The sequence below is a fragment of the Nycticebus coucang genome, chromosome 12 (genome assembly GCF_027406575.1).
Source record: "Nycticebus coucang isolate mNycCou1 chromosome 12, mNycCou1.pri, whole genome shotgun sequence".
Lineage (NCBI taxonomy): Eukaryota > Metazoa > Chordata > Mammalia > Primates > Lorisidae > Nycticebus > Nycticebus coucang.
This window is the reverse complement of record NC_069791.1, coordinates 9,494,361-9,769,479: the sequence shown is the minus strand read 5'-3', so window position 1 is coordinate 9,769,479 and position 275,119 is coordinate 9,494,361. Positions and strand designations below refer to the sequence as shown.

General features: G+C 48.1%; 14 protein-coding genes, 1 long non-coding RNA gene, 1 other non-coding gene and 2 pseudogenes across 55 annotated transcripts; 9 read left to right on the top strand and 9 right to left on the bottom strand.

Moving 5' to 3' along the window:
• The first annotated feature begins 484 nt into the window (after positions 1-484).
• On the top strand, positions 485-5,104 carry MYL6B (myosin light chain 6B). Of its 3 annotated transcripts, XM_053556004.1 has the most exons (9): positions 519-596; positions 889-962; positions 1,928-2,144; positions 3,154-3,181; positions 3,406-3,549; positions 4,034-4,207; positions 4,623-4,700; positions 4,840-4,911; positions 5,021-5,104. In XM_053556004.1, the coding sequence occupies exons 3-8, from the start codon at positions 1,974-1,976 to the stop codon at positions 4,866-4,868; spliced, it is 624 nt and encodes a 207-aa protein (XP_053411979.1). In that variant the 5' UTR covers positions 519-596; positions 889-962; positions 1,928-1,973; the 3' UTR covers positions 4,869-4,911; positions 5,021-5,104. The 3 variants fall into 3 exon arrangements, with proteins under 3 accessions (XP_053411980.1, XP_053411979.1, XP_053411981.1); XM_053556005.1 differs by lacking the exon at positions 889-962 and having other exon boundaries at positions 485-596; XM_053556006.1 differs by lacking the exon at positions 519-596 and having other exon boundaries at positions 665-962.
• A 77-nt stretch (positions 5,105-5,181) lies between these two features.
• On the top strand, positions 5,182-8,556 carry MYL6 (myosin light chain 6). Of its 5 annotated transcripts, XM_053556003.1 has the most exons (7): positions 5,381-5,452; positions 5,718-5,745; positions 6,598-6,741; positions 6,960-7,133; positions 7,221-7,298; positions 7,604-7,648; positions 8,372-8,556. In XM_053556003.1, the coding sequence occupies exons 1-6, from the start codon at positions 5,450-5,452 to the stop codon at positions 7,630-7,632; spliced, it is 456 nt and encodes a 151-aa protein (XP_053411978.1). In that variant the 5' UTR covers positions 5,381-5,449; the 3' UTR covers positions 7,633-7,648; positions 8,372-8,556. The 5 variants fall into 5 exon arrangements, with proteins under 5 accessions (XP_053411976.1, XP_053411978.1, XP_053411977.1 ...); XM_053556001.1 differs by lacking the exon at positions 7,604-7,648 and having other exon boundaries at positions 5,182-5,487; XM_053556002.1 differs by lacking the exon at positions 7,604-7,648.
• Positions 8,557-9,063: 507 nt separating this feature from the next.
• SMARCC2 (SWI/SNF related, matrix associated, actin dependent regulator of chromatin subfamily c member 2) lies at positions 9,064-44,340 on the bottom strand. 7 transcript variants are annotated; one of them, XM_053555955.1, is made up of 30 exons: positions 44,123-44,269; positions 42,025-42,144; positions 41,362-41,447; positions 40,350-40,431; positions 40,162-40,254; positions 39,398-39,467; positions 39,093-39,162; positions 33,177-33,252; positions 32,892-33,023; positions 32,460-32,575; positions 31,958-32,082; positions 26,158-26,217; positions 25,978-26,015; positions 25,588-25,718; positions 25,221-25,292; positions 21,252-21,365; positions 20,230-20,383; positions 19,456-19,548; positions 19,101-19,217; positions 18,947-19,009; positions 18,327-18,585; positions 17,933-18,094; positions 16,504-16,574; positions 16,131-16,266; positions 15,882-16,048; positions 13,808-13,942; positions 11,876-12,257; positions 11,476-11,559; positions 11,131-11,196; positions 9,064-10,576 (listed from the first exon to the last, which is right to left on the bottom strand). In XM_053555955.1, exons 1-30 carry the CDS (start codon positions 44,231-44,233, stop codon positions 10,500-10,502), a joined length of 3,462 nt encoding a protein of 1,153 aa, XP_053411930.1. In that variant the 5' UTR covers positions 44,234-44,269; the 3' UTR covers positions 9,064-10,499. The 7 variants fall into 7 exon arrangements, with proteins under 7 accessions (XP_053411930.1, XP_053411928.1, XP_053411924.1 ...); XM_053555953.1 differs by having other exon boundaries at positions 9,065-10,576; positions 19,101-19,220; positions 44,123-44,340; XM_053555949.1 differs by having other exon boundaries at positions 9,065-10,576; positions 11,131-11,559; positions 19,101-19,220; positions 44,123-44,340.
• Positions 44,341-45,131: 791 nt separating this feature from the next.
• TRNAS-CGA (transfer RNA serine (anticodon CGA)) lies at positions 45,132-45,213 on the top strand. The gene has a single exon. It is a non-coding gene; the product is annotated as a tRNA-Ser (tRNA).
• Positions 45,214-54,864: 9,651 nt separating this feature from the next.
• LOC128562971 (uncharacterized) lies at positions 54,865-54,991 on the top strand (annotated as a pseudogene).
• Positions 54,992-65,490: 10,499 nt separating this feature from the next.
• RNF41 (ring finger protein 41) lies at positions 65,491-91,679 on the bottom strand. Of its 2 annotated transcripts, none has more exons than XM_053555986.1 (7): positions 90,725-91,679; positions 86,750-86,932; positions 79,953-80,065; positions 70,440-70,711; positions 69,245-69,380; positions 68,761-68,864; positions 65,491-67,845 (listed from the first exon to the last, which is right to left on the bottom strand). In XM_053555986.1, the coding sequence occupies exons 3-7, from the start codon at positions 80,040-80,042 to the stop codon at positions 67,494-67,496; spliced, it is 954 nt and encodes a 317-aa protein (XP_053411961.1). In that variant the 5' UTR covers positions 80,043-80,065; positions 86,750-86,932; positions 90,725-91,679; the 3' UTR covers positions 65,491-67,493. The 2 variants fall into 2 exon arrangements, with proteins under 2 accessions (XP_053411961.1, XP_053411964.1); XM_053555989.1 differs by having other exon boundaries at positions 90,764-91,679.
• On the top strand, positions 86,840-90,717 carry LOC128561586 (uncharacterized). The gene is made up of 3 exons (XR_008373295.1): positions 86,840-86,959; positions 88,621-88,817; positions 90,174-90,717. It is a non-coding gene; the product is annotated as an uncharacterized LOC128561586 (long non-coding RNA).
• A 287-nt stretch (positions 91,680-91,966) lies between the features above and the next one.
• On the bottom strand, positions 91,967-93,749 carry LOC128561581 (S-methyl-5'-thioadenosine phosphorylase-like; annotated as a pseudogene).
• A 152-nt stretch (positions 93,750-93,901) lies between these two features.
• NABP2 (nucleic acid binding protein 2) lies at positions 93,902-103,192 on the top strand. 3 transcript variants are annotated; one of them, XM_053555996.1, is made up of 7 exons: positions 93,902-94,021; positions 95,055-95,156; positions 95,611-95,749; positions 95,856-95,927; positions 96,404-96,485; positions 96,577-96,640; positions 102,746-103,192. In XM_053555996.1, exons 2-7 carry the CDS (start codon positions 95,078-95,080, stop codon positions 103,018-103,020), a joined length of 711 nt encoding a protein of 236 aa, XP_053411971.1. In that variant the 5' UTR covers positions 93,902-94,021; positions 95,055-95,077; the 3' UTR covers positions 103,021-103,192. The 3 variants fall into 3 exon arrangements, with proteins under 3 accessions (XP_053411971.1, XP_053411970.1, XP_053411972.1); XM_053555995.1 differs by lacking the exon at positions 93,902-94,021 and adding an exon at positions 94,044-94,978; XM_053555997.1 differs by lacking the exon at positions 93,902-94,021 and adding an exon at positions 94,048-94,978 and having other exon boundaries at positions 102,655-103,192.
• Positions 103,193-103,349: 157 nt separating this feature from the next.
• SLC39A5 (solute carrier family 39 member 5) lies at positions 103,350-108,892 on the top strand. Of its 10 annotated transcripts, XM_053555968.1 has the most exons (13): positions 103,396-103,434; positions 103,691-103,766; positions 104,114-104,185; positions 104,442-104,796; positions 105,226-105,409; positions 106,334-106,496; positions 106,666-106,835; positions 107,001-107,141; positions 107,445-107,613; positions 107,698-107,862; positions 108,011-108,091; positions 108,222-108,412; positions 108,632-108,892. In XM_053555968.1, exons 4-13 carry the CDS (start codon positions 104,510-104,512, stop codon positions 108,773-108,775), a joined length of 1,695 nt encoding a protein of 564 aa, XP_053411943.1. In that variant the 5' UTR covers positions 103,396-103,434; positions 103,691-103,766; positions 104,114-104,185; positions 104,442-104,509; the 3' UTR covers positions 108,776-108,892. The 10 variants fall into 10 exon arrangements, with proteins under 10 accessions (XP_053411941.1, XP_053411938.1, XP_053411942.1 ...); XM_053555963.1 differs by lacking the exon at positions 104,114-104,185 and having other exon boundaries at positions 103,362-103,434; XM_053555967.1 differs by lacking the exon at positions 103,691-103,766 and having other exon boundaries at positions 103,364-103,434.
• On the bottom strand, positions 108,853-128,372 carry ANKRD52 (ankyrin repeat domain 52). Its single transcript, XM_053555957.1, has 28 exons — positions 128,208-128,372; positions 127,810-127,893; positions 127,316-127,394; positions 127,052-127,122; positions 125,830-126,030; positions 125,241-125,328; positions 124,698-124,840; positions 124,195-124,407; positions 123,861-123,939; positions 123,458-123,572; positions 123,180-123,262; positions 122,956-123,073; positions 122,691-122,759; positions 122,428-122,568; positions 122,269-122,349; positions 118,754-118,865; positions 118,421-118,492; positions 117,952-118,153; positions 117,640-117,727; positions 117,444-117,561; positions 116,648-116,867; positions 116,253-116,340; positions 116,063-116,146; positions 115,813-115,958; positions 115,500-115,582; positions 115,199-115,281; positions 114,926-115,017; positions 108,853-114,422 (listed from the first exon to the last, which is right to left on the bottom strand). The coding sequence occupies exons 1-28, from the start codon at positions 128,232-128,234 to the stop codon at positions 114,172-114,174; spliced, it is 3,231 nt and encodes a 1,076-aa protein (XP_053411932.1). The 5' UTR covers positions 128,235-128,372; the 3' UTR covers positions 108,853-114,171.
• Positions 128,373-135,292: 6,920 nt separating this feature from the next.
• COQ10A (coenzyme Q10A) lies at positions 135,293-140,911 on the top strand. 3 transcript variants are annotated; one of them, XM_053555992.1, is made up of 5 exons: positions 135,293-135,803; positions 136,352-136,498; positions 139,066-139,258; positions 139,748-139,849; positions 140,149-140,911. In XM_053555992.1, exons 1-5 carry the CDS (start codon positions 135,670-135,672, stop codon positions 140,314-140,316), a joined length of 744 nt encoding a protein of 247 aa, XP_053411967.1. In that variant the 5' UTR covers positions 135,293-135,669; the 3' UTR covers positions 140,317-140,911. The 3 variants fall into 3 exon arrangements, with proteins under 3 accessions (XP_053411967.1, XP_053411968.1, XP_053411969.1); XM_053555993.1 differs by lacking the exon at positions 135,293-135,803 and adding an exon at positions 135,818-135,988; XM_053555994.1 differs by lacking the exon at positions 135,293-135,803 and adding an exon at positions 135,843-135,958.
• Positions 140,912-142,494: 1,583 nt separating this feature from the next.
• On the bottom strand, positions 142,495-181,054 carry CS (citrate synthase). Its single transcript, XM_053555982.1, has 11 exons — positions 180,828-181,054; positions 163,838-163,888; positions 159,299-159,406; positions 157,793-157,858; positions 157,459-157,590; positions 157,014-157,202; positions 146,768-146,967; positions 145,788-145,917; positions 145,561-145,662; positions 144,398-144,607; positions 142,495-144,074 (listed from the first exon to the last, which is right to left on the bottom strand). Exons 1-11 carry the CDS (start codon positions 180,867-180,869, stop codon positions 143,904-143,906), a joined length of 1,401 nt encoding a protein of 466 aa, XP_053411957.1. The 5' UTR covers positions 180,870-181,054; the 3' UTR covers positions 142,495-143,903.
• Positions 181,055-189,664: 8,610 nt separating this feature from the next.
• Positions 189,665-194,129, bottom strand: CNPY2 (canopy FGF signaling regulator 2). Of its 6 annotated transcripts, none has more exons than XM_053556011.1 (7): positions 193,632-194,119; positions 193,189-193,373; positions 192,962-193,074; positions 192,685-192,800; positions 190,498-190,701; positions 190,257-190,353; positions 189,665-189,829 (listed from the first exon to the last, which is right to left on the bottom strand). In XM_053556011.1, the coding sequence occupies exons 3-7, from the start codon at positions 193,047-193,049 to the stop codon at positions 189,786-189,788; spliced, it is 549 nt and encodes a 182-aa protein (XP_053411986.1). In that variant the 5' UTR covers positions 193,050-193,074; positions 193,189-193,373; positions 193,632-194,119; the 3' UTR covers positions 189,665-189,785. The 6 variants fall into 6 exon arrangements, with proteins under 6 accessions (XP_053411986.1, XP_053411984.1, XP_053411985.1 ...); XM_053556009.1 differs by having other exon boundaries at positions 193,248-193,373; positions 193,632-194,118; XM_053556010.1 differs by having other exon boundaries at positions 193,248-193,373; positions 193,880-194,118.
• Positions 194,130-194,493: 364 nt separating this feature from the next.
• PAN2 (poly(A) specific ribonuclease subunit PAN2) lies at positions 194,494-219,762 on the bottom strand. 5 transcript variants are annotated; one of them, XM_053555948.1, is made up of 26 exons: positions 219,578-219,762; positions 218,571-218,947; positions 209,991-210,160; positions 209,783-209,903; positions 209,542-209,619; positions 208,879-209,146; positions 206,392-206,734; positions 206,094-206,190; positions 205,130-205,249; positions 204,823-204,942; positions 204,425-204,553; positions 203,252-203,451; positions 203,002-203,138; positions 202,758-202,864; positions 202,456-202,554; positions 202,261-202,334; positions 202,008-202,155; positions 201,559-201,702; positions 201,184-201,243; positions 200,175-200,265; positions 198,011-198,168; positions 197,769-197,912; positions 197,468-197,647; positions 197,260-197,353; positions 196,425-196,622; positions 194,494-195,137 (listed from the first exon to the last, which is right to left on the bottom strand). In XM_053555948.1, exons 2-26 carry the CDS (start codon positions 218,850-218,852, stop codon positions 195,103-195,105), a joined length of 3,597 nt encoding a protein of 1,198 aa, XP_053411923.1. In that variant the 5' UTR covers positions 218,853-218,947; positions 219,578-219,762; the 3' UTR covers positions 194,494-195,102. The 5 variants fall into 5 exon arrangements, with proteins under 5 accessions (XP_053411923.1, XP_053411922.1, XP_053411919.1 ...); XM_053555947.1 differs by having other exon boundaries at positions 202,014-202,155; positions 203,002-203,135; XM_053555944.1 differs by having other exon boundaries at positions 202,014-202,155; positions 206,094-206,734.
• A 4,931-nt stretch (positions 219,763-224,693) lies between these two features.
• IL23A (interleukin 23 subunit alpha) lies at positions 224,694-230,292 on the top strand. 2 transcript variants are annotated; one of them, XM_053556015.1, is made up of 4 exons: positions 224,694-226,893; positions 227,108-227,209; positions 227,375-227,521; positions 227,627-230,292. In XM_053556015.1, exons 1-4 carry the CDS (start codon positions 226,732-226,734, stop codon positions 227,786-227,788), a joined length of 573 nt encoding a protein of 190 aa, XP_053411990.1. In that variant the 5' UTR covers positions 224,694-226,731; the 3' UTR covers positions 227,789-230,292. The 2 variants fall into 2 exon arrangements, 1 of the variants encoding a protein (XP_053411990.1); XR_008373288.1 differs by having other exon boundaries at positions 224,694-226,141; positions 227,108-230,292.
• A 104-nt stretch (positions 230,293-230,396) lies between these two features.
• STAT2 (signal transducer and activator of transcription 2) lies at positions 230,397-259,725 on the bottom strand. Of its 3 annotated transcripts, none has more exons than XM_053555960.1 (24): positions 259,260-259,388; positions 253,610-253,747; positions 253,188-253,341; positions 252,763-252,858; positions 252,242-252,331; positions 252,075-252,150; positions 251,615-251,700; positions 251,312-251,460; positions 242,875-243,033; positions 242,687-242,779; positions 242,443-242,502; positions 241,809-241,829; positions 241,490-241,583; positions 241,293-241,340; positions 241,124-241,207; positions 240,861-240,959; positions 240,630-240,771; positions 240,465-240,517; positions 240,256-240,350; positions 237,025-237,161; positions 236,667-236,849; positions 235,580-235,637; positions 231,768-232,132; positions 230,397-231,476 (listed from the first exon to the last, which is right to left on the bottom strand). In XM_053555960.1, exons 2-24 carry the CDS (start codon positions 253,738-253,740, stop codon positions 231,334-231,336), a joined length of 2,616 nt encoding a protein of 871 aa, XP_053411935.1. In that variant the 5' UTR covers positions 253,741-253,747; positions 259,260-259,388; the 3' UTR covers positions 230,397-231,333. The 3 variants fall into 3 exon arrangements, with proteins under 3 accessions (XP_053411935.1, XP_053411933.1, XP_053411936.1); XM_053555958.1 differs by lacking the exon at positions 259,260-259,388 and adding an exon at positions 259,595-259,725 and having other exon boundaries at positions 230,400-231,476; XM_053555961.1 differs by lacking the exon at positions 259,260-259,388 and adding an exon at positions 259,595-259,725 and having other exon boundaries at positions 230,405-231,476; positions 240,636-240,771.
• A 1,314-nt stretch (positions 259,726-261,039) lies between these two features.
• APOF (apolipoprotein F) lies at positions 261,040-267,414 on the bottom strand. Of its 2 annotated transcripts, none has more exons than XM_053555990.1 (2): positions 267,236-267,414; positions 261,040-261,977 (listed from the first exon to the last, which is right to left on the bottom strand). In XM_053555990.1, exons 1-2 carry the CDS (start codon positions 267,240-267,242, stop codon positions 261,040-261,042), a joined length of 945 nt encoding a protein of 314 aa, XP_053411965.1. In that variant the 5' UTR covers positions 267,243-267,414. The 2 variants fall into 2 exon arrangements, with proteins under 2 accessions (XP_053411965.1, XP_053411966.1); XM_053555991.1 differs by lacking the exon at positions 267,236-267,414 and adding an exon at positions 262,210-262,312.
• Between the last annotated feature and the right edge of the window lie 7,705 nt (positions 267,415-275,119).

Sequence of the window (275,119 nt, the reverse complement as noted above, 5' to 3'; positions counted from 1 at the left end):
AAAAAAAAGACAACAGTGTAGGTAATGGGGGCGTGTTAACGGCAGATCTTAATATTTTGCTCCAACTACCTGGTCATTTCAAAAAAATAAAAAACTGTGGGAAGTTCCGCTCCAAGCCACACAGTAATTCACTGGTTTGTTTTCTTTCTTTCCGAACCCCGAGACGAAGCAAAAGTGCCGGCAGCACTCTCCCCGTGTCAGGTCCAGCCTGACCTCCACGCCCTCGGCCGTAGTTCCAGTATTTCCCGAGCTCTCTCCCCTGCAGATCAGGGAAAACACTCCCACCCCCATTGAGTGAGGAGCTCACCCGGGCTAAGCAAGAGGAATGTCTAGGAGGGCCACGCAGGGCTTTAGGGTTAATGTGGATTGTAAATTGCTCGCTGCCGTTCAGTTCACCGCTCAGAACAAGAGTGGAGACACCAACAGCCGCCGGGGACCGGATACCCCCGCCCGGCGCCGGCTTCGCACCATTCCCGTGAGCCCACGGGCGTCCTGGGACTATGACTCCCAGTGTGCTCCGCGGCCGCCGGCTTTAACCCTTCAGGGCAGGGCGCCGCGCTGCGCCCCGCCCCCTTCCCCTACGCGGACCCTGCAGGGTGAGTGTTTGGCGGCTGGGGAGGACAGCTTTTCTCTGAGACTTGGGGAGTGTGTGTGTGTGGGGGGGGGGGAGGCGTGTTTTATTGTGCGAGAGAGACAGGTGTTCCCCGCGGGAGAAATGATTCCTGATTTTCCCAAAATGGGACGATTTGCAGTAATGAGATTCAAACGCCTTATTTTTTTTTTTCCGCTGAGAGACTCTGTATCCATGCTCTGACCCCCAGGGCCTTAGTGGAATCGCTGCTATCCTCCGCAGAATGCTACCTAAACACTCCCTTTCTTTTCCTCCAGAACGAAAGTAGCCAGCAACCCCTCCCCATTCCCAAACGCCCTCAATTGGACCCTTCTTCAGCGCCCCTTGCAAGGTTTGTGACCAGGCTGTGAGGGTTTTTAATTGCCCCCTGGTTGGAGGGTGAGTACTCCTAGAGGGCATAGGAGCTTCTACATCATTTTGAATAGGGAATTTAGGCCCTTTGGCTCCCAGAACTTGCTCTTACCTCCGGGCGAGGTGGCATCTGGCAGGGTGAGCAAGTTCTGGGAGACAAAGGGCCTAAATTCTCTAATTTAGGGTCCCTGTAGATTTAGGAAATGCCTTACTTTTTGTTTTACTTGAGTGACCTAGGGCTTGTGGAAAATAGTTCCTTTCTTGGGAGCATGGCTAGTGGGTCTTAAACCCATCTTTCCCCTACTTTGCCCCTAAAACAACCCTGAGCAGAGGAGACAACTGGGGATGTCGCACTCCCCTTTCTATTACTGTTCGTTCTTTATACTGTGCACAGTTTCAGTTTTGAGTGGGTGGGTGCCTAGGGAAACAAGCATTGGAGATTAGTAGACTGGGGGATTAATCTCTCCTGCTCCTCACCCATCCACAGTCAGAGGAGACTGGAGGGGATGGATGGATGAGCTTGATTTTTTTCCCTTTCACAGCTCCCAGACCCCACTTTAACTTATCCTGGTTCACACAGCCTCCTAACCACCTCCTCCTTTCTGGCCCTTCTCGAATCTAAAGCTGCTGGATCCTTTCCTTTGCCTCACCCCTATCTCAGCGTCACTGGCAAGCATCCTGTCCTAACCCGGGAGGTTAACTCCTCCATTCTAGGCAGTCTTTGGCTTCCTACTCCTGCCCCCAGAGGAAACATTGTTTGGGCCAGCCTTTAGGGAGGGATGGACAGAGAGAAGACCTTGGGGCAGGAGTACTGAGCCATAGTAGCCCAGGGGAGTGAGGGCAGACAGGCATATCTCTCCTCTACCTCATCATCACCACTGCCAACTGGCTCACTGCCCCTGCCCCCGCCCCTTGACATCCCAGACTCCCTGCCTATTTAAACAGAGATGGGTGCCCCCATCGGCACATTGTCCTTTGGCCACCGGACATCATGCCTCCCAAGAAGGATGTTCCAGTGAAGAAACCAGCAGGGCCCCTCATCTCCAAACCTGCTGCCAAGCCAGCAGCAGGGGCCCCTCCAGTCAAGACTAAGGCTGAGCCAGCTGTTCCCCAAGCCCCTCAGAAAACCCAGGAGCCCCCTATCGATCTCTCCAAAGTTGTGGTGAGTTTCCACAAAGTGAAGGTAGAATTTGGAAGTGGGGGGGCTCATGAGTGGGATTCAGGCTATGGGATTAGGGAGTATCTAGAAAGTAGAGAATCCAAATTGCCCAGCAAGGTGGCTCATGCCTGTAATCCTAGCACTCTGGGAAGCTGAGGCGGGAGGGTCCCTTGAGCTCAGGAGGTCCAGACCAGCTTGAGCAAACGGGAGATCCTGTCTCTACTAACAATAGAAAAAAATTAGCCAGGCATTGTGGAGGGCACCTGTAGTGCCAGCTACTCAGGAACCTGAGGCAAGAGGATCATTTATGAACCCAGGAGTCTATGAGGTTGCTGTGAGGTAAACTGATGCCCCAGCACTCTACCCAGGGCAACAGAGTGAGACTCTGACTCAAAAAAAAAAAAAAATTATATATTTGTATAGAAAGAGAGAGAGTGAAGGTAGAGAATCAATGAGCACTAGCATGAGATTGGGGTCCCCTTAGTCTCCTATTTGGAAGCATCCAGGCTTGTGATGCTGCTGTCTCCCCCCCGCAGAGGCAGGGACTCTGAGATGGGGAACACCTGGGTTCTGAGGACAGTTTCAAGGTGAAGGGAAGAGAGCTGCTGCCTGTCCCTGGCTGGTGGTTCAACTCAAAGGCCACAGCTCTGAACCCCAGAAGGGGAGGCTGAAAAGGACAGACTTGTTAGACAATCACAGCTGGGGGCCAGGGGTAAATTTAGCCTTTGTTCAGCCCCCAGTTATGTGAGGGATGCAGAGCTCAGGGCAGTGGAGGGAGGGGAACAGGTGGTGTGGGATTAACCCAGTTCCCAGGAAACCCTCCCCCCTATAATTCCTCCTCTTGGGATTCTCCCAAGGCCAAGAGCTGGGAATGGGACTGAAGTGGCTGGGCTCCCAGCCTGGTCCCTCTGGGCCCCTCCCCAGAAGTGGCTGCCAGTTGGTTTGGGAGGAGTGCTAGAGAGGGATTGAATGAGCCCTGTCATCTTTCCCCACCTGCTCTTTTCTTCCACAGATCGAGTTTAACAAGGATCAGCTGGAGGGTGAGGAGAAGCTGGTCCCCTGAGCTCACTGTCCAATCCAAGGCCCTGGTCAGATCCACATTTTGTTCCCCTAACCCTGTTCCTGACCTTGAAACCTCCACACTATTCCTCTTTTCCTCTCGTCTGCCCAATTCTAGCACATAATTTGTGAACCTCCCTTCTGTCTGGGGGTGAAGGGATGGGTGTTGGCCTCAGGTCAACACCGATCCCTTCTTATACCTCAGAGTTCAAAGAAGCATTTGAGCTGTTTGATCGAGTAGGAGATGGTAAGATCCTGTACAGCCAGTGTGGGGATGTGATGAGGGCCCTGGGCCAGAACCCCACCAACGCCGAGGTGCTCAAGGTCCTAGGGAACCCCAAAAGTGACGGTGAGAGAACCCTTAGAACAATGCAGGTTTTCAATTTTTGATGATGAAATTTTGGTAAGGTGACAAAGGATGCTATGATGAAGCTCAGGGTTTAACTGTTTCTAGGCTTGGCACCCGTAGCGCAGTGGTTAGGGCGCCAGCCACAGTGGGGTTGGTGGGTTTGAACCCAGCCCAGGCCTGCTAAACAATGACAACTAAAACAAAAAAAAGCCTGGGTTGTGGCAGGCGCCTGTAGTCCCAGCTACTTGGGAGGCTGAGGCAAGAGAACTGCTTAAGCCCAAGAATTTGAAGTTGTTACGAGCTGTGACACCATGGCACTCTACTGAGGGCAACATAGTGAGACGGTCTCAAAAAAAAAAAAAAAATATGTCTCTCACAGAGGCAGAAAAACATTCTGAATGCTGAATAGGACAAAAGCTGTTGTACGGGTTGGGAACTGGGTCCTAAGTGATAACCACCTCTCCCTCACCCCTCTAACTTCCAGAGCTGAAGTCCCGGCGTGTGGACTTTGAGACTTTCCTGCCCATGCTCCAGGCAGTGGCCAAGAACCGGGACCAAGGCACATATCAAGACTACTTGGAGGGGCTTCGTGTGTTTGACAAGGAGGGGAATGGCAAGGTCATGGGAGCAGAGCTCAGACATGTCCTCACCACCCTGGGTGAGCCATGGACCAGAACTCCTTTGGGGTGGAGAGGAGAGTGTACACAGGGAGGTGGGCCAGGGAGGGGATTACTGTCCTGTAGGTCATGAGCAGGAGACTGAGAAGGACTTGCTTTTCCAAAGGCTAAAGTGCCTCCTGAAGGACAAGAGCTGGGATGAGGTGGGCTACCTGAGTTTTTGTTTTGGAAGAGATGCTTTTAATCCTCTGGGCTTCAGTTTCCTTGTCCATCAGAGTGTTCTCCAGTACCAAGGCAAAAAAAAAAAAAAAAATAAAGCCAGAGGCATCCATTACCTGGGAGAATTCCTTTGAGGGCTGTAGCTCTGGGAAGTCCCCAGGGTACCACATTGATGCCATGACCCTTGGGTGCATGAAGGAGGGATGGCAGAGGTCAAACGCTGTGTCTGGGTTTCAGGGGAGAGGATGACTGAGGAGGAGGTGGAGACTGTTCTGGCAGGACATGAGGACAGCAATGGTTGCATCAACTATGAGGGTGAGGGGCCAGAGGGACAGAAGAAGGGCCAGGGTTGGAGAGGGCAGGGGAGGAGCACCCTGGGTTACCCGAAGTTGGAGGGGGCCATCCTACCTTCCTCCGCCACCTCTGAAGTCCCTCTGGCCTTCTCTCCCTGCAGCCTTCCTGAAACACATCCTAAGCGTCTGAGCTCTGCGGGTGGGTGGCCCTCCCACCCCTCCTGTCTCGAGAGGCAAGTCCCCATCCCTTCCCTCAGACCGCAGAGAAAACCAGGGCAGTGCATTTTCCTGTGGGGTTGCTGAGCGAGCGCCAGGGCTTGGCAACTTTTTTTTTTCCCACAGACCCAGCGGGTCCCTGCAAGCAGAAGCACGTTCCAGTCACTAGGAGGCCACCTATTGTTTCAAAATAAAGATGCGGTTCCTCCCTTGGTCTCCGACTGTTTTCTTCAGAGGTGGGGGAGGGAGGGGAGGACTCTGTGCTCCCAAAGGTGACATCCTTTGATGTTGCTCTAATTGGGGGAGCGGATTCACTGCGCTCCACCTCCATCCCGCCACCCCAGCGAGGTTTCCGCGCCCAAGTGGGGCTTAAGGAGCCCCAGGGGCCCCGCCCACCACCTTACTACTGCAGCAATCGTCGCGGAAGCCCAATCCGGGGCTCCTATTGGCTGGATCAGCCGAGGGTGACGTCATTGGGCTGTACTAAGTCTAGGGTTGGGCCTGGAGTCGGAGCCATTACTGCAGGAAAAGGTCCTGCGGAGCAGACCAGTCAAGATGGTGGGGCTCGGGCTTGGGAGATGAGTGGGTTTGGGGTGAGAGGCGGGACGCCATGGGTAGGGGCAAGAGGAAGGCAGGGGTAGGGGGCAAACTGAACCTGAAGGTCTGGAAGGTTGGAGATGGAGCTGAAAAGTGTGGGGCCTTGTCCTGCTGGGAAGCGAGCTCCAGCTTGGAAGCAGGAGTTTATGGTTCTGTTTGTGGGACGGGGGTAGAAGCTTGGGGAATTAGAGTTCAGTTGCTGACCACTCCCCTCTTCTCTGAGCAGTGTGACTTCACTGAGGACCAGACTGCAGGTAGGTAGTCTCTAACCCCCGAGAGGTTACACGTAGGGAGAGAGACACCCCCTCTACGAGCTACTCTCTCACCCTAACCTGTCATCTCTTCAGCGCCCGCACAAGAGTACCCCCTGGATTCCCTTTTCCCTCCTTCTGGATCCTCCATTTTCTTTTCTCACTCTTCTTCGCCTCCCACTCTAGATCTGAGCCCCAGGCACTTGGTGAGTTTTAGGTGGTGTATGTCAAACAGCTTGGTCACCTAATGCCTGCTGTGTGCGGGGCTTGGGGAGGGTGTATAACGCTGCCTGTGCACCTCTGTCCCTTAATTAGCTATTCCTGCCTCTTCTCATTTCCTGTGATAACTCTTCCCTTCCCCCAGCTTGAAATTGTGAAGATTGTAAAGAGCAATGACTTGCTAGATTTTGAAAACGAGGACAGGAGAGTTTGCTAGGGATAGGACTTTGTAGGTCTATCCTCTGGAAGGTGTTGGTGGGAAGTGGCAGGCTGGAATGACCCCAGTCCCAATGCTGCTCCTACTTCCTTATAAGGACAGAACTCAGACTGGGCGGTGGCGAATTCCTGCCCAGAGTGGTTTAGCAGTACAGAGGTTGGGGCAGGCCTGCTACAGGCAGAGGGTATGTGTAAAAGGATGTTACTGCAGCCCCGAGTGGGGGCGGGGAAAGAAAGCTTTATCTTTATGTGGGACACCTGAGTTGGAAGAGTAATGGATTCCTCTTAGCAGACTCAGGTGTACAAGTGGGTACAGATATCTGGTTTCCTCGGCATGATCACACTTCAGTGGGTAGTAGAGCTCTGAAGTAGAGTTTGGATTACCCCCTTTCTCCAACTGATGTTCACCTGAATCTTCAGAATTCAAGGAAGCCTTCCAGCTGTTTGACCGAACAGGCGATGGCAAGATCCTGTACAGCCAGTGTGGGGATGTGATGAGGGCCCTGGGCCAGAACCCTACCAACGCCGAGGTGCTCAAGGTCCTGGGGAACCCCAAGAGTGATGGTGAGGTGCCTCAAGTGTGTGGTAGTGGGCCCACAGTTCTTCAGTTTGGAGCGTCCCTTTATTTTCATAGACCCCAAGCAAGTCATGTCTTGGTTAGCAATCCCATGGATTTCCCTGCTTTGTGTGGGAGCTATCTGTTAAGTTGAGATCCCCATAATGCTGTCCTGAGAACCTGTGTGACTTCTCAGGCCTAATACTTGCACCTCCTTTTATGGCAGAGATGAATGTGAAGGTGTTAGACTTTGAGCACTTTCTGCCCATGCTGCAGACTGTGGCCAAGAACAAGGACCAAGGCACTTATGAGGATTATGTTGAAGGTCTTCGGGTGTTTGACAAGGAAGGGAATGGCACAGTCATGGGTGCAGAAATCCGGCATGTCCTTGTCACACTGGGTAAGGCTCTGTGAACCTTGTCCTTAAACTGAGGTGCCACCCTAATATATCCCACTTGTCACCCAATTCCAAAAATGCCTTCTGCAGGTGAGAAGATGACAGAGGAAGAAGTTGAGATGCTGGTGGCAGGACATGAGGACAGTAATGGTTGTATCAACTATGAAGGTGAGGAGTGAATTGGGGTTTTCCCAGTGGTGGCAGCCATATGTGCAGGTCAAGTGTAGCATTTGGGTTTTTTCCTATTCCCAGACTGGGGCTCCAAAAGGAGCTAGGCAGCAAGGGGCAGGGCCCAGCCCAGCCTAGGAGTGGACAGTCAGGTGGTGACCGGAGAGGGAGGAGTGATATGTGAAGGGTGGGTAGGGAAGGAATTGAAAATAAAGTAAATGGATTGTCTTGTTTCCCCACCACTGGACCCCTTCGCCCCATGTTTGTGTCTTGTCTTCACCATTAATGTCTCTTCCTTCCTGCAGCGTTTGTGAGGCATATCCTGTCGGGGTGACGGGCCCGTGGGGCGGGTACGGCTCCTTCAGCCTCTCCTCTAGTTCATCTCCCCAATGTTTCTTTTTCCCCAACCTGTGCTCTCTCCCTTGCCCTGACTCTACTACCATCTGACCTCCTTCTGGCATGTTTCTGCATGGAGCTGACTAGGGAGGGGAGGGAAAAGGAGGGATTCCTCAAAGAGGAAGACAGCTGGGGGGACGGTACCGCCTTCCTTCTCTCCCAGAAGGGGCTCTGAAGTTGGCTTATCAGGGCCTGGGTGCTGGTGTCCGGAACTCTCACCAGCTAACATACCAGCCTTGCTTTAGGGTGATCCTTTGGCCCTGGAGCATGGGTAGCTGGCATGGAGGGGATGGGCTGCCTGTCCCATTCTGCTGCTATAGCTAAACAGCCCTCTCCCTTTCCCTCTGCTGGGCAGCTTGGAGGTACCCTAACCCAAAACTTAGCCCTCCTCCCGCCAGTGGCTGGCAGTAGCTGTAGGTATAGTTGAGAACTTTTCTGCCTCTGCTGTGTTCCTGCTGCTCAGGGTGGGATGAGGGATTAACAGCTGGTGGGAGGGGAGCTAGGGGCAGGGAGAACTGGTCAGACTCAAGGTGGCTCCTCTGCAAACTGACCCAAGGTTGGTTGCGTGGGCATGTCTTCTCCTATGCTACCTTTGCAGTCTTATAGTCTCCTGGTCCCTGGTGTACCCCCTCCTCAGCCCTGCTCCCTGGCTTACCCCCCACCTTCCCTTTCCACAGAGCTCGTCCGTATGGTGCTGAATGGCTGAGGACCCTCCCAGTATTCCCAGAGCCCGTGCCTTTTCCTGTATGAGACTGTATCTAGCCTGAAGGTGTCCTAGGCTCTCTGGTCACAGCACCTTTCCCATCTTGTCTCTTTGGGATGATGTTTGCCATCAGCATTCACCAAATAAACTTGTTCTCTGTGCCCCTAATTTGGTTCTGCTTTCCTTCCTGACCCAGGGTAAAGGGGAAGTTGGTGAGATGGTGAGGATTTCTGGCCTGAGGCAGAAACCAAGGTCAGCGGACCAGGGATTGAGGAAAGCCAGGAAAGGTCTGTAGTAGCTTTCTCCTTTAGTCCATGCTATAAAAGCTATCCCTTGGGGGATTAGGAAAGCCAAAAATTCCTGTAGGACCAAGGCTGGCTACCCTTGTTCCATCCCATATCAGACTAAGTCTTCTCTTAATCCTCTAGCTCCTTAAACTCAGCCCCTACCATCCCAACCACTTAATAAGGTCTTTTGTGGGGAGGCCTCAGGAATGTTTTTTGGCACTAACGCCAGGCTGTATTAGTGCTGCCTGAGTCTGTCTGCCTCTTTGGCAGGGATAGGAGCCAATAATAACAGAAGTAGGTGAGGGCCCTGCTTCTTCCCTAATAGGGGAAGGATTAAAACCACTATTAAAGAAAGGATAAAGAGAATATTCACACAATGTGGAGATTTTGTGTAAGTCTGAACCAGCTTTTTTTAGGGCAGATGAGAGAGCAGAACAGCCCGAACAGCTGTGCTACCTTTAGCCTTTTGCAGTGAGGTGCAGTCTATCCTTGGCTTGCAAAGTGCCTCTCCAGTCCAGGTAGATGCCCCATCCCATCCCAGCCCCCTGTCCTGACAGCCACAGGTGAGAAAACACAGAAGGCATCCACGAGATGGAACTGAAAGCAAATTAATTTATAAAAAAAAAAAAAAGAAAGAAAAGAGAAAATTTACAGAAAACTCTGAACAGAAGAAACCCAAGACGCAGAGGAAGAGAAACACGGGAACAAGAGAACAAAGGCCTGGTGGGAGGGACGGGAAGAAGAGGCATAGAGCCTGGAATCACATCTGCCTTCTTATCAAGGGTGAGGAGGAAGGAGCTGGAATGGGGAGGTGTTAAGTCCAAGGAGTAGAACCAAGCTGAGCTGCAGGTTGGGTACCCGTGACTGTCTTCGGGGAGCCCCTAGTTATCGGCTGAAATTCTAAACATCTTGGTGGGAGAGGGAAGAGGCTAGGGGGTGACGCTCTGAGTTATAAGGAGGTGCTTAAGTGCTTTGTGAAAATGTCAGGTTGTTAAAACTTCCCATCCTTTTACAGCTCTTTCTGTACCTTCTAGGAGTCCACTGATACTGCCCAGGGAAGGGAGAAGAATAGCCCCTACTACCTACCACAGGAATCTCCAAAGATAGGTTTTCCCCACCAAATACACATACACTGACATCAACTAAGCAAGTGACTTTTAAGAACAAAACTGACAGAGGGAAAGGGATCACTGGCTGAGCTGGCGTGGCCTAGAAGAGCAATGAGGAGGAAGCAGTGGGAGAGCTTATAGGAATAACTGGGGGTAAGGCTAGTGGGGGATTGACTGCATCACTAACAAGCAGCTTGGGGAGACAATCCCCAGAATTCTCCCCAGAACCTTAATTCCCCTTTCCTAAAACTCACACAGCTCATCTTGGCAAAATGTAAAAGTTGGTTATTTTTTAGGTTAAAGGGAGCTCCAATGAGGCTTCTAAAAATTTCTCTACTTCCTTTAAGGACTTAATTTTTTTTATCCATAGAATATGTAGTAGTTTTGATGGGGGTGCACCCTTAGAAGTGGTTAATTCAAATCTTGTATAAACATCTTTGCCCAGCCCTTCCTTTGAGGACAGCATTCCCATCCTGTCCTCCCCCAGACATTAGAAACATCTTTTAAACAGAAGTCCTTGAATAATCCAATATAAAAATGCATGCCTCTGTTAGGCATGGTGGGGGCTTTGGAGGGGCAGGAGGAGCTTTCCTTACGTAGTGATGAACTCTCCAGGCTGGGGAAGGGTCCCAGTGGTGGGGGGAGGGCTGTTCCTGGAACCGTGATCTCCATAGGGGGTGAGGGGGAGACATGTCTGGCTGGCTCCTCACTGTGGAGGAGGCACAGGGGTGACCGTGCCTGGGCTTGGGGCTGTGGGGTCTGGAGGCAGGGGTGTGCCTGGGTCTGTGGAGAAAACGAAGATGAGTCAGTTGAGGTGGGCAGGAGAGAGGGATGCTGACCAAGGCCACCAAGACACACAGAACCGGACATGGCAGGCAGTGGGTGGGTAGATGAATGAGGTACCCACAACATACAACTTCCTTCTCCCAATACCTTCTTGCACCTCACACTGGAAAAAACTGATAGACCCCAAAGCATCCTCCTGCCTCCAATGGAACTCTCTAAATGGGGCACTTGAACATGTTGGGAACAAGCAAAGGGATGCCAGTCATCATGCAAACAAGTGTCTGTTTCTCAAGTTTACAACTGAGATGCTCTGTGCACAGGACTCCTCCGTGACCCACCAGTGAAAGGCCCCAACATCATCCCAAAGGTGGCAGCTGCTAAGGTGGGAAATGGTGGAGGACAGCCAAAGAGGCCCTTCCTCCTGTGTTCTAATTATACCAGTGTTCAAGAAGGATGTGGAAACTCTAGTATCTGACCCCTTCTTCCCCAGGTCCCCTCCCTCCAGGTGGACCCCACTCCCTCACCCTTCTCCCCTCCTAGCCCCTTCTCACCTGGCAGTGGGCTGGCACTGGGCAGGAGGTTACCCTGAACAGCTGCCACAATGGCAGGGCTCTGGGCTGCGGCGGATCCGAGCCCCGGCCCGAGAGGCAAGGAAGATGGCATGGTGGTGGTCGCCGGCAGGTTAGGATGTAGAGGGTTCGCCATGGACACAGGCAGGTTAGGTGGGGGGAGAGTGCCCGAGGCGAACGGGAGATGGTGGTGATGCCCATGCAGGTTAGGAGGAGGGGGTAGGTTAATACTGATGGAGTCGGCTAGACTACCAAATGGGATGATGGATGGAGCAGGAGGAGGAGGAGGAGGTGGCATGCCAAAAGGCAAACCCAAAGGAGCATTACCCGCCACGCCTGGGTGCCCGCTGCCTGGCACTGCCCCTGGCATCATTGAGGGAGGAGTTGGTTGGTTGGGGAACGGTGAGGGGCCTAAGAAGAAAGAGGGGAGATGGAGGTTAGAGGTAAAATCTCACCAACTCACTTCCACAGCAAGGATAATCCAGCCACTTCTTGGCACTATCTTCTCTTTTCCTGATGGAGTAAACTAAATCCTGGAACAAAATTCTAAAGGTCTGGGTTTGGGGGGTAAGGATCCCTGCTGCCTTAGAGATATAACAGAGATAGGCCCCCTCTACTGAAACTGAGGCTAGTCCTCATCTCCAGGCCCATCATGTAATCTTTTTGAGAACTGGGGCTTTCACCTGGGTCCCTCTAGCCAGCAAGAGTTCTGGAACTTATCACTTACCATGGGGTCCAGGGGGGGGTACCCCTGGTGGGACTGTCCCCGGCTGGGGGGCTCCAACTGGTTGTTGCTGCTGTGGCCCTGCAGTTGACCCTGCCTGCCCAATCTGTTCAGAAGGGCCCAAGCTTCCAGGAGGGGCCCCACTGCCAGCAGGAGCAGGGACCACAGAGGCTGGAGCCATAGCCAAGCCATGGACTGCAGGTGGCCCAGCAGCTCCTGTGGAGGGGATAGGCTGGGAGCCGGGGGGCAGGGTTGGTGGTGGCTGCTGCTGCTGCTGGTGCATCTGTTGGAAGTGCTGCTGCCGGGCCCTCATCTCCGCATACTTCAGCTGCTCCATGTGGAAGGCCTGTCTGTCAGCCAGGAGCTGCTGCCTCTGATACTCCAGCTGCCAGTGCCAATTGAGTATTGTTATCTGATTTTCAGAAGATCCCAAAGATAAATGCCTTGCCCCCTGCTTTGTCTTCCGAAAGATCCAGCCTCTCATTCAGCTAGTTCCCAAAATCTAAATCTTGTGCTTGTGATTCCTTTGTCCTCCCCACCCTCCTTGTGAACTCCCATGATCTTCATGTCTCCTGGCTGCCCCCATGGTTTCTCATTGCAATGAAGTTACTGTGGTGGTAGGTAGCCCCAGCTCATCTTAGCTCCAAAACTTTGAACTTGCCATTACTTTGTTTTGGAAAATGCTTCCAGTGTTTATCAATCTAAGTTCTTTCTCTCCTTTAAAACTGGCTAACAACTCACATTTCTTAGGAAGCTATCCCAGATCAATTCACTAGCCTCTGAGCTTTGGCTTTACACCATGATCTCTCAGCACCCAGACACTTGATTTGAAATCTCTTTTTTTTTTTTTTTTTGTAGAGACAGAGTTTCACTTTATCGCCCTCAGTAGGGTGCCGTGGTGTCACACAGCTCACAGCAACCTCCAACTCCTGGGCTTAGGCGATTCTCTTGCCTCAGCCTCCCGAGTAGCTGGGACTACAGGCGCCCACCACAACGCCCGGCTATTTTTTGTTGCAGTTTGGCCGGGGCTGGGCTTGAACCTGCCACCCTTGGTATATGGGGCCGGCGCCCTGCTCACTGAGCCACAGGCGCCGCCCTGATTTGAAATCTCTTAATTTGAATTTGTTGGATACTTTAAGCATTGTGTTTCTCATCTCCATATTATACGTTTGATGTCTCCAATTAAACTGTAAGTTCTCTACGGCAGCCTTCTTCTATTTCTTTTCATTTCATTTTATTTATTTATTATTAGTATTTTTTTGAGATAGAGTCTTACTCTTTTGGCTGAGTAGAGTGCCATGCCATCATCACAGCTCAAAGCAACCTCAAACTCTTGGGCTTAAGAGATCCTCTTGCCTCAGTCTCCTGAATAGCTGGGACTACAGGGGGTCACAGTGCTGGGCTATTTTTTTATTTTTATTTTTTAGTAGAGATGGGGTCTCACTCTTGCTGAGGCTGGTCTTGAACTCCTAAACTCAAGCAATCCTACTGCCTCGGCCTCCCCAAGAGCTGGGATTACAGGCATGAGCCACCATGCCCGGCTATCTATTTTTTTATGTCCTCTCAAACACAAAATAGTGTAATCCTTGTCTGTCTCATGCCCTTTGCAAGTTCCGAGGCCCTTAACTTCTGATCACCCCTTAAACCCATTCAATCACTAAACAAATATTTATTGAGAGTACTGTGAGCCAAGCACTGCTCTATAGGACCTCACCATCTAAGCGTCACTTCTCAGGTGGCCGGTCCTTAACCACCTGGGGCAGCTCCCCCTGCCCTGGCCTAACCTGCTCTGGAACTTTGCCAGTCCCTGGCTTTCTGCACTGTTGTTTCTCTCTCTCACACACACACAGACTCCTCCAATTTGAAGTGGAAGCACAGCTTGGTCTCAGGCAGGGCTCTGGATTCCTGCTGCTTCCCAAGGGGGAGGCTACTCACTGCTTCTCGCTCCCGGTCCATGATCGTCTCCAGTTCCTCAAAGTGCCGGAGTTTGATCTCCAACTTTTTCATCTGGGTCTCCACCAGCAAGGCCACCAAAGATTTGATCTTCCTCTCTTCAACAGCAGCCAAGTGCTAGGGAAGGGGAAGTGGGACAGAACGTCAGTAGGAGGACCCAGATGAAGACATCCAAAGAGAGACACGGCAGATGCTCATAGGTTTAAGAATGAACCAGCTGTGGTCACAACCTGGAGTACAGGCTTCACAATTTTTTTTTTTTTTTTTTTTTTTTGAGACAGAGTCTCACTTTGTTGCCCTCAGTAGAGTGCTATAGCATCATAGCTCACAGCAATCTCAAACTCCTTGGCTCAAGTGATCCTCCTATCTCAGCCTCCTCAGTAGCTGAGACTAAAGACAAGCACCACTACATCCGGTTAATTTGCTTTTGTTTTGAGACAGAGTCTCACTTTGTTGCCCTTGGTAGAGTGCCATGGCCTCATAGCTCAGAAAAACCTCAAACTCTTGGGCTCAAGTGATCCTCTTGCCTCAGCCTCCTAAGTATCTGAGACTATAGGCACCCACCACAACACCCGGCTATTTTTAGAGACAAGGTCTCGCTCGGGCTCAGGCTGGTCTTGAACTTGTGAGCTCAGGCAATTCACCCACCTCGGCCTCCCAGAGTGCTGAGATTACAGGTGTGAACCACCGCACCTGGTCCAGGCTTGACTTTTTTTTTTTTTTTGGTAGAGACAGAGTCTCACTTTACCGCCCTTGCCCTCGGTAGAGTGCCATAACGTCACACGGCTCACAGCAACCTCCAAGCTTTTAGGCTTATGTGATTCTCTTGCCTCAGCCTCCGGAGCAGCTGGGACTACAGGCGCCCGCCACAACGCCTGGCTATTTTTTTTTTTTTGTAGAGACAGAGTCTCACTTTATGGCCCTTGGTAGAGTGCCGTGGCCTCACACAGCTCACAGCAACCTCCAACTCATGGGCTTAAGCGATTCTCTTGCCTCAGCCTCCCGAGCAGCTGGGACTACAGGCGCCCGCCACAACGCCCAGCTATTTTTTGGTTGCAGTTTGGCCGGGGCTGGGTTTGAACCCGCCACCCTCGGCATATGGGGCCGGCGCCTTACCGACTGAGCCACAGGCGCCGCCCGCCTGGCTATTTTTTGGTTGCAGTTTGCCCGAGGCTGGGTTTGAACCCGCTACCCTCAGTAAATGGGGCCGGTGCCCTACTCACTGAGCCACAGGCGCCACCCCAGGCTTGATATTTTTAAAAGTACATGAAGACAGGCGGCACCTGTGACTCAGTCGGTAAGGGGCCATCCCCATATACCGAAGGTGACGGATTCAAACCTGGCCCCGGCCGAACTGCAACAAAAAAAATAGCCGGGCGTTGTGGTGGGCGCCTGTAGTCCCAGCTACTTGGGAGGCTGAGGCAAGAGAATTGCTTAAGCCCAGGAGTTGGAGGTTGCTGTGAGCTATGTGATGCCATGGCACTCTACCTAGGGCCATAAAGTGAAACTCTGTCTCTAAAAAAAAAAAAAGAAAAAAAAGTACATGAAGAGGCTTGGTGCCTGTGGCTCAAGCGGCTAGGGCGCCAGCCACATACATCTGAGCTGGCGGGTTCGAATCCAGCCCAGGCCCGCCAAACAACAATGACGGCTGCAACCGAAAAATAGCCTGGCATTGTGGCGGGCTCCTGTAGTCCCAGCTACTTGGGAGGCAGAGGCAGGAGAATCGCTTGAGCCTAGGAGTTGGAGGTTGCTGTGAGCTGTGATGCCATAGCACTCTACCCAGGGCGACAGCTTGACAGCTTGAGGCTCTGTCTCAAAAAAAAAAAAAAAAGTACATGAAGTGAGAGTAGCAAAAGAAAAGATAGAGTCAAATAATAACAGGGCTAGAAACAGGCCAGATGATAAAAAGTTTTAAAACTTAGCGATGACTAACTCTTCTCAGGATGAAAAGGAAACAGGCCAGCATTATTTCTTGAGTAAATAAGGATTTCCTGTAAGTGAAACAAGATTACAGAAAGGGCATCTTCCTCTCTGGGTTTCTGGGATCTGGCCTCACCTTGGCCTTCACTGCGGCGGCAGCCAGGGCAGCAGCAGCAGCAGTGGAGAGGTTGCCCTCGCCAATGTCCCGCTCCACCTTTGTCTTCCTTTCCCCCTCTGACTCCACCACTTCCTTCAGCACTTCCTCCTGCCCTTCCTTTGGCTCCTTTTCCTTCTCGGGATCCACTGGGCCAGGACAAAGGTTGAGTTAGTCCTGTAGCGTCACCTTTCTTTCTTGTACCCCTATCTATCATTCTGGGAGGCTCACCTATTGGGTCCCCATCACTCTTCTCTGACTCCTTCTCGCTGTCGCCTTCCTTCCCTTTCTCTTCGTCCTTCTTGGGAGCCTCACTGGCTTTCTCCTTTGTTTCCTCCTCTATAGTTCCCCCTCCTTCCCGGGGTTCCTGAAGTCCCAGCAAAAGAAAAAGGGAGAACATCAGGGGCTAGGGTAACTAGGTTCCACACGAAGGGCTCACACTGTGACTGTATTTACTCCTTTTACTTTGGAGGTAACCTAGTCCTGGGGACAGCCCCATCCAAGACCAGCTCTTGCCCATCTAAGCTGAGCCAGGCCAAGGCTCCCATCTCTGCAGGGCTGCGAGTGACCCCTCTACCTCCCAGTCTGGGGGGTCCCTCTGTACCTTGGGTTCCTTCTTCTCATCTGTGGCTGGGCCCTCTCCTCGTGTCTCATCATTTCCACTCTCCTCTGAGCCTGTGGGAAAAGAAAGGGACAGGGAATGTCTAATACACAGTCTGTCTCTATAACACTTTTCTTTCATTTTTTGTAGACCAAATTTCACTCTGTTGCCCAGGCTAGAGTGAAATGGTGTCACCATAGCTCACTGCAGCCTTGAACTCTTAGGCTCAAGTGATCCCTCCTGCCTCAGCTTCCCCAGTAGCTGGGACTATAAGCGCATGCCACTATGACTGGCTTCTCTACACTTTTCTGGGGAGGGGGAACAGAGTCTCACTATGTCACCCTTGGTAGAGTGCCACAGCGTTATAGCTCACAGCAACCTCAAACTCTTGGGCTTAAGCAATTCTCTTGCCTCAGCCTCCCAAGTAGCTGGGAATACAGGCACCTGCCATAACACCTTGCTATTTTTTTCTTTTTCTTTTTTTTTGTAGAGACAGAGTCTCACTTTATGGCCTTCGGTAGAGTGCCGTGGCCTTACACAGCTCACAGCAATCTCCAACTCCTGGGCTTAAGCGATTCTCTTGCCTCAGCCTCCCGAGTAGCTGGGACTACAGGCACCCGCCACAACGCCCAGCTACTTTTCTTTGGTTGCAGTTTGGCCGGGGTTGGGTTTGAACCCGCCACCCTTGGTATATGGTGCCGGCGCCTTACCGACTGAGCCACAGGCGCCGCCCCAGCTATTTTTTTCTTTTAGAGACAGAGTCTCACTTTATTGCCGTTGGTAGAGTGCTGTGGCGTCACAGCTCACAGCTCACAGCAACCTCCAACTCCTGGGCTTAGGCGATTCTCTTGCCTCAGCCTACTGAGTAGCTGGGACTACAGGTACCCGCGACAACGCCCGGCTATTTTTTGTTGCAGTTTGGCCGGGGCTGGGTTTTAACCCGCCTCCCTTGGTACATAACGCTGGTGCTGCACTGAGCCATAGGCGACACCCACGCCCGGCTATGTTTTTTGTTGCAGTTGTATTGTTGCTTTAGCTGGCCAGGGCCGGGTTCGAACCCACCAGCCTCAGTGTATGTGCCGGTGCCCTACCCACTGTGCTATAGGCGCTTTGTTGTTGTTGTTTTGTTTTTTTTGGCAGGGGCTAGGTTTGAACCAGCCACCTCCGGCATATGGGACCGGCGCCCTACTCCTTGAGCCACAGGCGCCGCCCTCTCTATACTTTTTTAACAGTCCCTCTACCAACCAAAATTTCTGTGAGAAAACCAGTAAGCAGCAATGGCCCCTGAGACAAAGACCTGGGGAAAATTAAAAACACTAGTTTTTCCATTCGTGTGTGCTCTGATGCCAATGAGCAGCAGGATGGCATAAGGAGGACAGGTGTCTCTGGCTTTTGGTGAAAGAGGGAAATCTGGGAACTTGCCAGATCTTACCAATCCGCTCAGGCTCATCAGAAGTGGTTCCCGCAATGCCACTGCTTTCCAAACCAAAGGCTGGGTCTGCCTTGCCTGTCACTTTGGCTGCTTCTTCTACTTTCCGAACATGGGCCTCCACCAAGGCTGTGGGTACCTCTTCCTTCATTTTGGAGAACTCCTCTGCAAGACCCAGAGAGGATGAGGTTGGGAGTTGCCCAGAGGGGCAGTTCTGGCTATCCTTGTGAAAGCTTCCTCACAAGCCCATCTCTTCAGTGAAGACTAGTATGGAGTCTGAGCTGAGGCCAGCACAGACATGGCCAGTAGGATAGCCAAACTTGAAGGGGTTTCACGGACTAATTGAGGAATTAGTCCTTCAAACACAAACTAAGAAGGCCAAGACCCCTCCCATTACCTAGGGCTGACTTTGCAGCAGCAGAGGCGACTCGGGGATCGACGACAGAGGCCAGGAAGGCAACAGTGCTCATAACAGGGTTGCCTGATTGACTAAAGGGGATGGGCTGGTAGGCCAGGGGGCCCAGGGAGGCCTCTGAGTCCTCCAGGTACGGATCTTCAATTGGAAGTCGAAGAAAATGCAAGATGCACTCGTCCTGCGTGCGGCTTCCCACATGTTCGGACACTTTGTTCCAGTCATCTTTGTACATTTCAAGTGCCTGGTGGTAGTGGTGGAGACACAACTCCGCTTACTTAGCCACCTTCCTCAAAGGTCAACTCCCCCCATCCTACTAAGGGCAGCTGGCTTCAAAGAGCTCTGTGTTCTGGTTTTTGTGTACTCTGCTGGGTCCAATGGGGATCTTGAAGGAGCACTAAGAAAGGATATGAAGTTAATGAAATCTCCCAAGTCCCTGGCCTGGAGCTGTGTCCTGGGGCAGGTGTGACAGGCATCAGGAAGGGGAGAGACTAGGGCAGGATCATGCTCTGTTCACTGCAGACTCCACCGTCTCCCACTCTCAAATGAGCTAGCAATGTTAAGTATTTGTTTTCATAGAACTCTCTTTTCCTTGCCCCAATTACCTCAAGGAGCAACAGGGTCTCCTGTTCTGTCCACTCTCGAGTGGCACTGGCTGCGGCTTTGCTCTGCAGGGGAAACATATGCCAGTCAGGTGAGAGGAGCCAGTGAGCCCTGAGGAACGAAGGTCTCTGCCCCTGAAGTCAGCCCACACCTTACCTTGGAGGGGACATTCTTTTTCGTGTACATGTCTGTGCGCAGCCCAAAGTTCTGCATGTCTGCTGGTTTCTCCTTGCCTTTATCAGGAAAGTTGAGCATTTGCTGGGAAGCAGAGGTCTGCTATTTGTGGAGGGAAAGAAAGAGTTGAGTACATTGACCACTGGGAACCTGGAGCAGAGAGAGAGAGAAAACAGACAGAAGGAGCTTCCTTCCCAAAGCCAGGGGCAGGGGCCCCTGGGTGGGATTTCCTTTCGTACTGCTGTAGATCCTCTGCTCTCATGTCTCTTCTTCCCGGGCAGGGGCCCCCCAATAAAGGGGCAAATAAGAAGCCCAGCGGGGTCTGCACCCCACCTACCAGCTCTGGCTTGCCCTTAGCCGTCTCTGGCACCAGGTCATCCAGCTCTTTGCCCTTTCGCCCAGCCTTGGTATCAGCATCAACCTGGCGGCCCTGGGGGACAGAGCTTGGCGTCATGGAGGCTGGGCAGAAAATGACCAGGCCAAAGCCCTGGAGGCCTCACGAACAAATGGTGGGTGGCCCACAAGCTCTGGGGGCACTCATGCCACTGTTGCATGTTCCCTTCATGACTAATTATACATGAAGTTAGCATGATACCCATTTGTATTCACATATACCTTTATGGGTTCTCTTAGGAGCTGGACAATTAGGTTCTAATCCTAGATTTGGTACTCTCTGAACTTGGGCAAGCCACATAACCTTTCTCTTACTAACTTTTGTAATGGATGAAGTGAAAATGGAAAAAAATGGAGGTGACAATAATTATGAAGCAAAAATGAAAAAAATGGAAAAAATGGAAAGATGATAAAGTTTACAAATTTCATACAAGTTAATTTTAAGCCATTTTTCTCTGTTTGCTCCATCCTCTACGTTAACCTATCTGTTCTTTGAGGGCAAGGAGCATCCCTTCTCCCTCAGCAAGTCCCCACAGACTTAGGTGCAGAGGCTGAGAGTTAAACACATGGGGCTGATTCCTGTGGCCCTTTGCATCTCATGGAAAAGGAAGAAGTCCCAAAACACTCCTGATACATTACCCTAAAAAATCAGAAAAAGAAAAGTCCAAAGGAGCCCAGTCATTCCAACCCAACCCACCCCCACAGCACCTCACCCTACCTGCGGGGTCTTGGGCTGCAGAGGCACCAGCCCTGATGGTGTGTCAGCCAAGACATGGAAGTGAGAGGTGGGTGGAGGCCCCATTGGGGTTGGTCTACTCTCAGCATCCACCTGGTAGTTAATAAGACCCCACTGTTCTAGGAAGGCATGGACCCTGTGAGGATAGAGACAGAGAGGTCACACAAGACAGCAGAAAGGCATCCCTTCTCCCCCTCCCTGGCCCTCTTCTCTGCTCACTGCATATTTTGGGAACTCCTATCTACTCCCACTGTTCACCTACCACCTAAACATCCCTAGTCTATAGCTCCAGCCTGGCCCTCTCTCTGTATCTGCAATTAGCTTCCTCATTTATTTGTTACTTTGGATTAATATAAGGGCACCTACATTTGGGTTACAGTGTTTGCACTTGTTAGGTAATATGTGAGTCCTTCACCCAGGAGGTGTGCCATTTATCCCTACATTGTACCCATTAGGTAGGACCTTACCAAGCCCCCCTTACTTTTTTTCTGAGACAGAGTCTCCCTCTATTGCCCCAGACTAGAGTGCCCTGGCATCAGCCTAGCTCACAGCAACCTAAAACTCCTGGATTCAAGCAATCCTCTTGCCTCAGCCTCCCGAGTAGCTGGGACTATAGGACCCTACCACAATGCCTGGCTCATTTTCCTATTTTTGGTAGAGATAGGAGTCTCGCTCTTCCTCAGACTGGTCTTGAACTTCTGAGCTCCAGCAATCTATCCACCTCAGCCTCCCAGAGTGTTAGAATTAGGGTGTGAGCCTCCCAGCCCGGTCTGCAAGTGACTTCCAAACTATAGGCATGTTCCTTCTTTACTCTTCATTCTATACTTTGGAGAGCACACTGCCATTCCCTCAAGCCACTCATTAGCCAACCCTATACTTTCCCTTTCACTGGAGGTGATTTTTCCTGCCTTTTCTTGTTTCTTGCTGGCATCTCTACTTCTGCCAAGACACAGCCATAGGTGGTTACCCTCATATATCTACTACCCCTCAGCTTTGAGACCCACCTCATAATGGCACAGACATCCCCCGCCAGATTCCGGCGGCAGGCAGTAGAGGTAAGATACTCCTGTGGGTTGAGCCGGTATGTGTCAATCATGAAATTTCGATAGGCCAGGTAGCTTAGGGGAGAGACAGAGAAGAACAAGAGGAAGAAAAATAAATGTATGTTAAGGTCTGATAGGTACAAAAAATGAAAAGAACGAAGGACTCCTATGTGACAAAGATGGAAAAGAGCAGATAATTTGACACAGTAAACACTGAGTGCTTGCTATGTACTAGACACAAGGGGTTCAAACACGTCTTTTCCTTGATGATGTTTTTTTTTGGAGACAGAGTCTCACTATGTTACCCTTGGTAGAATGCCGTGGCATCACAGCTCACAGCAACCTCAAACTCTTGGGCTTAAGAGATTCTCTTGCCTCAGCCTCCAACGTAGGTGGAATTACAGGTGCCTGCCACAATGCCCAGCTATTTTTTTGTTGTAGTTAACATTGTTTAGCAGGCACTGGCCATGTTCAAACCCACCAACCACTGAGCTACAGGCACCGAGCCTTATTTATTTTTGAGAGAGGATCTTGCTCTGTTACCCAGGCTAGAGTGCACTGGGGTATGATCATGGTTCACTGCAACTTCCAAGTTTGAACCTCTACGCTCAGCTTCCTGAGCAGCTAGCACTATAGGTGTGGCTTATTTTAATTTTTTGTAAAGACAAGGTCTCACTATATTGTTGGGGGCTGGTCTCAAATTCTTAGCCTTAGGTGATCCTCCCACCTTGGCCTCCCCATATGGTAAGATTATAGGAGTGAGCCAACACTCCCAGCCTACTTCAATTTTTTTAACCTCAATTTCCTCATCTATAACATAGAATGGTGAGGATTAGAGAGATCTGAGAAGTAATATTACAGTTCTTGGCACATCACAGGAGCTCAAAAGGTGGTTACTATTATGTGGTATAGGGTAAAGTTTTAGAACATAAGCCAAATTAAAGGATTCAGATTCTGGTTTTTCTACTTACTAGCTGTGTGACTTTATGCAATTGACTTAACCCCTCTATACCCCAGTTTCCTAGTTTGTAAACTGATGATAACAGTAACTACATCTAAGGATGAGGTAAAGATTAAATTCGTGAATGTATATTGGACCTTATGCTAGTGTCTGGAAGATAGCAAGCTCTCAAGAGAGTCAAGCACTTATCAACATTTATTATTTTATACCAAGAGTGCAATTCCTACTCTAGCCCTGTCTGTACATCGTGTTGAATCCATTTTACCTGATCGCTATTACTATTTCCTTTTTTACCATTTTCACACATACTGCTTTCTCCAGGAAGAAGAGGAAAGAATGATATCAAGGGTGGCGCCAATGGCCCAGTGAGTAGGGCGCCAGTCCCATATACCGAGGGTGGCATGTTTGAACCTGGCCCCGGCCAAAACTGCAACAAAAAAATAGCTGGGCCTTGTGGTGGGCACCTATAGTCCCAGCTACTGGGGAGGCTGAGGCAAGAGAATTGCCTAGGCCCAGGAGTTGGAGGTTGCTGTGAGCTGTGACACCACCGCACTCTACCATGGGCAACAAAGTGAGACTCTGTCTCTTAAAAAAAAAAAAAAAAAAGAAAGAAAGAACCATATCAAGCTGTGGGGAAAGAAATGTGGAAGGAAGAAAAGACCCTAGAGAGAGGAAGCTGAGGAACAGCTGACAAGAAAACTCACTGAGTTCTCAGTCTCACATACCTTATCTTGGATTTATCCTGAAGTATCCCTAACCATGGAAGATTGCCAAGTCTCATCCAAAGACAAGTATGTTTGGCCTGATGGACGGCGCCTGTGGCTCAGTGAGTAGGGCGCCAGCCCCATATGCCGAGGGTGGCGGGTTCAAACCCAGCCCCGGCCAAACTGCAACAAAAAAATAGCCGGGCGTTGTGGCGGGCGCCTGTAGTCCCAGCTGCTCGGGAGGCTGAGGCAAGAGAATCGTGTAAGCCCAAGAGTTAAGAGGTTGCTGTGAGCCGTGTGACGCCACGGCACTCTACCCGAGGGCGGTACAGTGAGACTCTGTCTCCACAAAAAAAAAAGAACATAAAGACTTCTTTTTTTTTTTTTTTTGAGACAGAGTCTACTATGTCACCCTTGGTAGACTGCCATGGCGTCACAGCTCACAGCAACCTCAAACTCTTGGGCTGAAGCTATTCACTTGTCTCAGCCTCCCAAGTAGCTAGGACTACAGGCGCCCACCAGAACACCTGGCTATTTTTTTTTGTTACAGTTATCATTGCTGTTTAGCTGACTTGGGCTGGGTTTGAACTTGTCAGCCCTGGTGTATGTGGCTAGCACCCTAGCTGCTGAGCTACAGGCGCCAAGCTGTCATGAAAACTACTGAGACCCAAGCCTGTACTACTTTTTTTTTTTTTGGTCTCACTCTGTTGCCCTGCCCTGGGTAAAGTGCCATGGTTGTCATAGCTCACAGCAACCTCAAGCTCCTGGGTTCAAGCGATCCTCTTGCCTCAGTTTCCTGAGTAGCTGAGACTATAGGCACCCACTAGAACACCTAGCTAGTTTTTCTATTTTTAGTAGAGATAGGGTCTTGCTCTTGCTTAGACTGGTCTCAATCTCCTGAGCTCAAGCAGTCCACTTGCCTCAGCCTCTCAAAGTGCTAAGATTAAAGGAGGGAGGCCACCACTCCTGGACACCACGCCTACACTTCTCTCCCAGAGACACTTTAATTCACAGAATTGAGTCTTTTCTTAGTTTCTTCTCTTGTTTTTCTGTCAAAATCTTCTCTCAAGAATCCACCTGATAACATTCATCAATACTTTAATCCAAGCTATTATTTGTGCTAGGGATACTGCATTATAGACAGTATCAGTAATTATAAATTAAAAGGCTTTGCACTCGGGCAGTGCCTGTGGCTCAGTGAGCAGGGCGCCGGCCCCATATACCGAGGGCGGCGGGTTCAAACCCGGCCCCGGCCAAACTGCAACAAAAAAATAGCTGGGCGTTGTGGCGGGCGCCTGTAGTCCCAGCTACTCGGGAGGCTGAGGCGGGAGAATCGCCTAAGCCCAGGAGTTGGAGGTTGCTGTGAGCTGTGTGATGCCACAGCACTGTACCGAGGGCGATAAAGTGAAACTCTGTCTCTACAAAAAAAAAAAAAAAAAAAAGGCTTTGCACTCTGTTAAAAAAATGTGAGCCTTTGGAGTAGGTTTAGTATTACCCTTGGGCACAACCTAAAGAACCTGAAGAACATGGGTTGGGCCAGGTGCAGTGGCTCATGCCTATAATCCCAGCACTCTGAGAGGCTGAGGCAGGTGGATTGCCTCAGTTCACAGGTTGGAGACCAGCCTGAGCCAGAGTGACACCTCATCTCTAAAAATAGCCGGGTGTTGTGGCAGGCACCTGTAGTCCCAATTACATGGGAGGCTGAGGCAAGAAAATTGCTTGGGCCCCAGAGTTTGAAGTTGCTGTGAGCTATGATGCTACAGCACTCTACCGAGGCCAATTAAGTTGAGACTCCGTCTCAAAAAATAAAAGAACATGGGTCCAACGGCTGGGCTGGGGCTTCCTAAAGGCAGACACTAGGTCTTTTTTTTTTTTTAAGAGACAGAGTCTCACTTTATGGCCCTCGGTAGAGTGTCGAGGCATCACAGCGTTCACAGCAACCGCCAACTCCTGGGCATAAGCGATTCTCTTGCTTCAGCCTCCCAAGTAGCTGGGATTACAGGTACCCACCATAATGCCCGGCTATTTTTTTGTTGTTGTTGCAGTTTGGGGCCGGGTTTGAAGCCGCCACCCTCAGTATATGGGGCCGGCACCTTACCGACTGAGCCACGGCGCCGCCCCAGACACTATGTCTTTATAAGCCTAACACAGTGGTTGGCTCATGGAAGGAGCTCAAGAAATGTTTTGCTAAACTGAATGTTGTTGGATCAGGAAGGGTAAATGAGGACAAGAGGGAGAAAGAATCACAAGGTAAGATTTTCTTACATCTCTGGGGTCTTGGACTTGTTCTTGCCATTAAAAAACTCCGGGAGAGCCCTCCGCTCAATGGCATGAACGCTGCAAGAGAAGCCAGAATGGGTTAGGAAGGATGGGAGTCCCACAGGGAGGAAAGCCTAGAAGGTAGAGTGGGAAAACAGCAAGAAACCATAGGAAGAAACTGGAAGCTTGGGGAGAACTTCCCACCAGGGCTTTAAGACTCAAAAAGAGCCTGGGAGCTCTTCTGAAACTGAAGCATACCTTGGCCTATCTGACTAAGGAAGAAATAATTTATTTGGAGGAGGCAAGAGGTAACAGCCCCTTGACCCCTGTGGGCAAGGAAATAGCACTCAATGAGAAGCTGGAGCAACAATACCTATTATAGTCAAACCAGGCTGCATAGCTGGGAATGATGATGTGGTGGGTCTGCTCGGTCACGTTGTCCTCATGCAGGTCTGGATTCTTGGTCTGCTCCCCCTTGTTCCCTGTACTGTTCTCATCTTCATCCTATGAGTATGGAGGCTGCTGGACACTCACCATTTCCATTTCCCCCTAGAAACCCTCTGCTTCTCCCATACCCCAGGAATGTTGACACTAAAGGCAGGTGATGGGAATGAGCAGTCATGGGTCCTAGGACTCTGAAAGAGTCAGAGTTTTGAGCAACAGCTAGAATTACTCTAGGATAGGAAAAGTCTGGGGAGAAGGAACTTTATAATCACAAATCAGAATCACATAGAGAGGTAGGGCCTCTCTAAACTGGCTCCACCTTGCCAGTGGTCTCCATGCTCTCATCCTCCTGTTCATCTGAAAGAAAAGAATAGCAACATATAAGGCTGGAACCTCCTGAGGAGCAGGTGAAGCCCTACTGAAAAGCTAGGGGAAAGGTGGCAGCTGAGCCCTCCCCCGCCCGTGGCTGAGTGCCTTACCCAAGAGGCTCCCATCTTACCCAGGTCAGTCATGGTGCCGCCTTTGACTGGGGCTGACTCTGAGTCCTTCTTAGTGTTGACTGCCAGAAGAGAGTCATTTTATCAGACAGATTCTGCCTAATTCAAGCCCTCATCTCTTCACTCTTTTTGTTTTGTTTTTTTGAGATAAGATCTCATTCTGTTGCTTGGTCTATTATTACAATGGTGTCTTCATAGCTCACTGTAGCCTTGAACTCCTGGGCTTGAGCAACACTACTGTATGAGCTGAGACTACTGGTGCATGCCACCAGGCTGGCTAATTTTAAAATTTTTTAGAGAAAGGCTCTTACTATGTAGGCTCAGGCTGATCTCTAACTTCTGCCCTCAAGTGATCCTCCCACCTCAGACTCCCAAAGTGCCAGGAGTGCAGACCTTCTCCACTCTAATAGTTCTAGACATGCCAATTGCTCCAGAAATTTTCTCAAACTGATCAAATTACAGTAACTCTCTCCAGTCACCATCAATCATTCAAAGGCTTGAAACTCACTTACTACCTTACCCCCTTCTCCAATCAAAAATTCATTCATTTAACTTCCTTATGTGTATTTATAATCATTCTTGACTTTGATAGGCCCCTATCTCTATCTATGAGTCTGTAAGCTCTTTTTTATTGGCAGTTTCTGGCCGGGGCTGGGTTTTGAACCTGTAAGCTCTTTTTTTTTTTTTGTAGAGACAGAGTCTCACTGTACCGCCCTCAGTAGAGTGCCATGGCGTCACACGGCTCACAGCAACCTCTAACTCTTAGGCTTATGCGATTCTCTTGCCTCAGCCTCCCAAGCAGCTGGGACTACAGGCACCTGCCACAATGCCCCGCTATTTTTTTGTTGCAGTTTGGCCGGGGCTGGGTTTGAACCCGCCACCCTAGGCATATGGGGCCGGCGCCCTTCTCACTGAGCCACAGGTGCAGCCCTGTAAGCTCTTCTTAATGGACTCAGACTAGGTCTGAACAAATTGCTCTGTGATACCTGCAGTATCACTTTGTTGAGGAGCAGTTAGTTTTTTTTTTTTTTTTGTAGAGACAGAGTCTCACTGTACCGCCCTCGGGTAGAGTGCTGTGGCGTCACACGGCTCACAGCAACCTCTAACTCTTGGGCTTACGTGATTCTCTTGCCTCAGCCTTCCGAGCAGCTGGGACTACAGGCGCCCGCCACAACGCCCAGCTATTTTTTTTTGTTGTTGTTGCAGTTTGGCCGGGGCTGGGTTTGAACCCACCACCCTCGGCATATGGGGCCGGCGCCCTACTCACTGAGCCACAGGCGCTGCCCAGATTTTTTTTATTTTTTTGAGAAAAAGTTTCACTTTCTTGCCCCCACAGCATATAGCTCACAGCAACCTCAAACTCTCTGGCTCAAGCAATCCTCTTGCCTCAGCCTCCAAAGTAGCTGGTAATATAGATGCCTGCCACAATGCCACCTATTTTTTTAGAGATGGTGTCTCACTCTTGCTCAGGCTGGTTTTAAACTTGAGCTCAGGTGATTCACCTGCCTCCACCTCCTAATTTACAGGCATGAGCCACCACACTCGGGCAGTGGTTAGATCTTATACTTCTTTTTCTTTTTGAGACAGAATCTCATCTTGTCACCCTGGACAGAGTGCCGTTGCATCATAGCTCACAGCAACCTCAAACTCCTGGGCCCAAGTGATCCTCTGGCCTTTAGTGTCCTGAGTAGCTAGGACCAAAGGCACCTGCCACCACCCCTGGCTAGTTTTTCTATTTTAATAAGAGACACAGTCTAGGTTTTGCTCAGGCTGGTCTCGAACTCATGGGCTCAAACAATCCACCTGCCTTGGCCTCCCAAAATGTTAGAATTACAGGCATGAGCCACCACTCCCAGCCCAATCTTTTTTTTAAGAGACATAGTCTCACTTTGTCACCCTCGGTAGAGTGCCGTAGCATCACAGCTCACAGCAACCTCCAACTCTTGGGCTTAGGCGATTCTCTTGCCTCAGCCTCCCGAGTAGCTGGGACGGCAGGTGCCTGCCACAACACCTGGCTAATTTTTTTTTTTGTAGAGACAAGAGTCTCACTTTACTGCCCTCAGTAGAGTGCCGTGGCGTCACACGGTTCACAGCAACCTCCAGCTCTTGGGCTTACGTGATTCTCTTGCCTCAGCCTCTGGAGCAGCTGGGACTACAGGCGCCCGCCACAACGCCCAGCTATTTTTTTGTTGCAGTTTGGCTGGGGTTTTTGAACCCACCACCCTCGGTATATGGGGCTGGCGCCCTACTCACTGAGCCACAGGCGCCGCCCAACACCTGGCTAAGTTTTACTGCAGCTTGGCCGCAGCCGGGTTTGAACCTGCCACCCTTGGTATATGGGGCTGACGCCCTACTCATTGAGCCACAGCTGCCACCCCACCCAGCCCAATCTTACATTTTTTTTTTCTTTTGAGACAGAGTCTTAAGCTGTTGCCCTGGGTAGAGTGCCATGGTGTCACAGCTCACAGCAACCTCCAACTCTTAGGGCTCAAGCGATCCACTTGCCTCAGTTTTTCTATTTTTAGTAGAGACAGAGATCTTGCTCTTGCTCAGGCTGGTCTCAAACTCGTGAGGTCAAGTAATCCACCTACCTCAGCCTCCCATAGTGCTAGGATTACAGGTGTGAGCCACCTTGCCTGGCTCCAATCTTATACATTTTTTTCTTTAGAGATGGAGTCTCACTTTGTCACCCTCGGTAGAGTGCTGTGGCATCACAGCTCACAGCAACCTCCAGCTCTTGGGCTTAGGTGATTCTCTTGCCTCAACCTCTCAAGTAGCTGGAACTACAGGTGCCCCCCACATCGCCCAGCTATTTTTTTGTTGCAGTTTGGCCGGGGCTGGGTTTGAACCTGCCACCCTCAGTATATGACACCGGTGCCCTACTCACTGAGCCACAGGCGCTGCCCAATCTTATACATTTTTGAAAGCACAATACACTTTTCTCAACTGAATTCATACATGAAAGCTCAGGAGAAAACACAGAGAGAGAGAGCTGATTGATGAGGGTGTGGAAGCCAGCACTCCTCTCTCTCAGTGGTACTTATTTATTTTTATTTATTTATTTATTTATTATTATTTTTTTTTTTTTGGCCGGGGCAGCGTTTGAACCCGCCACCTCCGGCATATGGGACCGGCGCCCTACTCCGTGAGACACAGGCGCCGCCCATTTTTTTTTTTTTTTTTTGTAAAGACAGAGTCTCAATATACCGCCCTCGGGTAGAGTGCTGTGGCGTCACACGGCTCACAGCAACCTCTAACTCTTGGGCTTACGTGATTCTCTTGCCTCAGCCTCCCAAGCAGCTGGGACTACAGGCACCCACCACAACGCCCGGCTATTTTTTTTGTTGAAGTTTGGCCGGGGCTGGGTTTGAACCCTCCACCCTTGGCATATGGGGCCAGCGCCCTACTCACTGAGCCACAGGCGCCGCCCAGTGGTACTTATTTATTTATTTTTTTTGAGACAGAGTCTCACTTTGTTGCTCTCAGTAGAGTGTTGTGGCATCAGAGCTCACAGAAACCTCAAACTCTCAGGCTTAAGCAATTTTCTTGCCTCAGCCTCCCAAGTAGCTGGGACTACAGGCGCCTGCCACAACACCTGACTATTTTTTTTTTTTTGTAGAGACAGAGTCTCACTTTATGGCCCTTGGTAGAGTGCCATGGCATCACACAGCTCACAGCAACCTCCAGCTCCTGGGCTTAAGCGATTCTCTTGCCTCAGCCTCCCGAGTAGCTGGGACTACAGGTGCCCGCCACAGCACCCGGCTATTTTTTTCTGTTGCAGTTTGGCCGGGGCTGGGTTTGAACCCGCCACCCTCGGCATATGGGGCCGGCGCCCTACTCACTGAGCCACAGGCGCCGCCCAACACCTGACTATTTTTACAGACGGGGATCTTGCTCTTGCTCAGGCTGGTCTCAAATCTGTGAGCGTGGGCGGCGCCTGTGGCTCAGTGAGTAGGGCACTGGCCCCATATACCAAGGGTGGTGGGTTCAAACCCAGCCCCGGCCAAACTGCAACATAAAATAGCTGGGCGTTGTGGCGGGCGCCTGTAGTCCCAGCTACTTGGGAGGCTGAGGCAAGAGAATCACCTGAGCCTGAAGCTGGAGGTTGCTGTGAGCTGTCCGACGCCATAGCACTCTACTGAGGGCGATAAAGTGAGACTCTGTCTCTAAAAAAAATAAAATAAATAAAAAAAAAAATACTGGGCGACGCCTGTGGCTCAGTGAGTAGGGCGCCGGCCCCATATGCCGAGGGTGGCGGGTTCAAACGCAGCCCCGGCCAAACTGCAACAACAACAAAAAAAATAGCCGAGCATTGTGGCGGGTGCCTGTAGTCCCAGCTGCTCGGGAGGCTGAGGCAAGAGAATCGCGTAAGCCCAAGAGTTAGAGGTTGCTGTGAGCCGTGTGACGCCACGGCACTCTACCCGAGGGCGGTACAGTGAGACTCTGTCTCTACAAAAAAAAAAAAAAAAAAAAACATACTGCTTCAAACCTGTGAGCTCAGGCAATCTTCTCACCTTGGCCTCCCAGAGGTACTCTGGGTACTCTCAGCGGTACTCTTTTTTTTTTTTTTTCTTCTTTTTTTTTTTTTTTGGCCGGGGCTGGGTTTGAACCCACCACCTCCGGCATATGGAACCAGCGCCCTACTCCTTGAGCCACAGGCGCTGCCCCTATCTCAGCGGTACTCTTAATCTTACTCCAGAAATACACTCCTGGAATATTTGGGGCTAGTCTATGAAATACAGACCGTAAACCAGTATTATAGAGCATTGATCTCCAAAGTGGATTTCTCACATAGGATATAAAAGATGATCCACTGGAATATAGAAGGAAAATGTCATGACTTCTCTTTATGTCCTTTTTTTTTTTTTTTTTTTTTTTTGTAGAGACAGAGTCTCACTTTATTGCCCTCGGTAGAGTGCCGTGGCCTCACACAGCTCACAGCAACCTCCAACTCCTGGGCTTAAGCGATTCTCCTGCCTCAGCCTCCTGAGTAGCTGGGACCACAGGCGCCCGCCACAACACCCGGCTATTCCCTGGTTGCAGTTTGGCGGGGGCCGGGTCTGAACCCGCCACCCTTGGTATATGGGGCCGGCGCCTCACCGACTGAGCCACAGGCACCGCCACCCCCCTTTTTTTTTTTTTTTGAGACAGAGTCTCAAGCTGTTGCCTTGGATAGAGTGCCGTGTCGTCACAGCTCACAGCAATCTCAAACTCTTGGGCTGAACGATTGTCTTGCCTCAGGCTCCCAATAAGCTGGGACTACAGGCTCCCACCATAATGCCTGGCTATTTTTTTTGTTGCAGTTGTCACTGTTGTTTAGCTGGCTCAGGCCAAGGTTCGAACCCGCCAGCCTCAGTGTATGTGGCTGGTGCCTTACCCACTGAGCTATGGGCACCGCCACTCTTTGTGTCTGTTTTTATTTTCCCTACATATTTTCTTTTTTAAAAGATATGTTTGCATATGTTTTATAATGTTTCTAGAGCAGTAGTTTAACAGTACAGGTATATAATATATCATTTATGTTCCAATATATTTTACTGATGAAAGTGCATGATCAAACAGAACTTGAAGATGATTACTATCAGCCCATAACTCAAATATGGATATAAAGTTGGAGGATTTAAAAAAAAAAAGTTAGAGGATTTCCATGGTTATAAAAAATAATTTCAATAACCAGGTAAATTTAAGGGAAAGATCATCTGGACCTGGAGCTAGGCCTAGGAAATCAGCTCACAGAGGTTTGGCACAGTAGAGGCAGTACAGGGAGTAGGGGTGGTCTCAGGAGCTTGGCCTGGCCCGTACCTGTTTTGGGCAGTGTCACCTCTTCTACATTGGGGACTGGTGAGGGCTCATCCATGTCCTTTGTCAGGTCTTCCTGCTCTTCTTCTCTGTGGCCACGCTTGGATTTGGTGTAAGGTGTCGAGGGACTGGAAGAGAAAGAGAATGAAAGAGAACCCAGTCATCTAGGACAAAGTCTCCAGAAGCTGTAATTCAGGAAGAGAAGCAACTCCAAGGGTAGAGCTGAGCACAAACAGAAATGAGTAAACAGAATAATGGGAAGTGGCAAAGGCTTTTAATTTAATTACATGCTCTCTGAGTGTACAACTGGCTAGAACTGAGACTAACAGTTACTGAGAAGCTACAGAAGATCTCGTCGTCTTCTCTCCTGGGACACCTGCAGTATCATGGCTTACGCAGGTCTTGGCCAGGTGGTCATAGGATGGGATTTCTTTTCTTCAACGTGTATGTGTGTGTGTGGGGGGGGGGGGGGAATAAACATGGAGGCAAGTTAGGGCTGGCATACCCTTTCTTAGCATTTTTCTTCTTCGCTTCTGGGGTCGGTGAAGGAGAGGGTGAGCGCTTTCTCTTCTTATAGTTCCCTCCCTTCTTGTCCCTTCGATCTGAATCTGGGCTGTTTACCTACAGGTTGGAGATATGGGACAAATGTCAGCCTACAATGCCCAGTAAAGTCTTTTTTTTTGAGACAGAGCCTCAAGCTGTCCTCCTGGGTAGAATGCCACAGCACCACAGCTCACGGCAACCTTCAATTCTTGGGCTTAAGCGATTCTCTTGCCTCAGCCTCCCAAGTAGCTGGGACTACAGGCTCCCGCCACAATGCCTGGCTATTTTTTGTTGCTGTTTGGCCTGGGCTGGGTTTGAGCCTGCCACCCTCAGTATATGGGGCCGGCGCCCTACTCACTGAGCCACAGGTGCCACCCAAGAACAGGATTTCTACCTCATCTGTCAACGTCCTAGCTGAAATCTTCTTTCGGCGGGACACTGGGTTTTTGTCGTCATTTACTTCATAGTCTTCTTCATTCATCCATTCATTAAAGGTGTCAGTGTCTAGGATCCACTTTGCATGAACCTGAAGTACAAAGGCAGACTGTGCTGCAGGGAAGCTTGGAAGCCACAGCTCTGTCTGGGGCCCCTTAACAGAAAAGCCCAGGGGGCAGGAGCTTCTATTCCACTTCCAAAGAGTTGCATTCTTCCTAGGGCAGGATATATAAGAAAAGCTCACCTTCCTAGGTTTCTCAGGAGCTGGAGCATCTTCCACAGATGCTTCAATTTCACTGGCTTGGATCCATGTGTCATAACTGCCATGGAAAATTAAGCATGAAGGAGAATCAATGAGATGGAGCAGTGGAAAAGTTAAGTGCACATCTTTTATTTTTTCCATTTACAAAAAGTATTGGGTTGTTGGCTGGGTTTTTTTTTTTTTTTTTTATGAGACAGAGCCTCAAGCTGTCATCTAGGTAGAGTGCTGTGGCACCACAGCTCACAGCAACCTCCAATTCCTGGGCTTAAGCGATTCTCTTGCCTCAGCCTCCCAAGGAGCTGGGACCACAGGCGCCCACCACAATGCCCAGCTATTTTATTTTTTTTTGGTTGTAGTTGTCGTTGTTTGGCAGGCCTGGGCTGGATTCAGACCCACCAGCTCTGATGTATATGGCTGGCGCCTTAGCCATTTGAGCTACAGGCGCCGAGCCTGTTGGCTTATTTTTTGATATTATAATTCCCATTAATATCGGGATTCTTTTTTTGCAGTATTGGCCAGGGCCGGGCTTAAACTTACCACCCCCGGTATATGGGGCTGGCGCCCTACTCCTTGAGCCACAAGTGCCGCCCTCTTTTTTCTTTTTTATTTGAGACAGAGTCCCACTTTGTTATCCTCGGTAGAGTTCCGTGGCGTCACAGCTCACAGCAACATCATACTCTTGGGCTTAAGTGATTCTCTAGTCTCTGCCTCCCAAATAGCTGGGATTACAGGCACCTATCACAACGCACAGCTATTTAGGATTCTTTTCTTTCTTTTTTTTGGAGACAGAGCCTCAAGCTGTCGCCCTGGGTAGAGTGCGGTGGCCCACAGCAATTCTCCTGCCTCCACCTCCCAAGTAGCTGGGACTACAGGCACCCACCACAATGCCTGGCCATTTTTTGGTTGCAGCCGTCGTTGTTTGGTGGGCCAGGGCTGGATTCAAACTGGCCTGCTCAGGTGTATGTGGCTAGCATCTTAGCCGCTTGAGCCACAGGCACCAACCCTTTTTTTCTTTGAGACATAGTCTCACTTTATTGTCCTTGGTAGAGTGCTATTGCGTCACAGCTCATAGCAACCTCTAACTCCTGGGCTTAGGCAATTCTCCTGCCTCAGCCTCCTGAGTAGCTGGGACTATAGGCCCCCGACACAACATCCAGCTATTTTTTTTTTTTTTTTTTTGTAGAGATAGAGTTTCACTTTATTGCCCTTGGTAGAGTGCCATGGCGTCACACAGCTCACAGCAACCTCCAACTCCTGGGGTTAGGTGATTCTCCTGCCTCAGCCTCCCAAGTAGCTGGGACTACAGGCACCCGCCACAACGCCTGGCTATTTTTTTGTTGGAGTTTGGCCGGGGCTGGGTTTGAACCTGCCACCCTCGGTATATGGGGCCGGCGCCCTGCTCACTGAGCCACAGGCGCCGCCCCCAGCTATTTTTTTTTTTAAGATGTATATTAACTATGGCATTTGACATTTTATTTATTTATTTATTTATTTTTGCAGTTTTTGTCCGGGGCTGGGTTTGAACCCACCACCTCCAGCACACGAGGCCGGCACCCTACTCCTTTGAGCCACCGGCACCGCCCCATCCAGCTATTTTTTTTTCTTTTTTTTTTTTTATTGTTGGGGATTCATTGAGGGTACAATAAGCCAGGTTACACTGATTGCAATTGTTAGGTAAAGTCCCTATTGCAATCATGTCTTGCCCCCAAAAAGTGTGACACACACCAAGGCCCCACCCCACTCCCTCCGTCCCTCTTTCTGCTTCCACCCCCCATAACCTTAATTGTCATTAATTGTCCTCATATCAAAATTGAGTACATAGGATTCATGCTTTCTTTTCTTTTTTTTTTTTTTGTGGTTTTTGTCTGGGGCTGGGTTTGAACCCGCCACCTCCGGCATATGGGACCGGCACCCTACTCCTTGAGCCACAGGCGCATCCCCATCCAGCTATTTTTTTGTTGCAGTTTGGCTGGGGCCGGGTTTGAACCGCCACCCTTGGTATATGGGGCCAGCGCCCTACCCACTGAGCCACAGGCGCTGCCCAGGGATTCTTTTCTTTATAAAGCAATAAAAGCACATTACAAAACACTTCAAAAATAGACAACAAAAAGAATCATCCTGGCATGGCGCCTATAGCACAGTGGTTACGGTGCTGGCCACCAAGGGTAGCGGGTTCCAACCTGGCTGGGGCCAGCCAGCTAAACAACAATGACAACTGCAACAAAAAAATAGCCAGGCATTGTAGCAGGCACCTATAGTCCCAGTTACTTAGGAGGCTGAGGCAAGAGAATCACTTAAGCCCAAGAGTTTGAGGTTGCTATGAGCTGTGACACCACAGCACTCTACCAAGGGACTCTATCTCAAAACAAAATAAAAATAATTGGGTGGCACCTGTGGCTCAAAGGAGTAGGGCACCAGCCCCATATGCTGGAGGTGGTGGGTTCAAACCCAGCCCCAGCCAAAAACTGCCAAAAAAAAAAGAATCATCCTAATGTAACTAGTTGTTTAACTACTTCTGCCTCAATATGTGTTTTCCCCAGTAATTTTTTTCTGTATAATTTTGTTTTTACATAATTGTAATCCTACTAGATTTCTTTTTTTGGAGACAGTCTCACTCTGTTGCCATGGCTAGAGTGCAGTGGTGTCATCAAGCTCACAGCAACCTCAAACTCCTGAGCTTAAGCAATCTTCTTGCCTCTGCCGTGCAAATAGCTGGGACTACAGACATGCACCACTATAACTTGCTAATTTTTATTATTTAATTAAATTAATTAATTTATTTATGTGAGATAGAGTCTCACTTTTTTGCCCTCAGAAGAGTGCCGTGGTGGTGTAGCTCACAGTAGCCTCAAACTCTTCGGCTCAAGTGATCCTCTTGTTTTTGTCATTTTTAGTAGAGACGAGGGTCTCACTTTTGCTCAGGCTGGTCTCGAACTCCTGAGCTCAAGCGATCTGTCTGCCTCAGCCTCCCAGAGTACTAGGATTACAGGCGTGAGCCACTTTGCCTGGCCCAATTTTATATATATATATATATTTTTTTTTTTTGAGACAGTCTCTCACTATGTTGCCCTCAGTAGAGTGCCATGGTATCACAGCTCATAGCAACCTCAAACTCTTGGACTCTAGCGATTCTCTTGCCTCAGCCTCCCAAGTAGCTGGGATTACAGGCACCCGGCTATTTTTTGGTGGTAGTTGTCATTGTTGTTTGGCAGGCCCAGGCTGGACTGGAATTCGCCAGCTCCAGCGTATGTGGCTGGTGCCCTAGCTGCTAAGCTATAGGCGTGGAGCTGGCTTTATTTATTTATTTATTTATTTATTTATTATTTATTTATTTTGAGACAGCCTCAAGCTATCACCCTGGGCAGAGTGCCATGGCATCACAGCTCACATGAACCTCCCAATCCTGGGCTTAAGTGATTCTCTTGCCTCAGCCTCCCAAGTAGCTGGGACTACAGGCACCTGCCACAAACCCCAGCTATTTTTTGGTTGCAATTGTCATTGTTGTTCGGCAGTCCTGGAGTGGATTTGAACCCGCCAGCTCTGGTGTATGTGGCTGGCGCCTTACTCGCTTGAGCTATAGATGCCGAGCCCCAATTTTATTTTTATTTAAAAATTTTTTTGAGGCAGAATCTCACTTTGTTACCCTTGGAAGAGTATCATAGCATCATAGCTCATAGCAACCTCAAACTCCTGGACCCAAGCAATCCTTTTGCCTCAGCCTTCTGAATAACGGGGACCATAGGCACTATTTTTAGAGACTGGTCTCACTCTTTTGCTCAGACTGGTCTCGAATTCCTGAGCTCAAAGAATCTGACTTCTTCAGCCTCCCATAATGCTAGAGTTACAGGATTAAGCTACTGCACCCAACCTATTTTGTTATTTTTTTGAGACAGAGTCTCACTCTTTTGTCCCAGGTTAAAGTGACTTGATGGCACTTTAGGGCACAGCAACCTCAAACTCCTGGGTTCAAGCAATCTTCCTGGCTCAGCCTCCCAAGTAGCTAGGACTACAAGTGTCCATTCCAGTACCTGGCTAACTTTTCTATTTTTATTTAATTTTTTTGAGACAGTCTCACTTTGTTGCCCTTGGTAGAGTGCCATGGCATCATAGCTCAGAGTAACCTCAAACTCTTGGGTTTAAGTGATTCTTTTGCTTCAGCCTCAGGAGTAGCTGGGACTACAGACATCTGACACAATGCTCAGCTATTAATTTTTCTATTTTTAGTAAAGACAGGGCCTCACTCTTGCTCAAGTGATCCTCCTGCTTCAGTCTCTCAGAGTGCTAGAATTACAGGTGTGAGCCATTGTGCATAGCCTGCCTAGCTAATGTTTTAAAAAAAATTTTTTTGGGGCGGCGCCTGTGGCTCAGTGAGTAGGGCGCCGGCCCCATATGCCGAGGGTGGCGGGTTCAAACCCAGCCCCGGCCAAACTGCAACAAAAAAATAGCTGGGTGCTGTGGCGGGTGCCTGTAGTCCCAGCTGCTCGGGAGGCTGAGGCAAGAGAATCACTTAAGCCCAGGAGCTGGAGGTTGCTGTGAGCTGTGTGATGCCACGGCACTCTACCGAGGGCCATAAAGTGAGACTCTGTCTCTACAAAAAAAAAAAAAAAAAAAAAAAAATTTTTTTGGGCAGCGCCTGTGGCTCAAAGGAGTAGGGTGCCAGCCCCATATGCTGGAGGTGGCGGGTTCAAACCCAGCCCTGGCCAAAAACCATAAAAAAAAAAAATTTTTTTTTTTCTTTTTAGACAGAGAATCATTATGTTGCCCACGGTACAGTGCTGTGGCATCACAGCTCACAGCAACCTTAAACTCTTAGGCTTAAGCGATTCTGTTGCCTCAATCTCCTGAGTAGCTAGAACTACAGGTGCCTGCCACAACACCCGGCTATCTTTTGGTTGGGATTGTCATCATTGTTTAGCAGGCCTGGGCTGGGCACAAACCTGCCAGCCTTGTTGTATGTGGCTGGAGCCCTACTCACTGAACTACGGGTGCCGAGCCATGTTTAAATTTTTGTATAGATGGGGGTATCTTGCTATGTTACTCAGGCTGGTCTTAAACTCCTGGACTCAAATGATCCTCTCACTTTGGCCTTCCAAAATGCAAGGATTATAGTTGTGAGCCACCATGACTAGCACTAAATGTTATTTTATATATTACTTTTTGCAGTTAATACTCATCTATAAATTATCATTATTATTTCATAACACTTTAAAACCTGTGTAAGAGAGCGGTGCCTGTGGCTCAAAGGAGTAGGGCACCAGCCCCATATACCAGAGGTGGCAGGTTCAAACCAAGCCCTGGCCAAAAACTGCAAAAAAAAAAAAAAGCCACATAAGAGCCCACTAAATAGATATATAAATTTACTGAAACATCTGTCTACTGTTAGACATTTAAATTGTTTTTAATATTTATTTATCAAAAATTATACTGAGGTAACTATTTCATATGAAAGCCCTACTCCTTTTTTATTTAAGAGACAGAGTCTCACTTTATCACCCTCGGTAGAGTGCTGTAGCATCATAGCTCACAGCAACCTCCAACTTCTGGGTTTAGGTGATTCTCTTGCCTCAGCCTCCCAAGAAGCTGGGCCTACAGACACCTGCCACAACGCCAGGCTATTTTTTTGTTGCAGTTTGGCCGGGGCTGGGTTTGAACCCCCACCCTCCGCATATAGGGCCAGCACCCTACTCACCCATAGGCGCCGCCCTGGCCCCATTCCTTTTAGCGTAAGCCTTGTACAATAAGTCCAAATCTCATCCAAGATAGAGAATTCACTTAACAGGTGAAGGAAAACTAATTAACCTAAAAACCCCAGAAGACTGCCTGCTAGGCATTCCTGACGTTCTAGGGCTTCTGTGTCTGGCTCCTGAACTTGAACCTATCTCAGGAACATATCCTCACCTGTCAGGATAGTAGCCCCAGTGCAGAAGAACCTGCTTGTCTCTCTTCATGACTGGTCGTACCCATTCCTCTGGGGATAGAGACAGAGAAAGAAGGGAGAGAGATAAGCTAATGGGGGGCACAACAAATAACTCTTTACACAGACTTAATTTAGCACTGTCTTGTTGCAGCAGGAGACTTGGTAATAAGAACTTAAGATAGTAGGAAGATTCAAGGATGAAAGGAGTGGCCCAGGTGCTCCATGGAGATCTCTACCTCCTAGTCCAGGCCATCCACTGCAGTGGCCAGGAAAACCCAGGTCTCACCTTCTTCTAGGTTCCCTGGGACGGGATACACAACATGGGAGGCATTGGTCTTATCCTCAGTGACTGTTCCCTGGATGGCACAAGGAGAAGCAGGTAAATATGGTCCCCTCTGAATTACTCATGGGTGTAAATCAGTGATTCTCAATCTGTGGGTCATGACCCATAGGAACTGTATTAAAGGGCCGCGGCATAAGGAAGGTTGAGAACCACTGGTGTAAATAAACCAAAATAAGATTTAGCCACAGATCTGTCTTCTTAGTCATGTTTTTCTTGGAATGGTATTAAAGTTAGCTTGTATTCTCTAAGTATGTACCAGCTGAGCAGCAGAGGGAAACAGCTGGGATTGTGCTAATAATGGAGAAAAGTCGAAGAATTAAAGGTTGCCACAGATAATCCTTTGAACAGATAATCTACACATGGGAGATTTTAAGCTGGGTGTTATGTCCCTATCAGTGACATTTGCTTGTTATTACAAAGTTCCAATGAGTGAGGATTTCACTTATCTGAAATCAGGCAATCTCTAGCTCAGTGGAAGATGCTATTTTTTCCCCAGGCCAACACTATCTTCAGAAACAGTAATCTAAACTTGTTAGGACTCAGAAATGGGAGCAGTCAACAGGAAAGAGAAACTCAAGTCTCTCTGCAAGTAGACAGAGCCACATCTGGAGTAGAAAGCAAGGCAGTTCAGGGCTGCTTTCTTAGTGTGAAAACATCAGGAAAAGTGTCAGGGGGTTTCTGAAATCTCTCCTGACCAGCCCACTTACCTGATGTCTCTTGATAATGTCCTTTAATTTCCCTAGCAATTTAGGCTCAATTTCTGGGCACAGAAAAATGTTAGGTCGTGATAGGCAATTATTCTGTGGAGAGAAGAAACAGATGGGATGAGACTACAGGAAAAGGGTGTTTTGGATTCTCACTGAGGGAAAAAAGATGACAGAGAAGTTCCTATTACCTGCACCAAAGACTTTTCAATGGTCATGAACATTTCCACATTGCGGTCCATGCGTGATGGATTCTGGAAATCGTAACGCCGCCTTGTGAAGAGGCAATAATCTAGTGAGTGGTATAACTCAGGTCTGAGGATAAGGTGAGGGCATGTGACTTAACATGGGAAATTAGGAAGTAATCTCGCTCACAGTTGTTGCCAAAATTATCTGGGATCTGAGATTCACTGATCTCAACTCTATAAATCACTCTATGCTTGGTACAAAAAGACAAAAAGAAGTTTGAAATGCCAACCTACAAATCCCTTTTCCTCTTCAAAACACACACTGACACATACACACATATACACACTCTCTCTTTCACTTTTAGAGATGATTTTGGCTCTATCTCCCAGCATGTTTTTCTTTTTCTTTTTTTTGTAGAGACAGAGTTTCACTGTACCGCCCTCGGGTAGAGTGCCGTGGTGTCACACAGCTCACAGCAACCTCTAACTCTTGGGCTTATGCGATTCTCTTGCCTCAGCCTCCCGAGCAGCTGGGACTACAGGCATGCGCCACAACGCCCGGCTATTTTTCTGTTGCAGTTTGTCCGGGGCTGGGTCCGAACCCGCCACCCTCGGCATATGGGGCCGGCGCCCTACTCACTGAGCCACAGGTGCCGCCCTCCCAGCATGTTTTTCTTTTTCTTTTTTTTTTTTTTGTAGAGACAGAGTCTCACTTTATGGCCCTCGGTAGAGTGCCGTGGCCTCACACAGCTCACAGCAACCTCCAACTTCTGGGCTTAAGCAATTCTCTTGCCTCAGCCTCCCGAGTAGCTGGGACTACAGGCGCCCGCCACAACGCCCGGCTAACCAGCATGTTTTTCTAATCTAGGAAGTCAGGTCAGATGATCTAGCAAAATAAGAAATTCCTAAGAATTTCTACCTATGTTCTCCCACCCCAGAAAGACCCCAGGGGATTTCATAAAGGAGAGATTTCCTCTAAACTAAATATAAGAAACATAAATGGAAGGTATCTCACCATCCCTGGTCACTCTTGAATTTGTAGGCAGCTGCAAGTATTTGGCATAGGGAGCCTCCTGCTTTGAAATCTAGGAAACATTTGATCTGTAAAATCAAGACAGGGAAAAAGCATGTCAGAGTTCCTTTGTAAATTCTCTTATTACTTAATAACATTTTCACAAAATCCCACATTAAACGGAACTCCCTCTCAAAGCTAGAGTTCTTTAATCCTTGTGCTATTACATCAAGTGGCCCAGAAGAGGGAGAGAAACAAACCAATATTCAGAAAGCATCACCTTGGGCGAACACTTTACTTTAATCCCATCTAGACATGAAGGACCCAATGACTCATAAAGGTTGGCCAAATCACAGACCCATCAAGTGCCAGAGTCAGGATTTGAACACAAGCCTGTGCAAAACTAAATCTCATAGCTTTTTAACCATGCCATAAGAGACTTGGGGACGGAGCCTAGATGCTTGGAGACAAATGCTGCACAAAGTATTACTAAGACAAAAGGAATGGTAAATTGGAGACTACTGTCAACCCCTTAATGCTCTCACTAGGGATAGGGATGGTAGAAAATAACCCAAATCTCAAAAGTTATAACATTTGTAAATATTTTTTAAAATTTACAACTCCCTCTCCAGTTTGGAGAATTTATCCCTTTGCTTCTGCACTCACCGGCAGTTTAGTGAGCGGTGCATTGCTGACGTGTTTGCCAAAAACTTCTTCCTGAAATTGTAGCAACTGTACAACCAGGCTAGACAGGGACTTGTTGGTGGGTGGTTCAGCTTGTATATACTAGGGAAAGAGGGAAAGGAAAGAAAAACAGACTCCAGATAAATTGTCTACTATCTCCCATATTTCTTCCCCAGGGGTCTAGAAGTATCTAGGACAGAGAAAATAGTGCTTTTCTTCTCAACATATCTAGTTTCTATTAAAAAAAATGGTAAAAAGGAGGCCCTGGACACCCCTAATCAGGAAGTTGAAGTTCTGCAGCCACCAGCTCAGGTTGCCAGTGTGGGGTGCTAGGGTGAGGGACACTTCCTAATCTTCCTCAGCTACACTCTGAAATTGGAGTTGCAGGACCCTGTTATCTTGGTACCTGATCTCCAGCCAACAGCACTGAGGGTTATAAAATTCTGAAGGTTTATGGAGCTCATGACATGGAAGCAATCCTTTCAGAGCTCTAAGTGAAACAACAGCATATTTCTTGGGGAAACTGTGAAAAGCCATGATTCCCCGTGATGTAGCCTAACAAGAAAGGCACAAGGAAGTGAGGTAGGGCTAGCGGACTAGATATGCATTTTGCTTCTGAAATTGTCTTCACAGGACTTCCTAAATGGGAAGGACTACCTATTACCAGCCTGATGGAGAAGAGGGAGACAGTATCTATCTTTTTTGAGGAAATTATATTTGAAACAAGCAACCCTGGGCCTTCTAAAACATTTCCATATTTTGCTACCTAGCATCCTGCCTTCTGTTTTAATTTAAAACTGAGTCAGGCTTTCTCTTTACCTTTTGACCCCTGTTTCCTCCACCCTAATCACAGAGTAGAGAGTATCTCTCAGTGGGAGGTGGAAAGAGATCTGTGAAGGTAAAGGTAAATGACAAAGAGCTAAGAGCTGAACCAGGTCACAGGAGTCAATCCCCCCAGGGCCAGAGACTAAGCCCCTAGCCTGATCTTCCTTCAAAAGGTCAAAGGTAGAAGCCTGGGAACCAGAGCATCATGCTGGGGTAGACAAGCCACAGAAACAGCAGCTGTTTGTCAGGATTCTGACACCCAGAGACACCCTGAGACCAAAGCCAGGCTCACAACCAGCATCAGTGGGAGTCCTAAAACACCCAACTCACTTGTGACAGGCTGCAAAGCTGGGCAGGAAGAACTGGGGAGCTGAAAGAAAGCCAGAAGGAGAGCCCCTAACTGCGGGTGGTGAGAAGGGAGACCATCTCTAGAGAAAAACCAGGCCTAGGGACAAAGACACCAAGAAGAGGTTTGGTGGAAAAGACAGGTAAGAATTCTTAAACCCTTTGTTCACTCCCTTCTCACCTCCAGTTAAGGGGTAGCGGTGAGCAGCTAGAGACATAAAGCCCCCCCACCGGCCTTGGGACCCTAATCCCCCAGCACGCGAAGCTAGGTTGCAGGGTGACTTCATTGTGCAGCTGGGGAATGGTTTAAGAAGGGGCCGCTGCCCAGGAACTCTGCAGCCTGGTCCCTGAGAGGCTGTGTGGCCCCTTTGATGGAAGGTGGGAGATGAGCGCTGGAGACCGGTGACCCCAGGGTGGAGACCTTTTCCAGGCCCGCTCCGTGGTTGTTTATCCTCCAGCTTTCACCATTTCTCTCCCAACGTACACAAAGCACCAGGGAGGCCTCAGCCTCGTCGGTACCTGGCCCTGTGGGGAGCTCTGGCGGGCTGAGGCGGGCACGCCGGGGGTGCGGAAGGGGGAGCCCCTCGGCACTCAGTTTATCCCCGGCCCCCCGCCCTTCCCAGAAAAGCCGTAAAGGCGATGGCTCGGGGATGGTGGGCTACTGGCACCCGCGCCCGCCGGGCAGTGGAGAAAAACAAGGGGCAGAGGGCTCAGCAGTGGGGGCGGGGGCCAGAGGCCGAGGCCGGGGTGCGGAGCTGGCGCGGGGGGAGGGGCGCGGCGCGCAGGGGGCAGTTCGCGCGGCCGCGGGGGAGGGGCCGGGGGCGGCTGGAGGGTGGGCAGTAGCCCGGGGGCCGCCGGGCCGCCGTCCCTTTGTCCCGCCTCCGGTCCCCGCGCGGCCCTGACCGCGTACCTTCTTGTAGTTCTTGCCGAGCCAGAGCCTCACGTTGTCGAACTGGGTCACGGTGTCCGCGGCCTCGTAGTACTTCACATTGGGACCGCCGTCCTTCTTCCGCACCGCCATCTTCTCGGGCTCGGGCCCCGCCGCCGCCCGCCCCACTCAGCTCAGCTCCCGCCTCCTCCGCCTCCTTCTCCGCCCGCCTCCCGCCGCCGCCCGCCGCCGCGGCCGCCGCCTCTCGCCGCCTGGGCCGGCCCCGGTTGGCGCAGCGCCCCCTGCCGGCAGGCCTGGCGCGGCGGTGGAGCGCCTGGCGCGGGGCCGACTCCGGCGGCCTTCCTGGCGGCGGCGGCGGGAGCCTCGGGGGAGGTGACTCCTTCCCAGAGGGGGCGCTATTCTCCTGAGAGCCTCTTCGCCGGACGCCAAGCCCTTTCCCTCTTTTTGCCTCTCAGCCCGAGAGTGGGATTCCTCTCCATCCCATCCCAAGGGGACGCTGCCCCAGCCCATAGCTGGAGGTGGTGGTTCTCAATTTGCACATTTCTAACCTCAAGGAGCCCCTAATCCCAAGGAACCCCGAGCCCCTTTCCCCTAGAAGTTCTTTCCTTTCATCCGTTCCCGGGAGCTCCTCCTTTCAACTCGTCCCGAGTCTCCTCACCCCTTACGTCTTGTCCCGCCGTCCCACCCACCCCCACTTCTCAACCCGAGAAGTCCCCCAGCCGCTGTCCTGGGGCCCCAGTCCCTTCCCTCGACTGCTTCCTCCGCAGGTCTCGCCATCGCCTCCTAAATAGGTTTGTACTCCTTGAGATCCCCAACTCTTCCCTGAGCTGGAGATCCTCACCATCTCTGCTGGGGTCATTCAGACCACCTGACCCTTTTCCTTCGAATGGCGCAGAGGGGAGGTAAGGAGCGAGGGGTGGGAGTGCAAGGGTGTGTGTATCTAGACTGGTGCTCTGGTCTCTGCTATGCGACTGCTCCGGTCGCAATGCGGACCCCTTCTGTAAGCGCGCGGCAGAGCCCGGTTTTGGAAGTCACGGTGGCCGAGTGGTTAAGGCGTTGGACTCGAAATCCAATGGGGTTTCCCCGCACAGGTTCGAATCCTGTTCGTGACGGTTGTGTTTTATTTTTCTCCTTCCCATCATGGAAGTAAGAGAGCCCCAGTCCTCACACGTGTCTTTCTTGTACTTCCCTTTCTGTCTGGAAAAAGGAAGTTGAAAGATCTTAACCTCCTGCATTTGGGAGAGATGAGAATGATGTTCGGAAGCTGAATTGTGCATAACGGTTTTGGCTGCTAGGATACGAGACACTTTGAGAATTCTGTCAGTTTAAGCTTGTTAGCAGAGCTTTGGCACAAGTCTCATTTTTTGAGGAGATACCAAAGGATTTGGTTGAAGGCTTAAGGCTTCTTTGGCTGAAGGCTTTGGGAATGTGAGGCCTGTTGTGCAGTATTAGTCAAACTCAGAGTTTCCTTTGAATTTCCTGACTGGAAGTCATTCCTTGTAGCTCTGGTTATATTGAAGATCCAGGAAACAGGGCATAATCTCATTTGGATTTCCTTGAGGTGTATATCAGGTATCACAGGGCCAGGAGCATAAACACTGCAGATCCAGCTGCAGCCAGGGTGTTAGAAGATAACTACTGCTTTTTTATTTTATTTATTTATTTATTTATTTATTTTTGAGACAGAATCCCAAGCTGTCAACCTGGGTAGAGTGCTATGCATCATAGCTCACAGCAACCTCCAATTTGGGCTCAAGCGAACCTCTTGCCTCAGTTTCCCTATTTTTAGTGGAGACGGGGTCTCCCTTTTGCTCAGGCTGGTCTCAAATTCCTGAGCTCAAGCAATCCACCCACCTTGGCCTCCCAGAATCTTAGGATCACAGGCGTGAGCCACCTCGCCCAGCTTTAACTATTGCTTTTTATTGGTGCTCACTGTGTTCCAGGTACTGTTTGAAATTCTCTATGCGTGTTAAAGAAGCTAGAAAATTAATCTCTTCTCTAATCCCTAACCGTTATGTACTCACCTCACTTGGTTCTTCCTATCCCCTAATTACTGATTGTGAGGAAGACCTAGGCTGCTTGTTGAGGATGTGCTTTTTGTATTTTTTCTTGCACAGCAACATCTTCTCCAAGAAGGATCCCAGAAAGTAGGCGTTAAAGGGGAATTCATAGAACTTTTTACACTTATAATTTAGTTTCCCACCTTTATACCACTGCTCAGGGTGTTCTTCCCAGCATCACCCTCATCATTGTGTGTCTGCTCCTCACCAAAATGGCTTTCCAAAAATCTTCCACCTTCTTTAGGCCCCTCCTCTTTGATGTTTCGTTTTGTTTTATTTTTGTTTGCTTTTTGAGAGAGTTTCTCACTCTTGCCCAGGATAGAGTGCCATGGCATTATAGTTCACAGCTATTTTATATATATATATATATAATAAAGCTCAAAGGATCCTCTTGCCTCAGCCTCCAGAGTAGCTGTGACTATAGGTGCCCGCCACCATGCCCAGCTAATTTTTCTGTTTTTAGTAGAGACTGGGGGTCTCACTCTGTCTCAAGCTGGTCTTGAACCCTGAGCTCAAGCATTTCACCGACCTTGGCCTCCCAGAGTGCTACGATTACAGGTCTGGCTTCTTTGATTTTCTTTTTCTGAGACAGAGTCTCATGAGTGCCATGGCGTCACAGCTCACAGGAACCCCAAACTCTTTGGGGGCTTAAGCAATTCTCTTGCCTCAGCCTCCCAAGTAGCTGGGACTACAGGCGTCTGCCACACACCCGGCTATTTTTTTGTTGTAGTTGTTGTTGTTTGGCAGGCCTGGGCCAGATTTGAACCTGCCAGCTCCGGTATATGTGGTTGGTGCCCTAGCTGCCGAGCTACAGGCACTGAGCCTTCTTTGATGTTTTTGATTACACCAGTTGGGACCTATCAGTCTACCACCACCATTGACTGAGTGGCATACAAGCCATCTCCCTTAACATGTGTCCGTAAGGGTGGCGCCTGTGGCTCAGTCGGTAAGGCGCCGGTCCCATATACCCAGGGTGGCGGGTTCAAACCCGGCCCCGGCCAAACTGCAACCAAAAAATAGCCGGGCGTTGTGGCGGGCGCCTGTAGTCCCAGCTACTTGGGAGGCTGAGGCAAGAGAATTGCTTAAGCCCAGGAATTGGAGGTTGCTGTGAGCTGTGTGAGGCCACGGCACTCTACCAAGGGCCATAAAGTGAGACTCTGTCTCTACAAAAAAAAAAAAAAAAAAAAAAAACATGTGTCCGTAAAAATAAAATAAAAACAAGTTCCATTTATTTTGCTTTCTACATATGTCTTGGCCGGGGTATGACTCAAGCCTGTAGCCCCGGGACTTTGGGAGACTGAGGCAGAAGGATCACTTGAGACCAGGAGGTCAAGGGTAGCCTGGGCAACATAGTGAGACCCTCCCATCTCTAGAAAAAAAACTAGCTGGGCTTAGTGATGCACACCCATACTTGGGAAGCTGAGGCAGGAGGACAACTTGATCCAGGAATTTGAGGTTGCAGTGAGTCAGGATGAGGCCACTACATTCTATCCAGGGCAAGTGAGACTCTGTCTCCAAATATGTGTAGATTCCTACTAGTGCTTACCAGAACAGTTTTGAAATGCTTTGAGGCCTTGCTCTGCTCCATCCAGAGCAAAGTTATAGAAATTATGGAAAATAAGCCAGGTGAAGTGGCTTGGGCCTATGAGTCCAGCACTTTGGGAGGCTGAGGCAGAAGGATCTCTTGAGTCCAGGAGTTCAAGACCACCGTGGACAACATACAGAAACCCTCCTAATTTCTTTTTTTATTTCTTTCTTTCTTTTTTTTTTGCAGTTTCTGGCTAGAGCTGGGCTTGAACTCGCCACCTCTGGTATATGGGGCTGGTGCCCCTCTCCTTTGAGCCACAGGCGCCCGCCAGACCTCTTAATTTCTTAAAAAAAAAAAAAAAACAAGAAAAGAAAAACTGGCCGGGCTAGGTGGCTCACACCTATAATTCTAGCACTTTGGGAGGCTGAGGCAGGTGGATTGCCTGAGCTTACAGGTTTGAGACCAGTCTGAGCCAGAGTGAGACCTAGTCTCTAAAAATAGCTCGGGATGGTAACTGTGGCCTGTAGTCCCAGCTCCTTGGGAGGCTGAGGCAAAGAATAGCTTGAGCTCAAGAGTTTGAGGTTGCTGACCCCACGGCACTCTACGAAGGGCAACAGAGTGAGACTGTCTCCTCCCACCCCCCCAAAAAAAGAATAAAAAATTAGCCCAATGTGTGGTGGGTCACAACAATAGTCCCAGCTACTGGGAAGGCTAAAGTAGGGGGGAATGCTTGACCCCAGGAGTTTGGAGCTGTAATGAGCTGTTACTGCACCACCACACTCCAGCCTGGGTGACATAGCAAAATAATAAATAATTAGTTTATTATTACTAATAAATAAATAAGTCTCAAATCTGCCCATTTCTCAGGGGTGAAATTCAGGCTGGGCTTACACTTGCTAGAGCCTTCATTTGGAAAGTGATGATATTTGTGGGGACTACATGAGGTAGTGTATGAGAAGCTGTGCTTAAGCATCCACATTGCAGACCAAGACCTTAAATCCTTCCCTGGCTGCTTTTTATGTTGCAGGATGTGACTCTTACACCACTGTTCCATATTCCCTACATTCCATCCACTGGCAATCTTACTTCCTGGTACAGTTATTTGGCCTTATTCAGGTTGAAATAATCTTTCTCATCCTCACCTTCTACTCGGATTCCGCAGAACTGTTGGTTTTGCTGGGAGGTCTTTTCTGACCACCTGTTGCCACAACATCTTCTACCCTAATCTTAAGTCTTTCTTCCCTTGTGGGATATAAACTTGACACATCTAACCCACCCAGTTTAGAAAGTTTTGTTGCATAAATGGATGATTTTCACAATAGTTAAGTGTATTTTATTATTATTATTATTATTTTTTTTTTTTTTGAGACAGAGTCTCACTTTGTTGCCCTGGATAGAATGCGGTGGCATCATAGTTCTCACACAGCAACCTCAAACTCTTGGGCTAAACCAATTCTCTTGCCTCAGCCTCCCGAGTAGCTGGGACTACAGGCGCCCACACAACGCCCGGCTATTTGTAGAGGCAGGGGTCTCGCTCTGGCTCAGGCTGGTCTCCCACTCGTGAGCTTGAGCGATCCACCCGCCTCGGCTTCCCAGAGTGCTGGAATTACAGGCGTGAGCCATCACGCTCTGCCTATTTTAATCTCCACTCGAGTCTGACTATAAACTTCTTGAAAGTTGAGGTTGTGTATTCTGTATTCTTATGAACTGGTAGAATCTAATAGGCTCTGGGCCTCGCTTCCTCGCAAATCCCATTTTGCGCATGCTCGTAGATTTAAATATCTGGAGAGCCAAGACCAAACTTGACCAGCAGAGGGCAAGCAACAACTACACGTATGTTGTGCCTGGGAGAAGGCTCCACGGTTTATAAAATGGACGATCTGGGCAGGAGGGGAATGTGGCGGAGGTAGTTTGGTACTTGAAGATTTGAAGATCATCCCTTTTTTTTGAGACAGCGTCTCACTATGTCGCCCTTGGTAGAGTGCCGTGGCGTCACAGCTCACAGCAACCTCATCTTGGGCTTGAGCAATTTTCTTGTCTCAGCCTCCCCAGTAGCTGGGACTACAGGCGCCTGCCACAACGCCCGGCTGTTTTGTGTTGCAATTGTCATTGTTGTTTAGCAGGCCCGGGCCAGGTTCAAACCCATCAGCCCCGGTGTATGTGGCCGGCACCCTAACCGCTGAGCTACGGGCACCAAGCCAGATCATCCCTTGTAACTTTGGGAGGGAGAGGCTAAGGCTTTGAAACTTCCCGTACAATACATCATTTCAAATTTCTACCATTACCACTGCCCAACTCCTGAAGTCCTTTTCCCTTTCTTTTCCCCCTAGTAAATCCTTTTTTTTTTCCTTCTTTTTCTTTGACACGGTCTGTCCGGCTTGAGTACATCATAGCTCACAAAACGTTAAAATCCTGGGCTCAAATGATTCTCCAGCCTCAGCCTCCTGAGTAGCTGGGACTACAGCTAGAGATGGGGTCTTGCTCTTGCTCAGGCTGGTCTACAACTCCTGGCTTCAAACAATCCTTCCTCAGCCTCCCAAAGTGCTAGGATTACAGGTCAGAGAGAGCCACTATGCCCGGACACTATTTTTTTTTTTTTAACTTTCTTTTCCTTTTCTTTCTTTCTTTTTTTTTTTTTTTTTTTGAGACAGAGTTTTACTTTGTCGCCCTAGGATGAGAAAGATTATTTCCGCCTGAACAAGGCCAAAAACTCTTGGGCTCAAGCGATTATCTTGCCTCAGCCTCCTGAGTAGCTGGGACTATAGGTACCCACCACAATGCCTGGCTATTTTTAGAGACAGGATCTCCCTTTGGCTCAGGCTGGTCTCAAACCTATGAGTTCAGGCAATCAGGAAACCTCCTCAGCCTTCTAGAGTGCTGGGATTACAGGTGTGAGCCACCATGCCCCACCTTTTTTTTTTTTTTTTTACCTTTCTTGATCCGGCCCCCTCTCTGTCACCATTCCAATATAGTATTTGCATTCCACCTCCTGGCATTCTTTATTTTTTTTTTTATTTATTTTTTTTTTTTTGTAGAGACAGAGTCTCACTGTACCGCCCTCGGGTAGAGTGCCGTGGCGTCACACGGCTCACAGCAACCTCTTAACTTTTGGGCTTACGCGATTCTCTTGCCTCAGCCTCCCGAGCAGCTGGGACTACAGGCTCCTGGCATTCTTTAGTTCCTGCATTTTATGTGACTTTGCCCACCTTCTCTGGAGTTACCTTATCCACCTAACCTGGCACTCCCACTCATTTCAACCTCCTAAAGAACCTTCCCTACCCCTTATACTTTCAAATTCTCCTAACTATACTTCATGAATTCTGAACAAAACCCCATCTTCATTTGACACTTCTAAATTATGTTTTGTACTTTGTTTTTGCTTTTTTTTTTGTAGAGACAGAGTCTCACTTTATGGCCCTCGGTAGAATGCCGTGGCATCACACAGCTCACAGCGACCTCCAGCTCCTGGGCTTAAGCGATTCTCTTGCCTCAGCCTCCCGAGTAGCTGGGACTACAGGCGCCCACCACAACGCCTGGCAATTTTTTGGTTGCAGTTCAGCCGGGGCTGGGTGGTGGGTGAACCCACCACCCTCGGTATATGGGGCTGGCGCCTTACCGACTGAGCCACAGGCGCCGCCCTGTACTTTGTTTTATTTGGGGTTTTTTTTTGGTGGTATTTTTGATAGCCATTATTTAAAACTTTGTTTTTATTTATTTATTTATTTATTTATTTATTTGCAGTTTTTGGCCAGGATTGGGTTTTAACCTGCCACCTCTGGTGGCCGGCGTCCTACTTCTTGAGCCACAGGCGCCGCCCTTTTTTTGATATTTTTATTATTTTTTATTTATGGAATAAAGTCTGTACTTTTCTGCCCCTAGCTGCTCCATAGTACCTTTATACCCTGTCATCTGGTTTCTGCCTTCTGTTTTTTTTTTTTGAGACAGGTCCTCAAGCTGTCACCCTGGGTAGAGTGCTATGGCATCACAGCTCACAGCAACCTCCAAGTCCTGGGCTTAAGCAATTCTCCTGCCTCCGCCTCCCAAGTAGCTGGGACTACAAGCGCCTACCACAATACCTGGCTAGTTTTTAGTTATAGCCGTCATTGTTGTTTGGCAGGCCCAGGCTGCATTTGAACCCACCAGCTCAGGCATATGTGGCTGGCGCCTTAGCCACTTAAGCCACAGGTGCTGAGCCTTGTTTTTTTGTTTTTGTTTTTTTGTTTTTAGACAGAGTCTCACTATGTCACCCTCACAGCTCACAGCAACCTCAAATTCTTGGGCTTACGCGATTCTCTTGCCTCAGCCTCCCAAGTGGCTGGGACTACAGGCACCAGCCACAACACCCAGCTTTTGTTGTTGTTGTTGCAGTTGTCATTGCTGTTTAGCAGGCCCCAGGCCAAATTTGAAGCCACCAGCCTCAGTGTATGTGACTGGAGCCCTAACCACTGAGCTATGGGCGCCAAGCTGTTTTGATGTTTTTGTTTTTTTTTTTGTAGAGACAGAGTCTCACTGTATCGCCCTCTGGTAGAGTGCCGTGGTGTCACACGGCTCACAGCAACCTCTAACTCTTGGGCTTACGCGATTCTCCTGCCTCAGCCTCCCAAGCAGCTGGGACCACAGGCGCCCACCACCACGCCCAGCTATTTTTTTGTTGCAGTTTGGCCGGGGCTGGGCTTGAACCTGCCACCCTCGGCATACGGGGCCGGCGCCCCACTCACTGATCCACAGGCGCCACCCTGTTTTGATGTTTTTTAAACATTAATAGAAACGATTGTACAAACTCTATCTCTTCTCAATCACCATCCTTTGCTAGGTTTGAAACAATTGATTCCTTCTTGGCCCTCAGATACTTACTGTTTCTCTACTTCTTACAATACTGTTTCTCCATCTCTTTTTTTTTTGAGACAGAGCCTCAAGCTGTCACCCTGGGTAGAGTGCTGTGACATCACAGTTCATAGCAACCTCCAGCTCCTGGGCTTAAGTGATTCTCTTGCCTCAGCCTCCCAAGTAGCTGGGACCACAGGCGCCTGCCACAACGCCTAGCTATTTTTTGATTGCAGTTGTCATTGTTGTTTGGCAGGCCCAGGCTGGATTTGAACCCACCAGCTCAGGTGTATGTGGCTGGCACCTTAGCCACTTGAGCTACAAATGCTGAGCCCTTTTTTTTTGTATAGAGTCTCACTATATCTCCCTTGGTAGAGTGCCATGGCATCTTAGCTCACAACAACCTCCAGCTCCTGCGCTTAGGTGATTCTCTTGCCCAGCTTCCCGAGTAGCTGGGACTACAGGTGCCGGCTACAACGCCTGGCTATTTTTTTGTTGTCGTTGCAGTTTGGCTGGGGCTGGGTTTGAATCTGCCACCCTTGGTATATGGGGCTGGCACCCTACCCACAGAGCCACAGGCACCACCCGCAATCTCAATTCTCTATTTATTTTATTTATTTATTTATTTTATTTTCATTTTTTGCAGTTTTTGGCTGGGGATGGGTTTGAACCTGCCACCTCCAGTATGTGGGGCCAGAGCCCTACTCCTTTGAGCCATAGGCACCGCCCCAATCTCAATAATTAAGTTTTTTTTCCTTTTTTTTTTTTTTGAGACAGTCTCCCTATGTTGCTCTTGATAAGAGTGTCATGGTGTCGTAGCTTACGGCAACCTCAAACTCTTGGGCTTAATTAAGCTAGTTCCTCACCTCAGCCACCCAGTAGCTGGAACTACACACGCCCTGCACAGCACTCAACTATTTTTTTGTTATTGTTGTTTAGCAGGCCCTGGCCAGGTTCGAACTCACCAGCCCCAGTGCATGTGGCCAGTGCCCTAACCACTGAGCTATGGGTGCTGGGCCTTAACTTTTTCATGTTTGTTCATACCACTATTCTCTCAATTCCTTCTGGTTTCTAGCCCTAATTATCTAACAGTTTCATTTCTCCTATGCCCATTATTCATCAGTTTCTATTTTTATTTGTTTTTTTTGAGACAGAGCCTCAAGTTGTCGCCCTGGGTAGAGTACTATGGCATCACAGCTCACAGCAATCTCAAATTCCTGGGCTAAAGCAATTCTCCTGCCTCCGCCTCCCAAGTAGCTGGGAGTACAGGCGCCCACCACAACGCCCGGTTATTTTTTGGTTGCAGTCATCATTGTTGTTTGGCAGGCCCAGGCTGGATTCAAACCGGCCAGCTCAGGTATATATGGCTGGTACCTTAGCCGCTTGAGCCACAGGCGCTGAGCTACCATTGTTCATCAGTTGTTTCCTTCAGCGTGTCATTTTAATTCATGCCTTTGTTATAATGGCCTTTGAGGTGCCCCAATTTCACCACATTTAAAATTCACCCTACACTAGCGTGGTTACTCTACAGTACTATGCAAGAACCTTAGTTCCACATGTAATCAAACACAGCTTCTATTATCAACATACCCTTCCTAAATCACCCATTTTTCTTACCCTTAAATCTTCAGAGTATCATACCTCCCATGTGATCAGGCTGGTCATGTCCGGGTGACAGACTAAATCCTGTCTTCTCTCATGAAGTTCCTTCTCTCTCTTTCTTCACCGTATAACCAGAAACTAGCTACCACCACCCTATAATGATCTTTTCAGCCATATCTTCTTTTTTTTTTTAATTTTTTTTGTAGAGACAGGGTCTTACTTTATCACCCTCAGTAGAGTGCTATGGTATCACACAGCAACCTCCGACTCCTGGGCTTAGGCGATTCTTTTGCCTCAGCCTCCCAAATAGCTGGGACCACAGGCACCCACCACTGTTTTTTGATTGTAGTTGTCATTGTTGTTTGGCAGGCCCAGGCTGGATTTGAACCCACCAGCTCTGGTGTATGTGGCTTGCGCCTTAGCCACTTGAGCTATAGGTGCTGAGCCCTTTTTTTTTTTTTTTTTTCATAGAGACAGAGTCTTACTTTGTTGCCCTTGGTAGAGTGCTATGGCATCACAGCTCATGGTAACCTCCAACTCCTGGGCTTAGGCGATTCTCCTGCCTCAGCCTCCTGAGTAGCTGGGACTACAGGCGCCTGCCACAACGCCCGGCTATTTTTTGTTGCAGTTTGGCCAGGGCCGGGTTTGAACCCTCCACCCTCGGTATATGGGGCTGGTGCCCTACTCATTGAGCCATAGGTGCCACCCCATCAGCTATACATTCTTAATCAATATCAAAATTGCTTTCACTGTAGCTAATTAAGCTGACCATGCTCCTTTCCTCATGGTGTACAATGACTGCAAACAGCAGCCTCCTTGGTAGTGAATGCAGCCTGTTGCTTGTATAGGTTCCTCAAAGGGACCTTGGAGACATTCCTTTCCAATACATGTTCATGTGTTAGACCTTGTGCTGTCCCCAATCTAGGCTCCAGACAGGTATGCGGGGTGCCTTTGGAAAGCCCCAGGGCACTGTGGCCAGGGTTCACTGTGTCCATCTGTGCCAAGCTACAGAACGAGGAGCATGTGATTGAGGCTCTTCACAGGGCCAAGTTCAAGTTCCCTGGCTGTCAGAAGATTCACATCTCCAAGAAATGAGTTTTACCAGGTTTAACTCAGATGAATTTAAGGACATGGTGGCTGAGAAGCAGCTCAACCCAGATGGCTGTGGGGTCAAATACATCCCTAATCCTGGCCCCCTGGACAAGTGGTAGACCCTGCACTCATGAGGACTTACACTTTGTTGCCCATCATTGCGGCTGATATATACCAATAATAATTTGTACTTCCTGTCCAAAAAATAATCATAATAGTAATAATACTCTTTAAATGATTACAAAACAAAATGGCTTTCATGTAACTTACATTTTTTAAAAGGCTAATGTTGGGGGAATCTCATGTGCAAGAACTAATTATCCTCTTCTAAATTATTGACTTCACATTTTAAGAGACTTGGATCTCTGGAGTTTATCCAGTAGAGCAAATCATTAGAGGACTTGGGCTGACACGATCTCCCATTACATTTGTTTCAGCAGTTCTTTCATGGCACAGAACATTTCTGGAACTCCTTTATAGCTAGTTATGAGCCACATTTAGGTGATTCATTACTTAAAAAAATTTTTTTAATTAGCCAACTTTATCATATATATATATTTTCTCCAGATTTTGCTCTTAGGTTAAAGCAATCCCCTTGCCTTAGGTTCTTTTCTTTCTTTCTTTCTTTCTTTTTTTTTTTTTGAGACAGAGTGTTATTTTGTCACCCTGAGGAAACTGAGCCAGAGGATAAAATCCCCATAGCTGATAATCAGAACTGGAATTTGAACCCAAAAATTCATTCCAGAGCCCAAGCCAACCATTGCCCATAAATAATAGGCAAGTAACCAAAGATGAGTCACAGATGACGATTTCTAGTCTACCCAGGCTCTGGCAGGACCACGTTTCCCCCTCCAGAGAACATGGTCTCATTAACCTAAGTAAGGAGGAGAAGAGGATAAGCAAGTTTGGGGGGTGAAGAAATGAGTTTATTTGTGGAACATTGGGCTGGAAGTTCTTTCACAGAGATGTGTTTAGTCAGGAAATGGAAACATGGTTTGGGAGCTTAACAGCAAGTAGTTAGGGCTAAAGATGTGAATTTTGGTATTAATCTACCCAGAGGTGATCATGAAATGCTAGGAATGTATGCAAACACTAAAGGAGAGGATAGGAAGAAGGCCAAGAATGGAATCTTGGGCCAGGCAAGGTGGCTCACACCTGTAATCCCAGCACTTGGGAGGCCTAGGTGGGTGGATTGCCCTGAGCTCACTGGTTTAAGACCAGCCTGAGCCAGAGTGAGACTGTGGGTACCTATAGTCCCAGCTACTCAGGAGGCTGAGGCAAAAGGATCACTCGAGCCCAAGAGTTTGAGGTTGATGTGAGCTATGCTATGTCGCACTCTACTGAGAGCGACAAAGTGAGATTCTCAAAAAAATAAAAATAAAGGTAGAAAAATTAGCCAGGCATACTAGCTTGTGTCAGTCCTAGCTACTTGGGAGGTTGAGATAGGATCACTTTAACCTGGAAGTTTGATGCTACTGTGAGCTAGGCTGAGGCCAGGGCACTCTAGCCTGGACAACAGAGTAAGACTCTGTCTCAAAAAAAAAAAAAAGTTGTTGAGGTGACTAAATTATTGCTTAAAACTTAGAATAGTGCCTGAGTCACAGTAAATGCTCAATCTAGCCTTACCCCCTCTTTCTTTATTGCCAATATCCAATGCTGTTCAGAACTTAGGTCCAGTGATTCCTTGAGAAGCCTTCCCTACAGCATCTGGCCAGGTAGGTAGTTGACTCCTGTCCTGATAGCCGTCTCATTGTACTTAGTCCATATCTATTAGCAACATACTATTCTGTACTTACCATTATTTGTTTAACTGTATGTCACGTACTATGCTTGAAATTCCTTTAGAATCTTGTTTCTCAATAATATGTATTTATCTCAAATGACTGGCACCGTGTGCTGTAAATGTTAATTGAGTGATTCTAATCAGTTACCAAGACCTGTTACTTTTTTCTCCCCAAATGTCTTAGTCCTCTTATTCCTTCTAGTTCCAGACCTTATTCTCTCTGCATGAACTGCTGCAGACTTGACACCAGTTTCTTGTACTCTTTTCAAACCAACCAGGATCAGAGTTAGAAGTCATTCCTTTCATCAAAAACTTACCTGTAAGACAAAAGTCCAAATTCCCTACCATGTATTCTAGGCCTTCCAAGAATTGGCCCCAAATAATTATTGTTGTTATTATTATTATTATTTTGAGACAGAATCTCACTCTGTTGCCCTGGGTAGAGTGCTCTGACATCATAACTCAAGGCAACCTCAACTCCCAGGGTCAAGTGATCCTCTTTCCTCAGCCTCCCAAGTAGCTGGGATAACAGGTGCCCACCACAATGCTGGGCTAATTTTTCTATTTTAGTAGAGATGGAGTCTCACTTTTTTTTTTTTGAGATGGAGCCTCAAGCTGTCACCTTGGGTAGAGTGCTGTGGCATCACAGCTCACAGCAACCTCCAACTCTTGGGCTCAAGCGATTCTCCTGCCTCCACCTCCCAAGTAGCTGGGACTACAGGCGCCCACCACAACGCCTGGCTATTTTTTGGTTGCAGCCGTCACTGTTGTTTGGTGGGCCCGGGATGGATTCGAACCCACCAGCTTAGGTGTATGTGGCTGGCGCCTTAGCCGCTTGAGCCACAGGCGCCAAGCCCACTTTTTTTTTTTTTTTAATTGAGAGTCTCACTTTGTCGCCCTCTGTAGAGTGCTGTAGCATCATACCCTCACAGCAATCTCAAACTCTTGAGCTCAAGCAATTCTCTTGTGTCAGCCTCCCAAGTAGCCGGGACTACAGGCGCCTGCCATAACACCCGGCTATTTTGTTATTTGTTTAGCAGGCCCAGGCTGGGTTAAAACCCACCAGCCCCAGTGCATGTGGCCAGCGCCCTAACCACTGAGCAACAGTCGCCAAGCCTGGGGTCTCACTCTTGCTCAGGCTAACATGGAACTCCTGAACTCAAGCAGTCCACCTGCCTCTGCCTCCCAGAGTTCTGGGTTTACAGGTGTGAGCCACTGTGCCTGGGCCCCAAATTATTTCTAGTCTTATCTAACATTATTTCCTCAATAAACTCTGTGTTCTCTCCTTTTTTCAGCATATCCTTTACCTTCACTTGTTTTTATTCATGCTGTGAACTTAGCTTAAAATAGAGCCTGCAAATTGGTGGACCCTAATTTTTGCTTTTGGAACACAGCTTTCGGGGGGTTTTTTGTTTGTTTGTTTTTGAGACAGAGTCTCTCACATTGTTGCCCTCTGTAGAGTGCCATGGCATCACAGCTTACAGATGGGGGTCTTGCTGTGGTTCAAGCTGATCTTGAACTTGTGAGCTCTGGCAGTCCATCCACCTCGGCTTCCCAGAATGCTATGATTACAAGCGTGAACCGCTGTGCCCCACCTGCAGCTTTCTTTTTAAATTTCATACAAAATTTAAAAGTTGTGAAATTTTGTTTCGGCTGTGGCGTGTGACTTGGTTCAATGGAGTTCAAGATGGTGATGAATTTAAGTTCTTATGTTTCAAAGAATCTGAAGTTTTTCAAGTGGATAAGGCATATTTGAGTATGTGACCACTGATAAATACAGTGAGGTTTTTGCTGCTTTTGGCCCTTTCATTGTGGTAGCAAGATGTGCGTTTTGAGATGGTCCTAATTATCTACAGGAATATTTATCTGAGAATTTTATGCCTCTGCCCTGTAGCTGAGTTGGCCCTATAGAGCATTTCTACAGAATTCAATTCCATTATTAGAAGTAGTTTTTCTAAGCAGCTGTGGTTTGAAACTTGCTACAATGTTAACACCAAAGAGCAACTCTTTAGTCTTGGTTCATGTACTCTTTATAAACTGTTACTTTTGGGGCATATATGTAGCAATAGTGGGCTTCATGCTGCCTAAGATTAAAGTATCTCACTTTTTTTTTTTTTTTTTGCAGAGACAGAGTCTCACTTTATCGCCCTTGGTGGAGTGCCGTGGCGTCACACAGCTCACAGCAACCTCCAGTTCCTGGGCTTAGGTGATTCTCTTGCCTCAGCCTCCCGAGTAGCTGGGACTACAGGCGCCCGCCACAATGCCCGCCTATTTTTTTTGTTGCACAGTTTGGCACTTTTTTTTAATTAAAAAAAAAAAAGTTCTGGGCGGCGCCTGTGGCTCAGTGAGTAGGGCACCAGCCCCATATACCAAGGGTGGTGGGTTCAAACCCGGCCCCGGCCAAACTGCAACAAAAAAATAGCCGGGCGTTGTGGCGGGCGCCTGTAGTCCCAGCTGCTCGGGAGGCTGAGGCAAGAGAATCACATAAGCCCAAGAGCTGGAAGTTGCTGTGAGCCGTGTGACGCCACGGCACTCTACCCAGGGCAGTAAAGTGAGACTCGTGTCTCTACAAAAAATAAGTTCTGAGATTTAGCATAAACATTAGGATGTCCAGTTTCTTGAAAAAAATCTAAAGATCTGGCAATACTGGGTCCCTGTTCTTACATAGCAGCAACCACCAGAGCTGCACTGCCAGCTGCCCCCTTTTCTCAGTGCCTGTATTTGTCACTTTACCAGCTTTAAAACATCTCAACAGTAGAACTATACAGTTGTGAGACTGGGCTAATGGTGGGGCAATACAAAGAACCTCTCTCTTGTGATGTCTTCTAATCCCAGAACTGGTTAACTTGAATCTCTCAAGACCCTAGATCAGTGGTTCTCAGCCTTCCTAATGCCTCCTAATTCCGTGACCCTTTAATATATCCTCATGTTGTGGGGACCCCCAACCATAAAATTATTTTCATTTCTATTTCATAACTGTAATTTTGCTACTGTTATGAATCATACTGTAAATATCTGATATGCAGGATGTATTTTCATTGTTACAAAGGGGTCGCGACCCACAGATTGAGAACCGCTGCTCTAGATTTAATTTTTTAGAGGAATAAGTTAAAAAGGCCACTGTGAAGAAGGAACCAGTAAAGTCCAAGAGACCATTCTCCAGGACAACTGGTCCAATCTCTTCAGTAAATGAATATTACATGAAAAAAATTTCCAAAAATCCAGATAAAGTGGGTAAAAGAGAAAAAAAGCTAAAGTACATCTTTTGCATGGTCTTAGATTGGATCCCAGGTTTAGATAAAAATTAGGTATAAAAGGAATTTTCTTGGGACAATTAGGGAAATGTCAATATGGGTTTGTACTAAATTATTAAGGATATATTAGTGTTTTTGTTTTTGACACAGTATCACTTTCTTCCCCCGGTAGAGTGCTGTGGCATCATGGCTCACAGCAACCTCAAACTCTTGGGCTCAAGCAATCCTCTTGCTTCAGCCTCCCCAGTAGCTGGGACTACAGGGGCCCACCACAACGCCCAGCTGTTTATTTTTTATTTATTTTTTTTTTTTTTGTAGAGACAGAGTCTCACTGTACCGCCCTCTGGTAGAGTGCCATGGCGTCACACAGCTCACAGCAACCTCTTAACTCTTGGGCTTACGCGATTCTCTTGCCTCAGCCTCCCGAGCAGCTGGGACTACAGGCGCCCACCACAACACCCGGCTATTTTTTGGTTGCAGTTTGGCCGGGGCTGGGTTTGAACCCGCCACCCTCGGCATATGGGGCCGGCGCCCTACTCACTGAGCCACAGGCGCCGCCTCGCCCAGCTGTTTTTTACAGATGAGGTCTCGCTCTTTCTTAGGCTGGTCTCAAACTCTTGAGCTTAAGCAATCTACCCACCTAAGCCTCCCAAGGTGCTAGGATTGTAGTAGTTAGCCACCATACCCAGCCATATATTGTTATTTTTAAAAATCTCTTTTGCTTTTTTTTTTTTTGTAGAGACAGAACCTCAAGCTGTCACCCTGGGTAGAGTGCTATAACATCACAGCTCACAGCAACCTCCAGTCCTGGGCTCAAGTGATTCTCTTGCCTCTGCCTCCCAAGTAGCTGGGACTACAGGCACCCGCCACAAGGCCCGGCTATTTTTTTTTTTTTTTTTTTGGTTGCAGCCGTCATTGTTGTTTGGTGGGCCAGGCTGGATTCAAACCCACCAGCTCAGGTGTATGTGGCTGGCGCTTTAGCCCCTTGAACCACAGGTGCCGAGCCTTTTTTTTTTTTCTTAGAGATAAGGTCTCACTCTGCTGCCCAGACTAGAGTGCAGTGGTGTAGTGATAGTTCATTGCAGTTTCAAACGCCTGGCCTCAGACGACACTCCTGCCTCAGTCTCCCAAGTAGGTGGAACTATAGGTGTGCAACACTATGCTGGGCTAATTTTTCTATTTTTTATGGAGACAAGTTTCGCTCTTTGCTGAGGCTGGTGTCCAACTTGCCTCAAGCGATCCTTCCACCTAGGATTCCCAAAGTGCTAGGATTACATGTGTGGTCATCACACCAGGCCCCAATAAAATTTTTTATAAAAGCAGGCAGTAGGTTGTAAAGCTATAGTCTACTGACTTCTGATTTAAAAGAAGTAACTTTTTTTTTTTTGAGACAGAGTCTCACTTTGTTGCCCTTGGTAGAATGCCGTAGCATCACAGCTCACAGCAACCTCAAACTCTTGGGCTCAAGCAATTGTCTTGCCTCAGCCTCCCAAGTAGCTGGGACTACAGCCACACGCCGCAATGGCTATTTTTTATTTTTTATTTATTTATTTATTTTTTTGTAGAGACAGAGTCTCGCTTTATGACCCTCGGTAGAGTGCCGTGGCCTCACACAGCTCACAGCAACCTCCAACTCCTGGGCTTAAGCGATTCTCTTGCCTCAGCCTCCTGAGTAGCTGGGACTATAGGCGCCCGCCACAAGGCCCGGCTAAGCTATTTTTTTTATTTATTTTTTTAATTTCAGCTTACTTATTCATTCTTCTTTGTTTAAAGTACTCTTTTTTGTTGTTCATTTTCTTCTTCCTCTGGTGATGCTCTGTCCCACTGTTTTTTTGATGTTAGTAGAGACAGGGTCTTACTCTGGCTCACTTCTGCTCATACCGGTCTCGAACCTCTGAGCTCAGGCAATCCACCTGCCTCGGCCTCCCACAGCGCTGGGACTACAGGCATGAGCCACCACACCCGGCCCACAATGGCTATTTTTTAGAGACGAAGTCTTGCTCTGGCACAGGCTAGTCTTGAACCTGTGAGCTCAGGCAATCCACCTGCCTCCACCTCACAGAGTGCTGAGATTACAGGTGTGAGCCACCTTGCCCAGCCAAGAAGTAACACTTCTAAAAAGCCTTTCCTGATACCCATCAGAGTTAGTGACTTTATATTCTTCTGCTCACATGTTAGCAGTATATCCACTTAGCACATTTATTGTGCCTTATTATATACTCATCTCCATCAGTGAGTAAGTTCTTTTAAAGTAGATGCAATGGGCGGCACCTGTGACTCAAAGGGGTAGGGCGCTGGCCCCATATGCCAGAGGTGGCTGGTTCAAACCCAGCCCGGGCCAAAACTGCGAAAAAATAAATTAATTAATTACATTAAAATAAATAAATAAAAAGAAAGTAGATACCATTTTGTTACATGAACCTCCCCATCCCCATTCTAGTATCTCACAGTGTAGACATTCAATGAATATTTGTTTCCAAAAACCAAATCTACCCTAAAAGGAACATATGGTACCATTCATAATATACAAAATAATGAGTAGCAGGTTTGTTTTTGTTTTTTTAGAGACAGAGTCTCACTTTATTGCCCTCAGTAGAGTGCCATGGAGTCACAGCTCACAGCAACCTCTAGCTTTTGGGCTTAGGAGAGTCTCTTGCCTCAGCTTCCCTAGTAGTTGGGACAACAGGCGCCCGCCACAACGCCCAGCTATTTTTATTGCAGTTTGGCCAGGGCCGGGTTCGAACCCACCACCCTCAATATATGGGGCTGGTGCCCTACTTACTGAACCATAGGGCTGCCCTGAGTAGCAGGGTTTTTTTTTTTTTTTTTTTTGCGACAGAGCCTCAAGCTGTCATCCTGGGTAAAGTGCTGTGGCATCACACTCACAGCAACCTCCAACTCCTGGGCTCAAGCGATTCTCCTGCCTCCGCCTTCCAGGTAGCTGGGACTACAGGCACCCGCCACAATGCCTGGCTATTTTTTGGTTGCAGCCATCATTGTTGTTTGGCAGGCCTGGGCTGGACTCAAACCCGCCAGCTCAGGTGTATGTGGCTGGCGCCTTAGCCACTTGAGCCACAGACGCCTAGCCTGAGTAGCAGGTTTTATTTTTTATTTTATTATTTTTTTTTTTTTGTAGAGACAGAGTCTCACTGTACCGCCCTCGGGTAGAGTGCTGTGGCGTCACAGCTCACAGCAACCTCTAAGTCTTGGGCTTACGCGATTCTCTTGCCTCAGCCTCCCGAGCAGCTGGGACCACAGGCACCCGCCACAACGCCTGGCTATTTTTTTGTTGCAGTTTGGCCGGGGCTGGGTTTGAACCCGCCACCCTTAGCATATGGGGCCGGTGCCCTATTCACTGAGCCACAGGCGCCTCCCGAGTAGCAGGTTTTAAAAGTTAAGTTTGATGGAGTTTCAGGAAAGGAAAAAAAAGTATTACTAGTATCACTAGGGTACATATTTGCCTCTTGTGCTCTGTATTGTGACATGTTCATCAGTATTTTATAATCTTAATTTGTATGTATGAAAGCATAGATTCAGTGAATGCAGGAATGCCTTTTTTTCCTCCAGGCCCTGCAGGGGTGGGGAACTCATGCCTTTGAGGTAAAATGTGGCCTTCTGGGTTCCTAAATGCAGCCTTTGACTGAATCTAATTTTTACAGAACAAATCCTTTTATTACAAGGGGTGCTGCAGAAAAAAATGAAGCTCTTTTTGCTTCCTTTGGTGCTTAAAAAGAACAATCTTGAAATGAGAAGGCCATAGGATCCCTACCACCACAATATCTAGAATACTATTAGATTTACATTAGGTGAATAATAAATGCTCAAAAAAATTAAAATATACTCCTGTGGGGAAGATTTCCTTTTCCTTATGACAGGAAAAAGAGAAAGCAAATGTTTACTAAAGGGTTTTATCGTCTTGGTGCCTGTAGCACAGTGGTTATGGCGTCAGCCACATACCGAGGGTGGTGGGTTCAAACCCGACCCAGGCCAGCTAAACGACAACTGCAACCAAAAAATAGCTGGATGTTGTGGCGGGCGCCTGTAGTCCCAGCTCTTTGGGAGGCTGAGGCAAGAGAATCGTTTCAGCCCAAGAGTTGGAGGTTGCTGTGAGCTATGATGCGACAGCACTCTACTGAGGGCCACATAGTGAGACTCTCTCTCAAAAAAAAAGGGGGGGAGAGGTTTATCAAGATGTGACATCTCGGGTGGCGCCTGTGGCTCAGTCGGTAAGGCGCCAGCCCCATATACCGAGGGTGGCGGGTTCAAACCCAGCCCCGGCCAAACTGCAACCAAAAAATAGCCGGGCGTTGTGGCGTGTGCCTGTAGTCCCAGCTACTCGGGAGGCTGAGGCAAGAGAATCGCTTAAGCCCAGGAGTTGGAGGTTGCTGTGAGCTGTATGAGGCCACAGCACTCTACTGAGGGCCATAAAGTGAGACTCTGTCTCTACAAAAAAAAAAAAAAAAAAGATGTGACATCTCTAGCAGGTACCGTTATTCAGGTCCCCCTTTTCACATTGACTTTCTTGATTAGGAAATGAGCAGGGCAGAGTGGAGGCTTCCCTGCCTGCAGTGAAATTCCAGACTCCAAAGCAAAGTTGCCTATGGGACAAGGGAAAGTACATGCATATTTTGTATAGAACATATCAGCCCAGTCCCAGGAGCACTTAAGAGGAGACACGGAGTTTAGGGAGAAGGCAGACCCTGGGAAGAACACAGTTCAGATGATTGGAGAGAGCTCTGGCTGCTAGGGAACAGGAGACCAGAGGGGAGGCTGCAGGAAGGCACGCAGGGCAAGGTAGATGTGAGGTACACACTTCCCAGACAGAATCCTCTAGAAACAGAAGTTAGCTCTGAGATAAGGGTAGGTAACAAAGCAAGGAAGAAGAAAAAGGAATTAAGGTGAGAGAAGGTAAGGGCATAGAGAAGACCTTCAAAAAAAGGGATCAATGCTGAGTTACAAATTTAGAGTGGGGCAGTGCCCGTAGCTCAGTGGGCAGGGTGGTGGCCACATACACAGAGGCTGACGGGTTCAAACCCGGCCTGGGCCAGCTAAAACAACAATGACAACTACAACAAAAAAATAGCTGGGCGTTGTGGTGGGTGCCTATAGTTCCAACTACTTGGGAGGCTGAGGCAAGAGAATCACTTAAGCCTAAGAGTTTCAGGTTGCTATGAGCTGTGACACCACGCCACTCTACTCAGGGCCACACCTTGAGACTCTGTCTCAAAAAAAAAAAAAAAAAATTTAGAGTTGGGTGAAAGGTTTATTATTAGTATAGTCAACACCATGGAACAGCACGTACACTACAACCAGCACCTGCAGAGACTAGTGTAAGGGAAGCCTTAACTGAGCTTCCTGGCTCCATCTGAGGGTAAGGACAGGAGAGTACGGGCCTTGGTAAGGCAGGCAGGAGCAGGGGAGTGGAGGAAATGTAGTGACCAGACTAAGTATAGCAGCGTTTTCAAATTCCTGAGCACAGTGTCCTGGAGCTGGGACGTATGACTGTTCCCTACTCCCCTCAAATTGTATCCCTCCACCCTAATCTCAGTGGAGCCATGGCCCAACTTTCCAGGCCTACAGCAAGCTGGCCTGGAAAACTCCCAAAAGAAGAGAAGCCATTATATTGTAGGGAGGAGACTTACTTTCTCCAACCCTAATCTCATCTGCATATTAAAATAATCATACCTACTGTCCCTTTCCTTCTCACTTTGCTAATCACCCTAGGAATCAAGGGATGCCCCAGGAGCCTGGAGTGGAGCTAAAGTCCACTTTAATCAGTCCCGGGGAATGGGGGGGGATGTGTGTGGATGATGCCCAGCACAGTTTGTACTTAGAGATACAGAAATATAATTTCTATCTCATTTAGCTAGTAAACCCAGCTATATAGCTCCAAGGAAACTTGGTGGTAGGGGCGGAAGGCGGGTGCTGCTTGCCTTCAAAATTAATGCTCTAACTCTAGAGTTTTATGATGAGACCCTGGAAAGGCTAGGAACAAACTTTCCAGAGGGTACAAGCATTCATATTCATAACAACTGTCACATTCATCAAGGGAGTAGAGGAAGGTCCTCATTTCAGGGTTTTGGAGGGTTGGGACAGACATCATGATAAGTTCAGCCAAGGACTCTCTTGGCTCTTCCTATATTAAAGCCAAAGGTTGCGTGCGCCAAAAAGGAAAAATATAAAACAGACCCTAACCCTGTCCCACCCTATCCAGAATACCCACAATAGGAATGGCAAAAGAAAAGTTTTTAGTTTTGATTTTTTTCTTTTTTCCTTTCTTTAAAAAAAAAATAATAAATTAAATAGCCAACAATGTGGCTGGGCTAGAAAGTGGGGTAGCCATAACCAAGCCATTCTAAAAAAAAAAAAAAAGTGGAGAGAGGGTGGGGCTTGTGAAATATAACAAATAATGGCAAAATTATCAAAATAACCAACTACATTCACAGGGCTAGAGAGGGGACTGTGGAACAATGACGGCCTGTGCCACAAGAGGCAGGACCTATGCCATTTCAGCAAAAGCCAGACAGCAGCTTCTTGCTGAACACAGAAACCCAAAGAGATTAACCCCTAATCCCCACCCTGCCATTCCCTAATGATGAAAAGTGTAGGAAAGAAGAAATCTGGAAATTTTCGGCATCCCAACCTGTAGACTCAAAAGCCCGGCGGGAGCCTGCACTTTTAAGGTGGGCTGGACAGGATGCTTGGCACAGAGGTCCAGTAGTCTCCTCCTAAGGGCTGTCAGTGATGGCCAGTCACAAGCCTCCCTGTTTGTAGGGTGTTGGCTCTACCTTTACCTTTCCTAAGGATGTCTGCTCCCCAGAGCTGCCCTCTACATGTTGCTTGAAGTCCACAGGCCTGCCTACTCTGATCCGTGGTTTTGGAGGAAAGGGACTGTTTAAATTCCTCACTCCATCCTGATCTGCTAAGGAAAACCAATCTCTTTGTGCTTTCTGAAAATAGCCAGAATCAGGACCCTAGGCAGAACAGTGGATACAGGTGGAGATTTCCCACTCAGACCGAGAATTTACAGATATTTTAGGGGAAGAAATATGGCAAAAGGAGGAAATCTAGGTTTCCCATCTGAAAGGCTGAGCAAAGTACCCCAGGGCTCTTCAGTGCCAGAAGAGCAGGAGATGTATGGCTCAAATATAAGCCACAGTATTTTAAGGATGGTGGGAGGACTCGGGATCCAGTTGCTGGAGCAATGGGATTTTCTTGTTTCCATCTCTTCCTGATAGCCGGTTGAGTTCTATATCTCCTCCACACCATGAGCAAATATCATGACGAGCCCCGGTTCTTGCACCATGTCATCGCCCATATGTTGGTTTTCACAGGCCATCACCACCACAGCCTGCTTGCCAGGGATGCGCTTGGCCACGTAGTTCTCATAGTAGCGCCGATTCATCTGTCTTGTCTCTAGTGTGGCCAGACCCTGGGGCCAGCTACGCTCGTGGGCGTTTTCAATCAGCTCGTTGACAATAGAGGCAGGGCAGCCACTCTCCACCAGGGAGCGCTTGATTACAGCCTGGAGCACAGCATCTGGGGTTGAGATCATCCCTCCCCAGCGGGTCACCCTTGCTGGCTGAAGGGAGTTCACCCACCTGTGTGGAGGGGGTTGAAGGTAGTTATTCAGCTCATCTTTCTCTGCATTGCCTTTTTCTCCTAATGAATGATCACCCACTCTGCACTCATCTTAACTATTCTTCCCTCTTTCCTTCCGTCAGTGGCTCTGAAACCCCAAATCTTTCCCTAGTTGGGCCCAACTAAGTAACCACATGTTACTCACCAGATTAAATTCCACAAATCTACATCCTGTCCCTGTTTATTTTTCTCTGAAATCCCAATACTTAGCACACATGGTGCCTGGTACATAGTAAGTGATTAACAAATGTTTACTGAATGAAGCAAATATTCCTCTATACCATTCCCACTATTTGCCCTGTATGTGTTGTGATTCACGCTTACAGTTTACCCTATGAACTGTATAGGACTCCAGAACTAAAAGGGGCTTAGGAAAAAAAAAAAATAGGGCTGTGCCTATGGCTCAATGGAGTAGGGCACCAGCCCCATATGCCGGAGGTGGCGGGTTCAAACCCAGCCCCAGCCAAAAAAAAAACTGCAAAAAAAAAAAGGGGGGGACCTTAGACTTTGCTTGTTTACGTCACTTGCTGTTGCAGTGCTTGGAGATCACTTTCCTGGACTTCCACCTGCCTCTTCTCTGGGTTGTAAGCTACCTGAAGATAGGGATGGTATTTCTTTTTGGCCCTCCTAACATTCCACCTGGTGAGTATTCACCTAATTCTGGATAAACTACATTGCTGGGCAGGCTTTCCCTTCCATCCACCCAAATGCATAAGAGATCCTTGGCCCCTGTCCTCCATCCCAATGTCTGAGGAGCAGTGGCCCCAGGCCAGCTCTCTTACTGCACTCCTCCTGGCACTCCCCTGCTCTTCCTCCTCTCAGGCCTTGTTACCAGGACATGGAGCCACTCATTATACATCCCCAGTGACACTCACTCTAGGATCTCATTGTATTCAATTGTCTCCTCCAGGTTCTGAAGGTTGGGATTGACACTGCGGATTGCACGCATGTATGCCTTTAGCAGCTGGATGTCTCGCTTCTGTTGGAGAGAAGGAGAACCAGGGGTGATAGTTAAGGCAGACAACAAATAAAAGGCAAAAATTTATGTGAGAATGAGGGCAACTGAGAGATCTGAAAAGCAACGAGACCATAAGCTTCAGGAAGGTCAGGGTGGGGCTGTCTCATTCACAGCTGTCTCCTCATGCTTAGCAAATTGCCTTCATAGAGAAGGCATTTGATAAATGTTAGGTGAACGAATGGGATGAAGGGAAACAAGGAGAGCTCCGATCTATTCCCTACTAAGCTACGAGCAGAGGCTCACCCCTCAGGCCTGTGTGTTCACAAGGGCTGTCTGTTGCCACAAGCATTCGGTCATGTTCATGTGAGGGCTGTGTTCTCCCCCGAGTTCTCTAGACCTACCTGTTCTGCCAGCTGGTGTTTGTGTTCCGCTGATGTCTTCTCCAGCTCTGCAATGCGTGTCTGCTGCTGCTGTACCACTGAGCGCAGGTGCTTAATGCAATTGTGGTTTGGCAGCTCATCTTTGGGCATCTCCAGACTGCATCCAGGGTGGGGATGGGGAAAGAGCAGAACAGGCCACAGGGGTATTCAATGGGAAACGTGGGCAAATGGCCTATTCTGTGGCAGAAAACTGCCAAGTTAGCTTTCTCCTACCCAAATTTCTACCATTCATTTCAGGCCTCCCTCTTGTTGGTTCCCTTCACCTTCTTCTCCCAGGTTCCCTCCTTGCCCCCTTTCTACTTTCTCCAAACATTATTCCCCTTCCAAGACACAGTATTTTAGCCACTACACAGCCATCCCTTCTCTTGTGGATTCTGCCTATACACTTATTCCTTTTTACAGGCCCTAGATTGACAGCCCCAACTATCAACATTTCATCAAATTATATCATACCCAGAAAGAAAAAATAAGGCAAAAGGAAATATGAGAAAGCTGGAAATTAGAGACCAGTTAACCTGACAAAGAAAAAGTGGTACTGGTCTGAAAGGGAAGAAGAAAATGAGTCAGTCCCCAGTGTTATCACACAGATATTGCTGAACTGCTGTCCCCCTTCTTTTATGAAAGCAGGAACAAAAATAGGCCAGGCGCAATGGCTCACTCCTATAATCCTAGCACTTTGGGAGGCCAAGAGGGGCAGACTCCTTGATCTCAGGAGTTTGAGACCAACCTGAGCAAGTGAGACCCATCTCTAAAAATAGCTGGGTGTTGTGCGAGGGACCTGTAGTCCCAGCTGCTTGGCAGGCTAAGACCAGACAATCACTTGAGCCCAGGAGTTTGAGGTTCCTATGAGCTATAACACCATGGCACTCTACCGAGGGCAACATAGACTCTATCTCAAAAAAAAAAAGAAAAAAGAAAGCAGGAGCAAAAAGATCACAGTTGGAAAAGCAGCAAGAAAGTGAGATCTTTTGAAAATTGACAAAAGAGTTGGAAAAAAAAAAAAAAGGTCAGAGCTTAGGGCAGAGCACTAAGGAGGCTCCAGTACTCCCTTCCAACACGCCCAGGAGATGTCAGCTAGTGAACAGGGCACCCAGAGACAGGGGAGTAAATGAAAAGGCCCTCATCTATGTGGGGCAAAAGAAGGAAGGAATCTCACCCGCAGCCCTGTTCACAGGTCACAGGCCGCTTAGGGTTGTGCTCACAGTCGCTGAGGTGAGACATGAGGTTATCAAGCCGAACGACAGCACTGCAGCCAAACACAGCGTTGTCGCAGGCAATCTGCAGCTTCGACAACATGTTCCGCATGATCCGCGGTACTGGGCGCAGGTGGGCAACCGTCACAACGCTACGGTCCACTGGACACGTCTGTTGTTGAGAGAACCACTGGGTGATGCAGGCGTTGCAGAAAGCATGCTCACAATGGGGTGCCTGGGAGAGAAAACAGCACAGTGGGGACGAGGGAATTAGCAAGAGCTAAGAGCCTGGATGTGATAACTCTACAAAGCCAGTCAAGCCTTTCAGTAGCTCTCAGGACCACAGATCCCTGGGGTTACAGCAAAATATAGATCTACTAGGAAAGGCATTGTGGGGGACAGGCTTAAGATATGCTTGCTGTGCTCAAGATTATAAATGGGTTGTGAAACAAGACAAACAAGGAAAAAGTTATATAACAATAAGAGCTATGAATAATACTCCAGAATAGATGACATAAGATAGCCAATTATTAATTTGCCAATGGGATTACATACACATTAATTGCCAAACAAGACCAGAGAAGGTTAAAAGCTTTCTAAGCTAGGTAATCACAGCAAGTATTTACAGACAGGACAGGATTTGATGCTGGTCCTGAAGAGTTTTTCAGACTACAGATAAAGAGAGGAAGGGGACAGATGTTTAGCTGTAAAAGTTGATAAACTGAAAAAAAAAAAGCTTGGGACTCCTGCTGAGAGTTAGTAGAACTCTCTGTGTGGGCCCATATTCTTACTTTATGATGGCTAACCTTAAGTCTTGACCTGAAGTCACGCCTACCCTCCCAATCATTTCAGCCTACTTCCCTGACAACTCAGTAACCTCTAATATTAATCCACCAAAGTGAGAGGATTCCCTGACTTCTGCGCAGACACCATCTGGCATCTGACATGGGACACAGTAGGCACTTAGTAGATATTGATGAATAAATGACTGGACTGCCTGCTATGTACCAAACACTTTACTAGGTGCTTATGATAAAAAAACAAACAAACAAAAAAAAAAAAACAATACAACATCACCTGGATAACATACCAAGACCATCTCTACAGAAAATTTACAAATTAGCCAAGCATGGTGGCACATGCTTGTAGTTCCAGCTATGTGGAAGGCTGTGGCAGGAGAGTCCCTTGAACCCAAGAGTGAGGAGTGTGAGGTTGCAGTGAACTATGATTAGATTGGCCACTGCACTCTAGCCTAAGCAACAGAGTGAAACCCTGTCTATAAAAGCAAAAGGGAAAAAAGATAAGAGCTTCTCCCTCTGAGATGCTCATAAACATGAAAGACAAATATAGAAAGCTTCTGTAAGGGAAGATGTTTCTTGATATCACTAATCCAACTGTCAGGGGGTTTTATTTTTCATTCAAAGGCATTCTTTTTTTTTTTTTTTTTTGGTTTTTGGCCGGGGCTAGGTTTGAACTCGCCACCTCCAACATATGGGACGGGCACCCTACTCCTTGAGCCACAGGCACCACCCCAAAGGCACTCTTGATTCTTTTTAAAATCTTTTTTTTTTTTTTTTTTTTGAGACAGAGCCTCAAGCTGTTGCTCTGGGTAGAATGCCATGGCATCACAGCTCACAGCAACCTCCAGCTCCTGGGCTTAAGCAATTCTTTTGCCTCAGCCTCCCAAGTAGCTGGGATTATAGGCGCCCATCACAATGCCTGGCTATTTTTTGGTTGTAGCTATGGTGGTTTGGCAGGCCTGGGCTGGATTTGAACCCGCCAGCTCTGGTATATGTGGCTGGCGCCTTAGCCGCTTGAGCTTGTAGCACCGAACCATTCTTTTTTTTTTTTTTTCTTTTTTGTACAGAGTCTCACTTTATGAGTGTCATGGCATCACACAGCTCACAGCAACCTCCAACTCCTGGGCTTAGGCAATTCTCCTGCCTCAGCCTCCCGAGTAGCTGGGACCACAGGCGCCCGCCACAACATCCGGCTATTCTTTTTGGTTGCAATTTGGCCGGGGCTGAGTGTGAGCCTGCCACCCTCGGTATATGGGGCTGGCACCCTACCCACTGAGCCACAGGTGCTGCCCCGAACCATTCTTTTTAAAATCTTACACGGTTTATCTCAAAAAAAAAAAAAATCTATCATCTGTCAACTTTTGTCCTTTTTTACTGTCACTAACCTAATTTAAGTGGCCATCACATCTTACCTGAATTATTAAATACATCTTCAGCAACTGGTTTCCCTACTCACTTTTTTGTTATTCTTTTTTTTTTTTTTTTGCAGTTTTTGGTCAGGGCTGGGTTTGAACCTGCCACCTGCGGCATATAGGGCCAGTGCCCTACTCCTTTGAGCCACAGGCGCCACCCCCTACTCCTTTTTTTGGTGGTAGGGGGCAGACAGAGACTCACTCTATTGCCCAGGCTAGAGTGTCATGGCATTAGCCTAGCTTACAGCAATCTCAAACTCCTGGGTTCAAGCCATCCTCCTGCCTCAGCCTCCCAAGTAGCTGGGACTACAGGTGCTCACCACAACACCTGTATAATACTTATATTTTTAGTAGAGATGGGGCTCTCAATCTTGTTCAAACCAGGCTCGTGTTGAACTTCTGAGCAAAATCAATCCTCCAGCCTCGGCTCCCAGATTACAGGTGTGAGCCACCACACCCCACTTGGTTTTCCTACTTCTACTTTGCCCTTTATAATCCATTCTTTTTTGTTGTTGTTGTCATTGCAGTTTTTGGCCGGGGCTGGGTTTGAACCCGCCACCTCTGGTATATGGGGCTGGTGCCCTACTCCTTGAGCCACACACGCTGCCCTTATAATCCACTCTTATATTTATTATTTTATTTATTTTCTTTTTTTTTGAGACAGAGTCTCACTTTGTCACCCTTGGTAGAGTACTGTGACATCACTGCTCACAGCAACCTCAAACTCTTGGGCTGAAGCAATTCTCTTGCCTCAGCCTCCCAAGTAGCTGGGACTACAGGCACCCTTCCACAACACCCGGTTATTTTTATAGATGAGCTCTCGTTCTTGCTCAGGCTGGTCTCGAACCTATGAGCTCAAGCAATCCACCTGCCTTGGCCTCCCAGAGTGCTAGGATTACAGGCATGAGCCACTGTGCCCAGCCCCCATTCTTATAATAGTCTGAGTGATCATTTAAAAATACAAACCAGGCTCAGCACCTGTAACTCAGTAGTTGGGGCACCAGCCATATACACCAAGTCTGGCAGGTTCGAACCCAGCCCAGGGTTGCTAAACAACAATAACAACCGCAACAAAAAAATAGCTAGGCATTGTGGCAGGTGCCTATAGTACCAGCTACTTGGGAGGCTGAGGCAAGAGAATCGTTTAAACCCAAGAGTTTGAGAGGTTGCTGGGAGCTGTGATGTCACGGTACTCTACCAAGGGCAACATTGTGAGACTTCATCTCAAAAAAAAAAAAGGGTGGCACCTGTAGCTCAGTGGGTAGGGTTCCAGCCACAGGGTTCAAACCCGGCCTTGGCCAGCTAAAAACAACACTGACAACTACAACAACAAAAAAAAATAGCTGGGCATTGTGGCAGGCGCCTGTAGTCTCAGCTACTTAGGAGCCTGAGGCAAGAGAATTGATTAAAACCAAGAGTTTGAGGTTGCTGTGAGCTGTGATGCCATGGCACTCTACCCAGGGCCACAGCTTGAGACTCTGTCTCAAAAAATAATAAAAATAAAAAATTAGAGGACTGGCTTGGCGCCTGTGGCTCAAGCAGCTAAGGCACCAGCCACATACCCCTGAGCTGGCAGGTTTGAATTCAGCCCAGGCCCACCAAACAACGATGACAGCTGCAACCAAAAACTAGCTGGGCGTTGTGGTGGGCACCTGTAGTCCCAGCTACTTGGGAGGTGGAGGCAGGAGAATCGCTTGAGCCCAGGAGCTAGAGGTTACTGTGACCTGTGATGCCACAGCACTCTACCCAGGGTGACAGCTTGAGGCTCTGTCTAAACAAAACAAAACAAAAACAGAGGGCTGGGCACGATGGCTCACGTCTGCAATCCTAGCACTCTAGGAGGCCAAAGCTGGTAGACTGCTTGAGCTCATGAGTTCAAGACCAGCCTGAGCAAAAGCAAGGTCCCTGTCTCTACTAAAAATAGAAAAACTGAGATAAGAGAAACGCTTGAGCCCAAGAGCTGGAAGTTGCTGTGAACTATGATGATGCCAGGGCATTATGTCTAGGGCAACAGCTTGACTCTGGCTTAAAAAGAAAAGGCAGCACCTGTGGCTCAGTGGGTAGGGTGCCAGCCCCATATACTGAGGGTTAAGGGTTTGAACCTGGCCCCAGCCAAACTGCAACAAAAAAATAGCTGGGCGTTGTGGCAGGTGCCTGTAGTCCCAGCTACTCGGGAGGCTGAGGCAAGAGAATCGCCTAAGCCCAGGAGTTGGAGGTTGCTGTGAGCTGTGACTCCACAGCACTCTACCCAGGGCGATAAAGTGAGACTCGGTCTCTTAAAAAAAAAAAAAGGAAAAAAGTACAAACCAGATCATACCACCCTACTGCTTAAATCTTTAGTTTTTTTTTTTTTTTTTGAGACAGGGCCTCAAGCCTGGGTAGAGTGCTGTGACATTACAGCTCACAGCAACCTCCAGCTCCTGGGCTCAAGCGATTCTCTTGCCTCCACCTCCCAAGTAGCTGGGACTATAAGCGCCCGCCACAACACCCAGCTATATTTTGGTTGCAGCCGTCATTGTTGTTTGGTGGCCCGGGCTGGATTCGAACCCGCCAGCTTAGGTTTATGTGGCTGGTGTCACAGGCGCAGAGCCACTTTAGATTTAAGTATAGAGAAAAGCCATTATAAACTCCTACTCATGGCCTATAAAACTCTGCTTTATCTGGCCTGTGCCTCTGACATCTCCTCACTGTATACCATGCTTCTGCAGTGTGCAGGTCACAGTGGCTTTCTTTCTGTTCCTTAACCACACTGAATTTGGTCCTGCCTCAGGATCTTTACTTTTGCTGCTCCCTCTGCCTGAAGTGAATGTTCTTCCTCTAGAATAGATCTTTTTTTTTTTTTTTTCTAGAGACAGAGTTTCACTTTATCGCCCTCGGTAGAGTGCCGTGGCGTCACACAGCTCACAGCGACCTCCAACTCCTGGGCTTAGGCAATTCTCCTGCCTCAGCCTCCCGAGTAGCTGCGACTACAGGCGCCCACCACAACGCCCGGCTATTTTTTTGTTGCAGTTTGGCCAGGGCCGGGTTTGAACCCGCCACCCTCGGTATATGGGCCGGCGCCTTGCTCACTGAGCCACAGGCGCCGCCCTAGAATAGATCTTAACATGAATGGCCCCTTACCATTCATGGTTTGGCTCTTGTGTCACTTCTTTCATGACCAACCTATTTAAAGCTACCTCTCCTGCAGAAGTATGTGCAAGGTGCTGCTTCTTGTGTAAGAAAGAAAAGCAGGGCCCCCAAAACATAGATATATTCATATATATCTAAATCAGTGGTTCTCAACCTTCCTAATGCCGCAAATCTTTAATATAGTTCCTGTAGGTCACGACCCACAGGTTGAGAACCGCTGATCTATATAGATATAGATTTTTGTTTTTGAGACAGGTCTCACTGTGTCACCCTTGGTACAGAGTGCAGTGGCATCACAGCTCACAGCAAACTCCAACGCTTGGGCTTACGCGATTCTCTTGCCTCAGCCTCCCTAGTAGCTGGAATTACAGGCACCCACCACAATGCCTGGCTAATTTTTTTTTTTTTTCTGGCTATTTTTCTGTTGCAGTGTAGTTGTTTAGCAGGCCCAGGCGGGTTCAAACCCACCAGCCTTTGGTTATGTGCCCAGCGCCGTAACCTCTGTTCCTACGGGCGCCAAGCCTAGATATTTTTTTTACACAGAGTCTCACTCTGTCACTCTGGGTAGAATGCCATGGGGTCATAGCTCACAGCAACCTTAAATTCCTGGGCTTAAGCAATCCTGCCTCAGCTCTCATAGGTTCTCACCAAGACACCTAGCTAATTTTTTCTAATTTTACTAGAAATAGAGTCTCGCTCTTGCTCAGGCTGATATCAAACTCCTGAGCTCAAGGGATCCTTCACCTCAGCCTCCCAGAGCGTAAGGATAACAGGTATGAGCCACCAGGCCCAGCCTTAATATAGTCATATATATACACACATATGCACATACAAAAATATATCTACCTAAATATGCACTAGAAAGATAACTAATAAAAGTAGTTATCCATCTATGTGGGGATAAGGTAGACAGGGACAAGAATGGAAATAAGAGCTCTCAATAATATACCTTTTTTTTTGGAGACAAAGCCTCAAGCTGTCACCCTGGGTAGAGTGTCGTAGCATCTCAGCTTACAGCAACCTCCAACTCCTGGGCTCAAGCCACATTCTCCTGTCTCAGCCTCCCAAGTAGCTGGGACTACAGGTGCCTACCACACGCCCAGCTATTTTTTTTTTTTTTTTTTGGTTGCAGCCGTCATAGTTGTTTGGTGGGGCCGGGCTGAATTCAAACCCGCCAGCTCAGGTGTATGTGGCTATAGCCTTAGCTGTTTGAGCCACAGGCACCGAGCCAATAATATACCTTTTTATGCTATTATGATTTTTTGTATTTTTTTGTTTTTAAGGTTGTTTTAGAAACAGAGTTTGCTCTGTCACAGAGGCTGGAATGCAGTGGTGTGATCATAGTTCACTGTAACTTCTAACTCCTGGGCTCAAGTGATTTTCCTGCTTGAGCCTCCTGAGCAGCTAGGATTACAGGATTACATTACTTGATGTAGCTAATTTTTTTTGAGACAGTTTCACTTTGTCCCTCTCGGTAGAGTGCCATGGTGTCATATTCACAGCAACCTCAAACTTTTGGGCTTAAGCGATTCTCTTGCCTCAGCCTCCCAAGTAGCTGGGACTACAGGTGCCTACCCACAACACCCAGCTATTTTTAGAGATGAGATCTCACTCTGGCTCAGGCTGGTCTAGAACCTGTAAGCTCAGGCAATCCACCCACCTTGGCCTCCCAAGTGCTGGCTTACAGGCGTGAACCACCATGCCTGGCCTAAATTTTTTATGAAGATAGGGGTTCTACTATGTTGCTCAGGATGGTCCCTAACTCCTGGGCTTCAGGAGTTAGTTAGTAATCAGTCTCCTAAAGTGTTAGGGTTATAGCCATGAGCCATTGTGTACAGCTGCTATTTTGATTTCTGAATCATGTAAGTTTATCACTTATTCAACAAATAACTATCGTGGAGAAATGAGCATCCCAAGCAGAAGCCTTCTAACCTTGGAAATGGTAACCTTGCATCACAAAGGTTGTCTGCCCTGTTCTTCAGAAGGTAAAGCCTGGAGGTAGATGGGTGGCTTCTGACTAAACTGTCACGTCTCTGTAAGTGACTCACCTCAAATGGTAGTGCCAGAAAACAGAAAAAGCCCTGTTAGGGTGAAGAGGGAACCTAACACACCCCGTGACCTCTTGACACTATTGGGATAGCTTGCTCCACACCCATCCCATATGCATCTAATGGCGGTAGGCTGCAAAGGTTTAGAAAGGGAACAGGTCCAGTTTGGAACCTAGGGGAAAGAATAAACTCAGAGGCTCATGGGGAGCCCCTGGGAGTTATATAAGCAGTGATGAGGGAAGTGCCATGAGACCTCATTGACTGGTGTCCCGATTTAGAAAATGAGATTATCTGGCGGCGCCTATGGCTCAGTGAGTAGGGCGCCGGCCCCCATATGCCGAGGGTGGCAGGTTCAAACCCAGCCCCGGCCAAACTGCAACAAAAAAATAGCCGGGGGCGGCGCCTGTGGCTCAGTCGGTAGGGCGCCGGCCCCATATACCGAGGGTGACGGGTTCAAACCCAGCCCCGGCCAAACTGCAACAAAAAAAAAATAGCCGGGCGTTGTGGCAGGTGCCTGTAGTCCCAGCTACTTGGGAGGCTGAGGCAAGAGAATTGCTTAAGCCCAAGAGCTGGAGGTTGCTGTGAGCTGTGTGACACCACGGCACTCTACTGAGGGCCATAAAGTGAGACTCTGTCTCTACAAAAAAAAAAAATAGCCGGGCGTTGTGGCGGGCGCCTGTAGTCCCAGCTACTCTGGAGGCTGAGGCAAGAGAATCGCGTAAGCCCAAGAGTTAGAGGTTGCTGTGAGCTGTATGACGCCACGGCACTCTACCGAGGGCGGTACAGTGAGACTCTGTCTCTACAAAAAAAAAAAAGAAAATGAGATTATCTCTATTTGGCCATCAGTGACGGAGGATTAATTGGTATTTACAGAATGAGGGAAATAAGGATCATGTAGGATAATATCCCATTAATACAACTATTTTTTGTTTTTTTGTGGGTTTTTTAAGACATAGGGTCTTGTTCTGTGCCTGGGCTGGAGTGCAGTACTGCGATCATAGTTCACTGCAACCTTGACCTCCTGGGCTCAAGTGATCCCCCCTTCTCAGCCTCCCAAGTAGCTGAGACTACAGGCATGTGCCACTATACCCAGCAATGAGTACAACCATGAAGGATTTGCCTCACTCATTGTACTTGCCTGGTAATCATGAACTCCTCCTCATACTTGCCCCAAGAAGATATAACTGACCCTGGTCTGGCAAGGCTGGTGAAGAAAGGACTTACTGAAGGTGGCAGCTTTTATATCAAAATGCAGAGTGCATGGATGCATCAAAAACTAGTCTTTTCAACAGAGCCCAGGAAGAAAATAGATGAGTATATACATTTACCCACTTCCAATTTGTTCAACAGAAGGCAGGTAAGAGACTGCTGGGAGACGGGCTGATTTTCTGAAGGACTACAACATCAAAACGCACAGAGAAGGCTCGGCACCTATAGCTCAGTGGCTAGTGCGCCAGCCACATTCACTGGGGCTGGCGGGTTCAAACCTGGCCTAGGCCTGCCAAACAACAATGACAACTACAACAACGACAAAAATAGCAGGGTGTTGTGGCGGGCGCCTGTAGTCCCAGTTATTTGGGAGGCTGAGAAGTTATCAGAAGAGTCCAAAAGTTTAATGATAGACAGGAAAATGAAAAACTCGGAGTTCCTGCAGGGGAAAGGAAGAGTTCCTACTAACATGAGCCAGAAATCAGTCAGCAGTTGACCATTTTACAGGAGAAAACTCAGAGTAACCTGGGAAAGAAATGAGAACCACCAGATCTTTGTGGCATCAACATCTATGCTTTTTTTTTTTTTTTTTTTGAGACAGAATCTCCTCATTTTTTGTCACCCTCGGTAGAGTGCTGTAGCATCGTAGTTCACAGCAACCTTAAACTCTTGGGCTCAAGCAATTCTCTTGCCTCAGCCTCCTGAGTAGCTGGGATTACAGGCACCTGCTACAACACCCGGCTAAACATCCAGACTTTGGAAGCCTATTCTCCATGTAGCTTCCACTGCTCCTCTGTACCAAACCTTTACTGAGCACAACGGAGTGACTTCCCCATGCCGTCTGTGGTCCCACCAAACCTGCCATCAGACCAACTTACCTGTACTGGTTCCTCCAAGACTCCACTGCAAATAGGGCAGATAAGGTCTTCGTCAACATCCCCCTGGAAACGGGTTACATCATACCCCATGTCTCATCACTGAAACCCAGGTCCTGAAAGGAACAACAGAGGAAAAAGAGGCCAGTTTAGAAGAAGCCTTTGTATGTGTGGCAGACAAGCTCATTGCCAACATCCGTTCATATATCCAACATAGCAGGTTTCCATTAATTGAAAACCTACTATGTGCTATCATTGTTTGGCAGAGACCATAGGTTTTAGAATTTAACTGTTTGTTTATTTATTAATTTTTGAGACAGAGTCTTACTCTGTCACTCTGGGTAAAGTGCTGTCACATCATCGTAGCTCACAGCAACCTCAAACCCAAGCCATCCTCCTGCCTTAGCGCCTCTCAAGTAGCTGGGACTACAGGTCCCTACCACGTGCCTAGCTAAGTTTTTCACTTATTAGACATAGGACCTTGTTCTTGTTTAGGCTAGTCTCCAACTCCTGAGCTCAAGCAATCCATCTGCCTCGGCTTCCAAGAGTGCTAGGATTACAGATACGAGTCACTTCGATTGACCTGAGAAAATTCTTTGTTGTGGGAGGCTGTCTTGTGTTCTGTAGAATGTTTAACAGCACATTATCTGGCTCTACCTACTAGATGGCAGTAGGATTCCCCAGTTGTGACAACCAAACATGTCTCCAGACATGGGGATACATCCATTGGGGGACAACATTGCTCCTGGTTGAGAATCACTGGTTTAGAAAAATGAGGAGATGGAGCAGGCCTGGGCATTCTGGAGCAGATAAAATAGCATGACTCAAAGCAAGAAATCAGAAAAAGTTGTGTAGAGGTGTGCTGAAAGATGAAGACAGAAGGGGGCAGGAGCCAAGCACAAAAGGCCCAGGTACACTCATTACAGTGTACAGCATTGTTGTCATTGTTATTTAGCAGGCTCTGGCTGGATTGGGATCCACCAGCCCCCGTGCATGTGGCCAGCACCCTAACCACTGAGCTATGGGTGCCAAGCCAGACACTGACATATTTTAAACACAGGCCACTGGCATGGCGCCCGTAGCACAGTGGTTACAGCACCAACCACATATACCGAGGCTGGCAAGTTCGAACCCCATCCGGGCTAGCTAAAACAAAGACAACTGCAACAAAAAATAGCCGGACGTTGTGGCGGGCCAATGTAGTTCCAGCTACTTGGGAAGTTGAGACAAGAGAATCACTTAAGCCCAAGAGTTTGAGCTGTGACGCCACGGTACTCTACCAAGGGCAACATAGTGAGACTGTCTCAAAAAAAAAAAAAAAAAAAAAAAAATTATGAAGGCTCAACCCAAGGCATTTAAGAGATAGAATCTATATTAGTTCATTAAGTAAGAAAAGGATAATTCCTATGTTTATGCCTTGGCTAACTGGTATAAATTCTTATTCACCAAAGTAAGAATGGCAAGAAAAGGATCAGGATTGGGAAAAAAGATAATGATCCTAATTTTGGACATGTAGAGTGTGAGATTCCAAGTAGAAATCCTGAAGTTAGCTAAAGCCATCAGTTTTAAGAGGTCACATAGGGAAATTATAGAAAATGAAAACAAAATGAGGATGGGTCTGAATAAAAAAATCTGGGGGAATACTGACTTTTTGGTATATTTTTTGCCTTTTCCACAAATAATATATATATAAATATATTATCATTTTACAACATTTCAACAATAAAACTATTAGCCTCTCTTCTTCCCATCCATTACTTAGTGTACATAAAAGAAAAGAAAAAGAAGCCTTTGGCAAAGAGATTTAAAAAGAGAAAAGATCCAATAGGCTCGGCGCCTGTAGCTCAAGCGACTAAGGTGCCAGCCACATACACCAGACCTGGCAGGTTCGAATCCAGCCCGGGCTCGCCAAACAACAATGACAACTACAACCAAAAAATAGACAGGCAGGGCAGCGACTGGCTCAGTGGGTAGGGTACCAGCCCCATATACCAAGGGTGGCAAGTTCGAACCTGGCCCCGGCCAAACTGCAACAACAACAACAACAACGAAATAGCCGGGCACTGTGGCGAGTGCTTGGAGTCCCAGCTACCCAGGAGACTGAGGCAAGAGAATCGTTGCCTAAGCCCAGGAGTTGGAGGTTCCTGTGAGCTGTGATGCTACAGCACTCCAGTGAAGGTGATAAAGTGTGACTCTGTCTTTTTTTTTTTTTTTTTTGTAGAGACAGAGTCTCACTTTATGGCCTCGGTAGAGTGCCATGGCCTCACACAGCTCACAGCAACCTCCAACTCCTGGGCTTAAGCGATTCTCTTGCCTCAGCCTCCCAAGTAGCTGGGACTACAGGCACCCGCCACAACGCCCGGCTATTTTTTGGTTGCAGTTTGGCCAGGGCCGGGTTTGAACCCGCCACCCTTGGTATATGGGGCCGGTGCCTTACCGACTGAGCCACAGGCGCTGCCCTGTGACTCTGTCTTTTAAAAAAAAAAAAAAAAAATAGCCGGGTGTTGTGGCGGGCGCCTGTAGTCCCAGCTACTTGGGAGGCTGAGGCAAGAGAATCGCTTAAGCCCAGGAGTTGGAGGTTGCTGTGAGCTGTGTGAGGCCACGGCACTCTACCGAGGGCCGTAAAGTGAGACTCTGTCTCTACAAAAAAAAATAGACATTGTGGTGGGCACCTGTAGTCCCAGCTACTTGGGAGGCTGAGGCAAGAGAATCTCTTAAGCCCAAGAGTTTGAGGTTGCTGTGAGCTGTGATAGCAAGGCACTCTACCCAGGGCGGCAGTTTGAGACTGTCTCAAAAGAAAAAAAAAAAATTTAAAAGATCTGACAGAGATAGGAGAGAATCCTGGAGAAGAGGTTCACAGATGTCAAGAAAATTGGTGGGGGGAGGAAAAAGGAGAGTTGGGTCTACAGGCGCTGCCACAAGGCCTGGCTATATTTTTCTATTTTTAGTAGAGACAAAGTCTTGCTCTTGTTCAGCTTTTTTTTTTTTTGGAGACAAGAGTCTCACTATGTTACCCATGGCGTCACAGCTCACAGCAACCTCAAACTCTTGGGGTTAAGCGATTTTCATGCCTCAGCCACCCAAGTAGCTGGGACTGCAGGTGCTCACCACAACACCTAGCTATTTTTTGCTGCAGTTGTCATTTTTGTTTTAGCCGGCCCAGGCTGGGTTGAACCCACCAGCCTTGGTGTATGTGGCTGGCGCCGTAACCACTGTGTTACGGGTGCCTGACCAGCTATGTGTATATGTATGTATTTATTTATTTTTGCAGGTTTTTTTTTTTTGGCCGGGGCTGGGTTTGAACCTGCCACCTCCGGCCTATGGGGCCAGCACCCTACCCCTTTGAGCCACAGGCACTGCCCTATTTATTTATTTATTTTTAAGAGAAGAGGTCTCACTGCTCAGGCTGGTCTCAAACTCATGACCTCAGGCCATCCACCTGCCTCGGCCTCCCAAGTGCTGTGATTACAAGCATGAACCACTGCGCCCCTGTTCAGGGTTCTTGAATCCATTTGTATAGGTCTGTAAACCATGCACATTCATTCATGCACACATGCTAAGAAAAGCATTAGAGAATTCTCTGTAACCATGATTTATATTTTGGAGTAACTGGACATGCTGCCACCAATTTGTGAAAAAAACATAATGGCAAAAGCCAGGCATGAGTGATGTAGTCTGTCATGTAGCATTCTCTCTTCTCCATACCTTGAATACAACAAAAGTGCAGAGAGCTGAGGATTCTCTACCCACATTTACTGCAAACTACTTGATACACAGGGAAAGGGCTCCATAAACTGCTCTGGTTTCAGGAAATAGATGACCCCCCTAGGAACGTCAACCTAGTCAAGAAATTAACCAGCTGGACCCAGTGGTTCACCCTATAATCCCAGCACTCTGGTAGGCCAAGGCAGGAGGATCTCTTGAGCTTAGGAGTTCAAGACCAACCTGAGCTAGAGCAAGACCCTGTCTCTAAAAAAAAAAAATATCCGGCCATTGTGGTAGGGGCCTGTAGTCCCAGCTACTCGGGAGGCAAGAGGATCTCGAGCCCAAGAGTTGGAGGTTGCTGTGAGACGTGATGCCACAGCATTCTACCCAGGGCAACAAAGTGAGACTATGTCTCAAAAAAATAAATTAACTAGCGAGGGATCTCACAAGTGTCTCTTAAAAATTTCATCAATAGGTCTGGAAAAAAAGAAAACTAAGTTAAGAATCCAAAAACCTGGGTGGTGCCTGTGGCTCAGTGAGTATGACGCCAGCCCCATATATGGAGGGTAGCAGGTTCAAACCTAGCCCCGGCCAAACTGCAACAAAAAAATAGCCGGGCGTTGTGACAGGCACTGTAGTCCCAGCTACTCAGGAGGCTGAGGCAAGAGAATCACCTAAACCCAAGAGCTGGAGGTTGCTGTAAGCTGTGACGCCACAGCACTCCAGGGTGACAAAGTGAGGCTCTGTCTCTTAAAAAAAAAAAAAAGAATCCAAAAGCCTTGGCCAGTATCCATGGCTCATACCTGTAATCCTAGCACTTAGGAGGCTGAGGCAGGTGAATTGCCTGAGCTCACAGGTTGGAGACCAGCCTGAGCAAAAGCGAGACCCCCATCTCTAAAAAATAGCTGGGTATTGTGGCAGGTGCCTGTAGTCCCAGCTACTCGGGAGGCTGAGGCAAGAGAATCACTTGAGCCCAAGAGTTTGAGATTGCTGTTAGCTATGATATCATGACCCACAAATTAAGACTGTTTCCAGGGGCGGCGCCTGTGGCTCAGTGCGTAGGGCGCCGGCCCCATATACCGAGGGTGGCGGGTTCAAACCCAGCCCTGGCCAAACTGCAACAAAAAAATAGCTGGGCATTGTGGCGGGCGCTTGTAGTCCCAGCTGCTCGGGAGGCTGAGGCAAGAGAATCACGTAAGCCCAAGAGCTGGAGGTTGCTTTGAGTCGTGTGACGCCACGGCACTCTACCGAGGGCAGTAAATGAGACTCTGTCTCTACAAAAAAAAAAAAAAAGACTGTTTCCAAAAGAAGAAAAAGCAATCCAGGCTCAGTGCCTGTGGCTCAAGCAGCTAAGGCGCCAGTCACATACACCTGAGCTGGCGGGTTTGAATCCAGCCCGGTCTGCCAAACAACAATGATGGTTGCAACCAAAAAAATAGCCAGGCGTTGTGGCGAGCGCCTGTAGTCCCAGCTACTTGGGAGGTAAAGGCAGGAGAATCGCTTGAGCCCAGGAGTTGGAGGTTGCTGTGAGCTCTGATGCCACGGCACTCTACCCAGGGCAACAGCTTGAGGCTCTGTCTCAAAAAAGAAAAGAAAAAGGAATCCCAAAACGTGAGTCCTACTTTTACCTGTATCACTAACAAAATGTGTGACGTTAGGCAACTAATTTAACCTCTCAGGGCTAGAGTTTCCCTTGCTCTACATGAAATGAACCATCTTGGAATAGTAAATTCTTTTTTTTTTTTTTAATTAAGCCAGAGTGTCACCTTGTTGCCTCTAGTAGAGTGCCTTGTCGTCATCGCTCACAGCCACCTCAAACTCTTGGACTCAAGTGATTCTCTTGCCTCAGCTTCCCCAGTAGCTGAGATTAACAGGCAACCACCATAATGCCCGGCTATTTTTAGAGATGGGGGTCTTATTCTAGCTCAGGCTAGTCTTTTAACTTGTGAGCTTAAGCGATCCACCAGCCTTGGGCTCCCAGAGTGCTAGGATTACAAGCATGAGCCACTGTGTCTGGCCTGGAATAGTAAATTCTAACTTGTTCTGTAAGCCTGAGTAAAAGCGAGACCCCCATCTCTAAAAATCCCAGAAACCTTACAGGCATGGTGGTATATTCCTATAATCCCAGCTATTAGAGATGCTGAGACAAGAGGACTGCTTTAGCCCAAGAGTTTGAGGTTGCTATGAGCTATGATAGCACAGTAACCTATTGGGCAACAAAATAAGACTCTGTCTCAAAAAAGAAAAAAGGAAAATTAGAGGGTTATTATGGTGCCTTGGTGTTACCACTTACTAGCCTTGCTCTCTTGATACAATTCTCTTTGCTTTTTAAATGAAAGGAAATGGTCTTTGTTACTTAAGCAGTAGACTTAAAGTGAGCTCACTTCCCCTCATAGAAACTGGGTTTCTTCACTTGTGAGATTAGTAACTCTAAGGATATATTTAATTCCAGAATGGTAGGATACATACAAGATTTACCACAGGGGATTTTAAAGTTAGGTATCTTTAGTACTTTTTTTTTTTGGCTGGGGCCAGGTTTGAATCCACCACCTCCAGTATCTGTGGCCAGCGCCCTACTCCGTGAGCCACAGGTGCGGCCCCATCTTTAGTACATTTTAATTGATCTAATTTATAAAAGCATCCAGAAAGCACATTATTTGTCAAGAATTCATCTAATATCTAAAAGAGGTCTGCCATGCTTCAAAGACCACCAATGACCTTCCAACTGGTCACAAGCACCGAGTACCACTCCATATGGTTACCCTAAACATCATAATCCTAAATACATAATTTTCTCACCAGTAAAGACAGAAAAAATAAAGGGAAAACACATCTTTATCCTCAAACTAAGGTGTGGACTTGAGCCCAGTGAGTATGCAGGATAAAAAACACATAGACATGAAACTAATCAACTTACCAAGAATTAATTATCATAACACATAAATATGCAAAAAAAGAATAGGATGATATGGGTTTATCACAGAAAGCTTTCTGCAGAAAGGAGTTTTAAGAACCAGGCTTTCAAGGGCAGAAGGACGTCTGATTTATAGAGAAGGCTAAAGCCTGGAATGGGATTCTGAATCAAGGCTCTTTACCTTCCAAGTGTTGGGGGGAGGTCCCTGTTCACAAGGCTCCAACCCCCTGATGCCTCCACTCAGTGCCACTCAGGAGATGTTCCCAGTAACCCATCTTGTTGGCTACTGTCCGACTGAGTCTTCCTTCCTAGTGACAAGCTCCATTGCCAAGGGGATGGATGTGAAGTCACAATCAGAAGCACTCTATTAATAAGAACAAGGAAGAGAAAGGTAAGTCAGGGGAACTACCTCCACTTGGCAATGAGATTAGACAGACTTGGATCTGGCGGTGGTTGGGGAGAATAAACAACTCCATTAAGCACTATACGATTCATTACTACGCATACAACACTACCCTCTAAGACTGAGGTATCACACACATGGTCCAGTAGACTCAAAACATAGCTGAGAAGGGGAAAGAAAAGGACAAGTGGAAAGGTAGAGAAGAAGAACTATTAGAGATAAAAAATACTCTTATTCAGTGCATATAACTACAGGTAATGTCAGTGATTCCAAATCTGTGGGTACAAAATGCATAGATCAATAATATCTTACAGGGTGGCATCTGTGGCTCAGTCGGTAAGGCGCCGGCCCCATATACTGAGGGTAGCAGGTTCAAACCCGGCCCCATATACTGAGGGTGGCGGGTTCAAACCCGGCCCCGGGTTCAAACCCGGCCCCGGCTGAACTGCAACCAAAAAATAGCCAGGCGTTGAGGCAGGCGCCTGTAGGGCGCCTCGGGAGGCTGAGGCAAGAGACTCGCTTAAACCCAGGAGTTGGAGGTTGCTGTGAGCTGTGTGATGCCATGGCCCTCTACCGAGGGCCATAAAGCAAGACTCTGTCTCCACAAAAAAAAAAAATAGTATCTTACATGTACAGTATGATGCTTTAATGTTTCAAAGTGCTTTCACATAAATTATTTCATGTAAAAAGAATTCTGGGGTGGTGCCTGTGGCTCAGTCGGTAAGGCGCAGGCCCCATATACTGAGGGTGGCGGGTTCAAACCCGGCCCTGGCCGAACTGCAACAAAAAAATAGCCGGGCGTTGTGGCGGGCACCTGTAGTCCCAGCTACTCGGGAGGCTGAGGCAAGAGAATCGCTTAAGCCCAGGAGTTGGAGGTTGCTGTGAGCTGTGTGATGCCATGACACTCTACCGAGGGCCATAAAGTGAAACTCTGTCTCTACACACACACACACACACACAAAAAGAATTCTGCACCTAAGAAGAAAAAGAAAATAAAAAAAAAGAATTCCGGGGCAACGCCTGCGGCTCAAAGGAGTAGGGTGCCGGCTCCATATACTGGAGGTGGCAGGTTCAAACCCAGCCCTGGCCAAAAACTGCAAAAAAAAAATTCTGCATCTGTAGTCCCAGCTATTGGGGCTGAGGTGGGGGATGCCTTCAGCCCTAAAGTTTAAGGTTGCAGTGAGCTATGATAATGCTACTATACTCAAGTCTGGGCAACAGAGAGAGACCCTATCTCATAAAAAAAGAATTCTGGTCCTACCTTCCAACTGGAAAATATAAGGAGAAGATGTTCAAGAATGTGGGTACAGGGGCAGCACTTGTGGCTCAGGGAGTAGGGCACTGGCCCCATATACTGAGGGTGGTGGGTTCGAACCCGGCTCCGGCCAAACTGCAATAAAAAAATAGCTGGGCTTTGTGGTGGGCGCCAATAGTCCCAGGAGCTGAGGCAAGAGAATCGCCTCAGCCCAAGAGCTGGAGGTTGCTGTGACGCCACGGCACTCTACTGAGGGCGACAAAGTAAGACTCTGTCTCTTAAAAAAAAAAAAAAGAATGTGGATACAGATGCAACTCTACTTATAAGTCAAGGATCAGGCTTTTTTTTTTTTTAAAGAAAGACATAGTAAGTGAGGAAATTCTTCTTATTCCAGAGTGGGCAACTGTGAAGGACAGATAAAGCAGCAAAGATTAGACTGACCATAACTCATCACTACATAAATGGAACTAAACAGATGAAGATGGCTTCAGATAAAGGGAACTGAGAGATTCATTCAACTCTATACAGAAGAATGACAACTATTCAAACTCCTTTCCTTACTAGCACGTCTATCAATTGTTTAAGGGCCAGGTAGGAAAGGAAGAGGATAATGACTTTTATACATAAAACAGAGACCATTTCATCTTCCGAGTCTGGTACATATGCTTCTTAGTTTGCTATGCTCATCAGTCATAATGCGTTTAGCATGTATGTTTATTTATTTATTATTATTTTTTTTTAGAGACAAAGTCTCACTTTGTTGCCCTTGGTAGAGTGCCATGGTGTCACAGCTCACAGCAACCTCCAGCTCTTGGGCTTATGCAATTCTCTTGTCTCAGCCTCCCCAGTAGCTAGGACTACAGGCACCCGCCACAATGCCCAGCTATTTTTTGTTGCAGCTTGGCTGGGGCTGGGTTTCAACCCGCCACCCTCAGTATGTAGGGCTGGTGCCCTACTCACTGAGCCACAGGTGCTGCCCTAGCATGGTATTTTGAAATTAAATATCAGTTTAAAAATCAATTTAAAAGATGCAATGCCAGGCACTTTTTCTTCCTTGTAGCCAGGGCAGGGATTGATATGTTTCTCCCTACTACTCCTTTCCCACCCATAATACAAAGGTGGGATTAATGCTCTATTCATTTTGACAACTCCCCTTTTCCTAATACCCTGGTACATGTACCTGTACCTCAAGAAATTATTCCAGGAACTAGTGCTGTTGGTTATGGTCAGTCTCTCTGAGTAACAAGTTCCAGATTCATAAAGGAAATGAGAGTTGCACATGCTGGGCAGCCCTTACCTCAGTACCCCCTTGGCCAGAACAAAACAGGATTTTTCAATTGAGCAGAAGACCAGGAGTCAGCAAACAGTAAGCAGGGAAAATAATGCCTGCTATCTATCTCATATATATATGTGTGTGTGTGTGTGTGTGTGTGTAACACCCCTACTTTATACATACTGTCCTGCGAATTAAATGTGACAGAAAAAAATGTGAAAGCATATTGAATACTGTTATGCTCAGGTATTATTGCAGTAACAGAATGCAAAATGAATTCAAAGTACTGAAGGCTAGAGACCAAATGCTTTAAAGAAGCTTGTTCCTTCTTTTCGATTGCTGGGAAGCAAGACCAGACACAGGTCAGCGGGACACACAAAGTAGCAACTCTGTGTCACTCACATTCCCTACCACTGGCCACTCCATTTGTATGTGAGAGAAAACTATCATCCAGCAACATTCTCAGCCTCTTGCCCTGTTGTCAGACTCTAAAACCACAGGGACATCCCGAAGAACCGTGGCCTCATTTAATAGCCGCGTTTCCTGTTAGATGAAATGAAGTCAGTTTCTGATTGGAGAAGGTGGTCTTTGTCAGTCCCTCAGACAAACCGTTCTTGCCTCTCTTGGCTTTCTGTTATGTGGTCCCCTACTCCCGACTCCCAATTTCCTCCCAGGTTGGGAACACTTTCCAAGGCTTTCCGGTGTGCCGTGTGAAAGTGCCAGCGGACCAGAATGCAAACCAAGGGCAGTGACGTGAGGAATGTGAAATTTCTTTATAGAGGACAAGAAGGGGGGAGAGGATCGAGGAAGGAATGAAAAGGAAGGACAAGGCTGCCAAAGACAAGGTATGGGAGACGAGCCAAGCTATGGCGCTTTGAGGGCGGAGGTTCGGGTTCCGCTGCCACTGCCCAGGCTCGTCCCCGCAGTGTTCCCTTCTTCCCCTCCTGAACGTCAGTCATCGCCTATTTAAATACCACATTGCTCCCCTCTGTCCGCTGCTCCCTGTCATCCAGCCAGCCCAGGCCTCCCCCCGCACTTCTCAAGGCTCCCCTACTCCAACGGACCGTCCCCAACAACTCATCCTCCAAAAGGTCCCTTCTCACCTCTTGACTCCTCCCCAGTGCTGCTCCCTTCCCCCATTTTAATCTTTATTCCTATCGTCCTCCTGCATCCCAATATCTCGAACCCCCACCCGAATCCCCCGGGACATCGCCCCCACACACACCCTTTATTAAGTGGAAGCCCGCGCAGGCGCAGTACACACCGCCCTGGACGCAGCCCGGACTCGGTTCCCTGGCCTGGCTGGAGCTGAAGCCGCAGCGTCCACGGGACAGCCCGGGTGCCGGGTCTCAGCCTTTCCTGGGAAGGGAAAGGGAAGGAAAGGAAAGAAGGTTCCGACCACTTGTCGCGGTCTCAGACAGATCCTTTGTCCCGCCTACCGCTGCTACGCAACCCGGCGGAAGCTCGTCACCAAGCTCCGCCTCTGTTTAATTCAGATCCTGACTAGAACCCGGGAACGTCCAATGAGAAGGGACCAAGGCTTGCCCCGCCTCCGCTCTAGGCCGGAAGCCATTCCCCCCCCCCGAGTTGGAGTATCACTTTGTAGCTCCTTGTAGGGTACTTTGGCGTCATAGCTCACGGCAACCTCAGACTCTTGGGCTCAAGCGATTCTCTTTCCTCAGCCTCCCGAGTAGCTGGGACTAAGGTCTTCATGGTCCCAGCCAGGACTGTACATCCATTTGGGAGGGAGACCTCTATGTTCTTCCTGGAGGGAACGTCAGCATCCAATCCCGGGGCTGTCTCCCTTAGAAGGCTACACTTCCCTTTGGAGGGGCGCACGTGTCTCGTCATAGAGCTGATGCGGAGTGGTGCGAAATCGCGGGGAGGCTGGCCTGCAGAGTGACCTGCTGTCCGCCAGGCCCCGCTCCCGTTTCCAAAGCCATTGTCAGCATCCTAGAGCCTTCTGACCTTATGACTCGTAGTCATTGGAATGGATACTGCAGTTAACTAGGCGGCCACGGGGTAGGAAATGAGAGGGTGTCTGACCACAAAGCTTAGATCTGGGGTGCTCAACAGCTTGTTTGCTTCTCTCCCTGCCACACTCCTGCCGTCTCCACGATGGCACCCCAAACACTCTTAGAGTTCCCTGAAACACCTAGCAAGAGAGAAAGAAGAGAAAATGTCCTTACTGGGGCGGCGCCTGTGGCTCAGTCGGTAAGGCGCCGGCCCCATATACCGAGGGTGGCGGGTTCAAACCCGGACCCGGCCAAATTGCAACCAAAAAATAGCCGGGCGTTGTGGCGGGCGCCTGTAGTCCCAGCTGCTCGGGAGGCTGAGGCAAGAGAATCGCTTAAGCCCAGGAATTGGAGGTTGCTGTGAGCTGTGTGAGGCCACGGCACTCTACCGAGGGCCATAAAGTGAGACTCTGTCTCTACAAAAAAAAGAAAATGTCCTTACTGGATTGTGGTTTGATTTCCTTATCTTACAACACTGTAGTTGGGTGGGCGGTGGGGGGTGGGTAGTGGACCGGAGAGAACATGGTATCTGAGGGAAGTCAAGGTGGAACCTAAAGGCTCTAATGAGAAGGTAGAGGATTAATTAAGCAAACCAGAGCATTACAATTACGTCACCTCTTAGCTTGATCTGGTATTAAATAGTATTTATTACGGATATTCGCTAAGCAAATGGTAAAGCACATTAGTGTATCTTTGTGTAATTGTTTTATACACAACAGAGCAGAGTTAGCTGCCTTTTATTGACAATCTGGCAAGTTCCCAGGGGAACTAAAGTTTCAGGCCTCTCCTCTTCAGTCTTCTGCTTTTTTTTTTTTTTCTAAAATGTAAAAATTTTCCCCATGTTTACTGGTCATTTGCTTTTCTTCTGTATTCTGAAGCCATTCAAGTCTTTTAGAAGTGTCTCATACACACAACATCTTGTCTTTCTTACCAAGGCAAGGGCATGAAAGCTGCATGTCTTTCCCATGTTTTTCAAGTTAAGCAACAATTTCCAAAGGAACTGGAGTTAGAAAGTCTTCTTCTGGGCAGCCATGCTATTTTAATGTCCTGGTAATAAAACAGAAAACTGGGCCATATTCTTCAGATTATAGAGGGTTTCTGACCATTCCATAGACCCTATCTAAGGAATGGTGGTGAGAAGTAAACTTGTGGCTTTATTGGCATTTTCTTTCAGGGTCTTAAAGACTGGGACCATGGAAACTGCTTCCTGTGCTCCTTCCAGCAATTGTAATCTGTTGCCATGGCGATACTTGCATAGCAGATTCCAACCTCCTTGGCAAGAACCACTTCTGGAAATGTGATCATGTTGATGACATCCACCCCCCAGGTGCATAACACAAGGCTTTCTGCCCAGGAGCTAAAACGAGGTCCTTCAATTGTTAACGTTGCCCCCTTTGAGTGGCACCGGAGTCCAAGCTTCTTAGCAGTCTCGATGAAGACCTCTCTCGTTTTGGGGCAACATAGCTCAGCCATGGGAATGTGACACACTGCTCTGGTACAGGAATGACTTCTCTCATAGAAGGTCTGAGTCCTCATGATGGTCCTGTCGATGAACTGATCTATAATGACTATATCACCAGGCTGAATCTCCTCCCTCAAGAGCCACAAGCTGTGGTCACTGACATGTGTACAACCTTCTTCCTTCAAAGCCCAAGTATTTGCCTGGTAGTTGATTTTTGAAGGCATGATGGTGTGCTGCCTCCCATGCCTTGCAAGGAGAACGCAATCAAAACATTTGTTTCTTTTTGAGACAAAGTCTCATTATGTCACCCTCGGTAGAGTGCAGTGGTGTCACAGCTCACAGCAACCTCAAACTCTTGGGCTTGAGCGATTCTCTTGCCTCATGCTCCTGAGTAACTGGGACTACAGATGCCCACCACAATGCCCAGCTATTTTTTGTTGCAGTTGTCATTGTTGTTTAGCAGGCCGGGGCCAGGCTCGAACCCCCCAGCCTCAGTGTATGTGGCTGGCACACTACTCACTGATCTATGGGTGCAGAGCCCGCAATCAACATTTTTTTATCTCCCCCCAAATTAAGGCATCAGATGGCTTGCCAAATGGAGCATCCACATATTTTTCAGTTCTTTCTTCTAAAATTTCTGGATCATCCAGGCCTATTCCACCAATTATTCCAATCTTCACAGAGGTGGTGGCGTTGCTTGAGGCCATGTCTGAGTCCAGCAGACTGCAGTGGACGAGTGCGCAGGACCAAAGAGCAGCAGCAGGGAAGACCATGCAGTGCCAGAGTGAGGAATGCAGAGTCCGGTAGCTGGCCCTGACTCTTATTCTTCCGCCCTGGGACCAGGAATAGGTGTCTTGGGCTGTGCCTGTGGCTCAAGGAGTAGGGTGCCGGCCCCATATGCTGGAGGTGGTGGGTTCAAACCCAGCCCTGGCCAAAAACCACAAAAAACAAAACAAACAAAAAAAGGAATAGGTGTCTTGTGAACAACAGAGGGATTAATGCAAGTGTTCTCTATGCCTCGGGTCCATTTCTTCCAAAGAAGGTGGTGAGTCAGCCTGTAGTCTGTCGGAGGAATGCCAGTTTTCCCAGAGGCCCTGACCAAGCTGAGTAGTGCATTAAAGATGAGGATTAAAGGAGTGGAAATGTATTTATAAGTGCCCATTGTGAGCGAGGCACTGCTTTTTATATAATTTCTGTTTTCCCATCTGTAAAATGGAGGGATGTACTTAAGAATTGTGGAGAAAAAAGCCGGGGTTCAAACTTTTTTGTCGAATTCCAAAGCCTTTGGTCCTTTTTCCACTGTCAAACTCCTTGGAGAGAAACATTCTACCGTCTGAATGCCTTCTAGCCAAATCGGGAAAAATTAGGGTCTCTGGCGCCCCCTGGTGGTAGTTCTTCCCAGCCCCCACAAAGCGCTAACTACCTCCGAGTTTCCTTTAATACCTGAAATTCTCCCTCTTTGCGGCGCAAGAGTCTCGGTTCCCGATTGGCTGTGCGGGGCAGGCGGCGGGACGCAGGGCGCACCCGGGCAGTGCTGATTGGCCGGGGGAGGCCAGCCAGGGGAAACTTCCGGTAATGCCTGCATTCCCGCGTTCCATCTGGCAGCATCCGGAGGTAGCAGGGCTTGTGGCTCCCCCTGCGGGCTGCTCAGCTGGTGCACAGCCTGGCCGATTGGCTGGGTGGGTGGTGGGCTGTAGGTGGGGTCGGAGATGGACCAAGGTCCCGACTTGTCCCGATGAGGGTTCGGGAAGGTTTGGCCAGGAAAATTCTATTCCCGGCTTTGCACCAGATTCCTTATTTCTGTCTCCGTCGGCTCCCCCACTTTGGTGCTTACACTAAAAGAGCATCCCGGCAGGGGGTCTTCCTGCTTCGAAGCAGCCTATCCAGAGACCCCCAGATTGTGATCCTGAAGTTGGAGGCCTCTGGGGAAGACTATTTCTGTCCTTTTAGGACAGAAGGATCAGAGGAGTTGAGGCTGCCTGACCCGAGCCTGGTGTGATAGGTAGGCCTTGGGAAGTGGAGCCAGGGGGCAAAGGCTCTAAGCTTTGACCACTAATTCTGTTTGTTCCCTCTGCCAGTGGGGCCTAGAGGCTTGGGCAGCATGACGACCGAGACCTTTGTGAAGGATATCAAGCCTGGGCTTAAGAATCTGAACCTTATCTTCATTGTGCTGGAGACAGGTGGCTATCCTGGGGGTGGTAGGTTCGGGTGGGCTAGAGGTGGGGGGCGCGGGTTGGAGGAGGAGGGCAGGAGGGGTTGAACACTGCCTAAGTTCTTAACTTGCTCCAGTGACGGCAGGGCGCGCCCTAAGGCACCGCTCAGTCCTGAACTCTCTCCTAAGACCTTGGCACAGACAGATGCAGTCGGGTGTAGGGTAGGTAGAACTCTTGCCAGATCCATGGCTCCAGTGCCTGCCACGCGGGCCTCTTTCCACTCAGGGCCCTCTCCATGGTGCTGGCCCCTCCACTACTAACCCCTACACACACACAAACACCCAACCCCTCATGCCCCAGGGATTTGGGCTTTGTAGTTTGTACACCTTTTCCCTCACCCACCCATATCCAGAACTCATCCCTCTGCCACCATCCCATTTATTTGACCATCCTCCCACCCCCATTTATCTCTTCGCTTCAGGCCGAGTGACCAAAACAAAGGACGGGCATGAAGTTCGGACCTGCAAAGTAGCAGACAAAACGGGCAGCATCAATATCTCCGTCTGGGACGACGTGGGCAACCTGATCCAGCCTGGGGACATTATCCGACTCACCAAAGGGCAAGCCAGCTGCCAACTCCTGGCTTTCCAAGGGCAGCAACAATCAAAGGTTTGGGATTAACATTCCCTACAATTCTTCTGAATCTTGCTTTTTTTGCCCCCACAGGTACGCTTCAGTGTTCAAAGGTTGTCTGACATTGTACACTGGCCGTGGGGGCGATCTGCAGAAGATTGGAGAGTAAGTACTGTCTTAGGGATGGGATTGAAGAAGCATCAGCCTACAGGATAAAAGTTAAGGTTTACAAGGAGGCAGAAATAAGGGTGTGCAATCCATGATCTGTTTCTGGACCTTTCTTTCTTTCTTTTTTCTTTTCTTTTTACCCCTGGTAGAGTGCCATGGCATCATAGCTCACAGCAACCTCAGACTCTTGGGCTCAAGCTATTCTCTTGTCTCAGTGTCCCAAGTAGCTGAAACTACAGGTACCCGCCACAGTGCCTGGCTAGTTTTTCTATTTTTAGTAGAGACAGGGTCTTGCTCTTGTTCAGGCTGATCTCCAACTCCTGAGCTCAGGCAACCCACCCACCTAGGCCTCCTAAAGTGCTGGGATTACAAGTGTGAGCCACTACGCCCAGCCTGTTTCTGGACTTTTCTAAGGCCTCTAACAGTGGCCCAGAAGATGAGCCCAAAGCTTTAGCTACTTTCTTTCCTTGCAGATTCTGTATGGTTTATTCTGAGGTTCCTAACTTCAGTGAGCCAAACCCAGAGTATAGCACCCAGCAGGCACCCAACAAGGCGGTGAGTCCATGACCATAGTGGTGGGAAAGGAGGGCAGAAACCAAGAAATATGATGGAGAGCAGGGTCTGAGTGTGCAATCTGTGCCTTTAGGTGCAGAACGACAGCAGCCCTACGACTCCCCAGCCTACCACGGGACCCTCTGCCACTTCTCCAGGTAAATATAATTCCTTCCATTTGCTGGTTTTCCTAGTTCCTTTACTCTCCCCAGCCTGGAAGGATGGATTTCCCTCATCCTTTTTCCAAATCTGTCTTTTCTTGGTGTATATGCTCCACTAACCAATTATTTTCCCAGTACCCTCCTTATTTTTGATACCTGTAGTGCCTATAGTGAAAAGATTTGGGAACCTATTTCAGTCACTGATAGAGCCTGGGTACCGTTTTGTCACTGCAACTGAAAAGCAAAAAGGACGGCTTAGTGCCTGTAGCTCAGCTGCTAGGGTGCCATCCACATACACTGGGCTGGTGGGTTCGAACTCGGCCTGGGGCCTGCCAAACAACAATGACAACTACAACAATAAAAAAAAAAAAAAAATAGCCGGGCGTTATGGTGGGCTCCTGTGGTCCCAGCTACTTGGGAGGCTGAGGCAAGAGAATCACTTAAGCCCAAGAGTTGGAGGTTGCTGTGAGCTGTGATGCCATGTACCAAGGGCGACAAAGTGAGACTCTGTCTCAAAAAAGAAAAAGAAAAGCAAAATGGAGAATAATTTCTCTTTATGTTGCAAATAAACATTAGAGGCAAAGAAGCTTAAATGTACCTTATTAAGAATATTTGTGGGGCGGCGCCTGTGGCTCAGTGAGTGGGGCGCCGGCCCCATATGCCGAGGGTGGCGGGTTCGGACCCAGCCCCGGCCAAACTGCAACAGAAAAATAGCCGGGCGTTGTGGCGGGCGCCTGTAGTCCCAGCTGCTCGGGAGGCTGAGGCAAGAGAATCGCGTAAGCCCAAGAGTTAGAGGTTGCTGTGAGCCGTGTGACACCACGGCACTCTACCCCAGGGTGGTACAGTGAGACTCTGTCTCTACAAAAAAAAAAAAAAAAAGAATATTTGTGGGCGGCGCCTGTGGCTCAGTGAGTAGGGCCCCGGCCCCATATGCCGAGGGTGGCGGGTTCAAACCCAGCCCCGGCCAAACTGCAACAAAAAAATAGCCGGGCGTTGTGGCGGGCGCCTGTAGTCCCAGCTGCTTGGGAGGCTGAGGCAAGAGAATCGCGTAAACCCAAGAGTTAGAGGTTGCTGTGAGCCATGTGATGCCACAGCACTCTACCCAAGGGCGGTACAGTGAGACTCTGTCTCTACAAAAAAAAAAAAAAAAAAAGAATATTTGTGGGGCGGCGCCTGTGGCTCAAGGAGTAGGGCGCCGGTCCCATATGCCGGAGGTGGCGGGTTCAAACCTAGCCCCGGCCAAAAACCACAAAAAAAAAAAAAAGAAAAGAATATTTGTGGGGCCTGGCATGGTAGCTCACACCTTCAATCCCAGCACTCTGGGAGGCCAAGGTAGGTGTATTGCGTGAGCTCTGGAGTTGAAGACCAGCCTGAACAAGAGCAAGACCTCATCTCTAAAAATAGCCAGGCATTGTATCGGGCACCTATAGTCCCAGCAACTCGGGAGGCTGAGGCAAGAGAATGGCTTAAGCCCAAGAGTTTGAGGTTGCTGTGAGCTATGATGCCATGGCACTCTACCAAGGGCAACAAAATGAGACTCTGTCTAAAAAAAAAAAAAAATATCCTTATTATAAATCCCATTAGATATTTAAATTTAACTATCACAGGTTTGTTGTTACAGGTACACATATATATGTATGTGTATGTATGCATGTCTCTTATTGGTTCTGGCTCTCCAGTGAACCCTAATACAGCCAGCAAATAGCAACATTTAATTCTGCTACAAAAATCAGTGTCCATGTTCCCAACAGGAAATACAACTATTACCTATAATTTACAAAAAGATCTTTAATAAGGCACATTAGGGAGGTGGCGCCTGTGGCCCAAAGGAGTAGGGTGCTGGCCCCATATGCTGGAGGTGGCGGGTTCAAACCCAGCCCCGGCCAAAAACTGAAAAAAAAAAAAGAATAATAATACGGCACATAAGGGGCCTGTTTACACCTAATATTTATTTACCCCGTGTTTATTCACTTTGTCATCAGCTGACAGGTACAAAATGTATGATACTGATATAATAACATTGACTTCTATACATTCACCTTTTGCTATGAATTGAGAAAGGTCATTATTCTTCAGTTTTGGCTGCATGTATCTTAGCGTAGTGGAGCAGCAATGTTCAGGAGGGATATGGTTTAAGAACTACTAGCCTGTGACTTGGCACCTGTGGCTCAAGTGGCTAAGGTGCCAGCCACATACACCTGAGCTAGCTGGTTCGAATCCAGCCCAGGCCTGCCAAACAACAATGACGGCTGCAACCAAAAAATAGCTGGGGAGGGAGAGGGGAGGATAGGCGGAGGGAGGGTGATTGGTGGGACTACGCCTGCGGTGCGTCTTACAGGGTACATGTGAAATTTAGTAAATGTAGAATATAAATGTCTTAACACAATAACTAAGAAAATGCCAGGAAGGCTATGTTAACCAGTGTGATGAAAATGTGTCAAATGGTCTGTAAAACCAGTGTATGGTGCCCCATGATTGCATTAATGTACACAGCTATGATTTAACCAGAAAAAAAGAAAAAAATAGCTGGGTGTTGTGGCGGGCACCTGTAGTCCCAGCTACTTGGGAGGCAGAGGTAGGAGAATCGCTTGAACCCAGGAGTTGGAGGTTGCTGTGAGTGGTGATGCCACCGCACTCTACCCAGGGCAACAGCTTGAGGCTCTGTCTCAAAAAAAAAAAAAAGAACTACCAGTAACATTTATCCCAGTTAGGCTTCTTGGTGCCTTACAGATGCAAGGGACAGGCTTCTGTCTTCATTTACCAAATGTTTATAGAGTACCTGTTGTGTGTCAAGGAATAAAACACAGAACCTGCCTTTAGGGAGGCAGACACAGATAATGACTTTAATACACTAAGTGTAGTGATAGTGACATGCAGAGTTATGGGAGCTCAACGGAGTCATCGCACACACCTAGGTCCAATCACACATTTCAGATATACACAAAAATATGACTTGTTATTATCTTTGGGGGTGACATTCCGTGTAATATTTTTGCTTTTTCTTATCTATATTTTCTAAAATGAACATCATTGTTGTGGTATGCACACATCAATTTTTTTTTTTTAAACAGAGTCTCACTCTGTTGCCCCAGGTGAGAGTGTGTGGCATCAGCCTAGCTCACAGTGACCTCAAACTTCTGGGCTCAAACTTTCCTTATACCTCAGCCTCCTGCATAACTGGGACTACAGGCATCCTTATAACCTGGATAATTTTTTTTTTTTTCAGACACAGTCTCACTTTGTCACCCCAGTAAAGTGCTGTGGTATCATAGTTCACAACAACCACAGACTCCTGGGCTCAAGCAATTCTCTTGCCTCAGTCTCCTGAGTAGCTGGGGCTGCAGGCATCCGCCACAACACCCGGCTAGTTTTAGAGATGGGGGTCTTGCTCTTGCTCAGACTGGTCTTGAACTTGTGAGCTCAGGCGATCCACTCACCTCAGCCTCCCAGACTGCTGGGATTATAGGTGTGAGCCACTGAGCCCAGCCTTAATTTTTCTATTTTTATTTATTTACTTACTTATTTTTGAGACAGAGTTTGTCTCAAAATATATTGTTGCCCTGGGTAGAGTGCGACAGATTGCAGTGCATCACAGCTCACAGCAATCTCCAAATCCTGGTCTTAAGCGATTCTCTTGCCTCAGCCTCCCAAGCAGCTGGGACTACAGGCACCTGCCACAATACCTGGCTATTTTTTGGTTATAGCTGTCGTTGTTTGGCGGGTCCAGGCTCGATTTGAACCAGTCAGCTCAAGTGTATGTGGCTGGCGCCTTAGCCACTTGAGCCACAGGTGCTGAGCCTTATTTTTTGTTTTTTGTTTTTAGATAGAGTCTCACTATGTCACCCTCACAGCTTACAGCAACCTTAAACTCTTGGGCTTAAGCGATTCTCTTGCCTCAACCTCCCAAGTAGCTGGGACTACAGGTGCCTGCCACAATGCCCCGCTATTTTTTGGTTGTTCTTGTCATTGTCGTTTGGCAGGCCCGAGCTGGATTTGAACCCGCCAGCTCTGGTGTATGTGGCTGGCACCTTAGCTGTTTGAGCTATAGACGCTGAGCCAATTTTTTTTTCTTTCTTTTTTTTTTTTAGAGACAGAGTCTCATTTTGTCGCCCTGTGTAGAGTGCCATGGTGTCACAGCTCACAGCAACCTCCAGCTTTTGGGCTTAGGTGATTCTCTTGCCTCAGCCTCCCAAGTAGCTGGGACTGACTACAGGTGACAATACTTGGCTATAATTTTTCTATTTTTAGTAGCAACGGGATCTCAGTCTTTTGCTCAGGCTGAGCTCAAATTCCTGAGCTCAAGTGATTCTCCTGCCTTGACCTCCAGAGTGCTAGGATTATAGGTGTGAGCTACAGCACCCAGCCTGGTTTGGTCTTTTTTTTTTTTTTTTTCGTAGAGACAGAGTCTCACTGTACCGCCCTCGGGTAGAGTGCCGTGGCGTCACACGGCTCACAGCAACCTCTTAACTCTTGGGCTTATGCGATTCTCTTGCCTCAGCCTCCCGAGCAGCTGGGACTACAGGCGCCCGCCACAACGCCCAGCTATTTTTTGGTTGCAGTTTGGCCGGGGCTGGGTTTGAACCCGCCACCCTCGGCATATGGGGCTGGCGCCCTACTCACTGAGCCACAGGCGCCGCCCGGTTTGGTCATTTTTAATATCCTCCTTACATTTTAACACAGAAACTTCAGGGGCTGGGTGTGGTGGCTCAAACCTGTAATCCTCGCACTCTGGTAGGCCAAGGCAGATGGATTGTCTGAGCTCAGGAATTAGAGACCAGCCTGGGTAAAGCAAAACCCTGTCTCTACAAATTGAAAAACTAGTTGGGCGTAGTGCCTCACGTCTGTAATCCCAGCACCTGAGAGGCCGAGGCGGGTGCATTGCTTGAGCTCACAGGTTCAAGACAACCCTGAGCCAGAGCGAGACCTTGTCTCTAAAAATAGCTGGGTGTTGTGGTGGGTGCCTGTAGTCCCAGCTACTTGGGAGGCTGAGGCAAGAGGATCTGTTGAGCCCAAGAGTTTGAGGTTGCTGTGAGCTGTGACGCATGGCATTCTACTCCTACCCCAGGGCGAATGAGTGGGACTCTGTCTCAAAAAACAAATAGAAGGGCGGCGCCTGTGGCTCAGCGGGTAGGGCGCCTGCCCCACACGCCGAGGGTGGTGGGTTCAAACCCGGCCCCGGCCAAACTGCAACAAAAAAAAAAATAGCCGGGCGTTGTGGCGGGCGCCTATAATCCCAGCTACTTGGGAGGATGAGGCAAGAGAATCGCCTAAGCCTAGGAGTTGGAGGTTGCTGTGATCTGTGTGGCCACGGCACTCTACCAAGGGCGATAAAGTGAGACTCTGTCTCTACAAAAAAAAAAAACAAACAAACAGAAACAAACAAAAACTTCAGGCCCTTCCTCTTCTTATCTGTCTCATTTTACACTGTCTTTTGGTAAAGCATTTATCAGAGGTCCTTGAACCTAAAACTAAACAATCAATTCTAACTCCTAATAATACATAAATGAGTAAGAGAGAAAAATAGGGTGGCGCCTGTGGCTCAGTGAGTAGGGCGCCGGCCCCATATACCGAGGGTAGCGGGTTCAAACCCGGCCTCAGCCAAACTGCAACCAAAAAATAGCCGGGCGTTGTGGCGGGCACCTGTAGTCCCAGCTGCTCGGGAGGCTGAGGCAAGAGAATTGCGTAAGCCCAAAAGCTTGGTTGCTGGGAGCTGTGTGACATCATGGCACTCTACCAAGGGCGGTAAAGTGAGACGCTGTCTCTACAAAAAAAAAAAAAAGAGAGAGAAAAATATACCAGAGTTCATGTGGCAACTTGGAAAGTGATTATTTGAGTCTTCTCTGGGACTTCATTCATACTTGCAATCCAGATTCTTTTGCACTCTGTCCAGTTGGAATTAATGTATGCACTCGTGTGTGGTGTAGGTATGCCACTTTCGGGTCATGGAGGTTGGCCCCTCTCCTACCTTAACTCTCTAATTTTGGTGTCTCTTCATCTTCTCTCACAACTAGCCTCTGAGAGCCAGAACGGGAATGGACTGAGTGCCCCACCAGGACCTGGTGGTGGCCCACATCCCCCTCACGCTCCCTCTCATACCCCTAGCACACGAATCACTCGAAGCCAACCCAACCACACACCTGCAGGCCCTCCTGGCCCCTCTAGCAACCCTGTTAGTAACGGCAAAGAAACCCGGAGGAGCAGCAAGAGATAGCAAGACCCTCTTCCTTCCCGCCATCAGCCATGTCCAAGTGTCTCTGCCAGCGAACAAGACAGCCTTCTACTGGGCTTCTGGCTTTGGGATTGGGGTAGAGGGGAACAGCATTTTAGGACCTAAACTTCACTGGAGGGGTGGTGAGCAGTGGCCTTATCCTCCCTAAGGCCGTACTCTCCCAGCATCCAGCTGAAGCTGCCTATCTCCTGGGATTCAGGACCCTCTGCCTGCCTTCCTTCCTCTTTAGAAACAACAGTTACAATCTGTTTCTTCTGTGTGTAATTGGGGGTTTAAATTGGAATCTCTCCTTCCTAATAAATGTTACCACTCTGTGCTGACTCCTTTGCTTTTTGTGACAAAAGCTGGGCATTTGGGAAGGTGAGATGTCCACAGGAGGTGGAGGGAAGACAGGTTACAAGTAAGGAGGCCTGACAAAGCACACCTGCCCCTTTAAGGTAGTGTCCCTCCCCTGCCCCCTCCCTTCAGGTGACCCTTGCCCGCCTGCCTGCTCCCCCACCCCAGCTAGAACCAAGAAGGCTGTGTCCCCCTTCTGGGTGTCCTTCCTGTCTTCTGCCGTGAGGTAATGCCACCCTGGACCCTCTGAACTAATCGCCCCAATCAGGCTTTGCTTGCCTGATGTAAGGCCAGATCAGACATCTGGGGCAAGCCCCAGTACTTGTTTCCCTCCCCACCAGGACTTCCCCTTTCTTGGTCATTGATTCTTAGAGCTCTGACTTTCTAGTGTTCTCAGGGTGAGAAATCACTGGGAACAGTCTTTCTCTACGGGTGCATCTGGGCTTGCCACTTAATCTGCCTCTTCCCCCTCCTCCCCACAGTAGGGACACCCAGGTCCAGCTTTCCCAGGGAACATGGGGATGGGGGTTGAACATGAAGTTCAGTGCCAGATGTTAGGTAGGTGGAGTGGGAATATATGCAGGAAAAGGCTAAAATGGTACTAACTGGGTTAGGGGTGTGGGGAATTTTTTAAGGAAAAAAAAAAAAAAAGGCCCAAGTTTTCTTCAGCCATGTGGCTTTCCCGGGGGAAGATAGTGGCCCCTCCCTATTCAGGGCCCCAGCAGAGACTGACCTTTGACCCCCACCCCCAGAGACAGTGAACCATTAACTCCTCTCTGATGCGGGGGCCTTCCCACACTGGCCCCGCCCCTGACTCCACCCCAAGGCAGGTGGGCTGGGGGGGGGGGAACTTGTCCATCTCAGCCTTCTATATGACGTGGCCTCCATTCCACCTGGGCACACAGTCTGAACCTGGATTTACCCTCTCTGACTCAGGAACCTCAACATCTACAGCAAGGCCTGACAGGACACCTGAGGTGGACACACAATTTTTTGCCAGTGGGGGGTTTGAGAGATGGGATAGTTGGTTAGTCCTGGGTCAAGGAGGTGCTCTTGGAACAAACTGGCAAAGGAGAGGCTGCTCCAAATAGAGGCAGTGGGGAGTGAGGAGGAGGCTGCAGTGGGGACTGCGGCTGGACTTTGTGGGGGTGGTTAGGCAGGTGCAGGGAATGATACTCCCCTGGTCTGGACAGCAGAGCAGTAGCTTTGACCCACTTCACCTTGTTCTTCCAGGGCGCAGTCCTCAGGATGTTCCAGGGGTAATAGAAGTTGGAACCAGAGCCTCTGAGCCATTCCCAGCAATGACAGGGTCCCCAATGAGTCGTCTACTGGCTGGTTTCTGTATAGGGGTGGTCTTGGGCTGGGTAAGGGGCTCAGTCCCTAACCTTGGCCCTGCAGAGCAGGAGCAGAACCACTACCTGGCCCAGCTGTTTGGTCTGTACGGAGAGAATGGGACGCTGACTGCAGGCGGCCTGGCCCGGCTTCTTCACAACCTGGGGCTGGGCCGAGTTCAGGGGCTTCGCCTGGGTCACCATGGGCCTCTGACAGGGAGGGCAACACCCCCAGCCGCAGACAATTCCACACACAGGTATTAGCCCCTCCCCTCCACAGTGCCACATCCTCCAGCTCCCGTCAGTGTTTAGAATAGTCCGCAGTTGCCTAGCTTTGGCTTCATAAATGAGACCCCTGGAGTTACAAGTTCTTCAGAACCCAGCTCTTTGGCTTGCACGTATTGCCTTCAACTTCCTCCAAGTCCCTAAGCCCTTACATTTCTGGCTCTTGGTCCCAATGTTAAACGTCTCCAGGCTGACTTGGCTTCCAATTTGTAGCACTTTCATCTGTCCTTTCGTTTTCTGTCATTCCCATGGCCCAATTCCTAGACGCTTACATGCCATGACTTCTGGGTCTCAGGAACTCTAGCCAGTGGTGGGTCCTCTCTTTTCCCCTAAGCTCCCTGGGCACCTCCAAGGTGGGTTTCTGAGATAAGAGAAAGACTGTGCTATCCCATCTGTTCCAGGCCTCAAGACCCTGAACTGAGTGTGCATGTCTGGGCAGGGATGCCTTTGGCTCCTTCAGGGTGGGGTGATCTGGAGGAGTCAAAGGCCTCCCACCTACCCCAGGGGCCAGCCTCCTCCGGCCTGGGCCTCTTTCACAGACTTCTGCTGCTGGACCACTCACTGGCTGACCATCTGAATGAGGACGTGAGTCTGATGGTATCTAAAGAGGGGGAACTAACCCATGGGATTAGGTAGCCTGAGATGTTTAGAATCAGTAATGTAATAATTACTTCAAAAAAATCCCAGTGTTAGCTGGGCGCGGTGGCTCACACTTGTAATCATAGCCCTCTGGGAGGCTGAGGCGGGTGGCTAGCTTGAGGATACAGGTTTGAGAACAGCCTGAGCAAAAAGCAAGACCCTGTCTCTACTAAAAATAGAAAAACTGAGGCAAGAGGATCACTTGAGCCCAAGTTGGAGGTTGCTGTGAGCTATGATGCCACAGCACTCTACCCAGGGCAACAGCTTGAGACTCTGTCTCAAAAAAAAAAAAAAAATCCCAGTGTGGCCTTGGGGTATATTATTGCAATAGTGAAATATGTTCCCTCTGGGTTCAGAGCAAGTGAGCTATACCCAGAGCTCCAAGACCCAGTTTAGGACTACACTTGGCAAAACTTCCTAACCTTGAAGCAGGTCCAGTGGGTGCCCCAAGTTGCAGGAAGGATTCAAATTGAAGCTGGATGAACATGTGATAAAGCTGTTAAGAGGGAGGTTGGATGACATTTCAGGTTCTTTTCCCTTCCAAGATTCTGGCATGGAGTGCTCCATTTGTCCAACTAGCTCCATCATGAAATCAACAAAATGATCAGGGCTTGACAGAGAGGGAAATGATGGCATGGTTCACCAGCACTCAGTTTGCATTGAATTGAATATATGCATTGGACTGAATATTCACTAATAATTAATACACATCGATTATAAGTACCCTTGCTCCCCAGTCTCTGATGCACCTGCCAGCTTGAGCAAAGGGGACCTTCAGAGAGACCTATGCAATGGAGGGACAGATGTTAATGACCTGAGTCTTAGTTCTGAGTGATTCCCCAATGTATGACCCTCAACTCCATTCCCCAGTGTCTGAACGGCTCTCAGTTGTTGGTCAACTTTGGCCTGAGCCCCGCTGCTCCTCTGACCCCTCGTCAGTTTGCTCTGCTGTGTCCAGCACTGCTTTATCAGATCGACAGCCGAGTCTGCATCCAAGCCCCAGCCCCTGCACCCCCCAGGGATCTGCTATCTGGTCAGTGAGTAGGAGTGGGTGGTGGGCACCCTGAATCATGGTAGGGAGTGGGGCCATGCCAAGAGAGAGGCTCACTAGGGGCCTGCCTCTTCTTGCAGCACATCTCTGCCCTGCTTTCCCTCTGGGGCCCCTCTTCAGCCCTGGCCTAACTTCAGCCCGATTCTCCCAGCCCTGCTTCATAGCACACTGGCAGTCCTGTTACTCAGCCTCCCTGCTCCCCTCTCCCTACTGCTGCTGAGGCTCCTGGGACCTCATCTATTGCCACCCCTGCTGGGGTTCCTGGGAGCCCTGGCCGTGGGCACTCTTTGTGGGGACGCACTGCTACACCTGCTGCCGCACGTATGTGAAGCCCCTTCCTTGTACCCCTGTCCCTAGTGGCAGATGGCCTACACAGATCGAAGGTATCCCCAGCCATAGGGCATTGCCTCCCACTTTGGGTCACCTCCTACATCCCATTACCCCATCAAGGACTTCTGGGTTCTGCCCTAACCTCCTCTCTACCAGGCACAAGAGAGGGAGCACACAGGACCTGGAGGAGGACCAGAGGAGGACCTGAATCCAGAGCTGTCTGTGCTCGGAGGCCTCTTCCTGCTCTTTGTGCTGGAGAACATGCTAGGGCTTTTGCGGCACCGAGGACTCAGGCCAGTGAGTGACACCCTTTTCTGTGACACCCTTTTCTCTTCCTACTGTCAAGGCCAGAGTCCTAGCCAAGAACCAGTCAAAGAAGCCAGGAGGTGAGGGGAGTGCTCCCAGATGTCTGGGGCCTGCCTGACTGTGCAGGACCCAAAAGCTGACAGGGTGTGGGGAGCTCTGTAAGCATAGATCCAGGACTTCTGGCCACATGGCCTTCTCTTCCAAATTCAAGTCAACAAGAAACAGGAGGTGCCAACCTGGGAACCAAAGAACAGTCCAGGTGCCAGAGGTGGAGCCAGGTGTTCATTTTCCCAGCTTGTGGCCTGGCCTCACCTTAGCCCCTGGCTCTGGTGCTGCCTCCACCAGGAGGGATCCCTCCTATTTCAGAGGTACTGCAGGCAAAAAAGAAGGGACCTCGCAACACCAAACCTGGACCCAGAGGATGGCAGTGGGATGGCCCTTCAGCCTCTAGAAGCAGCTCCAGGTGACTAGGAGAGAAAAGAAGAGCAGACTCCTGGCTCACAGTCCTCACTTGCAGCCACCAGCATTGACCTTATCCTTCCTTCAGAGCCAGGGGCTCAGGGCCAGAAGGAGCAGGACAGTCGGCCCCCACCAGCCCCAGCCCCTCCTAGGCACCTAGGACACAGTCATGGGCACCAAGGTGGAACCAGTATCACTTGGATGGTCCTCCTGGGAGATGGACTACACAACCTCATTGATGGGCTGGCCATAGGTATGCAGGGAGGGAAGGAGGCAGGTTGGGGCAGGCTAGGGCTCCTAGGAGAGGATGACCAGGAGGCTGGGAGGGCTACAGAGGGACATGGGAGCCTGCTCCTGAAGCTTTCTTCTGGACTGACAACTTGTGATCCTGCTGAACCCAGGTGCTGCCTTCTCTGATGGCTTCCCTAGTGGCCTTAGCACCACCATAGCAGTCTTCTGCCATGAGCTGCCCCACGAACTGGGTAAGAAGAGCAGAAGCAGGGTGGGGTGAACTCCAGCAAGGAGATACCTTCCCAGGGTAGAACCTGGAGGCTGGTGGGTGCCAGAGGCAGCCCTGGCTTATTTCCTGCAATCCTATCCTCTCCCTAACAGGTGACTTTGCCATGCTGCTCCAGGCAGGGCTGCCTTTTCGCCGGCTGCTACTCCTGAGCCTAGTGTCTGCAACCCTGGGACTAGGGGGTGCTGCCCTGGGGGTGGGGCTCAGCCTGGGCCCTGTCCCCCTCACTCCCTGGGTATTTGGGATCACTGCCGGGGTCTTCCTCTATGTGGCCCTTGTGGACATGGTGAGAGGTGTGGGGTAGAGCAGAGAAACCAAGGGAAGTGGGGAGGCGGGTGTGGAGGAGGGGCAGTATCCGTCTTCCTTCCTAGCTCCTGTCAGTCCACAGGCCCACTTTGAGGGACACAGCCGGTGGGCAGGGCTGCAGAGACATTCTGACACCCTCTCTCTTGTGTTTGGAGGTCAGAGACAAGGCCAGAATCCCAATATTTGTTTTTTCTTTCAGTTACCAGCCCTGCTTCGTCCTCCTGAGCCCCTCTCTACGCTCCACATGCTGCTGCAGGGGCTGGGGCTGCTGCTGGGGGGCAGCCTCATGTTCACCATAGCCCTGCTGGAGGACCAGCTCCTGTCCCTGGTCTCTGATGGCTGATGAGGGCGGGTGGAGAGGGGTTTGGGCTGCCCTTCCTTCCCCCCAACCACAGGAAAGGAGGCGGGACACAGGGCCAGTAGGAGCAATAGGATTTTAATAAACAGAACCCATCCCAAAGCCATGACTACGACAGTTGTACTTGCACCAAAACAGCATAGAAAACCGGGGTGTGGTGGGAGGAGTCAAAGCAGGTTGGAAAGGACGTGAGTAGGGGCTGGAGGGTGTGGGGGGAGGGGCATCAGTCTGCAGAGAGAGCATTGTGCTTTAGCCCAGGGAGGAGGGGGAGGGGTGGGGCAAATGTACTGAGGGTCCCCACTTTTTCCTGCTGCCCTCAGCACCCTGGGGATCCAGGACTGGGCAGATGTGCCCTTTATTGCTGCCCGCCACATCTAACACCCCAACACAACACTAGCACCACAGGTGGATCTGGGGCAAGAGGAGGGCAGGAATGGGTAAATTGCTTAGAGAAAGATTCAACTAGAATCCAGTGAATTGTGCTCAGTTTTCTTTACTTCCTACAACCGAGTACATGGGTTACAGGGTGGAGGGTGGAGCAGACATGGAACATGCCCTTCTGTGCCCCCCAACGCACACCTGCACACAGGATGGTGGTGTCTGCAGCATCACAGGTCATGCAGGGCGTGGGGAAGGGGAGGTTCACACACACATGGATGCCCACAGCAGGTACCAGACAGAGAACACCCCTGAATATACACAGCTGTACATGGGGAACCCCCAGGTCCCCACCCCAACCCTCTCCCCTGTCTTGCTGTCCCCCCAGCAGGGGAACTGTATTGCTTTGAGAGAGCCACCCTGGGGGCTGCTCTGCCAGGCACCCTCCCCTCCCCCCACCCCGTTTTGGCACATCTGCAAGACACATGGCGAGAGTAGCTCTCCCTCCCAGGCTTCTGAGGCTTGGAGCTGGGGAAGGGGGCAGGAGACTTCACTCTCCATCTTTCCCCTAGCCCTTCCCAAACCCCTGCCAGACCCACTCCAGCCAGAACCCACTCCCACCCCCCAAACACACACACACAAAGCTGAGCTATCCAGGAATACCAGGGGAACGAGGAGATTGTCTGGGATGGGAACAGAGGCAGTGGGGGAAAAGACTGGAAGCAGAGACCTCCCCCGACCCCCGGTGTGGGGTAAGACTGGCACAACAGCTACTTTAGTGCAATTGGAGAGGGTGCCCAGAGTGAGGGGTGGGCTGGGAGGGGAGGTTTTCCCTGCCTTCCCTGGGGGGCAAAGCCAGGCTTCCAGGTTCCCCAGAGAAGGGATTAGCAGGAGTGAGTGAGGGCCAAGGGGGAGTTCCTCTGTCACCTGCCATCCTCTGCCCTCCCAAATGCAGTGACAGCATCCCCCTCACACCTACATGGGCAACAGCAGCCTTGGAGTCAGTACCTTCAAGTAATTCAAAGAGCAGCCCCTCCCCACCTCAGCTTCCTCCCAACTCTGGGATTTGGTCGCTTCTCTAGGGGATGGGTTGAGAGGAGGGACTCCCCAAGTCAGACTCTTCCCTCTTTACTCCCTCTTCCCAGACCACTGGGCTTGGTCCTCAAAGATTCCTTACTTCCACCCTTGCCCGACCTGGGTCAAGGTTACAGAGCGCTAGAGACACAATTAGAGGGGAAGGGGGCTGCTTTGTTCCTTATCCCTCCTTCTTAAAAGGCAGGGTTCAAGCTAGGCGGTATGGGGGGGCCCATTCTGGTTTGCCCCAGGAGTAGGGTTTCTGGGCTAGGGTCTGTAAGGCTATTTTCCTTTGTGGTGGGAAGGCGAGGCGGGGATGAATGCTTGAGTATGGGGAGAGGATGAGAAATGGCTGAGAAGGAAGAAGGGGCCTCCCCACTGGAGTCATTTAGACGAGGAAACACTCATGTGCCTAACATACAGAGTGTGCCTACTCTTAGCCCCGCCAACCTGGCCCCAACCCCACCTCTCAGGACCCTTTCCAAGACCTCAGAGAAGGTTTTGGGGGTACAGCTACAGAACCGTTCACTCTGGCCCCACCTGCCCCACCCCCAGCCTCTTCTCCCCTTTTAGGTCTAGGGAGTAAGAAGGTGCTCGGGTGGGCAGACAGCGGTGGAAACAGTATTGAGTTTTCCTTTGGTTACATATTGAAGGCAAAGGTGAGCTGGACTTACAGTCAAAACGGATAGGGTGAGGAAGGAAGAGGGGCCACGCTGGGGCTGGAGAGGGAGGTAGACCCTCCTCAGCCCCTCCCACCCCACACATCTACGTGGGGTGGCAGTCCCTCAGTCTCATCTCTCCCACCCCCCACAGCACCAAACAAAAGGAGAAACCCCCTCCCCCAGGGGCTGCTCCCCACCCCAACCTGGGCTGTACATTCAGTGGTTTTTAGCAGTCCTATGGCTCAGGGGGCCACGGGGCAGGGGAGGTGGCCCATCAGTCTCAGCTGGACAGTGGCAGTGACCCGGGTCTGTTGGTCCATCCTAGGACCCACAGTTTGTGCCATTTGTTTTTCTGAAGAATAGTACACAACCCTACCAAAGCCACCACCCAAACAGAAACATCCCCCCAAAAATCAGAAACTAAAAACTGGCTCTTTCATCTCGCCCTCTGATGCATGTCTGTTTCCCTGTCTCCTATGTAGCCCTCGCTCTGTCTCCTTTGCTGGGACCTGGGCTGCTACCAGGGTCCTCACTTAAAATAGGCCTTTTCACAAAAGTGCTTATTACTTGAAGCAAGTGCTTTAGAGCTGTGATGGGGAGAGGGGGCGGGGAAGAGGGTGGGCGAAGGGAAGGAGATGTTCCCTCCTCACCCTACCCTCTTAAGATTGGGGGGCATTCTGCCTGTTTTACTTCTCCACACCCGTTTAAGTCAAAGAGTTTTAAAAAAAATCTTAATATTAAAATAAATATGCAGTGGCCATGAGAATGGTCAAAATGCTTCAAAAAACACTAGGGGCTGGGGAGCCCAGGGTGGGGGATGGGGTTTCCTTTGGCATAGGAGAGGAGGCTGCTTGTCCCCAGGCCTCCTCACAGCCATGTGAGGAGGGACAGAGGACTCCCTACCACCTTCCCCAGCACTGCTGACGATGTGCTGAGGGGTAGCAGGGAACAGACAGCCACCAGAAATCTCATCTAGCAAGACAATGGGGCTCCTGACAAATACTCAGACTCTTCCTGTCATTGCCAAACATTGATAAAGGAGAACACGACTGATACCCCAAGTCTCTTCTCTGGAGGACCCATCTCCCTGCTCCCCTTGCCCCCCACCACCTAATTCCCAGCACCAAGATGAGAGGGAGAGGATGGAATGGGAAGATTTTAAGAGAGAGAACTAAAGTAGGGGCAAGCTTTGCAGAACAAGCAGGGTTGGGGATAGGGGGCTGCAGCCCTTAAGAGAGGTCACATTGATTGTCGTAAAGGGGAGGAAAGGGTGTGAAGGGAAGTGGGAAAGAGGGGCGTCGCAAGGCCCTTTGGCTTTGAAAACAAAAATAAGAACTAAAAGCTGCATAAACCTTCTCACCAATAATGGTCATTTGGAAGCCTTGAAATGGTTTAGGAGCTCAGGGTCAGGAGAAGCAAGACAGAGACAGGAGATAGAAAGGGACCATGAAAACATGGACTTGGACAAACACCCCAGGCTTCAGGGAACCAGCATGAGGTATGGTTAAGGGTATCTGTCAGGGAGGGAGTGATCCCCAGGACGCCCCCTCTCCCCTCAGCACACCCTTGGCAAGGGTGGCAAGACATTCAGGGGACACAACTAAAAACTGGGTAGGATTGTAAATAATGCAAACTTGGGTGGGGGAAGGAGGCCGAGGGATCCCCAGGGGGAGACCTTGTACTGTGTAAACAAAGCCTGTCCAGTTTTCAGGGGACAATACTGATGGCAGCCAAACTGGGCAAGGATGCACTGTGGGGGTGGAAGGGGCATGACCTCTATTCAAGTTCTGTGTCTTGGCCCCTGGCTGAGGTATTGAGTGTGAGGAAAGGAACGATGGGTTATAGGAGTGGGTCCAACTATCCAGGAGACTTAACTAGGAGATGGATGGACAGAGCATTTAAAGGGACCAGGGCCAAATTCAATGCTACATTTAGAGAAAACTGCCCCCTCTTCACGCCAGCCCAGTTTGGCTCTAGGGATGTGACTTTTAGAACTCTTATCAGTGCAGCCCTAAGCTCTAGCCCATCTTTTTCCCCTTGCTGGGAAGACAGGACCCAACTGTCAGTATCTACTCATCTCTCCTTAGATCAGAACTCCCTCCTCACATGGAGGGAAGGCTAGGTCCCGAGCAGCCACTGTCCCTGCCTGCCCTGCCCCTCCCACCATCTTTGGCTTCAGATCAGGAGTGACTGGGGGCAGTGGGTACTCTTGGACATAACGGAAGGTGAAGGCAGACAGGGCACAAAGGAACTATGGGACTAGAGGGCACAGGAGGAAGAACACAGTCCTCCCACATACATGCAAACACATGCCTGAAACACATAGGACATACTAGGACTGTGGTTTTGAAATGGGCAGGAAATTAATTTGTTTCTTCCCTTAAAGGATAAAATGCTTACTTAAAAATTCATGACAAGCCTCAAAGTTCAGGGAGAGGAGAGCCAGGGAGGGAATGGCCACAGGCTCTGCCCTTCCAAAAAAAGTTAAAAGAAAGAAGCAAGGTTAAAGTGCGTGGTTAGGGGGGCAGGCCAGGAGTGGGAAGGAAGAAGGATGGGGCAGGCTGTGGGGGCAGAACCAGCCCTTGATTTGCATATGAGGAGCGGGGGAGGGTGCGGGGGTTGGGGCCAGGTACAGTAGTTGCTGCTTCAAGTGTTTTGCATTTGAACTTTAGGGGCATTGGGGTATAGAAGTGGGGGAAAAGCTCCAGGCCCCAGTGCTAAATATCCTCCCCCCTCATCCTCTAGCTGCCCCTGAAGGGGGAGGGGATACCCCCAGAGTGCTCACACAGTACCAGAAATTAAGGCTTCTCACTGCTGCAGGGAAGGAGGGGCTGACCAAGTAGGGAGGCAGTGATGGGTATGGAAGAAAAGGAGAGGGTCTGCCTGGCAGTAGGGCTGAAGGGGAAAGGGGACACAGACAGGAGAGTCAGAGGGAAGAATGGGAGGAGCTGGCAGCAGAAAGGGGAACTGAGAGATGGAGTTAGGAGAGGGGGAGCCAGGCAGTTAGCAATCATTTTGGGACACTTGGCAGAAGGGGCTCCCCTGGGGGTACCAAGGGCCTGGGGTGCTCCCTGTCTGTCCCAGACCCCTGCCAGGTCAGGATGGTGTGGCAAAGGAGTGAGCAACTGCTCCCCAGTGCTTCTTTTCCCCTGCGCCCACTCTAACCAGTCGTGTTCTCCTTTAAAGTGCCCTAAATGTTTAGACTTTTTCTAAATAAATAGAATAAGATATCAAGCCACCAGCAAGGGGAGGGACACTGGAGGGAGCCTACTCAGAGTAGCAGCCATCTAACCCAATGGCACCGTGCCGCTCCTGGCTGTAGGGGCAGGAGGCCCCATGGGGCAGGGCACCACAGCCACCCACCGTCTTGGCAGCTGCAATGCCACAGTTCTTGAGCAGGCTGAAGCTGAAAGGACTGACGGCGTCCTTGGGTGGGAAAGGCTTCATGGTGGAAAGGATCAAGGCCAGGCAGTCTGCCACATCTTTGTTGGGGGCACAGGCCAGTGCTGGGGTGTGACCTGCAGGGGAAATGGGAAGAACTGAGGCACAGGGCCCCATATTCTGGGTGCCCATCCACCCTCCCCAGGGCCCTAAAGTCTCTTATCTATAGAGAGGCACCATGGTGGTGCCTGTGGCTCAAGGACTAGGGCGCCAGACCCATATACCAGGGTGGCGGGTTCAAATCCACCCCAGCCAAAACTGAAAAAAAAAAAAAAAAAAGAGAGGCGCCAAGGCGGGGAAGCACCCATCATGGTCAGAATTCAATGGTGAGGAGGGCCCAGGAAGGAGATTCTCTTCCTGTGGTAAAGGGCAGAGCATGGGAGAGAAAAGCCTAGGGGCTGTGGACCGTCTCCCCTACTCTGCTGGCTTCACTAGCTCCATCAGACGGCTCTCTGAGACTCCTGAGCATTGGTGTTGGGCCCCTGCTCTGGCAAGCACCCTTGGAAAGAAAACCTCTTTAATTGCAAGGTTAAGAATGTTCCTAACCCCAAACCTGGGAGAGGCTCTGGACCCCCCTCACCTTCCTCATCTACAGCCAGCACTGTGGCCCCACGACTCAGCAGGGCCTGCACCACAGAAGCTAGACCATTCCGGGCAGCGATGTGGAGTGGCCTTGGAAGAAAGGACAAAGGAGCAAGAAGTCAATGGAAGGCCAAGCTGCCCTTCCAATCCCAGACAGGGCGGCAAGGGCACTGCACAAACACTGCAGGCCCCAAAGATCCCCTGGAGTGGGGGCCACTCTCTTCACCCACCTGCCTCCCCCAGCCAGGAGCCCCCTTCCCTGGGCACTCACATCTGCAACGCACTGTTGGTAGCATTGATAAGGCCAAGGTCTTGGGTTTCTGCCAGGATCATGAGGGCACATTTCTCATGGCCCTGAGGGAGATGAACAGAGAGTGGAGACTTGTGAAGTAGAAGTGTGAAAGGCCAGAGGGTAGGAGTTGGGGAGGGTAGCTGGCAGGCAAAGAGGGGCCCCCCCAGTCAGATACGCTAGACATCCTGACTTCCGCTCCAGCACTCTCTGCAACCAAGGCCCACACCCCTTCATCAAGCCATGTCCCTTAAGCAGCACCCCCAAACTCCCCAGGCGGCACCTTGCTACAAGCTAAATGGAGAGCAGTGTTCTTGTTCTCGTCCAACACAGTAAGGTCTGCCTTTCCTCGATACAGCAGAAATTCTACAAGAGAAATGTAACAGAAGGATCTACACCTCCCTCCAGGGTGGCACCCTGGCTCTCCCGCCTCCACTCTGCATATACTTTGCATCCCATTCACAGAGGGTGAGACATCCAAAGACACCCCTCTTGCTTCCTGAACCTCGGCCCCAGCAAGGCCCCACAGACAGGGCTGACTCGTCTAGCTAATACCCAAGAGGAGCCCCTCCTTTGTGCCCGTGGCCCCTACACACCTACAGCAGCAGTCTGCCCGTTCTCGGCAGCCGTCATAAGCGCAGTGCGGCCAGTGTGGTCAGTGGCGTTCACCTCGGCCTGATGCTGCAGCAGCATCCGGAGTCCAGAGACATTGTCCGCAAAGGCAGCGGCGTGAAGGGGGGTCCTGTGGGTGGGAGTCAGGGCAGACTGAAATAGGGAGACTTCTGCCTGAGCAGAAAGACGAAGCCAGACACAACTTGTGATTCTCCCAAGCCTCCCATCACTCACCGTCCTTTGGCATCACGGCTGTTCACAATCTTGGCACCCAGAGCTCCCAGCAGCATCTCTGTAGTGCTGTCCTGGTTATTAATTCTGGGGCAAGAGGAGGGGTCATCAGGAGGGACGAGGGAAATGCACTACCTGTCCTAAGCCAGGTCCAGAACAGTCCCCTGGGGCTGACGCAGCACAGAAGACTTACACTGCACAGTGCAAAGGAGTGAAGGGGTTTCCTTCCAGGTATGAAAATGGGCTGTGTTCAAGTAACAACTCCAGACAATCTTCGTGTCCTGGGCATGAGGAAGAAAGAGTGATGATGGAGAGAAATGACAAGTTTCCCTACATCTGTCCTATTTTTCTCCTTTTTTAGGGATGTGGTCTTACTATGTTGCCCAGGCTGGTCTCAAACTCCCAGGCTCAAGCAATCCTCCCATCTCAGCCTCCCAAAGTGGTCAGATTACAGGTGTGAGTCAGTACAGGTGTCCAGTGCACCTGGCCTCTGTCCTGTCTCTTGACATTCTAATCCACTTCCCGATCAACCCAGGTCCAACCCACAACCCATGTGTCTTCCTGCACATCCCACACACATTCCAGTACCAGTGTAGGAGGCCCAGTGCATGGGTGAGTATCCGCTGTAATCCACCCCAGCATCCAGGGGGTCTGTGGAAAGAGCAGCCTGCAGCAGGGTCCGCAGTACTGCAGTGTGGCCACAGGCTGAGGCCAGGTGAATGGGTGTGCGGCCCTTAAAGTCTCGGCATAGCACAAATGCATCGTGGTCTAGCAGGGCAGCCAGGCAGTCCTCACAGCCAGTCACTGCCTGTGGGTGATGTGGGAATATGACAGGGGTAAGAAGCTACCCCCTTCCCACTGACCAGTTGCTATAGGCTGGCCCAAGGGTAAGAAACACTTCCAGGGCTCCCATCCTTGTCTTTACAACAGTGGTTCTAAATCAGGGATCATAGCCTGCTTCCTTGACTCTGTATGTTAACAATCAGGATAGTGGAACCTACCACTGGAGCTCTGGAATAAAAAACCAAGTAGAGAGTAAGAAAGAGACTAAGGGATCAAAATTCCCTGCGGGAGGAAGAGCCTTTAGGACAAGTTATTGACAACAAAGATTTGGGTGGTATTATCAATATCTGATGGGACAGAGCCAATCCTGAGCAAAGTCTGAGCGAGGAGCACGGGGTCATAGGTGATTACGAAGCAGGGTCATCTGGGGAATCAGCCCAGGATGTCCAGGACACATCCTGGGGCAAGCACAGTAAGGCCCAGGAAGACCTTGGGCACAAAATCCTGGCCCGTCACCTAGACAGTCTGATGCTCTACTGCGGGGGTCCTGTGCTCCCACGTGGGGGCCCATCTGTGAAGAATTCCCCCTCTGAGTACTCACCCCACGGTGGAGGGCGGTGCGACCCCGGAGGTCAGCAGCATCGGCTGTGGACCCTTTCTCTAGCAGCAGATGCACACAGTCCACATGGCCATTCATGATAGCCAGCATCAGTGGGGTTCTACAGAGGGGGCAGAAGAAAGGGTCAGGGTCCAGCAAGGATTGGAAAACCTGTGCCCCATCCCTGGCCCATACTCACTGTCCATAGGCATCCATGACATCTGTGATGTCAGCTCGTTCCCCACTGTCGATCAGCAAGTGCAGGGAATCAGTGTGGCCAGAGGCAGCTAGAGAAAAAGGGAGCAAGGCAGGGTCAGGAAAGGAAGGCAGGCCAACCCTAAAGGACTCAGGGGTGGAAGTTACGGGAAGATCTGGGCCAGGGTGAAATCTTTGAGGATCAGAAGCTACAAATCAGGGCTTCAAGTTTCCATGCTCCTCACTCTACCCCCAACCACACTCAGGTGTGTTTCCTATGGCAAGCGTGGGACAGCAGCCTGCAGGGGAGACTGACCAGCAGCATGCAGGGGCGTCCACTTGCGCTTGCGCTCCTTGATGAGGGCAGAGGCACCGTGGGCCGTAAGCACCTCCACACACTCAGTAGAGCCTCGCTCAGTGGCCAGGAAGAGCGCGGTCCGGCCCTTGTGGTCCCTTACGTCCAGGTTCACCAGCGTTTCTGCCAGTGTCTTCAGGGCTTCACAGTGACCATTGTAGGCCTGGTCCAATAAACATAGTTCAGGACATTCCCCCGTCTCCATCCCGCTCCAACTGCTCTTAGGGCCCATGGGCATTATCTCTATAAGCTCCTTGGGCCCTGCAAGGCATCTTACCATGCACTGCACTCGTCCCCTCTCCAGACAACTGCCTACTTGCATCCCCATAAGCAGGCAGAAACAAGGATGCATTCACAAGTGCTAGCCCCTTTGTGTGGTCCTGGGGGCAAGTCAGGACAAAGAAGGCAAGAGGAAAAGCTTCGGACTCACAGCTAAGTGCAAAGGGCTGACTGGAATGGTGCTCTCCACATCCTCCAGGCAGTTAAAGGACATTTCTAAGAGCTGTAATGGACAGGAATGTAGGTAATGAGATTTTGGAACTCTCTTGATATGACCCCAGCCCCCCACCCCCAAAATCCCCTAAGCCCCTGGATCTAAAGCCCACATTTGATCCAACCACATTTAGGGGGCGGTTCCATGGTGTAATGGTAGAACTTTGGCCTCTGATTCAACCACATTTGATTGGTTCCAGAATCAGCAAACCCAAAGGAAGACTCTGTGCCCTGCCCCTACCTTCCCTTCTCCAGGCCGGTCATGACATACCAGTTCGAGGTTCTGTCTGTTGCCATAGGCAGCTGCATAGTGCACGGCTGTGTAGCCCTGCCTGTCCCGCAGGGAGGGGTCTGCACCGTTATCCAGTAAGAACTCCAGACAGCTGGGGAGCCAGGGGTAGACTGTAAGTCAGGGACAGGACCAGCCCAGGAAGGCACAGTTCTGGGAGGGCCAGAGAGCCTCCAGGCCTACGCGGCCAGCACCCACCCTTGGCTCTAGGTAGGCTCTCTGTATCCTGCCCACTCTTCAGCCTCATCTCTGGTCCTACTACCTTCTCAGGGTCTGCCCTCCACTCCTCTAGTTTCAATGACGCCTCTGTCTTTGGAATACTCTCCTAAAGAGCCTTGAGCACAATGCTCAGTTGTCACCTTCCCACTGATCCCCATGCTTCCCCCACTGGGTACATGGAGCCCTGCCTAGGATGCCTTTCCCTCCCAGCCCATCTGAGGAAGTCCTATTATCTCACACTCAGTCCTAGCTCCTCTCCTCTGGAAGCCCTTCCCCAGTCTTCCTAGGGGAAGGTGTCTCCTCCTCCGGACACCCTTAGCAGCCTTCTTACATAGTCACAATAATTGTGGTAGTAATATGTAATGATAAAGCATCTAGGACTATGAGTCAAGCACTGTTCTAAGCACTTCATGTGTATTAAATAATTTAATCTTCCTAGTGATGTTACGAGGTAGATACTATTTTTATATTTATTGTGGTTGAGGAAATTGAGGCACTGACGGTAAGTAACCTGTTAAAGGTTACACAGGTGAGCCTCTTGGATTTTAGTGTTCTTTTTGAAAAATACACTTTTCTGGGCAGCGCCTGTGGCTCATTGGGTGGGACACTGGCCCCATATACCAAGATGGTGGGTTCGAACCTGGCCCCAGCCAAACTACAACAAAAAATAGCCAGGCATTGTGGCGGGCACCTGTAGTCCCAGCTACTCAGGAGGCTGAGGCAAGAGACTCGCTTAAGCCCAGGAGGTGGAGGTTGCTATGAGCTGTGACGCCACAGCACTCTACCGAGGGCGATAAAGTGAGACTCTGTCTCAAAAAAAAAAAAAAAAAAATCAAAACAAAACAAAAAAGAAACCACTTTTCTTTTTTTAGCTGGGTCTCCCTCTGTTGCCTACGCCACGGTGCAACAGCACCATCACAGCTCACTCTATCATACTCCTGAGCTCTAGCAATCCTTCTGCCTCCTGCTACCAAGTGTTATCAAGATAGGCCTGAGTCACGACACCTGCCCAAAAGTAAAACTTTAAAGAAAAAGATTTTGCGGGCGGCGCCTGTGGCTCAGTCGGTAAGGCACCAGCCCCATATACCGAGGGTGGCGGGTTCAAACCCGGCCCCGGCCAAACTGCAACAAAAAAATAGCCGGGCGTTGTGGCGGGTGCCTGTAGTCCCAGCTACTTGGGAGGCTGAGGCAGGAGAATCGCTTAAGCCCAGGAGTTAGAGGTTGCTGTGAGCTGTGTGAGGCCACGGCACTCTACCGAGGGCCATAAAGTGAAACTCTGTCTCTACAAAAAAAAAAAAAAAAAAAGGAAAAGAAAAAAATTTTGCTTTTTTTTTTTTTTGCAGTTTTTTGGTGGGGGCGGGGCTTGAACCCGCCACCGCGGGTATATGGGGCTGGTGCCCTACTCCTTGAGCCACAAGCGCTACCCAAGATTTCGCTTTTTTAATTTTTTTTTGAGACAGTCTCAGTTGGTCACCCTTGGTAGAGTGCTGTGGTATCACAGCTCACAGCAACCTCAAACTCTTGGGCTTAAGCGATCCTCTTGCCTCACCCTCCCAAGTAGCTGGGACTACAGGCACCCGCCACAACACTCAGCTATTTTTTTAGCAATGGGGTCTCCCTCTGGCTCAGGCAATCCAATCTCCTTGGCCACCCAAGTGCTGCGATTACAGGCATGAACAACCACACTTGGCTTTTTTTTTTTGAGACAGAGTCTCAGTATGTCGCCCTCGGTAGAGTGCCATGGTGGGTAGAGTGCTGTGGTGTTACAGCTCACAGCAAGCCCAAACTCTTGGGGTTAAGCGATTCTCTTGCCTCAGCCTCCCAAGTAGCTAGGACTATAGGCACCCACCACAACACCCAGCTATTTTTTGGTTGCAGTTGTCATTGTTGTTTAGCTGACCTGGGCCAGGTTCAAACCTGCCAGCCTTGGTGCATGAGGCTGGCCTTGTAACCACTGTACTACAAACACCAACCCTGTTGTTTTTTTTTTTTAGAGATGGGAATCTCATTGTGTTGTCCACGTTGGTGTGCAGTCACTATTCACAGGAGCAATAATTGTGCACCACAGCCTTGAACTCCTGGGCTCGCATGATCCTCTAACCTCAGCTGTCTGAGTAGCTGGGACTAAGTCACACACCACTGTAACTGGCAAAAAGTAAACTTTATATTTGAGGACAATCTTTGATTTATAGAAAAATTGTGAAGATAGTACAGAGAGCTCCCATATATGCCATATCTAGTTTCCCCTATTATTATCTTAATTGTAAGTGTTCTTTATTTTTCCCAAGAGATTAGTTTTCAAAAGGCATAAATTTAGTACTTAGCACAATACCTACAACCTAGTAAGCAACTATCCAAATAATGCTTGTGGAATAAATGATTTTGTGCATTTAGCTTTTCTGATCTTCTCAAGAAGACCATCTACTAGTACCTTGAGAGAATGAACTATGTCTCATACTTTTTTCTTTGCCCACTCTGAGTCAGATCCAGAGTGCTCAAAAGACACTGATAGGAGCTGGGCATTGGGACTCAACACCTGCAATCCCAGTAACTTGGGAGGTGAGGTGGGATGACTGCTAAGAAAAAATGTGAAACAGGCTCAGCACCTGTAGCTCAAGCAGCTAAGGCACCAGTCACACGCCAGAGCTGGTGGGTTCGAATCCAGCCTGGGTCTGCCAAACAACAATGACAACTACAACCAAAAAATAGCCGGGCGTTGTGGCGGGTGCCTATAGTCTTGGCTACTTGGGAAGCAAGAGAATTGCTTGAGCCTAGGAGTTGGAGTTTGCTATGAGCTGTGATGCCATGGCACTCTGTCTCAAAAAAAAAAAAAAAAAAGAAAGAAGGAAAAATGTGAAAGAAAACACTACTCATGGCAGCATCTGTAGCTCAGTGGGTAGGGCGCTGGCCACATGCACCAGGGCTGGAGGGTTCGAACCTGCCCAGGCCAGCTAAAACAATGACAAGTGCAACAACAAAATCAAAAACAGACAGATGTTGTGGCAGGCACCTGTGGTCCCAGCTACTTGGAGGCTGAGGCAAGAGAATCGCTTGAGCCCAAGAGTCTGAAGTTGCTGTAAGCTGTGACACCATGGCACTCCACCGAGGGCGACATGAGACTATGTCTCAAAAAATAAAAATAAATAGAAAATACCACTGCTGACTGACCAGCAGGATGGCAGCAGAGAAGTGGTGATGAAGAATCAGAGAGGTGGGATTAGAATGGTAGATCAAAGACAGCACTATGGGGAAAACACGTCCCAGGGGTCTCCTCTTACAAGAAAGCCTCCTTCCTGCGGGACTCCTTCAGTGGCTCGTCCTCCTCGGGGTCATGGCTGGAAGGTGTGTGGGGTTCCGCTCTAGGGAAGAGAGAGAAAAGGTCGGGGGAGGTTCAGGGATGCGAATGGGTTTGAGAAGGGCCAAAGTGTGAGTCTCACCTCCTGTAAGTGTCGGAGGCAGCAGCATAGTGCAGAGGAGAGCAGCCTTTACAGTCAGCCTCATTGACGCCTGCCCCAGCAGTCACCAGTGTCACTGCACACTGGTAGCTACCATTAGCGGCTGCATAGTGCAGTGGGGTCCTGGGGAAGGAGTGAAGCAGGGTGGATAAGAGAATCAGGGACAGATCCAAATGCTGCTTTGTAACATTCTCCTCCCTTTACCATCTTCTATCTCATCAGACACTCCCTGCATATTAACACACCTTCCAAATTTGTCTCTCCTCCTCAAGTCAGCTCCACTGCTCAACAGCAAATTAAGACATTCAACATTCCTAAAAGGAAGATGAGTTAGAACCTCAAGGAGCAGCCATAGGCTGAGGGAGGGGATGAGGCAAGATGGAACTAAACAGCCCTTTCTGCTGTGACTGCTCTCATTGTCAGATGGGGCATAGATCAAGGCAGGCAAGAATGAGGGGCTCAGACCCCTGTCCACTCTCTTCTCAAGGCCTGAGAGAAAAGAGAGCTCACCCTCCAGAAGCAGCAGCATGAAGACAGGTGCGGCCAAGGTTGTCAGGTGTATTGATGTCGAACCCAGCTGAAAGCACATGCTCATTGCTGAGTGAAGATACAATGCTGTACAGCTGACCTGAGGGGCAGACCAGCCACAGATCACATCTGAGAGCATGAAGCAGAAAGGCAAAGGCCTGTGCTCTCCTGTCCACCTGCCTGAGCCCCAGCCAGTTGGGACATACCTGAGGAAAGCAGCTTACGACAACAGTCAGAGAATCCAAAGAGAACAGCTAAGTGCAGGGGGAACATGTCATGGATGCCGCGCCTGGGAAGAAGTTGAGGGACTCAGTCCATGGACTAAGGAAGGACTAATCATAGACTCTCTTTTGTGGCCCACAACCATCTTAGGGGTCAGGACAGGAGCTTCCCTTTGGCAAGCTTCTTTGTGCCTCTGTGTTTGATGTGAGCTGTCTGTACAGATCTGAAGAGCCGAGAAGTGGGGGTGGGGCCCCCAACTTACCGGGCGGTATCCGCGCCATTGGTCATGAGGGTGCTGATGAGTAGTTCGTGTCCATAGCGAGCAGCCACATGCAGTGGTGTGTTCCCAAACTTGTCAGCACAATCAATCTCACTGCCTGAGAGAAGGGCACACACAAACTCAGGCAGAGCTCAGGTTTAAGACCACTCTACTGGTCAGCTACCATCTAGTGTTTATTAAGCAGCTGGTGCCAGGCCCAGCCCTCTACATGCATTATCTGGTCTATAGGCCTTAGGAGGCTGGCAGGGAAGAACAGGGCCATTTCCAGAGTTCCAAGTACCTATCCTGACTACAAGAGGTTGGAAGAAGGCAAGTAGGGGGCTTCTAGGGATGAGTTCCCTGGGGGAGGAGGAGACGACAGCACAAGTCTCTCAGCAGCCCCTACCGTTCTGGATGAGGATCTGGGAGCGGGTGAAACGGCCATGGATCGCAGCCATGTGCAGAGGACTTTTCCCTTCTTTGCTCTGTAGAAACATGGTAGGTTTTTTTTTTCAGTGCAGAGCAGAAAATTCCCTGTTCCCCCCTTCAAAGGACACACATCTGAGGACACAGAGATCATATGGGCATCTTCTCAGCCCACACACTCCTGAGTCCTGAGCAAGGTCTAATCAACCCAGGAGGCAAGGGGACAGTTCCCCAGGAAAGCTATCCAGACATGGTCTGGACCCCAATAGCCAGGTTCCTCTCACCACTGGTCTAAGCCTCATCCCTTCAGGCACCTGGTAGTTGACATCAGCCCCGTTATTGACCAACAGCTCCAAGCAGAGAGCGCCATTGGTGGAGACTGCAGCCACATGCAGTGGAGTGAAGCCCTTGTCATTTGGCTGGTTGACATTGGCTCCTGCGTTCACCAGCTCAATAGCCACAGCATCCTGACCCAGGTAGCAGGCGATGTGCAAAGCTGTGTTTCCAAAAGCGTTGGGCTCATCGATCTGGATTTCCAGGGGTGAGGGTAAGGGAAGTTATCAGTTTAAACAAAGTGGAAGCTGGCACATATAGCCTAGAGAGTCCCAGAAATCCAATGACTGCCTCAGTCCCCTCTGGTTCCTGACTCAAAGGACTGAAGGAGACGCTATTACTTACAGTAAGTATAACTCAGACACTTCACATCTTCCCAGCCTCCAAACCACACTGTCACCCCCAGCACCTTTGTACTGGCACAATAGACCCTGACCTCCCTCTGCCTGCCCAGTTCCCCAGCCCCCATGCTCCGCACCCTGACCTCAGCCCCCATCCGAAGCAGGTACTTCACCACTTCTATCTGGCCACTGGCAGCAGCTGTATGGAGCAGTCCATAGCCCTTGCGGTCCTTGCAGCCAAGGTCTGCTCCCCGTGCTACCAGCAGTTTCAGGACTTCCAAATGCCCTGAGAAAAGAAAGGATACTCTCAAGGTGGTAGAGTGTATTCTTTTTTTTTTTTTTGGAGAGACAAAGTCTTACTTTATCACCCTCGGTAGAGTGCTGTGGCGTCACACAGCTCACAGCAACCTCCAACTCCTGGGCTTAGGCAAGCCTCCCAAGTAGCTGGGACTATAGGCGCCCACCACAACACCCGGCTATTTTTTTGTTGCAATTTGGCCGGGGCTGGGTTTGAACCTGCCACCCTCGGCATATGGGGCCGGCGCTCTACCCACTGAGCCACAGGTTCCACCCAGTAGAGTGTATTCTATGGCCCGGAGCTCCTCTCTCCAAAGACTGCAGCCCATATCCCTTCCCTACAAATCCTAAATGTCAAATTCCTGATTTTCCCATGTATTCTCTCTCACCTAAAAAAGCTGCCCAGTGCAGAGGCTGCCGCTCCTTTTTGTCACAGACGTTCAGGCTGGCTCCTTTGTTGAGAAGCAGGTTCACTGTCTGTATCAGGATATAAAACAAACCTGTTCAGTGCCAGGTTCATGCTGATAACTACCTAGGAGCAGAGGCCTCATCTCCTAAGAAGACTGAGGCAACCTGGTTCTTGAGCATAACATGGAGGACTAAAGGAAATAGCAAAAGCAGGCTCTGAGAAGGAGATACCAAACAGACCTTAAACTTTCAGGGAAACTCAAGGGAATCTCTTCAGGTGATTTAAGGGTTCTTAAACTCTTATAAGGCTTTGGAAATGTGTTTCTCTTTCTTTAGAAAAAGACATTTATGCCAAAATTTTGCACGCAACATCAGGGGGTTTGTCAGCCTCCTGAAGTTCAAATCAACACTTTCAATCTAGTCCAATCATTCATTTGGTGCTTGAGCCAGGGTGTTTATAGTGATCTAGGCTGCTTCTCTCCCAGGCCTGAAGGCCCAGAAGCTGGAAAAGGTGACAGGAAGATAAGGAAAGGCCAGTACTGGGCTGGCCTAGGTCACAACAGTCCTCACCTCGAGATGCCCACTATGCACGGCATGGTGCAGAGCGCTGCGCCCACTCCTGTCAGCCACGTTGAGGCTGCTCAACAGGGGTGCCAGAGCCTCAGCACACTTGGTGGCCCGGTTGGCCGCAGCCACATGCAGTGGTGTCTGCCACAGCTTGTCCCGGGCATTCACATCTGCTGAATGTGACAGCAGCAGCCCCAGCACCTTCTGTTGAGGAGCAGCAAAAGACAGAGGGGAATGAGAGGGTAAAACAACAGGAAATGGAGGAGGGATCGGTCAGCATGGCACACATGACCCATTCCCCCACAGAAAGTCTCTCCTCATTTTTCTAACATATCTAGTCTTTCTGTATCTACTTCCCAACTTCCGGATCTTCTTAAAGCTTAAAGTCTTCCTTACCTTGCTGAGGAAAACAAGGACCCTTTCCTCGTGTCACCTTGTACCACTCGCTAATCCAGACCCTGAGAATCTTCCCCTACTATACATATCCATTACCAAGCAAATCTACACAAGCAGAGCCATACTTCCCAACCCCTACTACTTCCAGGAAAACTAAATACCCTTGCTACATTAATGAGCTGAACACGCTCCTTAGCCCTTCCATAGGCACTAAAATCATTTCCATTACCTCAGCAAGCAAACACATACTGGTTCCTCTCCAAAATTGAGGCTAAAATGCCTTAACCACCACCCACCTCATTCCCACTGGCCTCAGCCCCTCCCCCTGGTGGCTGGAGGCAGTGATGACTGAATTGTGGGAAGGGTCTCCTTTTGCATCTTTTCAGGGGTGTTGGGAACAGGGTATAGGACCCAACAAATGAAATATGTTTGGCCCCTGTGCTGTCAACTTTCACAATGTTTGAGGGACAGGGATGTAACTGATCACCATGCCCATCCCCCCTCACAAGGAAAGAGAGTTCAGTGCCCAGAGGGGGATCAGACTCAAGGTGGCCCCCCAGGGAGGCATGAGTCACTCAGGCGTGGCAGCAGGGCCCCCGCAGTCTGCCAGCGCAGTGTTAAGCTCTCCCTGACGTCACATCAGCTGGCAGCATTCAGCCCCCTTACCAACTGGTTTTGGGGATAGGAAGGAGGGGCCAAGAACTGGTCTCCTCCCTACCTGGGGTGGAACAGCTTGTAGGGCAGAGGATTGAGGCTCTCCAACCTTTAACCACCACTTTAAATCAACTCATCCTTCACAGAAGGATTAAAAAAGGTAGGAGGCCCATACCTCATTTCGGGAGGCAGCAGCACGATGAAGAGGGGTCAGCCACAGTGTGTCCTTAGCGTTTACATTAGCACCTGTAGGGATATAATTGCCTATTTTGATGGAAGGTGGGGAGGGGGTGGGAAGGAAGCCAGTAACCAGGCCAGGTAATCTGGATGGGGCTGGTGCCTCACCTGGGACCACGTACCAGAGATCAATCCTTGGATATCAAAGAGACTCCTCCCCCACCCTCCCTAGATGCCACACCTTCCAGCTCCCCACTTTCACCTGACATCAGTAGCAACTGGAGGATGGGGACATCGCCTACGTAGGCAGCAGCATGCAATGGGGTTCGCCTCTCTTGGTCCTGAGAAAGCAGAAAAGAGGAGCGGCTGGTGGGAAACTATCAAGGACCCGAGCCCAAGTCTCAGAGCTCCAGGATCCTTCTAAACCTGGTACAGAGCGTCAAAGATAAGCACCTTAAGGGAGGGTGGAGTCAGGGCCACAGGGCCGCGAAGCCAGCTCCTGTTTCCAGGAGGGGTTGGGGTCGCTGCAGGCCCCAATGGTTCAGAGAAGAACACCGTTTCTGCTCATCCTCAGACCCACAGACCTGGACTCCAAAGCCTAACTAACCTGCTGCTCTCCATCCCAAATGCAGAGCTGGCTCACACCCCAGGGTGGAAAGAGCTGCGGCCTCATCTGAGCAGAGACCGGAGCCGCCCCAAGCGAGCGGTCCACATCACCGGATTCGGGGCTCGCCATCCTCCCTGCTCCCAACTCACCAGCACATTGATGTTCTCCTTCTGCGAGAGGAGGGAACGCACTTCCTCTACATCTCGGCTAAAGATGGCCTGGACCAGGGGCGGCTGCAAGCAGAACCCGCATTCAGGGAGCCGGCCGTAGCGGAGCCGCGGTGGGGGTGGGGGAGCAGCAACCTTTGGGGGGGACGTCGCTGAAGGGGCTCCGCCGTGGGGGTCCCGGCTGCAGCGGGTTTCCGCGGTGCCTCCGCCGGTTGCCGGGTCCTCAAGGACACCGGCTCGGTTGAGGGGAGCGCGGCATGGGGCGGGGCGGGAGCTGCGGTCCCCGGGCTCTGGCCCAGTCTAGGCCGCACATCCCCGGGCTCGCGTGGCGGCGGCGCAGAGCACTGAAGGAGGAAGCGCGGAAGGGCAGGAGGGCTGACCTGGTCTGTGATGCTGAGGATCCCCATGGCCCGGGCCGGGCTCCGTCCGCATCGAGCTTCCGGCGGCGGCGGCAGCGGCTCCACCGGGGACACGGGGCGGCCCAGGAGGCGGCTGCGGCGGCGGCGGCGGCGGCGGCTGCGGGGAGAGTGCAGCCCCGCCTACCGGGGGGCGGGCGAGCGGGAGGCCGCAGCGCCCCCTGGCTACGGTCCTGGGCTCAGCGGCGCTCTCTCCGCGCCGGCTGAGCAGGCCGCAGCGCGGTCGCCCCGCCCCGCCCCGCCGCCCGCGCCGCCCAGCAGCCCCTCCTCGCGCTGGCTCTCCGGCTCCGGCGGAAGGCTGCGCTGGCTCCCGCTCCAGTCGGTCGGCCCGCGGGGTCCTCCGCAAGCCCTAGCGGAAACCCTGGCCTTGTTCCCGCCGTTCCTCTCAACCTGGAGACCAACGGCTGTCCAGATCGGACCCAACCTACCCGAGCTAACTCCTCAGTCAGCTCTTCCACTTCCCACGTTCCCCACACACTAGGGGAATCTGGAGGTGGAGATTTAGGGAGTATATACGTCTGTAGTCCCAGAGGGAGCAAAGGCGCCTATGTCCACTGGGGGACACATGAATAAGGTCGGTAGAAAGGAACTAGTAAAAGGGCTCAAACTGCAGAGAAACCCCAAGAAAGAATCTCCTGCCGCAGGAAACGCCCACCCAGAAGCTGAGACAACTGGCCGCTGGAGAAGGCCTCCAAAGCCAACGGAAGGGGCGCTTTTCAACTCCCTAATTACTCCATTGCCATGTTAAAGTGGTAGGGTGAGTACACTTCAAAAGATGCAAGTGTTTCTGCCCAGCAAAGGGTGGCGGTGTTTCCACTGCCCCAATGGACAGGGCAAAGAGCCTCAATTAGGGACGAACTGAATGAAAGGAGATCTTTCCAGCCCACATAGGGAAAGGTGGGGAAGAAGTAAAGTGGAGATTAAAAAATGGTACAGCCCTGGCATGGTGGCTCACGCCTGTAATCCTAGCATTCTGGGAGGCAGAGGCTGGAGGAATGTTTAGAGACCATCCCTAGCAAAAGCAAGACCGTCTCTACTAAAAATAGAAAAACTAGCCAGGCTTTGTGGCAGGTGCCTGTAGTCCCATCTAGTGGGGAGGCTAGGCAAGAAGATAGCCTGAGCCCAAGAGTTAGAGGTTGCTATGTGCTGCGATGATGCCAGGGAACTCTACCTAGGGCAATAGAGTAAGACCCTGTCTCAGAAAATAAGTACAGGCCGGGTGTGATGGCTCACACCTATAATCCCTACACTCTGGGAGGCTCAGACGGGTGGATGGCCTGAGTTCACTAGTTCAAGTCCAGCCTGAACAAGAGCAAAACCCTGTCTCTAAAAATTAGCCGAGCTGGCTCTGCGCCTGTAGTACAGTGGTTACAGGCCAGTCACATACACCGGGGGTGGCAGGTTCGAACCCCGCCCTGGCCAGCTAACCAACAATGACAACTGCAACAAAAAATATCTGGCGTTGTAGGGTGACTGTAATCCCAGCTACGCAGGATGCTGAGGGCTAAAGAATCATTTCAGCCCAAGAGATTGAGGTTGCTGTGAGCTATGATACTATGGCACTCTACTGAGAGTGACAAAATGAGACTGTCTCAAAAAAAAAAAAAATATATATATATGAAGTACAATTTATAAAAGGAGATTCAGGGTCTTATTCAGAGCTTAGCAACTCTATACATTGAAGGAAACATATGTATGTAGCATGTGGGTCCCCTGTCAAGGTCGTATATGTATATAGAACCCCCCCTTGCCTTCAGCATCTTGCTAACCACTGGAAGGATACTCAAAACACTGGCAGCAGTGCTTTTCCCTGGAGAGACAAAACTGGAGAACAGAAAAAGAGGAATGAAAGGGAAATTCACCCATATACCTTTTAGAGCTTTTTGATATTTTGAAATTTTACCATGTTGAAAATAAAATTTAAAATATTGTTTAACCCCACTGGTAAATTTGATTCATTTTAAAACAAAACAAAATGAAAAAAAACTTACCTGTTAACCAGGAAGTCTCCCCTGATTAATAGGCTAGTTTCCTTTTGTTAGTACTTTTTTTTTCTTTTTTCTTCTTTGAGACAGAGTCTCACATGTTGCTCTAGGTAGAGTGCTGTGGCATCTCAGCTCGCAGAGACCACTCAAACTCTTGGGCTTAACCGATTCTCTTGCCTCAGCCTCCCAAGTAGCTGGGACTACAGGTGCCTGCCACAATGCCCAGCTATTTTTTTGTTGTAGTTGTCATTGTTGGCCCAGGCTGGGTTTGAACCCGACAGCCCCAGTGTATTCAACCCCTGAGCTACGGGCGCCAAACCAGTTAGTACTTTTTAAAATTTGTATTTTGTTACTTCTTTGAGACAGTCTCACTATGTCACCTTGGGTAGAGTGCTATGGCATCACAGCTCACAGCAACTTCAAACTCTTGGGCTTAAGCAATGTTCTTGCCTCAGCCACCCAAGTAGCTGGGACTATAGGCGCCTGCCACAACATGCGGCTATTTTTTTAGAGACAAGGTCTTGCTTTTGCTGAGGCTGGTCTTGAACCTGTGAGCTCAGGGCAATCCACCTGCCTCAGCCTCCCAGATGATGATGATGATGATGATAAGGTAGAAGTAGAAACCAAAAGCAGCTAGGGATAAGATGGATATGGGTGTTAGGACTTGGCTATCTGACATGATGGGCCTTTCAGGAAGGGTAGGATATAACCCAGATGGTATCCATTGCCCAAAATAGCTCTTGGTAACCTGAGGATTCGGAGTCAGGGGTTGAGCTAGGGTCATGTGCCTGGGTCTGGCTTGGGGATGGAGGTGAAAAAGGGAAGTTGTCAGCCTGATTATGTGGGTGGCTGTAAGGTGGAGGAAGGGCTAGAAGAGTTATTTTTAATATTATTCAGAACACAGAAAGAGGATTTCCCAGTAGGGAAAAAAGGGGTGTGATGTAGGTATGTAACACTGATACCTTCAGGACTCAGGGAGACACAAAAAGTGGAGAAGGAGAAAGACCAAAGGGGTGGCAAAAATTTCTTCTGTGGACAGTACTTGTGTATTCAAACTACAGAATTCACATTTGGTTAACTCGAGGCAGATGCCTATCTTTTTAAACCTCAGTTTTCCTTCCTCTCACTAATGTTAAGACTCATCGTGTATAGGGTCCTAACTTACTCAGAGGTAAGTAATGGTGTCTCACCACTTCTCAGCCTTTTGGCCAAGATCAAGTGCAGATGTAATTATGTCTCTTTTTGAGGAGCTTACAACTTAACACACATACACACATACAACAACTAGAGAATATAGGATACATGCTAGTTCATGTGGCATAATGTGTTTAGAGTAATGTTGAGGGATGGGTTCAGCCAAGAGGGTCTTCCTGGAGGAGGTGTATTTTGAATCAGTATTTTTTTTTTGCAGTTTTTGGTGGGGGTGAGGTTTGAACCTACCTCCTCTGGCATAAGGGGCCAGCACCCTACCCCTTTGAGCCACAGGCGCCACCCAAATTATTATTATTCTTTTTTTTTTTTTTGTAGAGACAGAGTCTCACTTTATCACCCTTGGTAGAGTGCCATAGTGTAACACAGCTCACAGCAACCTCCAACTCCTGGGCTTAGGCAATTCTCTTGCCTCAGCCTGCCCAGTACCTGGGACTTACAGGCACCCGCCACGACGCTTGGCTATTTTTTTGTTGCAGTTTGGCTAGGGCCAGGTTTGAATCCACCACCTTTGGTATATGGGACCAGCACCCTACTCACTGAGCCACAGATGCTGCCCAAAGAGAGAAGGGAAGTACATTTTTTGCATTTTTTTTTCTTTGCCGGGGCTGGGGCTGGGTTTGAACCCGTCACATCTGGCATATGGGCGGCATCCTACCCCTTTGAGCCACAGGTGGTGCCCCCCAAAAGCACTTTGACAGTTTCTTTTCTTTTCTTTTTTTTTGGCCAGGGCTGGGCTTGAACCCATCGCCTCCAGCATATGGGGCTGGCGCCCTACTCCTTCGAGCCACAGTCGCTGCCATGAATCAGTATTTAAACGAAGTTATTGATGTACAATGGCAGGGATGTGGCAGTAAATCAAATACAGGGGATAAACTAGGAAAAATTTAAATGGCAGTAATTAGCTAATCTAATTAGTAGGGGGACAGTAAGAAAATTGGCTTGGTAGGCCTATTGGACCTTGGGGATTCTGTAGCAGTTAACTCAGTTAAGGAAGAGTGTTAATGAGGTCACAATTAGGTCAGGTCATGTATCCCAGTTAATTTCTTCTATCCACCTAGGTCCTTAATTCTCATTCAAAGCAGCTCTCTCCAGCCGGCACCATGGCTCACGCCTGTAATTCTAGCACTCTGGGAAGCCAAGACAGGAGGATCACTTGAACTCAGGAGCTGGAGATGAGCTTAAGCAAGACTGATACCCTGTCGCTACTAAAAATAGAAAAATTAGCCTGTCATTGTGGTGGGTGCCTGTAGTCCCAACTACTTGGGAGGCTGAGGCAGGAGGATCGCTTGAACCCAGGAGTTTGATGTTGCTATGAACTATGATGCCTGGGTGACAAAGTGAGACTCTGTCTCAAAAAAAAAAAAAGGCAGCTGTCTCACATATGTAAGCCCTTAGTCAAAAGAGCTGGGGCTGGACACATTGAAGTAAATGTGTCCTTCAGTGTCACATGTCCACTTGAAGGTGACTCCAGATTATCATCTTTGAACTGAAGGAGATACTGTACCATGGTAGCGGGGACGGGTATGGAGGGTGTGCACATGTCAAGTCCTCTGAAGTGCTGAGGGGAAATGAAGAGATTTCAGGAGAGAAAAAAGCAATATCTTTCTCTAACTTGGGGTTTCATGCCCCCTAATAGGAAAAAAGAGAATAAAAGGAAAGATGACAGATCCTTCATGTGGTCAACAATTATTTATTGAACTAGTAGTACTAAATGCTATGGAAGCAGAACAGTGTTTTGGGGGCGGCGCCTGTGGCTCAGTGAGTAGGGCGCTGTCCCCATATGCCGAGGGTGGCGGGTTCAAACCCAGCCCCCGCCAAACTGCAACAAAAAAATAGCCGGGCGTTGTGGCAGGCGCCTGTGGTTCTGGCTACTCGGGAGGCTGAGGCAAGAGAATGGCTTAGGCCCAGGAGTTGGAGGTTGCTGTGAGCTGTGTGAGGCCACGGCACTCTACCGAGGGCCATAAAGTAAGACTCTGTCTCTACAAAAAAAAAAAAAAAAGAACAGTGTTTTTTAAATTAATTAATTAATTTGCCTTGATGTTAAAATTACCGGGGAATTTTAAAATATTTTGTAGAGTTTTGGGGTCTCCCTGTGTTGCTTAGCTAGTCTTGGATTCTGAGGCTCCAGCCATCCTCCTGCTTCAGTCTCCCAGAGTGCTGTGATTATAGGTAGGGCCACATTAAAAATTTTCAATTGCTCTGGCATCCACCTAAATCGAGTCCTCTGTCTTTCTTCTTTTTTTTTTTTTTCTTTTTTGTAGAGACAGAGTCTCACTTCATTACCCTCGGTAGAGTGCCGTGGCATCACACAGCTCACAGCAACCTCCAACTCCTGGGCTTGGGCATCACACAGCTCACAGCAACCTCCAACTCCTGGGCTTAGGCGATTCTCTTGCCTCAGCCTCCAGAGTAGCTGGGACTTCAGGCGCCCACCACAACGGCAGGCTATTGCAGTTTGGCCGGGGCGCGTTTGAAGCCGCCACCTTCAGTAATGGGGCCGGCGCCCTACCCGCTGAACCACAGGCGCCCCCCCCCCCACTTTTGTTTTTTTTGAAACAGATTCTCACTTGTTCTCCCTTGGTAGAATGCTGTGGCATCAAAGCTCACAGCAACCTCTTAACTCTTGGGCTGAAGCGATTCTCTTGCTCCTCCCCAGTAGCTGAGACTATGGGTGCCACCCACAATGTCCGGCTATATTTAGACACTGGGCCTCGGGCCCAGTGACTCTCTGGCTCAGGCTGGTCTTGACCTATGAGCTCAGTCAATCCACCTGCCTCGGCCTCTTAAGTGTTGGGATTACAGGCGTAAGCCACTGCACCCGGCCCCAGTCATCTTTCTAATTGTTTTATTTAATTCTCTCTCTTTTTTTTTTTGGTAGAGACAGAGTCTCACTTTACTGCCCTCGGTAGAGTGCCGTGGCGTCACACGGCTCACAGCAACCTCCAGCTCTTGGGCTTACGTGATTCTCCCTCCCGAGCAGCTGGGACTACAAGCGCCCGCCACAAGGCCCGGCTATTTTTTTGTTGCAGTTTGGCCGGGGCTGGGTTTGAACCTGCCACCCTCGGTATATGGGGCCAGCGCCCTACTCACTGAGCCACAGGCGCCGCCCCACTCTCTCTCTTTTTTTTTTTTTAACCCGCCACCCTCGGTATGTGGGGCTGTCGCCCATTCTCCTCTCTTTTTTATTTTTTTATTTTTATTTTTTTTTGCAGTTTTTGGCAGGGGCTGGGCTCGAAGTCGCCACCTCCGCACATGGGGCCAGCGCCCCATTCCACAGGAGTCTTCTTTTTTATTCTTTTCTTCTCTCCACTGTTATCAAGAGCATTTTTTTCCTCCTTGCATCATACAAGGTAGTACTATGATAATTAAATGCCTGGGTTTCTGTCTCACTCTTCTTCAAGTGCACACTTTTCTTTTCTTTCTTTCTTTCTTTTTTTTTTTTTTTTTTTTTTTGCCGTTTTTGGCCGGGGCTGGGTTTGAACCTCCGGCATATGGGGCCGGCGCCCTACCCATTTGAGCCACAAGCGCCGCCCCAAGTGAACACTTTTCCAAAGATTGTTCTCTAGTCTAAAATTGTCTGGTTCTTTCCATCCCAACTTCTTTCTGTAAATATTAAAAGAGAAAACTGCAAAATCTTAGCTCAGAGCTTGCTTGGAACGTAATTTCCTTTCTCAAAGATGTAATACAGGCCCTGTGGAGGCTACAAAGATGAACAGATCTTCTATTATACAAACAAGACGGAATATGATAAAGGCTCTAAGAGAGGCGTTCAGAGGATCACAGATATCTGCTATTGACACGCCCACGAAATTGCCTCTGTGCCTACGCATCAGGTCCTGTGACCCACGGAGTTGCCAAGTCGTTTCTGCCTGATGACCTCGCTTCCCTGGGTCAGCTCTGCAGCTTCTCAAACACATATCCCAGAGCCCTTACTCGCCCGGGGTGTGGAACTACATCTCCCAACCCACAGCGTTGTCCCCTTCCTTCCTCCCTCTCCCAGTCCCGAGCCATGGCAACGGCGTGACGTGGGGGTACCGGGAGCTGCGGAACAGCGGTACCGGCTTCAGTTCTAGCCTACCCGGCCGTCAGGACCGGAGCAGGGCGAGGAGCCGTCGCTGCCCCCGCGGGTCGCCCGGGATCCACTGGGCAGTCGCTTCCTGCCGTTCCTCCTCTGGAGTGAGTGGGAGCAGCCAGTGTCGGATCCCACTGGGCTAGGGAGTGTCGCGCGCATGGCCTCGGCCGGCGCGCGGCGGTTTTCCACTGGGACCCGCGCGGCTGCCCAGCACTGCGGAGTCCTCTCGCTCCGCCCGGGCGCGCGCCCGGCCCCGCCTCCAGGCCCTCTGCGACAGCCGCGACCAATGAGGTGAGCCGAGGCGCGGACGTCCGCTCCGGGCAACAGGGGGTCGCTTAGGACCCCGAGGTTCTGCGGTGGAAGGTTGCAGCCTTGGGATGCAGGCGCGGTGGCAGCCCGCAGCGTTGTGCCCGGGGACCTCATGCGGAGCTTTGGAGGATGCTTTTGCAAGTTATACGAGAAGGGATGCCCTCGGGGTGGGTGTCCAACCACTTTTTGGCCCTGGTGGGCGCTCTAGCAATAACGGGCCTGGCGGGGCCTAGGGCAGAGACTCTTAGAATCTTAGCTTCAGTAGTAGCGTAGCCTGAGTGGAAGGCTACTGGGGCTTCGTGTGCACTCTGCTTTTTCCCATTCCCACCCCAAGCCCTGTCCTCAGCTACCCTAGACCTTTTGCACTCGTGATTGCTTGGCCAGAGGGCCTGGCCGGCGCAGCAGGTGCTGGGGGGGAAAGCCAGTCTGAACGTCCTTCCTCTGGGGTGCGCCCTTCTTCCTCTTCACCTGAAAATGTTAAAGGAATATAAAGAAGAGTAAGGTTTCCTCTTCTTTCCTTTTGGCCTTAGGTTTCTGATCTCCTGCAGCCTTTTCTTGCCTAGGGCTGCCCAGGTCTTGGTGGCTGAAGCTGGCTTACCTCCCAGCCGTTCTTTCATGGGCTTTGCTGCCCCCTTCACCAACAAGCGAAAGGCTTACTCGGAGCGCAGGATCATGGGGTGAGCATCCTTTCCCACCCTGTACCCTTTTTTTTTTTTTTTTTGTAGAGACAGAGTCTCACTTTACCGCCCTCGGTAGAGTGCCATAACATCCCACGGCTCACAGCAACCTCCAGCTTTGGGGTTTACGCGATTCTCTTGTCTCAGTCTCCCGAGCAGCTGGGACTACAGGCGCCTGCCACAACGCCCGGCTATTTTTTGGTTACAGTTTGGCCGAGGCCGGGTTTGAACCCGCTACCCTCGGTATATGATGCCGGCGACCTACTCACTGAGCCACAGGCGCCACCCCCTGTACCCTTTTATCTCCCCTTTGCCTCCAATAACCATGTCGAGGCTAGAATGTAAGAGTACCAGTAGGGGGCAAGGTTAATTAATATCTGGCTCCAGATCTATTATTTATCCTTTTATTCTCCCATGCCAGCCTCCAAAACTTGATTTCCCCCTTTTTCAGTTCCTGTATATCTGCAAGTAAAATAAGACTAGGGTTGGACCCTACTCTAGGACTGTTATTTCTCTGGTGACCTGACTTTTAAAAACTGTGTTCTAGGCTCCGTGCCTATAGCTCAGTGGCTAGGGCCTAGGCCACATACACTGGACCAGGCGGGTTCAAACCCAACCAGGGCCTGCTGAACAATAATGACAATTACAACAACAACAACAACAACAACAACAAAAATAGCTGGGTGTTGTGGCAGGCACCTGCAGTCCCAGCTACTTGGGAGACTGAGGCAAGAGAATTGCTTAAGCCCAAGAGTTGGAGGTTGCCGTGAGCTGTGACGCCATGGCATTCTACTGAGGGCAACATAGTGAGACTCTGTCTCAAAAAAAAAAAGTGTTCTGGGTGGCGCCTGTGGCTCAGTCAGTAAGGCGCCGGCCACATATACCGAGGGTGGCGGGTTCAAACCCAGCCCAGGCCAAACTGCAACCAAAAAATAGCCGGGCATTGTGGCAGGCGCCTGTAGTCCCAGCTACTTGGGAGGCTGAGGCAAGAGAATCGCTTAAGCCCAAGAGTTGGAGGTTGCTGTGAGCTATGAGGCCACGGCACTCTACTGAGGGCCCTAAAGTGAGACTCTGTCTCTACAAAAAAAAAAAAAGTGTTCTACACTGGGGGCAGTGGCTCACGCGTGTGATCCCAGCTACTTGGGAGGCTGAGGCAAAAGAATCTCTTCAGCCCTAGAGTTTGAAGTTGCTGTGAGTTATGACGCCATGGCACTAGGGTGACAAAGTGAGATTCTGTCTCTTAAAAAAAAAAAAGTGTTCTGAGCACAGTGTAATGGCTTTTTTTTTTTTTTTGAGAAAGTCTTATTTTGTTGCCCATTGTACAGTGCCATATCGTCATAGCTCACAGCAGCCTCAACTCTTGGGCTAAAGTGATCATCCTTCTGCCTCAGCCTCCCAAGTAGCTGGAACAACAGGCACGGGCCACCACACCCAGCTATTGTTTGAGACTGGGGTCTTGCTCTTGCTCAGGCTGGTCTTGAACTTCTGAGCTCAGGTGATCCACCCATCTCAGCCTTCCAGAGAAATAGCTAACTTAATTTAGTACGTGCTACATGCACACAGCTAGGCTGCTTAGATTTTTATCATTTAATCCTCACAACAAACCTACAAATCAGGTACTATTAATTGCCTCTGATTTATAGATGAGCAATGTAGGCACAGGTAATTTTCCTAGGGCTCAATCACATTAAACTATTTTTGCCTGCCTTGTCAGGAAGTTATAGAGCTGGGGTCTGATTTTTGTGTGATCACTAGTAAAACTGACAGCCTGTTCTTAGATGTCCCTCTCTCCTACGATAAAAATAATGAATGCCAAAGCATTCTGTAAACTGCAAAACATAACGTAATGTTAGCATCATGGAGATTTGCACAATTGCTTTTTTTTTTTTTTTTTTTAGAGACAGAGTCTCACTTTATCTCTCTCAGTAGAGTGCTGTGACATCACAGCAACCTCCAGCTCTTGGGTTTAGGCTATTCTCTTGCCTCAGCCTTCTGAGTAGCTGGGATTATAGACACCACCATAGCACCTGGCTATTTTGTTAGTTTGTTGCAGTTTGGCAGGGCCAAAATCAAACCCAAACCCAACCCACCACCCTGGGTGGTATATGGGGCCGGCACCCTGCAGAGCCACAGGCGCCCCCCCCACTCCCTTTTTGAGAGTCTCATTATGTCGCCCTTGGTAGAGTGCCGTGACATCACAACTCACCGCAATCTCAAACTCTTGGGCTTAAGCAATTCTCTTGCCTCAGCCTCCCAAGTAGCTGGGACTACAGGTGCCTGCCACAAGGCCTGGCTATTTCTTGGCTGCAGTTGTCATTGTTATTTTAGCAGGCCCGGGCCGGGCTTGAACCTGCTAGCCTTGCTGTATGTGACTGGTACCCTAACTCACTGAGCTAGGGGCGCTGAGCCTGCACAATTGCTTTTGAGAAGTCATTCATTCAGGCTTATTTGGATCTTCTAGTTCCTGAAGGTGCATGGTTAATGGATAAAGTTATGAGCTGGAGACTTATGGCAAAGAGAAACCTGACCCAGCTGGCAGTTCCTTGGCCTGATTCCTCTTCCCCTAGGTATTCAATGCAGGAGATGTATGAGGTGGTGTCCAACGTCCAGGAATATCGCGAGTTTGTGCCCTGGTGTAAGAAGTCTCTGGTGGTATCTAGCCGTAAAGGTCACCTGAAGGCCCAGTTGGAGGTTGGCTTTCCACCTGTCATTGAACGTTATACCTCTGCAGTTTCCATGGTCAAACCTCACATGGTCAAGGTAAGGCCTGATTGGGAGTGTCCAATACGTTTTTGTGTTCCTTAGCACTGTCACATTAAAAGGGCTATTTTGGGGCGGCGCCTGTGGCTCAGTGAGTAGGGCGCCGGCCCCATATGCCCAGGGTGGCAGGTTCAAACCCAGCCCCAGCCAAACTGCAACAAAAAAATAGCCGGGTGTTGTGGCGGGCGCCTGTAGTCCCAGCTGCTCGGGAGACTGAGGCAAGAGAATCGTGTAAGCCCAAGAGTTAGAGGTTGCTGTGAGCCGTGTGACGCCACGGCACTCTACCCGAGGGCGGTACAGTGAGACTGTCTCTACAAAAGAATAAATAAATAAAAGGGCTATTTTGGCCTTCCTTGTAATTACTGTATCTCCACATGACAAATATTTTTCTGATAAAATATTAGAAGAGATTGAAGATGGCTTTCAATTCCTTCAAAGTGCCTCCTATACTTACTAATGTTATTTAACAAACTGATTGTTCTATTCTAGGCTATTTGTACTGATGGCAAGCTCTTCAACCACTTAGAGACGGTTTGGCGATTCAGCCCTGGTATTCCTGCCTATCCCCGAACCTGTACTGTGGACTTTTCGGTGAGTCAGGAGGCTGTGTAGCATAGGGCTAGGGTTGCATGTGGGGCAGAAATGAAGTACTGTGACAGGATTATTCTTTAAGTATAGCTAGCACTTAGCATTTCTGAGGTCAGTTTCCACAGGTCTGAACCTGTACCAACCTGTACTCTGTGCTCAGCCTTGTTAGGGATCTCAAGGGGATCTAAGGAACTGTAGGAGGGCGGGGGAGGAAAAGGAACTGAGGAACCGCGTCCTTGCATTTGGCCAGAGATTATCCAAAATGGCCTTGAAGTTTCTGACTGTCTCTTACCTATTCCCAGATTTCCTTTGAATTTCGTTCTCTGCTGCACTCCCAGCTGGCCACTATGTTTTTTGACGAGGTTGTGAAACAGAATGTTGCTGCCTTTGAGCGTCGGGCAGCCACCAAGTTTGGTCCAGAAACAGCCATCCCCCGTGAACTGATGTTCCATGAAGTGCACCAGACTTGAGGCAAAGGATTTTTCCTTAAGTCTTTCCTCTACTCCCCTTCCTCTTATTTGGTTTGGCTCCTGTTCCTATGAGAGGAGACTGTGCTCATAAATACTGTTCCTCCCCTCAATTCCCCAGAAATTGGGTTCTATGCTGGGGGAAAGAAAAAGTGGGGGTGGGGAAATGTGACATGCCCAGGAAAGGGTCAGGCCCATGCTGAGAGCCTGATATGACTTCAGCCTTTTCACAGTGAATCAGAATCAAGACTGTGTGGTTGTCTCCGGGCCCTGTCAGGGCACCTTAGTTTCTGATTACAGTAAGATAGTAACTTCTCTAAGAACTAAATAAATTGAAATTTTCTTCTGGCACAGAGGTACTGAGTAGTAACTTCTGCACTGCCTGAAGTTAAAAGGCAACCTGCCCCCCAACCTAAAATCTGTAAAGCCTTATCTAAGAATATTTCCATGCTGCCTGGCTAGTAGATAACAAGGAGGCTTTCTTACCATCAGTGCCACAGGGCCCAGGAGAAAAAAAACAAATTACTGAACAGAAGTGTCTTTGTTCTCTTAGGTTGTACCTTATTCTTCCACTTGATCTGAATTTTTATAAAATTTCAATAAATTATGACTGTGAATTTGGCTTTAATGTATTGTTTCTTGAAGGAGTATGTAGATAAAGCAGAGTAGATGAAAAGTCATGGCTTCCTTCCCTGGGGGAATGAAGGTGTAAGAAGGCCTCTTGGACATAGTGTCCCTGCTAACTATAGTAGCATATGCTACAAGCCAGGACCCAGGACCCACCCCCTTGCCTATTTATAGACTTTTTGAGAAGGTCAGTTGCAGCAAGAGTCTTAGGCCAGAATCATCTGGTCTTAGACCTCCCATATATCTGATGCCCTCAGGACCACCTCTTGTTATTTTGGTGACCTCCTTAAGAGAAGCAGCACAGCCCTCTAGTGGCTTGGGTCCTGAGCTAGCAGTCCCCAGCCCATTTGTTCCTGGTGTACTGTGGCTTGTTCCTTTCACCCAGTGGGATAGACCAGTTTTTATTTTTTCTTCTTCTTTGAGACAAAGCCTCAAGCTGTCGCCTTGGGTAGAGTGCCGTGGTATCACAGCTCACAGCAACCTCCAACTCTTGGGCTCAAGTGATTCTCCTGCCTCCGCCTCCCAAGTAGCTGGGACTACAGGCGCCTGCCACATCGCCCGGCTATTTTTTGGTTGCAGCTGTCATTGTTGTTTGGCAGGCTAGGGCTGGATTCAAACCTGCCAGCTCAGGTGTTATGAGGCTGGTGTCTTAGCCACTTGAGCCACAGCCATCAAGCCTAAACCAGTTCTTATTCACATAAGCACTCCTGGTCTCAGAGGTAGTCCTTGAATGATAATAGTCCTTAAATCAATGTCCTTACAACAGAATTGGGCAGCGCCTGTGGCTCAGTCGGTAAGGCGCCGGCCCCATATACCGAGGGTGGCGGGTTCAAGCCCGGCCCCAGCCAAACTGCAACCAAAAAATAGCTGGGCATTGTGGCGGGCGCCTGTGGTCCCAGCTACTCGGGAGGCCGAGGCAAGAGAATCGCCTAAGCCCAGGAGCTGGAGGTTGCTGTGAGCTGTGTGATGCCACGGCACTCTACCGAGGGCGATAAAGTGAGACTCTGTCTCTACAAAAAAGAAAAAAAACAGAATTAAGGTTAGGGGCTAAAAATCAAAGTCTTCTTAATCTTTTCTTTTTTTTTTGAGACAGAGCCTCAAGCTGTCACCCTGGGTAGAGTGCCATGGCTTCACAGCTCACAGCAACCTCCAACTCTTGGGCTCAAGAGATTCTCCTGCCTCCGCCTCCCAAGTAGCTGGGACCACAGGCGCCTGCCACACCACCTGGCTATTTTTTGGTTGCAGCCGTTCATTGTTGTTTGGCGGGCCCGGGCTGGATTTGAACCCGCCAGCTCAGGTGTATGTGGCTGGCGCCTTAGCCGCTTGAGCTACAGGCGCCGAGCCAGGGTCTTCCTAATCTTGAGGAAGGATAAAAGTCTCTTTTGGATATCTCTCAGGAGGCTTTCACTGATTAGGTTAAAAGAAGGTCAAACGTCCCTAAAGATAAAGGGATATAGAGGATAACTTAAAACTTGCTACCTTCAGGATCTTACTAGCCAGATTCCTACCTCATAATAAAAATTCTTCCAGTTCTTATTTAACAGCAGGCTCAAGCATTGTTAATAAAAACATTTATTTTGCATTTTATACAGAACAACCTGAAGTCTGCATCATGACCTGACAGTTACCCAGGGGTTACAGTGTGTCCATCTTGACAAGTGTGGTTCTGGGGATTGGGGATCTACACAAACACAGGCAGGAGTTTTGAAGGAAGAAAGGGGCACAGCAGGAGTGTATCTTAACCCTTTCTCAAAGAAAAGGTAGGAGAGTATTGAGTCATTGAAAACCTGTGCAAAGGGGGCTTCTAAAACACATACTGTGAGCTCTTAGGGAAAGGGCAGGAAAAGGATGTTGATAAATAAAGGAGCATCTTCTTGAAGGAGATGAGGGAAGCTTACTATTTTTAATGTCCTCATTTCCCAGATCTGATACTCAAAGGCATCCATGTCCAATCATGAATGATTTCCCTATTCAAAAAGGGATGCTAGTAACCCTGGGACCAGACTCTAAAGATACGATGCCGATCATTCCTAAGTCGCTGTCCCACAGCATATTAAAGAGCAGTGGGGGTGATGGTCAGAAGGTAGTCGCTTGTATTCTGTGGAAGTAAAAAGCTTATAGTTCACATTAAAAGCACTGATAAAACCCAATGACTGGGACAAACCGCAGATCAGACAAATCTGCTGAAAGAGGTCTCTAACGGGGACCAAGGAGGGAAGGTCCAGAACACCCACAGACTGAGGTACAGCAGGTACAGAAAGCCTGGAAGAAGGTAAATTTTAAAGTAATGGGAAACAAAACACTCCCAGACTTTAATTTAATGAGATAATTTTAAAAAGTGAAAATTAAACACTGGGTGCCAGTCACAACAAATGCCATGCTTTTATGGTCACGTGGTGGCATAAAAAAATTGCCAAAGCATGTCACCTAACCAATAGGCTCTGCTAGGAGACATTTATGTGTATGGAGTAGGGTAAGGGGTTGGGTGCAGCTGACAATCCAACATGATTCCTATGGAAACAGGACAGAGTCCTGGTTTGCTGGCTAATTGAGGGCTTGGTAAAGTAGAAGCAAAAACTCCAAGGTGACTGCTGCAGACTCTGCAACCAGCTATGACCCAGAGAAAGAGGAACCAGATTCTCACTGGAGAGATGGTGGGGAACCAAACCTAACCTGTACTACATGCGTTAGTCCTGGTCATTCTACAGTTGACGGGCAGTTCATACCAGGCAGGGGAAGGGAGCTGTTAGGGAATAAGGGGTCATTTTCATTTTTTAAAGTTGTAATTTATATTTTAACCTCAAACATTATCGGTACCTCAGATACAATTTAATCTTAAGTCTTTAAAGGCCCCCTGAAACAAAAGTGTATATATATATATATATAAATACATATATATATTTTATATATATATATTTTAAGCTTCCTCACTTTCTGGTAGTCAGTTTCCTCCCAGACTTGTTTTACCCTGACTTAGAGTCCACAAACTTCATTAGACCATCTGTGCTCATGGACTTGGGCCTCTCTAGAGGGAAGCCTAGGGCTCGGCTCCAGATGAGCTGTGCTAGTACACCCAGTGCCCGTGACACCCCGAACAGGACCGTGTAGTAATTCATCTCCGTCATGCCATAGTACTGTAAGGTAGAAGAGAAAAAGGCTTTAAGGCTCAGAGACAGCGCATGTTCAAGTCCAGGAGAAAGCAAATCCTTAGAGACTCTAAACAACACTAGGAAAACTACAGCAATTGAGATTCTTTGTGAGAGCAACAGCACCCCACCCACCCACCCATCACAGCCAATTATATTAAAAGGTTCTATGACGAAAACAAAAAAAAAAAAAAGGCTCTATGAGGGAAGTAGAATAAGAGTTCTTGCTCTCACTAGGGAGCTGATTTTGTGCATGGCTAAGAACAGGGTTTGGTACAAATTAAAAGGAAATTAGAGAAAGGAGAACTCACCTGAAGTAGCACCCCACTGTGAGCATCTACATTAGGCCAAGGATTCTTGGCCTTGCCCTGTTCTAAGAGGACATTGGGCACAATCTTGTAGAGTTGAGCAACGAGCTTAAACATGGGGTCATTAGGCAGATGTTTCAGAGCAAACTCTCGCTGACAGGTATATCGTGGATCAGTCTTCCTTAGAACTGCGTGACCATAGCCTGGAACAACCTATAAAGAGTAAGAGAAACAAGACAGATTAGGTATTTTCAGGTATAAATTCTTTAATTAATAAATTAATTTCTTTATTTTTGAGACAGAGTCTCACTTTGTCATCCTGGGTAGAGTGTCATGGTGTCACCATAACTCACAGCAACCTCAAACTCTTAGATTCAAGTGATCCACTTGCCTCAGCCTCCCAAGTAGCTGGGACCACAGGCACAGGCCACCATACTCGGCTAATTTTTCTATTTTTAAATAGGCTGCCATGAGCTAGGCAAATTCCTGGGTTTAAGCAATCCTCCTGCTTCAGCCTCCCAAGTATCTGGGACTACAGGCACCTGCCATAATACTCAGCTAATTTTTCTATTTTAAGTAGAGACAGGGCCTCACTCTTGCTCAGGCTGGTCTCAAAGTCCTGAGCTCAAGCAATCCTCCGACCTCAGCCTCCCAGAGTGCTAGGATTATAGGCATAAGCCAGTATAAAGAGCCCACAAATTCTTTTTTCTTTTTCTATTTTTAGTAGAGAAGGGGGTCTCACTCTTGGTCAGCCTGGTCTGAAACTCCCAAACTCAAGTGATCCACCCACCTTGGGCTCCCAGAATGCTAGGATTTCAGGTGTGAGCCACTGCAACTGGCCCAGAAAAAAAAATTATTATTGTTATTTTTTTGAGACAGAGTCCCCAGCTGTCACCCTGGGTAGAGTGCCGTGGTGTTACAGCTCACAGCAACCTCAAACTCTTGGGCTTGAGCGATTCTCTTGCCTCAGCCTCCCTAATCGCTGGGACTACAGGTGCCATAACACTCAGCTACGAAATTCTTTTCTAAATTTTTCAGGATAGACAAATGGGGTGGAGGGGAATCTCCTTCTCTAATTTGGGGACCTCTCTCATTCTTCTTAATTCTTCCAAATTGCAGAACTTGGGTCTTGCCTTTTTTCCTGGTTGCTAAGCATCTCTGCTTACCCGTCCTGAGTTGAGTGTGTTCCAGATGTAGTCTCTTAACTTCTCATCTGATACATCTTTGCCAACTTCCTTCTGTAGTTGTGTTAGCCAAACAAGCACTTCCTACGGGATAAAGTTTGGGGAACAAAGGAATGTCAATTCTTATGCCAGGAGAGAATGCTGAGATCAGGAACAAAGCGTGGGGGTAAGAAAAACATGTGGTGGAACAAGAGAAAGAATAGTCTTACCTGATTCGCCAGTCCATGTAGAGGACCTGCCAGCCCATTCATGGCTGCTGCAAAGGACAGGTAAGGGTCTGAAAGGGCACTGCCCACTAAGTGGCTGGTATGGGCACTAACATTGCCACCTTCATGGTCACTGTGGGGAAGTTAAGAAGGGAGAGCCAAGGGGAGAAAGAAAAGGAAAGATTATAGAAACACAGACCTGTAGTTCTCCTATCTGTCACATACTAGCCTAGTTATGGACTAGCCCAGTCAGTCAGTTACACCTAAACTCCTAAACTCTTGGAAAAGACATCCTAATCTCTCATTACCAGTTTTTTTTTTTTTTTTTTTTGAGACAGAGCCTCAAGCTGTCACCCTGGGTAGAGTACTGTGGCATCACAGCTCACAGCAACCTCCAACTAACTCCTGGGCTTAAGCGATTTTCTTGCCTCCGCCTCCCAAATAGCTGGGACTACAGGCGCCCACCACAACGCCTATTTTTTGGTTGCAGCCGCCATTGCTGTTTTGGTGGGCCTGGGCTGGATTCCAACCCGCCAGCTCAGGTGTACGTGACTGGCACCTTAGCCGCTTGAGCCACAGATGCCGAGCCCATTACCAGTTTTTGTTCATTAATCCACGGAGCTAAAAGGTTACTGGCTGATGGTGCCTGGTGCACAACTTCCTGACTCCCACCCAGCTCTAACAGCAATGGCCAGACAGAAGAGGGAGCTCCTAGAAAGCTGAAGGACCACCTATAAAGCGAGCAGCAAGGACTGCTCCCAGCTAGAAGACCCATTTTGTTTTTAGCCTACTGTAATTTCCCTAGGCCTCTTGACTTTCCTAACCAGACCCCTTCCTTGTCTTATATCATCCCTTATGCCACATTGCCATCTCCCTGCTGCCTACCATCCAGAAGATTAGAATACGAAAAAGCTTAAAAAAAAAAAAAAGAAAAATTCCCACCAATTGGCTCCTGGTGGCTATGGTTGCTGGGTCTAGCTCACCTGTGGATAGTGAGGTACAGGCGCATGAGCTCAGTGAACTGTGCATCAGTATAGCCTAACATGTTGGTGAAATTGTGGGACCAGTCCAGCTTAGAGTCAATGGCCCCAATACTGGTGCCCTCCCGGTAAAGATTCCGGTAGATCTTTGCTGCAACACAAGGTAGCTTTGCGATCAGATCCATACAGTCTTCATAAATCAACTAATGGGAGGAGAGGAAGATAGAAAAAGAAGGAATTATCAGCAAAGAAGAATTAGGCAGGGATTACTGTCTGTTCTTCATGGATTGGGTTATTCGGGTTAATGCTTATATGCTGGGTTGTTACATATTGAGCTTTTTTTTTTGAGACAGAGTCTCACTATGTCACCCTGGGTAGAGTGCTGTGACATCACAGCTCACAGCAACCTCTAACTCTTTGGCTTAAGCAATTCTACTGTCTCAGCCTCCCAAGTAGATGGGACTACTGGCATCCACCACAACACCCAGCTATTTTTTGGTTCTAGTTCTCGTTGTTTGGCAGGCCTGGGCTGGATTCGAACCCACCAGCTCTGGTGTATGTGGCTGATGCCCTGGTCACTAAGCTACAGGTGCTGAGCCTATATTGAGCATGTTTGAAAGTACAGAATAGTAACCATTTAACTGATTAACTATTATAACCTAGGCACTAGGTATTTATTTATTTATTTACTTACTTATTTATTTATTGCAGTTTTTGGCCAGGGCTGGGTTTGAACCCGCCACCTCCTGCATATGGAGTTGGTGCCCTACCCCTTTGAGCCACAGGTGCCGCCAGCACTAGGTATTAATAAATAGTATTTATAATATACTATTTTTGTATATTAAAACATTACTCCCAATGTTTACTATCCTACAAAGTATACCATGGCCACTATTTTAAAGATGAAAGAACAGAGGTTCATAATATTCAGTTAAATACCAAAGTCAAGTTTGAACCTGGTGTGTTTAGTCATGATCTTTCTCACTACACTATAACTTTGCACTCAACGAATGGGCTAAGACACTACTTTCTTTTTTCTCACTCTGTTGTCCAGGCTACAATGCAGTGCAATGGCACAATCATAACTCACTTTACCCTCCAATTCCCAGACTTGAGTAATCCTCCAGCCTCAGCTGAGACTACAGGTGCATGCCACTATGCCCAGCTAATTTTTCTATTTCTTTTTGCTGTTGTTGTTTTGTTTTGTTTTTGAGACAGAGCCTCAAGCTGTCACCCTGGGTAGAGTGCTGTGGCATCACAGCTCACAGCAACCTCCAACTCCTGGGCTCAAGCGATTCTCCTGCCTCAGCCTCCCAAGTAGCTGGGACTACAGGCACCCACCACAATGCCCAGCTATTTTTTGGTTGGAGCCGTCATTGTTGTATGGTGGGCCCAGGCTGGATTTGAACCCGCCAGCTCAGGTGTATGTGGCTGGCACCTTAGCCACTTGAGCCACAGGCGCCGAGCCTAATTTTTCTATTTCTTACAGAGACAGGGTCTTGATCTTGCTAAGGCTGATTATATATTAGGATTATAGTGTGAGCCATTGCACCCACCCAAATTAAGAAACATTTTTTAGAGACAAGTTCTTGTTCTGTTGCCCAGGTTGTCTCCAACTGCTGGTCCAAGCAACCCTTCTCTCAGCCTCCCAAGTGGCTGGTATTGCAGGCATAAGCCACCACATTTAGCCCTGAGATTGACTGTATTTGTGAAAAACGGGATCACTTGTTCTGTAGAATTTCCTATGGTTAAGTTTTTGCTGGTTATATACCTGTGATATCATTTAACATGTTCCTCCGTCCACTGTATTTCCTATAAATTGACAGATGTAGTTGTAGAAGGTTGAGCAGATATAGTTTTTTTTTGCAGTTTTTGGCTGGGGCTGGGTTTGAACCCACCACCTCTGGCATATGGGACCGGCGCCCTACTCCTTCAGCCACAGGCACCACCCCAGATATAGGTTTTTAACAAGACATTTCAGTGAGAATAGTACTTAAATTAAAAATCTACCTGAAGCGGGTGGCGCCTGTGGCTCAAGGAGTAAGGCGCCGGTCCCATATGCCGGAGGTGGTGGGTTCAAACCCAGCCCTGGCTAAAAGCCAAAAAAAAAAAAAAAAAAATCTACCTGAAGCAAGAAATACTTAGCTCACACTTTCAACTTCTCAGTAGGCTACTTAAACATAGCAGTAATACCATTAACATACCTTGTTGCAGATTTACATCCCCAGGGACGTAGGTTATTTCTAGAAGCCTGTAACAGGGATATGCAGGTCTAAGAAACCTGAATTCATAAGCAGAATGTCAAGGACCCTAGGCCATGCAAGCTACCATCTGTGGAATATATACTACTTTCAAAATCATTTGGAAGGCCTGACGCAGTGGGTCATCATACCTGTAATCCTAGCACTCTGAGAGGCCAAGGTGGGTGGATTGCTTGAGCTCAGGAGTTTGAGACCAGCCTGACCAAAAGGGAGACCCTGTCTCTACTAAAAATAGAAAAAAACTGAGGCAAAAGGATGGCTTGAGCCCAAGTTCGAGGTTGCTGTGAGTTATTATGCCACAGCACTCTACCCAGGGTGACAACTTGAGAATTGGTCTAAAAAAAAAGGACTATATTTGACAAAATGAGTCTCTGTCTAAAAAAAAACCGGCTCGGCGCTGTGGCTCAAGCGGCTAAGGTGCCAGCCACATACACCTGAGCCGGCGGGTTCGAATCTAGCCTGGGCCCGCCAAACAACAATGATGGCTGCAACCAAAAAATAGCCAGGCGTTGTGGTGGGCACCTGTAGTCCCAGCTACTTGGGAGGCAGAGACAGGAGATTCACTTGAGCCCAGGAGTTTGAGGTTGCTGTGAGCTATGATGTAATGGCACTCTACCCAGGGCAAAAGCTTGAGGCTCTGTCTCAAAAAAAAAAAAAAAAAAAAAACAGATTTGGAAAGTATAAATGGCCATATCACAAAGAAATTACAAAGATAAAGTTTCTTTTTTAATATTTACACCTATGCTGGAGTGCAGTGACGTGATCACTCATTCTAACCCTAAACCCTTGAGCGCAAGCAATCTTTTGCCTCAGCCTCCAGAATAGGTAGGAGTACAGGCACAGACCACCATATCAGGCTAATTTTTTTTTTCCATATCAGGCTTATTTTAAATTGTTTTATAGACAGGGGTCTTGCTATGTTGTGCAAGCTATTCAACTCCTGTCCTCAAGTGGTTTTCCTGCCTCAGCCTCCCAAACTGCTGAGATTACAGGTGTGAGCCACTGTCCCCAACCAGGATAAAGTTTCTAAAACAAGGCTTGGCGCCTGTACGTCAAGCAGCTAGGGTGCCAGCCATATACACCGGAGCTAGAGGGTTCGAATCCAGCCCAGGCCTGCCAAACAACACTGACAACAACCCAAAAATGGCTAGGTGTTATGGTGCGTACCTGTAATCCCAGCTGCTTGGGAGGCTGAGGCAAGAGAATCGCTTAAACCCAGGAGTTTGAGGTTGCTGTGAGCTGTGACGACACAGCACTCTACTCAGGGTGACGGCTTAAGACTCCGTCTCAAAAAAAAAAAAAAAAAAAAAAAAAAAAGTTTCTAGGCGGCACCTGTGGCTCAGTCGGTAAGGTGCTGGCTCCATATACCGAGGGTGGCAGGTTCAAACCCGGCCCCGGCCAAACTGCAACCAAAAAATAGCCAGGCGTTGTGGCAGGCGCCTGTAGTCCCAGCTACTTGGGAGGCTGAGGCAAGAGAATCGCTTAAGCCCAGGAGTTGGAGGTTGCTGTGAGCTGTGTGAGGCCACGGCACTCTACCGAGGGCCATAAAGTGAGACTCTGTCTCTACAAAAAAAAAAAAAGTTTCTAAAACAGGAAGTTATCTGGTGGCCAGGTATGACAGTGTGGGACTTTTACATTGCTTTTTGTAGTAATCATATCATATAGTCTAAGAGTTGTAAAAAACAAAAGAAATCTTATAGAGAACTCCTCCTTATTTCTTTTTTTTTTTTTTTTTTTATTGTTGGGGATTCATTGAGGGTACAATAAGCCAGTTACACTGATTGCAATTGTTAGGTAAAGTCCCTCTTGCAATCATGTCTCCTCCTTATTTCTTTAGTAAGCTAAGACTGAGGTGTTTTTATTTATTTATTATTATTATTTTTTTTTTTGTAGAGACAGAGTTTCACTTTATTGCCCTTGGTAGAGTGCCATGGCATCACACAGCTCACAGCAACCTCCAACTCCTGGGCTTAAGCGATTCTCCTGCCTCAGCCTCCCGAGTAGCTGGGACTACAGGTGCCCACCACAACACCCGGCTATTTTTTTGTTGCAGTTTGGCCGGGGCTGGGTTTGAACCCGCCACCCTCGGTATATGGGGCTGACACCCTGCTCACTGAGCCACAGGCACTGCCCTTTTTTATTTTTTTGAGACAGAGTCTTATTTTGTTGCCCTCAGTAGAGTGTCATGGCGTTACAGCTCAGAACAACCTCAAACTTGAGCTCAAGTGATTCTCTAGCCTCAGCCTCCTGAGTAGCTGGGACTGTAGATGCCTGCCATTTTCTTTTTTTTTAATTTTGCAATTCTTGGCCAGGGCCGGGTTTGAATCTGCCATTGCTGGTATATGGGGCTGGCACCCTACTCCTTTGAGCCACAGGCGCTGCCAACACCTGGCTATTTTTAGAGATGGGGGTCTCACTCTTCCTCAGGCTGATCTTGAACCTGTGAGTGCATACAATCCACCTGCCTTGGCTTCCCAGAGTACTAGGATTATAGGCGTGAGCCACTGCACTTGACAGACTGATACTTGCACCTAGTTATTCTTTATTATACGACTTATGAGTTGCACAGCCTTGGGCAAGCTACTTCTCTAATCCTGTTTTGCTATTCAGTAAGAAAATAGCTAAAACTTAAAAGAATTATAATTTTTTTGTTGTTACAGTTTGGCCAGGGCCAGGTTCAAACCCAACACCCTCTGTATATGGGGCTGGTGCCCTACGCACTGAACCACAGGCACCGCCATAAAAGAATTATTAAAAAAAGTAAAGAAAAATGGAAATAACACACACCTCACATAGTTATTCAGAGGATTAAATCAGAACCATTTAAGTAAGCACCATGTTTGCATGTAAACCATTTGTTTTTCTTTTTGTAGAGACAGAGTCTCACTTTATTACCCTTGGTAGAGTGCTGTGGCGTCACACAGCTCACAGCAACCTCCAGCTCTTGGGCTTAGGCAATTCTTTTGCCTCAACCTCCAGAGTAGCTGGGACTACAGGTGCCTGCCACAATGCCCAGCTATTTTTTTGTTACAGTTTGGGCGGGGCCAGGTTTGAACCCGCTACCCTTGGTTTATGTGGCTGGCGCCCTACCCACTGAGCCACAGGCGCTGCCCATGTAAACCATTTAAGTGTAATATTTGGCATGTTTTCAACAGCAGTTAGGTATTAAGGCGATGATTGTGATTTTTTATTATAAACAGTTTCAAAATCTACATACACCGTTCACGAACCTTGCAAAAGGTATCACTAGCAAAACGTGGTTAGTCAGCTACTTCACAAATCTTACTGAATTCAACATCATCTCACAATTAAATAGTTAGTTGTATCAGAGCTACCTTGTCATGAATGAAGTTAAGTTAACCAACAAAAAAAGAAAAAGAAAAAAATAGCCAGGCGTTGTGGCAGGCGCCTGTAGTCCCAGCTACTTGGGAGGCAGAGGCAAGAGAATCAATTGCCTAAGCCAAGGAGTTGGAGGTTGCTGTGAGCTGTGTGACACCATGGCACTCTACTTAGCTCACACTTTCAATAAAGTGAGACTCTGTCTCTACCAAAAAAAAAAAAAAGGGCGGCACCTGTGGCTCAGTGAGTAGGGTGCTGGCCCCATATACCAAGGTTCAAACCCAAACCGGCCAAACTGCAACAATAACAAAAAGTTAAGTCAACCAAAAAGAGGCCTGGGGGCGGTGCCTGTAGCTCAGTGGGTAGGGCACTAGCCATATATACATCCTGGTCGGCGGGTTCGAATCCAGCCATGGCCACCTAAACAACGATGACAACTGCAACAACAAAAGTAGCTGGGCATTGTGACAGGCACCTGTAGTCTCAGCTACTTGGGAGGCAGAGGCAAGAGAATCGCTTAAGCCCAAGAGTTTGAGGTTGCTGTGATCTATGATGCCATGGCACTCTACCCAGGGCGACAGCTTGAGATTCTGTCTCAAAAAAAAAAGGCCTGGAACAACTTGGCGACCATACCACAATGGTTGCAGCACCAGCCACATATACCAGGGGTGATGGGTTCGAACCTGGCCCAGGTCAGCTAAACAACTGCAACCAAAAAAATAGCTGGGCGTTGTGGTGGGCACCTGTAGTCCCAGCTACTTGGGAGGCTGAGGGAAGAGAATCGCTTAAACCCAAGAGTTGGAGGTTGCTATGAGCTGTGACGCTACGGCACTCTACCAAGGGCTACAAAGTTGAGACTCTGTCTCAAAAAATATAAATAAATAAAATAAGAAGAAAAAAAAAAAGAGGTCTGGAAGCTGGTTAACTCTTCCAACTCAAAGGATTACATTATTCATCCATAGTCACAGAAATTGCAGTGGAAGAAATGTAGTAAGCAGATCATTCTCATGAGGTTTATGTTAAAAAAAAAAACTCCTCAACCCCTGAATCCTGTCATAAATAGCCCACAAATAATTTAACCAAGATAGAGAACTGACCTGAACCAGTATTTAACCTGAGAGATATAAGATGTGGCAGCAAGCTCTACTAACCTAAAGCAGATATTAGTACTCATCTTTGTGCAGTGTGACCTTATTAGACACACCTCCTACAGCTGACAAGGCAAAGGGTGCCGAAAAGGTATACATATATTAAGGAAAAAATATTAAAACTGGAATAACATATACCAATAATGTTATCTTGTACATTGTATCTTGTATTTCTTATAATTGCAGAAGTCAAACATGACTTGAGTACTACAATTCTGATATTGTTTTTTCCATTCTTAGAATGTGCACTTTTTTTTTTTTTTTTTTTGCAGTTTTTGGCCAGGGCCGGGTCTGAACCCACCACCTCCGGCGTACGGGGTTGGCACCCTACTCCTTGAGCCACAGGTTCTGCCCAATGTGTACCCATTTTTTTTGCACTCTCTACAAAATAGTATTGCTCACACTCTCCAAAATATTAGGCAAGTCCTGAAATATAACATGTTTACTTCAAGACAATCATCCTTAGATAACATCTCACAGAAATCACAGCACAACAGTCAAGCAATGCCTTACACTGAAATGAAGGCCACAGCAAGCAAGGGAGTACAAGATTCTTCATTTCAGTGATCAAAGGGCAATGTTAAGCACGCAGCAGGTTTGGATGTCTGGGAAATAACCTTTTTTTTTTTTTTTTTTCTTTTCTTTCTGGAGATAGTCTTACTCTGTCACCCCAGGTACGGTGCAGTGGCATCATCATAGCTCACTGCAACCTCCAACTCCTGGGATCAAGTAATCCTTCTGCCTCACCCTGCTGAGTACCAGGGGCTACAGGCATGTACCACAATGCCTATATCACTCTTGATCAGGCTGTCTTGAACTCCTGAGCTCAAGGATTCCTCTTGCCATAGCCTCCCAGAGTGCTAAGATTCCATACAGGTGTGAGCCACCACATCTGGCCATTGCCCTGGGTAGAGTGCTGTGGCATCATAGTTCACAGCAACCTCCAACTCTTAGGCTCCCAGCAATTTTCTTTTCTCAGCCTCCTGAGTAGTAGGGACTACAGGGATTCACCACCACTCCTGGATAGTTTTTTCTACTTTTAGTATAAGAGACTAGGTCTTACACTTGCTCAGGCTGGTCTCTGAACTCGTGAGAGCTCAAACAATCCACCTGCCTCGGCCTCTGAGAGTGTAATGCATACAGGTGTGAGCCACTACTGGAAAATATTTTACAGATATCCATTATCAAGTTTGAAGGAGGTGTTTTTCCCCCCTTGTGGCAGTAAAGGTAAGTAATATTGTAACTAGTAACAGAAATTTCTGTGTGGCAAATTTCTTTCCTTTTTTTTTCCCTTTCTTTGGGAGAGTCTAAAGCTGTCTCCCTGGGCAGATTGCTGGGGCATCATAGCTCACAGCAACCTCCAACTTGGGCTCAAGCGATCCTCTTGGCCTCAATTTTTCTATTTTTTAGTAGAGACGGGGTTTCACTTTTGCTCAGGCTGTGCTCAAGCAATCCACCTGCCTCAGCCTCCTAGAGTGGTAAGATTATAGGCATGAGTCACCACACCCAGCCAGTGTGGCCAATTTCTAAAATATGTTCTAGCTAGAAGAACTGCTGCTCTTCATTTTTTTTTGTTTGAGACAGTCTCACTCTGTTGCCCTGGGTAGACAGAGTACCATGGCATCACAGCTCACAGCAACCTTAAACTCCTGGGTTCAAGTGATTCTCTTGCCTCAGCCTCCTGAGTAGCTGAGATTACAAGAGCCCACCACAACTCTCAGCTAATTTTTCTACTTTTTTTAGTAGAGATGGGGTCTAGCTCTTGCTTAGGCTGGTCTCAAACTCCTGAGGTCAAGCAATTCTCCCTCGTTGGCCTCCCAGAATGCTATGGTTATAGATGTCAGCCACCACGCTCGGCCCTGTTGGTCTTCACTTAACCTTTTCTGTTGTGCTGACACAGATAATTACTTGAATAGCATTTTTGAAAAAAAAGAAAAGCAATATATTCAGATTATATGACCTTGTGTACTTGCTGATTTTTTTTTTCTTTTTGAGACAGACTCTTACTCTGTTGCCCAGGCTAAAATGCCATGGCATCAGCCTATTTCACAGCAACCTCAAATTCCTGGGTTCAAACGATCTTCCTGCCTCAGCCTCCTGCTATGGGCCAGCTAATTCTTCTATTTCTAGTAGAGACAGGGTCTGTCTCTTCATCAGGCTGGTCTCAAACTCCTGAACTCAAGGATCATCTTGGCTTGGCTTCAGAGTGATAGGACTAAGGCGCTGAGCCACTGCACCTGGTCTGATGTGTGGCTTTATAAATGTTTTAAATAGTGTGAATAAGTATACTTTGCATTTTTCCTATACCAACCTTTCTAGTGGCAATCAGGTTAATATAAATTTCAAACCCTCCCTCTCTCCCCACTAACAGCAAACACATTTCTCTATACACAGTTGGCATTGAATAAATATTGACCAACCAAATGAAACAGGATTTGCCAAGGCCTCAAGGGGGTTTCATCAGACCATTGGATCATGCTATTCTGTGTCTTGCATCACGGTGAACTCTCTGAAGCAGACTGGTGGTTACCATCTCCTGGTCAAAAATCATTTAGTGTACTCGCATTGTAAAAAGGAAATTTTCTATTCCTATGCTATGTGTCTCCAAATAAGAAAAGAAAAGGGATGTCCTCTTATAAACTTAGCCAGATTATTTGTATTTTTACCCCGTGTCTGTGGGTATATGAAAAACTAGAAGGCAATGGAAGGAATTATGGACTATACACTGAAGTAAGAGACAACAACCCATTCCTCAACTAGAATCTAAACTAGTAAGGAAGGTCACTTTTCATTTTCAGAGGATAAAACTCATTTGTTTCTGGGTCGTATTCCCAGGATACTAAGGACCCTCCCACTCACTTCTCACAGGTATCTGGGGGTGGCCAGCCAGAACGCAGCTGATTGGCATGAGTCCTCCTCTAGACTCTAAAGTTGCTTTAGCTACTATTCACAACTTCTTAAAGTTTCTCTTAAATTTTCCTTATTTAAAGAGGAGGAGGCAGGGAAATGACCTGCTGGAACTAGGGTGAGACTGCTCTGTGAAATTTTCCTGACGGACCCTGTAGTTTTATCACAGCCTTTTCAATGTTCCAACAGTCCCGAGTACATACTTCTATTATGTGGTACTGCAAGATTATGGAATTCTAACTTTCTTGTTACATGTATATCACCCTAACCAAATAACCTTAGTGATAAAAACCATGCTCTATCTTTATAATCCCTAATAAGTGACATAAATCAAGCCCACAATGAAAATGTGTTAAGTTGGGGGCGGTGCCTGTGGCTCAAGGGGTAGGGCGCCGGTCCCATATGCCGGAGGTGGCGGGTTCAAACCCAGCCCCGGCCAAAAAAAAAAACAAAAAAAAAAAAGAAAATGTGTTAAGTTTCTGCAGTAACTCAAACAAGTAATTTTTCTCAAAAGTCTACATTCTTTTTCCTTCCTTCATACGTAAGTCCCTTAAATTCCCATCACACACCAGTCACCCCACTCAAATTTCCTACCTCCCAGTATTTGGTTCGGTTGATACCCTCTGCATATGCTCGGGCAAAGTTACTTTCACTGTTGAGGGCTGTGATGGCTGCACTGAGCTGAGACATGGGGTGTAGATTGGTGGGGAAGTTGTCCAGCATGGTGACCACATGGGAAGGCAGAGCAGCCCTCTTTGCCCACTCTTTTGAGAGCCAAGATACCTGTAGAAAAGGAGACACTGCTCAGAACACTAGCAAGGAAAAGAAAGAAGAAAAACAAAAGGACAGTGCATCTGAGTAAAGTCAAGAAGAGAGTTCCATTCAATCTACTTATATAGCAGAACTCTGCTCGGAATTCTTCCCCTCACTACACATCTCGACAAACTACCACCCATAGTCAGGTCAGGATTAAGTTTCTAAGATCAGAAAAAGGCAATGAAGAAGGAGAATGGGAAGGACTAATGTCCTTCTGCTTTACCTGCTCCTCTGTTGGAATCTGTCCCGTTACCAGCAGCCAAAATAAGCCCTCAGGCAAGGGTTCTTCCCCACCCTCAGCCTTGGGCAACAGTTTCTGGCATTCAGGGATACTAAATCCTCGGAAACGGATGCCCTTGATGGAGAAGAGTGAGAATTACAACTCTCAGTTGATATACTAAAAAGATAAATATGTTGTTCAGTTACTCCATACATACTTATTCTCTACCTTCCAAAATACAAATATACTTATTCTCCTTAACCTTGACTGGTCCAAGCCATGGTTTGCATAGTCAATAAACACAATAATTATAGTGATTGACATGAAGATATCTTACCTCATCAGGATCAAGAACTGATGTTTCATATACCAATCCTTTCATACCTCTCATGCCACCATACATCTGAAGAAGATGGGAGAAAAAAAAAAAAAGAGGCTATAACCAGTAGCTAGAATGACAATAGGACAGAGCTTGTTAGAACTTCATGGGATCTGGGAGAGGAAATTTATTCTGCAAGACTGCACTCAGGGGAAGATGTCTGAGCAGTTAACTTACTAAAGAACTGAACTTTGCAATGAAGACCGCTAATGTTGGAAATGAAGTTTTTCAGTTAAGAAATCACTATTTTTCAGGTGGTGCCTGTGGCTCAGTGAGTAGGGCGCTGGCCCCATATACCGAGGGTGGCAGGTTCAAACCTGGACCCAGCCAAACTGCAACAAAAAAATAGCCAGGCGTTGTGGCGGGTGCCTGTAGTCCCAGCTACTCGGGAGGCTGAAGCAAGAGAATCGCCTAAGCCCAGGAGTTGGAGGTTGCTTGTGAGCCGTGTGGTGCCACGGCACTCTACTGAGGGCGATAAAGTGACACTGTCTTTAAAAAAAAAAAAAAAAAATCACTATTTTTCTTTCATGCTTCTGCCTCTGCTTGCTTCCTTTCCTTACTAGACAAGTATTTTTTTCTCCTACCCACACTTAGTCCCCCAATACCAAATTTCAATCAACCAAAGTAAACAGAATGAGATATATTATAGGGGAAAGGGTGAAGACCAATAGCAAAAAACTGCTGTGACACTATCATCTGAGCTGCTCAGAATCTTTTTTTTTTTTTGTAAAGACAGAGTCTCACTGTACCGCCCCTTGGGTAGAGTGCCGTGGCGTCACACGGCTCACAGCAACCTCTTAACTCTTGGGCCCACGCGATTCTCCTGCCTCAGCCTCCCGAGCAGCTGGGACTACAGGCGCCCGCCACAACGCCCGGCTATTTTTTGGTTGCAGTTTGGCCGGGGCTGGGCTTGAACCCGCCACCCTCGGCACATGGGGCTGGCGCCCTACTCACTGAGCCACAGGTGCCACCCAGCTGCTCAGAATCTTAAGGCCGGGGAAAAGTCATCCTAATGCTGTTCTAGAGGGCCTATCAGGCTTATTAGGGCTGTGCTTTATCTGGATGGCTGGCATAGCATCAAAGACACAAAGTTCTGGCTCTAAAAACTGAGGCACTGGAATTAGGAACAGAAACTTCATCTTTCCTATAAAAGAATTAGGTTAAATTCAATCATTAAGGGAGGCGCCTGTGGCTCAAAGGAGTAGGGCGCCAGCCCCCATATGCTGGAAGTGGCAGGTTCAAACTCAGCCCCAGCCCAAAACTGCAAAAAAAAAAAACAAAAAAACAAAAAAACTCGAACATTCAATTTATAGAAAGGAACAATCTAATCCCAAAGGAACAACATAAACCTCAACATTTCTTGTATGGGACAGAATGAATTTGAATAGTCAGTGAAGAGAATGGTGCTTTTGTTAAACCATATTATAGAGCTCCTTTTCCCAGCCACAACTCCATTACCCTTACCATGTCCACAGTAATTTGGCCCACAACAGTCTTGCCATGTTGCTGCTTGAAGGTCTTAATTCTGGCCTGCTCTTTAGGTATCAGGTCAGCCAATATGTCTTTCAAATTCTAAAAATAGAAGCAGAAAATAAATAAACAAACAAATATCACCTAACAATAAAAAAATAAAATAAAAATAGAAGCAGAAGGGCTAAGTGACAGTCAAAAAGTTTATTAGAAGGCCAGCTTCATTCTCTGAGGCAAGAGAATTGCCTAAATCCAAGAGCTGGAGGTTGCTGTGAGCTGTGATGTCACAGCACTCTACCAAGGGCGACAAAAATAAGACTCTTGTCGGGCGGCGCCTGTGGCTCAGTCTGTAGGGCGCCAGCCCCATATACCGAGGGTGGCGGGTTCAAACCCGACCCCGGCTGAACTGCAACCAAAAAAAAATAGCCAGGCGTTGTGGCAGGCGCCTGTAGTCCCGGCTACTCGGGAGGCTGAGGCAGGAGAATCGCTTAAGCCCAGGAGTTGGAGGTTGCTGTGAGCTGTGTGAGGCCATGGCCCTCTACCGAGGGCCATAAAATGAGACTCTGTCTCTACCAAAAAAAAAAAAAAAAATAAGACTCTTGTCTCTAAAAAAAAAAAAAAAAAAAGGTAAACTGTATGTTATGTGTATTTTACCACAATCTAAAATGTTTAAATTATTCATTATTTTTATTTTTTGGAGAAAGTCTCACTTTGCTCTCCTTGGTAGAGTGCCACAGCATCATAGCTCATAGCAACCTCAGACCCTGGAGCTCAAGCAATTCTCTTGCCTCAGCCTCCCAAGTAGCTGGGACCATAGACACCTGCCACAACTTGGCTATTTTTAGAGATGGGGTCTCACTCTTGCTCAGGCTAGTCTCAAACTCATGAGCTCAGGTGATCCGCCCACCTGGCTTATCAGGTACTTTTGCCTAATTTTTTAAAAATTTAAATAAGGTGGCCAGGCGCAGTGACTCATGTCTGTAATTCCAGCACTATAGGAGGCTGAGGCAAGAGAACTGCTTAAGCCCAAAGAGTCTGAGGTTGCTGTGAACTGTGACGCCAAGGCACTCTACAAGGCAACAAAGAGATACTCCGTTACTGATGGGTTCAAACCTGGCCAGAGCCTGCTAAACAACAACAACAAAATGCCCCCAAAACCAAAAAGAACCCCACACACCTCTTGGGAGAGGGGACACAATTATAAGTGGGACTTTACCTAACAAATGAAAGCATGTAACATGGTTCTTTGTACCCTCAATGATTCACCAACAATAGTAAAAAAAAGGAGTGGCGCCTGTAGTACAGTGGTTATGGTGCCAGCCACATACACCAAGGCTGGCAGGTTCGAACCCAGCCTGGGCCAACTAAAAACAACAACAACTGCAACAAAAAATAGCTGGGTGTTGTGGCGGGCACCTGTAGTCCCAAGTACTTGGGAGGCTGTGGCAAGAGAATCGCTGAAGCCCAGGAGTTTGAGGTTGCTGTGAGCTATAACACCATAGCACTCTACTGAGGGTGCATGAGTACCCTCTGTCTCAAAAAAAAAAAAAAAAAAAGGGTTCCGTGCTCATAGCACAGTGGTTATGGTGCCAGTCACATACACTGAGGCTGGTGAGTTCAAACCCAGCCTGGGCCAACTAAACGACGACAACTGCAACAAAAAAATAGCCAGGGGCGGCGCCCATGACTCAGTGGGTAGGGCGATGGCCCCATATACCAAGGGTGGCAGGTTTGAATCCGGCCCAGGCCAAACTGCAACAAAAACATAGCCGGGTGTTGTGGTGGGCACCTGTAGTCCCAGCTACTTGGGAGGCTGAGGCAAGAGAATCGCCTAAGCCAGCAGTTCTCAAGCTGTGGGTTGCAACCTAAAGAAACTGTATTAATGGGCCACGGCCTTCAGAAGGTTGAGAACCACTGGCCTAAGCCCAGGAGTTGGAGGTTGCTGTGAGCTGTGACGCCACAGCACTCTAACAAGGGCGATAAACTGAGACTGTCTCTAAAAATAAATAAATAAATAAAATAGCTGGGCACTGTGCCAGGCACCTATAGTCCCAGCTACTCTGTAGGCTGAGGCAAGAGAACTGCTTAAGCCCAAGAGTTTGACGTTGTTGTGAGCCGTGATGCCATAGAGGGCAACAGAGTAAGACTGTCTCTTAAAAGAAAAAAAAAAAAGTATCTGATATTCCCACTTCATTATACAAGTAAATTTCTCTTTTTTTTATTTTTTATTTTTGGAGACAGAGTCTCACTCTGTTGCCCACATGGCATCAGCCTAGCTTGCAACAACCTCAAACTCCTGGATTCAAGCCATCTTGGGAGGCCTCATCCTCCCAAGCAGCTGGGACCAGAGGTACCCACTACAAACCCACATAATTTTTCTTTCTTTTTTTTTGAGACAGAGCCTCAAGCTGTCGCCCTGGTAACCTCCAACTCCTGGGCTTAGCCTCAGGCCAGGCACTGGGCAAGAGCCTCAGCCTCCCAAGGCACCTGCCACAACGCCCAGCTATTTTTTGGTTGTAGTGTCATTATTGTTTGGCAGGCCTGGGCTGGATTTAAACCTGCCAGCTCTGGTGTATGTGACTGGCGCCTTAGCCGATTAAGCTAAAGGCGTTGAGCCCAGCTAATTTTTCTATTTGCAGTAGAGATGGGGCCTCACTTTGCTTGGGCGGGTCTTGAACTCCTGAGCTCAAGAGATCCTCCTACCTCTGCCTCCCAGAGTGCTGTGATTACAGGCAGCTACTGAGCCCAGCCAAGTATTTGTCTTTTTTCTTTTTTTTTGAGACAGAGTCTCAAGCTGTCACCTTGGGTAGAGCGCCGTGGTGTCACAGCTCTCAGCAACCTCAAGCTATTAGACTTACTTGATTCTCATGCCTCAGCCTCCCATGTAGCTGGACTACAGGCACCCACCACAACACCCGGCTAATTTTGCTGTTGTTGTTACAATTGTCACTGTTGTTTTAGTTGACCCAGGCTGGATCTGAACCTATCGGCCTTGATGTATGTGGCCAGCACCCTACCCACTGAGGATAGCCGCCACCTAAATAATTTCTTAAGGGCGGCACCTGTGGCTCAGTCAGTAGGGCGCCTGCCCCATATACTAAGGGTGGCGGGTTCAAACCCGGCCCCGGCCGAACTGCAACCAAAAAATAGCCAGGCGTTGTGGCGGGCGCCTGTAGTCCCAGCTGCTCGGGAGGCTGAGGCAAGAGAATCGCTTGAGCCCAGGAGTTGGAGGTTGCTGTGAGCTGTGTGAGGCCACGGCACTCTACCGAGGGCCATAAAGTGAGACTCTGTCTCTACAAAAAAAAAAAAAAAAAATTTCTTAAAATACTACCATAGTAACGGCCAGGTATGGTGGCTCACACCTTTAATCCCAGCACTCTGGGAGGCTGAGGTGGTTGGATTACCTGAGCTCACAGGTTCAAGACTAGCCTGAGCCAGAGCAAGACCTTGTCTCTAAAAATAGCTGGGCATTGTGGTGGGCACTTGTAGTCCCAGATGCTTGGGAGCCTGAAGTAGGGGGATCATTTGAGCCCAAGAATTTTTTTTTTTTGTAGAGACAGAGTCTCACTTTATGGCCCTCGGTAGAGTGCCGTGGCCTCACACAGCTCACAGCAACCTCCAACTCATGGGCTTAAGCGATTCTCTTGCCTCAGCCTCCCGAGTAGCTGGGACTACAGGCGCCCGCCACAACGCCCGGCTATTTTTTGGTTGCAGTTTGGCCGGGGCCGGGCTTGAACCCGCCACCCTCGGTATATGGGGCTGGCGCCCTACCGACTGAGCCACAGGCGCCACCCTGAGCCCAAGAATTTGAGGTTGCTGTGAGCTATGATGCCACAGCACTCTACTCTGTCTCAAGAAAAAAATATATAGTACTATAGCAATAATAATAGTTATACAATGAATCCCCAACAATAAAAAAAAAAAAGTTATAACAACAATAATAAAGGGCACTTGTAGGAGACACTCTGAATAATAATACTTTCATTGTGAAAGTTTTGAGATACACAAATATCAAGAGAGATAAAATCCACACTGACAGAAAGAAATGAAACCCTCCCTACAAAACCAGTAAGCTGAGCCAAGTTGACACTTACACAGGTGAATCAGAAAGGACACTGTCAACTGTATTCTTGCAAGTGAAATAGTGGACCATAACACAGTGTGTCTCAAAACCTTTATAGTGCCCATATGCCGGCCCCATATGCCGGAGGTGGTGGGTTCAAACCCATCCCCGGCCAAAAGAAAAAAAGGAAAGTGATTCTTATATAGCCGGGCGTTGTGGCAGGCGCCTGTAGTCCCAGCTATTCAGAAGGCTGAGGCAAGAGAATCGCTTAAGCCCAGGAATTGGAGGTTGCTGTGAGCTGTATGATGCCATGGCACTCTACCAAGGGCCATAAAGTGAGACTCTGTCTCTACCAAAAAAAACACAAAAAACCTTTATAGTGACTCATGTTGTAAGAAAAAAGGTGGGCACCAAACCCTCTGTCCCAGAGTCAGGCTGTCCAATAATTCTGTCTTCTTTCCAGACCTTACCGTAGAGGAAGCACTGGCATGCCGGGCAGCAAGAACAAGACAGGATGCATTCTGCAAAGCAAAAAGAAAAACTTTATGTGAAAGTTAACTCCTTCCTCCTTTGTATTAACGAGGAGGAGTTACAGTGACTCAACCTCTCTCTCCTCATCTTAGCCTTTTAGGAAAGTTTGTCAAAGAAAGCTGTAAAAAGCCCTGAACTGCTTGGGAGGAGTTACCAGTCTGGAAACAGCAGCAGGTTTAACTCTGCTACTTGGATTCAAAGCTTCACTACATTCCTTGAAGAGTCTTTCCCATCACCTGGGCACCAGAGCAGTTGTTGAGTATCCAGTCCATCTCAATCTAGTGTCAGTATTTCTGAGTGGCCCGAGGAAAAATGAATGAGGAAAGTGACCAATTACTTAACGCTGCTGGTGATATCTCCCCCACACCTGGTCTCTTAGCAGTACTTCAACCTCTCTGGTCTAGGAGAGTCCACAAGCAGAGGGCAGCCTTTCACATCGTAATTCTCACCCTCCGAGAAACAGCACAGAGAAGACAGACTACTTGGCAGCGATGGAAACCTGAAAACTGGAAATTTTTTTAGAACACTGCCAAGACAAAATACTTATTAAGCTACCATTGTGTTTGAACAAAGGAGAAACACATATTTTCAGATAAACAAAAACTGAGTTTATTGCAGATACTAAGGAATTTTAAAAGATATGCTTCAGAAAGAAAATTATCCAGAAAGACAAGTGTGGGACTCACGAAGCCTAGCTCTCCCTACAGAGATAAATATTTGGTTAAGTATAAAATGTCTGGTCTCCTTAAGTACTAAATTTGACAATCAATATCTCTGACACTTCTTGAGGTTTTTTGGGGGGTGGGGTGTGTGTGTGTAAAGGTATAGCCTCATTCTTTCAAACACATGTTTTGGCTTGTAATTACCTTTAAAAAAATGTTTTTAGGGTAGCGCCTGTGGCTCAGCGAGTAGGGTGCCAGCCCCATATACCAAGGGCGGTGGATTCAAACCCGGCCCTGGCCAAACAAAAAATAGCCAGGCGTTGTGGCAGACGCCTGTAGTCCCAGCTACTGGAAGGCTGAGGCAAGAGAATCGCCTAAGCCCAAGAGCTGGAGCTGTAACGCCACAGCACTCTACAGAGGATGATGGAGTGAAACTCTGTCTCTTAAAAAAGGAAAAAAAAAAAAATAGCTGGGCATTGTGGCGGGCAACTATAGTCCCAGCTACTTGGGAGGCTAAGGCAAGAGGTCGCCTAAGTCCAGGAGTTGGAGGTTACTGTGAGCTGTGACGCCACAGCACTCTACCGAGGGTGACAAAGTGAAACTGTCTCAAAAAAATATATATATATAGGGCGGCGCCTGTGGCTCAAGGAGTAGGGCGCCGGTCCCATATGCCGGAGGTGGCGGGTTCAAACCCAGCCCCAGGCCAAAAACCACAAAAAAAACCCAAAAACTATATATATATATATATAGAGAGAGAGAGAGAGAGAGAGAGAGAGTGTTTTTTTGTTTTGTTTTTTTTTTTTGTGGTTTTTGGCCGAGGCTGGGTTTGAACCCGCCATCTCCGGCATATGGGACCAGCGCCCCACTCCTTGAGCCACAGGCGCCGCCCTGGATTATGTTATTTTTCAATGAGTTCCTCATGGAACCAATGCAGACAACTTGAAGTATCAAAGAAAAATTTGGGGAGGAAGTGGCTAACGAATGCACAGTATGTTGATGGTTTGAAAAGTACCATTGTGGGCGGCGCCTGTGGCTCAGTCAGTAAGGCGCCGGCCCCATATACCGAGGGTGGCGAGTTCAAACCCAGCCCCGGCTGAACTGCAATCAAAAAAAAAAAAAATAGCTGGGCGTTGTGGTGGGCGCCTGTAGTCCCAGCTACTTGGGAGGCTGAGGCAAGAGAATCGCTTAAGCCCAGGAGTTGGAGGTTGCTGTGAGCCGTGTGATGCCACGGCACTCTACCGAGGGCCATAAAGTGAGACTCTGTCTCTACAAAAAAAAAACCAAAACAAAAACAAACAACAAAAAAAACCGAAAAGTACCATTGTGGGCTTGGTAGCACAGTGGTTACAGCGCCAGTCACATACACCGAAGGTGGTAGGTTAGCACCTAGCCTGGGCCAGCTAAACAACAGTAACAAACAATAGCTGGGCGTTATGGCGGGCGCCTGTAGTCCCAGCTACTTGACAGGCTGAGGCAAGAGACTCACTTAAGCCCAAGAGTTTGAGGTTGCTGTGAGTTATGACCACTCTATGAAGGTACCATAGTGAGACTCTGTCTTAAAAAAACAAAAAAGTTGGGCGGCGCCTGTGGCTCAGTCGGTAGGGCGCCGGCCCCATATACCAAGGGTGGTGGGTTCAAACCCAGCCCCGGCCAAACTGCAACCAAAAAATAGCCGGGCGTTGTGGCGGGCGCCTGTAGTCCCAGCTACTTGGGAGGCTGAGGCAAGAGAATCGCTTAAGCCCAGGAGTTGGAGGTTGCTGTGAGCTGTGTGAGGCCATGGCACTCTACTGAGGGCCATAAAGCGAGACTCTGTCTCTACAAAAAAAAAAAAAAAAGTTACGTTCTAGGTTGGGTGAGGTATCTCACACCTGTAATCCTAGCACTCTGGGAGGCCGAGGCAGGTGGATTGCCTGAGCTCATAGGTATGAGACCAGCCTGAGCCAGAGCCAGACCTCATCTCTAAGAATAGCCAGGCATCGTGGCAGGCGCCTGTAGTCCCAGCTGCTTGGGAGGCTGAGACAAGAGAATTGCTTAAGCCCAAGAGTTTCAGGTTGCTGTGAGCTATGACACCACAGCATTCTAGTGAGGCCTACGAAGTGAGACTGTCTCAAAAAAAAAAAAAAAAAAGGCAAGTTCCATTCCGGTGATTTTAATCTTGAAAATGAGCCACATGGGGCCGGGCCCGGTGGCTCACGCGTATAATCCCAGCACTCTGGGAGGCCGAGTTGGGCGGATTGCTTGAGCTCAGGAGTTCTAGACCAGCCTGACCAAAGAGAGACCCCCATCTCTAAAAATAGCCAGGTGTTGTGGCAGGCAACTGTAGTCCTAGTTACTTAGGAGGCAAAAGAATAGCTTGAGCCAGGTGGCACCTGTGGCTCAAAGGAGTAGGGCGCCAGCCCCAAATACCAGAGGTAGCCGGTTCAAACCCAGCCCTGGCCAAAAAGTGCAAAAAAAAAAAAAAAAAAAAGAATAGCTTGAGCCCAAGAGTTTGAGGTTGCTGTGAGCTATGAAGCCATGACATTCTATTGAGGGCAACAAAGTGAGACTCTGCCTCAAAAATAAATAAATAAAAATAAACAGCTGAGACTGGTCAATAGAGACAGCCCAATACTCTTGAAAGACAACTGTTGCACAAACAACCCTACTCCAAGTATAGAAGCTGCACTTGGAAACTCTGTCATCCACCATATTCACCAGCTCTTACACCAACTGCATTTGACTTCTTCCAGCTTTGGGACTACTTCTTGCAAGGAAAAATATTAAAAATATTCAAAAGAGAAAAAATATTCAAAAGGCTATGGAAAACTCCTTTTGCAATTTCATTGCCATTAGCTCCCTAGGCTTCTTCTTCACTGCTGACATACATAAGCTACTGTTAAGAGGGGCAAAACTGTATTGATCATTCAGGCACGTACTTTAATGGTACTGCTTCTTGTCTGAGATATAATAAACTAAACTTTTCACCCAAAACTGGGCATTTCAGGTTTAACGACCTAACAGCATGGCTAGTTTAAATTTTTCTATGTGTAGGGATAGGATTTTTTCCCCCAAAGGAGAAACTACTTTCTATAAGACTACAGAGTTCCCATAGAAGTTTAACACCAATGTTAAAATAAGACAACCAATTATACTACTAACTAGGAATAAGGACTTAGATGAGAAAATTAATTTTTCTGCACTAGATTGTTTTGAAGAGAAAATGAGAGTCAAAGGAAGTCTCAGTTACCTGCTCTACAATATGGTGCTTATATCCATCATATAACTCACAGGATTATCTTGTGATAATTAAACTGTAGTGGATATGAAAATACCTTGCAAATTAAAAAGATTACACACAGACACACAAACAAATATGCAACAAGTCTACACCTTTCCTCCTTTTGTCAAAAGACCTTTCCTGGTAATTACTGCCCTGTTATGTGGCTGTGCAGAAACCATTTGAACAGGTGGTACTATATAAATTATAAAAAGCTACATGTGTCAAATGAGAGCTGTAGGCAGGAAGCTTTTTAGAATGTAGTGCCCCTATTTCTGTTGAGGCAGGAGGGGAGGACTGAAAGTGGAAAAGTACCTTCAGAAAAGGCTATTTAATTCAAAACTAAATTCAGAGCATGTAAGGCAAGCAAAGATGTCCCTAAAGCAAAAGGAGTATCTCAACTAGGGCTGTCCTTAACTCCATTTCTTAATTTTCTAAAAAGTCTCCCTAGCTCAATGAGGATCATATCAGCAAAAGCAGGCTGCACAAATAGCCCTTTACAACCCCTATTTATTCCCTATATAAGGTGAATAGGAAGCTGAACCCAGAACTCCAAGTATAACTTTGCCTTAACTTACTAGTCACTAAAAAGTGGTCAAGGTGGGGTGGTGCCTGTGGCTCAAATGAGTAGGGCATCAGCCTCATATGCTGGAGGTGGCAGGTTCAAACCCAGCCCTGGCCAGAAACTGCCAAAAAAAGAAAAAGTGTTCAAGGAAGTGCCGATATATGTGGCTGGCTCCCAAGCCACTGAGCTACAGGCACCGAGCCCACATTCTAGGGTATTATACATCCCCTATTACAGAAGCCCCATCTCCCAGAGACTACATCAGCCCAGCCACACACCTTTAATTTTGAATAGCTGCTTATTGTGGTGGTTTGGTTTTGGTTTTAAAGTGGCTACAGGGAACAGATCTTACAAAAGTTGAAATCTCTCCATAGTGATAATTCTTCTACTTCTAAACCATCCTTAAGTTTCTATAATGCCCAGTCGCTTCACTGGCAAGAGAAAGCATTATACGAATAGTTTAAGGTTAATTTATCTAAGCTGAACACATAGAATGAGATCCCAAATCGTAAGGTGAAAATGGGATCCCTCAGGTTGGAAGTTTTTCTCCTACGAATATGAACATTAAAATTTTCATTGTGAGGGTCTTATAGATCCCCTAGAATCAACAGCTGTTCCCTCTCTTTTTATTTCATTATACATCAAAAAAAAAAAAAAAACAACCAAAAGCTAAAAACAAAACAGGAAACCAGAAAGGTCACCTAACAAGGCTTTAAAAATGCAACATCAGTTAAAAGGGATCAAAAGACCATGCCTGCTGCCGACAGTTATCATCTCTCAAATCTATTTATATAAATGTTACTTAAATAAATGGTTAGGGAAAGGGAACTTGGAGCTAAACTATCACTTCCACCTTCAGCAAAGCTGTAACTTCATTTATAGAGAGCTTCTTTGCCATTTAATGGTGTGGTCCTCAACCCTCAGATGGTGGACCAATACCAGGTCCATGGCTTGTTAGGAATAGGGTTGCACAGCAGGTGAGCCACCAGCAAGCAAATGTTCACCTGTACTGGGCAGCGCCTGTGGCTCAGTCCGTAAGGCACCAGCCCCATATACCGAGGGTGACGGGTTCAAACCCGGCCCCGGCCAAACTGCAACCAAAAAAATAGCTGGGCGTTGTGGTGGGCGCCTGTAGTCCCAGCTACTCAGGAGGCTGAGCCAAGAGAATCGCTTAAGCCCAGGAGTTGGAGGTTGCTGTGAGCTGTGTGAGGCCCACGGCACTCTACCGAGGGCCATAAAGTGAGACTCTGTCTCTACAAAAAAAAAAAGTTCATCTGTACTTACAGCCATTCCCCATTGCTGGCATCAATGCCCGAGCTCTACTTCCCGTCAGACAAGGGGTTGCATCAGATTCTATAGGAGCACAAGTCCTACTGTAAAGTGCCAAGGTGAGGGATCCAGGTTGCATGCTCCTTAAAACTATTCGAAAATCTAATGCCCCAACCCGTGCCCCTTGTCCATGGAACAACAGTACTTACATGAAACTGGTGCCAAAGAGGCTGGGGACCACCAATTTAATAGGAAGTCTCAGGAATAACATAAAGACACCTGTCCTTAACCTTCAGCAGCAGCACATTTTTTTTTGAGACAGAGTCTCGCTGTCATCCTCTGTAGAGTGCCATGGTATCAACATGACTCACAGCAACTTCAAACTCTTGGGCTCAGGAAATCCTCTTGCCTCAGCCTCCCAAGTGGTTGGACTACAGGTCCCTGACACAATGCCTGGCTAATTTTTTAACTTTTAGTAGACATGGGGTCTTGTTTTTGTTCAGGCTGGTCTAGAGCTCTTGAGCTCAAGGGATCCTTCCACCTTAGCCTCCCAAAGTGAACCACCAAATCCTAGGCAGGATCCCAACTCTTAAAAAAAAAAAAAAAAAAAAAAAAAAAAAAGGCCAGGTGTGGCGGTATAGCCCTGTAGTCTTAATCAGGAGGCTAAGTTAAGGCAGGAGAAACCCAGGAGTTCAAGGGTTCACTGATCAATGATCACACCACTGCACTCTAGCCTGGACAATAAAGTGATAATGTGCATAACCACACCTGGAACAGTGCCTTGTGCAATCAATACAGGCTTCTTAGAAATGTGTTGGCTTATTACCCATCATAAAAGTGTCAGAACTTTGGGCGGCGCCTGTGGCTCAGTCGGTAAGGCGCCGGCCCCATATACCGAGGGTGGCGGGTTCAAACCCGGCCCCGGCCAAACTGCAACCAAAAAATAGCCGGGCATTGTGGCGGGCGCCTGTAGTCCCAGCTACTCGGGAGGCTGAGGCAAGAGAATCGCTTAAGCCCAGGAGTTGGAGGTTGCTGTGAGCTGTGTGAGGCCACGGCACTCTACCGAGGGCCATAAAGTGAGACTCTGTCTCTACAAAAAAAAAAAAAAAGTGTCAGAACTTTTTCCTGTAGTTCAGTGGTTCTCAAGCTTCGTAATGCCGCGATGTATTTTCATTGTTACAAAGGGGTTGCAACACACAGGTTGAGAACCTCTGCTACATGGATCCCAGAAAAGAGGCAGTCAAGTCTGAGGAAGTGAATGGATAATTCCGTCCGGATGGGGAATAGATAAAGCCCCAATTTTCTTGTAAAGGGCATCTGGACCAAGATTGAGGAGTCTCAAGGAGAACAAACACATTTAAGTAATCCTAATTACCACCAGCACTGCAAATGACTCCAGACGGGAGATGCTTGAGGATTCTCACGCCTAAAGTCGCACACCTTATTTCCTCTATCCTCTGGCTGCCAAAGGAAGCTGCTGAATGGCTCTGTACAGTACATTCCATTTCCACCCGCTGAAAGGACAGGCAGATTACACCTCTGAGTCATTCCTGAACTTTCCCCTTTCAGCTCCTCCCTCAACCCTGGAGGCGTTGGCAGCTAAGCTTTCAGCAGCAGCCCTCCGGTAAACCAGGTAGACTTACTCAATAGGTCAGCTCCCTCAGGGAACAGAAGAGAGCTGCTGCCACAGACTGGCGGCCAGTGCTCTTTCCTTGGGGGGTGGTGCACAACCACCAAGAGGCTTCTTCAAACCTCACTTGCTGCCACCTTACCAGATCTCCTCTAGAGTCTGCTAGTGTTGACAGGGATGAACTGTGGCTTTCACCGTGGTAGGACATGGGAAAATACAAAAATTAAAAAAACTTCTATCTTAAAGGGCCAAAAGAGGAAAAGGACTAATTAGTACATGCAAGAAATTTTGCCAAAGACTTGCCTATTTAGAATATTCTAGGAATAGGGTATTGGCTAAATCATTTGCCAGGTATCAATTTACTACTCCCTTTCAAACTGTGTGAACAATAGGATCCTATTTGAATAACCACTTACACTATAATGTAGTTATTCTCTTACTCCCTCTGATCCCGTGTCACCACTGGCCCAAATTTATGACCCTCATTCTACAGAGGAGAAGCTGAATTTGAGTCTTCATCCTCCCCATATCAAGACTATGTTCTACCACATATCCAACATTCAATAAAACCTTGAGAGATATTCCTGATTTTAACAAAGCCCTGTCCATCATGAAAAAATCAGAGCTAAGGCTCAGCGCCTGTAGCTCAGCGGCTAAGGTGCCAGCCACATACACCGGAGCTCTGGGTTCGAACCCGGCCCGGGCCTACCCAACAACTACAACCAAAAAATAGCTGGGCGTTGTGGTGGGCGCTTGTAGTCCCAGCTCCTTGGGAAGCTGAGGGAAGAGAATTGCTTAAGCCCAAGAGTTGGAGATTGCTGTGAGCTGTGACGCCATAGCACTCTACCTAGAGCAACATAGTGAGACCCCATCTCAAAAAAAAAAAAAATCAGGCTCTGCGCCTGTGGCTCAAGCAGCTAAGGCGCTAGCCACATACACCTGAGCTGGCGGATTCAAATCCAGCCCAGGCCCGCCAAAACAACGACGACGGCTGCAACCAAAAAATAGCCAGGTGCTGGGGTGGGCGCCTGTAGTCCCAGCTACTTGGGAGGCGGAGGCAGGAGAATCGCTTCAGCCCAGGACTTGGGAGGTTGCTGTGAGCTGTGATGCCACAGCACTCTACCCAGGGTGACAGCTTGAGGATCTGTCTCAAAAACAAACAAACAAACAAAAAGTGTATGGTGCCCCATGATTGCATTAATGTACACAGCTATGATTTAATAATTAAAAAAAAAAAAAGAAAAAAGAAAATCAGAGCTAAGCCAGCCGGCCGGCAGGACTACCGTAGCTAATGGAACACATATAATACAGTAACAATCAGCAGGAAAAATCCTGTCCCTACGGAGTCTTCCAATGAAGAAAGAACAACTTGAATTAAGAGAAAATGAATACACATAGGACAAAGGCTCCTCTCTCCGCAGAACCAGGTCAGAGGACTAAAACCATTCAATGCCTGTGTTACACAACAGTGTCACTGGAAATCAGTCTGTACTACTTAGGCCACTTAAGGGGCTGACCACGGTAATTAACAGATTTCATACTTTGACTCCCTTCATACTCATAGGAGTTATTTTTTGTTTGTTTGTTTTTAGCCAAGAGTCTCTTTCTGTCACCCTGGCAAGAGTGCCATAGTGTTATCATAGCTCACTACAACTCCAAACTCCTGGGCTCAAGTGATCCTCTTGCCTCACCCTTCCAAGTAACTGGGACTACAGGCAGGTGGCCCCATGCCCTGCTTATCTTTTCTTTTTTTGTAGAGACAAGGTCTCACTCTTGCTGGTCTTGAACTCCTGACTTCAAGCAATCCTCCTGCCTCAGCCTCCCAGAGTGCTAGGATTATACACATGAGCCATGACGTGACACCCAGCCAAGAGTTTCTTTAATTTAATAATTTTACCCAACTGTTGTTTTACAACAGTCTCTTGCCTAAAGGTTTGTTGATTATGCAGTGGATCCATAGTCCTAAATTTTCCTTTCAGCAGAAACCCTTACCATTCTTAACCAAATACGTTTTGAACACCTATTCATTATATGCACACTACGAATATGCTAGTGAATAAAGCACACAGAATCTGTCACCATAATACCTTTTTCAGGAAATAGAAACGATTTCCTCACTTCTGCTAGGATTTCTGACAAATTTTACTAACACTTTGCTTTTTTCCCCAGTTCCTTTTCCTAAGGCATTCGAGGAAAAAAGTCTAGGAAGAAAAACCTAGAGAAAACAGCTTAAGCCAAGTGCCCATTGATCCACGAATGGATTAATAAATTGTAGTATATGTACACCATGGAATATTATGCAGCCTTAAAGAAAGATGGAGACATTACTTCTTTCATGTTTACATGGATGGAGCTGGAACATATTCTTCTTAGTAAAGTATCTCAAAAATGGAAGAAAAAGTATCCAGTGTACTCAGCCCTACTATGAAACTAATTTATGGCTTTCATATGAAAGCTATAACCCAGTTATAACCTAAGAATATGAGGAAGGGAGGGAGGGGGAAGGATGGGCAAAGGGAGAGTGATTGGTGAGATTACACCTGCGGTGTATCTTACAAGGGTACATGTGAAACTTAGTAAATGCAGAATATAAATGTTTTAACACAATAACTTAGAAAATGCCAGGAAGGCTATGTTAACCAGTGTGACGAAAATGTGTCGAACAGGGCGGCGCCTGTGGCTCAGTCAGTAAGGCACCAGCCCCATATACCGAGGGTGACGGGTTCAAACCCGGCCCCGGCCAAACTGCAACCAAAAAATAGCCGGGCATTGTGGCGGGCGCCTGTAGTCCCAGCTACTCGGGAGGCTGAGGCAAGAGAATAGCTTAAGCCCAGGAGTTGGAGGTTGCTGTGAGCTGTGTGAGGCCACGGCACTCTACTGAGGGCCACAAAGTGAGACTGTCTCTACAAGAAAAAAAAAAAAAAAAAGGAAATGTGTCGAACAGTCTATAAAACCAGTGTACGGTGCCCCATGATCACATTAACATACACAGCTATGATTTAATAAAAAATAAATAAAAACAAAAGAACAACAAAAAAGACCCACTCCATGGGCGGTGCCTGTGGCTCAGTGAGCAGGGCACCAGCCCCATATACTGATGGTGGTGGGTTCAAGCCCAGCCCCAGCCAAACTGCAACAAAAAAAAATAGCTGGGCGTTGTGGCAGGCACCTGTAGTCCCAGCTACTGGGGAGGCTGAGGGAAGAGAATCGCCTAAACCCAGGAGTTTGAGATTGCTGTGAGCTGTGATGCCACGGTACTCTACTCAAGGCAACAGCTTGAGACTCTGTCTCAAAAAAAAAAAAAAACCACTCCAGCACTTAGAATGAACACTTTTTTTTTTTTTTTTGGCCGAGGCTGGGTTTGAACCCGCCACCTCCGGCATATGGGACCGGCGCCCTACCTGCTGAGCCACAGGCGCCGCCCGAACACTTTTTTTTTTTTTTTTTGAGACAGAGCCTCAAGCTGTTGCCCTGGGTAGTGTACCGTGGCATCACAGCTCACAGCAACCTCAAACTCCTGGACTCAAGTGATTCTCCTGCCTCCACCTCCCACGTAGCTGGGACTACAGGCTCCTGTCACAATGCCTGGCTATTTTCTGGTTGCAGCTGTCGTTGTTTGGTGGGCCCAGGCTGGATTCGAACCTGCCAGCTCAGGTGTATATGGCTGGCACCTTAGCTGCTTGAGCCACAGGCGCCGAGCCAGAATGGACAAAAAGTCCATTTTAAAAATAATCAATCATCCACAGGTGGCGCCTGTGGCTCATTGGTTAGGCCGCTGGCCCTATATACCAAGGGTGGTGGGTTCAAACCCGGCCCCAACCAAACTGCAACAAAAAAAGTAGCCAGGTGTTGTGGTGGGTGCCTGTAGTCCCAGCTACCGGGAGGCTGAGGCAAGAGAATTGCCTAAGTCCAGGAGTTGGAGGTTGCTGTGAGGCTGTGACACCACGGCACTCTACCAAGGGTGATAAAGTGAGATTGTGTCTACAAAAAATAAAATAATAATAAATCATCAAAAAAAACAATGCCCAAACACTAAAAAAGTTTCCTATAATGCATCCAATAAAGTTCAAATAAAAAGGCCTACATGTAGTTACCGGTCTAACATTAAGGTCCTGGGACCACCAAGCATCATCAGTCTTTTAACAGTTAACTGGGGTTGTTAAAAAAAATACAAGTTTCTGGGGACGCCTGTGGCTCAGTTGGTAGGGCGCCAGCTCCATATACCGAGGGTGGCGGGTTCAAACCTGGCCCCGGCTGAACTGCAGACCAAAAAATAGCTGGGCGTTGTGGCGGGCGCCTGTATTCCCAGCTACTCGGGAGGCTGAGGCAAGAGAATCGCTTAAGCCCAGGAGTTGGAGGTTGCTGTGAGCTGTGTGATGCCATGGCACTCTACCGAGGGTGATAAAGTGAGACTCTGTCTCTACAAAAAAAAAAAAAAAAATACAAGTTTCCAGGTATCATTCCACCTCTGCTGAATCATAATGTGAAGGTAGGGTCTAGGAATCTGCAAAGTGAACAGCATTCCAGGTAATGATCCCACTATAGCTTACAGACATTTTCAAAGGGAATCATGTTAAAAGAAATAAAATAGGGCGCCGGCCCCATATGCCGAGGGTGGCGGGTTCAGGCCCAGCCCTGGCCAAAAACTGCAACAAACAAATAGCCAGGTGTTGTGGCGGGCGCCTGTAGGCCCAGCTGCTTGGGAGGCTGAGGCAAGAGAATCGCGTAAGCCCAGGAGTTAGAGGTTGCTATGAGCCGTGTGACGTCATGGCACTCTACCCAAGGGCAGTACAGTGAGACTTTATCTCTACAAAAAAAAAAAAAGAAAGAAAGAAAAAAAGATCTAAAGAAACTGCATCACCAAGATTTTAAAATTTCACAACCTACTCAACTTAAGGTGCATAAATCATTGACACGGGGCAGAATTACTGGGTGGCTTTAGTGGGATCCACCAAGTCTGGTTTCCTTTCTGCGGCCCACTTGGATTTTAAGAGCCAGGAAAGCCAGCCCTTCCTTCTCTGTTTACTTTACCACTGCCCACTACTGTCCTAACTGCCTCCATTCACATGCTGCCAAGCTAAAGGCCACAAGAAAAAAACAATTGCAGGCTCTTTGCCTATAGCTTAGTGAGTAGGGCGCCAACCACATACACCAAAGGTGGTGGGTTCAAGCCTGGCCCGGGGCCTACTAAACAATGACAACTGCAACCAAAAAATAGCCACGTATTGTGGTGGGCACCTGTAGTCCCAGCTACTTGGGAGCCTGAGGCAGGAGAATTGCTTAAGCCCAAGAGTTTGAGGTTGCTGTGAGCTGTGATGCCACAGCACTGTACTGAGGGAGACATAGTGAGCTCTGCCTCAAAAAAAAAAAAAAGAGAAAGGGGCAGCACCTGTGGCTCAAAGGAGTAGGGCACTGGCCCCATTTGCCGGAGGTGGCGGGTTCAAGCCCAGCCCCAGCCAAAAACTGCAAAAAAAAAAAAAAGGAAAAGAAAGGAAGAACCAATTGCAAATGAAACTGGGCACAATGGCTCAAGCCTGCAATCTCAGTCACTCAGGAGGCTAAGGCCAGGAGTTCAAGACCAGCCTGGACAACACAATGAGACTTCATCTCTTAAAAAATAGTTTTCAGGGGCGGCGCCTGTGGCTCAGTCGGTGGGGTGCCGGCCCCATATGCCGAGGGTGACGGGTTCAAACCCAGCCCCGGCCAAACTGCAACCAAAAAATAGCCGGGCGTTGTGGCAGGCGCCTGTAGTCCCAGCTACTCGGGAGGCTGAGGCAAGAGAATCACTTAAGCCCAGGATTTGGAGGTTGCTGTGAGCTGTGTGAGGCCACGGCAGTCTACCGAGGGCCATAAAGTGAGACTCTGTCTCTACAAAAAAAAAAAAAAATATTTTTCAGGCTTGGCACCCGTAGCTCAGTGGTTTGGGTGCCGGCCACATGCACTGGGGCTGGTGGGCTCAAACTCAGCCTGGGCATGCTAAACAACAAGTGCAACAAAAAAATAGCTGGACATCACTACTCCCAGCTACTTGGGAGGCTGAGGCAAGAGAATCACTTAAGCCCAAGGGTTTGAGGTTGCTGTGCGCTGTGACGCCACAGCACCCCACCAAGGGCAATGTAGTGAGACTGCCTAAAAAAAAAAAAAAAAAACCTTGATTGCACTAATGTACACAGCTATGATTTAACAATAAAAATAAATAAATTAAAAAAAAAAATTGGGGGGGGGGGCGGCGCCGGTCCCATATGCCGGAGGTGGCAGGTTCAAACCCAGCCCCAGCCAAAAAAACCACACACACACAAAAAAATTTTTTTCCCAAAGTAGGCAGGTACAATAGCTTATACCTGTAGTCCCAGCTACTAAGTGGCTGGCTAAAGTGATTCAAGCTCAGGAATTTGAAGCTAGGGTCGGGTAAGCATGAGACTTCAAGAGTCCATAAGCGAACTATAAAGCCCTACTTCAATCCCCAGTCCAAATCCAAACCAAGATCATCTGCAAAAGGTATTTAAGTCACAAAGCTGAGACACTCACAGATAATACTAAGGCCATTGTTTTGCATTAATTCACTCAAGGCTCTGAATTAGTCTAACTCAGGTGTTCATTTAAATCATCTGACTATGCCAGGTGCATAGTCAGATAATTTAGTGGGATCCACCAAGTCCGGTTTCTTTTTTGCTGCCCACTTGGATTTTAAGAGCCAGGAACTTCATGCCTGTAATCCTCTGTGAGGATTCTTTACTCTGCAAGGTGGGAAGACTGCTTGAGTTCAGGAGTTCAAGACCAGCCTGAGCAAGAGATCACGGCTCTACTAAATAGAAAAACTAGCCAGGCATCATCGTGGGCACCTGTAGTCCCAGCTACTCAGGAGGCTAAGGCAAGAGGATTGCTCAAGCCCAAGAGTTTAAGGTTACTGTGAGCTGTGATGATGCCAAGACACCCTACCCTGTGAAACAGAGACTCTGTCTCAAAAAAAAAAAAAAAAAAAAAGACTATAGGCAGAGTGGAACAATAGAACAATGACAACCATTTTTTGTCTTTTAGCAAGGTTAAAAAAAAAAATCTCTTTTGGGCAGCGCCTCTGGCTCAGTGGGTAGGGCACCAGCCCCATATACCAAGGGTGACAGGTTCAAACCTGGCCCTGGCCAAACTGCAACAAAAAAATAGCCGGGGGCGGCGCCTATGGCTCAAAGGAGTAGGGCACCAGTCTCTTATGCCAGAGGTGGCAAGTTCAAACCTGGCCCTGGCCAAAAAAAAAAAAAAGGCCGGGCAATGTGGTGGGTGCCTGTAGTCCCAGCTACTCAGGAGGCTGAGGCAAGAGAATAGCCTAAGCCCAGAAGTTGCAGGTTGCTGTGAGCTGCGACACCACGGCACTCTTCCAAGGGCGATAAAGTGAGACTCTGTCTCTACAAAGAAAAAAGAAAGAAAGAGAGAAAAAAAATCTCTTCTCAGAAAAATGAAACTACATCTGACCTTGAGTTTCAAAGTGGTAGGGGTCAGTTCTTCTAATTCAGAAGACTATTTTGCTCTCTAAAGCCTACCTTACCAGCAAAAGTAGAATCTATTACCAGTTATGACTACCACTAGACATGGCCTAATCTAGAAAGCTTAGGTGGGTGCTAGCAATGTTGACAAGGTGAAAAACTTCTTGGTATTCTGGTCATATTGCTTTGTTCTCAGTAAATTTCTACTCTTGAGTTTGAGGGGCTTTGCTGGTTTAAAGGGTAAAGGCCTTCTAATGACTTTCAACTTATAGGTTTCTAAATCATCAAGTCTACCACTTAATAGAAGAGTAAAGAAAATAGTGATATGGCTGGGCGCCGTGGCTCACTTGAGCTCACGAGTTCAAGACCAGCTGAGCAAAAGCAAGACCCTGTTTCTACTAAAATTCAGTCTGAAGCAAGAGGATTGCTTGAGCCCAAGAGATGGAGGTTGCTGTGAGCTATGATGCCATAGTACTCTACCCAGGGCAATAGCTTGAGACTGTCTCAAAAAAAAAAAAAAAAAAAAAAAAAAAAGAATGAAAGAAATAATGATCCCAAAATTATGTAGTCCTGTTATCCCAAAAGTGTTCTGAACTTCCCAAGGACTTTAAGAGACCAAAGTAATTCAAAAGGGAAATCCAAACATTTTTTCAAATTCATAGTAATGGGTCAAGTATCTGGTCTGGGTTAGTAGTTGTGGAATGAGCTAATTATAGTATCACCTATTCTGCCAAAACACCATCTAGAACTTGCTTCATTTCCCAAGAGATTTCCTTACCCTGTTTCCTGGCAATAGTAGAAGCCACAGTCAAGACAAGTAACTCCCAATGATCAGCCTCTACCTTGCTGCTGGGTGGCTGGGAGAACCTCAAGGTAAATAATCCTACAGGTTTCACTTTGTCTCTACATGTGGCACGCCAAAACCATTCTAAGGCTTTTCTTCCATTCAGGTACTGGCGCTTTAAACCGTCCACTGAAGAGAAATTTTAAGTTCTTTGCAGAAAGTCAAGGTCACTTGTGGGACTGTCCTGGCTTGGATGAGAGGGCCAGGACTCCTTCAGCACAGCAGTTTCTCTGTTCAAAGGGCCAGTTAAGTTATCTAACACCAAAAGTACTGGCAATTTGAAATTGGAGGCACCATCACCTAACAGTACTTCTAGGATCCAAAAATTTACCCAAAGGGTAACTGTCAAGGGTCCAGAAGAATCACAGGAAGAACCTGGGTAGACTTAAGATTAACAGCAACATCTGGAAGAGCAAGTAGTGTGACTGGTCACGTGACCTTGGCGTTACTACCTCTTCCAGAGTATCTTCATTTATTGGCCTGCAGTTTGGTGGAACCACCTTTCTGGTTCTTTCTCCAATCATATGTGATAATCACATAGGAGGTTTTACAGAAGTGCTCCACCCTACCCAAGCTCCTCCTATATATAAAGAGTTAAGTGCAAGAGTCCCAAGGACAAAGAGGACCTAAGAGTCCCACTTTTTTCCTTTTTTTTTTTTTTTAGCAGAAACTGCTACAGTGTGCTCACTAAAGGATTAAATAATTGGGTTAGAAAAACGAAAAAAAGCAGTTAGGAACTAACAAGGCCCTTCCACAAAGCAAAAGACGAAAGTACCCATTGATCAGCTCTGGCCCAGAAGACAGGGTGTACACATCTCTTCACCTCTGCCACCCGTTTTACCTCTTCCCCCCGCCCTAACAGATATTTCCCCAACTCCAGCGGAACATACATCTGTTCTCCACCGGCGGCTCGGCCCCTTTCTCCAGGGTAACGCGTCTCTCCCCTTCCGCCTGAGACACACCGAGTCACTGTAGGGTCGGGCCTGTTCACCCGCGGGAAACCGCAGGCCGGGGACGGGCGGCGTTCAACTCACCCCTGGCGCCGGAAAGGAAGCACAGCACATGGCCCGGAGGAACTGCACGCAGGGCTGGCGTTCCGCCCGGCGCAGGGCCCTTTAAGGCGCGCGGGGCGCGCGCGGGTGTGGGAGGGAGACCCCGGCGCCGGAGGCCTGCGGTCGTCTCTGCCCCACCCTGGGATGGCCCGCTCCCTCACCGAGTTACTCACCTTGGCTCCCAAGAGCCGGGCGGCCGCAGTGAGTAAAGCCATGGCGTTCGAACTCCAGGACCCGGCGGGGAGGGAAGGAAAGGAGAGAGACAGGCAGGACCGGGAGCCGCCGCCGCTGCACCAGAGGCCACGCCAACCCGCTGACAAGGTTGAAAGGAGGCGGCTCGGAGAGAGGGTAGACGAACCGGCGTCGGCGCCCAGCCCCGGGTCCTCAGCGAGGCCCCGCCCACTGCCCGAAACACGGGCCTGTCCCTCTCGGAGGACTCGCTCAGAGCTCGGCTATTGGCCCAGTGAGAAGGGGGGAGGGACCTGAGCCTTTGACAGCCGTTGTGACTGGGCGGATTGGATCGGCGGGATTAGGCTAATTAAGGGTGGATGGGCGGCAGGAGGTGAGTGTAGGTGGCTAAGCCAATGCCTGAGAACTCAGTTTACTTCTTCCTTTGCCATTAACGCACGTGGGGTTGGTCCTGAGGTGAATACCAAAGAAAAAGCTCCAGCACTCAACCTTTGGAGGTCGTTGGAGCTAACTCCTTAATATACTATCACGGAAACCGATGATTGCCCACTCCGCCTACCCATTTGGCGCTCTTTCTTGAAGAATGTCTTTGGTTAATGACTTCATGGCCTCAGAGGGACATCTATCTGGACAACAGTCTCTGGAGCCAGAGTTAGACGCTTGGTGGATATAATTTGAGGTCAGCAGAGGCCATGGTATTTACATACCAAAAGACCCAAATATTGGATGAAAGCAAAGCAGAAGCCTGAATCCAGAACTCTGTGAGATGTCGGTTATGTGAGTAATGCCAGAAATCTAAGTCTTAACAAACGACCCCTCAATATTAAGGCTTACAGAGCAGGCTAGAGCCTCTGAATCCTGGGCGTTAGTTTCACTGACACTCCAGTCATGTTACCAACCCACCCTACATTTAACCACAAAATTAGGAGCTGCAGACAAATCCCTCATCCAAGATCAGGCATTAGGCACCCTCTGTATTTGTTACAACACTCCCATATGGCCCCTAGGCCACTTCTACTTGGCTTCTGTACTCTTAATCTGTGCCCAGAGACCATTAAATGACCCATGGCATTGCAACGCTCTTCCACACCTCAGTGATTATCAACTGGTGTGCTATGACACATAGGTGTTGCTGTGAGAGGATCTTAGGTGTGCTACGAAAAAATTATTTTTTATTTTATTTTTTCAGACAGTCTCAAGCTGTCACTCTGGGTAGAATGCCGTGGCATCATAACTCACAGCAACCTCCAACTTGGGCTCAAGCGATCCTCTTGCCTCAGTTTTTCTATTTTTAGTAGAGATAGATGGGGTCTAAGGCTGGCCTTGAACTCGTGAGCTCAAGCAATCCACCCGCTTTGGCCTCCCAGAGTTTGTGAAAAATTTTAAAGATTAATGATTTTTTTTTTTTTTTTGCAGTTTTTGACCGGGGCTGGGTTTGAACTTGCCACCTTTGGTATATGGAGCTGGCGCCCTACTCCTTGAGCCACGGGCGCCGCTGTGAAATTATTTTCAACAGAAGTTCAAAGCACAGTAAATGTATTCTTCCTTTTTTTTTTTTTTTTACTTTTTTTCTTTTTTGGTCAACATAATTTAAGTATGCTATGGAAGTTTAACTACAGGTTCAAGTGTGCCATGAGATTAAAAACACTGTTCTAACTCCCTGGGTAGAGGAGACCTCAGTATACTTTGTACCCTAATCCTTTTGTCATTGATCCAAGGGCAGAGGGGAGCTGACCCAAGGACCAGGGCACCTTATCTACAAACCCCCAGCCCCAAGTGAACTGTCCTTTTATCTCACCACATAGCGGTAACAAGGTTCAGAGGTCTCATTACCCATCTAGCCAGGTTTGGCTAAACTCTGTTTATAAAGAACTTAGTTATAGCTTGGATTTGGAAAAAGAGAAAGAAAACTATTTATCTTCCCGAGTTTCCTCACATCCAGCTTCACACCTACCAACCTGTGATCCTCTGACTTCGGGATCAGATGGGTAGGTCTCAGGAAAGAACCTCATAAAGAGAAGAAGCCTGGCAATGCCCCAGAGAAGCAATGACCTCAGCTACCTCCCCAGTGACTTCAAAGCTCCAGTGATCGATATTTGCTCCCAATTTAGCATCTCATAGAGAATTTCCTCTAGAATAACCCTAGAATAGTCTGACCTGGGTCCTTCCCCCTGGTTAATTATCCACAGAGACTAGCCAGCAGTCCAGAGGACTGAACTCCAGTGCCCCAAGAGACAGGAGGCATCCTCAAGGTGAGGCTACCAAAGGAGGAATGATTATTCAATGGCCATAAGGGTAAACTATTTTGGAGATTTAGCAATTGGAAGGAAGGTGGGGATCAGCAATACTCTGAGTCTCTCGATAGTGTGGCCTGGAACCTAGTGTCATTAGGACTTCATAGACTTGTTTTGAAGTATTCTGGTCCTGACATCCACCACTATTAGGTCAATTGGTAGGCCCAGGGATCAAAGATGCTTATTGGAATCTCCTGGAAGCTGGCTTAAAGTCTCTGAACACTGATGAGATCTGGGGAGGTGGAGAGAATGTTAAGGGAAAAGGACTGGCATGGGGGCGGCACCTGTGGCTCAGTGAGTAGGGCGCCAGCCCCATATGCCGATGGTGGCGGGTTCAAACCCAGCCCCGGCCAAACTGCAACAAACAAAAAAATTAGCCGGGCGTTGTGGCGGGTGCCTGTAGTCCCAGCTGCTCAGGAGGCTGAGGCAAGAGAATCGCGTAAGCCCAAGAGTTAGAGGTTGCTGCGAGCCATGTGACACCATGGCACTCTACCCAAGGGCGGTACAGTGAGACTGTCTCTACAAAAAAAAAAAAAGAAAAGAAAAGGACTGGCATGAATAAAGCAGCCAAGAGAGCTCTAGTTCCAAATACAACTAAGTGTAAAAGCACAGTGCAAATGATAGTAAAAATAATAATAATAATAATAATAGGGTGGCACCTGTGGCTCAGGGAGTGGGGCGCCAGCCCCATGTGCCAAGGGTGGCGGGTTCAAACCCTGCCCCGGCTGAACTGCAATCAAAAAATAGCCGGGCGTTGTGGTGGGCGCCTGTAGTCCCAGCTGCTCGGGAGGCTGAGGCAGGAGAATCGCTGAAGCCCAAGAGCTAGAGGTTGCTGTGAGTCCTGTGACATCATGGCACTCTGCTGAAGGTGATAAAGTGAGACTGTCTCTACAAAAAAAAAATAATAACAATAATAATAATAATAATAATAAAATCCAAATACAACTAAGTATCTAGGCACTGAGAGTGCATGTACTGAGAAAAATACAGTCAGGCTATGGCTGACATGACACAGCTGGTCTGGTTGGTTTAGGTAATACGTGACCTTTACCTCATGTCTCTCATTTTTGTGGTTTTATAAATTTAAGTTTTACGTGAGGGTGAGTATTTAAGTAGTTTAGGGAAATTGATTTCAGAGATTAACTTTTGAATTAGAATATTGTTTTGGGTCATGGTTTATGTCAATTATTGTTTGTTATGGGTCACAGGTTATAGCAATTATTGTTTAAGATAAGTATTAATTACTGTTGCTTAACATAAGGGTTAGTGGGCGGCACCTGTGGCTCAGTGAGTAGGGCGCCGGCCCCATATACCGAGAGTGGTGGGTTCAAACCCAGCCCCGGCTGAACTGCAACCAAAAAATAGCTGGGCGTTGTGGCGGGCGCCTGTAGTCCCAGCTGCTCGGGAGGCTGAGGCAAGAGAATCACATAAGCCCAAGAGCTGGAGTTTGCTGTGAGCCGTGTGATGCCACGGCACTCTACCGAGGGCAGTAAAGTGAGACTCTGTCTGTACAAAAAAAAAAAAAAAAAAACATAAGGGTTAGTACAGTTCCCTTAACTTTTATGCATAAAACTATGATTTTGGAAATGGAACAACGGAACAGTCTTGGAGAGATTACACTAACTGTTCTCGAGAATTGCTGGCCTTTTGCTAATAAAGTGTGTGGACCTATCCCTGCCTCTGCATACTGTCTGGACAGTGGCAGGCCACCAGACCTTCTTAGTCCTGGAACAGAACTAGAGGGGGCAAGGGAGAAAAGGCTGAGTATTGAGGTCACCATGACCTTGGGAGGACCTCTTTAATATTAACAGGTGCAATGGTGCCCCCTGGTGGCCATTGGAAAGTGGGCGCATGCAGCCTAAATTTAAGCCCTCTTTCTTAAACTATCTACATGAGCAAACCAGACTTCTGTACTTAATAGATAATAGTTTGCCTTGCTTGCGATGCTGACAAAGAAAAAAAGAAATAGATAATAGCTAAACTCTATTGTACTATTTCCACATACTATCTAAATGCACTATTTGTATTAATTAATCCTCACAACCATTCTATGTAGATAACATTGGTATTGCTAGAGGAAACCAAGGCTTAGATGAAGTATCCTACCAAATGGGCGGTGCCTGTGGCTCAGTGAGTAGGGCGACGGCCCCATCTACTGAGGGTGGTGGATTTGAACCCGGCCCCGGCCAAACTGCAACAAAAAAATAGCTTTGTGGTGGGCACCTGTAGTCCCAGCTTCTCGGGAGGCTTAGGCCAGAGAATCGCCTAAGCCCAAGAGCTGGAGGTTGCTGTGAGCTGTGACGCTACGGCACTCTACCGAGGGCGACAAAGTGAGACTCTGTCTCTTAAAAAAAAAAAGAAGTATCCTACCAAATATCAGAGCTTGGAATTGGCATAGCTAGAATTCAGATTGAGGTTGGCCTCACTCCAAAGCCATCTTTTTTTTTTTTTTGAGACAGTCTCACTATATCACCCTGGGTAGAGTGCCGTAGCATCACAGCTCACAGCAACCTCCAACTCTTGGGCTTAAGAGATTCTCTTGCCTCAGCCTTCCAAGTAGCTGGGACTACAGACACTCGCCACAAAGCCCAGCTATTTTTTTGTTGCAGTTGTCATTGTTTTGCCGGCCCTGGCTGGGTTCGAACCTGCCAGCCTGGGTATATGGGTACCGCCCCCATATTCTTTTTTCTTAAAGGCTAAATGAGTGAAACAGTGGGAGTGGAGAAGGAACAAAGGAATCTGTAACTAGTTGTGATCAAATTGTAAGCACCTTGCCTGGAGAGGTGGTTCAAGCCTGTAATCCTAGCACTCTGGGAGGCCGAGGCAGGTGGAATGCTTGAGCTCACGAGTTCAAGACCAGCCTGAGCAAAAAGTGAGACCGTCTTTACTAAAAATAGAAAAACTGAGGCAAGAGGATAGCTTGAGCCCAACAGTTGGAGGTTGCTGTGTAGACGCCACAGCACTCTACCAATGGTGACCAAGTGAAACTCTTAAGTACCACCACACTTGGACCAGCCCTGTATCTTAACTACTAAGCTGTATTGTTATTATGATTGACTGTGCATTATCAGCTGCAACCCAGTTAAGGGTATTTTTGAGTAATTGTCAACTGTTTCCTGGGAACTTCAGCTCAATGTATTGCTATATTTAAAAATATTTTGTTTGTTTTGGGGTTTTTTGCCGTTTTTGGCTGGGGCTGGGTTTGAACCCACCACCTCCGGTATATGGGGCCGGCACCCTACTCCTTTGAGCCACAGGTGCCACCCTATATTTAAAGATATTTTGAGGTGACGTCCATACCTCAGTGGTTAGGGCGCTGGCTACATGCTCCGGGGGATTGGTGGGTTCAAACCCAGCCCAGGCCTGCTAAACAGACAAAAAAAAAAAAAAAAGCCAAGCGTTGTAGCGGGCGTCTGTAGTCCCAGCTACTCAGGAGGCTGAGACAAGGGAATCACTTAAGGTTCTGAGGTTGCTGTGAGCAGTGATGCCATAGCACTCTACCAAGGGTAACCAAGTGAGACTCTGTCTCAAAAATGAAAGAAAGAAAGAAAGGTATTTTGAGCCAGGTGTAGTGGGGCATGCCTGTAGTCCTAGCTACTTGGGAAGCTAGGACTTGGGAAGCCCAGGAATTTGAGGCCATACATAGCATTCTAGAATCATGCCGTGAATAGCTACTGGATTCTAGAGTGGGCAACACCCCCATCCCTTTTTTTTTTTTTTTTGAGACAAAGTCTCACTTTGTCACCCTTGGTAGAGTGCCATAGCATCATAGCTCACAGCAACTTCAGACTCTTGGACTCAAGCAATTCTCTTGCCTCAGCCTCTCAAGTAGTTTGACTATAGGTGCCTGCCATAATACCCAGCTAGTTTTAGAGATGGGGTCTCGCTGTAGCTCAGGCTGGTCTCAGGAAATCTGATTGCCTTGGCCTCCCAGAGTGCTGGGATTACAGGCGTGAGCCACAGTGTCTGGCCTAAGACCCCATTTCTTTAAAGATAAAAGAAACTACACATAGTCTTACTTATATGCAAAACTTTTTTGGGTTTTTGTGAGATGGAGTCTCATTTTATCACCTTCAGTAGAGTGCCGTGGACTCATCACTCACAGCAACCTCAAACTCTTAGGCTCAAGTGATTCTCTTATCCCAGCCTCCCAAGTAGCTGAGAGTGAGGTGAGGCAGGGGGGATTGCTTGAGGTCAGAAATTCAAGACCAGCTTGAACAAAGTAAGACCCTCAACTCTACTAAAAACAGAAAAAGTAGCCAGGTATGGCACACATCTGTAGTCCAGCTACTCAGGAGGCTGAGGCAGGAGGATCACTTGAGTTTGAGATTGTTGTGAGCTAGGCTGAGGCCCTGGCCTTCTAGCCTGGGACAATAGATCGAGACTCTGTCTCAAAAAAATTAATAAAAAGCTTATACTTCTGATAAGTTGATAAGCTTTCTGATAGAACAGAAAGAGTTTTTAGACTACAAGCAGACAATGGTCAGAACTCTCAGGGCTATGAAAAATATGAACATTATTCATGTGCACCACAGAATAAGAAAAAAGTTTACAACAACTGGTTTAGAAAAGATTTGACAAGATACAGCACTTCTCATGGCTGCTGAGAAGATGGCATTAACACCAGGCTGAATATAATGACGATATCAGAGGCTGGGTGCCCATTCATTGCTCAGTGGTTATGGTGCTAGCCACATGCTCCAGGGCTGGTGGATTTGAACACAGCCTGGGCCTGCTAAAGAAAAAATAACTAAATACATAAATAAATATAGAAAAACTCTGGCTCACAGCAACCTCAAACTGTTGGGCTCAAGCGATTCTCGTGCCTTCGCCTCCCAAGTAGCTAGGACTATAGGTGCCTGCCACAACGCCCAGCTATTTTTTGGTTGCAGCCGTCATTGTTGTTTGGCAGGCCCGGGCTGGATTCGAACCCGCCAGCTTAAGTGTATGTGGCTGGCGCTTTAGCCGCTTGAGCCACAGGCGCCGAGCCTATAGATCCAGTTTTGCCACTAAATACAGAATTTCACGAAGTTCAGTGGCTTCTCTGTGCCTTATGTTCTTTATCTATAAAATGTGTAGAGGTGAACTAAATGACCACCAAGGTTCCTTTAGATTATAAAGTGCTGTTCATTTTTTTTTTTTTTTTGGCCAGGGCTGGGTTTGAACCCGCCACCTCTGGCATACGGGGCCCGGCACCCTACTCCTTTGAGCCACAGGCGCCACCCAGTGTGCTGTTAATTTTTTTTGTTTTTGTTTTTGTTTTTGTGGTTTTTGGCCGGGGCTGGGTTTGAACCCGCCACCTCCGGCATATGGGACCGGCGCCCTACTCACTGAGCCACAGGCGCCGCCCAATTTTTAAAATCTTTGAAATGCTTATTCAGGTGTTCCCTCCTTAAGGCATTCCTGGACAGAGATGTTCCATTCCAGACCCCAAGTCAGCCATATCTCAGATCAAAACATTAAAGAACTTTCCAAAAGAAGGTATCAGGCCTGTAATCCTAGCATTCTGGGAGGCGGAGATGGGTGGATTGCTTGAGCTCACAGTTCCAGACTACTCTCTGGGCCAGAGCGAGACCCGGTCTCTAAAAATAGCCAGGTGTGTGGCACCTGTAGCTCAAGCGGCAAGGCGCCAGCCACATACACCAGAGCTGGCAGGTTTGAATCCAGCCTGGGCCTGCCAAACAATGACAACTACAACCAAAATACACCAGGGCATTGTGGCGGGCGCCTGTAGTCCCAGCTACTTGGGAGGCTGAGGCAAGAGAATCGCTTAAGCCCAGGAGTTTGAGGTTGCTGTGAGCTGTGACGCCACAGCACTCTACTGAAGGCAACAAAGTGAGACTCTGTCTCAAAAAAACAACAAAAAAGAAGGTATCCTTTAGGTTTTCATCCCTATGCCCCAATATAGAATGTCAACACACTGAAAGTGAGGACAGATTTATAGTCCAGATTGACAATGGCTAGTAATGGAGGTGAGAAAAGATATTCTTTATTGTTGTTGGCATCAAATCTAAAAGTTTAGGCTGGCAAGTAAGGCCTTTCATTAAATAACATTCCTTACCTCATCTGTCCCTATCCGATAAAGCCCTTACTTTTTAGCTGAGTTGGTCACATCCATTTTCCCCTTCCTGTCTCTGCTCTTGCTGGTCCCTCCATCTGGAAGGGCAGGAAGAATAATCCATGTCCATTATTTCCTTCAAGACCAAACCCTATTTTACTTTATGTTTTATTAGCATGAACACAAGGACTTTCTAGAATCTTATTCTACCATACACTTATGTTCCCCTGCTTATTCACAGAGGCGCCATAGTTCATAGTTAGACTCTAATCATATCGTTTTAATGCTTATCCAGTTCATGAATGGAGTGGGATCTCTGAAGGTAAAAACAATTAAAGGTCCAGGCCCCTCCTATCTTTGTTCTATACAAATTCCAAAACTCTTCTTTCTCCTGTTTTGTTTCCTGTCAGTAATACCCTATATTCAAGCCTAAAGCAATGGCGATTTCCGGCATGAAAAGACAACACAGTTTGTACTTTTGGATTCATATTTTTTCAGTTCATTTCAGTAAAAACATAATATAAAAGGCATTGCCACCATTTCCCCTCCTGGGGGTGATCCATCAAGCTGGTCTAGGCTGCTCCAGTAGTTCATAGCTCATCATGAGATATGTGCAGGGCATGGTCACATAGATCTGCAAACAGCACATAAAAATTTGAAGCAAAGAGCTACTCATATTGACATATGTCACTCTCAAGAAATATTCCATTGGAAACAATTAAAAACTGAGTATTAAAAAAAAGAGAATTTAAAAAAGAAAAGAAATACCCTAAACCAAACTGGCACACACACCAACCAACATTCTTTAGAACATATGCTTATAAATGATAAAACATCCCCACTGCTCTCTCACCTGTATCTCAGGTAACAGGGCCACAAAGTCTGAAAACGAACATAGAATAGAGAAAAAAATCCAATTCCCTAAGCCAAGGGAAATAAACTGATGCCAGCTAGCTCTTTAGCTAAATAGAAGATTTCTTGAATGATAGGTGGGTTGGGGAATATACCAGGTTGCACAGAAGTATGAGGACAGAACAGGAGGTTAAGCAGAGGCAGCTTACCTGTTCGTTTACTACAAAGTTTGTCTTTAACATTGTCAGCCTCTCGGGAAAAGAATTCAATGAGTTCATCCTCATACTCCTCCACAATGCTCTCACACTGCCAACCCAAGGGAGAAATGAGTGACAAAGGGCAGCAAGAGGCCTCTTGCCTCCATCTCCAAAGAAAAGGGCAAGGATACTGATCCAGCTTTCTACAACCCACATAATTTCCAAGAACAAGCTACCCACTCCCATAGCTCACCGCAAACTTGAGGGTGCCGCTGATATCTGAATCAATTCGGATGCCCTGTAGGTCCAGTTCATTCGATTCTCCATTTCGGCCCACTACACGTACGTAGTTCTTGCGGTGGGTAGAAGGGTCAATTTGTTCCCCATACTCCTTCATCCGGTCACATACCTCTTCTAGCAGCTCTGTGAGGTGGGCTTCTGAGCGGGCATAAGGCACCTAGAAACGTCCTCAGCCTTGGGTCACTCTCTTCTATCTCCACACATTAGTACTCTTTTTTTTTTTTTTCCACTGAAGACAGTCTCACTCAGTTGCCGTCAGTAGAGTGCTATGGTGTCACAGCTCACAGCAACCTCAAACTCTTGGGCTCAAAGTGATTCCCAAGTAGCTGGGATTACAGGAGCCCGCCACATTGCCTGGCTATTTTCCTCCCTCTGGTTCATGCTGGTCTCAAACTCATGAGATCAATCAATCCACCCGCCTCAGCCTCCCAGAGTGCTGGGATTACAGGTGTGAGTCACCCTGCCTGGTTGTACATTAATACTCTTCTACCTCTACACATCACTACTTTATATCCTTACTTTTCCTTCCAAATTTAGCTCAATTGACCTACTCTAAAAAGCCTTCCCTAATTAAAAACAGTATGGTTTACTTGTACAGTTTCAAAGTACTTCCAAATATATGATCGTATTTCACCTTATTATATAATCCAAAGAAATAAGACAGTGTCATTAGCCCGAAATTATAAACAGCGCACTCTTTGATTAATTCTGATGAAGTATATTCTTTTCCTTTGAATTACTCCAATTCTTATGGATAAATATGAAAATTTATTTTTATATCAAAATGAGACAACAGTAAGCATTAACATTTCTTTTTTTTTTTTGTAGAGACAGAGTGTCACTTTATGGCCCTCGGTAGAGTGCCGTGGCCTCACACAGCTCACAGCAACCTCCAACTCCTGGGCTTAAGCGATTCTCCTGCCTCAGCCTCCCGAGTAGCTGGGACTACAGGCGCCCGCCACAACGCCCAGCTATTTTTTGGTTGCAGTTTGGCTGGGGCAGGGTTTGAACCTGCCACCCTCGGTATATGGGGCCGGTGCCCTACCAACTGAGCCACAGGCGCCGCCCAATCTTAACATTTCTTTACATATATATCACTAAGTATATGGTGTATGTGTGTTTTCAATTAAAGTAAATTTCCTGATTACCAGGATAAGACCTTTTGTTCTTTTTTTTTTTTTTTTGAGACAGAGTCTCGTTATGTCACCCGGATAGAGTGCTGTGGCGTTACAGCTCATAGCAACCTCAAACTCTTGGGCTTAAGCGATTCTCTTGCCTCAGCCTCCAGAAGGTGTAGCTGGGACTACAGGCACCGGCTATTTTTTGGTTGCAGTTGTCGCTGTTGTTTAGCAGGACCATGCCAGCCTCGAACCCGCCAGCTTCAGTGTACGTGGCTGAAGCCCTACTCACTGAGCTACAGGTGCTGAGTCAAGACATTTTATTCTTTTTAAAATGAACGTTTGAGCACTATAATAAAAACATGAGTCATATGGATCAAGGCTCAATGTCTGCTAACTTACATACAGCAGAAACAAAGTAATTAAAGTTTGGCACCGGAAACAAGAGCATAGGGTAGAAGCCTTTAGCCTCTTTCAATTAAATAGAGCCCAATTTTTTTTTTTTTTTGAGATAGTTTCACTTGGTCACCCTTGGTAAAGTGCTATGGAGTCTTAGCTCACAGCCACCTCAAACTCTTGGGCTTAAGTGATTCTCTTGCCTCAGCTTCCAGAGTAGCTGGGACTACAGGCGCTTGCCACAACACCCAGCTATTTTTTGTTGTTGCCGTTGTTTTTGCAGTTGTCATTGTTGCTTTAGTGAACCCACCAGCCTTGGTGTATGTGGCTGGCGCCATAACCACTGTGCTACCAGCGCTGAACCAATGCCTGGCTATTTTTTAGAATTGGGGTCTCGCTCTTGCTTAGGCTGGTCTTGAACCTGTGAGCTTAGGCACTCCACCCGCCTCAGCCTCCCAAGTGCAGGGATTACAAGAGCAAGCCACCAAGCCTGGCCAGCCAACCTTTCAGATACCTTTCTGGGTCTGTTTCCTTCATTTCTGTTAAACTAAGGTCTTCTTAATTAGTTGAATTCTCATTCAGAGGCAGAGTGCGCTACTTTATTTGGGGGAACAGTAACAAATTACCTCCACCACTGACTGGCTGCCATCTGGATTGATGCGGAAAGATCCCATTTGAATGGTCTTCTTGGGATCCACCTGGGCGATTTCCCACTCTAGTTCATCCACCAGAGCCCTGCAAGCTTGTGGAAAGGGAGAAAATGGGAGCAGGGAATAGGGTAGGGGTAGAATGAGGAAAGAATGGGATCAACCCAGGAATTTTCATTCATCCTCCCAGGCCTAGGCTCTCCTGTCCTCCAGTGATGGCTCTGCTTCCTCCCACTTCTTCCTTTTGTGTCTTTACCTCCGCAGTGTAGATCCTGGCTCCTCCGAGCCCAGGCAGTTCCCAGCAAGGCCCCCAGAAGCAGGGCCAGCCAACCCCAGCCTTTCATCTTTAGCGTGATGGGGTCGCTCCACCTGGGGTTGGTGGGAATAAAACAACTATGAGGAGCTGACTCCATTACTCCCTGCCCCCCTACTCCTCATCCCAGAGATTTCAAAGGCCTAAGCGTGGATCCGGCTATACTTTACAGGAAAAGGCCGAGAAACAAAGGGGCTCTTCTGTTCTGGCGTTTGAGGGCTCCGATTACCCCGGGGCGATGGGTGGGACCTCTGGATTTCGGGTTCAGTCTCCGACACTATGTCGTCGACAGGTGAGGTCCTAAATGTAGGTGCTTTAGCGTCGGCTGCCTGTGGCTCCCAGGGCTATGTGGCAACTACGAGAGGGAAGTTGGCGATTACGCGGTTATGACAGGCACTAGGAAGCAGCAGGCGAGGAAGGCCAGAAGGCTGGCAATGTGCCCTCGATTCGAAGGGCCTAAGTGGACCCTGCACCGAAAATTCCTGCAGTCCCACCTCCAGCTAAGTGACAGCCCGTGCGAGGCAACCCCTGTCTGGGGACTCCACCATTGCTTTTGCTCCGGTGCATCCCAACCCAGACCGGCCCGCGCCTCTGCCGCCCGCATCCGTCCCACCTCTGCTCCCAGGGCCGCCGCCGTGGCCCAGGCGCTGGAAAACCGTCGGACTCTCACTTTGGCCGCGGTGGCTCTCGAACCTACACCTGGCTGCTGGGGAGTGGGGCTGTCCCGTCTTTTCCAGACCGCTTCACAGCCTCCCAGACACCGGGTGCCCCGGCGACCGCCTGATCCAGCTCCACGGACCCAAACCGGCACCTAAGCGGAGTTCAGGGGCGCTGCCGTGCGAGCCCCCTCCAGAAACCGACCCCACCAAATTCTCGCGCGAACAGGCAGCTCAGAAGCGACTCCAGGGTAGCGAGGACCCCAGTCGATCGCAGTAGGACCCAGACCTGCGTGGCGAACAGCTCCACGTGACCACTAGGGGTCAGCCACAGAATAGGAGTGGCCTAGAGTGAGGAGAGTCCCGGCATCCGGTGAGGGAGTGGCCAGGCGTGCGGGTGTCTCCAGGTGGGCTAACTGGACCTTCAGAAAGCGGCCGGCGGGCGAGAAGCCCAGGTTTCAAATACACAGAAGACTACTTCTCCCAGGGGGCAATGCAACACCAGACGCTCCTTCGTCAGCAGCTGCAACTGAGACATCCTGGGAGCTGTAGTTTGTCAGCCTACACAATGAACGTAGTGCATCTTCATTTTGACTTAGCATACTAGACAGCTACAGCAACGACCTAACATTGTCCAGGAGAGGCTGAATTATTCTCCTCTCATGTCCGTAACTTTGGATTCTAGAGTTAGCTTTACCTTCACCTCTAGTTGGGGATTTAAGTATGATGTTAAGTGTTCCCGGTTGTAATAAGCCAAAATGAAGAAAGGAGAGTACCAGTCAGAGAACCCACGCTATCAATTCTCTAAAGAGACAAATAATAGATAATACTTTTTATTTTATAAAACATGCGATTTAAAATAAAATTAAAAAAATAACAAAACATGGGATGGGAGTGGATGGAAGACAAATGTTTCTCAATTGGCAGCAGAAATAAATGAAGCCAGGGGCCAATCTTTGTCCAGGATCCAAAGACTCTTTTGGCAATAACACTAACAACCCTGACTTGCTTGGGCCACCAAGACTTTACATGCTGGCCCCTCCAGGCATCCCTGAAGTAGTTGGTTACTTGAGCTAAGTCTCCAACTGTTGTATCCTTTGTTACTGTCTAGGACTTCAGTCCCTAGCCAGCTAGGAACTGAGAGTTTTGGTTCTAGGAGCTTCTCTGCCTGGATATTAACCACCCAGGATATTTACTAAGATTACCAATTTCTTTACATCTGGACTGTTTCCCATCTACTTATTTTGCAAAAGCTGAAGACAGAATCTGGCTCTTAGAGCCTCTGCAATGATTCTGCTGAATTCCAGTTCTATTAATAGCACCATCTGTAGACCCTAAGCAGGTCAAATTCTGGAAGTGGACAAGGTATAGGTTCACAGTCCACAGAACACTAAAGGGAGAGGGCAGTGGTTCTTTGGGGAGGTAAGGTCAGAGTGCCAGCACCGAAGAGAAGACAGCTGCATCTGTCAGAGACAAAACCAAGAGCGTGACTTAAGGTGAGTAGAGAAAAAGCACCTTCTCATACTTATGAAACAAAAATCAAGAAAAAAGAGGACACAAACTTTCACCAATTATTTTAGAATTGGGAAAGAGGATGTTATAAGACCAATGGAGAGGGTTTTCTTTTTTTTTTTAATGTTTTGTTTGCAGTTTTTGGCTGGGGCTGGGTTTGAACCCGCCACCTCCGGCACATGGAGCCAGTGCCCTACTCTGTTGAGCCACAGGCGCCGCCCGAGAGAGTTTTTTTTTTTTTTTTTGTAGAGACAGAGTCTCACTTTATGGCCCTCGGTAGAGTGCCGTGGCCTCACACAGCTCACAGCAACCTCCAAGTCCTGGGCTTAAGCGATTCTCTTGCCTCAGCCTCCCAAGTAGCTGGGACTACAGGCGCCCGCCACTACGCCCAGCTATTTTTTGGTTGCAGTTTGGCCGGGGTCGGGTTTGAACCCACCACCCTCGGTATATGGGGCCGGCGCCTTACCAACTGAGCCACAGGCACCGCCCCGGAGAGGGTTTTTTTTGTTTTTTATTTTATTTTGAGAGAGAGTGGCGTCATAGCTCACAGCAATCTCAAATTCTTGGGCTCAAAGCGATTCTTTTGCTTCAGCCTCCCTGGTAGCTGGGACTACAGGCGTCCACCACAACGCCTGGCTATTTTCTTTTTTCCAGAGAAGAGGTCTCATTGTTGCTCAGGCTAGTCTGAAACTCCTGAGCTCAGGCAATCTACCAGCCTTGGCCTCCCAGAGTACTAGGATTAAAGGTGTGAGCCACTGTGCCCAGCAGAAAGTATTGTTTTGTTTTGTGTTTTGAGACAGGGTTTCACTGTGTCGCCCTTGGTAGAGTGCCATGGCATCATAGCTCACAGCAACCTTAAACTCTTGGGCTCAAGAGATTCTCTGGCCTCAGGCTCCCAAGTAGTGGGACTACAGGCGCCTGCTACAATGCCTGGCTATTTTTTGTTGCTGTTGTAGTTATCATTGTTGTTTGACAGGCTTGGGCTGGGTTCGAATCTGCCAGCTCTGGTGTATGTGGCCGGCATGGGTGCCGAAAATTTTGATAATAAAAATCTATTTTACTGACTGTTAGAAGGATTGAATCCTTTCTAAACTGTTAAGTGTTTTATAAATAAATATAAGGCAGGGGTGGTATTGCTATCATCGTTATCAACATTATTGTTGTGGTGGGTATAATCTCCATGTATGTGATCAAAATCCACCTAGTCCAGATTCCCTTTTCCTTTCCCCCAGTCTTACTCTTGGGACTTGTCTGGCCCTCAGGCTCAGGCACCTTCCAGTCCATCTTTCGGCCTTTCTCATAAAGACCCTTGAGCACCTTGTGGAAAGACTCAGGCTCAGTGCCATTCTTGCTTAGCTCCAGATACTTTCGGTAGAGCTGAAGGGCTGTACGGGCATCCTCAATACTGTCATGAGTCTCCCCTTGAATCTTCAGGTCTGAGATAAGTAGAGGTGGAATATTTTGGGACCTAGCAAAGGGAGGTAGAAAGATGTTCCCCTACTCCCACCCCTGACTCCCAGAAAACAATAATAAAAAACCTGACTTCTGGGCGGCACCTGTAGCTCAAAAGAGTAGGGTGCCGGCCCCATATGCCAAAGGTGGTGAGTTCAAACCCAGCCCTGGCCAAAAACAAAAAAACAACAACAAAAAAACCCTGACTTCCCTTAAGGGAAGAGTCAAATACCTTCCCTGGTGCAAAGAAGGGACCACTAATGCAGAGTCCTCCCTAGTACCACTTAGTCCTCCAACACTTTTACTCTGTCGCCCTGGGTACAGTGCCATAGTGTCTTAGCTCACAGCAACCTTAAATCTTAGACTCAAGTGGTCCTCCTGCCTCAGCCTCCCAAGTAGCTGGGACTACAGGCCCCCAAAACACCAGGCTAATTTCTCTATTTTTAGTAGAGAAAGGGTCTCGCTCTTACTCAGGCTGCACTCAAAATCCTAAACTCAAGGGATCCTCCTGCCTTAGATTCCCAGAATGCTAGGATTACAAGCATGAGCCACTGAGCCCAGCCTCTCCAATACTTATGTTCTTAGTATGCACCACCGGGCCTGTAAGACAGAGCAACTCACCCAGAAAGTACCAAGCAAGGAATCTCAAGGAAATCATTCGTTTTCGGGGCATGTGGAACAGGTACACAGTGTCAAGGACTTGGTCTTTGGGCACCTGGCAGGAATAAAAGAGAGGGAGACTTAAGGTAAAGGATATATAATTTCCCATTCTCCAAGAGTATAATATATACCCTGAGGGGCCCACCCTTAAAAGAGGACTGGCTCAAACCATGAGGTTGATGACCCGGAAGTCCTTCTGCAGGCCATGACCCACAAACTTCACTCCAATGTCAATGAGAAAACGAAGCTTTAAGTAGGTAGACTTGAGAGTTGTAAGGTGCTTGGAGGAAATTTTAGCATCCAGGTCTCCAGGCTTTATCCCCGAGTACTGAGTTAAGTAATCCACTACCTAGAAATAGAAAAAAGGACTCAGGAAGCTGCGGAATCTTCTCCTATCACTGTTCCCTGGGTTCTCAAGCACTCTACATAAGCACAGGATCTGCGTCACTTGCATCTCCCTATCATAATACCTGTTCCTGGGTAGAGATGTAGTCATCAATAAAGGGGATACCCTCATTGGGTCCCTGTCCCCGAACACAAGTAATTCTTGCTACTGACATCTGGCTTGGTTTAATAGTAGACTTAGTACCATCACTCCGTAACTCTGCTTCTTCCTACATAGTAAGTGTTAATAAGAGAATCAGAGAAATGCTTACAACTCCTAATATTTTCAGAGTTCTGTTCCAATACCCCATCCTTTGATCTTGGTTACCTCATTAAGGGTGACAAATTCAGCATCCAGACCCACCAGGTCCCCAACCTGTGGCATCTCATTCAGCATCAGTGGAATAAAGGTAGTATGTGTTTTCCGCTGTTTCCGTGCCAGTGAGGCTTCAGCCAGCAGGACACTTGCCTCAATAGGGTTCTTGACTAGAAGGGAGAATACAGAGGACAGAGGGCTGGGATGGGGAAGTGACTAAGGGAGAGAAGCCCAGGGTGGCTCAACAGAGATTTTTGGTCTACACTATGATCCCTCAATAATCAAAGCATGTCGGCTGGATGCATTGGCTCGTGCCTGTAATCCTAGCACTCTGGGAGGCCAGGGAGGGAGGGTCACTTTAGCTCAGGAGTTGGAGAGCACCCTGAGCAAGAGTGAGACCTGGTCTCTACTAAAAGTAGAAAAATTAGTCAGGCATTATGGCAGATGCTTATAGTCCCAACTACTTAGGAGGCAGGAGGATCACTTAAACCCAGGAGTTTGAGGTTGCTGTGAGGCAGGCACATGCCATGGCACTCTAGCCTGGGCAACAGAAGGAGACTATCATCAAAAAAAAAAAAAAAGTCAAAGGATGTGATGTTAAGTAAAAAGATCATGTCTGACAAATGGAGCAGAAAAAACAAGTGAAATCAGAAAATATATGGAGAATAAGCTAAGAAACAACTAGAAGGAGCACAGAGAAGACGTAAGATTTTCACTTTGGATCTTAGTTTAGAAAATATGGAAAAATAAGGTTACAGAAAAACTTTAGTTTAAAGGTACCAAATAGGGGCGTTGTGGCGGGCGCCTGTAGTCCCAGCTACTTGGGAGGCTGAGGCAAGAGAATCGCTTAAGCCCAGGAGTTGGAGGTTGCTGTGAGCTGTGTGAGGCCACGGCACTCTACCGAGGGCCATAAAAGTGAGACTCTGTCTCTACAAAAAAAAAAAAAAAAGTACCAAATAAGGACTTAAAAAGGAGCTCATCTGGGGCGGCGCCTGTGGCTCAAGGAGTAGGGTGCCGGTCCCATATGCCAGAGGTGGTGGGTTCAAACCTAGCCCCAGCCAAAAACCACAAAAAAAAAAAAAAAAAAAAAGCTCATCTGCAAAAGAGATCATAACTTAGAGATAAGAATGGTTAGACTCGGGCGGCGCCTGTGGCTCAAAGGGGTAGAGCACTGGTCCCATATGCCTGAGGTGGCGGGTTCAAACCCAGCCCCGGCCAAAAACTCCGCAAAAAAAAAAAAAAAAAAAAAAATGGTTAGACTCAAAAATCATAACCTAAACAATTCTGATCAAAATTGCCCCTTCCCTGCTCTACTCTTAGAGGCTTTCCAGCTTCTAAATTTAAGGTCTTTATTAATCAAGAATTTCTTTTTTTTTCAAAAAATTATTATTATTATTTTGCAGGTTTTTGGCTGGGGCCAGGCTTGAACCCACCACCTCCGATATATGGGGCCAGTGCCCTACTCCTTTGAGCCACAGGCGCTGCCCTTAATCAAGAATTTCTTTAGTGGGCGGCGCCTGTGGCTCAGTGAGCAGGGCGCCTGCCCCATTTACCGAGGGTGGCGGGTTCAAACCCAGCCCCGGCCAAACTGCAACAAAAAAATAGCCGGGCGTTGTCGCAGGCGCCTGTAGTCCCAGCTACTCGGGAAGCTGAGGCAAGAGAATCGCTTAAGCCCAGGAGTTGGAGGTTGCTGTGAGCTGTGTGACGCTATGGCACTCTACCCAGGGCAATAAAGTGAAACTCTGTCTCTACAAAAAAAAAAAGAATTTCTTTAGTATCCCTGAAAATATTAATACTGGTTATCAATCTTTTTTTTTTTTTTTTGGTATAGACAGTCTCACTTTACCGCCCTCGGTAGAGTGCCATGATGTCACAGGACTCACAGCAACCTTCATCTCTTGGGCTTCCGCGATTCTCCTGCCTCAGCCTCCGGAGCAGCTGGGACTACAGTCGCCCGCCACAACGCCCGGCTATTTGTTGCAGTTCGGCCGGGGCTGGGTTTGAACCCGCCACTCTCGGTATATGGGGCCGGCGCCCTACTCACTTGAGCCATAGGCGCCACCCCTGGTTATCAGTCTTAAATCAATCAATCAAATACTAACAAGCAATGTCTTAGTTCTCATCTTGAAGCCCATTCAAAACAGCCCATATTTTGGGTCTACTATGTATCACTTACTGTTCAGGTTATATCTGGAATTGAGATTCCTTTTGACATAATAAAGGATAGCAGGTACTTTCCAATTCATGTCAAATTGCACGGCTTCATGCTACGAAAGAGAAAAGGCATTTATGGAATATGTACATGCTTCTTTTCCTTTCCCCAAGACTCAGGTGATATATATATATATTTTTTTTTTTTATTTTTTTTGCAGTTTTTGGCCAGGGCTGGGTTTGAACCCACCACCTCTGGCATACGGGGCTGGCGCCCTATCCCTTTAAGCCACAGGTGCTGCCCTTAGGTGATTTTTTTTTTTTTTGGTAGAGTCAGAGTCTTGCTTTATGGTCCTCGGTAGAGTGCCATGGCCTCACACAGCTCACAGCAACCTCCAACTCCTGGGCTTAAGCGATTCTCTTGGCTCAGCCTCCCGAGTAGCTGGGACTACAGGCGCCCGCCACAACACCCGGCTAGTCAGGTGATATTTTTAATTCGTCTAATACTTATTTTTTTTGCCCACTTTTGCCCTTGGTAGAGTACCATGTTGTCATAGCTCACAGCAACTTCCAACTCTTGGGCTCAAGCAGTTCTCTTCCCTCAGCCTCCCGAGTAGCTGGGACTACAGGCACCTGCCACAAATGCCTGGCTATTTTTAGAGATGAGGTCTTGCTCTTGCTCAGGCTGGTCTGGAACTAGTGAACTCAGGCAATCCACCCACCTCGGCCTCCCAAAGTACTAGGATTATAGGTGTGAGCCACTGCGCTATCCCTCTGCTAATACTTTTGTTGTTGCTGTTGTTGCAGTTGTCATTGTTGTTTGGCAGGCCCAGGCTGGATTTGAACCTGCCAGCTCCGGTGTATGTGGCTGGTGCCCTTAGCCACTAAGCTACAGGCACTGAACCCCTCTACTAATACTTTTTATTCCTGAGGACCCCTCCCTCTAGAATCTGGCTGGCATTCTATAGGCCCTGAGGATAAGGATGCTAAGAAAAGGGGACATGAAATGGGGAATGGATCATGTTGCAACTAACCTTATCAATAGGTTCAATAAGGAAGTCGTTGAATAGATACCATTGCTGGTGAGTAACACCCTGTGGAGACAGAAAGTGACGGCTGGGCTATTCTGTCTCATACTATACACCAGGAGTCCTCAAACTACAGCCTGCGGGCCACATGCAGTGGTGTGATTATATTTGTTCCCGTTTTGTTTTTTTACTTCAAAATAAGATATGTGCAGTGTGCACAGGAATTTGTTCATAGTTGTTTTTTTTCTTTTTTTAAACTATAGTCCGGCCCTCTAACGATCTGAGGAACAGTGAACTGGCCCCTGTTTAAAAAGTTTGAGGACCCCTGCTATATACTGTGGCCATCCCAGGAGTGTCCCTGCCCTGAACCACCTCACTCACCTCCTTGCGTTGGTGGTAAGTCTCTCCAACTTTGATATGAGCCACCAGGCTGCCCCCTGTGCGTGAGTCCAGGATGTGTACCACAGTAGCCATCAGGTCATACACATAGACACCATGCTCCTCCTCTGCCCTGGCTGGGCCCCACTGTGAGGGGGGTACCCAGGCTGCTAAGCTAAGTTTAAGGATGGGGAAGGAAGGGGAACGAGGACAGAGGACAGGGAATTGGGGGTATACGGGATGAGGGACCAGGGTGGGTCATCTCCATCCTAGCTCAACTATACCTCCCCAACACTGACCTGAGTCACTCTGGAAAATTCCACAACTAGTAACTTACTATGCTTTCTTTCTTTCCTTTTCCCTCTGTTCAGTTCCACCTTCCCCCTACCCTGCTTTACCTTCTGCCACCTTCTCTCCCTTACTCCCTTCCCTCTTTCCAGTTTTACAACAACTTGCACCTCATCCCCATCAGTCCAACTGCACACATCCAGCCCTTTGTTCTTGGTCATCTTCAGGCGAATGGAGAAAGGAAGCCAGATGTTCTTCAGCTCCTCAATGGAGGGACACACCAGCACACCCTCTGGACTCCCTAGCTCCTTCCTGTCAGGTCAGAAGAATTGGAAATGTGTTCTGAAAAGATCTAGCCAGTAACAAGAGGAGGCACTGGATAGTTCAACCTTTGACAACTCCCAACATAGCACCTACCAATCAGCCAAAGCAAATTCCTTGTTCTTGGAGATTTCCCCACCATGTTTCTTTACTGCCATCTTGAAAGCAAACTGAACACAAAGGAAAAACATCTAAGGAAAAACATTCTTTAGAACATAAACATATATAGAGATCATAAGGGGAAGAAAATGAAATATTCCTTAAAAGCCCTATTTCTAGACCGGTCCTTACCTCAGCCTGCATTCTCCAAAAATCAGCCTCTTTCGAGCTGTTTACCTCACAATTGATGACAAGAATATCTGGCAGATGGCGGATGTTGCGAGTCTGAATCTTAGAGGACAAAACAAACAAGGAATGGCGGGAGCATACAGGGAAAAGAAGCCTGACGAGAACATGGGTCTGTTTCCCGAACTGGGGTTCCTCTACTCCCCGGAGATGCCTGGGTGGCAGTGCTGACACAGCCACCCCCACATGAGATGGTAGCTGAGTCTCCAACATGGCAGAACTCTAGTCCAACGCAACTGCCCACTCACCGTGGGCTGGTACTTTTCACAGTTGTCACACCAGGCCTGTGTATTCTGTTCCAGGCAGATGCTTCGTTTCAATACGTGAGCAAAGTCATAGTTCTTCCCGGTTTTATCTGAGGGGAAATTGAATGCATTATTCCTGGTTCTCCCCTCTACCCACAATTAGCCCCCCAACATGTCTTCCCTGATAATCACAAGACATCTGGGGTACCCTTCCCAACCCAGCCGCAGGGCATACTACTATTGCTACCATCAGGGTAGGAGAGTGTGAAGAGCAGGGTGGAAGAGGCTCGCACAGTCTCACTGCCACAGCGGCACAGGCTGCAGTTCTCCATCTCACAGCTGAACAGCTGCCCAATGACAGAGTCCCCCGATGAGCAAAAGCTGCTGAGAGTAGAGAGGGCAATATATACATACTGAGGGAGTTAGGAGACCCTTTAAGTCACAGAGGGGCCTGGTCGGTCATGGTGGCTTTAAGTATTCCTATCCTGATTCCATACCTGCCTCCAGCACCTCGATAAGCCTGTGGTACTTCCAGCTCCTGCATATCCTGATGCAGTTGAGTGAGAATGAAGCGATTCCACCTCTGAATGAGCCTGGCCAGATTGCCCTTCCCTGAAGCTTCATCTGAGTCAGCCAGGATCAGACCAAGGGCTGAGGCCTCAGGAATGGTACGGAATGCGCGAAGAAAATTATTGCCCTAGAAGCATGTTGATGTTATTTTTCTTCTCTTTTTTTTTTTTTTTGAGACAGAGTCTCACTTTGTGGCCCTTGGTAGAGTGCCATGGTGTCATAGCTCATAGCACCCTCAAACTCTTGGGTTCAAGTGATCCTCTTGCCTCAGCTTCCCAAGTAGCTGGACTACAGGCACCTGCTACAATGCCTGGCTATTTTTTAGAGATGGGGTCTTGCTATGGCTCAGGCTGGTTTCCAACCTGTAAGCTCAGGCAATCCAGTGCCTTGGCCTCTCAGAGTGCTAGGATTATAGGCATGAGCCAACTTGCCCAGCACTTTTTTTTTTTTTGAGACAGTCTCATGTTATCGCCCTTGGTAGAATGACATGGCATCACAGCTCATAGCAACCTCAAACTCTTGGGCTTAAGCAATTCTCTTGCCTCAGCCCCCCAAGTAGCTGGGACTACAGGTGCCTACCTCAATGTCCAGCTATTTCATTAAGAGATCAGGTCTGGGGCGGCGCCTGTGGCTCAGTGAGTAGGGCGCCGGCCCCATATGCCGAGGGTGGCGGGTTCAAACCCAGCCCAGGCCAAACTGCAACAAAAAAAAAATAGCCGGGCGTTGTGGCAGGCGCCTGTAGTCCCAGCTGCTCGGGAGGCTGAGGCAAGAGAATCGCGTAAGCCCAAGAGTTAGAGGTTGCTGTGAGCCGTGTGACGCCACGGCACTCTACCCGAGGGCAGTACAGTGAGACTCTGTCTCTACAAAAAAAAAAAAAAAAAAAGAGATCAGGTCTGTCTCTGTCTCTGGCTGGTCTTGAAATCAGGAGCTCAGGCAATCCACCTGCCTTGGCCTCCCAGAGTGCTAGGATTACAGGTGTGAACCACTGCACCCAGCCTTTTATTTTCTTTTATAGCCAACTGCACCACAATGTCCCTAACTTCTGTCCACCTCCCTTCCTCTGCTTCCATTTTAAAGGTCTTGGGTCTCCAGGTACTAACCTGACAAGGGTCACCACGAGAGAGGTCCAACATGTGGAAGAGAAAGCCCAATTCACATGCCAGGCAGAATTCCTTCTGGCAAAGGTGGTTCTGGATTAGACAACGAACAGGTTCCAGGAAATAGAGCACCTGGAGGGAAAAGCAGGCGAGCTGGTACAGGAAACTGGGACAGGGAGGCAAAATGCATAGGGTAAGTGATCTGATGGGAACTATAAAGCTGGAGTCCATGAAAGCACTGGAGTTCACAGAGACTTGGAGGTTTTGAGGGAAAAGAAAGAAAGGTAAAGGCCACGGTAAAGCAGGTTTGGCTGAGGAAACCCAGAAAGCATAGGGTTGAAGGGCCATGGGGAAAAAAAGGCAGGAGGCATGTTCAAGTTGTAGAAATATCCAACTCCTACCTGGATCATGCAGTTACAGTATGCATTGGGGATGTGAGGCTCTAATCCAGCAAACAGGGTCTTATTGTAGTGTTTGAAGTCAAAGTCCTCCAGCCCTAGCTTGGAATATTTAATGGTCACCTGAGGTAGAAATAGTCTGAGCAAGATGAGGATACCCTCAGAGTCCCTGAATGTTCCCAGTAGCCATAACCTTTCCCAGCAGCCCAGGGAAGGAGGTGAAGGCCTCCTGACTTAGTCCTTCAATCCTTTCTCTTATGACCCCCCTGCCCCACATTTCACAGAGCCCCTGCCTTATGTCCCCCAGCACCTTGCGGTATTTCTTAGAAACCATGTGGAGATGTGGCTCTTCTTCCCGCCCTACTGGTGACTCAGTGACCTGGCTGAAGCTGTCAAATTCACTGTCTGACTCCTTCAGTCGATAAGGAATCTAGGAATTTTAAAAAGAGGCAAGCTTATTGGATATTTTGTCATCTCCTGCTTACCCCCCACCTTTATCCCAACACTGAAATAACAACCAAGTCGTGAACCTTTTCTTTTCCTAGCATTCTCAGCATCCACTCCTTCTTTTTTATTTCCATTGCCATCACTCTACTTCATCACAAGTGGACAACTGAGATGGTTTCCACTCTGTCCAGTGTATGAGCACCAAACTAACACTCCCAGAAAGCTTTTGTGCGTTACTTCATTACTTCTTCCACTACACAATGGTATTCAAGGCTTCTCCGTCTGGCCTCTTTTAACCTTGACCACTCACTACTGCCCAATACCAACAGCTACTCCAGCAAGAATGGTGCACTCATAGTTTCCCTCAGACATGCCTTTTGCATTTATACCTCTTGAGACCTTTTCTAACACCATCCTCTCAGCTTGAATATTCTCTATTACTACCTACTTGTCCATATTCCACATTTCCAGCTCAATATCCACCTCTTTCATTAATCATTCCCTGACCACTCTAACCCAAAGTAACATTTCCCTCCAGACAGCTGTGGCCCTGAATGCTTACAACATTCCTCTAACTTTTAACAGTTATAAATAATTTCTGATATGGCTATGTCTTACCTTCACCAACCAAATACTAACTTCCTTAGAGCAAAAACCCTGTCTTCTTAGTCTTTGAATCCTCCCTAACACCTAGCATAGTTCCTTTAATAAAGCAGGCCTCCAAAAGCTTTACCAACTGTCCAAAAACAAAAGACCAGTAAAGGAAAAAAAGAGGAGAAATGCCAGTGAGCTGGTGTGGGTTCCGATGCTCTGCACTGTGAACATACCTGATTGCGCAGCCTGGTGCGGGGGTTGGGTGCATAGCCAATGAAGCCCACTTTCTTCATGGTGCGTAGAATCTCTGCATCCACAGGTGGTGCTCGCCTATAATCCAGTACAGTTCTAGGGCTTGAAAGATTGTGCTGACTACCCGTCCACTCCCCAACACCCAAGGGCCAAGAAAAAAAAAATACTGAAGGTAGATAAAAATCAAGAAAATAGTAGAATAATAACAGGACCATCTGTACCTTCTGGTATCTTGGCCCTTTCCCCCTCCCTCCTTTGGGACCAGAGGTGGAGTACAACCTGGGAGCTGGAGCGGAGTTGGCAGCAGGCCAATCAGAGAGAAGTGTGTCAGTGGTGAGTGGGACAGGGATGAGGGAAAGAGGCAGCAGGTCCTGGCTCCAGTCCAGAGGAGGCAGTGAGTCCACAAGACAAGGCAAAGCAAACTCAGTCTCACGGGAGTAGGGGTTGAAGGAAGGCTCAGGAGAATCAGTCCAGAGGTGCACACAGCCTTCAGAATCCCCGAAGGCCAGGGCCTGCTTGCTGGCTGACACATCAAACGTCATTAACAAAGGCCCCACGGGATTCACATGAAAGATGTCTGCTGGGTTGGCCAGGCCTGTGGGTTCACAGAACTGGCACTGCCCTAGGAGAGAGGAAGAAATCTACTGAGCCCCAGAAAGAGAAAGAGAGCTATCTTTTTAAGCCCCTCCTGCCCTCGTCCCCTGACATCAAGGGAACATGGGTCCCCAACCCATGTCAAGAGATAAGAAGAATGGTGTCTGGCTTGGGGCCTGTAGCACAGTGGTTATGGTGCTGGCCACATGCAGTGAGGCTGGCAGGTTCAAACCCAGCCCAGGCCAGCTAAACAACAATGAAAACTGCAACAAAAAAATAGCCGGGTGTTGTGGTAGGCACCTGTAGTCCCAGCAAATTGGGAGGCTAAAGCAAGAGAATCGCTTAAGCTCAAGAGTCAGAGGTTGCTATGAACTGTGATGCCACAGTACTCTACTGAAGGCAATATAGTGAGATGCTGTCTCAAAAAAAAAAAAAAAAAAAAGGCTTGGCTCTGTAGCTCAAGTGGCTAGGGCGCCAGCCACATACACAGGAGCTGGTGGGTTTGAATCCAGCCCCGGCCTGCCAAACAAAATGGCAACTTCAACAACAACAACAAAAAAAACAGCCGGGCATTGTGGTGGGTGCCTGTAGTCCCAGCTACTTCAGAGGTTGAGGCAAGAGAATCGCTTAAGCCCGAGAGTTTGAGGTTGCTGTGAACTGTGACACCACGGCACTCTACCCAGGGTGACAGCTCAAAAAAAAAAAAAAAGCTAACTGATGTTGCCCTATTAACTGCAGGATAGTTTGCTACCCAGCAAAGAGCTGTTCTAGAGTTACTTTGCCTTTTGTTTTTATTTTTTTGAGAAAAGAGTCTCATTTGTTGCCCCTAGTAGAGTGCTGTGGCGTCATAACTCACAGCAACCTTAAATTCTTGGGTTCAAGCAATCCTCTTGCCTCAGCCTCCTAAGTAGCTGGAACTATAGGCACCCACCACAACACCTGGCTATTTTTTTAGAGATGAGGTCTTGCTCTTCCTCAGACTGGTCTTGAATCTGTGAGCTCAGGCAATCCCCCTGCCTCAGCCTCGCAGAGTGCTAGGATTACAGGCATGATACTTTGCTCATTCCATCTTTATCTTTTTCCACGTTCCTTACACTAAAGGACAAAAACAAAAGCCCTAATCTCTGATCAAACCCAAGTGAAGTCTTGGGACCTCAGCCAGGCACAGTGGCTCACACCGGTAATCATAACACTGTGGGAGGCCAAGCTGGGTAGATCACTTGAACTCAGGAATTCGAGATCAGCTTGAGCAAGAATGAGACCCCATCTCCACTAAAAATATAGTGAAATTAGCCAGGCACTGTGGTGCATGCCTGTACTACCAGCTACTCAGGAGGCTGAGGCAAGAGGATCGCTTGATGGGCTGGGTGCGGTGGCTCACACCTGTAATCCTGGCACTCTGGGAGGCCCAGGCAGGTGGAATGCCCTGAGCTCACAGGTTTGAGACCAACCTGGACAAGAACAAGACCCTCATCTCTAAAAATAGCCGGGCAGGCAGTGCCCATAGCTCAGTGTATAGGGTGCTGGCCACATACACCAAGGATGGCAGGTTCAAACCCAGCCCGAGCGAGCTAAAACAATGACAACTGTAACAAAAACATAGCCGGGTGTTGTGGAGGGTACCTATAGTCCCAGCTAGTTGGGAGGCTGAGGCAAGAGAACCACATAAGCCCAAGAGTTTGAGGTTGCTGTGATACCATGGCACTCTACCACAGGCGACAGCTTGAGATTCTGCTTCAAAAAAAAAAAAAAAAAAAATTATAATAGCTGGGCATTGTGACAGGTGCCTATAGTCCCAGCTACTTGGGAGGCTGAGGGAAGAGAATACCTTGGGTCCAAGAGTTGGAGGTTGCTGTGAGCTATGACGCTACTCACTCTATTGAGTGAGACCCTGTCTCAAAAAAAGACGATCACTTGAACCCAAGAGTTTGAGGTTTCTGTGAGGTATGATGCCAGGGCACTCTACCAAGAGCAACAGCATGAGACTCTGTCTCAAAAAAAAAAAAAAAAAAGGGTATCCTGGGACCCCAATGAAAGGTTGTATCTTTTTTTTTTTTTTTTTTGATGAAAGGTTGTATCTTTTCCCAACAAAGAGGTTTCTAGAAAAACACGTTTTGTGACTAGTTCCCCTTTTCTCATCCATTCCTCCTACCCAATCCTATATGCCCATACCCGACTGAGAGATGATAGCAAGACGAGAAGTGTATGTAGGAATGAAGCGCAAGAAGGCAGGATCCACATGTACTTGGAGTGGTGTGATGGCACGCATCATTCGCAAGTCATACACCTTGAGGAAACGGTCACAGGCCAGGCCGGTGAGGCGGCTGGAGAAGCCACAGGCAGCTAGCAGGTTGCCATGCACGTCAAAATCTGACAGACTCCCTGAGAAGGCATCAAACTCATGCTCCACCTTAAAAGTACGGAGGTCTCGCAGGGAAACCTGAAGACGACAACTCAGTTATCTGACAATTCTGTTACCAAGAAGAGTACTCCTAGCTGCCTAACTCTGTGAGGTCCTCACCAAAGGAACTAAGGCTCTAGGTCGGATATGGATGTTAACAGTCCAGAAAAGGGAAACAGAGAAGCCAACAGCTGGATGGGACCAGAAAGAGAACTCTTTTTCACCCTTTTGCCTCCAAGGGACCCCCATCAGAATAGAAAACATCAGACTGCAATATAATCTCACAGACTAACATGGCTGAATATGAAGTCAATTTACTCTTTTCATCCTTCATCTCCAATCCATATACCCTAAGAGTTGAGGGAAAGCAGAGCCCAATCAGATATCTAGTGAAATAGGGCCCTATGGTAGGAGAAGAAATGAAACTTGGGCACCTTGCCAGATGTGTAGCCACAGAAAAAGAAGCGATTTGTCTGTCTCATGATGGTGACTCCAGGAGTCTCAACTGCATACTGGAGAGGCAAGTAGGAGAAACAAGTGAGAAAATTTTTTCCACAGACCAAAGGAGCAGAAAGGTCACATCCACAATTCAGGCACATCACCCCTAGCCCAAGAACACCCTGATCCCCCAATAACCTCAGGCCCTGGATGGGGGTTCCTGTCCCAGGCTTGTACCTTCTGAGTTTCCTGAACAGTGTTAAGATCAATCTCCAATATGTGGTTCTGCAACCCACCAATGAGTAGTGTACTGCTGTCAGTCAGTAGAAGACTGTGCATATCCTCACTCTCATCCAGCCTGTTAAAGGGCCAGGGTCTCACAATCTGCCAATCCTTAGCCTATGAAGTACCCCTTCTCCCAGCCCAAAGCATAGAAGCCACTTACAGGTAATCAAATACAATGAGGCCCCCACGAGCTGTGTACTTCAGGTTGTTCTTGGTGAGAAAAAGGATACCATTCTCCATGCTCTGGATCTGACGAATGTCATCACTGCCATTGACCTGAAAGGATGAGTAGCGCTCCAAGGCTGGGCCAAAAAAAGAAGTGGCATGGCCCTGTAGAGGACAAAGATGACAAAGACACCCTGAGTGGAGGGGCACAGCCATTCCACATCCAAGTCACGGACCCCAGACATGGCTCAGCTTTTCTCTTTTCTTGCTTGACCTTTATGACTAGGAGCAACTTGAGGCATAAAGCTAGGAACCATTTAATCTTAGTGATAATACTGTTTTGTGTCTGTTTACAAAGTTTTTTTTTTTAGAGACAGAGTCTCATTTTATTGCCCTTGGTAGAGTGCCATGTTGTCACAGCTCACAGCAACCTCCAGCTCTTGGGCTTAGGCGATTCTCTTGCCTCAGCCTCCTGAGTAGCTGGGACTACAGGCACCTGCCACAACGCCTGGCTACTGTTTACAAAGTACTTCTGTAAACTCTACCTCATTTTATCCTCACAGTGACCCTACTGAATATGTAATGCTTCAATTGATTAGAACAATGTACAGAAGTTCAAGGCCATCATCTAGTCCTCTACTGGCTAATGGCCTTCTTATTTCCACAATCAATCTACCAGCCATCTGGGAAATGGGTACTATTAGTAACAGGCTGGAATACAGAAAATATACTATGGATGTCAATCATTCATTTCTGGTTTCTCTCCAGACTCTTTTTGTTTTCCCCGCCTCGACAGAGTCTCACTCTGCTGCCCTACCTAAAGGTGAGTTCCGTCATCACAGCAACCTCAAACTCTTGGGCTCAAGTGAACTTCTTGCCTCAGGCTACCAAGTAGTTGGGACTACAGGCATGCACAATGCCTGCCTAGTTTTTTTTTTTTTTTTAGTAGAGACGAGGTCTCACTCTTGCTGAGGCTGGTGTCAAACTCCTGAGCTCAAGCAATCCACCTGCCTCAGCCTCCCAGAGTGTTTACGGGCATAAGCTACCATGCCCAGCCATTCTTCTGATCACTTTCGAAACACGGCTGTTCCCAGGCCACTATCTATTCACTATCTATTTGTCTTCCTAGGTAATAACATCCATGCTCAAGTTTGTATTTTTTTTTTGTAGAGACAGAGTTTCACTTTATTGCCCTCGGTAGAGTGCCGTGGCATCACACAGCTCACAGCAACCTCCAACTCCTGGGCTTAGGCGATTCTCCTGCCTCAGCCTCCCGAGTAGCTGGGACTACAGGCGCCCACCACAACGCCCGGCTATTTTTTTGTTGCAGTTTGGCCGGGGCTGGGTTTGAACCCGCCACCCTCGGCATATGGGGCTGGTGCCCTGCTAACTGAACCACAGGCGCCGCCCCATGCTCAAGTTTTTAATCTTTTTTTTTTTTTTTTTTTTTTTTTTTTTTAAGGTAGAGATAGAGTCTCATTATTGCCCAGGCTGGACTCAAACTCCTGGCCTGAAGCAATCCTCTTGCCTTAAACCTTCCAAAGTGTTAGGATTACAGGTGTTATCCCCCAGTGCCTGGTTTTAACCATACATCTTAAAGCTAATGAATTATTTTTTCTTTTTTTTGAGACAGAGTCTTACTCCATTGTGAGCCTAGCTCACAGCAACCTAAAACTCCTAGGTTCAAGCAATCTTCCTGCCTCAGCCTCACAAATAACTGGGACTACAATCACCCACCACAATACCCAGCTATTAAAGCTAATCAATTCTTATTTCCTTCCCTAGCCCAGACTGTCACCTCAAGGTTCAGACTTACACATCCAAATGCAGTCAGTGGTCTGAATATACAAGTTCAGAAGCCATGGATTCAACCAACCAGAGAGCAAAAATATTTAGAGGAAAAAAACTCAGTAATTTAAAAAATACAAATTTAAGGGCCAGGCCCAGTAGCTCACGCCTGTAATTCTAGCACTCTGGCAGGTGGAGGTGGGTGGACTACCTGAGCTCACAAATTCGAGACCAGCCTGAGCAAGAGTGAGACACAATCTCTAAAAAATAGCCAGGCGTTGTGGTGGGAGCTTGTAGCCCCAGCTACTCAGAAGGCTGAGACAAGAGAATCGCTTGAGCCCAAGAGTATGAGGTTGCTGTGATGACGGAACTCAACTCTAGGTAGGGCAGCAGAGTGAGACTCTGTCAAAGTGGGGAAAACAAAAAGAGTCTGGGGAAAAACCAGAAATGAATGAATAACATCCATAGTATATTTTCTGTATTCCAGCCTATTACTAATGGTACCCATTTCCCAGATGGCTGGTAGATTGACTGTGGAAATAAGGCCATTAGCCAGTAGAGGACTAGATGATGGCCTTGTTCTGTACATTGTTCTAATCAACTGAACCATTACATATTCAGTAGGGTCACTGTGAGGATAAAATGAAGTAAAGTTTACAAAAGTACTTTGTAAACAGTAGCCTCCTGAATAGCTGAGACTACAAGTGCCTGCCACAATGCCCAGTTATTTTTTTAGAGATGAGGTCTTGCTCTGGCTCAGGCCGGCCTCGAACCAGTGAGCTCAGGCAATCCACCCACCTCAGCTTCTCAAAGTGTTAGGCTTACAGGCATGAGCCACCATGCCTGGCTTGAGACTCTGTCTTAAACTAAACTCTACTAAACTAAAGGAAAAAATACACTATTTAGAGCCAGATGTGGTGGCTCACACCTGTAATCCCAGCACTTGGGAGGCCAAGATGGGTGGATTGCCCTGAGCTCACAGGTTTGAGATCAGCCTGAGCAAAAGTAAGACCCCCCACCCCCGTCTCTAAAAATAGCTGGGTGTTGTAGTGGGTGCCTGTAGTCCCAGCTACTTGGGAGGCTAAGGCAAGAGGATCTCTTAAACCTGAGTTTGAGGTTGCTATGAGCTGTGATGCTGTGGCACTCTACTGAAGGAGACATAGTGAGACTGTCTCAAAAAAAAAAACCCACTATTTATACAGCATCTACATTGTATTAGGTATTATAAGTAATCTAGAGATGATTTAAAGTATATGGGAAGATGTGCATAGGTTCTATTTATTTATTTTGAGACAGAGCCTCAAGCTGTCTCCCTGGGTAGAGTGCTGTGGCATCACAGCTCACAGCAACCTCCAACTCCTGGGCTCAAGCAATTCTCCTGCCTCCGCCTCCCAAGTAGCTGGGACTATAGGCACCCACCACAACGCCTGGCTATTTTTTGGTTGCAGCTGTCACTGTTGTTTGGCGGGCCTGGGCTGGATTCGAACCCTCCAGTTCAGCTGGCGCCGTAGCCGCTTTAGCCACAAGCGCTGAGCCAATTTTTTTTTTTTTTTTTTTTTAAGCCAGAGTCACCATGCCTGGCCTTACGACACCATTTTTTAAATTAGGAACTTAAGCATCCTCTGATTTTAGTATCCAAGGGGGGTTCCTAGAACCAAACCCCCATGATACCAAGGGATGACTGGTATCTCTCCTTAGATATCCCATCAGAAACTCAAACTGATTATACTTATACTCAATTCTTTACTTTTTGGAGACAGTCTCACTCTCATTACCCAGGCTAGCATGCCATGGTGTCAGCCTAACTCACAGCAACCTCAAACTCCTGGGTTCAGGTGATCCCCCCACCTCAGCCTACTGAATAGCTAAGACTACAGGTACCTGCCATCACATCTGGCTAATTTTTCTACTTTAAGTAGAGATGGGGTATCTTGCTCAGGCTATTCTAGAACTTCTCATCTCAAGGAATCCTCCCACCTCAGATTCCCAGAGTGCTACAATTACAGGTGTGAGCTACCACACGCAGTCCCCCATTTCAATTCTTCTGATTATTATCTTTGTTATGATCTGATAGTCAACTCCTACTTATTTTGTTTCCTAAGTATTTCCCGAATCTATTCTTTTGTACCCATCTCTACGGTGCTTCCCACAGCCTTCATATTTTTATGTGAAATACAATAGCTTACAAACTAATCTGAGTCCTGCCCCATCCTCTTTAAATCAAACTGTATATTGGCTACCTTAGTACTCCACCTAGACCACAAATAGACTTTGTCATTCTGGATGAAAACTCTTTTTTTTTTGCAGTTTTTGGCCGGGGCTGGGTTTGAACCTACCACCTCCGGCATATGGGGCCAGTGCCCTACTCCTTTGAGCCACAGGCACCACCCTGGATGAAAACTCTTTAGTGGGGCCGGTGTGGTGGCTCACGCGTATAATCCCAGCACTTTGGGAGCCTGAGGTGGGTGGATTGCCTGAGCTCAATTTAAGAACAAACTGAGTAGGGTGGCGCCTGTCGCTCAAGAAGTAGGGCGCCGGCCCCATATACTGGATGCTGGCGGGTTCAAACGCGGCCACGGTCCAAAACTGCAACAAAAAAACCGACTGAATAGCCGGGTGTTGTGGTGGGCGCCCATAGTCCCAACTACTAGGAGGCTGAGGAAAGAGAATCACTTGAGCCCAAGAGATTGAGGTTGCTGTGAGCTGTGATGCCACAGCACTCTACCCAGGGCAACAGCTTGAGACTGTCTCAAAAACAAACAAAAAAAAAGAACACACCAAGTAAGAGCAATTTATCTTTAAAAAATAGCCAGGTGTTGTTGTTGGGGGGGGGGGGCACCTGTAGTCCCATCTACTCGGAGGCTGAGTCAAGAGGATTGCTTGAGTCCAAGTATTTGAGCTTGCTATGGGCTATGACCCCATGGTACTCTACCAAGGGTGACAGTGAGATTCTGTCTCAAAAATAAATAAATAAATAGGCTCAGTGCCTGTGGCTCAAGTGGCTAAGGTGCCAGCCACTTCCACCTGAGCTGGCAGGTTCGAATCCAGCCCAGGCCTGCCAAACAACGACAACTACAACCAAACAATAGCCGGGCTGGCAGGTGCCTATAGTCCCAGCTACTTGGGAGGCCGACGTAGGAGAATCGCTTGAGCCCAGGAGTTTGAGGTTGCTGTGAGCTGTGATGCCATAGCACTTTACACAGGGCAACAGCTTGAAGATCTGTCTCAAAAAAAAAAAGAAATAAATAAATAACAATTCTTTAGGCTTGGCGCCTGTTAGCACAGCAGTTAGGGTGCCAGCCACATACACTGGGGCTGATGGCTCAAACCTGGCCTGGGCCTGCCAAACAATGACAACAACCATCACCAAAAAAAAAAAAAAAAAAAAAAGATAGCTGGGCATTGTAGTGGGCACCTGTAGTCCCAGCTACTTGGGAGGCTGAAGCAAGAAAATTGCTTGAGCCCAAGAGATTGAGGTTGCTGTGAGCTGTGACGCCAAGTATTTATTTATTTATTACATATATTTTTTTGCAGTTTTTGACCGGGGCTGGGCTTGAAACCACCAGCTCCAATATATGGGACTGGCACCTTACTCCTTTGAGCCACAGGTGCTGCCCTATTTATTTATTTTTAAGAGACAAAGTTTCACTTTGTTGCCCTCGGTAGAGTAACGTGGCGTCACAGCTCACAGCAACCTCCAGCTCTTGGGCTTAGGCGATTCTCTTGCCTCAGCCTCCTGAGTAATGGAACTACAGGCGCCTGCCACAACACCTGTCTATTTTTTTTGTTGCAGTTTGGCTGGGGCCGGGTTTGAACCCACCACTCTCAGTATATGGGGCCGGCACCCTACTCACTGAGCCATAGGCACCACCCAATGCCATGGCACTTTACCGAGGGTGACATAGTGAGACTCTGTCTCAAAAAAAAAAAAAAAAAAAAAAATTCCTTAGTGGCGTGAAGGATCATGTCCAAGCTCTTTCAATAAAGTATATGGGCTCGGCATAGTGGCTCACGCTGTAATCCTAGCCCTCTGGGAGGCTGAGGTAGGTAGACTGCTTGAGCTCAGAGGTTCAAGACCAGCCTGAGCAAGAGGTTTCTAAAAAAAAAAAAAAATCAGGCATTGTGGCAGGCACCTATAGTCCCAGCTACTTGGGAGGCTGAGGCAAGACAATCACTTTAGCCCAGGAGTTTGAGGTTGCTGTGAGCTGTGACACTACAGCACTCTACGGAGGGCAACAAAGTGAAACTCCATTTCAAAAAAAAAAGCATATGAAGTGTTTAGGATATTCTTTCTCCAGAAATCTGCATGGCTTCTTCTTCCCTTCTAGAGGGCCTAGAACGGTCAAGGAGAGGAACAAGGGTAAACTGGAGGTACAGGGCTCTGCTTTGTTTTACTTCCTGGTGGTGCATCCAGATCTCTACTCAAATGTGACTTTATCAGAGAAACTCTCCTGACCATCTAAAATAGCAACATTTCCTAGCCTTCATTATCTCAACCCACTCTGTGCCCTGCATATTTTTCAAGAGTACTAATGGGTCAGGTGCAGTGGCTCAGACCTATAATCTCCACACTGAGAGAGGCTAAGGGAAAAGGATCACTTAAGGACAGAAATTCAAAACCAAAAAAATAAAATAAATCCATAAACACAAAAAAAAAAAAAGAAATTCAAAACCAGCCTAGGCTACACTGTGAGACCTGTACAAAAAAATTAAAAATTAGGGCGGCGCCTGTGGCTTAGTGAGCAGGGCGCCGGCCCCATATGCCGAGGGTGGCGGGTTCAAACCCAGCCCCGGCCAAACTGCAACAAAAAAAATAGCCTGGCGTTGTGGCGGGCGCCTATAGTCCCAGCTACTTGGGAGGCTGAGGCAGGAGAATCGCCTAAGCCCAGGAGTTGGAGGTAGCTGTGAGCTGTGTGACGCCACGGCACTCTACCGAGGGCAATAAAGTGAAACTCCGTCTCTACAAAAAAAAAATAAATTAAAAATTAGCTAGGTGTATGCTATGGTGGCATACACCTATAGTCCTAGCTACTTGGGAGGTTGAAGAGGGAGGATTGCTTGAGCCCAAGCAAGCCCAAGCCTTGTAGTTCAAGGCTACAGTGATCTATGATCACACTACTGGACTCCAGTCAGCCTGGGTGACAGGTTAACGCCCTGTCAAAAAAGAAAAAAAAAAAAAAAAGAATACTAATCAATACCTGATATACTGTTTTTCTTTTGGTTACTGCTTATTCCAAACCTAGAGCAAAGTCTGGCATCTAGCAAGTGGCTCAAAAGACATTGGTTGAATGAACACCTACCTACCTCTTCAGCTCTAGTCCAGCATATACTAATTGCCTGTAGTTTCTGCACTCTGTACTCAGCACGCTTTGTAATATCTTGGGAACTTTTGTTTATCCTATGCCAAGACACCCTTTTCCCATCTCCTTCACCTAATTCCTACTATCTTTCAAGCTTCAGTTCAAGTGTCACTTCTTCCTGGAGGTCCTCTCTGACTCTCCTCCTCTCCAGCACCTAGTACATATTTTCACGATGGCACTTTGTACCATGAAATTATGTTTATATGTCATTTGTGCCTCTCTGTCCTATAAATTTTTTTTTTTTTTTTTTTTGGCCAGGGCTAGGTTTGAACCCGCCACCTCCGGCATATGGGACCGGTGCCCTACTCCTTGAGCCACAGGCACCACCCTATAAAATTCTTTTTTTTTGGCCGGGGCTGGGTTTGAAACCGCCACCTCCGGCATATGGGACCAGCACCCCACTCCTTGAGCCACAGGCGCCGCCCTATAAAATTCTTAAGGGAAAGGATTATGTTTTATTCAGCCTTATTCCCTGTGCCTAGCATGGCAATACACACTGCCTACTGAACTGAATGAATCACACACAAGAAGTTCATCCCTTCGAGGCCGGGCGAGGCTGCTTGAGCTCACAAGTTTGAGACCAGCCTGAATAAAAATCAAGACCCTGTCTCTACAAAAAATAGAAAAACTGAGGCAAGAGGCTCACTTGAGCTTGATTTGGAGGTTGGAGATTGCTGAGCTACAATGCCACAGTACTCTACCCAGGGCAACAGCTTGAGACTGTCTCAAAAAAAAAAAAAAAATCCCTTCTAATGGAAAAAGGGTTGATGCTAGGTGAAAGGTAAATTAGTAAACTAAGGACAGCATATCATTTCTTATAATATTAATCTTTGAACTCTATATCCCTAATATGGACATACATTTTTAAAAATTAGCACTGGGATAACTGCTCTGAGAGTAAAATCAATCAGAGAAGATAAAATGATCCCATGTAGGATATGCAGGAACATTCATTAAACATTTCATAATAATAAAAAAGGAAAACAGAGAAAGGGCATTAGAGATTGGATATGGATGACTACAGAGTAAGTGATGGGTACAATTATCAAGATTAATCAAAACATGGGATGGGGGTAGCCCAAGGATGGCACCTGTGGCTCAAAGGAGTAGGGCTCCGGCACCATATGCCAGAGGTGGAGGGTTCGAGAGCCCAGCCCTGGCCAAAAAAACCCCAAAAAAACAAAAAACATGAGACGGGCAAACTGTAACAAAAGTGGATGCCTTCTGACAAAGAATACCTATATAATTTATCTTGGACCCTTGACTCTACTTCTTCCTTCACCACCCTTCTTTCATCTTGACCAGCTAACTCTCTCATTATTTTAATTCAGTTCTGCCTCCTTGCAAAGCACCTGTCTTTGGGCCAATACCACATAAAACCCCTCACCATCTCCTTTCCACCCTCACAAAGGGAGTACAGTTCTTACCCCATGGCTCCCCACCCACAGCATCTCCTCATGCAAGTCAAAGTGGGAGACGGAGACGGGCACGCCTACTTCAGCCACCACACTGTGCAATTCAGAGTAGACACCTTCCATTATGTGTACTGATTCCTGGACGGGAAGAGCCTCCAAGGCCACTCCCTCTGGGTCCAGCTCCACATTCTGTAGCAGACTTGGGTTCAGGTGAGCATCCAGGACAGAGTCCAAGGCAGAATGCATGGCAGGGGCAAACTCTGCCATTCCAGGATCTAGACCCTCAAAATTCATGATGACGATGGCAGTTGATTAGACCTGTGCCACACCCCAGCCTGACCAAACTTTCAGCAGGACAGCACCGATGGGCCTAGAATGGACATCCCAGCCTGCAAGGGGAAAGAGGTAGCTGAGTCAGGGGTAAGCCCAAGTACTGGTACTTAAGTTTCATCTAGTTTCATACTCTGGGAGTATGGGGAAGGAAGATGAGGCAGGCAGAAGGAATGAAACTGCCAGACTGTGAATGAAGCAGGCAAAAGGGGGACAGTGGGCAGGAGTTGGTAGAACTACTGTCCGTCCCTCCCTCTCCTCCTCTAGGCCCTCTGAACTCCCCACCACCCTACCATCCACCTTAATTCTCTTTTTTCAGAACTGCTCACTCTTCTGGTTCGGCCCTGAACCCTCAGGGAAAGGGAGCAGGAACTGCAGGGTTTGAATAGGAAGAGGGGTGTAAGGTACTAGTTTCCCAGAATTGGGTAGGGGGTAAGGAGAACCAGAGAAGTCAGTTTCCCACAATCCTCTGTGATAATTACCCAGGATCCTCTATGGTAAAACACTAATGGCCAGTTACCCACAATTGAGGTGGGGGCAGGGGAAGGTTATGGAAACGACTACCTACCCAGAATTCTCTGGGGGAACCAGAGAAATCGGTTAATTCAGAATTCTCCCCCGGCGTCGTAAGGGGAGACAGGGAAGGGTCAGAAGTGTTCCTGGGATGCCTACGGGGAATAGGTCATTACCAAGATTTCTCCATGGCGGGTATTTTAGAGCGCGTGGAATTAAAACGAGTAGGGGGAGCACAAGCGCCGTCAGCTCCGTGGGAATTTCCAGTTTCCCCAGTTCTCCCCCACACCTCCGGCTCACTTTAACTCTACGGCGGGAAGGACCGAACCCCCAGTCGCGGCTGCCAATCAGGAAGGGCTTCGGCGCGCCTAAGCCAATCAGAAGGAGCCAGGTACAGGCGCGCTCCGGGAGAAAGCGTGTGACGCAGAACGCGACCAAAACAAGGTTACGGGGCGCCGTTCGGGACAAACGAAGCCAGAGTCGGGGTTTGTTGGGCTTTGTAAAAAATAATTATTTTAAAATTTTTTCTTGAATAAAACTAGACCTAGACTTGGAAAACGAAATTTTATGTTCCCTGTAACTTTAGGCTCTCTAGAATAAGGGGATCCCAAGGCAGAGTCCTGGGAATTGATTGCTGGGCATTCCCAGCGTGACCTAGTTCACCCCCTCTCCCTGCGGTTCTCTGGGGAGCTACTCTACAACCTCTGACCCTGCTGCCCCCGAAAGTTGCTGTTATTTCCTGTCATTTCTAGATATGGGAGAGAAAAAAGGAAGCGGGAGCCACATTCTTCATGCGGCCCAAGTGGCCGCATCTGCGATTCTGAAGGCATCCGTCTGAAACTCCCGTCTGTGATTGTTCCCTCCCCAGAGGCCCTGGTGACATTCCCAGGGAACAGGACCACTGGCCAACAAATTCCCCTGGCCCATAGAGCAGGACCGTCTCTTAGAGGGGGCGGAGAACAGCAAATTGAGAAGTTTGCCTTCTCCAAACTTAAATGGATTTACCATCAACAGTTATTCTGAGGGGTTCTTGGGGTCTGTGAGCTTAAATTTCTTTGGAATGGGGGGGAAACCCGCAGCCTTCCGATTTCTCTCTCTCTCTCTCTTTTTTTTATCCATTTGAAAGCCAGAACATAACAAATTTCACTTTCTGGAAAGTCATCTTATTAGAAATACATGAACAGCTTTCTGATTTCAAGAGCGTTGGTTGTTAAGCACTGAGGCAGTAAAAGCTTCTTCTCTGCAGCGCGCCTTCAATGCATGTAAAATTTGGATTCAGTCAAAAGGCTGAACTTAAGGACCAGGAAGTCACAAGTTTCCTTAAGGCCGCAGGTTCCACACCCCAGCCAGCTGTTGTTACTGTTTCTACTTTTTTTTTTTTTTTTGTAGAGACACAGTCTCACTTTATGGCCCTCGGTAGAGTGTCGTGGCCTCACACAGCTCACAGCAACCTCCAACTCCTGGGCTTAAGCGATTCTCTTGCCTCAGCCTCCCAAGTAGCTGAGACTACAGGCGCCCGCAACAACGCCCGGCTATTTTTTGGTTGCAGTTTGGCCGGGGCCGGGTTTGAACCCGCCACCCTCGGTATATGGGGCTGGCGCCTTACCAACTGAGCCACAGGCGCCAAGCCCAGGTAGAGGGACTCTGGTGGAAGAAATTCCTCATAAGGATACAGTTTTAAAGCATTTCTCTCTCTCTTTTTTTTTTTTGAGACAAGAGTCTCGATTTGTCACCCTTGGTAGAGTGCCACTGCGTCTTAGCTCATAGCAACCTCAAACTCCGCCTCAAGTGATTCTTTTGCTCAGCCTCCCAAGTAGCTGGGAGTACAGGTATCCTCCACAACGCTGGGCTATTTTTAGATACGGGGGTCTTGCTCTGGCTCAGGCTGGTCTTGAACCTGTGAGCTCGGGCGGTCTACCCTCCTCAGCCTCCCAAGTGTGGGGATTACAGGCGTAAGCCACCCTGCCCAGCCTTCATTTCTCTTTCTTAATAAAGGCTGGTAAGTAGACTATCACAGAACAATCTAGGGGACCTAGGACTCAGAGGGGTTCTAGACGCAGATAGAGGTCCCAGACCAAGAGGAAAACAGCTTAACTCAGAAGGTGTCTCAAACTCATCTGACTTCACAGTTCCTTAGGTTTAAAATAACACAAAATGAGGCTTGGTGCCTGTGATTCAAGTGGCTGAGGCGCCAGCCACCCACACCTGAGCTGGCAGGTTCGAATCCAGCCCCGCCCGCCAAACAACAATGATGGCTGCAACTAAAAAACAGCCAGGCTTTGTGGCAGGCGCCTGTGGTCCCAGCTATTTGGGAGGCGGAGGCAGGAGACTCGCTTGAGCCCAGAAGCTGGAGGTTGCTGTGAGCTGTGATGCCACAGCACTCTACTCAGGGTGACAGCTTGAGGCTCTGTCTCAAAAAATAAAATAAAATAACACAAAATGTTGAATGCTCAGAAACTTAGACAGTTCGCACACTTTAAGAAATCTCCATACTAGGGAAGGAGGGAGGTGGGTGGGGCCTTGGTGTGTGTCACACTTTATGGGAGCAAGACATGATTGCAAGAGGGACTTTACCTAACAGTTGCAATCAGTGTAACCTGGCTTATTGTACCCTCAATGAATCCCCAACAATTAAAAAAAAAAAAGAAATTCAAAAAATCCTTAATGAATATTATAAGAAAATTTATTCTCGGCGGCGCCTGTGGCTCAACGGGTAGGGCGCCGGTCCCATATGCCGGAGGTGGCGGGTTCAAGCCCAGCCCCGGCCAAAAATAAAAAAAAATAAAATAAAAAAAATAAAGAAAATTTATTCTCAGAAATATGAAAATCTGAAGGAAATTAACCAATACTTGGAAGCACGTCACCTTCCAAAACTTAGCCAGAATCAAGTGGAAATGTTGAACAGGCCAATATCATGTTAAGGAATTGATCATGTTAAAGGAAAACTCCAATTGCATAACTTCTGCGGTGCTTTTTCCAGCCAAAGTAAGAATTCTAAAGCTTAATTATACCACGAAGCCCCTTGGCATTATGATAAAATGTATGGATTCCTCAGAACAATTCTCTCAGGTTCATAAAATAAAAACAGGATTGCAAAGGAAACCAGTCCTGCGGAAACAGTTCCCAAACTGTTTAGTTAAATTATAATGTAGTGATAACCTAACAAGCTCTAACAGCAGGTCTGATTAGAGAACTGTAATTTCCAAGTTGTGATGAGCATGATGATATTCCAGATGTCCGTAACAACTATTATGCTGTATGAAAAGATCTGCGATTTCTATTAGTGACAAATGACTGCTAACATTACTGTGGTTTGTTGCATATACTCATATTTAAAGGAAATGCTAAATTTCCATTAAAGGCTAGTGAAAATAAAGATGTCATTTTTTTTCTCAAAAAAGAAATCTCCATACTTTAAGAAATTTCCATATTTGAGACCTCAAATTGGGAAAAACTTCACAGACCCATGAGAGTTACAGAGCCTCAGATACCTGGCTAACTAAGCTACTTTATAAGTCACAGATGCTTTGTATCTCCTCACTGTATATCATAATGCAATGATTAAGAATGCAGGATCTGGGGCCGCGCCTGTGGCTCAGTGAGTAGGGCACCGGCCCCATATGCCGAGGGTGGTGGGTTCAAACCCAGCCCCGGCCAAACTGCAACAACGACAACAACAACAACAAAAAAAATAGCCAGGCGTTGTGGCGGGCGCCTGTAGTCCCAGCTGCTCGGGAGGCTGAGGCAAGAGAATCACATAAGCCTAAGAGCTGGAGGTTGCTGTGAGCTGTGTGACACCACGGCACTCTACCGAGGGCAGTACAGTGAGACTCTGTCTCTACAAAAAAAAAAAAAAAGAATGCAGGATCTGAGGCTGGGCACGGTGGCTCATGTCTGTAATCCTAGCACTTTGGGAGGCTGAGGCAGGAGGACTGATTGAGGCCGGTAGCAAGACCAGCCCAAGCAAGAGTGAGATACTATCTCTACTAAAAAATAGAAAAACTGGGCAGTGCCTGTGGCACAGTGGCACTGGCCCCATATACCGAGGGTGGCAGGTTCAAACTCAATCCCAGCCAAAAAAAGCTGCAAAAAAAAAAAAAAAAAAGAGAGAGAAACAAAATGAAAATGCAGAATCTGAAGGCGGGGTGCAGTGGCTCATGCCTGTAATCCTAGCCCTCTGGGAGGCTGAGGTGGGTGGATTGCTTGAACTCAAGAGTTCAAGGGTGGCGCCTGTGGCTCAAAGGAGTAGGCCGCCAGTCCCATATACCGGAGGTGGCGGGTTCAAACCCAGCCCTGGTCAAAAAAAAAAAAAGACTTCAAGACCAGCCTAAGCGAGAGTGAGAACCAGTCTCTAAAAAACAAGCCATGTGTTGCAGCAGGCATTTGTAGTACCACTTACTCCAGAAGCTGAGGCAAGAGGATTTCTAAAGCCTAAGATTTTGAGGTTGCTGTCAGTTATGATGCCACAGTACTCTACTAAGGGCAACAGAGCAAGACTCGCGCTAATAAAAAAAAAAAAAATGCAGGATCTGGAGCCAGATTTTCTTTTGTTTCTTTTTTTGAGACAGAGTCTCACTTTGTTGCCTTTGGTAGAGTCCCCTGGTGTCATAGCTCACAGCAACCTCTTAACTCTTAGGCTCAAGCAATTCTCTTGCTGTAGCCTCCTGAGTAGCTGGGACTTCAGGCACCTGCCACAACACCTGGCTATTTTTTTTGTGTGTGTGTGTGGTTTTTGGCCGGGACAGGGTTTGAACCTGCCACCTCCGGCATATGGGACCGGCGCCCTACTCCTTGAGCCACAGGCGCCGCCCAACACCTGGCTATTTTTTAGAGACAGCTTTTTGCTCTTGCTCTGGCTGGTCTGGAACTCATGAGCTCAGGCAGTTCACCTGCTTCAGCCTCCTAGAGTGCTGGGATTAAGGTGTGAGCCACCATGCATGGAATGGAGCCAGATTTTCTTTTTTTGTTTTTTTTTTTTTTTTGTAGAGACAGAGTCTAACTGTACTGTCCTCCAGTAGAGTGCCATGACGTCACACGGCTCACAGCAACCTCTAATTCTTGGGCTTACGCGATTCTCTTGCCTCAGCCTCCCAAGCAGCTGGGACTACAGGCGCCCGCCACAACACCCAGCTATTTTTTCGTTGCAGTTTGGCTGGGGCTGGGTTTGAACCTGCCACCCTCGGCATATGGGGCCGGCGCCCTACTCACTGAGCCACAGGCACCGCCCTGTAGCCAGATTTTCTACCCTGGAATTCCAGCCACTTAGTAGCTCTGTGATCTTGGGTAAATCACTTATGTCTGCACCTCAGTCTTCTCATTTGTAATATGGGGATAATAATAGTACCTATCTTATAGGTTTGTTGTAAGAATTGAATGGTTTATTACATGTAAAGTGCTTAGACAAAGTACTGGCATAAAGCAAGAGTTGGATAAATATCAGGATCATTATTAGCCATCTGGGGGAACTTCAACTGGATTTGGAGTCTGGGCAGCCAACTGGAAAGGCCTGCCTAGGAGTGTCTTGTGAATGTGATTTGCATAACGGTCGAACCCCAGCTGACGTAAAGGGCTTCTTGCAGCTCCCGATCAGATGTAGCCCTGGAAGTAGTTCCTGCCACACAACAGTCCCACAATCTCCCCACCAACGCTGCTTCCTACCCAACTCCTGCAGGACCAGGAAGTGAAACAAAGAGGCAGAGCCCCATGCCTTCAACTCACCCTTGGCCCTCTCATCCCACCCTCCAGAGCTCCACTTCCTCCTCTTGCTTTTCACCTTTCACCTCCTATCTTTGAGGGCTCCCAGAATGGGGGGCAGAGGTGGGAAGAGCACAGGAGACATTATATACAAGTGAAGCGAACTCCTCTATGCCCCTCCCTCCAATTTCCTTATTCCATTTGTGTCCACCCAATGTAGGAAAAGGCAAGCCATTTCTCACCCAAACTGAGATAATTCTTTGATGCTGGCAGTGTTTTCATCCAAAGAGTAGATTTACCACAGAATCGTAATATTTGAACCTGAAGTTTCTCTGGGCAGTTTTGAATAGCTCTAGGATAAAGGTGACCTCCATTAAGGGCAAATTTCTCAGAAGAAAAGGGTCAACCTCTTGGGGAAGGTTGAGGGGCCAGCTGTGTGGTCACCTATGGCCTCATTCTGACACCCAAATTCTTCTGGGACCCTCCACTGGGGTTGGGGCAGTCCCAACTTTGGACCACCCTCTACTCCCACATCCAACCTCACAACCTCAGTTGTTTCACTAGATGTTGCATCAGGGAGGGTGATGAAATCAGTGACATGGATTTTACCCAGGGATGCAACAGGCTGAAGGAATAGCAGAGTCAAAGACACTACGTACCTTTGACTACCAGAACTCTGGGGCCTTCTAGCCACAGAATAGGGCTTGAGTGCTGGAATATCTAAGCTAAATTTCTAGCCTTTGCTTATGCTGGGATCCAGGAAAAAAATTAACTGTATCCCACAGAGCCCATGAGAATTTAGGCTGCTAGGGCTGAAGAATCAAGTGGTTCTTAGCTAGTAACCCTCTTCCCACAGAGCCCTTCTTACGTCCCAGAAGCAACAAGACCTTAGGCTGAAGACCTCAGGCTGTGTTCTCATACGCTTCCTAGTTCACAAAGTACCTTCACATCGCTTCTCTCCTTTGAAACCAGGACCATCCAAGTGAAAATAAGGCTGTTTCCAGTGAAGAAAAAGAAGTCCCTTATTCCTAGATAGGGGGCATCAGGTAGGAATCAAATTTCATTTCAAATTGAGCTCAGCTTGCTATGGGGAGATGAATGAATGCTTTTGTTTTGGTTTTTCCTCAGGCAGGACATGAGGAAATCAGGTTTGGGGTGGGGTAGTGGTATAGCTTTGAGAGGCAAAAAGATCAGAGAAAGATTGAACAGGAAGGAACTTGAGACCAGATTAATTTAAATATTCATTACCCACCCACCCCAGCCCCCTCTTCCACAGCCATTTCTATTCCTGGAGAGCATTACACATGTGTCCCATCCCAGGCCTCTAGCCACAGCAACCACACGACTCATTTCCCGTGGAACTGAGGCTGCATACCTGAGCTCCCCACAGAGGGATGATGCAGGGAGGGGAATCCCACCTGCTGTGAGTCACCTGCTGGTGTAAAGGGCGGACCTTAAAAAGAGACTCAGAGACAAAGGGAGAAAAACAGGAAGCAGCTCAGAAACTCTCCATGAACAGGGGGAACCAAACCAGAGACACAGAACAGAGAATCAGGCTCAGAGCAAGTTGAAGTGGGCAGAAATTCTAAAGGCTGCAAGGCAGAAAGCCATCCAGACTTGAGAAGCAGGCAACAAGATGTTGGGAAGCAGAGCTGTGATGCTGCTATTGCTGCTGCCCTGGACTCTTCAGGGTCGGGCTATGCCTGGGGGCAGCAGCCCTGCCTGGGCCCAAGGCCAGCAGCTCTCACAGAAGCTCTGCACTCTGGCCTGGAGTGCACATCCACCTGTGGGACACATGGTAAGTGGCAGCCTCTGGGACCAAACAGGAGCCAATCCAAGGCTGCAGTAGAGGACTCTGTGATCTTGGGTGGAAGCTGGAGGGTTGAAGGCCATCAGGGAGTGAGATAGGATAGGAGAGTGGGGCTCCTGGGAAGGCCTTGGGCCTGAGGGTCCAGGTGGGGTTCAAAAGTACTTATTTTACTTCACTCTTCCTACTCCCCCCTCCATTTCAGGATCTACTTAGAGAAGAGGGAGATGAAGAGACTACAAATGATGTTCCTCATATCCAGTGTGAGGATGGTTGTGATCCCCAAGGACTCAAGGACAACAGTCAGGTACCACTGGATGAGGCTGGGGCCACAAAGGAGAGGGGACTGGGAACATGGCTGGACACCATGGTGAACCAGAAGTGTCTGAGAATAATAAGGAACTGGGTGGGTCTTCAATGAATGGAGTAGGAAGAGGGATCCACTTCTTTCATTGCTTTCTTCTCTCTCTAGTTCTGCTTGCAAAGGATTCACCAAGGTCTGCTTTTTTATGAGAAGCTACTAGGATCAGATATTTTCACAGGGGAGCCTCCTCTGCTCCCTGATGGCCCTGTGGGCCAGCTTCATGCCTCTCTACTGGGTCTCAGCCAACTCCTGCAGGTATGAACTGGGGACCTGGAAAATGGGGGCATGAAAGTGTCAGAGACAAAGGCTAGGAGGTTAAGGGGCTAGAGTCTCCTCTGACTGTGTCCTGTGTTCTTTCAGCCTGAAGGTCACCACTGGGAGCCTCAGCACACTCCAAGCCCCATTCGTAGCAAACCATGGCAGCGTCTCCTTCTCCGCTTCAAGATCCTTCGCAGCCTCCAGGCCTTTGTGGCTGTAGCTGCCCGGGTCTTTGCCCATGGAGCAGCAACCCTGAGTCCCTGAAGCCAGCAGCTTAAGGATGGCACTCAGATTTCCATGGCTCAGCAATGCGAAGATAAAACCTACCATCCCAGACCCCTGTGAGCCAACCAGTTAATTAGTCCATTAACTATAATAGGACTTGCATATTTGAAAAATTACCAATACTGACTGACTTATGATGCTGACAAGGTTGAATATTTATTAGATGGGAAGGGAAATTTTGGGATTATTTATCCCAATGGGAGCAGTTTGGGGAGGAGGATTATTTATTATATTTATTCTGGATGGTGTATTTTTTTCAATAAAGATTTATTTATGTGGCTATGAGAGTCTAATTTCCAGGCTTAGTTGGGAAAGAGAAACAGATGGAAAAGCAGGGCCAAGGGACGACCATGTGCATCCTTTTCCTCTACTCTTAAAAGCTAAAGTAGAAAGTGGTATTTTCTCATGACCCCCTAGTGTAGAGAATCTTTTTTTTTTTTTGAGACAGAGTCTCAGCATGTCGCCCTCAGTAGAGTGCTGTGGTGTCACAGCTCACAGCAACCTCCAACTCTTGGGCTTAAGCTATTCTTTTGCGTTAGCCTCCCAAGTAGCTAGGACTACAGGTGCTCTCCACAATGCCCAGCTATATTTTTGTTGCAGTATTTAGCTGGCCCTGGATGGGTTCGAACCCACCACCCTCGGTGTATGTGACTAGCGCCATAACCACTGTGCTATGGGTGCCAAGCCTGGTGTAGAGAATCTTTTTTGGTATTAATACCTATATGGCTGAGCAAGCAGAATGGTATCACAAGAGTTCAAAATTGGGAAGTGTGTTGGGCGGCGCCTGTGGCTCAGCGGGTAGGGCGTCAGACCCATATACTGAGGGTGGCGGGTTCAAACCCAGCCCCGGCCAAACTGCAACAAAAACATAGCCGGGCGTTGTGGCGGGTGCCTGTAGTCCCAGCTACTTGGGAGGCTGAGGCAAAAGAATCGCCTAAGCCTTGGAGTTGGAGGTTGCTGTGAGCTGTGTGATGCCATAGCACTCTACCAAGGGCGATACGGTGAGACTCTGTCTCTACAAAAAAAAAAAAATTGGGAAGTGTGGTCATACCTCCTTCCCTACTTTCTTGGCTCAGAGTTAATAGCCAAAGCCAGGAGCTCTGACCATTGCAGGATCCAGTGTCAGAGCTCAGTTGAGCAGGAAGGGCATTCCAAGAAGATAAAGGTAAATTGCCCAAGCTAATGGGATTCTCCTTTAAAGGACATCTGTTGGCCCTTTGGAAGGAGTTTGGTCACCTAAGAGGAACTAAACTTTGAAAAAAAAGAAGAGGCAAAGCAGGTGGATTGCCTGAGCTCACGGGTTCAAGACCAGCCCAAGCAAGAGCAAGACCTTGATGGGCATTGTGGTTGGTGCCTGTAGTCCCAGCTACATAGGAAGCTGAGGCAAGGGAATCACTTGAGCCCAAGAGTTTGAGATTGCTGTGAGCTATGATGCCATGGCCCTCTACTGAGGGTGACAAAGTGAGACTATGTCTTTTTTTTTTTTTTTTTTTGTGGTTTTTGGCCGGGGCTGGGTTTGAACCCACCACCTCCGGCATATGGGACCGGCGCCCTACTCCTTGAGCCACAGGCGCCACCAGAGACTATGTCTTGAAGAAAAAAAAGAGGAGGGGAAGGAGCTAGGGATTATTTCCTTTTCTTTTTTCTATAGTTGTACATCACAAAAGCATGGGCTTTGGAGTCAGACAGACCCAGGTTTACACTGGCTTGCCACCAACCAGCTCAGTGACAATAGGATAGTTATATAACCATTTGCCCCCTCCCTTAACACATACAGATCTCACAGCCCCACTGTGAGAGTCTAAGCAACAGGAGGGACTTTCCCATTTAGGGAAGGAAGAAAAAACAAGACAAGAGGGAAATGGGGGAGGCCACAGTTTGCTGATTTCCTGCCTATATGGTTTGTTGGTATCCCTAAGGACATTAGTTTTTGTATGTGGAGAAGTAAAGAAGTTCAGAGATGAAACACTTCCAGGTGAGCAAAAAGTTTATTAGCCATTTATGCTCAAAAGGGCCCATTTCTGAACAGAACTGTTGCTCTGACCCAGCAGGCAAGAAACAGCCACATGTGCAGGACCTCACTCCCATTCATATCTCAAGTTACACCAAAAGCACCTCTTAGAGCAATGGCAATTGCCCCCGGGATTCCCTGGGAACAGCCAAGGTGTGAGGTTGTCTAGAGGCCTATGACAAACCTTCAAGATTTTAAGTTCTGGGAACTTGGTCTTTGCCCAGGTCCACACCCAAGGAATAGATTCCTTTCAGGTAAACAACATATTGTACAAAAACAACATATTGTACAAAAGAAAGAGGATGATGATGCTATAATAGAGAAATAGTTCAGACCCAGTGCTTCTCTTCTGTAAAAACACAAAATTCCAAATCTTTTTTTTTTTTTTTGGCTGGGGCTGGGTTTGAACCCACCACCTCCAGCATATGGGGGCCCTACCCCATTGAGCCACAGGCGCCCAAAACACAAAATTCTTTTTTTTTTTTTTTGTAGAGACAGAGTCTCACTTTATGGCCCTCGGTAGAGTGCCGTGGCCTCACACAGCTCACAGCAACCTCCAACTCCTGGGCTTAAGTGATTCTCTTGCCTCAGCCTCCCGAGTAGCTGGGACTACAGGCGCCCGCCACAACACCCAGCTATTTTTTGGTTGCAGTTTGGCCGGGGCCGGGTTTAGAACCCGCCACCCTCGGTGTATGGGGCTGGCGCCCCACCGACTGAGCCACAGGCGCCGCCCCCAAAACACAAAATTCTAATACTATAAAAGGGAATTTCTAAATTCCCAGCAATTCTACCATCCCCAGCCTCCAGGAGTGATCTGTCTCCTAAGCACTGGGAAAGTGGGGACTAAGCAGCATAATTTAGTGTGAAAAGTTTCACGGGCATATTAGATTAGCAGGATCATTTTATGGCAGAGGAATGGGTGCAGCAAGCTTAGGGCAGAACAAGGGAGGAGACTGGGGTAAGAAGAAGAGATCTGGCCCTCTCCCCTTGTACAGATGGGGGTGGAGGCAGAAAGCTCTCAGTCCCAGCAGGGAAAGAAGAAATATAAAATTTGAGTCAGAAGTAAAGGGAAGAAGAAAGAAAAAGTTATCCCAGACATGAAGGAATCAGAAGAAAGAGTCCTATTGTGTGTGCTCCCCACCAAGGGCCAATGCTGGTGTGAACCAACCTAGGCTTACCAGCTATGGAAACAATGAAATCTTTCCATACTGGAAAAAAAAAAGCTAACTGCCCTGAGCCATGCAAGTACCTCCCAGCCATCCTGGCCTGCCCCCGGACACTGACACCTCCCAGCACAGTGGGCAGCCTCCAGGATCCTATTTAGAACTACAGGCAGCACCTGTTCGGATTCGCTGCTGCCCCTTAGGAAGCCATATTATACTTTTACTTCTCATCCTAAATCCCTGGGTTAAAAAAGCTTAGCAGGGGCACATGCCTGATTTACCAACCTTGGAGACAACATGCTGCCCTAGGAGGGGCAAGCAATATGGAAAGAACAGGGGAGATGAAGGTCCTAGTAGTCAGAAGGAATCAAGGGTCCATCAGTGAAGAAATGGCTGGGGCGGGAGACATAAGCCTCGTCCATGGAGTTATGGCCAGCCAATAGTGGGTCACCATTTGGCATGATTTCTTCAATCTTTACACAGTTTCTGAAGACTAAGATATCCAAAGGAGAAAATCAGGCCCTGACCTTAGTCTGGAGCTCCCAGCCTATTAGGGGAAGTGAGGGAGGGTGGCAGGAAAGGCCTGGACAAGGCCTGAGAGAGAACTTTGGAGATGGAGGAATAGGGATGTAGGGGATGCTTTTATCCTAATAAAAGGATGCACCAGGAAACAAGCCTTTCTCCAATGAAGAGCTTGAAGCTCAGGCTTTTCTGTAAAAGGTAAGGGAGAGGAGGTGGGGAAGAGAATGGGTGCCCCCTTCCCTAGCCCCATCTCAATACTTACTTTCCATTTCATCAGTGTTCAAGTGTCTCAGATCACAAGGCAAATCTGGCTCTAGTAGTGGCTGTGACATAGGTCTCAGGTTTGGCTCTGGTACTCTCTGTGACACCAGGCAGAGTGTGGGCTCTGGCTTGGGCTCTGGCTTGGGCTCCAGCACAGGCTCCAGCACGGGCTCCAGCACAGGCTCCAGCACAGGCTCCAGCATGGGCTCTATGGCTGGTCCCAGATCCAGTCCAGCCTCTAGCAGCGACTCTAACTCCAGGCCTAGCCCTATCTCTGGCTCTGGTACTGGCTCTAGCTCTAGGTCTAATGACTCCAGCTCTTGTTCCAGTTCAAGCTCTATTGGCTGTTGCAGCTCATCCACCTGTCTGGATGACAAAGAGGTAGGGCTCAGTGATTTAGGTAAAGTAGGGAATGATAGAGCAGGCAGAAGTCTCGATAATCTGTGAAGGCAGTCTAGAGCAGAGGGCTTTGGAATTAGGCTTGCTGGAGTTTGAACCCTATCATTACTATCTGGGTGACCTTAGGCAAGTTTTCTAAATTCTCAGATTTATCATCTGTAAGTGGGAATAATAATACCCAATAATTCTTTTTTTTTTTTCTTTAAGAGATAGTGTCTCGGGCGGCGCCTGTGGCTCAGTTGGTGAGGCGCCGGCCCCATATACCAAGGGTGGTGGGTTCAAGCCCTGCCCCGGCTGAACTGCAACCAAAAAATAGCTGGGTGTTGTGGTGGGCGCCTGTGATCCCAGCTACTCGGGAGGCTGAGGCAAGAGAATCGCTTGGGCCCAGGAGTTGGAGGTTGCTGTGAGCTGTGTGATGCCATGGCACTCTACGGAGGGCCATAAGTGAGACTCTGTCTCTACAAAAAAAAAAAAAAAAGAGAGATAGTGTCTCACTCTGTTGTCCAGGCTTGAGTACAGTGGCATAAGCATAGCTCACTGAGTCTCAAACTCCGGGGAACAAGCAGTCTCCTTGCCTCAGCCTCCTGAGTAGCTAGGATTACAGGTGCACACCCCCTGCCCTACTAATTTTTAATTTTTTGTAGAGACGAGAATCTTGCTGTGTTGCCCAGGCTAGTTTCAAACTTCTTAGTTTAAACAATTCACCTGCTTTGGCCTTTGAAACCAATGGGATTACAGGCATGAGGCACTGTGTCCAGCCCCAAATAATTCTTTTATTTGCTTACTTATTTTGGGGGGGGGGGCTTGCTTTGTCACCTGGGCTAGAGTGCAATGGTATTATCATAGTTCACTGTAACCTCAAAGTCCTGGGCTCAAATGATCCTCCTGTCTCAGCCTCACAGACAGCTGGGACTATAGATGCCTACCACCATGCCCAGCTAGTTTTTCTTTTTCTTTCTTTTTTTTTTTTGTGGTTTTTGGCCGGGGCTGGGTTTGAACCCGCCACCTCCGGCATATAGGACCAGCGCCCTACCCCTTTGAGCCACAGGCGCTGCCCCATGCCCAGCTAGTTTTTCTATTTTTTTTTGTAGAAATGGGCTCTAATTCTTGCTCATGCTAGTCTTGAACTCTTGGCCTCCAGCCATCCTCCCACCTTGGCCCTCCAAAGCACTGGGATTATAGGCATAAGAGGTGATAGGATGGTTTTTTTTTTTTTTGTAGAGACAGAGTTTCACTCCATTGCCCTCCGTAGAGTGCCGTGGCATCTCACAGCTCACAGCAACCTCTAACTCCTGGGCTTAGGCAATTCTCCTGCCTCAGCCTCCCGAGTAGCTGGGACTACAGACGCCCGCCACAACGCCCGGCTATTTTTTTTGTTGTTGTTGCAGTTTGGCCGGGGCTGGGTTTGAACCCGCTACCCTCGGTATATGGGGCCGGCGCCCTGCTCACTGAGCCACAGGGGCCGCCCGGTGATAGGATGGTTAAAAGCAGGACTTTGGAATCTGACATACCTGTTCTATTTAAAAGCCATGTACCTCAGATGTGCCCCTTTCCCACTCTAAATCTCAGTTTCATCAGCTGAAAACAACAACAGTATCTACCTCACAGGAATATTGTGAAGATTCCACAAAATGAGAAAATGAACACAAAGCATTTAGCCCAGTGCCTGGGCTAATAAATTAATAATAATAATATATATTTTTTTGAGATAGAGTCTCACTCTGTTGCCTGAGGCCAAGGTTCCCTGCCGTCATAGCTCTCGTCAAACTCCTGGGCTCAAGTGATCCTCTTGCCTCAGCCTCCCAAGTGGCGGGACTACAGGCGCCTGCCATAACATTAGCCTGGCTAGTTTTTCTGTTTTTAGGACAGATGGGATCTCACTTTGTTTAGGCTTGTCTTGAACTCTTGAGCACAAGTGACCCACCCACTTGGCTTTTTAGACTTGTTAGGATTACAGGCTTGAGCCACCACAGCTGGCCTGAAAATAGTTGGTTGTTTTGTTTTGTTTTGTTTTTGAGACAGAGTCTCACTTTGTTGCCCTTGGTAGAGTGCCATGGCATCACAGCTCACAGCAACCTCAAACTCTTGGGCTCAAGTGATTTTCTTGCCTCAGCCTCCCGAGTAGCTGGGGCTACAGGCACCTGCCACAAGGCCCAGCTATTTTTAGAGGCGGGTGTCTTGCTCTTGCTCAGGCTGGTCTCAAACTTGTGAGCTCAGGCAATCCACCCCCAAGTGCTGGAATTACAGGTGTGAGCCCCCGCCCCCGGCCTCTTGAAAAAAGTTTTTCAAAAAAATCTAGGATCGGGGGGCGGCGCCTGTGGCTCAGTCAGTAGGGCGCAGGCCCCATATGCCAAGGGTGGCGGGTTCAAGCCCAGCCCCGGCCAAACTGCAAAACCAAAAAATAGCCGGGCGTTGTGGCGGGCGCCTGTAGTCCCAGCTATTTGGGAGGCTGAGGCAAGAGAATCGCTTAAGCCCAGGAGCTGGAGGTTGCTGTGATCTGTGTGAGGCCACGGCACTCTACCGAGGGCCATAAGTGAGACTCTGTCTCTACAAAAAAAAAAAAAATCTAGGCTCGGGGGTCGCACCTGTGGCTCAAGGAGTAGGGCGCTGGCCCCATATGCTGAAGGTGGCAGGTTCAAACCCGGCCCTGGCCAAAAAAAAAAAAAAATCTAGGCTCGGTGCCTGTAGCTCCGCAGCTAGGGCACCAGCCACATACAGTGGTGCTGGTGGATTCAAATCCAGCCCAGGCCAACTACAACCAAAAAATAGCTGGGCATTGTGGCGGGTGCCTGTAGTCCCAGCTGCTTGGGAGGCTGAGGCAAGAGAATCGCTTAAACCCAAGAGTTTGATGTTGCTGTGAGCTGTGACGCCATGGCACTCTACGGAGGGGGACATAGTGAAACTCTGTCTCAAAAAAATAAATAAATAGGGCAGCACCTGTGGCTCTGTGAGCAGGGCGCCGGCCCCATATACCAAGGGTGGCGGGTTCAAACCCAGCCCCAGCCAAATTGCAACAAAAAATAGCCGGGTGCTGTGGCGGGCGCCTGTAGTCCCAGCTACTTGGGAGGCAGAGGCTAGAGAATCATCTAAGCCCAAGAGCTGGAGGTTGCTGTGAGCTGTGATGCCACAGCACTCTACTATAAATAAATAAATAAATAATCTAGTCCCATGCCTGACATCAAGTAGCTGCCCACTAACACTAGTGATTATGACCATTATTATCAAGGAACTCCTGTGGAAACAACCTAAGGACAGAAGCAGGAAAATATGACAGAAGAGAGAGACTAGAAGAACAGGCAACCCCAGAGGGCTAGAGAGCATGGGTCAGTAGCAAGAGAGGCTGGAGAGGTTGGAACTGAGCAGGTCAGAGTCACTATATCAGCCAAAAAGGACTAGGAAGGTGTCAGAGCTCACCTGTTAGAGACCACAATGAGCCTACGTTTCAGGTACTTCCTTCGTTCTTGGAGATTAACTGTGGGGACACACACAGGAGGCAGGGAGATCAGAGGTTTGGAGGCAAAACCCAAAGGCCCCTAGGGTGGATTTTTTTTTTTTTTGTGTGGTTTTTGGCCGGGGCTGGGTTTGAACCCGCCACCTCCGGCATATGGGACCGGCGCCCTACTCCTTGAGCCACAGGTGCCGCCCGGGTGGATGGTTTTAACAGTAATATTCCCTGCTAACTACCAGCATCCCATGGACAAATTCTTTTTTGTTTTTTTCTTGAGACAGATCCTCAAGCTGTCGCCCTGGATAGAGTGCTGTGGCATCACAGCTCACAGCAACCTCCAGCTCCTGGACTTAAGTGATTCTCTTGCCTCATCCTCCCACATAGCTGGGACTACAGGTGCCGGCCACAACATCTGGCTACCCTTTGGTTGTAGTTGTCACTGTTGTTTGGCCTGGGCTGGATTCAAACCTGCCAGCTTGGTGTATGTGGCTGGCGCCTTAGTCTCTTGAGCAACAGGTGCTGAGCCTGGACAAATTCTTAACTTCTCTGCATATCAGTTTTTCCATGTTTGAAAAGAAGGACTTAGGGGAGGTGCCTGTGGCTCAGTGGGTAGGGCGCCGGCCCTATATACTGAGGGTGGCAGGTTCAAACCAAACCTAGCCCCAGCTAAAGTGCAACAAAAAATAGCAGGGTGTTGTGGCGGGCGCCTGTAATCCCAGCTCCTCTGGAGGCTGAGGCAAGAGAATCGCCTAAGCCCAGGAGTTGGAGGTTGCAGTGAGCTGTGACGCTACAGCACTCTACCGAGGGTGATAAAGTGAGACTCTGTCGAAGGAAGGAAGGAAGGGAGGGAGGGAGGGAAGGAAGGAAGGAAGGAAGGAAGGAAGGAAGGAAGGAAGGAAGGAAGGAAGGAAGGAAGGAAGGAAGGAAGGAAGGAAGGAAGGAAGGAAGGAAGGAAGGAGAAAAAAGAAAAAGACAGCAAGGACTTAGATTTACAGATGTCTAAGGATCCCTGCAATCTAGCAATGAAGTATATCGGATATCAACAATCCCCACCTTTCTCTTGGTAGTAGCACCCAAAAGCCTCGTCCCGGGGGATACGGGGATAGAGGAAGCGCAGTGGGTTCTCGGGGATGTTCTCCTCTGTGTGTATCTGGTAGTGGCGGATGATCTCTGTCAGTGGCAGTGACTGCAGCATCTCCTTGGTGTAAGGCTGCACCGAGTAGATGTCCATCTTGTCTGCGGGGGTGGATGTAGGAACAGGCAGGCCTGAGGGAAGAGGCTGGGCAGGGCAGCTCCCCAACCCCAACTCAGGCTGCCCAACCTGACACCTGCTGAGAGATTCAGGACTGAGCCAGGGCAGGCAGAGGGGCAGGCAGAAAGGAAAGGCTGTGCGAATGGTAAGGCAGCTGACCATCGTCCTGGTGCTCCACCCAGGAGCAGGTAATGCCCCCTTCTGATGATTCACTGAAGCGCAGGAGAAAGGTGCCGGAGATGGTTTTCTTTAGCAGCTGGCGCTCCCGGCTCCGGCTCACAAAGCCCATGATTCGTCTGGAACACAGAAAACATCTGTGAGAAACACTGCTCCCCCAGGCTCCCTGACCCTCATTCCCCTTGTCAGGGAAAAGAGCACTGGCTTTGCCACTTACAAACATTTCTATCTTGTCCAAGTCAGGTCAGATTACTGACAATACCCACCCTCCTAGAGTTTGAAGAGGTGTAAGAATTCAGTAAGGTCACACAGATAAAAAGCACTTTTTTTTTTTTTTTTTTTGAGACAATGTCTTACTCTGGTGCCCAGGCTAGATGTTAGCGGCATCATCACCATTTACTGCAACCTCATACTCCTGGACTTACATGGTCCTCCTGCCTCAACCTCCCAAAGAGCTTCGATCACATTCACATGACACCACACTCAGCTAATCTTTAAAAACTTTTTTTTTTTTTTTGTAGAGACAGAGTCTCACTTTATGGCCCTCGGTAGAGTGCCGTGGCCTCACACAGCTCACAGCAACCTCCAACTCCTGGGCTTAAGCGATTCTCTTGCCTCAGCCTCCCGAGTAGCTGGGACTACAGGCGCCCGCCACAACGCCCGGCTAATCTTTAAAAACTTTTGTAGAGATGGGGGCTCACTATTTTGCTTAGCCTGTCTCAAACTCCTAGCCTCAAAGAATCCTTCGGCCTCAGCCTCCCAAAGTGTTGGGATTACAGGTGTGAACCATTGCACCTGACAGAAAAGAACTCTTTTTTTTTTTTCAGAGTCTCACTTTATCACCCTGGGTAAAGTGCTATGCCATCACAGCTCACAGCAACCTCCAACTCCTGGGCTTAGGCGATTCTCTTGCCTCAGCTTCCCAAGTAGCTGGGACTAAAGGCGCCCGCCACAACGCCTGGCTATTTTTTGTTGCAGTCTGGCCGGCCGGTTTCAAACCCACCACCCTTGCTATATGCGGCCGGTGCCCTACTCACTGAGCCACAGCCGCCGCCCCAGAAAAGCACTATTTAAGGCCAAGCGATAGTTATTGCACTCTAGCCTGGGTGACAAAGTGAGACCTTGTCTCTTTAATAAAAAAGGGGGCAGTACCTGTAGCTCAGTGAGTAGGGCACTGGCCACATACACTGAGGCTGGCGGGTTTGAACTCAGCCCAGCTAAACAACGACAATCGCAACCAAAAAGTAGTCGGGTGTTGTGGCAGGCACTTGTAGTCCCAGCTACTTGGGAAACTGAGGCAAGAGAATTGCTTAAGCCCAAGAGTCTGAGGTTGCTATGAGCTGTGACACCATGGCACTCTACCCAGAGTGACTGCTTGAGACTGTCTCAAGAAAAAAGTGGGGGTGCTGGGCATGGTGGCTCACCCCTATAATCCTAGCACTCTGGAAGGCTGAGGTGGGTTGACCACATGAAGTCAGGAGTTCAAGACCAGCCTGAGTAAAAGTGAGACCTGTCTCCACTAAAATCAGAAAAACAGAGGCAAGAGGATCTCTTGACCCCAAGAACTTGAGGTGACTGTGAACTATAATGCCACAGCACTCTAGTCAGAGTGTCAGAGTGAGACTCTGTCTCAAAAAAGATTAAAAAGAGGGGGGGCGGAGGAGGATGGTCCGGGCATAGTGGCTTACACCTGTAATCCTAGCACTTTAGGAGGGTGAGGCAGGTGGATTGCTTGAGCTCAGGAATTTGAGACCAGCCTGAGCAAGAGCAAGACCCCTTCTCTACTAAAAATAGAAAAATTAGCAGGGTGTTGTGGTAGGTGCCTATAGTCACAACTGCTTGGGAACCTGAGGCCAGAGGATCACTTGGGCCCAAGAGTTTGAGTTGCCATGAGCTATGAAGCCATGGCACTCTACCCAGGGCAACAGAGTGAAACTACATCTCAAAAAAAAAATTAGGGGGCGGCGCCTGTGTCTCAAAGGAGTAGGGCGCCAGCCCCATATGCTGGAGGTGGCTGGTTCAAACCTGGCCCTGACCAAAAAATGCAAAAAAAAAAAAAAAATTAGCCTATAATCCTAGCACTCTAGGAGGCCAGAGTGGATTGCCTAAGTTTATGGGTTGGAGACCAGCCTGAGCAAGTGCAAGATCCCTTCTCTAAAGCATAGCCAGGCATTGTGGTGGGTGCCTGTAGTCCCAGCTACTCAGGAGGCTGAGACAAGAGAATTGCTTGAGCCCAAGAGTTTGAGGTTACTGTTAGTTATAACTCCACAGCACTCTACCAGGGTGACAAAGTGAGAGTCTGTCTCAAAAAAAAAAAGAAAAAATTAGGGATTGGGTGCAGTGGCTCACATCTATAGTCCTAATACTCGGGAAGGCAAAGATGGGTAGATTGTCTGAGCTCAGGAGTTCAAACCAGTCTGAGCAAGAGTGAAACCCTGTCTCTATTAAAAATAGAAAAACTAGTTGGCATTGTGGTAGGCACCTATAGTCCCAGCTACTCAGGAGACTGAGCCAGGCTGATCACTTTAGCCCAAGAGTTTGAGGTTTCTGTGAGCTGTGTTGCCATGGCACTCTACCCAGGGTGACAGAGTGAGTTGAGACTCTGTCTCAAAAATAAATAAATAAATAATAAACAAAAAATAAAACAATTAAAAAATAAAGGGTGGCGCCTGTGGCTCAAGGAGTAGGGCGCCGGCCCCATATGCCAGAGGTGGTGGGTTTGAACCTGGCCATGGCCAAAAAACTGCAACAACAGCAACAAAAATAAATAAATAAATAAAAAATAAAAAAGAGAGGGTGGGTAAAGGCGAAGTGCTGTACAAATCAGTAAGGCAGTGTGGTGGAAAGGGCATGGACTTGGAGTCATATAAACCTGGGTTTGAATCCCAACTTTGTCCCTTGGGTAAGTCCTTTAACTTTGCTGAGACTTAATTTCCTCATGTGAAATGAAGGTAACAAAACCCACAACTCAGTGTAGTTTTAAGGATTAAATGAGAGAATTCAGGAACAGCACCCAGCAGGCTCTGGAATATAGTAAATGCTTCACAAGTACTGGCTACAATCACAACTATTACACCTGTTACAAATGTAAGAGGTGTGACCTCACATCAGTTTTTACTCTTCTCTGTTTGCCACATGAGGATGCACAGAGGCTGCCCTAAACTAGAAATTTGGGTCTACCCCAAAGGCCAAGGAAGGCTGACCAAGGCGTACCCATCATTCCAGAGATCCTTCAGGTGGTCATGTACCAGCTCCAGAATTTTGTCCAGCCACGTCCAGAATGGAAGCCTACCAGGGGGACTCTCTCGCTGAAGGAAGAAAGTCAGGGAAATGAGGAATTGCTCCTAGTAGGGGAAGGAGTTGTAGGAAGGGTTAGTATTTGGACTGGAGGCGATCTAGCCACACAGGATGCGGAGTGTTACCTTAGTGAAGTCAGCCCAAGACAACAATGCATCCTCATTCTTATAGTTCTGCCCTGTGGGACAGAACAAACAGTGTAGATGACAAAGGCAGTCAGAAGTCCTGGGATAGACAGGACAAAGGGCCAGGAAGACCAAGGCTAGGGAAAGGATGAGAGACAAGGAGACTTGTACCAAACAGCTTGTTTCTCAGCATGCTCAACTGCTCTAGGTCAAGGCCTCGGCCAATGTAGGAAGAGAACTGCCAACTGAGAGCAGGCCCCAGCAAGCTCCAGGGTGCCTTGGGAGGGCTGGAGAAGAATTGCTGGTTCTGTAGTGGGGAGGAGAGGACACTGTGGCTCAGAAGCACCCCTCACACCAAGCTTCCACACGCCTCCTGTTTACCCTCCACCTCTTTACCTGGGGGTTTGGGCTGAGAAGATTGAACCAGAGAACTGAGGCCCAGGCAATTGAGAGTTGGTTCATGTTAGAAATAATTACCACAGGGAGGGTGTCCGTCTGGGGAGAAAACAGGAGTCACAGAGTAAGGATGTGATATTTCTAGCTGCAGCTGTTTGTAAGGGAAAAGAGTGATCTCCCACCCTGAGAGGCTTCTGTCTATCCCCTTCTTATGCCTTCTTCTGAATATGCCTCCTCTCTCCCTGCTCTCCATTTTCACTCACTTTCAGCTCCAGCTTCAGACCTTGGTAGGTGTATTTGACCATGAAGCTGATGATGTGCAGTTCCTCTGTCACACATAGTGGCCCCTGAGACAGCCAAAGACACAGTGATGAGAGGCAAGTTCCCTATGGCAAGTTCCTCCCACTCCCCAATCCTCTCTCCAGGCCTCACCTTATTGCTGCCTTTTCCTGAAACACTTGAACGTTGTTCCAACAGAGTCTGCAAGTTGAAGGGAAGGAGAGAAAAATGCCCGTGTGGGGACCCTAGGGTCCCAGAATACCTGTTTTCCTTAAGTCCTCTCAAGGTCTGGGAACCACCCCCAGCCCCTGATCCTCTGGACTAGAGCCTAAGCTATTAGCCCTTCTTACCAGATAGCCAAAGTCCCAAATTAAGCCCTGACTCTGCCCCTTCTCTGGGGTCAAAGTTTTCTGGTTTGAGGTCAGAATGTTGAATTTCCGGAAGCTGTTGCAGGAGGAAGACATATACAGACAAGGAACAATGTTATTGTAAAAGCTTGGAAGAACAACAGCAAAAGTCCCCTTTCATTTCCGATCTCTTCTTCTCCCTTTATCCATATCCCACCCAAACCTCCCTCCTCCCTGTCTGTGTTCCCACCAGGACTGCCGAAGGTGATTGTGGAGGTCATGTGGTCTACAAATGTTTGCAGTGTCCTTGTCAGGCACCTACCCTTGTAATTGAGGAGGATTCCTGAAAAGAAATAAAATGAAATCATTTGGGGGTAAAAGAACATAGGAGACAGACCTGCACTCAAACCTGACTCTGAGCACACCCGCTAGGTGGCGTTGAGGAAGAGGTCTAATCTCTGAGTTCTCCCTTATTTGTCCATTACACTAGTGACACCTAACTCATGGGGTTGCTATGATAATTAAATGAGTATCTGACATGCTACATGTCATACAGTAAATGCACAACGAAAGATGAGTTATTCTTTCTAGGAGGTATGAATGGAAAGGAGTTAGAAGACAGCCCTGTAGGGTGGTGCCTGTGGTTCAGTGAGTAGGGCGCTGGCCGAGGGTGCTGGGTTTCAACCCCGCCCAGCCAAACTGCAACAAAAAAATAGCTGGGCGTTCTGGCGGGTGCCTGTGGTCCAGCTACTGGGGAGGCTGAGGTAAGACAATTGTCTAAGCCCAAGAGCTGAAGGTTGCTGTGAGCTGTGACACCACGGCAATTTATAAAGGGCGACAAAGTGAGACTGTCTCTAAAGAAAAAAAAACGACAGCCCTGTGGTGAAGAGTGAGTGTCTCCTCTACCCCAGCAACTGGCCACCCCTTGGTCTTATCCTTCACCTGGCCCAATTTACCTGTCCACAGAGACTTCCACAGTCAGTGACTCATTGCCTTCCTGGAGTCTCACCAGCAGCCTGAGGGAAGAGTGGGGGATGGGAAAAGTAGTCAATAACCTCCTGGATAGGCCAGATGTTCCAAAAAGATAAGGAATGTGCTTAGAAGAGGTAGGTAGATTGAGGGGGAAGAGAGAAGAAAAGACCAAGCCAGAAAATGCACAGTGGCAGGGCTGGAAGCAGGAATGACTTCTGAAATGCCAACCTTGTTCGCACCATGAACTTGTTCCCAGTCTTGATGATGAGAGGTCGATGGGGAATTTGGGGCATGCAGGGCTGGTTTTCTACCACGAAGGCTCTGGGGAGAAAGGTGTGGAGACAGTCTACAACTAAGTATGTAAGAATGGCTCCCCTGTTCCTTCCCTTCCCAAAGGTCCCCCCTGGCCTGCAGACCTGTGGAGCAGACGCTGTAGCAACTCTTTGACCTGGGCCTTCCGCAGGTCCACCCCTTTAATAAGAGGGTCAGCTTTGTAGCTAACCAAGCCACTCAATCCCTTCAGCTCCTTCAGCAACTGCCGCAGGTGAAACAGCAGCTTTGCTCCATCTGTGAACCTAGGTGACAGAATCCAGGGAGAGGGATTCCATGAGTTTCCTACAGCCCCCATCTAGACTCCAAAAACTCTTCTTAAATATATGGAGAGTCAGAATCTAATTGGGCTGGGTGTGGTGGCTCATGCCTGTAATCCTAACATTTTGGGAGGCCAAGGCAGGGAGATAATTTGAGGCCAGCAGTTCAAGACCAGGCTGAGACCATTATTATAAAAAAAGAAAAAGAACCCAGTGCCTGTGGCTCAGTGAGTAGGGGTGCCAGCCCCATATATTGAGGGTGGCAGGTTCAAACCCGGCCCTGGCCAAACTGCAACAAAAAATAGCCGGGCGTTGGGCGGGCACCTGTAGTCCCAGTTACTCAGGAGGCTGAGGCAAGAGAATCACCTAAGCCCAAGAGCTGGAGGTTGCTGTGAGCTGTGATGCTATAGTACTCTACTGAGGGCGACAAAGTGAGACTCTATCTCTAAAAAAAAAAAAAAGAAAAAGAACCCAAGTATGGTGGCCTGTACCTGTAGTCCCAGATACTTGGGAGACTGAGGCAGGAGGATCACTTGAGCCTAGGCATTTGAGATTGCAGTAAGCTATGATGATGGCACTGCACTCTAGCCCAGGTGAAAGAGTAAGATTCTGTCTCAAAAAAAAAAAACAAAAAACAAATGCCCCAGCAAAACAAAATAGCTAAGATATGGAATAGCTTAGGTATGACCTAAGTGTCTATCAACAGATGAATGGATAAAGAAAATATGTGGTATGGAAGTTAGTTAGAAGCCAGATCAAGAAAAAAAAAAGTCTTATATATTGTATATAACTACAATGGAATACTATCTGGCAATTAAAAAGAATGAAATCCTGTCATTTGCAGCAACATCAATGGAACTGGAGGTCATTGTGTTTTGTGTTTTTTTTTTTGAGACAGAGTCTTACCATGTCACCCTAGGTAGAGTGCTGTGGCATCACAGCTCACTGCAATCTCCAACTCTTGGGCTTAAGTGATTCTCTTGCTTCAGCCTCCCAAGTAGCTGGGACTACAGGTGCCCAGCACAATGCCTGGTTATTTTTTGTTGTAGTTGTCATTGTTGCTTAGCTGACCCCGGCTGCATTTGAAACTGCTAGCCTTGGTGTATGTGGCTGGCGCTGCAACCACTGTACTATGGGTGATGAGCCTGGAGGTCATTGTGTTAAGTGAAGTAAGCCAGCACAGAAATGGAAATATGGCATGTTCTCACTTATAAGTGGGGGCTAAAAAAGTTCATCTTATGGAGGTAGTATGTAGAATAATAGTTACCAGACGCTGGGAAGAGTGTGTGGGGGTAACCAGATAAAGAAAGGTTGGCTAATGAGTAAAAACACACATAGGAAAAAAAAGAGGGAAAAATAAATAAATAAATATCAGAAGGAAAAAAAAAAAAAAACACAGTTAGGGCAGCGCTCATAGCTCAGTGTGTAAGGCGCTGGCCACATACACCCAGGCTGGCAGGTTCGAACCCAGCCTGGGCCAGCTAAACAACAAAGACAACTGCAACAAAATAATAGCCCAGTGTTGTGATGGGGGCCTATAGCCCCAGCTACCTGGGAGGCTGACACAAGAGAATCCCTGAGCCCAGGAGTTGCTGTGAGCTGTGATGCCATGGCACTTTATTGAGGGCAACATAGTGAGACTCTGTCTCAAAGAAAAACAAAAAACAACAACAAAAAACAAAAAACACACACAGAGATAAAAGGAGTAAGTTCTAGTTTTTGATAATACAGTAGAATGACTATAGTTAACAATGATATGCTGTATATTTTAAGATAGCTAGAAGAGGGGCTGGGTGTGGTGGTTCATGCCTGTAATCCTAGCACTCTGAGAGGCAGGTGGATTGCCTGAGCTCATGGGTTGAAGACCAGCCTGAGCAAGAGAAAGACCTCATCTCTAGAAATAGCTGGGTGTCACGATGGGTGCCTGTAATCCCAGCTACTTGGGAAGCTGAGGCAAGAGAATAGCTTGAGCCCAAGAGTTTGAGGTTGCTCTGAGCTATGACTTCATGGCACTCTACTGAGGGCAACAAAGTGAGACTCTGTCTCAAAATAAATAAATAAATAAATAAAAATAGGTAGAAAAGAAGATCTGAAATGTCCCCAACACAAAGAAGTAATAAATGTTCAAGGTGATGGATATCCTAAACACCCTGATTTCATCATTACGCATTCCAGGTATGTATCAAAATATCACATATGCCCCATAAATATATACAAATATTATATATCAATAAAAAATAGATATATATTTGCATATCTGAATAGGGAAAATATATTAAAAAACATTAAGGGGCCAGACATGGTGGCTCATGCCTGAAATTATAGCACTCTGGGAGAGTAAGGTGGGAGGATCAGTTGAGGCTAGGAGTTGAAGCCTGAGCAAGAACAACAGCCCATCTTTACTAAAATTAGAAAGACGAGTCCCAGCTACTCGTGAGGCAGAGGCAGGAGGATTGCTTGAGCCCAGAAGTCTGAGGTTACAGTGAAAAAATTAACTGTGGGTATCTCTGGATGATCATCAGATTATGGATGATTTTTATTTGCTTTTACTTTTAAATTGTTTGAATATTTTCAATCAGTATATGTTATATTTACATAATCACAAAAGCAATGAAGTTCTTTCTATTAAAAAGAATGAAACAAAGGATCAACAGAATGACAATGTCATCACCTAGGGAAAAAAGTGAGCATACACTTTAACCCAGGAACATCACTTCTGTAATTTACATTACAGAAATAATTAGGGAATTAAACAAAGGTGTAGCTGCAAAGGTATTTCCTGCAGCACTTTATTTATTTATTTATTTAAGACAAAGTCTCACTTTGTTGCCCTTGGTAGAAAGCTGTGGTGTCATAGCTCACAGTAACCTCAGTCTCTTGGGCGTACATGATCCTCTTCCCTCAGCCTCTGGAGTAGCTGGGACTACAGGTGCCTTCCACAACACCCGGTTGGTTTTTCTATTTTCAGTAGAGACAAGGTTTTGCTTTTGCTCATGCTGGTCTCGAACTCCTGAGCTCAAGCAATCTATTGGCCTTAGCCTCCCAGACTGCTGGGATTATAGGTATGAGTCACCGTGCCTAGCCTTAGGAAGCTCTCTTTTCTGAGAATATGCCTTTGAATTAAGTCACTGTTTATCTTATAAGACAGTTGTGAGTAGGAACCCCAAAGGTGAGAACACAAGATCACCCTTCCATAATACCCAAGATACTCCTTTGGAAACAGGACAAGGTTAAGAAAATAAAGAAGTTGGCTGCATGGGCGGTGCCTGTGACTCAAAGGAGTAGGGCGCTGGCCCCATATACCAGAGATGGTGGGTTCAAACCTAGCCCCAGCCAAAAACTGCAAAATAAAGAAGTTGGCTGCAACATTTCTTTGAAAACTACTCAAGTAGCCTATAGTCCCAGCTACTTGGGAGGCTGAGGCAAGAGAATCACCTAAGCCCAAGAGCTGGAGGTTGCTGTGAGCTGTGACGTCACAGCACTCTACCAAGGGTGACAAAGTGAGACTCTGTCTCTAAAAAAAAAAAAAGAAAAGAAAACTACTCAAATAAATGACAATATTACTACTAGTCAAGGGAAACAAATATCTTCCCTACTCATTATCCAGGAAGATAATGGTCCCAGGCCATCTTAATACCCTGAGGTATTTCTTGTAAGAACCCACACAACTTCAGAACAGGGATAGGCATCACCAAGTTCTAGGAAAAGTCCTTGAATGGATCCTCCTATTAATTTCCCTATGGAGGCTTGGCGCTCATAGCACAGTGGTTACAGCGCCAGCCATATATACCGAGGCTGGTGGATTCGAACCCAGTCCAGGGCAGCTAAACAACACTGACAACTGTAAGAAAAAATAGCTGGGCATTGTGACGGGCGCCTGTAGTTCCAGCTACTTGGGAGGCTGAGACAAGAGAATCGCTTGAGCTCAAGAGTTTGAGGTTGCTGTGAGCTGTGATGCCATAGGATTCTACTGAGGGCGACATACTGAGACTCTTTTTTTTTTTTTGTAGAGACAGAGTCTCACTTTATGGCCCTCGGTAGAGTGCCATGGCATCACACAGCTCACAGCAACTTCCAACTCCTAGGCTTAAGTGATTCTCTTGCCTCAGCCTCCCGAGTAGCTGGGACATACTGAGACTCTGTCTCAAAAAAAAAAAAAAAAAAAAATATTTTTCCCTAGGGAGGCTGGGCGCCTGTATCTCAGTGGCTAGGGCGCCAGCCACATGGACCGGGGCTGGCGGGTTCAAACCCTGCCTGGGCCCGCTAAACAACAATAATGACTACAACTACAACAACAAAAAGTAGCTGGGCTTTGTGGCAGGCACCTGTGGTCCCTGCCACAAGTGCCTGCTGAGGAAGAGAATCGCTTAAGCCCAAGAGTTTGAGGTTGGAAGCTGAGGCAAGAGAATTGCTTAAGCCCAAGAGTTTGAGGTTGCTGTGAGCTGTGACACCACAACACTCTACCAAGGGTGACATAGTGAGACTCCATCTCAAAAAAAAAAAAAGATTTCCCTATGGAGGTAGGACCAGGGCTTCTCTCCCAGCCAGGCTAGTCCTACCTTGAGCCTGTCCCAACCAACCAGAGTAATGAGAGAAACTCCACATGAGGGATAAACCAAGAAAGATTCCATGGAAGCCCAAAATCATATAAATGTGAGGAATGTCCCAAAATATTTAAGTATCTCATCACTTATTAGCCCAACAAAGAAGACACAGGAATGAGAGGCCATTTGTTTCTTCTGAGTGTGATAAAGGCTCCTTCCAGACATCAGAACTACGCAAGCATAATTCACACAGAGAAAAGCCTTTTACACGCATGTGTGAAAAGTCCTTCAGCCATAGACTCATGTGAGAATCCACACAAGAGAGAAGCCCCATGCGTGTTCCCTTTGCCACAGAAGCTACTGCCAGTCATCCACATACCACCGCCATACGCGAATTCATGAAAATATTATCCTGAAAAATATTCTGTCCACACCAGAAGCTTCCAAAGCTACTCGTCTGATATAGTGTGTATAAATATGCATGTGAGTATGTATTATTCCCTAGTGCTTATCTGCTTAGATCATAAGGGCCGTGGCTCACGTCTATAATCCTAGCACTCTGGGAGGCCGAGGTGAGAGGATTGCTTGAGCTCAAGGAGTTTGAGACCAGCCTGAGCAAAGCAAGACTCTGTCTCTAATAAAAACAGAAAAATTGGGGCAGCGCCTATGGCTCAAAGGAGTAGGGCGCCAGCCCCATATGCTGGAGATGGTGGGTTCAAACCCAGCCCTGGCCAAAAACTGTAAAAAAAAAAAAAAGAAAGAAAGAAAGAAAAATTGGCCAGGTACGGTGACTCACGCTTGTGATCCTACCACTTTGGGAGGCTGAGGTGGGGTGGATTGCCTGAGCTCACGGGTTTGAGACCAGCCTGAGCAAGAGCCAGATCCCACCTCTAAAAAAAAATAGTCATCCCAGCTACTACTCAAGAGGCCAAGGCAATAGAATCACTTGAGCCTAAGAGTTTAAGGTTGCTGTGACCTGTGATGCCAGGGTACTCTATGGAGGGCAACAAAGTGAGACTCTGTCTCAGAAAGAAAAAAAAAAATAACAAAAAGAAACAACAACAACAAAAAATACAAAAATTAGTTGGGTAAAATGGTGTACATGTGTAGTCCCAGCTATTTGAAAGGCTAGTGCAAGGATTGCTTGAGGCCAGGTATTTGAGGTTGCTATGAGCTAGGCTTAGGCACTCTAGCCCTGGCAACAGAATGAGACTATGTCTCAAGAAAGAAGAAAAAAAAGAACACAACATATAACCTCCTTTTTTTTTTTTGTAGAGACAGAGTCTCACTTTATTGCCCTCGGTAGAGTATTGTGGCGTCACAGCTCACAGCAACCTCCAGCTCTTGGAGGAATAGCTGGGACTACAGGTGCCCGCCACAACGTCCGGCTATTTTTTGTTGCAGTTTGGCCGGGCCTGGTTTGAACCCGCCACCCTCGGTATACAGGGCCGGCGCCCTACTCACTGAGCCATAAGTGCCAACCCAGGATGAGGTTTGAACCCACCATGTCCATATATGGGGCCAGCGCCCTACTTCCTGAGCCACAGGCGCCACCCGACATAACTTCCTGACTGGGTTTTTCATATGTAAGATTGACGAGGGCATGAAATTTGTCCATTTTGTTCACTAAAGTATCACCTCCAGTGCTTAGAAAAGTGGCTGGCACATTTCTAATGACCAATAAATATTTTGAAAGAAAGAAGTCTAATTTATAATAAATTTTCTCATGAGAAAATATATATATTTTGAGACAGAGTTTCACTATGTTGCCTTCGGTAGAGTGCTGTAGCATCATAGCTCACAGCAACCTCAAACTCTGGGGCTTATGTGATTCTCTTGCCTCAACCTCCAAAGTGGCCGGGGCTACAGACGCCCACCACAATGCCCAGCTATTTTTTTGTTGCAGTTGTCATTGTTGTTTAGCAGGCCCAGGCCGGGTTCAAACCCGCCAGCCCCAGTGTATGTGGCTGGTGCCCTAACCACTGAGCCATGGGCACCGAGCCAGGAGAAAATATTTAGAAGAGTAGGTTTTTTTTTTTTTTTTTTGTAGAGACAGAGTCTCACTTTATGGCCCTCGGTAGAGTGCCGTGGCCTCACACAGCTCACAGCAACCTCCAACTCCTGGGCTTAAGCGATTCTCTTGCCTCAGCCTCCCAAGTAGCTGGGACTAAAGAGTAGGTATTTTTCAAGTATGTTCAAGGACATATTAGTGATTTTTTTTCTGCTTTACAATATAATTACTATAAAATAGCTTACTGGGGGAAAAAAAACCCAAATTTAAAATAACCTACATGTTCAAATATAGGTATTCATTAATTAAATTATCACTATATAGGGGACTATTATGCAGGCATTAGAAGTAACTATTATAACATATTGTTAAGTGTTTTAAAAACCACAAATTTATTGCGGCGCCTGTGGCTCAAAGGAGTAGGGCACTGGCCCCATATGCCAGAGGTGGCGGGTTCAAACCCAGCCCTGGCCAAAAACCAAAAAAAAAAAAAAAACCCACAGGTTTACAATAGTATGAACAATATGATTCAATTTTTGTTTCAGACTAGATAACAAGTAATTTTCGGCATAATATTCATTACCATAAAAAAAGGAAATATATTTCTTTTTATTTATTTCTTTTTTTTGAGACAGAGTCTCGCTCTGTCACCTGGAATAGAGTGCTATGACATCCTCGCTCACAGCAATCTCAGTCTCTTAATCTCAAGAGCTCCTTCTGCCTTAGCCTCCTGAATAGCTATGACTACAGGCACCTACCACAATGCTTGCCTAAATTTTCTTTCTTTTTATTTTCTTTTTTTTTTTTATTGAGATAGAGTCTCACTTTGTCACCCTCGGTAGGGTGCTATGGCATCATAGCTCACGGCAACCTCTAACTCTTGGACTCAAGTGATTCTCTTGCCTCAGCCTCCCCAGTAGCTGGGACTACAGGTACCTGCCACAATGCCCAGATATTTTTTTGTTTGTTTGTTTAGCAGACCCGGGCTGGGTTTGAACCCAACAGCCCCAGAACATGTGGCCAGTGCCCTAACCACTGAGCTACAGGCGCCCAGCCCTAATTTTTCTATTTTTAGTAGAGATGGGATTTCCCTCTTGCTCAGGCTGGTTTCAAACTCCTGAGTTCAAGCAATCCATCTGCCTCAGCCTCCCAAAGTGCTAGGATTACTAGCATGAGCCCTTGTGTCCAACCAGAAATATATTTCTTGAGTGATTAAAAGTGAAGGAGACGGGCAGCGCCTGTGGCTCAGTGAGTAGGGCACTGGCCCCATATACCGAGGGTGGCAGGTTCAAACCTGGCTCCAGCCAAACTGCAACAAAAAGATAGCCAGGCGTTGTGGCGGGTGCGTATAGTCCCAGCTATCAGGCTGAGGCAAGAGAATCGCCTAAACCCAGGAGTTGGAGGTTGCTGTGAGCTGTGTGACGCCACTGCACTCTACTGAGGGCGGTAAAGTGAGACTCTGTCTTTACCAAAAAAAAAAAGTGAAGGAGAAACCAGATTGCAGATTAATTCATTACTCTCACTGAAGCAAAAACTGAGCCCTGGGCTCCCTGAATGGTGAGGATGATGAGCAGAGTATAGTGCAGTCAGACTAGGGAGCTGGGATCGTTCTGGGGAACAGAAACTAATGAGGACAATGCTTCTTGCTGTATATAGGGAACTACAACTTAAAAATCACAGGGGGTGTGGATACAGAGATTCCACTCACCATTTCTCCAGCTGTTCCAACCCATGGTCCAGGGGAGCTCCAATGCAGGCTTTTTGTTGCTGGACTTTCCACTCCTCCAACTTTGGCAGCAGCAGCTCGACTAGGGTAGTTAATCTGCCCAGCAATGCTTTGGAGGCATCCAGCACCTCCTAGGAAGGAGATAATGTGTATGCTGAGAGCCTCTCACTATACCCTCCACCTTCCGCCTGGGAGGAGAAGACAATGAAATCAAGGCAGAGGGGCCAGAGCTCCAGATCCCTTGTTTTTCCGAGCTCCCCACTCTCCCTGTCCTCTACCTCCTACCTTTCTCTTTTTGTCCAGTTCATTGAGAGTTTCTTGTAGAAGCTGCTCCTGTTTGGTCTGATGGGGGTCCAAAGAGGATGTCTTCCCTGGATAAGAGCAGGAGTCAGATCAGGGGATCCTTCCCCTCTCTTTTCTGACCAAGGTCTCAGTTGGAGTCAGGAAAGGGGAATATCGGAGGAACAAGGGGAAACCAAGCAAAGCAAGTACCTATGGGATGCTCAGGCAAATTCTGAGAGGTCATGCTTAGACCATGCACCCCCTCAGCGTGCTAAGTCATTTTCCAGGCATTTCCTCCAACATTCACTAGCTGATCCCCAGCCACGTTTCCAGATGGACCACAACACACTCTGGCATTCTAGCATTACATGGCTGCAAGACTATCGTCAGGGACCATAGCCAAAGGTGACTACTGCTCATTGGAGTCACTTGTTTTTCTCTCACCCCTCAATGTACTTCCTACCTTTCATCAGAATGTTGTATCGGAAGCAGAAGACATCTTGCTGGTCTTTCAGTTGGCTGAGAGATTTCACCAACTTCTGCAGAAGGGATGGGACCCCAGTGAGGCTACTTCTGAGGGAGCAGGTAGGCTAAGCCCTTTCCACCCTAACTCTTCCCACATTTACCCACCTCCATCATAGCCTTTAAATCCTGGATCCGGGAATCAATCTCATGCTGCTGGTTTTCTACAGGTGCTTCAAGAGTTGGTTCTCTTTGTTCCTGAAATAAGAGCCTCTGAGTACATTTCAACTCTGACCTTTTATCCCTTAAATCCAGGCCTGAAATTGTATCACAAGATGTGGGCTTGGCACTGTAGCTCAAGCGGCTAAGGCACCAGCTACATGTACCAGAGCTGGCAGGTTCAAATCCAGCTTGGGCCTGCCAAACAACAATGACAACTACAACCAAAAAATAGCCAGGCATTGTGGGGGGCGCCTGTAGTCCCAGCTACTTGGGAGGCTGAGGCAAGAGAATCGCTTAAGCCCAGGAGTTTGAGGTTACTGTGAGCTGAAATGCCACAGCACTCTACCCAGGGCAAAAAAAAACAAAACAAGATGTGGGAGGATCCTGTGCTGAGACAAATCCTGAGTCCTTTGCATGGTTCCTCTCTACTCCAGTAGTTTCCAATGTCACTACCAAATTGTCCTCACCAATTGAGCCCTCTGAGCCTGATTCAGAATTCTTTTTTCTTCCAGAAGGAGATTAAACATCATCTCAGCCAACTGGGTAGGGCCCTGGGAAAAAGCCTACAGAAAGAGAAGAGAAAAGATTGATCTAGTCAACCACCCTCAATGTCTACCTATTGCCACCAATGTCTCCAGTACTTCCCCCTCCTTCAGGGTCCCTTGCCTTCCCCTTTTATCACCGGTCCCCAAACCCTTGTACTCTCCCAGCAGGATCATGTAGACTCTGCCCTTCTCTCAGCCAGTGCTGTGCCATATCCAGACCCTGTCCCTTTTTCCCCAAATCTGTCCACCTCTCCCTTTGGACTTCCAGGTACTATTCTATACCCCACACCTTACTTCTCTGCACTTGGCCCCCAGCCCTATCTTGTGTTCCCAATTCCTCCAGGTACCTGAATGTCTCGGTGGAATTTTCGCAAGTTGTGCTGTAGCAATAAACATGTAGGGTTCTGCCTGCAGCAGCCACAGTCACGATTCAGTTGGTCCACGAAGTGGAAGAATAGCATGTTAGTCTTGGAATCATCATTGCCCAATGCAGCTTCCTGCCTGGGGACCAGTAATAACAAAGATCAGTGTCTCTGCAGCGCTGCTGCTGTCCAGAGGCCTTCCATGCCCTTCCTGCTCTTGATGTTTCCAGCATCCTGGGGGCTCAGAAGAAAGGAACCAACTTCTTCATCCCCCCAACTTCTTTTTTTTTTTTTGTGGTTTTTGGCCAGGGCTGGGTTTGAACCCGCCACCTCTGCCATATGGGACCGGCGCCTACTCCTTGAGCCACAGGCGCTGCCCCGCCCCCCTAACTTCTATAAGGCCTCACCAGTTTTGGTCTTCAATCCAAACAGCCAAGTGCTGCCGAATATCCACTGGCAGGGGGCTATGTGAGTAGAGCTGGTGCAGCTGATCCTGAAATGGGCCGTCAAGATTCTGCAGCAGCTCCCACTGCGCCATCTGGGCTCTGAGTCAGAAGGATGCAGATTCCCGATTGGATATTTTGCAGCAATCATGAGACTGTCATGGTTGTTTATTATTACTTATTCAAAATGTTTAAATTAGACCAGGCGCTGGATCACGTCTGAAATCTTAGCACTCTGGGAGGCCCAGGTCAGAGGATCACTTGAGTTCAGGAGTTTGAGACTATCCTGAGCAAGTGCAAGACCCCATCTCTACTAAAAATAGAAAAATGTTTCTGAGCCCCACCCCTGCCGCACATGGCCTAGCCATCAGGACTCTCCAACTCCATGACCCACCATCCCAGGGACAGGCCTGGCTCTCTCGTGCACCAGTTCTGCTTCCTCCAGTGTTGCTGCAATGAAGAAAGTGGTTCAGCTGCTCAGGCTGGAAGCCTGGCTCAACCATGGTAATGTTTCCTAGGCAGCTGCAGACTTGAGACAACTCTGCCTGCAGAACGCTCAACATGATCCTCTGCTGACTGGTGTAACTTCAAGTACAAATCCCTTCAGATCCCAAAATTGCTCCTTTTCATAGTATATGAAATCTTTCAGAGGTTTCCCGACCTCTTCTCATGAACCAAGAAAGCTAAATTGGAAGCCTGTACAAAAGCTTATCCCTGTAACACGTGCTGTAACACACCAACTTCTGCTTTTGTCAGTTCTTAACATCTACCTCACTGAATTCTTATGAATTTCTTTTCTTTTTTTTTTTGTAGAGACAGAGTCTCACTTTATGGCCCTCGGTAGAGTGCCGTGGCCTCACACAGCTCACAGCAACCTCCAACTCCTGGGCTTAAGTGATTCTCTTGCCTCAGCCTCCCGAGTAGCTGGGACTACAGGTGCCCGCCACAACGCCCGGCTATTTCTTATGAATTTCTATTACACAAGAGTTATTGTTCCTATATACTGGAGGTAGCAAATAATAAAATACTTAGGTTTTTTTTTTTTTTTTTTGAGATAGAGTCTCACTTTGTCCCCCTCAGTAGAGTGCTGTAGCATCATAGCTCACAACAACCTCCAACTCTTGGGCTGAAGTGATTCTCTTGCCTCAGGTTCCCAAGTAGCTGGGACGACAGGCACCCACCACGATGCCCAGCTATTTTTTAGAGACATGGAGTGGTGGTGATGGTGGTGGTTCTCACTCTTGCTCAGGCTGGTCTCGAACCTGTGAGCCCAGGCAATCTACACACCTTGGCCTCCCAAAGTGCTAGAATTACTGACATGAGCCACCATGCCCAGCTAAAATACTTAGGATTAAAAAAAAAATAGAAAGGCTCGGCGCTTGTAGCTCAGCAGCTAGGGTACCAGCTAGGTACACTGGAGCTGGCAGGTTCGAATATAGCCCGGGCCTGCCAAACAACAATGACAACTACAACCAAAAAATAATTGGGCATTGTGGCAGGTGCCTGTAGTCCCAGCTATGTGGGAGGCTGAGGCAAGAGAATCACTTAAGCCCAAGAGTTTGAGGTTGCTGTGAGCTGTGATGCCACAGCACTCTATCCAGGGCCACAGCTTGAGACTCTGTCTCAAAAAAAAAAAAAAGAAAGAAAAGAAAAATTAGGCCAGGTGCCAGAGGCTCATGCCTGTAATCCTAACACTCTGGTAGGCTGAGGCAGGTAAATTGCTTGAGCTCAGGAGTTCAAGACTGGCCTGGGCAAAAAGCAAGACCCCATCGCTACTAAAAGTAGAAAAATTGAGGCAAGAGGATCATCTGAGCCTGAGTTGGAAGTTGCCATGAGCTATGACACCATGGAATTCTACCCAGGGTGACAGCTTAAGATTCTGTCTCAAAAAAAAAAAAAGAAAAATTAGCTGGGCATTGTGATGGGTGCCTATAGTTCTAGCTACTGGGGAGGCTAAGGCAGGAGGATCTCCTCAATCCAGGAGTTTGACGTTGCTGTGGGTGATGTCAAAGTACTCTAGCCTAAACAACAGAGCAAGACTCTGTCTCAAAAATAAAAAGTTTAAATTATACAAGTAAAAAAATACAGAAAATATTAAAATCTACTTTGACCTTACTCCCAATATTGGTCCTTTCCCCTCTTCTCCAGAAGTAGTAACCACTGGTGTCAGTCTGGGGAATATTCTTCCAAGGAGTACTACAGGTTAAGTACTCCTTATCCAAAATGCTTTCAAACAGAAGCCTTTTGCATTTCAGAATTTTTTATTTTTGGAAATACTTGTATTATATACTTGCCAGTTGAACATCCCTAATCCAAAAATTCAAAATCTAAAATGCTCCAAAATCTGCAACTTTTTTTTTTTTTTAAAGAGACAGAGTCTCACTTTATCACCCTTGGTAGAGTGCTGTGGCATCACAGCTCACAGCAATCTCAAATTCCTGGGCTAAAGCAAATTCTCCTGCCTCCGCCTCCCAAGTAGCTGGGACTACAGGTGCCCGCCACGACGCCCAGCTATTTTTTGGTTGCAGCCATCATTGTTGTTTGGCGGTCCCAGGCTGGATTCGAACCCACCAGCTCAGGTGTATGTGACTGGCACCTCAGTGCTTGAGCCACAGGCGCCGAGCCCAAAATCTGCAACTTTTGGAGCACTGACATAATACTCAAAGGAAAGGCTCATTGGAGCATTTTGGGGTTTTCAGGTGGGGATACTCAATCTGTATTTGTTTATTAGCTCCAATATGTGGGCCCTTTTGCTTTAATGGTAATTTTCCTTCTTTCTTTTTTTTGTTACTTTTTTTTTTTTGACCAGGGCCAGGTTTGAACCTGCTACCTCTGGTATATGGGCCGGTGCCCTACTCCTTGAGCCACAGGCACCATCCTTTAATGATGATTTTCAAATAAGAATCAAGAATCTTCCAGGTATCTACCATCTGGCTTCAACAAACAATAATATTTCCACTGTTCTATTTCATCTACATTCCTCAATTAATTCATTTTAAATTTATTTGTGTTTGTATTTGTTTACTCTGAGGTATAGATAAGTGTCAGTCTGAAGTATTTATTTATTGATTTAATTTTTTGTTTTTTTAGAGACAGAATTTCACTTTGTCGCCCACGGTAGAGTGCCATGGTGTCACAGCTCACAGCAACCTTCAGCTCTTGGGCTTAGGCGATTCTCTTGCCTCAGCCTCCCTAGTAGCTGGGACTATAGACGCCTGCCGCAATGCCCGGCTATTTTTTGTTGCAGTTTGGCCGGGGCCGGGTTTGAATCCGCCACCCTCGGTATATGGGGCCGGCATCCTACTCACTGAACCACAGGCGCCCTATTGATTTAATTTTTTAAAGAGACAGGGTCTTGGTCTGTTATCCAGGTTGACATGCAATAGCGTCATCATAGCTCACTGGACTCAACAGATCCTACCACCTTAGCCTCCCAAGTAGCTGGAACTACAGCTACATGCCACCACTCCTGGCTAATTCTTAAAAATTTTCTTGTACAAGAAGGGAACAATTTTACACTGCTGGTGGGACTGCAAACTAGTACAACCTTTCTGGAAGGAAGTATGGAGAAACCTCAAAGCACTCAAGCTAGACCTCCCATTTGATCCTGCAATCCCATTACTGGGCATCTACCCAGAAGGAAAAAAAATCCTTTTATCATAAGGACACTTGTACTAGACTGTTTATTGCAGCTCAATTTACAATCGCCAAAATGTGGAAACAGCCTAAATGCCCACCAACCCAGGAATGGATTAACAAGCTGTGGTATATGTATACCATGGAATACTATTCAGCCGTTAAAAAAAATGGAGACTTTACATCCTTCGTATTAACCTGGATGGACGTGGAAGACATTATTCTTAGTAAAGCATCACAAGAATGGAGAAGCATGAATCCTATGTACTCAATTTTGATTTGAGGACAATTAATGACAATTATGGTTATGGGGGGAAACAGAAAGAGGGAAGAAGGGGGGGTGGGGGTGGGGGTGTCACACTTTAAGGGGGCAAGACATGATTGCAAGAGGGACTTTACCTAACAATTGCAATCAGTGTAACCTGGCTTATTGTACCCTCAATGAATCCCCAACAATAAAAAAAAAAAAACAAAAGAAATTGGGCTAAAAAAAAAAAAATTTTTCTTGTACAGACAGAGTCTCACTATATTGGTCGCAAACTCCTGGCCTTAAGTGATTCTCCTGCCCTCAGCCTCCCTAAGTGCTGGGATTACAAGTGTGAACCACAGTGCCTGACAGTCTTTTATTACGGCATAATTCTTGCTATCTCTGAATTTTTTTTTTTTTTTTTTGTAGAGACAGAGTCTCACTTTGTCACCCTCAATAGAGTGCTCTGGTGTCACAGCTCACAGCAACCTCCTGCTCTTGGGCTTAGGCGATTCCCTTGCCTCAGCCTCCCGAGTAGCTGGGACTACAGGCGCCTGCCACAACGCCCGGCTATTTTGTTGTTGTTGTTGCAGTTTGGCCAGGGCCGGGTTGGATCCCGCCACCCTCGGTATATGGGGCCGGTGTCCTACTCACTGAGCCACAGGCGCCGCCCATCTCTGAAGTTTTTTAATGGCAAAATCTTCTCTGAGATAAGTTAAGTACACTCTTTAAACTGCCCTCTATGTTGAAAGGAGGAGCTCCATTCTAGATGTCTAAACACTGTGCAAGGTGTCACTTAATCCCTAAGATTGTGATACGTTTATGAGCTGTCAATCTCTGATTCTCCATGTGGATTAATTTTGTGAGACTCCAGATTTTCACTTAAAATTAGGTTTATCCCTGTCACCAAGCAGGCTGTGCATGCAAAGTTCTCTCCGCCTTTTCTTGATTACTGCCATCTAATGTCTGTTTAGAAAATGGAAACTTAACTCTGTTGCAGTCTCAACCTAACAGAAGGAAACACGGCACATTTGTGGTCTAAATAGATCACATGACTTTATTACAAAACAAAGAAAAATGTCTGGGGTGAGAGAAATTCTTTCCCACCGTCATGAATACAGCTGCCCTTCTAGAAACAAGGGAGGGGGAGAGATTGGGCTGGGGCTCCTATTTTTCATTTTAACCCTTTTAGTAGTGCTGGACTTTTTAAACGATGCTCCTGTATTGGCTTTTAAGAAACAAAAAATTTGAATGATGAGGTCCCATTTCTTGAGAACTACCCAGGCAGAGGTCCTTAAACTTTTTAAACGGGGCCAGTTTACCGTCCCTCAGACCCTTGGAGGGCCGGACTATAGTTAAAAAAAAAAAAAAACTATTAACAAATTCCTATGCACACTGCACATATCTTATTTTGAAGTAAAAAAACAAAACGGGAACAAATACAACCACACTGCCTCATGTGGCCCACGGGCCGCAGTTTGAGGACCCCTGCATGAGTAAGCCCTGAGATTGAAATACTTAAAAAATCAAATAGGTCTCTTCAAATGGATTGCAAACACTGAGGTTAAGGACTGTAACACAAATTTTTCCTCCCTCACACTCTTCTAGGCACATATTTCACACTCGATAACCTTTTCTGAAATGAACTGGATTTTGTGTGTGACCTTAGGCAAATTGTTTATTTTTTCAGCGTCTGGTAGTTTTTTACATAATAAAAATGATAAATCTTACCTATCTTTGGATATTATTTTTTGGTGCAGATCAAAAATATTGCAGAGCAGAGAGGCAAAAGCGTTGGCTAAAACACCGAACCAAGACAACGATGACAGGTTCCGGGTCTTGGAACCCACAGAGGACTTTTGGGAGGAAGACGCTAGGCTTGGGGAGCTAGGATTGGTAGGATGGGAAGATCAAGGACCCAGCAGGCGACAGTTCCTATTTCCACCTGGGGACAGAAGCCGAGCGTTCCGGCGCGTACCCTCAGGACAAGCCGCCCTTCCCGGGGACAGAACCGACTGTCACTCTCACCTGCGCCGTACCCCGGCACACCCTCTCAGGGTCCATACCTGGTTAGGGTCTCAGTCTCCGCGCCCTCCAGCGGCTTTGGTCCAGATTTCCCAGCTCCGGAGGAACAGACCCTTCCGCCCCTCCCACGACTTCGACCTGTCCCTCGGACCCGCCCCTTAGTAGCGGGTTTGAGTCCGCGGCGGAAGCCGAGAGCTCGCGGTTCCTACCCAATACCCTGTCACTGGCTGCCGCTCAGCCCAGTCCTTCCCCAGACTGTGAGCTCATTACCGTCTTCTCAACTCCGCCCTTGCCGAAGGGCTGTACCAGATGGACACACCCCAAACCCAGGGATTGGTGGAGAAGCTCAAATTAACCCCGCCCCATGTCATCGATGGGCAGGGAGTCCAATTAGGGGTGACCGGTGACTGAACAGCTGATTTTCGAGAACTTGAGCTGGGCCGCAGAACCGAAACCAGCTTGAGAGCCCTGGACTTGCTGAGAGATCCGTAAGAAGGGGTGGGACCAGAATTTCAACACTCTGAGATAGGAAGGGGAGGGCTGACGTTAATAAAAACAATAAGTATTTTTTGACAGTACTGGGATAGGCACTTTACTGTCGTTGTGTCTTTCCTAATTTCCAGAACAACCCATTCAAGGGACAGTCATTATCTTAACTTTAGAAGCTATTTAAAAACTTGTTTTTTTCCAGAAAGAAGACAGTGATTACCCAGGCACAGACAAGCAGAGCCTGGATTCAAGATCAAATCCTTTGACTTCAAATGCCAAATCTTTACATTTCTACTTTTTTTTTTTTTTTTTGAGGCAGAATCTCACTTTGTTGCCCTGGGTAGAGTGCTGTAGTGTCATAGCTCACAGCAACCTCAAACTCTTGGGCTCAAGAGATCCCCTTGCCTCAGCTTCCCCAGTAGCTGGGACTACGGGCCCCCACTGCAACACCGACTAGTTTTTTTCTATTTTTTTGTAGAGACGGGGTCCTTCTCTTGCTCAGGCTGATCTCGAACTTCTGACCCTAGGCAATCCACCCGCCTTGGCCTCCCAGGATTACATATGCCAGCCACTGTGTCTAGCCTACCTTTCTACATTTTGCAGCCAAGCTTTCCTCCTCTTGGTGCCCATAGCACAGTGGTTACAGTGCTGGCCGCATACACCAAGGCTGGCCGGTTCGAACCCAGTCTGGGTCAGCTAAACAACAATGACAACTGCTTGCAACAAAAAATAGCCGGGCATTGTGGTGGGTACCTGTAGTCCTGGCTACTTGGGAGGCTGAGGCAAGAGAATCGCTTGAGCCCTAGAGTTCGAGGTTGCTGTGAGCTGTGACGCCATGGCACTCTACTCGGGGCAACATAGTGAGAGTCTGTCTCAAAAAACAAACAAACAGAGATTTAGATTTTGAATACACACACATACGGTTTTTGTATTATTATCAATTTCTTCACTCTGTGGTTACCCCTATAATCCAAGACCGCCAGCCCCAGGATCTAAGTCATATGAAGTAGCTCTTGAATGAGGCCCATCCCCAGTAGGGAGTGGACTTTACTTCTTCTGACACCACAGGAGTCATGGTAGTAGTTGTTTCTTCCAAATCACTCATATCTGAGGTGCCCACCAAGCCCTCCATGCTGGTCTCTTGCTGAGGGATGTTTGCCTCTTTTTTCTGATAGAACTGGATGAATTGCAGAACTCCAGCCTTTAATGCAGGTTTAAGTGCAGCATGTATCACTAGACTTGCTGGCCCCCTTGGCAGCCCACCCATGGCCATCAGAAGGTCATATCCCAGATCTATGGCCCCTTCTTGGCCTCGTTCCTTGGCCTTGTCTGAGCAGTTCTGAGCAGCATAATACAACGCTGTGCCCAGGTTGTAGTAAGTTATCACTCCTGGCAATAGCCTGAGGATATTGTGCACGCTTTGTTCCTGCTCATTTTCACAGTTCTCGGTGGGGAGGGAACGGTGGGCTCTCTTTGAGCCTGGATGCTCCCTGGCTAACAGCTGCAGAGCCAAGGCCAGGGCTTCCACTGACACTCCCCTCTGGGTGCTTCTGCCTTTCTGGAGCCCTTGAAGATGGTGGATGAGGACCTGTGTAGCATTCACACCACCCCAGCGGTACAGCTGAAGCTCCAGGGTCTGGACATCAGCCTGGCAGCCAGCTTCCTCAAGGGCATTCCTTAGAGCCAGGCCTACCAGGTACTTGGGTAGAGGGGCCATGTAGGTGAAGGCGGGCAAGGACTTTGGGAACAAGGTCTGGCAGAGCAAGGGGTCTGAGGAGGGTGGCTGGGATCCCAGGGACAGCAGAAGGTGCCTGGAGACATTTGCCTGCTTTCTATATGAAATGGCATCCACAGGGTGTAGCAGGAGGCAGCAGAGAAGCAGCTCAACTGGTAACATGATAATGCTGAGGTCACACATGTCTGGAGCAGAGTACCCTGGAAAGTGGAGAAACCCAAAACATACAAACAATTTCTTTAAGAGTTGTGATCTAAAAGGAGCCCAAAACTCCTTTCAGGGAACACCTCATACGTCTCCTACTTCCAAGTTTCTGTTTTGTTTAGTTAAAGGCCTAGGAAATAGGAAATGCAACCCATTTGCTCTCCCATTTACAGGTCACCTGGAACTTCCCCCATTTTATTTCTACCAACATGCAGGACCCCAAATTACCACAGAGTCCAGTCACTGAGAAGTGAGATTGCCTTGGTAGATTTGGTTACTCCCAATCCGGTTCTGCCTGGTTCTCTGTCCAATGAAGAAAGCAGGTATTTGCTTTCTCCTATGATCAGTAAGGGATGTAATCTCTGCAAATATTTATCTATTTCATACTGGCTGCTCAAACTTTGACCCCTTGTCACACATTCAACCTCAATACCTGAGATCTTGTTCTTTGGCATTTCCTATACATCCCTGCCACGTTCCCACTCTGAGCTCTGTCACCCAGGCTAGAATGCAGTGGTGCAATCGTAGTTCATTGTACTCTCAAACTCCTGGCCTCAAATGATCCTCCTCCCTCAGTCTCCCAAAGTGCTAGAAATACAGGTGTGAGCCACCATACCTCACCCTTAGTACATATGAAATGCACAATATTGGCTCTGTGCCCATAGCACAGTGGTTATGGCACGGGCCACATACACTGAGGATGGCAGGTTCAAACCCGCCCCAGGTCAGCTGAGGCAAGAGGATCGCTTGAGCCCAAGAGTTTGAGATTGCTGTGAGCTGTAACACCTCATGAGTAGCTGGGACTACAGGCGCCCACCATGACACCTGGCTAATTTTTCTATTTTTAGTAGAGATAGAGGTCTCACTCTTGCTCAGGTCTCACTCTGGTCTTGAACTCATGGGCTCAAGCAATCCATTCACCTTAGCCTGCCAGAGTGCTAGGATTACTCTGGAGCAGCCATTTGGGCCTGTTTTTCTAAGTTTTTATTTATTTATTTGAGGCAGAGCCTCAAGCCATCGCCCTGGGTAGAGTGCTATAGCATCACAGCTCACAGCAACTTCCAAACTCCTGGGCTCAAGTGATTATCCTGCCTCTGCCTCCCAAGTAGCTGGGACCATAGATGCCCGCCACAACACAGGGCTATTTTTTGGTCATAGCTGTTATTGTTGTTTGGCAGGCCTGGGCTGGATTCAAACCTGCCAGCTCAGGTGTATGGGGCTGGTGCCTTACCAGCTTGAGCCACAGGCGCCAAGGCAGTTTTTATGTTTTTTATAATCCTCTTCCTTAACTAACTACTTGACATTTTGTGTTGTTTTCCTTCTAGTACAAGACAAAGAAGTTGAGATCTGAAGGCCCAAGGGCAGACTTCCGGACACCAGGATTCACCACTCCCCTCACCCTGCTCCAAGACACATGAACCCTCCTAGAAAAGCCCGTGGACCCTCCTTAAAAAGCCCCGTATCTCCTTTAGTTAGAAAGCCAGATTTTGGCAGCTTCTCTTGGTCTCTGAACAAAATGCCGTCCTATTAAAAATTCCTTCCTTGGCATCCTCATTGGAACTTTGTGTAACAATCAACTGGACCTGCACTGAAACCCACTTGTGGTTTTGACAATTACTGGGGGCTCCTCTGGGCTGGCATTGCTCATGGTTCGGTGGCTGCAAAGTGTGGACAGACCAAAAGCTTCCATTAGCAGCTACCAAGCCATATTTGCCAGAAGGCGGCCTTAGACGCTCCCAGCAGCTCTATCATTATTGGCTTCCATTGCATTGGTAATCGCTTACTGATTGCCTCCAAATTGGCTCTGAAGAAAGGAACTCTGGATTTGGGTTTTGACATTTGAATCCTGATGGATGAGTGCTATTTGATTTTTTTTTTTTTTTTGAGACAGAGTCTCACTTTGTCATCCTCGATTGAGTGCTATAGCATCATAGCTCACAGCAACCTCAAACTCTGGGCCCAAGTGATCCTCTTGCCTCAACCTCCCAAGTCGCTGAGACTACAGATGCCCACCACAACACCTGGCTATTTTTAGCAACGGAATCTCGCTCTTGCTCAGGCTGGTCTTGAGCCCATGAGCTCAAGAAATCCACCCATCCTGGCTTCCCAGATACAGGTATGAGACACCATGCCAGCCCAAGGTGAGTGCTATTTGAAAATACTGCAGTCTGGGTAATATTCCCATTTGTTTTGGATTGGACAACCCCCCAGCTATTTGTAAGAGTGGGAACTAACCTAACTGGTTTGATTTGGCACTCCCAAATAAGTTCGATGTATTAGTTGAACTACAGCTCATTTGTTTGGGACATGTTGAATTTCTCCTTATATTCAGTGTCCACCTGTACTGGTGTGTGGTATGTACATGTAAAGTCTGTTAAGCTCTCTGTCTCTATTATCTTTTCTGCTTCTTTCTTGGAATTTAGTGTTGATGGTATTACAAGCATAGTCCAAGGTCTGGGAGATTGAAAGATACTTCCATTGGTGGTTCTTCTTGCCACAGGTTCTAAGGTCTGAGAGGTTAAAAGACACATTGGTTCTAAAGTCTGGGAGATTAGAAGACATCTCTGTCCTCATGTCTAGAGGACTGAAAGACATCTCTGTCCATGGTGGAATCAAGCATACATCTGATTGAGGAGTCACATTATTTTATTATGAAACAGAGGAAAAAATGTTTTTAAGAAATCTCTTCACCAGTGTGGATAATCACAGGCTTACATAATCATAGTTGAATATTCTATATTTACATTTGAAGAGTAGTTACAAAGGACTTGGTAATAATTTTTATTTTTATTTTTTTTTGAGATAGAGTCTCACTCCATTGCCCTGGTAGAGTGCTATGGTGTCATAGCTCACAGCAACCTCAAATTCTTAGGCTCAAGTGATTCTCTTGCCTCAACCTCCTGAGTACCTGGGACCTATAGGAGCCCACCACAACACCTGGCTATTTTTAATAGAGATACTGCCTTGCTCTTGCTCAGGCTGGTCTCGAACTCCTGAGCTTAGGCAATCTACCTGCCTCAGCCTCCCAGAGTTCTAGGATTACAGACATGAGCCACAGTGCCTAGCTGGTGATAATTTTTAATTATTCAATTTTAAGTACTGACTGTCTTAGACATATTACATCAGATGTTTCACTGGATTTTGAACACCACACGTACAGCTTGTCAAGAATTAGTACATACTCCTTTTGTGCAATAGGGATGAAATGACTATTTTTACTTTTCTTCTTTTTTTTTCACTTCCAGTTTCATGCTGGAGAGAGTGACTTTATTTTTAAATGCTCATCCACCTGACTAACCCTGAGACTATGAATGCCTCCAAAATGTCTCCTTTGGTTTTTTTTTTTTTTCTTTGAGACAGAGTCTCACTATGTCTCCCTGGGTAGAGTGCCTTGGTGTCACAGTTCATAGCAACCTCAAACTCCTGGCCTTAAGTGATTCTCTTGCCTCAGCCTCCCAGGTAGCTGGGAATATAGGCGCCCGCCACAATGCCCGGCTATTTTTTGTTGCAGTTGTCGTTGTTTAGCTTGTCCGGGCCGGGTTCAAACCCGTCCACCTCCGTGTATGTGCCTGGCACCATAACCACTATACTACAGGCACCGAGCCCAAAATGTCTCCTTGATGTATTACCCTTTACATAGAGAAATTTATTCACTATAATTTATACCTTTACTTCAAAACAACCCTTGATGCTGTTGCATAGTGACACCAGCGACATACTCTCAGCAACCTACACATTCCTTCCTGATTTCTCCAGCTATTAAACTCTGGGTCTGGGGCTTTGGGGTACTGAGTTCTTCTACCTCTCTTGCAGCCACCCAAGACCATACTTCTATCCTATACTGACAACTAGATTTGTCTGCCTCATTTCTTTGGTTTCTCAGCTCCTTCAGCATTTGGAGGTCACCCTGCAGATGTGTTCTTTCCAGGAGCAGTGTCTGACCCCTTTGTATAAGCACACGAGTTCCAGGAAGCCTACTCAGGCCATGGTCCTTAAATAAAGCCCACAATGAAGAGGGAGCTGAGTTTACTTCTTCTGAAGTCTTGCCCTCCAAGGCCATGGCTATCGTTTGTCACCCTTGGTGATTCACTTCTGTGTTACCCTCCAAGCCTCATCCCTGATGTTTGGCAGAGGGGTGTTTTGCCTCTTTCTCAGAATGACACTAGCTCAGCCTTTGCTGCAGGGCTACGCCCAGAGCCCACCAGGAACCCACGCCCCTCTGACAGCCTCAGCATGATCATCAGAAGGTCATAGCCGGCTTGGCACCCATAGCTCAGTGGTCAGGGCGCCGGCCACATGCACCAGGGCTGGTAGGTTCGAACCTGGCCTGGGCCTACTAAACAGCAATGACAAAAACAAAAAAATCGCTGGGTGTTGTGGCAGGTGCCTGTAGTCCCAGCTACTTGGGAGGCTGAGGCAGAATTGCTTGAGCCCTAGCTCAGTGCCCGTGGGTCAAGTGGCTAAAGTGCCAGCCACATACACCAGAGTTGACGGGTTTGAATCCAGCCCGGGCCTGTCAAACAATGACAACTACAACCAAAAAATAGCTAGTCATTGTGGCGGGCGCCTATAGTCCCAGCTACTTGGGAGGCTGAGGCAAGAGAATTTCTTAAGTCTTGGAGTTTGAGTTTGCTGTGAGCTATGATGCCACAGCATTCTATCCAGGGACAGCTTGAGGCTCTGTTTCAAAAAAAAAAAAGAAAGAAAGAAAGAAAAAAGACTTGCTTGAGCCCAAGAGTTGAAGGTTACTGTGAGCTGTGATGCCACAGTGCTCTACAGAGGGTGACATAGTAAGACTGTTTCAAAAAAAAAAAAAAACATTTAAAAAGCCTGCATGTTCTCACATCTTCCGGCCTAGAGATGTAGCTGTAGGGTCTGGGGATCAGGCTGGTGGCCAACCTGGTCCATGGCAATCATCAGTATGAGGTATATCAGGATCTTCAGTAGTGGGATCAAGTGGGTGAGACCAAGGAAGGCCTTTGGGAGCAGGGTCTGGCATACCCAAGATACTACAGAGGGTGGCTGAATCCCCAGAGATTAGGGGAAAGGCACCAAGGATCTTTATCTGGGTTCTGCAGGGCACAGCAGGAACAGTAAAGAAGCAGATCATCTTGGGTCTTAGGTGATACCTAGGTGGATGACTGTACCAGAAGGAAAGCCAATACTCAAACTGTGTCTCTTAGGTTATGGTCTGCATGCAGCCCAGGGACCTGTTAGAGGATATCTCACCCATCAACCTTCAGTTTCTATTCACCTTGCATCCAACAAATGCAATGGGCTCCCCATTCCAGACCAGCACAGACTTCCTCTGCTCCTCTTCCACACAATTATGGAACCTCAAATTACTGCACCATCCAGTCGGAAGTGCCAGTGCTCTGGCCAGTTCTGTGTCCCAGGAGAAGGGGATTACTGCTTCCTCTGATAATCAGTAAGGGATATGACCTTTACAAATATTTGCCCTTTTGCTCAAACCTTGAACCACCAAAACTCATTGCCAGTTCCTACCTGTTCCTGTCATATTCCTCTCCAGCTCACAAAAAAAGGCTTAGAATCAAGAGAGATCGGAAAACTGTGACTGATACAGAAACTGTTTTTCTTTATTTTTTTTTTCAGTTAAAAATTAACAAGGGGTGTCACCTGTGGCTCAGTGAGTAGGGTGCCGGCCCCATATACTGAGGGTGGCAGGTTCGAACCTGGCCCCGGCCAGCTAAACTGCAGCAAAAAATAGCCAGGCATTGTGGCAGGCACCTGTAGTCCCAGCTACTTGGGAAGCTGAGGCGAGAGAATTACTTAAGCCCAAGAGTTAGAGGTTGCTGTGAGCTGTGATGCTGAGGGTGACATAGTAAAATTCTGTCTCAAAAAAAAAAAAAATTAACATAAGCAAGCTACAGCATTCAGTTAGGGAATTAGGAAGTATAAGGGAGATGAATGGGGAAGATCGCCTTTCATGCCTACTATATAATAAATCCACAGTATTTGACAACTGAATGAAAGAGAAATTGGGAGAAGAAATAGGGGCTAGGACACACTGAGAGAGGCAAGGCTGATCCTGGTCACATCTGTCTTTTAGCACTGGGATCTAATGAAGAACACACATCTCTCCCGTGCTATTCCCAACGAACATTTCTAAATATCCACTATGCCCAATTCCTGTTCACAGGCCTATCAGAGACTTTTGAGAAAGTGAATGGATCTAAGGGTCCTTCCCTGTCTGAAGTAAGCTTGGAAATAATGCTGTATCAAATCCAGTATAACATGCTTCAGAATGGCTGCAACACATGTGACAAAGTGTCCCTGATATTTTATAGGCATTGTATAGTTCTTTTTATTTTAAGTTTTTTTTTTTTTGTAGAGACAGAGTCTCACTTTATGGCCCTCGGTAGAGTGCCGTGGCCTCACACAGCTCACAGCAACCTCCAACTCCTGGGCTTAAGCGATTCTCTTGCCTCAGCCTCCCGAGTAGCTGGGACTACAGGCGCCTGCCACAACGCCCGGCTATTTTTGGTTGCAGTTTGGCCGGGGCCGGGTTTGAACCCACCGCCCTCGGTATATGGGGTCGGCGCCCTACCGACTGAGCCACAGGCGCCGCCCGGCATTGTATAGTTCTAAGTTCAGGACTTAGCCCTAGTGGTTTGCCTACTTCTTCCAAACGCTCCAAGACTCATCTGTGCACTTCTGGGTGACAGTGATGGCAGAAGTCTTGAACTCTGTTACCAGCTCAGTGCAAGGGAGCTTCTCAGCAAATTCAATCAACCCACCCGTGCCCAGAGGTGCATGCCTCAAGAAGGGTAATTGCACACTGGGCCTGCCAAGGCTCCCTTAGGGATTCCCTCAGATCCCACTGAACAGTGTTGGGATGGCCAACCCCTTCCTTCTCATTGAGCTTTTTTGGACTCTCATGGATGAGAGTTTCCATGGTATCCTTTCCTCCCATCTTAATGATCTGAAGCCTCAGTTGGGGACCTAATGTGCTCCAGGACCACTCTCAGAGTTAAGCCGGACAGGTATTCAGGTAGAGGGCCTAAGGAGGGGGTGGCATGCAAGAGATTCTGGCAGGTCCTAAGATCTGCATGTTTGATGGACGCCCAGTCTCTGTGAAAGATGGCTGAAGTTCAGGGTCCTGTGCTGGGTATTTCATGGAAAGGCAGCCACCAGGGACAGCAGGACACAGCAAAGGAGCAGTAGAGTCTGCATCATGGTGGGACAGCAGAACGGCCCTGCCGGAAGGAAGCAGTGCTCAGGGTGGAGAGAGGGGAAAGGCTCACAAGGAAGAGACACAAAGACCAGAGAGAGCTATGAGATATCTTAGTCCTTAGAACTGTCAATTGCCTGGAATACATCTCACCCCTACTCTTAAAGGCTATAGGTGATCCTCATCTGTTCTGGAAAGAAAGAACCCAGAGAACAAGATCGCACAAACATGTCTTTTTACCTCAATGCTTCCCTAATCTGAATAGCCACTTTCCAGATCTCTCTTTCTACTCCAGCTGAAAAAGTTGATGCCTTTTGAAATCAGTGAAAAGCATAGCATACACAAATACATATATATATATTTTTGTAGAGACAGAGTCTCACTGTACCGCCCCCGGGTAGGATGCCGTGGCATTACACGGCTCACAGCAACCTCTAACTCTTGGGCTTATGCGATTCTCTTGCCTCAGCCTAACAGGCAGCTGGGACTACAGGCGCCCGCCACAACGCCCGGCTATTTTTCTGTTGCAGTTTGGCCGGGGCTGGGTCCGAACCCGCCACCCTCGGCATATGGGGCCGGCGCCCTACTCACTGAGCCACAGGCGCCGCCCACATACACAAATATTTATTCACCTCTTCCTGGACCAGACTTTGTCCTCCTTACCTTTGCCCCATGTTGACAGTTCTTTTCCTTTTGTGGATCCTGCCTTTCCTGCCCCATATCCCTGTCATCCTAAGATTTATTCTAGACCTAAAAAAAAAAAGTTTTTTTTTTTGAGACAGAGTCTCAAGCTATGGTCCTTGGTTGAGTGCTATGGCATCATAGCTCACAGCAACCTCCAACTCTTGGGCTCAAGTGATCCTCTTGCCTCAGTTTTTCATTTATTTTCTTTTTTCTTTTTTTTTAGAGACAGAGTCTCACTTTATCACCCTCAGTAGAGTGCTGTGGCGTCACAGTTCATAGCAACCTCCAACTCCTGGGCTTAGGTGATTCTCTCTCTTTTTTTTTTGTTTTTGTAGAGAAAGAGTCTCACTTTACTGCCCACAGTAGAGTACGTGGTATCACAGCTCACAGAAACCTCCGACTCCTGGGCTTAAGAGACACTCTTGCCTCAGCCTCCCGAGCAGCTGGGACTACAGGCGCCTGCCACAACGCCCGGCTATTTTTTTTGTTGCAGTTTGGCTGGGGGCGGGTCTGAACCCACCACCCTCGGTATATGGGGCCAGCGCCCTACCCACTGAACCACAGGTGCTGCCCAGTTTTTCAATTTTTTTTTTTTTGCAGTTTTTGGCCGGGGCTGGGTTTGAACCCACCACCTCCGGCATATGGGGCTGGTGCTCTACTCCTTTGAGCCACAGGCCCCACCCCAGTTTTTCAATTTTTAGTAGAGACAGGGTCTCACTTTTTGCTCACGCTGGTTTCGAACTCGTAAGCTCAAGCTATCCATCCGCTTCAGCCTCTCAGAGAGCTAGGTTTACAGGCTTGAGCCACCGTGCTCAGTCTGACCTAAAATTAGATCAGAAAAAGTTCCTTTGAAAAAAAAAAAGAAAGAAAGAAAAAGTTCCTTTGTTGCAGCTTGGCCGGGGCCGGGTTTTAACCCACCACCCTCAGTATAAGGGGCCGGCACCCTACCCACTGAGCCACAGGCACCGCCCTCAAGGACATAATATTTATTTATTTATTTTGAGACAGAGTCTCACTTGGTTGCATTTTGGTGGAGTGCTGGGGCAACTCAGCTCACAGCAACCTCAAACTCTTGGGTTCAAGTGATCCCCTTTCCTCAGCCTCCCAAGTAGCTGGGACTACAGGTGCCTGCCACAGGTCCCAGCTATTTTTTAGAGATGTGGTCTCATAATTGCTCAGACTGGTCTCGAACCTGTGAGCTCAGGGCAATCCACCCACCTTGGCCTCCCAAGTGCTGGGATTACAAGCGTGAGCCACCACACCTGGCCCAAGGACATTAAAAAAAGAAAAAGCCTGAATCCACAGGGCAGCAGTGTTGTGATTGGGACCAGGAGTGGTGGCTCACACCTATAACCCAAACTCTTTGGGAGGCTGAGATGGGAGGATTGCTTGAGGCCAGCAGCTCAAGACCAGTCTGGGCAACATAAGAACACCCTCTCTCAACAAAAAGAGTTGATGGTACCTGTAGCTCAGTGGGTCAGGAGCCGGCCACATGCACCAAGGCTGGTGGGTTCGAACTCGGCCTGGGCCTGCTAAACAACAACTGCAACAACAACAACAACAACAAAATAGCTGGGCATTGTTGTGGGCGCCTATAGTCCCAGCTACTTGGGAGGCATAGGCAAGAGAATTGCTTAAGCCCAAGAGTTTGAGGGTGCTGTAAGCTGTGACATCACAGCACTCTATGGAGGGCAACATAGTGAGACTCTGTCTCAAAAAACAAACAAACAACAACAAAAAAGAGCCAGGTGGTGGCTCACACCTATAATTCTAGTACTCTGGGAGGACGAGGAAGGAAGATCACTTGAGGTTAGGAGTTAGAGACCAACCTGAGCAAGTCACCCTGTTTCTACAAAAAATATAAAAATTAGTGGCTTGGTGCCTGTGGCTCAAGCAGCTAAGGCGCCAGCCACATACACCTGAGCTGGCAGGTTCGAATCCAGCTCGGGCCCACCAGGCAACAATGATGGCTGCAATCAAAAATTAGCTAGGCATGGTGGCACTCTCCTATAGTTCTAGCTGCTTGGAAAACTGAAACAGAAGGATCACTTGAGCCCAGGAGTTTGAGGTTGCAGTGAGCTAGGCTGATGCCCCTGCACTCTAGTTGGGGTGACAGAGCAAGACTCCATTTCAAAAAAAAAAGAAAGAAAATAGAGCGGCCAGGCACAGTAGCTCATGCCTGTAATCCCACACTCTGGGAGGCCGAGGCAGGTGGATTGCCTGAGCTCACAAGTTCAAGACTGGTCTGAGCAAGAGTGAGATCCTGTCTCTAAAAAAAAAGCCAGGCGTTGTGGTGAGCACCTGCAGTCCAAGTTACTCTGGAGGCTGAGGCAAGAGAATCACTTGAGCCCAAGACTTTGAGGTTGCTGTGAGCTATGATGCATGGCAGTATACCAAGGACGAAAAAGTGAGACTTTGTGTCAAAAAAAAAGAAAGAAAGAACAATGAGAAAAAGGAAGAGGTGATTGGATTGGGTCATAAGGGCTGTGCGTTCCTCTATGGATTAATGGGTTATCACAACAGTGGGGACCTGTGGCTTTATAAGAGGAAGAGACCTGAGCTATCATGCCCATGCCCCTTACCATGTGAGTGTCTGCACCACCTCAAGACTCTGCAGAAAGTCCCCATCGGTATGAGGATCCTCACCAGATGCTGAGCCTGCCTTTGGACTTCTCATCCTCCAGAATGGTAAGAAACAATTTTTTTTTTGTTGTTGTTGTTGTAGAGACAGAGTCTCACTGTACCGCCCTCGGGTAGAGTGCCGTGGCATCACACAGCTCACAGCAACCTCTAACTCTTGCCTCAGCCTCCAAGCAGCTGGGACTACAGGCGCCCGCCACAACGCCCAGCTATTTTTTGGTTGCAGTTTGGCCGGGGCTGGGTTTGAACCCGCCACCCTCGGCATATGAGGCCGGCGCCCTACTCACTGAGCTACAGGCGCCGCCCAGAAACAAATTTCTTTACTATACAATAGAAAATGGACTGAGATCCTAAAATAGCTCTTATTTTATGCACTTGCCAGAGAGAGAACTGGCTGAATAGAACCTATTGGAAAGTCAGCCAAATCAGGCACCTTTTCAGGCTTCACCTTTTTTTTTTGGTATTTCCTAAAATGGTAACAAGGCCCACACATTTTGTGCCATAAGGGCTCTTCTCTGGTGCTATGACCCACTTCTGGCAAACAGCCAAAAAGAACAGGCCAGTGAAGACATGCAGAGACCCCACCTCTAAAAATAGCCAGGTGCTGAGGCTGTCACCTGTAGTTCCAGCTACTACACTCATTCCTCTTAGTTCCAGGAAAGGCACCTAACAACTGAGAAATCAAAAAGAAATGATTTCTGGGCGGTGCCTGTGGCTCAGTCGGTAAGGCGCTGGCCCCCATATACCGAGGGTGGCGGGTTCAAACCCGGCCCCGGCTGAACTGCAACCAAAAAATAGCTGGGCGTTGTGGCGGGCGCCTGTAGTCCCAGCTACTCGGGAGGCTGAGGCAAGAGAATCGCTTAAGCCCAGGAGTTGGAGGTTGCTGTGAGCTGTATGATGCCACGGCACTCTACCCGAGGGCCATAAAGTGAGACTATGTCTCTACAAAAAAAAAAAAAAAAAAAAAAAAAAAGAAATGATTTCTTTAAAAAAAGAGCTGGGGCGGCGCCTGTGGCTCAGTGAGTAGGGCCCTGGGCCCATATACCGAGGGTGGCGGGTACAAACCCAGCCTCAGCCAAACTGCAACCAAAAAATAGCCGGGCATTGTGGCGGGCGCCTGTAGTCCCAGCTACTCGGGAGGCTGAGGCAAGAGAATCGCTTAAGCCCAGGAGTTGGAGGTTGCTGTGAGCTGTGTGAGGCCACGGCACTCTACCGAGGGCCATAAAGTGAGACTCTCTCTCTACAAAAAAAAAAAAAAAAAAAAAAAAAAAAAGCTGGAGGTTGCTGTGAGCTGTGTGACGTCATGGCACTTTACCGAGGGCAAAGTGAGACTCTATCTCTACAAAAAACCACATACACCTGAGCTGGCAGGTTCGAATCCAGCCCGGGCCTGCCAAACAACGACAGTTGCAACCAAAAAATAGCCAGGCATTGTGGCAGGCGCCTGTAGTCCCAGCTACTTGGGAGGCAGAGGCAGGAGAATCGCTTGAGCCCAGGAATTGGAGGTTGCTGTGAGCTGTGATGCCACAGCTCTCTACCCAAGGGCGAAGGCTTGAGGCTCTGTCTCAAAAAAAAAAAAAAAGGGAGCTAAAGGTAAACACTCCTAAAATTCGGAGACCAATTAGCTAGAGAGGCATTCAATACTATTATTTGAAATCCTTGGGCTTTAACTCCATGGGGAATCTCAAGACTACTGCTTCTGTATAGCTCAGGGGACATTTTAGATCTTGTTCTCATTCTCCCATTTGTTTTGAGTTTACCTTTCATAACCAGGCCTATCTCCATCTCTATGTTTTTTGGTTCTTTAGTTGGTATTATTGTCTTTAATACGAAACTTTCTTTTCATTGAAATTTTTGAATTTCTCGGGAGGCTGAGGCAAGAGAATCGCTTAAGCCCAGGAGTTGGAGGTTGCTGTGAGCTGTGTGAGGCCACGGCACTCTACCGACTCTACCGAGGGCCATAAAGTGAGACTCTGTCTCTACAAAAAAAAAAAAAAGAAAGAAATTTTTGAATTTCTAATTCAGTTGAATTAAGGAGGAAAGAAATTGAATGTGTGAATATAGGAGGAGGAGGGAAAGTGGTGGTGGGCTTGTCTTCCAGGACTGAGTGATGGAATGACAGAGGGATGAAGACAAAGGCAGTCTCCCTAACCAGACTTCTTACCTCTATGCCTGCCCTCATCTCCTACCTGTTCCCATCAATGCCCAGTTGTCACTTCCTGGGTGCTGTTTTTTTTGTTGTTGTTTTCTCACTTTATCACCCTCCATAGAGTGCCGCAGTAATCACAGCTCACAGCAACCTCCAACTCCTGGGCTTAGGCGATTTTCTTGCCTCAGCCTCCCGAGTAGCTGGGACTACAGGAGCCCACCACAACGCCCGGCTATTTTTTTGTTGCAGTTTGGCCGGGGCTGGATTTGAACCACCATCCTTGGCATATGGGGTCGGCGCCCTACTTATTGAGCTAGAGGTGCCACCCTCTATGGGCGCGCCTGTGGCTCAGTCGGTAAGGCGCCGGCCCCATAAACCGAGGGTGACGGGTTCAAACCCAGCCTCGGCCAAACTGCAACCAAAAATAGCCCGGTGTTGTGGCGGGTGCCTGTAGTCCCAGCTACTCGGGAGGC

Excerpts from the sequence above, each read along its gene's own strand:
- MYL6B (XM_053556005.1), top strand. The coding sequence starts at position 1,974 with ATGCCTCCCAAGAAGGATGTTCCAGTGAAGAAACCAGCAGGGCCCCTC. Across the intron at positions 2,145-3,153 it reads TCGATCTCTCCAAAGTTGTG|ATCGAGTTTAACAAGGATCA; the intron begins GTGAGTTTCCAC and ends TTTCTTCCACAG. Across the intron at positions 4,208-4,622 it reads ACATGTCCTCACCACCCTGG|GGGAGAGGATGACTGAGGAG; the intron begins GTGAGCCATGGA and ends TCTGGGTTTCAG.
- MYL6 (XM_053555999.1), top strand. The coding sequence starts at position 5,505 with ATGGGTAGGGGCAAGAGGAAGGCAGGGGTAGGGGGCAAACTGAACCTG. Across the intron at positions 5,746-6,597 it reads CACTGAGGACCAGACTGCAG|AATTCAAGGAAGCCTTCCAG; the intron begins GTAGGTAGTCTC and ends CTGAATCTTCAG. Across the intron at positions 6,742-6,959 it reads GGGGAACCCCAAGAGTGATG|AGATGAATGTGAAGGTGTTA; the intron begins GTGAGGTGCCTC and ends CTTTTATGGCAG.
- SMARCC2 (XM_053555949.1), bottom strand. The coding sequence starts at position 44,233 with ATGGCGGTGCGGAAGAAGGACGGCGGTCCCAATGTGAAGTACTACGAG. Across the intron at positions 32,083-32,459 it reads AAGAAAAATGCTAAGAAAGG|TCCCTCGACACCTTACACCA; the intron begins GTATGCCAGCCC and ends TTTCTCTTCCAG. Across the intron at positions 10,577-11,130 it reads CAGTGCCAGCCCACTGCCAG|ACCCAGGCACACCCCTGCCT; the intron begins GTGAGAAGGGGC and ends TTTTCTCCACAG.
- RNF41 (XM_053555986.1), bottom strand. The coding sequence starts at position 80,042 with ATGGGGTATGATGTAACCCGTTTCCAGGGGGATGTTGACGAAGACCTT. Across the intron at positions 69,381-70,439 it reads ACCTGTGAACAGGGCTGCGG|TCTGGAGATGCCCAAAGATG; the intron begins GTGAGATTCCTT and ends CCCTGGATGCAG. Across the intron at positions 68,865-69,244 it reads AACACCAGCTGGCAGAACAG|AAGCGAGACATCCAGCTGCT; the intron begins GTAGGTCTAGAG and ends TCTCTCCAACAG.
- NABP2 (XM_053555996.1), top strand. The coding sequence starts at position 95,078 with ATGACGACCGAGACCTTTGTGAAGGATATCAAGCCTGGGCTTAAGAAT. Across the intron at positions 95,750-95,855 it reads ATTATCCGACTCACCAAAGG|GTACGCTTCAGTGTTCAAAG; the intron begins GCAAGCCAGCTG and ends TTGCCCCCACAG. Across the intron at positions 96,641-102,745 it reads ACCCTCTGCCACTTCTCCAG|CACACGAATCACTCGAAGCC; the intron begins GTAAATATAATT and ends TCATACCCCTAG.
- SLC39A5 (XM_053555962.1), top strand. The coding sequence starts at position 104,378 with ATGATACTCCCCTGGTCTGGACAGCAGAGCAGTAGCTTTGACCCACTT. Across the intron at positions 104,797-105,225 it reads GCAGACAATTCCACACACAG|GCCTCAAGACCCTGAACTGA; the intron begins GTATTAGCCCCT and ends CATCTGTTCCAG. Across the intron at positions 108,092-108,221 it reads TGAGCTGCCCCACGAACTGG|GTGACTTTGCCATGCTGCTC; the intron begins GTAAGAAGAGCA and ends TCTCCCTAACAG.
- ANKRD52 (XM_053555957.1), bottom strand. The coding sequence starts at position 128,234 with ATGGGGATCCTCAGCATCACAGACCAG. Across the intron at positions 123,263-123,457 it reads AATGGCGCGGATACCGCCCG|GCGCGGCATCCATGACATGT; the intron begins GTAAGTTGGGGG and ends ACTTCTTCCCAG. Across the intron at positions 122,350-122,427 it reads GCCTCCGACACTTACAGGAG|AGCGGAACCCCACACACCTT; the intron begins GTGAGACTCACA and ends TCTCTTCCCTAG.
- COQ10A (XM_053555992.1), top strand. The coding sequence starts at position 135,670 with ATGGCCTCGGCCGGCGCGCGGCGGTTTTCCACTGGGACCCGCGCGGCT. Across the intron at positions 136,499-139,065 it reads TCGGAGCGCAGGATCATGGG|GTATTCAATGCAGGAGATGT; the intron begins GTGAGCATCCTT and ends CTCTTCCCCTAG. Across the intron at positions 139,259-139,747 it reads TCAAACCTCACATGGTCAAG|GCTATTTGTACTGATGGCAA; the intron begins GTAAGGCCTGAT and ends GTTCTATTCTAG.
- CS (XM_053555982.1), bottom strand. The coding sequence starts at position 180,869 with ATGGCTTTACTCACTGCGGCCGCCCGGCTCTTGGGAGCCAAG. Across the intron at positions 159,407-163,837 it reads ATGCCAGTGCTTCCTCTACG|AATTTGAAAGACATATTGGC; the intron begins GTAAGGTCTGGA and ends TTCTATTTTTAG. Across the intron at positions 146,968-157,013 it reads ACCGAACCAAATACTGGGAG|TTGATTTATGAAGACTGTAT; the intron begins GTAGGAAATTTG and ends TCCTCCCATTAG.
- CNPY2 (XM_053556008.1), bottom strand. The coding sequence starts at position 193,049 with ATGAAAGGCTGGGGTTGGCTGGCCCTGCTTCTGGGGGCCTTGCTGGGA. Across the intron at positions 192,801-192,961 it reads CCAGGATCTACACTGCGGAG|CTTGCAGGGCTCTGGTGGAT; the intron begins GTAAAGACACAA and ends CCTTTCCACAAG. Across the intron at positions 190,702-192,684 it reads GCAGCCAGTCAGTGGTGGAG|GTGCCTTATGCCCGCTCAGA; the intron begins GTAATTTGTTAC and ends GGACGTTTCTAG.
- PAN2 (XM_053555944.1), bottom strand. The coding sequence starts at position 218,852 with ATGAATTTTGAGGGTCTAGATCCTGGAATGGCAGAGTTTGCCCCTGCC. Across the intron at positions 209,904-209,990 it reads CTCATTGTATTTGATTACCT|GCTGGATGAGAGTGAGGATA; the intron begins GTAAGTGGCTTC and ends GCCCTTTAACAG. Across the intron at positions 203,139-203,251 it reads TATCGAGGTGCTGGAGGCAG|CAGCTTTTGCTCATCGGGGG; the intron begins GTATGGAATCAG and ends CTCTACTCTCAG.
- IL23A (XM_053556015.1), top strand. The coding sequence starts at position 226,732 with ATGTTGGGAAGCAGAGCTGTGATGCTGCTATTGCTGCTGCCCTGGACT. Across the intron at positions 226,894-227,107 it reads ATCCACCTGTGGGACACATG|GATCTACTTAGAGAAGAGGG; the intron begins GTAAGTGGCAGC and ends CCTCCATTTCAG. Across the intron at positions 227,522-227,626 it reads GTCTCAGCCAACTCCTGCAG|CCTGAAGGTCACCACTGGGA; the intron begins GTATGAACTGGG and ends GTGTTCTTTCAG.
- STAT2 (XM_053555958.1), bottom strand. The coding sequence starts at position 253,740 with ATGGCGCAGTGGGAGCTGCTGCAGAATCTTGACGGCCCATTTCAGGAT. Across the intron at positions 242,780-242,874 it reads CTACAGCGTCTGCTCCACAG|AGCCTTCGTGGTAGAAAACC; the intron begins GTCTGCAGGCCA and ends CTTTCTCCCCAG. Across the intron at positions 235,638-236,666 it reads GTGCTACTACCAAGAGAAAG|TTAATCTCCAAGAACGAAGG; the intron begins GTGGGGATTGTT and ends GTGTCCCCACAG.